The sequence below is a fragment of the Hemicordylus capensis genome, chromosome 2 (genome assembly GCF_027244095.1).
Source record: "Hemicordylus capensis ecotype Gifberg chromosome 2, rHemCap1.1.pri, whole genome shotgun sequence".
NCBI lineage: Eukaryota > Metazoa > Chordata > Lepidosauria > Squamata > Cordylidae > Hemicordylus > Hemicordylus capensis.
Window position 1 is genome coordinate 261,557,450 of NC_069658.1, and position 285,056 is coordinate 261,842,505.

The following is a 285,056-nucleotide window of genomic DNA, read 5'->3' on the forward strand; positions in this document are numbered from 1 at the left end:
ATTTTGCATACATTCATTGTGCTTCTTCTAGGAAGCAGGGGGCAAGGAAAGGTCACTGAAGCCCCGTGTCTGAGCAATGGAAAACCTATTCAGGAACTCTTCTGAATTCTGGGATTTTAACAGACATTGGCCACACTCTCAAGCACAAATATGCATCCAAAAAGGCTTAGACATGAAAGCTGAGAATCACAGGGAACTCAAGTTGTACCGGATGCCACAGGCTGGTTTTGCTATGCCTGAACAGGATCACAGCATAAACACATCACTATACATATATTTTATTTATTAGGTAACAGCATCAATGAATGGCATGAGCCCCAAGAGAAGAGTTCCTAGCAATGATGAAATAAGAAAGGCAATAATGAAAAATCTAGGGTGAGCAGAGAGGGGCGTAAGTAAGGGAGAGTGATCAGGAAGGCTTCCCAGTAACAGAAATAGGACTCGCAGGTTGGGGCCACACACCTTCTTGTCTGAGCGCTCCAGTATGTTGCGTGTCTTCTCCTTGTCTTTGCGTTTAATACGTTCTGCAAAAGCGTCACGCTCCTCCAAGTCCTGCAGCCGCTCTCGCTCGCTCCGGTCCCACTCATCTTCCGATTCTTCCTCCTTCTTGGGGGATGCTGATGGCTTCCTACACCGAGGAGAACAAATCAGGCAACGTTGCTATCCTTACTCCCAGCCCTGCATCACTGCACGACCCAAATCATCAATACTTACTGCCCCCTGTCATCCCCGCTGCCTTTCTCATCCGAGTCTTTGTCCTCCTCCTCTTCCTTGCGCCGCCTCAGGTGTTTGTGCCGCTTCCGCTGCTTGCTCTCAGGGCCCTGTGGGGGACGCTGACGCTTGGAGCCCTGGGCTGGTGTCGCATCCCCAGTCTGTTCATCATCGCTGTCATCCAGCAGAGTGTAGGAGCGGTTCTTCTGCTGAAAGGCCAAAGCCTCCTGCTCAGCTGCCCTGGCTGGACGCTCTCGTGGGGCCTGGTGTGGAACCTACCAGGGCATTGGCAAAAGAAACAAAAATCAGGTACAGAAAAGAGGGCTCCTACATCTTCTACCTCCCCCCCCCCACTGGCTCCCTTGAGTGTCTATCTATTCCCTGATCCACAGCAAAAAACCATCCACTCAGGGGCTCATTTCATGTCTGCTTGCCTTCCCCCAACTTCTCCATCCCTCATCTGCTCTACCATTAACTCACTAGGTGGTCTTTGGCATGCCACAATCCCTCAGCCTCAATTCCCCTCTCTGCAATATGGGGATGCTACTACTGACCTGCCTTACATGGTTGTTGCGAGAATTACAAAGCAATGCACGTGAAGCACTTTGAACACTCACAAGTGTCATGCAAATACTGAGCATCATCATCAACACTTATCAACTAGGGATGTGCATGGAACCGGTTCAGGGGCCTTTTATGGGCCTCCGAACTGGTTCAAAAGTCTGGCGGTTCGGCCAGTTCAAAGGTGAGGGGATCTCTTTAAGGACAGGGGAGGGTGATCTTACCTCGCTATCAACGTGTGTGAGAGCGAACGCGACATGCACAGCGCCAGCGGGGGAAATGCGGCAGGAGGGGTAAGAGCATCCTCCCCTGTCCTTAAAGAGATTCCCCCCACCTTTGAACCAGCAGGCGCCAGTTCTGTATACACCACTATTGCCAACCCTGCCTAGCTCCTCTAACCCTCATCATCCCAACAATCTGTCCAGCGCTCCAAGGCCAACAGGATCTGGCTCCCAGTGGCTCTTCCAAACGTTAATTAAAATGTGATAAAAAGTTACCCAAACTTTCACTTTTAAGAAGAGGAAAACTGCTTTTAAGTTGCAAGAAATAAAGATGTCCCACACCTTTTTATTTATTTATATATATATAAAAAAATTGTATCCTGTTCTTCCTCCAAGGAGCCCAGAGCAGGGTATGTGGTTATGTTTGTCTTCACAACCGCCTTGTGTGGTAGGTTAGGCTGAGAGATAAGTGAATGGCTCAGGGTCACCTGGGGAGTTTTACAGTTGAACGAGGGTTTGAATTTGGGTCTTGCCAGTCCTAGTCCAACACTCAAACCACAATGTCACACTGGCTCTCCATACATCCCTTTTAAAAATTCTGTATGGAATAAGTTTATAACATGTATACCTATAAGGCCTTTATTGCTAAATGGAATCAACTTTACCGTGGAGCCCGGTCACTTGTGAGGTGCCTTGTTTGTAGGGATGGGCCCGGACCGGTCCGGAGGCCATTAAAAAAGCCTCCGGACCGGTCCGGACCTGGGCGGTCCGGTTCGGGTGGGGGGGTACCTTTAAGAGCGGCGGGAGGGTTTACTTACCCTTCCCGCCGCTTTCCCACTTGGCGCCGTAATCCTAAGAGTAATTGGGGCGGCAGGGAAAGCGGCAGGAGGGATAAGTAAACCCTCCCACCGCTCTTAAAGGTACCCCCCCCACCCCAGTGCCGGACTGCAGTTGGCGGTTCTGTGCACACCCCTACTTGTTTGTGCAGCAAAATAGACCCTCGGCCCAACCACTACATGGAAAACACAGCGTCCTCAAGAACGAAGCAGCAGATATTCCTGTCTAAGGAAAACACTCTCTCTCTTTGTCACCTGCCTTGGGATTGTTTTTAATGAAAGGCGGTATATACATTTAACAATAAATAAAACAATAAATAAAAACTTCTCTATCTTTTCTTTCCCCCTAAAGTGCATATACAAAGAAGCCATCCAAAATATTGAGACAGCTGTTTAGTGTACCTGTTTAATGTGCAGTGTTTACGTTTAATATTATTTAAACAAACTTCATTTGTCAGCTAGTGAGGATATGCTATGCGAGGATGAAATGCAGAAGAGTGGGATATATATCTATAGACTAAACAATGATTTTAAAATGATTAGCAAACCTGGGTTTAAATCCCACTTCTGCCCAAGAACTCACAGGCAGGATAGAAATCTTCTTGCAGATGGGAGTATTTATATTAGACCGAACTTTGCACTTTCATCCACACTCACACACAAAACATGGGTTCACTAGGACGACCGCCCCCCTTAACACTGCAAAGTGTGGCACCCCCCAGAAGCCACGCCCCCTGACTCCGATTCCCCCCTCCCGCCCCCGCCGGTCGCGCGCTTAGCTATCAATTTGGCTCACCCGCTCCCAGAGCTGTTGCGCAAAGGCACGCGCGGAAGGGTCCGTCACGCGCAGCGTCTCGGTGTCTTCGAGGCGGGCGAGCAGGTCTTCCGGGCTGCGGCTGCGCTGGGCGAGGCCTACCATGAAGGCGACCACGTGACGCTCGCTTAGTCCCAGCAGCGCATGCAGCTGCCCGGAGACCCAGCGCTCCAACTCGCCCGCCATCGTAACGGCAGGCAAAACTCCAAAGGGCTCGCTTCCACCCGTACACCCGAGCCCCAGGACCAGCACTTCTGGATCTCATTGGGGAGAACAACTTCCGGATCATGTGACGAGGCGCATCATAGAGACCGGAAATGGCATGACATTCCCTTTGAGCTGGTTCTCGTTTCTCAACTCTATGGCTTTACTCTTCGCAAAGAGCGAGGGATTTGGACAGATCTTTTGAAAAAAGATCTTTTTGGGGTGGACTCGTCTCTGTCACTATTTCCGGGTTACGTATTTTTTAGCTCATCCCACCTCTTCCCCTACCCTCTCCCTTTCTGATTCGAACATCGTAGACTTGAATGGATAGAGGCGGGGAGGGTGGGTAGAGTAGTCCCTCTCTCTGTTGTTATAAGGAATGCCTGGGTTTGGGTTTATGGCAGAAGCCTTAAAAACACACACACACACATTTTAGTATAGCTGAGATGGGACAATAGCATGTCCCCGACTTCTCCCTCAACAAAAAGTAGAAGCAAAGTGCATGGTCTTTCTTTCTGGGGTTTTATTTTGTAGCAAAGTTTTTAAAAAACATCAAAAAATTACAGTCTATTATCGCTATAATGTGGGTTTGGGAAAGTGGGCGATGGTTGAGAAAGTGGCTAACTACACCCCTGTAGTGTAGTCCACTGTTATTATTTGTTTGTTTTATTTATTACATTTGTATCCCCGCTTTCTTCTATGATGGAACTCAAGGTGACTCACATAGGTGACTCACCTGGCCAGGCACTGACTAGACCCAAGCCTGCTTAGCTTTAGCAAGGTGGACTTTCAAAAAGCATTCTACAAAGTTCCTCACCAAAGGCCCTTGTGTAAATTTAGCAGTCATGGGATAAGGGGACAGGTTCATGAACAAGAAACAGGCTGAAGGACAAGAAACAGGGTAGAAATAAATGGACAGTTTTCACAATGGAAAGACATAGGAAGTGGAGTCCCCCAGGGATCAGTACTGGGACCAGTGCTCTTTAACTTGTTCATAAATGATCTAGAAGTTGGGGTAAGCGAGGTGGCCAAATTTACAGATGACACCAAACTATTTAGGGTAGTGAAATCCAAAAGAGATTGCAAGGAGCTCCAAAAGGATCTCTCCAAACTGGTGGAGTGGGCAACAAGATGTCAAATGCAACTCGATGTTAACAAGTACCAAGTGATGCATATTGGGGCAAAAAAATTCAACGTCACATATACACTGATGGGGTATGAGCTGTCGGTGACTGACCAGGGGAGAGATCTTGGGGTCGTGGTGGACCCCAAGAGAGATCTTGGGGACAGTTCATTGAAAGTGTCGACTCAGTGTGCAGCATCTGTGAAAAAGGCCAATTCCATGCTTTGAATCATTAGGAAGAGGTTTGAAAATAAAGCTGTCAATATTATAATGCCCTTATACAAAACTATAGTGCCACATTTGGAGTACTGTGTGCAGTTCAGGCCACCATATCTTAAGAAGGACATTGTAGAACTGGAAAAGGTACAGAAGTGGGGCAACAAAGATGATTTTTAATTTTTTTTTTTTACATTTTATATCCCACTCTTCCTCCAAGGAGCCCAGAGCGGTGTACTACATACTTAGGTTCCTCCTCACAACAACCCTGTGAAGTAGGTTAGGCTGAGAAAAGTGACTGGCCCAGAGTCACCCAGGAAGTATCATGGCTGAATGGGGATTTGAACTCGGGTCTCCCCGGTCCTAGTCCAGCACTCTAACCACTACACCACACTGATCAGGGGCTTAGGGCACCTTCCTTACAAGGCAAGGCTACAACACCTGTGGCTTTTTAGTTTAGAAAGACGACTGAGGGGAGACATGATAGAGATCTATAAAATCATGCATGGTATGGAGAAAGTTTATAGAAATTTTTCTCCCTCTCACCTAACACTAGAACCAGGGGTCATCCCATGAAACTGATTGCCAAGAAACTTAGGACCAACAAAAGGAAACACTTTTTCACACAACATATATCCTATGGAATTCTCTGCCACAAGATGTGGTAACAGCCTGGATGGCTTTAAGAAGGGTTTAGATAAATTCATGGAGGACAGGTCTGTCAATATCTACTAGTCTAAGGACTATAGGCCACTTCCAGCCTCAGAGGCAGGATGCCTCTCAATGTTGCAGGGGAGTAGCAGTAGGAGAGAGCATGCCCTCAGCTCTTGCCTGTGGGCTTCCCAGAGGTAACTTGTGGGCCACTGTGTGAAGCAGCATGCTGGGCAAGATGGGCTTCCTTGGGCCTGATCCAGCAGGGCTTTTCTTTTGTTCTTAAGGGGGGCACCTTAATGTTTAGTTTCAGGAAAGAATTTCCACTCCAGTTGGATTTAGCTAGGAATGGAGGATGTATTTGCCCTCCCTTGGCTCATCTGTGGTAGTAAGCTAGCCCCGTTTGCTCCAATGGCACCTTTCTACTGAACATCTGCCTTTTTCTTGTACCACACCAGTCTGGGATTGTATGGAGGACTGGTAAATGAACAGCATTGCTTTGGGGTGGGGTGGAGTTTGTCAGTTCTTCTGTGATTCCATGACTCAAGGGTTCTCATCCCAAGTCCCCAGATGTTGGACCACAACTCCCACGGTCCCCAGCCACAACAGCCTTATAGTCCAACCTCTGGGGACCCAGATTTGAGAACCCCTGCATAACCCAAGACAGATTCTCTTTAGCAGAGTGCAGTGAAGATAATCCATCAAAAGGCATAAGAGTGAGAACAGCCCTGCTGGAGCACACCAAGTCCAGCATTCTGTTTCCAGCAGTGGGTGGCCTGTCAAATGCCTTTGGGAAGCAGGTCATGATGGTGATGGCTTTCTGCTGCTATTTGTTCCCAGCAACCAGAGCAATAGTAGCCCTGTCCACATACAGTATTACATTGTTCAGTGCATGGACAGCAATTGCTGATCTGTATGGGTATAGTTATTCACATTGTGTTCAAGGTGTATGCTGCAGTATGCACAACCTGTATCCTACATTTCCAAGAGGCTCAGTCCCCGTGACTTTTTAAAAAATGCATGTACATTCATTCACAGGAAATGTGAATTGTGCCCTGAAACCAGTGTGTGCATACAATGTAGTGTGTGAATGGTGCATCTCCCTAGTGTCTCTGCACAGGGAGATTCCATTTAGCTGTTATGGCAGACAGGAAACAGAAGATGACTAGGTCAACGTGCAACATCATTCTGGTTTATTGTTAACAATAATAATATTATATATATTTAAAAAAACAAACACTGATGGAAATGGCTGGATACAGCTGCTTTAACCCTCACCCCACATACACTGATCTGGGCAGACCCTATTCCCCGCCATATCAGAGGCCTGCCATATTCAATCACTCACTCGCTCACTCACTTGTTCATGGGCTCCCAGTACAGCTGTTCCCACAGTGCAAAAAAAAGGGGGGAGGGGAATGATGATGACAAAAAAACTGTGCACAAGTAAGAACATAAATTAGCAAGGAAGGGACAGGGGAAAAACAGTGTAAATGTCCTTGTTTCTTCCCATCTGCACCTCCTCCTCCCACTCATTCATACTTCGGTTCCCTCAGACCACACTCTTTCTCCCATTGGTGCTCCTACAGCCATGATGTTCTGCTTTCGTACATTTGCCAGTCTTCTGCTATCTCAATTGATATTCTCTCCTCCAGATGAGTTGTGGCATTCTTCAAGCTGTTTAACGGAGCAGTTCACTAGTCATTCCCTTAGAAGCAAGAGAGAACATGTGTGCTCCTTCTTCTGTGTGACAGCCTCTAGGTTGAGAGAACCAGACACTTGTACATAAGCTTCCAAAATGACATTGTGGCTTGCTTGCTTCAGTCATCTGGAGAAAAGACTCTGGAGCACTCCCCCAGTTTGTGTGATCCACTCTGTCTGCCCCCCACTGATTAATGGGGCCCACTGATGCTCTCATCGGAAGGTACCCAAAAGTATCTTGACCTGCAATTACTTTGCACTCAGACATGTCATAAAGTCATTCCTAATTCAGTCGGTCCACTTTTCCCGCTCCAAAGTGCCATGCAGTGACGAATGGCAAACACGCATCAAGATGGTCGGTATAACAGTAAATATAGAATTTTAAAAACATGGACTATTTGTCAGAATATCACCTCCTTCCCTAACAACCAACTTGCCTCTGTTCATTTCAGTTCATGCCTGCTTGTCCAGTCCTGAAAGAGTTCTAGTCCTGGACAGGAAAATGGGCATGGCTCAGACAAGGAGCCTCATTTTTGCTTCCGGCTCCCCTGTTTGTTTTTAACATATTCCGTATGCTACTGCCTCCCCTCTTTTGCTTACAAATACAAATTCTGCTGAATCTGACATGATTGCTCCTGCCTGAGATTAAAAAATAAAATGTACCAAACACCAACTAGCTCTGTCCACATGCAGAGACCTCCCCATTTGCCACGTCCCACGTCTTAACACTGACTGCTTGAGTAACAAGCAGAGCCCCTCCCCATCTGCCCAATTACATGCCTTATTGCCCATGACTCTGCTTTAACAATCACTAGAGCCAGACTAGTTTGAACTGCCCTTCTTCAGAATGGCTTAAAAAATGTGGAAACCTTTCCCTCCCAGGTACAAAGTCCCCCCCCCCAATACTGATAGGCTGTGTGCCACAATAATTGCCCCCTGCCAAAGCAAATTAACCCCCTCCCCTAGCCAAAACAAAAAACAAAAAACCCTCCCCTCATCCACATGGCAGCAATTAGAATGTTTTTTAAATTTTTTTTCCAAAGTCCTAAAGGATAATACGGAGATACTTTAAAAAAACAAAACAAAAATGATTCGGGAATTACAAAAAAGTCCCTTAGCCAAAGAAGGCTACAGTCGTTTGAGTGATAGCAGGAAGAAAGATACTGCTGTTTATATTAGCCCTTGTTTGCAACACGGCAAGGCTGGAGAAGTGTGGACACAAGGTTCAGTGCTCCCCCTGCTGGTTATTTTAAGAAATATCCGCAAATCTGTTGCACCAGACTTGTCCTCAGTTGGCAATACAGATACTGTAGGGAAAACGATTCTCTTTGAATCAACCCCGTGTAGTTGAGCTCCATCAATCATGCAATTTGGAGCACCCTGCTGTTTGGATTTGGAGGGGTTTTCGGCGGGGGGGTAGGAGGGCGGGTCTAATGCCTTTTTTTCAGTGCCAGACGAAAATAATATCAGAGAAGGGGAGGGTATTTTCACAACTGTTTCTTCTTTCCTGAAAAAAGAAATCTAAACAGGGCCCTAGGAAAAGGACAAAACTGTCTGTCTTGGTCCCAGCTTCTTTCCTTGGCATGGTGGTCACTGGAAGACGGAAAGAAATCTTTAAAAGTTTCAGCTGAAGGACTTGGAGCATGGCAAGAGTCCATATATATCCTCCACCCTTCCCTGGGATGGAGAAGGATGAATGGGTTACCGCCGACAAGATTCATCTGGAAATGGGGAGAGAGGAGAATAAGAGTGTCAGCGAAAGGGGGAAGCACAAAGAAAGGAGCCCAGGAGCCCAGAGTGCCACTAAACCCACATTTCCCACAAATTGGACCAAGGTTCCTGGCAATTTTCAAACAAGACCACTAGATGGAGCCTCAATAACAGTCTCTACTAAGGGCCAATGAAAATAATCCCTCCAGCAGCACAATCTTACATGTGTTTACTTGGAAGTAAGTGCCAAAGAGTTCAGTAGGGCTCCCTGTGTTTAGGGCTGCAGCCATAATGTCTAACTAGGGATGTGCACAAACCTGTTTGGTGGCCCTTTTATGGGCCTCTGAACAGGTTCAAACACTGGCCGGTTTGGAGGCTTGAAGGCGGGGTGGGGGGGGACAATTTTAAGGGCAGTGGAGGGTGTACTTAGCCCTCTCTCCCAGCCCCTCCTTCAAACCGGCCCCTGCCAGCTCCATGCACATCCCTATTTCTAACACTTCCAGAGATAGCATTGTTCCTGTTTTACATGACTCATATCATATCTCAGATGACCTAACAATGAGAGTTTCCGCTGGTACAGAGAGAAGAGCAGTTTAATCACAAAGAAATCTCCATTTTTATTGTGCCAACTGATCATACGAACTCACCTGGGCCTTAGAACTAAGACGGACAAGCAGCAGCTCTACATTGGTTGTTGGGCTGCACCATTTCATACCACTGATGCGGGTTCAGACATCTGAAGGACTCCCCATTGCATAACAGAGCAAGACTCACCCAGAACCTTTTCTCTGACATGTGTAGGGAGTATTTTATATAGGGGAGCATTCAAATACTGGAGCCCCCACCTTCTGTCTTGAGAAACTATAGTCCAGCAACTGAGACATCACACAGAGCTTCTAACCCTCTGTTTTAGCTCTCTGTGAGGCCAGATAGTTTGCCTAAAGGGCTTTCCTCTCCAACTGGCACAGCCTCTTGCCAGTCTGTCTTGGCCCAACTTGAGAGCCCAAACTTATGAAATGAACCTTATTTGAAAGCACGTCGGGGGAGTGCTCCCCAATCAACCAGGATCCACACAACAGCATGTCCAGAGGCTCCCAAATACTCACCCACAATGAGGGGCTTGGTCCTCAGGAGGCCGGGCAGGCCACGGTGAAGCAGCAGCAGCTCCTCCTCTTCTTCTTCGTCATCCCCATGGGGGTTGGTGCAGCTCAGAGCTTCCGACTCTTCTGGGGGCCCAAACTCCTCCAGCAGGGAACTCTCTGATGGGTACAGGAAGGTCTTCTCCAGCTGGTTCTCACTAAATGAAATTTTAAGCTACAGCGGAGGAAAGAGGTGGTTAGATACCAAGTTCCACAGCAACAGTACCATAATGACCCCTTGCAGAACAGATTGTTTACCTACTTACATTTCTACATCACCCTTCATCCTAGGACCTCGGGGCAGTGAACAACAAATTGAAATCAGACAAAACAAACACTAGAAAATAAGACTGGGCTCTCACCCGAGAGCAGGTTCCAGCCACAATAGCCAAAGGGGATGATGGGAGTTTTTAGTCCAACAACATCTGGGGACCCAAGTCTGAGAACCACGGCTCTATAATGCCCTCCTTTTTCTAAACTAAAACGTCTCAGTGCTCCAGTCTCTTGATCCAGATACTGGTGGGGATACTCATCCAGATGTGCATCTGGATCCGTATTGATAGCGCATATGGGAAGTTTCTTTCCTGCATGGATTTCCCTTGCTGGATCTGGGGAGAGTGCATTTTACATTGCCATTGACCTTACATCATTTTATTTTATTTAAAAGGTTTATACGCCACCATTCTTCACATGTGAATTCATGGCAACTCAACAAAAATGTAAAAACACAATATAATGCAATAAAAAGTAGCAGTTTAGAAAACCAATCATAAAAGCACAGAGATAAGAGACAATCATTAAACAGGGCTGGTTGATTCAGCAAGGCTGATACTGTGCTGAAACTAAGGAGGTCTGGATAGGGGATCCCCTAGGATTCAGAACCCCCTGTAACCCACCATGAATAACAGAATTTTAGAGCTGGAAGGGAACTTGGAGGTTTCCTAATCCAACTCCCCATCAGGAAACTGCTACAGCAGTAGCCGCAAACTGCAATCCTCCAGCTGTTGGACTACAGCTCCCATCATCCCCAGTCACAATGGTCAGTGCCAAGGATGATAGGAAGTGCCTGCCAACATCTGCAGGAGGGCCACAGTTTGACCCCGTGGCCTGCAGATGACAGCATTCCTGGCCTACAGCATTCCTAACAGATGGCCCATAAAATGCCCAATGGCCCTTACAGCTGAGTTCCACCATGGAAGCAAAGTGGAAGATAAATACAAGAAACAAGGAAATGTCACTCACCTATAATGGTCATGAGGCATTAGTGTCCTGTTTTACAGTTTTGTACTTTACAAATTAAAATGATTAAACTTACTAAGTAGATGCCCTTCCTAATGTGGTGCTTGCAAGAAGCCCCTTGGTGCCCTCCCTGGCATAAAAAATGACAGGGCTGTCCATAATTTGACAGGTGATAAGATGGGCATCTTATTAACAAACCCCAAGGGGCTGGAGGAATTTCTCATAACTACGGTTGCTGCATCGGCACTGGTGCCTGGAAGCCTAAAGATAAAGCCGTGGCCTTGGCCAGGTAAACCACTCCACTGTTGCCTGCCAAGATGCATCTCTCCACTGCTGCCCCCACCGCCCCCGCTCAATCCCCACTGGCAAAATACAGAGCGGAAGCTGTAGCAGGAGATAAACCTTGGAGGAAATGAGATTAAACTGCCCCACACCCACCCCTCCTGTGGAGAGAGGGAATGAGACTGTCCGTTCCCAAGGGCAGACATTCTCCTCGCCATGTCACGGTTTAGTCTAAGCTTTGTTTCCTCCTGCACAAGTGGCGGTTACAGCCCCTGCCATCCACAAGCACCCTCTTTCTCCAGAATTTTTTGAAAGAAAGAAAGAAAGAAAGAAAGAAAGAGAAAATTTTAAAAACCGCAGAAGAGATAGATAGGGAGAGAGGGAAAAGAACAAGGGAAGGAAGAAAGGAGAAAAGACAAAAGACAGAAAGGAAACAAAAATAAAATTGAGGTGTGAAGAACGAAAGAGAGCAAGGGAAGGCTCTATCGTACTTTTTTGTATTGGGTTTGAAGACTGAAAGGAACCAATCTTTATTTTCTGTTTCTCTTTCTCCACTATTTCATTTTAAGAAACTACCTACTTCCTCATTAAACTCCATAGGCCCAATTGCACACATATTTATTTCCCACTCTAAGTATTAAGTATTAAGTATGGACTGCACAAAATGCATCTACCAGTTGTGCTTTAGAATAAACCATGAGCCCTGGCATTGTGAAAAGCAAAGCAGTCAGAAAAGAGCACAGAAGGCACTGCCTGGGAGAAGTCCCGAGATAACTGCAGGCTCTTTTGCTCATGAAGAGGCACAGTCACCTCTGGGGTGGAGCAGCTAATTACAAAGTACTGTTGTTGCCAAAGGTATAGGGCCAGAAGCGTGCAAGATGAGGCATGGAAGCGATGCAATCACCTTTTTTAAAAATAGCAACCACGGGAAGGTCAGATCCAGGGTGGGGTGGGGTGGGGGAGGGGTGGAGTTGCCATGTCCCCTGAAATTCCAGGTTTCACCCAGATTTTAAGTATCTCACCCAGCTTGCTTAGCCCACCCAGATTCTCCCAGATTTCAGTAAAAAAGAAAAAGTTAAAAAAGCTAATCTTTAGCCCTTGTAGAAGCGGAGTTATGGAGCAAAACGTGTGGTCACTATTCTGCTCAGAAATTATTTTCCAGGCAATTTACATAATATGCAAATTAGGCACCCAGATTTGGAAAGCCACAATATGGCAACCCTAGGTAGGGGTAACCTTCCCCTCATGCTGTTTTCCTGATGCAAATCACGCACCCCCAAGCTGCGGTTCGTTCCAGGAGGGTGGGAAATATGGACACAAATAGCACCTTCTCTTCCAGGTCAAATGGTTTCAGGGGAGCAACTTCCATTAGGAAAATGGGGTGGAAGAAAGGGGTTCACCCCCCATTCCCCATATACCATGGTCCTCATCCCGACTGCCCCCCCCATGGCTATTTTTTTAAAGGTTAAAGGAGACTGAATTTTTAAAAATTTATATACCGCCTTTCATGAAAGCAAATCCCAACGCAGTTCGCCGCATATTAAAAACAATAACATCTATAAAAATTACAAATTACCAATAAAACAGCAAAAATACAGCACACAGAAACAGCACCAATAGCAAAAAGGAAAACAGCATCCCTTAAAATGCAAAAAGAAATAAAAATCAGTTAAAAGAACAGGCCTCCTAAAGACAGTGAGGGAGACTGAGGAATGGATGTCCATTGGGAGAGCATTCCAAAGCCTGGGGCAATGATCGAAAAGGCCCTGTCCCATGTGCCGGACAATCAAGCCTCCCTCAGTGTCAGCACATGGAGCAGAGCCCCTTCTGTCGATCCTGTCAGCTTGGCAGAAACCTTTGGATTTCTTGTTGTATCCAATTTGGCTCTTAGGATGCGTGCATAGGCAAGTTGTCTATTTTGGCGGCAGGAGGAGCCACACGCAAGCTAAAGAGCAGAAGGTTTGCTGAGCAAGTTGAGATCAACTTGGTCTCCAAGAGAACTTGATGGATAGAAATCGGTGAGGGTCAGCCCTGGAGGCACCTCCCCAGAACATAATATCTTCAGTGTCAAGGCTCAGCCCAGCATTAGGTGAAGGCTGAGCTGGCCTTAAGGTTTTTGCCCTAGGCAAAGATTCTGGCACTCACCCACCCCAGCCCTGACTTTTAACTTGAGCTGTGTAGGTTGCTCATTTGTAGGGATGGGAGACGGCCGGGCACGGGGACAGACAGCAAGGCAAGGAGAAGAGAGGAGAGGCGAGGTGAGGCGAGGCTGGCTTGCTCTTTCTCCTCCAGAGCAAATAGGTTCTCTCAGCAAGTCAGACCCGTCAGTGATTGCTTGGAGAAGGAAAGAGAGGCAAATGGCACCCCGGCACCCCCCGAAAAAAAGTTTGGTGCTCTGTGTGAAGTGATAAAGAGGTTGCTTCTGAACACATGTAGAGTATATTTCTTTTATCCCCTGAGTAATCTTCGCTTATACCAGCACACCTAGGGTAAGAGGAATAGCTTAAACATCAAGAAAATGTGGGTTTCAGGCAGGCTTAAACCTTAATACCTTTAACAGCTGTGTTGCAGGCAGAAATTCAACAGGCAACATGTTTCCTTATCAATCCATTTCCATGCTAATAAAGCCCGAAAGCATAAGAACCCCTGCTAACTTGGCAAATAAGTACCTTTTAATGCGGTGATTCTCTTTTATTTAGCAGGGGGAGAGTAACTGGCCCTATCCACCCCCAGCACAGTACCTCCAGTGACTGTTGCTGGTGTCTATCTTAAGTTTATTTTTAGATTGTGAGCCCTTTGGGGACAGGGTTCCATCTTATTTATTTATTATTTCTCTGTGTAAATCACCCTGAGCCATTTTTGGAAGGGCAGAATAGAAATAGAATGAACGACTGAATGAATGAATGAATGAATGAATAAGGGCCCTGCTGGATCAGCTCAGATCAGCATCTTGTTTCTCATGGTTGCCAAAAGGTACTTCTGGAGAGCCCCCTACCAGGGCCTGAAGGCATCAGCCCTCCACTGCTGGCCATCAGCAACTCATATTCAGTGGCATATTGCCTCCACCTGTTGAATTTCTGCCTTCCATATAAGGCAAATGTATTGTTAGGAAAAAGTCACCCTCAGGAACTCCCTTAACTCCAGTCCTCCTTTCCCCAATGATACTAGAGCTCACTTTGTGCAGTCTCCCCAGTACTATCTGAAGCAAGGAAGGGCAATCCAGAACATGAAGGGCCCCACACATATTGTTGGACTACAACTCCCATCATCCTAGCCACAATGGCTAAAGGGAGGATGGGAGCTGTACTCCAACAGCCCCTGGCCTATGTAACAGAATGTCAGCTGTAAACATAGTAAGCCTAGGTTCTGACCTCAAGCCCTACAGTCACATGGTGGCCATCGACAAGCTGCTTTTTCTCTGCCAGATTGCAGATTCCTTCTGTAAAACCAGGGAAATTACAGTAACCTACCTCATAGGGTTGGTGTGGGAAAACTTAATAAGGACTGCAAAGCATTTAATTCAGAACACTGTAGAAGTCCTCAGTCAATGATAAATTACAACTTTGCAAACCTGAGCTTCTCTACACACCATGGTTCACAGAGGCCCACTCTGATTTTAGTTCAGTTTAGTTTTATTTAAATTACTTTTTCTCCAGTCTTGTCAGCCAAAACTGGGGTACTGGGATCCAGTTTTAAAGTTCCATGTTGCCAGTTCAGGCCCTCCATTTATTCCTAGTCCCTCTGCCCAGAGTACTGTACAGCAACATAGGGGGTCCTTGATCTTATCTGCTTCCAAAGCGGTTCCCATGGGAATTAATCCAAACTAATCTCAATTAACTGGTCTATTAATGACCCAGGGAATAGGTGGGGGGAGGGTGCTCACCTCCAGAGAGGAGTTTGTAGCAGAGCAGGGAAGAGAAAAAGCTAGCCAGAGGGAATGTGTGTACATCCACACAGATCAGGAGAGCTGATCTTGTGGTAGCAAGCATGACTTGTCCCCTTAGCTAAAATGGGTCCACCCTGGTTGCAGATGAATGGGAGACTTGATTAGGAGCCCTGTAAGATATTCCCCTCAGGGGATGGAGCCGCTCTGGAAAGAGCAGAAGGTTCCAAGTTCTCTCCCTGGCTTCTCCAAGATAGGGCTGAGAGAGATTCCTGCCTGCAACTTTGGAGAAGCTGCTGCCAGTCTGTGTAGACAATAGTGAGCTAGATGGACTCAGTATATGGCAGCTTCCTGTGGTCCTATACACATCTAGTGGCCGGGCATATTCCTGTACCTTTAACAAGTCTGACCTATAGAAGTTGGAAGCTGGAACTGTTCACAATGTGTGCGTGCGTGTGTGTGTGTGTGTTTAAAAAAATATATATATATTCCACTCTTCCTCCAAGGAGCTCAGAGCGGTGTACATAGTTAAGTTTCTCCTCACAACAACCCTGTGAAGAAGGTTAGGCTGAGAGAGAAGTGACTGGCCCAGAGTCACCCAACAAATATCATGGCTGAATAGGGATTTGAACTCAGGTCTCCCCAGGCCTAGTCCAGCACTCTAACCACATAATAAGAAATATGATTTGCTTCAGGGTCTGTAGATCAAGCTGCTATTAAAAAGATAGAAGCAGGGGCCAGTAAAGGAAGTTGGCAACCCTAGAAATGAGGCTGGCTGAGGGAAAAATAATAGGACCAAACCTGAGAACATATGCCGCAGAACGGGCTGCACCAGCACAGACTGCAGGTGGGGGCTTGTGTGTGTGTGTTTTTAAATGCCTTACAAGTATAAAACCAGCCCTGTGGCAGAACAACCTTTCTTCCAGATGGGTTGTTTTAACATGGGGGAAACATTCAAAAACCCTCACCTGCAGCCTGAAGGGTACAAGCCACTTTACAGCGGCAGAATAGGAACATAGGATGCTGCCACATGTTAGACCCTTGGTCCATCTAGCTCAATATTGCATGCATAGACTGGCAGCGGCTTCTCCAAGGTTACAAGCAGGAGTCTCTCTCAGCCCTGTCTTGGAGGTGCCAGGGAAGGAACCTCAGATGCTCTTCTCAGAGCAGCCCCATCCCATAAGAGGATTATCTTCCAGTGCTCACACATAGTCTCCCATTCAAATGTAAACTAGCATGGACCCTGCATCACAAAGAAGACAATTCATGCTTGCTGGCGCAGCAGGGAAATGCTTGACTAACAAGCAGAAGGTTGCCTCCCAGCTGGTACTATATCGGGCAGCAGCGATATAGGAAGATGCTGGAAGGCATCATCTCATACTGCGCAGGAGGAGGCAATGGTAAACCTCTCCTGTATTCTACCAAAGAAAACCACAGGGCTCTGTGGGCGCCAGGAGTCGAAATCGACTTGACAGCACACTTTATCACAAGACTAGATCTCCTCCCAGAATGAAGTAGCAAGTAGTAAAATGGACTGTATGACCTCAACACTGCAGGTCAAAAACCGTATAAAAATCTATGTCAAAAACTCCTTGAAAAGAAAGAACTAGCACAACATCAGGCAAATATCCAGGATACGATATTTCTCTCTACTGCATTCGTCTTCAATTGCAAATATGTGTATTACACACAGGGAGCATTCAATACTGGAGTTCCCCCTTCTGCTGTCTGAAGTGGTACAGCCCATTCTAGCTCCTCATTCTCCCACACATAAAGACCAGGCAGGCCCCAGTCTGTCTGACTTGGCTTCTGTATTGTGCTTTTAAACTGCAGCCTGTTATGCAGACACAACCAGATGATTATGGTTTTCTTTAGGCTGCAAGAATCTTCACCTACTGATGGTTCCATTACATACCAGGCTGTTATTTAAAGGCACGTGATTATTCCCCACCCCCAACCCGCTGCCCCAGCCAACTGGAAACCCTAGTTGAAAGGTGTAATAATGTACACAGAATCATTTGAATTGAGGTTCAAAACCCAGCCCAGAACCTATTTTTCAGTGCCAGGGCCCCATGCCTGAAGCATGTAATAAATAAAATAGAGGGCCACTGAGCATGTACAGAGTGCTTCTTTCCCACTGATGCAAAGGAACTGTGTTACTGGAATTGTACCGTGATCCAAAATTAATGGTATATTGCCCAGTGCTGATGGAAAGGCAATCTGTATATACTCAAAAGCATTTAATTGTGTTGTTTTGTTTTTCTCTTGAAAGGAATAAAGAAATACAGTACAGGCTTAAGACCCAACACTTCTCATTTAACGGTGTGTTCACATTAGCAAAAGCAGGCTAGGACTGTAGCCATAGGGCATATTTCACCCTGAAGGTAAGGGAAGCGGGGGAGGAAGTTTCTAGCACTTGCAAAGCTATAAGAAAAAGCATACAGAGTACAGACAATAGTCCATCCAATTGCTCACTAAGAAGTATTGTAAACTTATTCTCACCTTCTACTGTTTTAGCCAGTGAGGGCAGATGCACTGAGATCACGGACAAGCACTGGGTCCTTGTTTTTAAATATTAAAACTACATTTTATTTTAGCAATATTTAATACAATTAAGTAGCTTTAGCATATTAGACTACCAGTATTTATGGTCTGCTGTGATTCTCTGCTCACTCTGCGCTCCTTCATCACAACATTTCTCTTGGCCCATACACAGCAGACATTGGGTACCATTACAGGAGTTATTCAGGGAGGGAAAACGTTCTGTGATACTGCTGACTTCATCTCTTTATTTCTTGTGCTTCCTCCAAGGAGCTCACAGCAATATTTTTGGCCCCTCAAGGTTAGGCCGAAGGACTGTGACTTTCCTGAGGCCCTGAGGGTTGCTAACTTTCTTACTGGCTTACTGGCTTCTAACTGGCTTGCTCCTATGTCTTTAACAGCTGCTTGGTCTGCAGTACTCAGGGGATGAAGCTTTTCAAAGATCAAGCTGCTGTTAAAGACACAGGAACAGGGGCTGGTAAAAATTTGGCTACCCACTGAACTTCATGACTGAGCAGGAATTAATTACTGCATCGTACATAACACTATGACTACTACATCTCTATCCTCTTCTTCTTCCAAGGAGTTCAGGCAAGCATCCATTGTTCCCTCCCCCTTTATCCTCACAGTGATCTTGTAGGGCAGGGAGTTGACCTTAAGACACATCTGTTTTTCCAGGCTTTTAATTCAAATTAATTTTAAACTATTAAATTGTTTTACTCTGTGAATTGTCTTTAATCTGTGAAATTGTTTTAATTGTTTGTTTTTATTTTGTATTGCAATTTGGACTATGTACGCCACCTTAAGAGGCACAGTGGGGAAATGCTTGACTAATAAGCAGAAGGTTGCCAGTTCAAATCCCCACTGGTAGTATATCGGGCAGCAGTGATATAGGAAGATGCTGAAAGGCATCATCTCATACTGCGCAGGAGGAGGCAATGGTAAACCCCTCCTGTATTCTACCAAAGAAAACCACAGGGCTCTGTGGGTGCCAGGAGTCAAAATCAACTTGACGGCACACTTTACCTTTACACCGCCTAGGGGGCCACCAATCGGCGCTGCGGGGAAATGAGTTGATTAGCAAGCCAGAGGTTGCTGGTTTAAATCCTCACTGGTATGTTTCCCAGACTATGAGAAACACTTATATTGGGCAGAAGCGATATAGGAAGATGCTGAAAGGCATCATCTCACACTACATGGGAGGAAGCAATGGTAAACCCCTCCTGTATTCTACCAAAGAAAACCACATGGCTCTGTGGTCGCCAGAAGTCAACACTGACTTGATGGCACACTTTACATTTACACCACCTAGAGGTGTATACATCAGGAGGTATAGAAGTATGATAGATTGATTGATAGATAGATAGATAGATAGATAGAACAGAAACCTAGGTTTCTCATTCTAAGTCCAGTGCTCTAACTACCACACCACATTAGCCTTGTACAGTAATACTAATGTGGTCAGTGGAATCTGGCCCACAAATGCCACAATACATGTGGAACATAGGAACATAGGAAGCTGCCATATATTGAGTCAGACCATAGCTCCATCTAGCTCCGTACTGTTTACCCAGAATGGCAGCAGCTTCTCCAAAGTTGTAGGCAGTTTCTCTCACCCCTATCTTGGAGATGCCATGGAGGGAGCCAGCGTGGTATAGTGGTTAGAGTGCTGGACTAGGACCGGGGAGACCCGAGTTCAAATCCCCATTCAGCCGGCCGTGAAACTAGCTGGGTGACTCTGGGCCAGTCACTTCTCTCTCAGCCTAACCTACTTCACAGGGTGGTTGTGAAAGAGAGACTCAAGTATGTAGTACACCGCTCTGGGCTCTTTGGAGGAAAAGCAGGATATCAATGTAAAAATAAAAATAATAATAGATGCTCTTCCCAGAGTGGCTCCATCCCCTAAGGGGAATATCTTATAGTGCTCACACATCAAGTCTCCCATTCATATGCAACCAGGGTGGACCCTGCTTAGCTAACGCGATAAGTCATGCTTGCTTCCACAAGACCAGCTCTCCTCCCTGTGTTAGTGTTATGTGTTAGTCTCTAAGATGCCACAAGACTCTTGTTTTAGCTGCAACGAATTAACCCAGCTCTGAAATGTGTACACACTCTCACAACATTTTCTCTCATTAACTCTCCACTCTGTCGCTGGGCATTCGGGCATGTGTGGGAAAGGGAGGTCTCTGGGGGTTCTTCCGACTTGGCGGTGCATCGCTGTCAGGCAGCAGCTGCTGTGGGCCCCAGGCTTCCCCCCTCCCGCTTCACGCCTGGGCAGTCCAGGCCTTATTTAGGAGCCTGAGTGGGTGACTCAGGCCTGGTGCATTCCTTAGGGAGGCAGGCCTCGGGTGGGGCACAGCAGCTGTGGTGGAGAGGGAAGGGGGAGGAAGTGCCAAGATACAGAAGACAGAGAGATGTGGTGTGGGAAGGAACGGGCTGTCCACGGGCAGAAGAACTACAAGCGACAGATGTGAACCGATGAAGAGCAAAACAGCACAGGGAATGACAGAGCAATTAGCTTTTTAGTCCTTTCGGACAACATTCCTTCTTTGTCAATGTGTCCACTTTTGAATTAACCTCTTACTCCTCAGCTGTAACCAAGTTTAAATACAGGGGTGCAGATGCCCCTCCCTAAGCATTTGAGGATTCCCCCTTCCTTTTACTGAACTCCCCCTGCCAAACCTATTAACCTATCTCCCCTCTCCCCCAGGATCTTTCTTTCCCCTGACAAACCTAAACACTGATTCCCCCACAAAATGTTTCTTTCCCCACTCAGACCTAATAACCCGTATCTCTCCAAAATGTTTCTTCCTCACACCAAACCCAATGACTCATTTCACCTCCCTACCAAACCTATTAACCCCTCCAAGCCTAATAACCCATATATCCCGCATGGAAACTTTAATGCCCCCAAACGTGTGTGTTTCTCCCCGTTCAAAACTAGTAATCTGTATTTCTCCTCCAAAAGTATCTTTCTCTCCCCACTCACCGCCAAACCCAAATCTCTCCCCCCACAAAGTCCATCCCTCTCTCTCTCTCTCTCTCTCTCTCTCTCTCTTCTCTCTCTCTCTCTCTCTCTAGATATATATAGGTGAGGAGTTGCGCCTCAAGCTTTCCCCTCTGTCTACACGCCTGGTTAAATATGTATTGTACATGCATTTGCTCACATTTGTTCCTTGTTACACCAGTCTCCCACCCCTTCCTCAGTTACCTTTCCCATGTCAGTTTTATACTGCAAGATCCTTGAAGGTAGGGACCGGCCTTTTTAAAATATGAAGTTGCCTTCTACCAAGTCAGCCACCTAATGGCGCAGCAGAGAAGCAACCTGCCTAGAGAGCAGGAGGCTGTTGGTTCGAATCTCCGCTGGTGTGTTTCCCTCAGAATATGGGAAACTCCTGTATTGGGCAGCAGCGATATAGGAAGGTGCTGCAAGGCATCGTCTCATGCTGTGCGGGAGATGGCAATGGTAAACCCCTCCTGTATCCCTACCCAGAAAACCACATGGCTCTGTGGTCACCAGGAGTCGACACTGACTCCATGACACAACCTTCCTTTTCCTTTCCTGCCAAGTCAGACCACTGGTCCATCTAGGCCAGCATTGTCCACAACTCTCCAAGTTTTCAGGCAGGGATCTTTCCCTGCCCTATCTTGAGATGTCAGGGACTAAACCTTCTGCCAGCAAAGCATATGCTCTACCACTGAGCCATGGCTCCCTCTCCTTTTGCTGAGGAAATGCTGCCAAGTACCTTGTATGTTGATGAATGGCCCTGTATAATAATAGGTGTTTTTACTGATGATGGGGCTGTCATTCAAGCATTCTTGAATGAGTGCCTAGGAGGCATGGATGGGGGATAATAAACTGAAGTTTATTCTAACCAAGATGGAAGCACTGATGGAAGACCAACTCTAGAGATGAAAGAATGGTGGTTTTCCTTGCCCTAGAGGGCTCACACTCCCCCAAAAGAGCAGGCTCGCAGTTTGGGGGTGCTTTTAACCCTGGGCATTTCCAGACAGGGTGAGTATTCTGGAACTGTCACACTTCATTCACTCACTCTTTATGAGAGTGTATGTTTCACAACAGTGTCATCTACCCACTGCCCACCTGTATTCCCCCTGAGCTTAAATTGTCACATTTGTTAAGGGAGAAAATCATGTTCCCAAAACACACAATGAGGCTCTTCACACAATTAGTGTGAAGAGCTGTAAGGGGGCTTGCTGGGAGAGCGGGCTTAGCCCACTCTCCCTGCAGACGATCCAAAGGTAGCCCTGGGTGGCTGGATCGGCCACCCATATGACTGCCAGCTCTGAACAGAGCCGGCGGGGGCTGCAGGGATTGGGGGCCGTGGGGCCCCCAGAAGTTCCAGGATGTCCCACATGAGAGCAAGGGGCTTCCTAGAGAGACCCCCAAGCCCGGGAGGCTGCTTGGGGGTCTACTCGTGTGTCGCTGCGTGCCGCGGCAACACACAAGGAAACAGATGAAGTTAATGGAGCACTTGCTCCGTTAACCTTGTCTAAGGAGAGGAGTATTTATGGAGGCTAGCTGCTGGGACCTGCGGGGCTCCCGTGGCAGCACACGATCGCCCCAAAGAGGGCTAGGCTCCCTTAGCCTGCTTTTGGGTGATCGTGAGAAGAGCCTCAATATCTACGGCAGTGTGGAAGAAGCATTGCAGTTCCACATGTTGAGTAACAACTGACTGCCATGACAAGGATTCCATCTGGAGATGCCCTGTTTGGTGTTCACGGGGTGGTGGCAGTGAGGAGTGCTTTTCACCAAGTGGTGGTCCATTCCTTCTTCTCTAATAAAGGACCTGAATACCATCATCCACGCCTTGGAAAAGTCTTCCTTAGATGAATGCAACATATAGGGCAACTCTTGGAAATGGTCTGGAAACTATAGCTAGTGCATAAGTCTGCACTGAGTCTGACCCAGTGGGTCATCTCTGGAATGGAGTAAGGCTCAGGGGGCATATCATACCAAACTGATGGTTTGGTGCCCGGCTAATTCAAGGTGAAATTGAAAGCCCTAAATGGACTGCATCTGAAATATCTTAGGGAGTGCCTTCTCCTGTGTATTCCTCCCTGCCCCTAAGATCTGTCGGGAAAAGCTGTGTTTCATATTTTGCTCAAATAGAAAGAAGAACAGAAAAGAAAAGCACAAGAGCAAGACCTTCTCAGTTGTGGCACCCATGCAGTGGAACCCGGCCAAATGAACTCCTGCCGGCTACCATTCTGGCAGCATCCTGCTGGCAAACTACATCATTTCTGTTTCAAAAAGTTCCCACGGCTTACAAGATGATTCAAGACTGTAAAGGTCATCGGGACTCATTTTGCTGCTCTCAGGCTGTGTTGTCATGAGTTTTATTGTGACTGCTTTTACTGATTGTTTTATTTTGTTTATTTTAAGTGACTGAGATATTGCTGAATACTGGTTAAACAGACTGCGGCTTTTATTGTCTGCATCCTTTTATTTATTCTTTTTCCTGTGGTGTGTTTTTTTATGCTGTGGGTTTGATGAGAATGTTAGGCACGACTGGCTATTAGTGATTTTATTTATCTTTATGATGGGTTTCAGTTTTTTAAAATGCAATACATTGGAGCTCTTCTCACAATCAGCGGGAAGAGCTTGCGGGCTGTCTGTGGGGAAGGAGGGTTGAGCTTACCTTCCCCGCAGATGATTGGCTGGCAGTTCCTGGATGGGCAGCTCGCCTGCGGCTCGCCCAACAGCAACAGGGGTCGAGGTGCTGGGACGCGCCACTGTGTGTGGCCCTGCCCCCCACCCGGAGCCCCAATAATGCACCTTGCGATTGCGTGGTGCATTAATGGGATCCCCCCTCCACCCCCGGAGTGTGCCAGTTGCAGCCGCGGCAGACTCACAGTCAACAAAATGAAGTTAAGGGAGTGCTTGCTCCCTTAACCTCATTTTAGAAGGGGGCTACATAGCCAGGTTTGCTGCCATGTAGCCACCGGGATCGGGTGCGAACCTGGTGATTCGCAAGAGTGTGCAAAACCGGGCTGGGCTCCCTTAGCTCGGTTTTGCACACTCGTGTGAATAGCTTCACTGTCTCGGGTGCCTATGGGGAGAGAGGCATTTTTAAAATATTAAACCAATGGATAGCAGGTTGGCTTGGGGACTGCATTTGGCTTGGTATAACACACGGGCAGGCCTGTTTAAAAAACAAGAGATATTTTGAAGAAGTGCAGACTGAAGACGGCACATCCATTTTACCCTAAGAAAGGCCCTGCTTAAATAAAAAGTGGGTCCAGCATCCTGTTTCCAACCATAGAAAGCCAGATGCTCCTGCGTGGCCCCTTTCATGAAGCAAGGTGAGGCAGTCGCCACAGGCAGCAGGTAATTGTGGCACCAGCAGGGCAGCAAGATGCCCCCCGGCCTCTGGACCCATCTGGCCCTTGAATGACCAGGGGTGCACAGCTCAAATTTATTTATTATTTATTATTTGTTTATTAGACTTATAGACCGCCCTTCCAGTGGGCCAGAAACAACCATGATGATGTAAGGTGGTGGGGAGATTCCATTTCCAGCACATTGATTATGGCCGTAAAATTAATTATAAAGATAAATACTGAAGCAATTGCTAGTTAGTGGTGGGTCCTTCCCTACCCCCAGGGCCCACAATTTTAACCAAGGATAGTTGGCAGAAAACAAGTCCTGTCCTTGCTCAGTCAGTGGGCACCTGACCATTCCAGTCCACACAAATGCCAAATTTGGGGGGCTCCTGCTGATGCTGGCTACCTAAAAATGTCCCTGTGGGCTGGATCTGGCCCCCGGGCCTTATGTTGTGCAGGGCTGTTCTAGACTCTCCTCACAAAGCACCAGAAGAGAAGAGGAGGCTGCCGACAACCTTCCCTCCTCCCTGCCCCCCTGCCACTTTCCCAGCTGTTAAGGGTTGGTTTTGGCAGTGGGATGGTCCCCGCCAGGGGCATGAGGCAAGTCAGCATTTGGCGCTTTGCCTCAGGGGCCACAATGCCTTGGTCTGCCCCTGCAGATGCTCCCCAAAAAGCTTGCACAAAGGTAACAGTCCTCTCTGTTGTCCACCTGCAGCATCTTTTATTCAGAAGTCCACTGCCTTTGGACCTGGAGGCTGTATGTAGCTATCCAGGCTAGCAACCGCTGACAGACCTGTTCTCCATCAGTTCTGTTCATTTAATTAATTCCTTGGTCATTAATGCCCTGGCAGCCCCCTTGCCCCAAGATAAAGAGGCTTCCAAGAAAAATCCAGTCAGATCGGATTTGTAATCCTATAGGACATCATGCTGGTACCTTTTATATACACCGTTTATGCTTCTTATTTAAGGTACCGCAGCATGATGTCCTGTAGGATTACAAATGCAACCTGAGTACATTTTTCTGGGAAGCCTCTTTATCTTGAGGGGTGAAGGAGCTGCCAGGAAATAAGATACAAAGCTTCTCCCTTTTAGGAGGCGATATGTCCAGTCTGAGAAACAGCCAGACCTTGCTGGAGTTCTACCTTTGCAGTCAGCGTATTTTTAACAAAGGACAGTCTAGGAGGAGGCGAGCCCTTTGATCTATAGACTCGTGTTAATGCCACCTTTGTCATCCACCTTGATTTAGCTTCACACTGCCTGAGAAACTTGTATAAAGCTCTTATTCCAAATGCCATTAACCAAACACAAATCTAGGCAGGGGCTCCTTTTAAGCAGCCACTCACGTCACCAGGAAACGGCATGCAGAAAAGGCCGGATACCCGCTCTGCACTCCTCTGTTTATAGCCTTAATTATAATCCCATTTCTGCCCTGGTCTATTTGCCTCAAAGGACAGCAGAATGCTTTTTGAGGGGTGGCGGCTGTAGGAGAGGGAACAAGGGCATGAACGAAGCCTGGCAGAAGAGCTGAAACTGGAATTAAAGAAGAAGAAAGGAAACAGAACCCAGGATGTGTGGTCTCCATACTGCCAAGCACCAATGCGTTTGCTCTGTCTCTTAGCCCCTTTCACTGCAAATACTGAAGAAGTTGAACATACAAAGTCTGCTCCTGGGGCTGAGCGCGTAGGGCGTAGGCAGCTGATCTGTGGTGTGTGCAGTGTGGGTCTGAGTACTGATAGACACCCTGCTACTTTACAGGAGTGGCTGCAACTCAATAGCAGAGCATAAGCTTTGCATACAGAAGATCCATGGCTTAATCCCTGGCTTCTCCAGGTAGGTCTGGCAAAGACCCATCTGGGCAGCCATCTGCTGGGGATGCTCTAGCTCTAGATTTCCTGCACCAAGCTAGATGCCCGACAAGACCCCTACAAATCTATTATCCCTGTCTAAAATCCTGGAGAGCCATTGCCAGTCAGTGTAGACAATACCAAGGGTCAATAGTGTAGACAACAGCAGTTGCAGGGGAACCACAGCATGTGAGAGGGCATGCATATACCTCTTGCCTGTGGGCTCCCCAGAGACATCTGGTGGGCCACTGTGTGAAGCAGGATGCTGGACTAGATGGGCCTTGGGCCTGATCCAGCAGGGCTGTTCTTATGTTCTTATGACCACTGATCTGACTCTATAGCCCTATGCAGACATTACATTGCATGTGCAAACAGGTGTCTGCACACAAGTACATGTTTTTATGTGAACGGTACATGTGATCGTTTTGAAAGTGAAACTGTGTGTAGGCCCCCTCAAATGGAGGGTACAGATAGGAAGCCTACTAGAGCTGATTCTAGGAAGCCTACCAGAGCTGGTACTCTGTCCCCCTCCACTTCGAAATGACCCACATGATTAACTCCAGTGACGGTTGCTGGTGTCTATTTTATGTTTCTTTTTAGATTTTGAGCCCTTTGGGGACAGGGATCCATCTTATTCATTCATTCATTCATTCTCTATGTAAACCGCCCTGAGCCATTTTTGGAAGGGCGGTATAGAAATCGAATAAATAAATAAATAAATAAATAAACAAATAAATAAATAAAGGGGGGGCATGTGTCAAGAGCACTCCCTGACGTTTACCCTAGATATCCTGATGTGTCTGTGAGCCATTCAGAGAACAATTTGTTATGAGGAGGCCATATAAATAAAGTTGTTGTTATTATTATTCCTTTATTGAATAGGGGGAAGCAGGTCCACAACCCAAATACTAAATCAAAGTAGTAAAGGAATATAGGGAACAAGAAAGGAACACTCTGAGAGGACAGCAGGACAGGTGCACTATTGGCTCGTCCCTCTTCTTCAGCAGGTGGGCCCTTCCGGGGCAGGGGAAGTGTTGTCTGAACCAGCCTCCACTGTACATAATATGTGAAGAACTGTGTGTGCATACAGATCCCTCCATGCATAAACTGTACACAGATTGTACGTGCGTTGAATATAACGTGTGAATAGGGCTTATATAAGGCAGCTTCCTGTGCTCCTTCTAAGTGTTCAGAGTGTGACACTTGCATTATCTCATTAATCTTTGCAACAGCCCTGGAAGCTAGGTCAGAGAGGAGGTTGAGAGACAGTGGCTTGCCTAAGGCCAGCTAATGAGTTTATGGCTGAGGGGAGATCCGAACCAAAGGGCTTCACTATACTCGCTTTCCAAAAGGCAGAGGAGACACTGCACCATTGACATGCCTGTCAGCAGGGTGATTATTTTCAGATCAAATGCTCTCATTCATTCCCTACAGCACATCCCCCTGTGCCTGCACAGCTGATGACAGAAGCTGTGGAATCAGTTCAGACTGTCAGATTTCCTGCTGCTGGTCCTGGGCTGTCCCAGTGGAAAATGTACCTGCCTTTTTCCACCTCTTGCCCTTTCAGCTGTGAACAACAGAGGGGGCAGTTCTGTGTATATCTCCTTAGGGGATCTCAGATAACCTAACCCCACAGATCTGTCCAGTTGTTTTCCTCTGGGGGACTGAGGTGGCACATGTGGTATCCCCATTTATTTTCACAACAACTCTGTGAGGTAGGTTAGGCTGAGGGAAGGTAATTGCCTCAAGTGACCCAATAAGCTTTGTGGCTGAGCAGGGATTTGAACTCAAGTCTCTCCAGCCTTAAGCCAAAGCTCTAAGCTCTATGCCTGTGGTTCTCTAAGGGCTAAACTACATATTGTGTTCAGGGGTATAGCAAGGTTGGAGTGGACCCTGGGACAAGAAGCAAAGATAGGCCCCCGAGCTCCCCCCACCTTCCCACTACTTTGCTGCAGAACAATTGTAAAGACATGGTGAAAACCAAACCATTTTTGGTGCACCCCATTCTCTCACTCCTATGCAAATAATATCACACTCTTCCCACATGCACACTCATGCGTGTGCGTGCTCGCTCTCTCTCTCTCTCTCACGCACACACACACACACACACACTGGCATGCACACATTCACCAGATCAGAAACAATTTTTAAGCACATATACCAAATAAAACCACCTCATATGTTCATACAACATCAGCAGTGAAGAGCGAGCTGTCATTCAGAAATCGGGGGGGGGGCTCTCCCTCAGGAACCCAGGGACATTTGTCCCTCACTTGTTCAATTATACCTATCATTGGGAATGATCCATTGGGGAGAAGGGGGCCTTTATCCCTTGTCCCCCACATCTGAAAAGTTAACTCAAAAATTAAGACTCAGACCAGGGAGACTTTGGTTTAACCCTTCTTCAGTAATTGAGCTCTAACATACACAAGATTACAAACCTGCAATCCACATGAATTCATCCTGGAAGAAATGAATACTTCCAAGGTAATTTATTTACCACAGTGTCGACTCCTGGTGACCATTGAGCCCTGTGGTTGTCTTTGGTAGAATACAGGAGGGGTTTACCACTATCATCTCCCGCGCAGTCTGAGATGATGCCTTTCAGCATCTTCCTATATCACTGTTGCTCAATATAGGTGTAGTCTGAGAAACATACCAGCGGGGATTAGTACCAATAACCTCTGGGCATTATGGGTAGACCACCAAGGCCGGGAGGCTTCTTGTAGCTTCCCGGCCAGGGGGCGGGGTCTACTTGCAAGTTGCCACAGCATCTCACAATCGGGAACAGGAGGTTAGCGGAGCACTTGCTCCACTAACCTCGTTTAAGGGGAGGGGAACTTTGGGAGCTCTGCTGCTGGGAGCTGCACAGCTCCCGCTGCGGCTCACAACCTCCGAAAACCGGGCTGGGCTCCCCTAGCCTGGCTGAGGCTATTCTCACGGCCATGTGCTGCAACGGCAGCTGCGCTGCTCCCCGCAGCAAAACCCCCAAAGTTGTGGGAGCATTTGAGGGAATGTTGCATGAGTGTACAGATGGTCTGTACATTCATACACGTTTCTGTGTGAATGGGTGTACCTGCTTTCATTTTAAAAGTGAACCTACTGACCCCCCTCAAACGCAAGGTACAGATAGAAAGTGGGCATCCAGGCTGCTGGCAACACCTCCTGGGCTGGCATCATAGATGCCAGGGGAAGTAGCAGCCCAGCCCCAGGAATTCCCATAATGCACCACACTACTTATGTGATGCATTGTGGGATTCCTGGAGGCCAGCTTCAATCCTCCAGGCTCCAGATTGCCATTCCACTCGCCGCAGCCCAGTACAGCTGGCTCGGCAGCAAGGGGCTGTCATGTGGGAGGAAAGCAGGTAGGCTCCTGCCTTCCCTCCAGCCCTCCCCAGCGCCTTTGGAACTGGCTGGGAGGGGGACTTTCACAATGGGAAACAGAGCCAGGAAGAACTCTGGGATAATCAGACATCCAGTGTGGTGGTGTATCTGGAGGGTCCGACTAGAAGTAGGGAGAAGCCTGGATTTAAATACTTGAAGGGTGGCCTGGTTTAGACTGGTTTAGCCTAACCTACCTCACAGGGTTGTTGTGAGTATAAACAGGGGTGAGGTAAAGAACCATGTACACTGCCCTGATCTCCCTGGAGAGAGGCTGGGGAGGGGGAACACAATGAGGCGAATCTCAGGAGCGAGCAAAACCTCAGGGAGCCCAGCCCGGTTTTGCTCGCTCGTGAGAACCACCAGGCTCACGGGCAAGCCCAGTGCCTCCATGGCGGCAAGCCCGCCTAAATACCTGCCCCCTTAAATGAGGTTAACGGAGAGAGTGCTCTGTTAACCTCATTTCAGCAATCGTGTGTCAGCCGCAATAGCTCGCAACCACGGCGGGCACACTTGGGAGTGGGGAGAGAGGGCACTGCATTACTGGGGCTGTGTGTGTGTGGGGTGGGTGGGTGGGTGGAGTGCCATATGGCGGCATTTCCCTTCACCCAACCCCTGGAGCTGCCAGGCGAGCCACGGTCGGGTGCAGGAGCGCCAGCCGGAGCCAAGCTGCTGCTCGTCTGGGCGGGCAATCTGCCTGCCCAAGGAGGGGTGAGTGATGGTCTGCAGGGAGAGAAGCGGGTCAAGCCCGCTCTCCCTGCAGAACCCCTTTCAGCTCTGCACACTGATCATGTGTAGAGCCTTATTGTAATATTCTTCACATGCCTTCACTGAGGACCAGACTAGATAGGATGGGGGAGATTTATTGTTAGGATGTGGTTTGGCTTAATAAAGCAAAAAGCCAGAGTAAGGCAACACCTGTATTAGAATCAACAATTAGTTGATTCCAGCCTAAAGAGTTTTAGAGAATTTGAAAGTCATTGACTACTTTCTGATAGTTTAGTTGGTCCTAATAAAGGAATTACCCTTCCTTGCTTTTTATCTCAAAATAGACCAACAATATTTGTATGTGTGCGTGCGCGAGAGAGAACTAATTAGCACCCCTACCCAGCTGTTCTGGAGAGCCTAAATGCAGTGCTCTGGGAAAGGCTCCCCTCTCCACTCTTGCCTTTTCCCTGCTCTACACTCCTGTTTTTTTTTTTTTTTTTTGTAAAGCTACTATTAGCCACAGAGAGGAATAAATGGAGGTACAACATCTGCAAGTGATTGTCTGGGGTGGGGGAGCACATGGAACCAGTTTTGTGCATTCCTATTTCTTAGCATATGGGAACAACTTACCCTCAAGCTTTTATTCTTATGTTCATGTGAACAGAGATCTTGACTATTAAGAATAGAGAGAGAGAGAGAGAGCCAGCGTGGTGTAGTGGTTAGAGTGCTGGACTAGGACTGGGGAGACCCGAGTTCAAATTCCCATTCAGCCATGATACCTGCTGGGTGACTCTGGGCCAGTCACTTCTCTCTCAGCCTAACCTACTTCCCAGGGTTGTTGTGAGGAGGAACTTAAGTATGTACTACACCGCTCTGGTCTCCTTGGAGGAAGAGCGGGATATAAATGTAATAATAATATCACTTTTTAACCAAAAAGAAAGACCACAAAGCCGTTTATACAACGAAGTAAATCAGAACATGAGAAAAAGGAATGATGGAATATGCAAAGTTAGGGCTGGAAATAGTCTCAAACCATCAAAATCTACATTTTTTAAATATTCAACAGCACTTATTTGTTCTGGATTAAAATGGGAGGCACATTCTTGCACCTCAGATGTTAACTTTTAGAATGGTATTAGGTAGAATTACCCTCCCTTAAAGAAGTCACATCCTTCATCCATGTTTTCTGCCTGATTAGGAGGAGGAAATATACCCAGAGTAGTAACTCATACAGAGGGACAATGAACAGCCCGTTTTGTGTGGGTAGGTAATTCTACTGCCTCTCATACTAGGAGTGACATTCAATCCTGATTCAGAGATAGGGCAAAATGGCAGCAGAGGCGAATAGGAAGGAGGCAAGGCCACAGCAGCAAGTCACAGGAGCCTTTAATTATGTAATTAATGTATTGCTCACAACATACTAGCAGTTCTTTTGCGATACGCCCCATTTGGAACTTCCTGATCTAATCCAGCCTTCAATCTCAAGGCAGGATCTTCTTATCTCTAACCCACATTAATTCCTCACTGATTATCCAGCCCAAAGCAGAGAGCTAGAAGCACACAAGGTGCTCCACCGCAGAAATCTCTGCACGTCTGAAGAAAGTCTAAAAACAAAGACCACACATTAGCCTGCAACTTAAACACTGTTCACACAGAGTAGCATTACAAGTTACACACCTATGTGGGTAACAACCGCCCATAGGGTCATAAGAAGCTGTCTTATTAGACCAAGTCAGACCATTGGTTCATCTAGCTCAGTATTGTCCATACCAGGGGTCCCCGACCTGGGGAATGCTGGGAGTTGTAGTTCAGCAGCAGCTGGAGGAACCCAGGTTGGGAATGACTGGTCTACACAGACTGGCAGCGGCTTCTCCAAGGTTGCAGGCAGGAGTCTCTCTCAGCCCTATCTTGGAGATGCCAGGGAGGGAACTTGGAACCTTCTGCTCTTCCCAGAGCGGCACCATCCTCTGAGGGGAATATCTTCCAGTGCTCACATGTAGCCTCCCATTCAAAAGCAGATCAGGGCAGACCCTGCTTAGCAAAGGGGGCAATCCATGTTTGCTACCACAGGACCAGCTCCCAGTGGCTGCTTTCTTTCACATGGGCCTCAGGGCAGCACATACATGAAGTTATGGGTGGTCACCCATCCAGGCACTGGCCAGTCCGAGACCTGCTTAGGGTCAGCAAAGTGACCACACCTGGCACCCTCACACCTTGCTCAAGTAGAAGCAGCAGAGCTGCTTAAGCCTTCCCCTGCCTGTCCCTGTTTCTCCACTCCCAACAAGCCTCCCCACAGGGTTCTCAGTAGGGATGTGCACAGTTTGGTGGGGGGTTACCTTTAAGGTTCAGGGAGGGTGCTCTTACCCCCACCCCCGTGTTTCCCCCACTGGCGCTGTGCTTAAAATTGGTCCCATGGGGTGGTAGCATCTCACCGCCCTGGTGTGCATCAGACTGGAAGTGGCCGGTGCACCATTGGTCCCATGGGGTGCAAGAACACCCTCCCTGTACCTTAAACGCGCCCCCCCGCCCCCTGGGTTCGGCCAAACTGCCAGTTCATGCACATCCCTAGTTCTCAGAGCACGTTTGGAGACAAACACCTGTAGTTCCACCCAAAGGAACCATAACCGGAGGCCGTGGAAAGAGGGACAAGTTCATAGCCAATAGTCACACAAGGCACAAGCTGTGTCTCTTTCACTGAAACTTCCAGCAGACATATCGCCTGAATATTTTCAACATTATGAGGGCTAGAAACTTGACTAAAAGCGGGAAGTCTCAGAAATCGGAGTTCTCCACCAGTTCCACACTCTGTCTGGCATTCCTTGTTCAGGACGGCGAACCCCAGCTTGCAGTCTCTACCCCACCCCCTGCTGTAGAGTTGTATGCATCATTCCTACTTCAGTCAGGGCAGTAACCACTTCCTGAGCTAGAGCGCGCCTGGGTGCACTGAGCGGCATGCAGAGGCCTCTCGCTGCCTCTTGTTTCCTCCTCACACGTTCTCTGCTTCCTGTTTTCGGAAGAACTGCGATGTCGGTAGCGGATGGTGAGAACTGCCAGGAATGGAAATGAGTCTGCACAGCTCCAAATTAGGTTATGAGGAGACAAAGGTGACAGGGCTCGAGTTCCACAGTGGAACAAGTGCTGGGCCACCCTTTAGCTCTAAAGCCTTAGACCATGGTTTAAAAAGCAAAAATGAGAAACAGAAATGTTGTTGCCAATTCTGTATCATAAGAGCCGGCGTGATGTAGCACTGGGGAGGCCCAGGTTCAAATCCTCACTTGTCCATGTGAGTGACTTGGGCCAGTCATGCAGTCTCAGCCTAACCTACCTCACAGGGTTGTTTTGAGGATAAAATGGGAAGGAAGAACTAGGTTTGCCACCCCAAATCCCTTAGCAGGCAAGATGGATAAAAATGAGATCTCAGAAATTTCCAAGCCCCCCGGCCCTCTGGCACTGCCATATTAATAACTGGCTTGCTAAGGTAGGTCACAGCCCACTGCTGCCAGCTGAAGTACAGCATGTGGGGACATGATATATCTTCTTATTGGTGGTAGCACCCACTTCGTGGCGTTCTTTGCCCTGGAATATCTGGTTGGCTCTATCTTTAGAAACCAGGTGAAGATGCTGTTCTTTTGGTCCATGCAGTTACTGACCACCTGTTTGGTCCTCTTATGAGGGTTTTCTGGTTTTGTTGCTTCTTTTTAAATTTTTTGCTGATTTTACCTCGTAAAAATGATATTTTTTTTTAAAAAAATATTTTATTTGTTTGTTTGTTTATTTAATAAATTTCTATACCACCCCAAACTTGCATCTCTGGGCAGTTTACAATTCAAATCATTTAAATACAAAATAATGAACATTAAAATCATTTAAAACCCAACATTAGAAGTATTAAAACTATACATCTAATTAAAAGCCTGGGTGAACAAATATGTCTTGAGTGCCTTTTTAAAAGTTGCCAAAGATGGGGAGGCTCTTATCTCAATAGGGAGCACATTCCAAAGCCCAGGGGCAGCAACGGATAAGGCCCGTTCCTGAGTAGCCACCAGATCAGCTGAAGGCAACCATAGATGAACCTCTCCAGAAGATCTCAGCGGGCAGCGGGGCTCATGGCAAAGAAGGCATTCTCTTAAAACCCTTTTCTGTTTCTGTGTTTTAATGTCTGATCTGGCTTGAGAGTCTATCTGGATGAAAAAGATGGTGTTAAAAATATGCTAATTAATAAATGAACAGTTCATTTGGAACAATATTTTGTTTGTAACAACAGCCCACCATTTGTTCCTGGCGGCTCAGAAGCAGGGTGTGGCCTTCATATGTCTCCAGCATCTATCATTTGGAGGCATACTACCTCTGTATGAGGAGGTTCTACTTAGTTATCATGGCTAATAGCTGTTGAGACCTATTTGCCATGAATTTAACTTTTCTTTTTTCAAGTACAGAATCTTTTTGGACTGGGGTTAAGAGGGAGGAAATTTCCCCTTTCAATGCTGCAACTGTAAAAAAAAATAAAAAATGTGGACAGTAATTCTGCAGTCCTAAATTGTCCTTGTCCGCTCACTCTGGTTCAAAAACAGGGTTGGGGATGGCGTAGTCTGCCTTTGCACAATTGTACAAATCTAGTTTTGACAATCTTGATGATGAGAAATAAAACACGAAAGAAGCAGGGTGCAATCCTGACCTGGAATGTGCAATTGTGCAGTTCTCTTTTCTCTTCCCCCACCCCTAAGTAGTTGTTTTCATTTTCTTCATGCTACTTTGTGCAATTGTGCATGTTCAGCTGTAATAGACTCTGTGATGAGAGAAAGCAAAATACCAAAGCAGCAGCAGGAATTATGGCTACCCGGAAGGCGAACTTGTGCAATCTTTATCAGATATTTCTTTTTTAAAAGGATGAGGAATCAAGGAAGAGGAGGCAAGCCGGAAACCACAACTAAGTCATCCCTAGAGGCAGCACCTTCTTGCTCCATTGCAACCCAGCTAGATGCACGTCATAGATCCGAATGCTGGACACTCAGAATGGAACATGGCCAGATGCAGATGTAAGGACTGGAGCCCCCCGCCCCCACTTTGGCAAGTTCAACAACTTGCAATAGGAATGGTAGATTATAACTCAGAGTTTACATCTGCTTCAAATAAGACATAATCTTAGCTTCTCCTATGATCCCACCTTCTTTCACCTATGGAGTTATGGCGTAAACAAGAGTCCTGCAGTAAGTGGAAGAGGAGGTTGTCAGGGGCTAGAGGAGAGGGGCCCCGTGTTCGCTCCTCTGCCTGGTGGCCCCTCAGAGTGAAGGAGATAATGAAGAAAATAGGGAGGGGTGGAGCTGGGGGAGGGGCGTCCGCTCAGAGGTGCATCTAGGTAATTTTGGAGCATGGACCTAAAGGCCTTTGGAGGCCCTCCCCCTCCAAAGCATCCCCCATTAAGCATCATCATGCTCTGCCAGGCAACCACACCACCCAGGACAGACTAAAGATGATTTGGGGGGCCCAGGGGCTGTGGAGGCCCTGGACTTCAGTCCCGAAGTCAGGGGTGAGAGCGCCTCTGCATCCGCTCAATTATAGCTACACCCCTGGGTTGGACAAAGGGACTAGGGAAGAAGTGAGGGAGGAAACGCTTCTCACTGTATCCTCTTTCACTGTTTCAGGGCTGTTAACAGAGACACACATGATCATCAGGTTGTGACTTGGTTGCTCCAATTCCCCAACCTTTGACAGAGTGGCCGACTGGCCAAAAGAAAACCTGGCCGGCTCTTATGCCTTTAATAATGGTTTGATGTGCAGGAATAGTCAGGTGAAGCTTTTTTACAGCAGGCATTAGCAGGCACTGTTATTGCCTGCGAATGTCTGCCTGTGTATCAGGCTCCTGTTTAAAGGTGCCGTTGCAGCAGCCAGCTAAAAAGCTGGCAAACCCTAGGGGCTCTGTTGATTATTAGTGAATTCTCTCCTTGTGCAGAAACTGAGGAAATGGCTGGCATCTTAAAGAGGCCTGTCAGCTGACCTGGAAGCCCACCTTGACAGGGGGTAGGGTTGATATACAGGAGGGGAAGTTTACGGCCAGGAATGCTGGGCAGAATGCTGGCTGTTCGCATTAGAGCATCTAGCCCAGACTGCTTTCCACCTCTGAGCATGCACCTGAGGATAGATGGGAAAGCATCCCCATGAGGCCAAGCTACACTTGATATTCTTGCAGAGAGTGAGAGATAAAGAGCTTCAGAAGGTGTAAGTCTTCAATGACTCCTATAGAACAGGGATTCCCAACGAAGAGTCCCCAGATACAACTCCCATTGTCCCTATGGACCTGTGACTGGGAACCCCCATTTTTTTAGGATGTTGAAAGGAGCACAGTAGATCAGAGGGAAGCACTGAACCTGAAGAGAAAAGCCAGAGACATCAAAATGAGGGGACAACAGGTTCTGAGAGACAGTGTTGTTGAGCAGACTCAGAATTAGACTTGGCTATTGAAGATTTGGTTTCAGGCCTTTGCCATAGGCTCTCTGAATGGGCACTGGCCATATCTCTCAGCTTCAGTGCTCCTTCACATTAATTAATGCATCTCTAAAGACATTCTGAGGGCAAGCACAATAAAGACTGTAAAGCACTTTGAGAATTAAACTATGCTGTGTAAAAACAGAACTGGAATAGGTGCAGAACACGACAACCAAAATAATCAAGGGATTGGAGCACCTTCTTTAAAAGGAAAGGCTAAAGCATTTGGTTTAATGGCTTCTTGTTTTTGAAAGAGATGACTAAGCAGGGATGTGACAAGGTTTATAGAATTAATGCATGGCGTGAAGAAAGCAGACAGAGAGGACCCTCCCTCCCACATAATACTAGAATTCAGATTGTCTGGTGCCATTGATTGGCAGGAGATTCAGAACAGACAAAAAGAAGTGCTCACATTGTATAACCAATGCGTGGAATTTCATTGCCATAGGTTGTGGTGCTGGCCACAGGCTTAGATGACTTTACAAGGGGATTAGACAACTTCCTGAGTGGAAGGGCTATCAGCAGCTGTTAGCAACCGGGCCAGTACAAATCCTGGCAGCTCCAGGAGCCTTCAAGACCTCTGCCAGCTATATCAGTTACTACTGCTCTGACCCAAATGTGGGCCAGCCAGTACCAGGGACCAAGCCCGTACCAGTCAGAAGCAAGGGTGCCCTGCAGTTCAGACCTGGACCTGGATCATAGGAACATAGGAAACTGCCATATACTGAGTCAGACCATTGGTCTATCTAGCTCAGTATTGTCTTCACAGACTGGCAGTGGCTTCTCCAAGGTTGCAGGCAGGAATCTCTCTCAGCCCTATCTTGGAGAAGCTGCCAGGGAGGGAACTTGGAACCTTCTGCTCTTCCCAGAGCAGCTTCATCCCCTGAGGGGAATATCTTGCAGTGCTCACACATCAAGTCTCCCATTCATATGCAACCAGGGCAGACCCTGCTTAGCTATGGGGACAAGTCATGCTTGCTACCACAAGACCAGCTCTCCTCCTTTAAGAACAATGGCTGTTTCTGCCCGGTTTCGAACTGGGGACCTTTCGCATGTTAGGCGAACGTGATAACCACTACACTACAGAAACTGAATGGCTGTATCCCAGCATTTGCTGCTTTCCAGCAATACATAACCCAGAACAGCCCTCTTGACACAGCGCCATTTCAAGTTTACTAGGCCTCAAGCCTCTTCGGAGCTAACGGTCCTTAGAAAGTGGAATGGATCCTCTGGGATCCTCTGGAGCAGAGGCTGGTCTGAAACCAGTGAAGCCAAGTTCTTCAGCTCAGTGCCAGGAATGCTTCTCAGATCTGGCTGGAGGCAGCCACCGCTAGAAAGGGGATGAGTTGGGTGAGGGCCAAATGGTGTCGGCCTGAGGTAGGAGGTTTCTTAAGGGCATCTGTGCTGGAGAGGTGAAGAGTTAAAGAGGCCTTGCATGGTAACTGTGGCAACTTCATAAACACTGACCTCAGTACTTTTTAATGACTTCCTTTGGAAAAACACAGCAGGCAGCTTCTGTGGAAGCCCTATACCGCTGCTTCTACATCTACCACCCTCTGTATTCAAGCTTCCTTGTTTTCTTCTCGGAGCCTCCATTTTCTACCAGTCACATGAAACTGACCTCCTCAGACAGTGCCTTCTGCTTGCCACCTACCAAAGACTCCTCTAGAGTTGTTGGGTCCAAACACAGACGGCTGTGTCACAATCGCATGACGACATGCTGTAGCTGCACACTTAGAAGCGTGGATGCCACCCAAATTTCTTTGCAAGCACATGCACATACCATAGGCCAGGATTGGCTGCAGCTCAGTCAGAGACATACCTGGTAGCAAACCAGGTTTGTTGCCACATAATGAGTTGTATCGGGTGATTCGTCTCTCCTGATCCAGCCCACTGCATGGAGATGTGTAAACAATGTGATTAGGTGGCATTTGGAGGTTTTGTCCCTGCTTATACACATGGAGATGGATTGCGCTGGGAACAGTGCGCTGGGTGGGCAGGAAGGGCTGCACACATTCATTCTTCTTCCTATCTGGCCCCATGTGTGAAACTGTCCCAAAGGTGCCTGCATCTTCCAGAGCTGCAGATAATAGGAAGGGCCATAGTGCACTAGAAGAGTACCGTATTTACCCAAATAGAAGATGACTCTGCATTTAAGACGACCCCTTTAAAAAGTTAAATACAGATTAAAATACAAATGTATAAATACAAATGTATTTAGAAGTTAAATACAGTTTATGCCTGCATTTACTCGAAAGGAACAGGACTCTGAATTTAAGATGACCTCCTGATTTCCAACAGTATATATATAAAAAAAACAACTTGGGGGAAATCTAGTCTTGGATTCATGTAAATACAGGATCTGCCTTGCATGCAAAAGGTAAAGGTAAAGAGTGCCGTTGACACCTGGCGACCACAGAGCCTTGTGTTTGTCTTTGGTATAATACAGGAGGGGTTTACCATTGCCTCCTCCTGCGCAGTATGAGATGATGCCTTTCAGCATCTTCCTATATCGCTGCTGCCCGATATAGGTGTTTCCCATAGTCTGGGAAACATACCAGTGGGGATCCGGACCAGCAACCTCTGGCTTGCTAGTCAAGTCATTTCCCCGCTGCACCATTCAAATTCAATCCCTGGCATCTCTAGGTAGGGCAGAGAAAGTCCTGCCCCCACCAGTCCTGAAGAGTTGTTATCAGTCTGTGTAGACCAGGGTTGCCCAACTTCAGCCCTCCTGAAAATGTTGGTCTACAACTCCCATAATCCCTGCCTATGGGCCACTATGGTTGGGGATTATGGGAGTTGTAGTCCAAAAACAGATGGGGGGGCTGAAGTTGAGCAGTCCAGGCCTGTTTAGCTTAAGGCCCCCCGGCTGTTTTTGGACTACAACTCCCATAATCCCGAGCCACAGTGGCCAATAGCCAGGGATTATGGGAGCTGTAGGCCAACATCTGCAGTAGGGCTGAAATTGAGCAGCCCTGGTATAGACAATCTTGCCCTAGAATTGGATCAATGGTCTGGCTCAGTATAAGGCAGCTTCCCATGTAACCAGTATAAGGCAGCGTCCCATATAACCTATAAACACATGTAGGTTCCGTAGCTCAGGGGTTAGAACATTGGCCTTTTAAACCAGGGGTCATGAGTTCAAATTTTGCTGGGGCCTCATCTTTTGAGAGGAGAGTTGGTCTTGTGGTAGCAAGCATGAACTGTCCCCTTAGCTAAGCGGGTTCTGCCCTGGTTGCATATAAATGGAAGACTACAAGTGTGAGCACTGTAAGATTATGGGGATGGTGCCACTCTGGGAGGAGCAGAAGGTTCCAAGTTCCCTCCCTGGCAGCTTCTCCAAGATAGGGCTGAGAGAGATTCCTGCCTGCAACCTTGGAGGAGCCGCTGCCAGTCTGTGAAGACGATACTGAGCTAGATAGTCCAATGGTCTGACTCAGTATATGGCAGCATCCTATGTTCCTATGTAAGGGAAATTCTGCCAGGTGTGGCTTCTCATCTCACTCGAACATTTTGGCCTGCAAAGCTGCATCTGGTGAAATCCTGCCATCTATGCAACTCTTAAAGATACAGAAGCTCTCACTGGTCCAGGACTTGGCAACCAATGAATTCCTCAAGTCTTCAAATCTGCTTGCCCTCACATGCCAGCTGTCTATTCCTTCTGTCTAACAAACAGCTTTTCTTTCTTCTTTCAGACAGAGGAATGAATTTAAGCTGGTGAAGTTAGCAGTGTTCTAGCTCATCTGGGGGCCATGCAAGAGAGAGCCTTCTCGTCCATGGTGGCCCCTGCCCTGTGGAGCTCTCTGCCCTGGGAGATCAGGTTGGCGTCCACTCCCCCTCTTTTAACTTTCTGGAAGGTTGTAAAGAGCTGCCTGCTCCAGCAAGCCTTGTGCCCCATCTCTCACCTATGATCGGTTTTAAACAGCTCTTCATTATTTTTATCTCAGTCTGCCATTTTGTGCATGCTTTTACATTGTATTTCTGTTATAGTTATGTTTTTATTGCTATTTGCAGATTAAGCTGCTTTAGCTCTGCAAAAAGAAATGTGGAATATGATATTTATACAATATATATATGGTAACCAAAATTTTAAAAGAGCTGAGCCAAATCCTGTGTATGCCAGTGGAGCATATATTACTGCCTTGCCAGAGGCTGACTCATTTGGAAGTCAGCACAGGGATAAAGGTAAAGTGTGCCGTCGAGTCAGTGTCAGCTCCTGGCGTCCAGAGAGCCCTGTGTTTGTCTTTGGTAGAATACAGGAGGGGTTTACCATTGCCTCCTCCCACGCAGTATGAGAGAATGCCTTTCAGCATCTTCCTATATCGCTGCTGCCCGATATAGCCTGGCTCACTTGGTTTCACTTGCTTCACTGACAGAACAAGCTGCTGCTAGCAGCACAGGAGCTGTCCAAGCCCCCTGCCCTGCTGAGTATCCAGTAGTGTAGTGGTAAGGAGTTTGATCGCCTCCTTCCAGCAAGGACAGTGACAACCAAACTTCCCAGCGCTGTGCAAGCTATATACTAAATGAGAGGCATGAGCGTGTACGCTCTGATGCCTAATCAGGGCGCATACGGGCCTCTCATTTAGTATCCAGCTCATAAGGTGCTGGGAAGTTCACCTCTTTCCTGTGAGGAGAGAGGAGAACTTCCCAGCACAGCGCTAATGATGCACACGGACTGGTTCGGAAGCCTTTTTACGGCCCCCCGAACCGCTTCGAACCCTGGCCAGTTTGAAGTTTCGATGGCGGGAGGGGAGATTTCTTTAAGGGCGGGGGAGGATGCACTCCCTGCCCCACGCTTCCCCCGCCAGTGTGCGACATCTGAAAAGCCCGTCGGGGCGGCAGCATACCTCCCTGCTGCCCCATTGCAACGTTTACCAGATATACCCGGAAGTACGAGGCGCGCCTGTGCATGTCGCGTACATGTGTACCTCATACTTCTGGGTATATCCAGTAAACGTTGCAACAGGGCGGCGGGGAGGTATGGAGCCGCCCCAATGGGCTTTTCGGATGTTGCGTTCCAGCAGGGGGGAAACGGCAGCAGGTGGGGGAGTGCATCCTCCCCCACCCTTAAAGCCCCCCCCCCGCTGTCGAACCAGTTCCTGCCAGTTCTGTGCACATCCCTACACAGTACAAGTTGGATACTAAATGCGGCCTGATGCTTAATCAGAGTGCATGCGGGCCTCTCATTTAGTATCCAAGCAGGGCTGGGAAGTTTGATTGCCTCTCTTTGCTCGAACAATGAGGGAGGTGATGGAACTCTTTAGCGCTACGTGTGTTGAACACTGAGCGGGGGTGGGGGGTGGGGTGAGAAGCAGAGGCTGACAAGGAGTGAAGGGGTGGTTGGGACCAGCCACGGGACCCGGGAGAGCACTGGGCTAGGGGTGATCTCCCCGCTCGCCCCACCCAAAGGACGGGCCTGATGAGGCCTCTGACCTAGTCACAGAACTGTGTTATGATACAAAGGGCATGCAGATGAGAATGCAATTCCTGTATGAGGACATCCCCTCTGTGGATAGAGGTCCCTGATGTTGCAAAAGGCCCTGGGGGAAATCCATGTCCCTATGAGCAATAGTGAGGAATTCTAACACTCCTGAGTGTTGCCATCACTTGCCCTGACATCCTTTCTGCGCTCATCCAGCAGCAGGCCCTTGGCCAGTTGGAGCTGTTAGGAGGCAAGCCAGGAAGGGACAAAGGGAGTTTGAGAGGCAGCCAAAACTGTAGCACCCAGGAGGAAAAAAAGAAAGAACAAAAAACCCAGAGAAAAACCTGCCCCAGAATTCTATGTTGGCAAGAGCTGCTGCATAGACAGGGTGTGGAAAATTGTGCCTTGCCTGAGTTCTTGCTTGTGATACAGTTTGCATCTGTCAAAGAGACAGCTGGAACAAGGTCTGAATTATCCTAGGAGGAGCACTGCCCCAGAGAGGAAAGATAGGTCTAGTCAAGAATGATGAGGAGGAGAGACAGAGAAAGAGGAGAAATACAAATACAAATACATAGTTTGAGTCTTGAAAGAAAAGAGCCTTGCCTGATAGAGATTCAACAACAAGAATTCTGTTTAATCTGAAAAAGAAAAATATTTGTTTTAAAAATAAGCTCATTTGTGAAGAAGGATGGATGATGGAGGTTGGGTATAAATAATACTCTCTATCTACCTACCATCTATCAACCCACCTATCACCAAACATACTAGGAAGTAAGTCCCGTTGAACTCAGTGGGACATAAGCCATGTGCCCACATTATGTTCAATGGTCATACAATCTGTGTACAGTGTATGCAGTTACAGAGTTATATGCATGTACAGTTATTCACATATTTATCTCAAACATGGGTACAGTCGTATACCCTGCATTTAAGGGGACCTGTATTCAGGTTCTCTTTTAAAATGAGTGCACATTCAGACAAAAACATGTACATGTGTATAGACCCATGTGTGTGTGTGCTATGTCTAAACAGCACTTTAGTTATGAGTAAAATTGTTTAAGATCAGGCTTCAAATAGGATGGAAGTGATAATTTGGTATGTTAGGATTAAAACTGTTATAATGTAAGGAAAGCTGTGGTCCTCCTATGCACACTTAGCAGTTCATTGAACACAGGGACTTCTAAATGATCAAGCTGCACCTTACTTGTCTGTCCTTTATGTCTATGAAGAAAAATGATCAATGGCCCTATGATACACTAGCCTTAAGGGTCAGCCTTTTTAAGGGATGTTTGAGAACTCTAGTAGAAACCTCTCCAAAGGGATCATGGGGATCCTGAAAGGTGAGTTGTCAGTCACGAGTGTCAGGAACTATGCAATGTAAAGAATCTGAGGTAGAGGGGTGTGTCTGTGCATAATATATTTGTACAGTATATTTAGGTGTATTGTATCTCCAGGCAGCAGTGCCACAACCATTTTAGATGAAGAAAGAGGGATGGAACGAAAATGGGCAAAAAGGAGAAAACAAAGAATAAATAGCCAGGCAGGATGGATTGGCAAAGGGATAAGTTGGTAGACAAAGGTAAAAGAACCATATGATACAAAATTAAATGTGGGTCCCATGTGACAGATAGTGATTAAAAAGGGATTCTCAGATGTTGTTGACCACAACTCCAGTGCAGTCAACTGCAATGGCTTTTGCTTGGGGCAACAACATCTCAGAACCCCTGTTAGAAGGATCACTGGTCCTGAGTCTGGAAAGGCTGTAGGCCACCACCATGTACCTTTTATATCAATGAAGTTTGGAAAGTGTAGCTTTCCCCACAGCTTCAATGCTATTGAGTTTGCTGACATTTGACACTTCCTGTGGACTAGAATTATTAAAGATGCCAGCACCATCCCCGAAAAGTGCAGTGTTCTCTTGAACAGTTCGCTCTCCTCTTTGCCATCAGTTATCTATCAGTCCAGTAAAAACACCTGGGGCACAATGCAGCCCCACTGCAGGGGGATTCCCAGGGGTTCATTCCCAGGGGTTCAGATTCCCGCTCCTCCCAGCCCTTGGTAATACTTTTCAATGCCTTCCAAATTCTAATCAGGCAGTTTAAACATATGTTAGAAACTGAACAAACTGTAACCCTTCCCAGAGCCTCAGCCTAAGACCGGTGAGCGGTTGTCTATGAAAGTTCATGCCACCAAAAATAGTTGCCTTCTGAGATGCCAGGGTTCTTCCTCTTTTGGGGGTTCTATTTTGATCAGTGTTGAGTCTGGATATCTCTGTTAAGCAATAGTCCATCCCCCCCCCCAAATAGATTAGCCCCCAATGCTATGCCCAGCTCCCTCAGCTTTCTCCTCCCCTACTAAAGCTTCTGCGCAGGCAACAAAACGGGAAACAGAGCCAGAGTCGTCCTTACAGATTTGCTCACTCAGAAGAGGAAGAAGGCAGAGCGGACGGCCGCGTTCAGCTGATGTCAGCTCAGCTTGCTTGCTTCCTCTCAGAGGCTGTTGTGTCAGTTCTGGGCCTAAGCCAGAGAACTCTACCTCAGGCCAAAGAAATGAAGCGAGGAGGGGGGACTCTAGCCAGGCCTAGCTGCTTCAAGCAGGCCACAGGATGAAAGGGCTATTTGTGACTAAAGAAAGAAAAAACGAAGAGTCTACCAAGGGATGAAAAGCCAGGGCTGGAATTCTCCCTGAGGGGTGTTACAACCAGACTGCGTGGAACGGAGACAAGTCAGATGGATGAGGGGTGATGGTGGGAGAGAAATCAAAACATACAGGTCAGAAACAGAGATTAAAATCAGGCCAACGTGTACCCACTTAATGGTGGAAAAATAGGATCTGTGCCTACATGCGCCAGCCGCTGATGCGTACTGATATTGTAGCTGTTAAACAGGATTTAATGGTCAGCTCTACATATTTGCTTTCAGAAATAGTGCCTGGCTTCTTTGCTTCCCAGCATGTGTGACAATAAAACCAGAGATAGGGCTATCAACACATTAGCACTGCCCCCCTCCCCATAATGAGCTCAAGCAATCCAGACCATAAGCATCGAGGAGGAACAAACCTAATACATTGGACTATACATGGGACTAATACATGGGACTATAAAACACAAAACCCCAGAACTCTACAGACACCATTATATTCAACACTGGTGCAACAAATGTACAATATACAAAGGTCCAGATCTGTGCACAGGTACAGTTATCCACATGTTATGTTGAACACAGGTAACAACAGCAGTACACCATACATTTCAGGGGCCTGTAGGTTTTGGTATATATGGAGAATAACAAATTGGTGGTCCATCTATTGACTGCTAGGTCAATGATCAAGGTTGTATCTTTGTGAGATCTTGTTTTTTGAGATCCTAAAGGAGACATGCTGCACAGTGTCATGGACCAATGTTCTATCCAGGCTATTGATTCCACACATTATGCAAAGCCAAACCCAGATGTATACTCTAGAAAGCTGCAGCTAATCTTGGTTGCCTGACAAGTGGGACTGCATGATGCAGGGGTTTGCAAATCTGACTTTGTTGTGTTCACACATAGTAGGTGGAACACAAATTAGTAGGTTGAACACATAGTAGGTTGAACACTGAACACGTAATGTGTGAACTGGCCCTTGGTGGCCAAGTTTGGATGTTTCAGAAGAAAGAGTGCAAGACACACAGTGGCCACATTTGCACATAACACGAAGACAGAGTTAAAGGGGCCTACGGTTGAAATTTGTGTATGCCTGAATGTGTGGAGCTGCAGTCTGGACAGAAAATGGACTCGTGACTTACCTCTCCAGCCTGCAATTTGTACCTTCGGTTTGTAGTGAGTTTTGCTGCCTTTAACTCTGGTTCTGCGATGCCAACGTTATGTCCGAACACGGCACCGCAGTCTCATTCGTCGGCAACCGGAGTTGAGGGAGGAAGCTCCTCCCTTACTCCAGCTGCAATTGGCTGCTGGGCTGTCCTTCAGTCAAGAAGGAAGCCCATGCAGCCACTTCCCTCTCCTCTCTGCAGGCTCTATGACTGCAGTTCGCCTCCTGTCCGTTACATGCGAATGCTGCCTGGAGAGTGGGGGGAGAGGGGAGCAGAACCGTGGGGCCATTGTACCCACAGTTCCATGTTACATGTGAATGCGGCCAGTGTAACTGTAAGACTATCTTTTCTCTTCTCATTCCCATATTGAAACCAATTAGGGATATTATGAATAGGGTTGTTTCTTTCTTCCTGAAGAGCTCTTGTGCCTTTTAAACAACTAAATAGTCACCAGAAATTCAGTAGTCAAAGCACTACCCATGAAGGAGATGCAGTAATGGAGAAAGCATCATCCGCTGAATTTCTACCTCTTATGCAGCTTTTCAAGATACAGGAGGCCTGTTCATAAAAGAACGGGGGGGGGGGGGTCAACCTTAACTATACAAGAGAGATTGCATTCAGTAATAGTTCCTGGTATAAAAGCTGTGATTAATAATCTCCCAGGAGTGAGAATTGCCAACTGGAAGCCCTGATTCCAACATAAGAATCTGTTTCTAGGGATTACCAGCTCCAAAATCTGAGTTGCACAGAAGACAGGCTTTAACCAGCTTTTTTCGATTACAGTGCTCTGAAATAGAGCAGAGAAGCTGTAAAGGTAAAGTGTGCTGTCGAGTCAGTGCTGGCTCCTGGCGACCACAGAGCCCTGTGGTTTTCTTTGGTACTAGCAGAATATCCTCGTCGACACAGTTCTTAAAGGCACAGTAGCCCTTTAGAGGTCTGCACTTAGCAACTATATCACTCTTGGAATGTGGAACTGTAGGCCCATTCACATGTTATGGTCAACACTCATACAATGAGTGTACAGTGTACACAGGTACAGTCATTCACATGTTATGCTAAGCGCAGGTACAGAAGTACATTTTCCAATAGTGGCGGATGCGGGGGCTAGTGGCACCTTTAAGGGTAAATTAATAGGTGCTTATCTCCACTCTCGCCACACCTGAACACTGCTTGGAACAGCAGTGTGCCACCCAGCACCTCTTGTGGTGGGGGGTTGCCTCTACCACTCACCTGGTCTCTGCGGAGCCGATCCCCTGCCAGCAGTCAGGTGAGTGGCGGAGGTGATCCCTGCCACAGGGGGTGCTGGGCGGTGTGCTGCTGCTCTGAGCTGCATTCAGGTGCATCCAGAGTGGGGGTAAGCACCTATCAATTTACCCTTAAAGGTGCCTCTCCCCCCCCCCACCAACAGCACCTGCACTGGCTGCTAGTGACACTTCCTATCTGTAACACGCATTTGAAAGGCCTGTTTCCAGGTTCACTCTTAACATGAATGCAAGTACAGTCATTCACACAAACACATGTATGAGTGTACAGACATCTGTACACTCATACAGAATAACATCTGAGTTCCTTCAAACAAAAACTTTCTAGAATTCAGATGCCCATGCATGAGTATCTCTTTCATGCGCATGCGCGCACGCACACACACGGCCAGGTAAGTGGGTGCTGATTTTCCCTTTTTGTGGCAGTGCATGGCATCTTGGATCCCAGCCAATAGCTTTGTTTAGTTTTGGATGGCAGGTCCTGAAATTTGGGGCCCCAAATCAGCAGGATTGCCAGCTTGCCAACCAACCACTTGCATTTATGCTATCGACAGCAACTTGATCTACAGATGTTAGCAGATGACAGTGTTGATCACCATGCTATAAAAAGCTTCACCGGACGATTTCTGTACTGAGCTGATATAAAAGGCACAAAAGCAGTCCATGTTTTTTCTTGATCAGTTGGCAATCCTGCTAGAGCTGCATCTTTGCCACAAGTATAAGCTAGTTGTATCTATCATGTCTTACTCGCAAAGAAACTCAGAGCTGGAAGGGGGCTGGTAGAGAATTCTGAGTCCCTGCAGAAAAATAACATATAATCTCCAAAGTTCCTTTTTGAGTGGCCAAGAATTTTAAATCAAATTAAACCTAGTTTAATGTAACGTAGTGTAATGCACTACAGATGTGGTGCATGTTCCTTAAAGACACCAGACCTAATGGGTTGAGACTAACAGAAGAGCTAAGGAATGTCCCTAATGAGCGATAATTAGAGGCTGACAAAGGAGTCCAATGGGGGCATTTAGCTTAAGTTTCCAGCTACTTGAGAGGCGCCTCATTGGTGCCAATGGCAGCTTGGCCTTCTCCCCCTCTGGAAAGGCCCTCAGGGCTGCTAGTTACATTTTTTTAAAAAGCCATAAACCAAACATGGCAGAGCCAAACACAGAAGTTGGCTTTATACTAATACCTATTGGTCCATCTAGCTTAGTATGCTCTAGACCAGGGATTCTCAATGTTGGGTCCCCAGATGTTATTGGATTTCAACTCCCATAATCCCCAGCCACAGTGGCCTTTGGTTGGGGATTATGGGATGTCCAATAACATCTGGGGACCCAATGTTGAGAATCCCTGCTCTAGACCAAGGCTGCACAACTTTGGCCTTCCTGCAGATGTTGGGAGTACAACTCCCATCATCCTCAACAATTGACCACTGCATAGTCCAACATCTGCAGAAGGGCCAAAGTTGTGTCCTTCTGGTCTTCGCTGACTGGCAGCAGCTCTCCAAGGTTTCAGGCTGGAGTCTTTCCCAGTCCTGTCTGGAGATGCTGCCAGGAATTGAAGCCGGAACCTTCTGCAGGCAAAGGAGATACTCTTCCACTCAGCTATGGTTCCATTCTCATGTGATCAAACCATCATTTCTAGTTTGGCTCTCAGCTACTACTTTATTGCTGAGTCTCCTCTTAAAGGAGTCTTGTGGAAGGTTAGTAGAAGCTGGCATGGAGACGGAAGGGGAAAGGACAGAATTAATAAAAGCAAGAGGAGATGTGTGCGTCTGTGTGTGTAGTAGCTGGAAACTGGGCAGCATTTCTGACAATGGTGGGAGAAAATGCTGCTGGCTCTCAGAAACAAAGAAGTAGCCGGTATGCCTCTCACGTAGCTAGCGACTTCGCTAAATAACCCCCTTATGAAGCGCAGAAGAGACAGGCTACTATATTTGCTAAGGGGGCACATCCGGTGACCCCAGACCATGGCACAACGTGGCTGGTATGAAAAGGCTTTTGTGGGGGGATTTAAGGCTTCTGTGTAAGTCTTCTGGCATGGGGCTGAATGCTCTCGAGGCCAGCCTGATCACCAAGGCCCTGTCTCAGGCAGTTAATTTGGAGTGCAATTCATGGGCAGCAAATCTTGGACATAATTTCCTTTGCAATGCTGCAGCCTCTTCAGTCAGTAGTGCAAAGCAGGGAAAGCCCATTCAAGGTAGTAGATCACATACAGGTTGCCTAGAGTGGTTACCCTATGGTAGTGCCATCTTGTCCAAGATGCTGTTACCAAAGAGGAAGCCTACGCACAGTGCCAATGCGTTACCTGTAGAGAGACTTCTTCCTCTGCACTGTTCTTGGCGGTGGGAGCAGCTGAGGAGAAAACCAGCAGGGGATGGGGGCCACAGCAAAGAAGGCTGGCCCTGTTTGACCCTTCCCTCCACCAAGTGATTATTGTTACTAATATACTGCTTCCTTAAAGACATACCTCACATGCATGGGATATATTAGAGTTCTTGCTGTTCTGCTAGAGTCTACCCCTTGAATATATTTTGCCAGTGCCAATGCCCCCCTCCCACTGTTACGGAGGCAATGGGGGGAGCCTCTGATGTTCCATGAGGGTGGGAGCAGTGAGGGGGGCTTCTGATGGTCATGTGTGCATTTGTGTATATGTGTGAGGAGGTTTCAAAATCTTGTTGTTGAGCTTGTTCTTCTTGAAGGGTACTGACTGCCTCAGAGAACTGAGGAAATCATGGAAGTGGGACCTTTTCACTTTAGGGGGCTGGAGCCCATTCCAACCCACTTCTTTCCCTTTTCCACAGCATAGTCCTACAGACACCAAGGCAACAGGGCCAGGACGCCTCAGAACAGATAAGGCACTATAAGGTATGCTGTATGCTCCCTCTCAAAGATCCAAACCACAGCTTAAGCTATAGGGAGCAGTTTTCAGCCTTGAATTCTACTCACACAGATTTGCAGTGGATTTTACTCTAGTTTTGACATGTCATCTTGCTCCATTTGCAGCAAGCAAGCAAGCAAGCATGCTGCTAAGGTAGGGTTGCCACATACGTCAGAGAGAATTCTTGAACACAGCTGTCAAAAGGGTAGGGGGCAGCTGAAATGTTAATACCTTACCTTTACAACAAACACACACCAGTGTTTGTGTTCAAGTGTTCAGAGTGTCCAAGAGTGGAGCTTGGGGGCTATTTCACATGTTTCCCTATAGTGCTCTTTGCACAGGAGAGGATTAGGAGTGTTTCGCCTCAATGAACCCTTGCTAACTCCAGTGATGATCCAAAAATGAGGAGAAGGGAGTCAGAGAGAGAGCGAAAGTGAGAGTGAGAGAGAGAGAGCGCGCTAGCTAACCTAGCCACTCTACACTACAGCACTGGTGCAAAAGAAAGGGTAAGAACATGGGGCTTCTCAACACTTACACCATGTAGCTTTTATGTCTGGAAAGAAGCACCAGAAAAATTGGTAAAATTTATTAAAGCAATTTTCCCGCTCAAATTCTTGGATATTTCATAGCCAGGATGACACTTTTTCAACAGCCTGGGCAGGGTAGCCAATACCTGGATTGCCCAGGCCAATACTGGTCATGTGGCAACCTGATGCAATGGTAACTTCCTTGACTCTGGCTCTGATCACATTCTTCCACCCTTTGCACCTCTTCCCCAGAGGCTCCTTTCTCCACAGAATTGCTTTTGGGCTCCCTTCCAACCCTGCTCTCCATACACCTCTGCCAAGGTGTTTACTAACTTACTACGATTATTTGTATACCACTTTTCAATTAACAGTTGTCAAAGCAGCCTACACAGAAAAAGAATAAGAAGATGGTTCCCTGTCCCCCAAAGGGCTCACCAGCCTAGAAAGAAACTCATCGGCAACAGCCAGCAGAGGGGTGCAGTGCTGGGGCCGAAAAGGGCCTGTCGTGTTGTTTCCCCCCTGCTAAATATGAGAGAATAATTTGCCTTGGTCAACACCCTCTTGCTAAAATGTCTGGCAGCCACCACCCCTAAGGCCATGTTCTCAGTACTGGGGGAAGACAACCTGATAGGCCCAAAGAACCAGGTCTGCACACTTGTGGTAAGAGGGCCAAACCAGATGTTGGGAAGGGACCCCAGTTTGAGAATCTGGCCTTCTGACAAATCTAAAAAGTGGTAGAGGTTGATGCAATTTGAAGGGAAGAAGTCCAGGTGGGTGGGTGGGTACTGAACCCTTCCCCCAACTGCCACTACTCGCTTGAGCCCCTTCATGTATCTGAGAGTCAGAAGGGAACAGTGTGAGGGTGGGGAGTGAAGGCTGGGAAAAGAGGGTTAGGTGACCCCTCCCTAGCTTGCCACTTTCCCTCTCCAAATCACATCAACCATGTTACTGTTTAGATGTTCAGTGGAGAACCAGGTTCCTAATCCTGAATCTTTCTCCAAGTGCCTAGTTTGGCCATAAGATGCATGAAAATGGGTGCTCAGTTTCTAAGTTAAGATCACAGGTGAGGAGAAAAAATAATCTTCTTAGTTCAAACAAACCACAGCTCTGAGGTACTAGTATAAACACTATAACAGGGGTTCTAACCTGTGGTCCTCCAGATGTTGCTGAACTACAAAGATGTTGCTGTAGTCCAGATATTGCTGAACTATAGAAAAACAGGATGACCTTTTGGCTAGTGTGCTGAACTTGCCCATGAGAATCATGAGTTCAAAACCCTCTTCAGATATAATTTGCTGAATGCCCTTGGGAAAGTCACATTTTCTTGACCTCATTTACCCATCTGTAAAATGGGAATAAAAGTGACCGATCTTACAAAGATTGTATAGCATTCTGCACAATTTGTTGTGGCTGGGGATTATGGGAATTGTAGTTCAGCAACATCTGGAGGACTACAGGTTGGGAACCCCTGTACTACAACGTACCTTTTATTTTCTTGAATTGTGTCTGTTGCATCCATTTGTCACATTATGCCACTAAGATAAAACTTAGTGAATGTTGGCAACTACCAGTCACTCTTGAGATTTCAGGAAATATGGGAAATATTATTTGTATTATGAGGCTTGCTTTTGACATTGATACTTGTAGCATCGGAACATCGGAAACTGCCATATACTGAGTCAGATAATTGGTCTATCTTGCTCAGTATTGTCTTCACGGACTGGCAGCGGCTTCTCCAAGGTTGCAGGCAGGAATCTCTCTCATCCCTAGAAGCCAGGGAGGGAACTTGAAACCTTCTGCTCTTCCCAGAGCGGCTTCATCCTCCCCTGAGGGGAATATCTTGCAGTGCTCACACATCGAGTCTCCCATTCAGATGGAACCAGGGCAGACCCTGCTTAGCTATGGGGACAAGCCATGCTTGCTACCACAACACCAGCTCTCTTCTCCTTTGCATGACAGATAGCCTTTATTGCTAAATAATGGAAATGAAGATGGCATTTGGACATTTACTGAGGATGCTCAGTGGGGCTTGAAATTTAATGGCAAAAACCAGACATTTCTTGGACTCCCTCTGGACCCTCTTCAGTGTTACAAATTACTGGTAAATGTCAACATTCACCACATAAAAGGGCAGATTCAGAACACAGAACTCGAAGGGAGCAAAATGCCATTTACTGCAATCTTTTGCTGTGAGGCAAGAATATCTACTGATTCTTTCTCACAGACACACACACACAAAACAGAGAGAGGGTGCATCAGAGAAAGGCGTTTACAGAGCAAAGGCTGACCGATTGATGTCCTATTTATGTGATGATTCCTTAACCCGGGGAGCCTTTCTCCCTTGGTTAGCAGCTGCTTTCAAGTGATCACAGCCACGTCCTGCTGAAATTTCAGATGAACAAGGAACTGCATGTTAACTACAACCGTGATATCGATTCCCCTTTGAACAAGGCTAAGATTTGCATCTTGGAAATGTGCTTGTTAAATTCGGCCAGCATAACAAGGAGCCCGGCCTGGAACAGAGCCTCCTGGGGGCATCATCAATAAAGATAAATGCCACTTATATCATGGCTGAGAGCCATTTTCACATGAGAAGTTTAAATCTGTGAAATCAAAACCCAGCTGCAAGTGAATGTAAACCCCTACATTGCTGACACCACACATTCAGCTTCTGTTTTGCGTTCTACCCTGCATTAACAGTGTTCAGATACAGCGCCAATAGCATGAGGGAAATACTCCCACATCTTGTGTGAAAATGCCCCAAGCTCTTATCTAGAGCTAGGGTCAAAGGTCAAAAGGCAACCACAGCTAGCTTAAAATCCTGGACTGGAAAGCTGAAAGTCCTTCATGCAGGGGTGTAGTTAGGGGAGAGGGGGCCGTGTTCACCCCTCTCCCTGGCAGCTGCTCAGAGTGAGGGAGATAATGAAGAAAACAGGGAGGGAGCTGGGAGGCCCTCAGGAGCTGGGGGGCCTGGGTTCCTTGAACCCATCCGCTCAATTATAGCTACACCCCTGCCTTCACGGAATGTTGCAGAATTTTTCTAAGGAAAAATACTGCTAAGAGTTAAAGGTAAAGAGGAAAGAGAAAAAGAGTGAAAGGAGACACAAAGCAAAGGGAAATAGGACTAAGTGTACGCTCACTAATTCAGCACTTATGCTGAACGTGCTCTCTCTTTGGACAGCTGTTTGTGCATACTAGATGAAAACTATTCACTTCTTTGCCATACATGGCAAACAGTAAAACGACTGTGTATAAAGCGTGCCTTTTACTAGAATCATGAGTTCAAAATCCTCGTCGGATATAATTTGATGAATGCCCTTGAGAAAATCACGTTTTCTTGATCTCATTTACACCATCTGTAAAATGGGAATAACAGTGACCTATCTTACAAAGATTGTATAGCATTCTGCACATTGTTGAAAAGATACAGAAACACTCGGTAACAGAATGGACAACTGCCCACCAGGTTAGTTACTAGCTGTCACCCCGCCCGCAGCTCTCAACACAGTATAGCCTACAAGTCAAATCATTTCAGCACAATTCCTTCTGTGAATAGTTCCGCTTGTGTCACGTATAAAAAAGGACAAATGAATTAAAGATGGTTAAGCTTGCAAGCAAGCAAAGTACAGATAAAAACAGTCAAAATAAGAGTGTGCAGGATAACTTGAGGGAATAAGGAGAGATAAACTTAAAAGTGGAAATGACTAGAGAGGTGCAGGATCTATCAAAGTGAGCCTCACAGGAAGGCCAGCAAAACAGGTGCACATACCTTTTTCCGATGTGGGTCATTCTTTGCAAGGCAGGATCTCTGCAGCGAGAGGTAGCCTCCAATCACCTGGATCTCCTCAGCCGTGGGATAGCGTTTCTTCACAGGAACTGTGGCCGTGGGAGTGTCACTCTCAATGCCATTCTCCACAGCAGTGACAGGTGCCACAGGGGCCTTGCGTGGGTTGATAGTGATGGTGTTGCCACTGCGACGCTGCACAGCTGGGTGGGGGGATGAGGCCCGGGCCAAACTCCCCACCCTGACATCCTCCTTGGTGTTGCTGCTCCCACCACGTCTCATAGCCTCAGCCTCAGGCGGCTCCTCGGCATCCGGGAGAAGCTGCTCACGGGCGGGTGAGGAGCAGGAAGTGGGGGCTGGTGGCTTGACAGAAGGAGGAGAAGGACAGACTTCCTGCTTGGGTTCTGGGGGAGGGGGAGGAGAAGCTGAGGCCCGTCGCGGGGTGACCACAAAGGAGTTCCGGGAATGCAGGCGCAGATTGGCCAAGGCCTTGCCCTGGACATCGTCCTCGGCCACTGATGCCGGTGGGGGTGCTGGATGGATCTCAAACATAGCCTCACAATCACTACTATCCCGTCTGGGCCCTCTCTCTGGTGAGGCAGCCTCCCTCCCCCATATTTTTCCGGTTGGAGAGCGTCTTGGAGGGCTATCTGGCCAGGCCTCGCCACTGCCTGATTTTGCTTCAAACTGGCTGCGATAAGAGGCCACAGTAAATGGCCCTGGTGAGGTTAGTCCTGGCAGGTCACGGGGAGGGCTAGGGGTGCCATCACGGTGCTTCCGGGTCGGGCTGGGATCCGCTGGCATGCGTCCAGGCTTCCTGGCCACATAGGTGCTTTCTGTTAGGTTCTCAGTGCTGTAGGACCTGACCGGGCATGGAGAGACCATCCCACCACCATCCTCTTGGCTGAACCTGCTCATCAGTTTGCTTACCCGCCCGCGGCGCTGTTCTGGCAGTGATGCCTGGTACTCAGACCTGCCGACAGAATTGAGGTCCTCCACACTACGGCTCAGTGCTGACTTGACAATGAAGACCTCCCCGGCACGGATCTCCGTCACGCTGCCCCCACGCCGTGCCAGCAACTCATTGAGGGATTCAACACTGCCTGATTTGGCCTCTGCTGAGTGCCGGTCGCTGGCAAGCTGTGCAGGTGGAGCCCCTGGGACCGTCTCGATAATGATGACATTGTCGGCACGCAGGGTGCGGACACCAGGAATCTGCCCATAAAGATCCACTATCTGCTTGGCTTTCGCATTGGCGAGGTCGCTCTCCGAGGGGGCCGTCTCCTTGTTGCGCCGCTTCTCCAGCTGAATGAAAGGGTTCTGATGGACCGGGCCAATCTTCTCCTGCAGCACAGAACTCTCTGGCTCCCTCTCTTGGCAGGGCGGTGGAGGAACAGGAGCAGGGGCCGCCCCGCTCTCAGTTCCTCCCGGCCCACACGGTTCCGAGAAAGAGGTGCTAGAGCCCTGCTTGGCTCGGCGTCTTTCAATGATCTCGCGTTTCCAGGCCGGCATCTTAGCCATGCGGTCCTGCTGCTCCCGCTCCCGCCGGCGGGCCTCCTCCTCATCCTTACGCCGACGCTCCAATAGCTGGAGCTTCCACTCTGGCAGTGCAGGAGCTGAAGACATCTTTGCCCGAGAAGGGGGAGAGTGGGGCACAGGAGGAAAACCTAGGGAAGAAAGAAGGTCTATTTTTAAAAAGGAGGCTTGGGAAGGAGGATCAAAGGCAAGTGAGCCAAGTAGGGAGGGAGTGCAAGCATGGGAAAAGTGGAAGAGGGTCAGCGTAGAAAATTGAGAGAAAAGTGGGGAGAGGAGTAAAGTGCTGGGGAGGGGGAGGCCTAGAGAGTGGGGTGAGGCATACTTTGGAAGAGGTGAGGAAGAGTCAGGAAGGGAATGTTAGTGCAAAATAGAAGAAGAAGAGCAACCTGAATTGGAGAAAAGGCATGGAGGAAAGAGAGACGGAAGAGCGAGTGGAAGAGTGGAAGAAGCGAGTAGATGGAATACAGATGCGGGGAAGGAGAGCAAAGGATGGAATGGGAAGGATAAAGCCAGGAGGAAGGAGAGAGGGAAGGAAGGGACCAGGGAGGGGAGGGGAGTGCAGAAGGAGTGGCTGAGAAGCTGAAGTGAGAGCTCTGGCTGTTCAGGAAGAGAAAGAAAGAGGAAAGCAGATGAAAAGCCCTCCTCTGGGCTCCGCCTGTGACTTGCTTTCTCCCCCACACCCAATCCACTCACCCTTTCCAGTGTACGTCATACACACTCCCTCCCATGCCCAGGGGAAGTGACAGGTCCACACGTGGATTTCCACACCAGGAACCCAGGCATTCAAGCAGTGGGGGAGGGAGAAAGTGCAGCCGGAGGGTAGTAAAAATCTAAGGTTGAGTTCTCTTAATGTGCACAATGAGTGCCTAGAGCAGGAAGTTTGCTGAGTTCTCTTAATGTGCAAATTTTTGTCCATACAATGAGTGGTTTCAGCAGGACATTTAACACTGCTCTGAAAACCCGCTCTTCTCAAAGCATTTCTCTACTGCAGTTGTGTCTCTAACCCTTATTAGTGAGTATGAATACAAAACCAAGCAGGCGGCAGTTATTCTGGATCAATTAATCTAGGCTAAAATAGTGACATGCAGTAATCTGTGTTGGTAAGTGAGATCACAGCTCAAGGGGATGCCAGTTTATCCAGATAGTTTAATCTAGCTTAAAGCATGGAGAGCTTGTGTTTGCACCTGGAGAGACAGAACCCTGGATTCCAAACAGCAATGATATGGTCTCAATAAAGCAAATTTTGTTCCATTGGTTGTTGAGAAACAAGGTTATCATATCTGATAGCTGGTTCCCACCCCAGATATTTGGCCCCAGGTGTGAGGAAACTTCCTTTCATCTGAACTTGAGAAGGGAAGTGGTTTGGATTAAGAAAACCATATACAACCCATGGGCCTGGACATGGCAAAGTGTGGCTAATAAGCCATTTTAGGGAAGTAATGCCACCTCAGTGCTAAACTTTATGAAGAAGGGTGGGGTATACATCTTTTAAATAAATACATTCCCAAACATCCAGATTTCTATCTGATTACATGACAGAACTCCATTAGGACATTCCAGTGGGGAGCTGCAAAAAAACCCACAAAACAAAACAAAAACCAACCAACCAAACAAACAAAACCCTGAGGATATGCAGGAGTGTCTGAGGAGTGTGCATAAGATAAGTGGAAATCAAATTTACCACAGTCTAAATTTCAAGCAATGCCAGGAGTTTGAGGGCCACCAGAATCCAGCGATGGAAAGGACAGTGGTAGATAGGTGAGCTGAGTTAACCCCACCTTTCGAAGTTCTGTACCACGGCAGAGGCCAAGATTCCAGACGAGAAAAGTTGGCATAAGCCCAACCAGTGGGGCAACTGCTCAAATCTCAGCAGCTCACTTGGAACTCAGGAATCCGATGGAATAATGCAGGTGGGTGGAGGTTTGTAGAACAAGAATTCCTTATATTCAGGGAATTCCAAGAATTCAGGTATCCAGGGTCTAGGAGAAAAGGGTTCCCCACCACTGTTAATTCTTTTTATCAATAGTCGGAGTGTTCCAGTAATCCGATAGAACGCAGGCGTCCGGAGCGAGACAGGAGATCAAAAGAAGCTTTTCGTCAATGGTGAAGATAATATATTTGAGAACAACAAAGCACCCCAAGACAGGAAGCGGTGTCACTCGCTTTGGTGAGGAAAGGGTAGTGGCTATTAACCCAGGCGTCCGAGATCAAAAGGTTCTCCTTCTCTTCCCCTCCCTTTTGCCTCTGGTGAGGAATGCTCCGCTGATCCTTCAGAACCCCAGCCTCCGAATATCTGAGCCGATGCCCTCGGGATAAACGGAGCCCACGATGAATTAGAAGAATCCAGATCTGGAGCGGTAGCTTGTCTCTGTATTCTTGGCGGCGGCGGCAGTCACAGAAAGCAGGGAATCCCCCAGTGCTCGGAACCGGGAAGGAAATCAGAAGTCCCTGCCCACTTTCAAGCCAGCCTGGTCTTGGAGATGCGAGATCGGCGGCGGACTGGATCCCCGGCTTGGCCCATGACTGCTGGGAGCGTGGCTGGCTGCATCTAGTCCTTGTCGACCGCGTTTTCCTGAGGGGATTTCGCCTCTGAGATTTCTCTCTCTTCCTCTCTCTCTCCCCAATTCAAGAAGGGAGGGGAGGGGAGGGGATCCGGGCGGGTCTAATCTAGATCTGTTGCCGGGAAAGGAGGATGGTTAGTTCCCTTTCGCTCCGTATTCCTGCCTTCCTCCTTCCGTTTTATTTCCTGCTGCTTTCCAAGAAGAAGTTTTCGGATCGGAGACGGAGCAACAGAGCGAGCCAGAGAGACGCGGAGGGAGGGAGGGAGCGGAGAGAATGAGAATGAGAAAAATCTCTATCAGTCTCTTAACACATCCGCTTCTTTTAATCCTCAGCCGAGCTCCACCTCCACCACCCCATAGCTCAAATCCTTTAACCCGGGGCGGGGGGGGGGAGGAAATAGGGAGATGGGAGGGAAAGAAAAAGAGAAAGAAAAGAAGAAAGGGGTGGGAAGGGAAGGTTTAAAAAAAGAGAGAGAAAAGAAAGAGCAAGGGAAAAGGAGAGAGAGAGAGAGGAAGGGAAGCGAAGCGGAGGGTCTTTGTGTATAAACAGAAAGGGGAGGACAATGAAAAGGGGCGGGGCTTGATTGGCAGCAGACAACTGGGCGGGGGGCACTGGTGGGGCGGGATGGATCACGGAGGGAGGAGCTGCCTTGTCAGAAATCTTGGGTTTTAGAGATTTCCTATTTGAGTACTCCATCACGGCTTCCTAGAGCAGAGGGCCACGGCCATTGGCAGACGCATAGCAGGGAATCCTCCTCCCCATAGATCAGGGTCTGCACCCAAAAGTCATACTGCTGCAGCTCCCTCCTGCACCCTCCCCCCCCCCGACACGTTTCCTGGTCTCTACAGAAGAGAGGCCCAATGGAACCCTATAGAACACGCACCATTTGCTGTGTGAGCCTCTAGTGTATATTTAGACACGTTAGGTGATTAGTCTTAACATCATGGTCCAGACACCTCGCGCTCCCCGACCCTCGGGCAGAACGGACATCATCCAATGGGAGGGCTTTGCATGCCTATTTCAGTGGTCTGTTCCTCTGAACCACCGTTTTAAAAACAAAAACGGACATCGGGGGGTCCTTTGTGCTGCCTTCCACCGGCACAGGTGTGAGCTGCGAGTACACAGTCAGTCACAAGGCGCCATTCCTCACACCTCCGTTGTTGTTGCAGGCTACTAGGTGGTGCTAATCAGGGCACAGTATGAGGGTATAAGAGATAGCCACCTCGCTGAAACGGAGGAGGTTTAGACTTGGTCAGTGACTGGACTGGTGGCTGTCTGGGAATCTTGTATCAACTGATTTGAGTTCCATGATGAAAGAAAGACAGGATATAAATGACATAAATACATAAGATGTTGGATTTTTTTACAGTGCACATGGATGTGAGATGTGTGTAGATGATGAATTTAGGTTGTCGGCCTGTGAAATCATGAGGATCTTTGCTCTGTGGCACAGCGGCACTATAATGTGCTAGATCTGTCTGTGCCTTCTGTAGTGTAGTCTGTGGATCTGAGGTGTAATTTGAGGCGGCTGCCTGCAAAACTGTGATTCAGGCTGTGAGACAGTGGTGCCTTGAGGAGCAAGGGACATGACTTTTATGGTGGAATTTCTGTGCATGGGTGTGTGCTGTGTTCAGGCCGTGGATATGAGCCTCTTTAAGAATTCAAAAAGATCCCTCCCTGGAGACCTCAGGTAAAGTTAGATGGTGTTCTAATTTATTTGTACTATTTCCTAGAGAAGACATTGTCCTCTCTATGGTAGACATTTCCTGGGAAGCACTTCTGATTCACTACTTGCATGAAGGAGAAGGGGGAAGTATTCCTCTTAAAGGATGAGTACAAAAGCAGAGGCGTAACTATAGGGGGGGCGGGGGGGCACGTGCCCCGGGCGCCATCTTTTCTGGTCACATGGGGGGCGCCGCCATGACAATTTTTTAAAAAAAAATTTTAAAATTTTTTTCTTAATACAAATGTTTCCTGCTCAGTGCAGCAGCGCTGCAGCAGTCAAGGGAGCACGTCAGTGCCCCCTCCCCCACAAGCAGTCCCTTCCGCCCCCCCCGCGCCCCCCCATTGCTTTGCTGGCGCCTGGCGGCCAGTCAGTGGCCTGGCATGGCCGCGGCGGCGGGCGCTTGTGAGGAAAAACCTAAGTATAATGTAGTATGTTGGGGGCGCGGGGGGGGGGGCGCCATTTCAGTGCTTGCCCCGGGCGCCGTTTTCCCTAGTTACGCCTCTGTACAAAAGAGAAATGAATGCACTTTTAAAAAAATCACCCCACTTTGTTTTGCAATCAGTAACCCAAACCAGATTACAACTGAACAAAACAATAAAAAAAATTTAAAAAAAAATGAGCAAAAAACATAACGGCAACAATAAACAAGTTCTTGTAAGAATGAATCTGCCAACTTTCCTTTCACTATCCCTACAACAGGACTAAATTTGGTCAAAATAATCTAGGCATTCCACAAGTTAGCCTACTTGCACCTCAAACGTTCACACGTCTCCCATCTTGAATCACGGTGGATGATATCATCGCAAACTATGCCATTGAGTCATCCCTATGTATCCCTACAGCTGTACCCAATTTGGTCCAAATCAGTTCCCACTTGCACCTCAAACCTTCATGTGTCCGCCATCTTGTATCAGGGTGGATGACATCATTACAAACTACGCCTTTGAACTGCCCCTTTGTGTCCCTACAGCTGTAGCAAATTTGTTTCAAATCAGGTGGTTCACAAGTTAGCCCAATTGAGCCTCATATTTTCAAGTGTCCACCATTTTGAAGTGGGGTGGATGACATCATCATAGACCATGCAATTAAGGTGTCCTTGTGTGTCACTCACTACAACTGTACCAAATTTGGCTCAGATCAGTTAGGCGGTCCACAAATTAGCCCTCTTGTGCCTGAAACGTTCATGCATCTGCCATTTTGAATTGGGGTAGATGACATCATCATAAACTACACCATTGAGGTGTCCCTATGGGTCCCTGCAACTGTACCTGGTTTGGTTCATATTGGTCCAGACATTGTGAAGTTGATAGGGTGGGACACACACACACATGGATTCATGGATGGACACACACATAGAATGCTGGGTGATCTCATAAGCCTACTGGACAGTAGGCTAAAAACAGTGCTCTCTCTCTCTCTCTCTCTCTCTCTCTCTCTCTCTCTCTCTCTCAAAAGGGGGGGGGCAGAGAATAGAGCAAACAGAGCCAACAAAACCAGAACACTGGAATACATTAGACCCTAGGACTCAGGAGCGACCGAACCCAGGAGCAGCAAGTCCTAACGATCAAACACAGCTGCCTCCAGTTTCAGCAGCTCCGTTGCTCCTCTCTCTTTCATTCCGCACAGCCCCAGAGTTAACAAGAACTGTGCTGCTTGCAGGCTGACCATCCATCAGCTAGAGCTGTGTGGGCTAATTAATAATTGACCAGCCTGCACAGCACTATCTGATGAATTGCCAGCCTGCAAGCAGTGCTGCTCTCATTAACTCTGGGGCGTGGCAGAATGAGAGAGAGAGAGGAGCAATGGAGCTGCCAGAAACCAGAGGCAGCCATGACGGTCAGCTTCCCCCAGCTCGATAGGGCCATCTGCTCTTGTTGACCTCCTCCACTCGAAAGTGCTGGAAAAGAGCCAAGTCTCGATTTGATACCTACAAGATACCTAACATTCCAAAATGAAAACTACCACTGAGAAGGCCCTGCTCCTAATGAATGCCCGTCTCACTCAAAGGCACCCAGAACAGGGCATGCAGAAAGGCAAATATGGGTGAAGACGGTCCTTTGGGTATCTGGGTCCCAAGACATTGAGAGTATCTAGGTCCCAAGATCCAGCACCTTGAACTGGACTTAGAAACAAATAGTTAACCAAACATTTAGGGTCTGTTAAATGAAAACATGGCTTGAAAAACTAGGTACACTCATCTCCAATTGTACCCACAGAGAATGTCTCTCAGGTCTGGTGTGTACAAAGACATTTATACATGCCAGAGAGAGCTGTGGTGGTGGTATAGGCTTTTACAGTTTTGTTTTATCCATTTCAGGATTTGTTTCTGATATGCTTTTTAAAAAAAAAAAGGTTTGGCAGCAAGAGCAAAACCATTTTAGGAAATACTGATTTAGGGCCAGGAATCCTTCAGTGGGTTGTGGAGACAGTTAATGTTCTTGCGAAACACAACATCAGTAGAAGATGATGTCAGGAGAAGATTCCCGGCATTTAAAAAAAAAGGCTCATTTTATGGATGACCATTATAATCGGAGAAAAGTAAATGTTTGTATGTGGATTTTCTCCCCATCTTTGATACTCAGAGAAAAGCAGTATGGGAGATATGATGGAGGTGCTCTGGGTCAGTAAAGCTGGTGATCTTAGTGAGTTCAATCTGGTCTTGGATGGAATCACGGAGCTAACACTGTCTCTGGAGACCCAGGTGGCAGAAGTGTCCAGGAGTGCCCTTTACCAGCTTTGATTGGTACACCACCTGCAACCCTACTTGGAGAAACCAGAACTGACCTCTATTCCCCATAGATTGGTTACATCTAGATGGGATTACTGCAATGTGCTCGATATGGGGTTATTTTTTTAATTTACATTTATATCCCACTCTTCTTCGAAGGAGCCCAGAGCGGTGTACTACATACTTGAGTTTCTCTTTCACAACAACCCTGTGAAGTAGGTTAGGCTGAGAGAGAAGTGACTGGCCCAGAGTCACTCAGCTAGTTTAATGGCTGAATGGGGATTTGAACTCGGGTCTCCTCGGTCCTAGTCCAGCACTCTAACCACTACACCACACTGCCATTGAAGACTGTCTGGAAGTTTCAATTAGTTTGGAATGCAGCCACAAAGATGCTGGTGAAGCCAAGTTACTACACAAGTATTACACCTATCCTGCGGCAGCTTCACTTCCTACCAGTTTCTGAAGTTTGTGTGTCTTTTCCCCATAGGGAATAATAGGGATTTCAGCAGCCCCATAACTCCACTTGGGGGGCAACAGGCTGGCCCAGAGTGAGTGGTGATGTAGTGCACATAGGGTGCCAACCACTCCCAAACCCACAAGCCCATGGGGCACTGTGTTTTGTTGTTTCTGAGGTGTTCGAGAGTAGATTCTCTGGTAAGAAATTAGGGTGGATTCAATGTTTGTCATTGAAGCTTATTCCCTATGGGGAAAAAGCTTAAAGTCACACAAAATTCAGAAATTATTTAAAAATCACCCCTTTCACCAATTTATTTGAAATCTAGGTGGTAGCAGGCAACCATTAGGGCACTACCACCTGACCCACTCTTCTGCCCCCTAAACCCCCTTTCTGCCCCCTTTCTGCCCCAAAGACATGCCATCTTCAAAAATTCTTTTAAAATCACCTCTTTGCCCAATTCTTTTGAAATCTGGGTGGTAGCTTCCTTGCACCCATTGGGCACTACCACCCATAACAACCTGCTCTGGGCTAGACCTGGTGCACCCCCAGGGAGTTATAACTAAGGCTGCAGAAATCCCCATTATTCCCTATGGGAAAAAGCTTAAAGACTCGCCAACTTCAATAGTAACTTCAACCCATTGGGCACTACCACCCAACCCACTTTGGCCACAAAATGGAGGTCTAAACCTCCAAATTTTTCAGGTCAGAATCTAGGGTGATTTGTTTTGTATCCGAATCTGGGCAAATGTGGACAAGGGTGAATTGTTTTGTCTACAAATCACCTGAATCTGCCAAATTTGGGTACAAATCATTTTGTACCCAAATTATTTCACAAATTCCTAGATAGCTTCTGCCTTTTAGGATCAACCATCAACTGTAAAGGATCCTGCAGTCAAGAAATACTCCACAAACTAGCTCTTGATAGGGTTGCAATGAAGGCCTTGGAAAGGATATTTAGATGCCATGATGTGTCTATACCTACAAAGATTAGAATCATTCAGACAATGGTTTTCCCTGTGACACTCTATGGATGTGAAAGCTGGATCTGAAGAAGCAAGACAGAAAAAGTATTGACGCTTTTGAACTTTGGTGCTGGAGAAGACTTTTGAGGATACAATGGACAGCCAGAAAAACAAACAAATCAATCATAGAACAAATCAATCCAGAATGTTCACTCCAGGCACAAATGACCAGGCTCAAACTATCATACTTGGGGCACCTTATGTGAAAACGCAGCTCCCTTGAGAAGTTCATAATGCTGGGGAAAGTTGAAGGAAAGAGAAGAAGAGGACGACCAGAAGCAAGGTGGATGGACTCGATTACAACAGCAATGAATGCGCCACTGAGAGACCTTAAAGAAGGCCAAGTTGAAGACAGATCATCCTGGAGAGAATCTATCTATGTGGTTGCTAAGAGTCAACATCAACTTGACGGCACTTAATCAATCATTCAAAAGGGGTGTGGAGGCCCTGGACTTTGGCCCCAAAGTCCAGGGATAAGAGCACTTCTGCATATTGTTGCTTTACTATGCTTTCACTGTAAGCTGTCCCAAGCAGCTGCGTTCTGGAGAGATGGGAGAGAAATATTGGCTGACATGATGAGGACAATTACTCAAAGCAGGCCCATCAAAATTAAACAGACAAACTAGGCATTACCTAACTTGCCCTTTTAATTTCAGTGGGACTGTTTTGAATAATTTGCCTCATACCAGCCTCTTAAAACAAGTAAGTAAATAAATATATTGGAGAACATGGCAATGGTTAAAAAATCATTGAGTGCTTTCAGCTCTGTAGTAGATATAGGGCTGGGATAGGGCTTCAGTTCACTGTGACATAGGACAGATCCCTGGGACCTGAAGATAGGAGGGCTTGCCTGGAGCTCATGGAAATGCCCTGGCTTATTCTCCAAAGCAAGAGGACGAGAGCTGGTCTCGTGGTAGAAAACATGAATTGCCCTCTTTGTTAAGCAGGGTCCACCCTGGTTTGCATTTGAATGGGAGGCTGTATGTGAGCACTGTAAGATATTCCCCTTAGGGGAATGGGGTCAGTCTGGGAAGGGAAAGTTCCAAGTTCCCTCCCTGGTAGGGCTGAGAGAGGTTCTTGCCTGCAACCTTGGAGAAGCCGCTGCCAGTCTGTGTAGACTATACTGAACTAGATGGAGCGATGGTTTGACTCAGTATATGTCAGCTTCTTATGTTCCTAAGCATTAATGCTAGCCCTGAGAACACTTAAATGGTTCCAAGGAAACGTGATTGTAGCTGTTACTATTCCAGTATATAACACACCACAGGTGTTAAATTAGCACAGCTAGAAAGATAGTGTTATCACTGGTTGCTGCTGTTGCACATTGGTTACTGTTCTTATCTTGTGTGCATTTGGGCTCTGCAGAGCAACTGCTTCTTCTTATGTTTGGTGGCCCTTTGACCCTATTGTTTACAGTCTTCTCCCTCTATATCCATGTGTGTATATATTTGCCAGCTGAGATGGTAAGCTCCAGTCAACAAAAGTGGATGCCAGATAGACTAAATCTGTTATTCTTTCTGGTGTCCAGCCCACTTCACTATGGACACAACAGCCCCAGTTGAACTCTAGACTCTTGGAGCCATACCCTTTTGTACTTTTTATACATATATTTTATATGTTCATTCTTTGTATAGGCGTGATTTTTCACTTTGGAGAGTACATGTTATTGTTTTCAATTTCAGTTTACATGGATTCTGTTCAGACCACAGTAGATGATATCTACTTTTTATGAAACAGGAACATAGTTCTGTGATTTTAGACTATTTTAATACTTAATATAAATCTACTATTATGGATAAAAGCATTATATTTGTATACACATTTTTGTATTTAGGAGTGCTCTTTGTGTAGTAACACATTTTTCTTGAGATCCTATAAGGTTTTGTATTTTCATGGCCCAGCAGGAGGACACAAGGAGCTGATTTTCTTCATATCTTGTGGGCTCTAGAATTAAAGCCCTATTCACATTATCGTCAATGCATGTACAATCTGTGTGCAGTATACACATGTACAGATCTGTATGCATGTACATTACGAAACCAGTTTGGACAATATTTTTCTTTCCCTGAACCTGTCCATACTTGGTCTTTTGGTAGCAAGCATGACTTGTCCCCTTAAGCTAAGCAGGCTCCGCCCTGGTTGCATACGAAAAGGAGACTAGAAGTGTGAGCACTGTAAGATATTCCCCTCAGGGGATGGAGCCGCTCTGGGAAGAGCATCTAGGCTCCAAGTTTCCTCCCTGGCAACATCTCCAAGACAGGGCTGAGAGAGATTCCTGTCTGCACCCTTGGAGAAGCCGCTGCCAGTCTGTGTAGACAATACTGAGCGAGATGGACCAATGGTCTGACTCAGTATATGGCAGCTTCCTCCTGTGTTCCTATGTTCTACACAATTACATCAGGGATATGCTGAGAATGCAGGTGTCCTTATGCCTTCCCAGCATGTCCTGACACTGTCCTCCTGGTATGTTCCTTTACCACGTGGGGAGCGGTTCTGTCCATGTTCTCAGCACGTCCCCCTTTTATTGCATGAGCTGGAAAAGCGTAATCCGAATTGGCCCATACTGGATTTTCTATGGATTATTTTTGTATATTTTCTATGGATACACTGGATATGAAGCAGTAAGATGATCCTGTATTTAGATATGCAGAATATAAGATTTCCAAGAAATATCAGACATTAGTTGGAAGTTTAAAAAATAATAATAATTTCACCCGTCTTACTGGTCAAAGAGGCACCTTTTAAAGTGATAATTCTTCTGAGCAGATGGAGAGCAACCATCCCTATTCTTCACCGCATAACATCTTTTCCAGTGGTTGTTACTGGTATTTCCCTTGTGTTTCTTTTTAGACTGTGAGCCCCTTTTGCTATGTAAACCACTCTGATAATATTTTTTGTTGAAAAGCACTACAGTATATAAATATTTAAATGATTTTTAATATGATGGATTGCAATATTTATTATTGTGATTAATATTTAGCCAGCGTGGTGTAGTGGTTAGAGTGCTGGACTAGGACCGGAGAGACCCAAGTTCAAATCCCCATTCAGCCATGATACTTGCTGGGTGACTCTGGGCCAGTCACTTCTCTCTCAGCCTAACCTACTTCACAGGGTTGTTGTGAGGAGAAACAGAAGTATGTAGTACCCTGCTCTGGGCTCCTTGGAGGAAGGGCAGGATATAAAATGTAAAAATAAATAAAATAAAATAATATTTGCATTTATCCTTATTATTATTTTATTCAGTTACAGGAGAGAGAGGAGGGAGAGGAGGGTGGGGGGGGGGAGAGAGTCATCCTTCTCCAACCATGGTTTTACCAACCAGGGTTTTAAGTATCCACAAATGGGAAATTGTGACCAGTCTTGCCAACCATGACCCGACTATCCATGGTTGTTGAGGCATTATAGTGATTTTGGGAGCATTTTAGTGATTTTGAAGGGGTTCAGAGGTTCAATCTGCTAATTCATTTTGCTGACCCTTGCTGATTTCTGGTGACTCTTGGTGATTTAAAGTGCATTGGAATTATGGGGCAGGGAGGGTGGGAATTTCCAGAGGTTCAATCTGTTCATTCCTTTTGTTGACTCTTGGTGATATTAAGTTATTTATTTATTTATTTTATTTATAGACCGCCATTCCAAAATGGCTCGGGCAGTTTACAAAAGAATAAAAACAATTAAAACCAGTTAACAATTAAAATCAAAACTATAAAACCAGAATAAAATCAATTAAACATCCAAACAGCTAAAACCCCTGGAAAATCAGGGCAAACATTTAAAACAATTTAAAATAGTTTACAGCAGTTTAAAAACCCTGGAAGGCCAGGCCAAACAGATGGGTTTTAAGGGCTCTCCTTAAAGACAGTAATGAACTCAAATTACGGATTTCTGCCGGGAGTGCATTTCATAGCCCAGGAGCAGCGACAGAGAAGGCCCACCTCTGAGTCGTCACCAGACGAACTGGTGGTAACTGGAGATGGACCTCCTCAGATGACCTTAATGTGTGGTGGGGATCATGCAGAAGAAGGTGCTCTCTAAGATTTTTTTGTGATTTCTAGCTATTTTTGAGCACTTTTCCCTTTATTTTGAGGAATTTTTGCAATCATATTTCCCCTAACTCTGTTTCCCATTCATCCCTATGTCTTGCCAACCACGGACTTGCCAACCATGGGGTTTTGTGGGAGAGTAATCCTAGTAGTTGGCGAGGGATGACCCCACACATACAACCCCCCCCCGCAACACTTCACAGCCTCATTTCTTATACAGTATATTCAACACAGGCTGTCTCTCTTCATTGTTTGTTTGCCTGGCATTATGGCACCACCTAGTGTTGTTCTAATATTATTAACTCCTCTGGATTTCCTCAAGTACAGCATATGGCTGAAGACAAGTCTTAAAAACTATTGAGTTAAATGTGATATGATAGGGGCGTAACTAAATATTTTGCACATTCATTCATTGCACATTCATCTCCTTTGTCCCACTGTTGTCTCTAGTGAAACAGATGTTGCAGTTTTTTGAACACAAAAAAACTTGTAAAACTTGTGCACAGATACAATGGTGGGAGGAGTGTGCACTGCTCAGGCAATGAGGCTGCTGTTGTACCACCTCCATCAATTTGCAGGAGGGGATAGATTATCAGTCTTTAGTCTTTGTTACCAAGAGCATATTTATATTGGTGGCATTTGATGTAATGCCTTGCCCTTCCTGGTGCAATAAGCCTGTGTTGTTTGAACTGCACAGTATTTCTTGTGTCAGACCACAGATTAGATTATGCATATGAGCCCAGGAGAAAGCTACAGACTTGCATGCTTCCCTCCCCTTCACCCCCCGCATCTCTCTTCTCCTCCACACACCAGAAGAGGGTGTTGTAGGGAATTCTCTCTGGTAGGAGAAACCCTTATTCATTATAGGAGAGTGCACAGAGGCACAACACAGTGGAATTTGGTTAGGCATGAGTGTATGCTGAGAGTAAAGTAAATTGGAGCCAGTTCAAAGTTTCAAATCAATATAAGGAGTATTTATTAGAGAACTCCATTCTAGATAGGAAGGTGAAGAGATAGGATCTCTTATCTTTCTATCTAGCTAGATGCAGATGGATTCTGCATCTCTCCACACATGGTGCAGGGAGAGAGGAGCTTGCATGTTGCAAGGGAGAAGGAAGGGAAGAGGAAGTGGCAGGAAGGAAGGAAGTCCCTGAGATTAGCAATCTACATATCAAAGGGATAGTGTCAGAGTAGTAGAGAAGGAATGGCTTGTCATGTACAGATCATCATCTGGTGGGGTTTAGTTTGACTGCTCTGTCTGCCCTCTGCAGGGGTGGTGGGCCGATTAGGATGGTCCGCCCCCGGAGGCTTATGGATCCGCTTGGATTCAAGACGGCCCTTGGGGAGTTTCCAGTGTCCAGAGCTGGTGACCCTGTTGAGGCCCTGGTTGATCTCTGGATTGGAGAGACGGCCCGGGCTGTTGACACAGTTGCTCCTAAATGTCCTCTCCGGCTTGGTGGAGCCCGATCTGCTCCTTGGTTTTCCTCAGAACTTAGGGCGATGAAACAACTCGGACGATGTCTGGAATGACGCTGGAGGAAGAGTCATCACGAATCCGACCGAACACGGGCTAGAGCCCATTTTAGGGATTACTCCGTGGCGGTGGGGGTGGTGAAGAAATGTTTTTTCTCCGCCTCCATTGCATCTGCTCAGTGCAGACAATCAGAGCTGTTTCATGTGGTAAAAACATTGCTCTACACATCCCCCCAGGTAATGGGGGAGGAATCATCTACAGCTCATTGTGATCAGTTTGCTTGTCACTTTGCAGATAAAGTCACTCACATCCGTGCTGACCTGGACTCCAGATTGTTGGCAGTTCTGACAGACATGCCTCTGGTACCATCTGGTCTCATTGTGTTGGATTCTTTTCAGTTAGTGCGGCCTGAGGATGTGGACAAGATCCTGGGCAGTGTGCAGGCAATATCATGTGCTCTTGACCCTTGCCCTTCATGGCTAATAAAAGCTGTCAGGGAGGGTACAGGTAGATGGTTGGAGGTGACTATTAATGCTTCATTAAGGGAGGGCAGGATGCCACTGTGCCTCAAGGAGGTGGTGGTAAGACCATTATTAAAAAAGCTCTCCCTTGATCCCTCCAACCTGGACAATTATAGACTGGTCTCTAACCTGCCCTTTTTGGGCAAGGTGATAGAGCGTGTGGTGGCATCCCAGGTGCAGAGGGTCTTGGATGATACAGATTATCTGGACCCTTTTCAGTCTGGCTTCCGCCCTGGGTATGGAACTGAGACTGCCTTGGTCGGTCTAGTGGATGACCTACGACGGGAACTAGACAGGGGGAGTGCGTCCCTGTTGGTTCTACTGGACCTCCTGGCGGCGTTCGATACCACCGACCATGGTATCCTTCTGAGCCGTGTCTCGAGTATGGGAGTCGGAGGTACTGCGTTGCAGTGGTTCCGGTCCTTTCTTGAGGGGAGGGTCCAGAAGGTGGTGCTGGGGGACTACTGCTCGGCTCCATGGACTGAGTTGTCAGCAATATGCGGATGACACTCAGCTGTATCTCTCCTTGTCATCTGATGCTAGGGAGGTGGTGGATGTCCTGAATCGGGGGCTGGAGGCTGTGATGGGTTGGATGTGGGCTAATAAACTAAAATTGAATCTGGACAAGACAGAGGTACTGTTGGTCAGTAGGAGAGCCAACTGGGATGAGGAGATTTTACCGGTTCTGGATGGGGTTGCACTCCCCTTGAAGGAGCAAGTATGCAGCTTGGGGGTACTACTGGACCCGGCTCTGCTTTTGGAAGCTCAGGTGGAGGCGGTGGCCAGGGGTGCCTTTGCACAGCTTCGGCTAGTGCGCCAGCTGCGTCCCTTTCTCGAGATGGCAGATCTGGCCATGATTACCCATGCCTTTGTCACGTCACGGCTGGATTACTGTAACGCGCTCTACGTGGGGCTGCCCTTGAAGAATATCCAGAAACTGCAGCTAGTGCAAAAAGCAGCAGCTAGGGTTTTATCCAGAGGTGCCTGGTGGGAGCACATCGCACCCATTCTGAAAGAATTGCACTGGCTGCCATTTTGTTTCCGGGTCCAATTCAAGGTTCTGGTTTTGACCTTTAAAGCCCTTTATGGTTTGGGCCCGGGATACCTGAGGGACTGCCTGCTCCCAAGGGTTGCTGCCCGCTCGATGAGGTCATCTGAGGGGGCTCTGCTCCGGGTGCTGACAATGAGGGAGGCTTGGCTGTTGTGCACTCGGGACACGGCCTTCTCTGTTGCTGCCCCCAGACTTTGGAATGCTCTCCCAGTGGCCATTCACTCCTCGGACTCCATCACAGTTTTTAGAAAGCTTGTTAAATCTTGGCTTTTTATCCAGGCTTTTACATGATTGTTTTTATTGCTGCTTCTATGTGTTTTTACCTGTGTATAGTTTTTATGTTTGTATTTTATAGATTTTAAATTTGGTTTGTTTTTATATTTTTAGCTTAAATATTCTTATTGTCATTTTATTGTATGTTTTTTAATTTTTGTAAACCGCCTTGAGATTGTTTTTAATGAAAGGTGGTATATAAATTCAACAAACAAACAAACAAATAATGTCTTGACCCTCTAGCCCTCTGACTCGTTAGTCTGACCTCCTATGTCATTGAGACAAGAGACAGCGTATAGTCCTTCACTTCCAACAGTTGACACCTTGGATTTTAAGCTAACCACAGCTCTGTATGTTATCCAGTCGTGGAGAACTGTGGTTTGTTCACAAAAAGAAACCTGCACAGAGTCCCATGTGGAGCTCCTTCAAGCCACAACCACTTTCAGACACCTGCTACAGTCTTGCTCTATCAGCTGAGCGACTGAAGGGCACGTTGGATTTGTTGTTATCTGGTCCAAGCAGCATGATGGCACAACAGTGACCTAGACCTCTGGACTGTCATGACTGGGTATGGCCATGAGTTCTCAAGTTTCTGTTTCTGTGTACTTATTTATTGACATTTATATTCCGCTCTTCCTTCAAGAAGCCCAGAGCAGTGTGCATGGTTATGTTTATCTTCATAGGAACATAGGAAGCTGCCATATACTGAGTCAGGCCACTGGTCTATCTAGCTCAGTATTGTCTTCACAGACTGGCAGCGGCTTCTCCAAGGGTGCAGGCAGGAATCTCTCTCAGCCCTAGCTTGGAGAAGCTGCCAGGGAGGGAGCTTGGAACCTTCTCCTCTTCCCAGAGTAGCTCCATCCCCTGAGGGGAATATCTTGCAGTGCTCACACATCAAGTCTCCCATTCATATGCAACCAGGGCAGACCCTGCTTAGCTATGGGGACAAGTCATGCTTGCTACCAAAAGACCAAGTGTGGATGGGTTCAGGGGAAGAAAAATATTGTCCAAACTGGTTTCGTAATGTACATGCATACAGATCTGTACATGTGTATACTGCACACAGATTGTACGTGCATTGACGATAATGTGAATAGGGCTTTAATTCTAGAGCCCACAAGATATGAAGAAAATCAGCTCCTTGTGTCCTCCTGCTGGGCCATGAAAATACAAAACCTCCCAGTCTCCCTTTCATATGCAACCAGGGCGGACCCTGCTTAGTTAAGGGGACAAGTCATGCTTGCTACCACAAGACCAGCTCTCCTCTCCTCTCCAAAATATCTCTGGAGCAAAACTAGCCCACAGCACTGCCATGTCCTGCCTGCCTACAGAAATTGGAAGCTGGTGGGTGGGTCTGCCTTACAATCTTTCTGGACTATTTGTGAGCTGCTAATATTTAAACACAAAGGTTTGACACAGAAAGCTGCCCTAAGCTGCTGTTCACATTAACTGGAAGCAGCTCTCCAGGCTTTCAAAAAGGACTCTCAGAGCTATGGCCTGCCCAAGTCTTAAAATTAAGACGTGAATCTATTTTTTAAAAAACTCAATGGTTGTGCACTCCACTGTTGTGCAAACTCACCATCCAGCAGTAGCTGAATTTCAGTGTGAAAACATGTCTTCTTGTTTCTCATATCCCACAGCAGATCTACATAATGTAAAGGGTATCTTCTTCTGGAGAAATCTGCTGGCCTAGCAAGGGCTCCATACCCCAAGTCCCTGGTTCTTCTTCTTATTGCTATATTGCTCTGGTAGCCATAATTACAGGGACCTATGTTTCAGTGTTAGGCCACCAGCTGTGGCAAGGAAATTCACAACAGCAGGACAACAGAGCAACGAGAAGAAAACCTCAAGAAAACCCTGCTGGTTACACAAAAGAGGGATAAGAGTGGAAACATCTTACTTAGGATTATGGCTGTGTTTGGATTTTATTTTTAATAGTTTCTCATACATTTTAATAGCTGTAGCTGGCATAGCTGAGATGGAGCAGGAGATGAACGCATGGATTAAGGCCCACCCAGGTATCTGGGTCACAATGGTTGCTCAGCAGTGGTGTGTGCGGTAAGGGCTGCCCTAGGCTTTTGAGCACCTGAGGAGAAGTGGCAGTTGCAGGGAGAGGTGGAAGGAAGGAAGGTGGAGTAGTACTTGCTGCCCTACTGCACCCACCGCCTGAGGTAATGGTCTCACCTTGCGTGTTGGAAGAGCTGGCCCTGGGTGACTGATAAATGGATGCCTCACCTTTGGGCAAGGAATTAGAGAAGATGATGGCCATTTGGTTCTTTCCTCTTCTGTGAAGCTTCTCCAAGATCCAAGACAAGGCAGAGGAAGAAACGATAGCAGAGCAGACACCAAGTGCAATGCAGACATAGCTGCTAAGACTGTAAAATTATATAATTCATTGCTACTCCTCCCTCCAATGAGGTAGTATATATGGTTATAGGACAAGGAGATCAGCTGAAAAGTAGATTACAGTAACAAAGGGGCAATTACAGGAAGCTGAGAACTTCTTTCAGTCAAATATGAAAAGTGGTTTTCAGGCAGATCTTTATCAGTCTTTTGCAGGTCCTGTCTGGGAAATGACTCTTCACAATTCTGTGCTGAGGATTCACCTGCTGCTTCTCTTTCTGTGATGGAGCAGGAGTAAGACTGTAACATTATATATTTCATTGCTACCCTTCCCTTCAAGGAGGTAGTGTACATGGTTATAAGTAAGTATACAAAAAGATAGGTAGATTACAGTAACACAGGGGCAATTTCAGGAAGCTGAGAACATCTTTCAGTCCAGCACTATTTATTTATTTATTTTACATATTTTATACTGCCCAAAACTTATGTCTCTGGACGGTTTACATAGGTTTTCCACTATCCATGGATTCCATACTCTTGGTTTTAAGCTGGAAGGGTTAAGGGCCAATGAAGAAATAATTGTGGTTTTCAGGCAGCTCTTTATTGGTCTGCCGAAGATACTGTCTGGGAAATGACTCTTTACAATTCTGTGCTGAGGATTCTCCTCCTGCTTCTCCTTCCAGCTTCCCAAAAGATGTTTGGGAATGTCTCTACTGGTGTCTGAAGAACACAAAGCATTTGGTGTTAGCGTAGCTCATACACAAGTGGGACACAGCCTAGTTTTGCTGAAACTGAGCATTATCGAAACCTTTCCCAGAATCCACCCACTTGTAGTGCCCTCATCTTCTGAGCAGAGGTGGGCAGCAGTAAGAGGTCTTTTCCACACATGGTGCTTTGCCCTGGACTTCCCTCCTCTGCCCATTTGCCAGATCCCCTCCTTGATGATTTTAAGTAATAAACTGAACACACTGCTTTCCATTTAGGTTTCAGTGCTGCCGCTCAAACTAATCTGTTAACCATTTAATCTGTTCGAATTTTTGCGGCGTTTGATACTTAAGTTTTTATATGGAATAGTATGCAACTTTAGAAGTGTTGCAGACCAGTATTCTAATTAGCAGCTAAACTTAGACAAGACTTTGGATAATAATATGGCAGATTGCAAGGACAATAAGCCGAATATCTACCTTCTAGGAATCCCCCTTCCCTTCTTTGTGTGGTATGGAACCGTTGTGGTTAGTTATTGCTTTTATTATTACTTTCCTCAAGTTAAATTATGATTGTATGCAGTGTATCCATTTTAAAATGAATAAACGAACATATAAATTATTAAGTATAATTCATATTATATATGTTTTATGTGAAGTCATGAAGGCTTATTTCTTACAAGAAATATTCAGGAACATAAAGGTGAATGTTTTCCACTTGTATTGCTTTCCTGTACACACACACACACACACACACACACACACACACACACTCATTCACCCACCCTCAACCCTACCTGCTGTTTGTTCTCAAGTAGTCACTTCGAGGGCAAACAGTAGCTTTGGGGGAGGGAATTTTTGGTGGGAAAAACAATGTGAGAGGAAAGAGTTAACTTCCTCTTCCCTATGCACTGTAGTCCTGATCTAGGGAACTCCCCACCCCATGGCTGCTTTCTGTGGTAAAAGAAGTGCGGGTGGTATTAAGTTAAGCTGTTAATAATGCATTTTCGTAATGTATGGTTTAGTCTATTTTAATAAAAATAAAATACCAATAAGTAATAAAAGGTCTTTTCATAGGAATTAAAAACAAATCAGGGGAGAGTTTTTCCCCTTTGAGTATACTCCTGCTATCTCAGATTATGCACTGCCCCACCTTACATAAAGGGACCTGAGAGAGGTATTCATTTTTCTATAAGTTAGATAGTTAAAGTGAAAGTTCCTTGTGTTTGCCTCCTTTGTCTAGAATAAAAAAGAAATAAAGGTAGGTGTATGCGTCTGCACTGAAGATGGGCAGTGAGTGCCCTGCCCAGCCTTCAAAGAAAGAAAATAAAAGGCAAAATGTAAACAAAATGAAGGTTTCTAATGATTATTTTTCTGATAATGGAAGGTTGAGATGTTAGGTTATTTGGGTTACATGAGTGCAAATAAGTTCATTTCTGAGAAAATGGAATGTGGGGGAGGGCACTGAACTGGAAATTTGATGTCATGTTTTAAAATCTGACAATGGATGGAAACTACTGTGGGCTTCCCAAAAACTACAGGATAATAAGGAGGTCTAAATTAAAAGGGAGGGAGGGAAAACACATGAAAGCAAAAAAGATTCAACCACAGTTAAGTATTTTAATGCCTCATTGATGTCCATGAGAAGGTTAAGCAAAGCTTAATTCCTCCCTTCTGAAGAAATGGAACGTAATTATTTTTTATTTTGGTCGGATTGTGCCCATAACTTTATATGGCTCTTCATGGCCCAATCAGGCTGTTTGCTCCCAATTCCCATAATCCCTTTCTCCATCCATACTTACCTCTGAATAACACCTCTCACTTGATTCACAGTTCTTGCTTCCTTCTACCTTCCATGCTGGAACGGGCAGAGCCGACCTGGGTTTTCTCTGTTGCAAAAGAGAGGCAATGAAAACAAACTTGCTACTGAGTAGAGCAAAACAGCCAGAAACAAGATGTGGTAACCAAAATCAAGGACTAGTTGCTAGACAGCATTACCAACTGAACAGCATTACCAACTGAAGTTAGCCATGGTTAAATATTACAAACCCTGGAGGGAGGGAGGAAAACAAAAACACAACACAAAACAAAACACCCCATGAGTCCCTCATTTTCGAGAGATGTCTTTTGTGCCACATCCTCACAGAAACTGATCTCCTTCAGATCCTATACTGAAGACTATCTTCAAGGCACTGATCTTCATCCTTTACTGTCAGGTGGTTAAGATTCGAATCTAACCATAGCATGCCTATGTGGAACTCCCTCCCAGGAGAGATTCGATCAGCTCCCTTACTAGTAGCATTTCATTAGTGTCCGAAAAGTTCTCTACAACTAACATTTTAATTTGTTGTGCTGTTCAGTGTTGTGACTGATTGTTTTCTTGTTGCTGCTTTCATGGGTGACCCTTTCATGAGGCAGAGTGAGGCAGTTGCTGCAGGTGGTGTCAGATTATTGGGGCACCAGAAGGGAGGCCAGATGCCCCCTGCCATCATCGCCATCGGAGCAGTGCTCTGGACTGAACTGGCCCTTGTGAACTTTGCAAGGAGCGCCTCTCCTCACACTCCTTGCAGTTTGAAAGAAAGAGGGGGAGGAGGAGAGGAGAGGAGGCTGCAGGCAACATTCCCTCCTCCCCTTTCACCATGCCATGCCACTTTCAAATGTTACAAAAGTTGGTGATGAAAGGGGATTGGCCCCCACCAGGGGTGAGGGGCAGGGCAGTATTTGGTGCCTTGCCTCAGGTGCTGTGAAACCCTGCCCCCCCCTCACCCCCCCAGCTGTTTTTAATTTTTTACTGCTTGGGATATATTGTGTTTTAATTGTGCTTCATTGATCATGAGCTGCCTTGGACACCTCCACTGGAGAGGAAAATTGGAGTAGAAATGTTTTTTAAAAATAAGTACAATATGGGAAATGTCTACCTGAGGGAATGGCTTTAGGCTTTGTCCTCCCCACTTTCAGACCTTTAACTCACTTGGCTTTGAGTCCTCTGACAAAAGTGTCTTCCAGAGACTGCACATTCGAGCAGGTGACGGTTTCTTCACTTGGGGCGGCTCTGTGCTGATACGGAAGTAGTTCTGTTCTGTGGTATTGTACAGGGGCCATTTTGTTTTGCTGTCAAAGGAAGCAGTGGGATCGCTGTGCAGGAAGCAAAGAAACAATCATGATCCAGGGTGTCAGACATTGTGTGAGGCACACAATACTATCACCCGTTTTGTTTTAATCTGAGGTAGATAGGAACAGAAACCCAAGGCTGTTGTACATGGAAAAGGCAGCCATACACAGTTACCTTTTCACACAAACAACATTATAACCGTGAGTAGCAAGTTCCAGCGGGTGAGTGACAGTGCTGGGGCAGGACGTCCTATTTGCTTTTGGCTCTGTAGCTGTGAGCTCACTTCAGGAACTAACGTCAAAGGTGGCCTACTGTCAAAAATATATTCCAGATGGGCATAACTATAATAGGGCAAGGGGAGACAGTTGTCTGGGGACTCACTGCATTGGAGGCCCCACAGAGGCCAGTCACATGACTGACTCCCCCAGCTTTGCACCCGCCTGGGCTTCCTTCAGTTGTATTCATCCTCTGAAATTGATGTGAGTGTTAAGACCTGGAGCTACCAGAACAGCATGTCTTTCTTTAGTACCATTAAATGACTTGCATCGTCCACAATTGACATCTAAAGAGCATTACTTACTGTCAACAATATATTCCAGAACTTGTGCCATGCCAGTGGTGCCGTTAACTAACATGGCTTCCATTTCTCTGACATACATAGGTGTAGATGAGGAAGTGAGGCTACTTAAAATTAAAAGAGCGGCCATGGATGGATACCATGGACTAACTTGCATCCATCTGTTTCCTGCAAGTAAAAACATTAATGGGAAGGGCCTGACTCTTGTGCATTTTAGGACCAGAGCTGGTGAATGTCAAAAACAGGGTGATAGAAGGGGGGAGGAAGCAGTTGCCTTACCCACTTCTGGCAAATTCTGCCCAGTACCGCATCACTCGGGGAATCAGTTCCAACTCCGCCTCTGTGTGATTTTCCTTGGTTCCCTTTATTAAGGTCAAAGTTCCAAAAATGTATGGGATTTCACATCCATGGCCTGACCCCATCCATTCAGGCCAAAGTGAACCAGCACTATGATGGGTGAAAGTATAAACGTACACAGGGCTCCTGGCCTCTGTCATTACCGTGGCAACTTCAGTCAAGGGGCACACGAAAAAGTAATCCCCACAGGCTTGGGACATGGCCGAACGGTACCGTGCTGGGCCCTCAGGTTCCACTTGGCTGTACCTCAGGGCTATGGTTTTGATGAAGTCATCCGTTGCATTGCTCACAGTCAACTTTAGCCCTTCCAACAGCTGCTCCCAGGTCAAAAGGTGGTGATTGGATGTGTGCAAGAAAAGACCTCCATATAAGACCAAGACTGACCCCTCATCGGACGTGGCACCAATCATGATAGGTTTCCTTTGAAAATGTCCAGATTCCAGAAGCTTCTGTGGTTCATCCAAGAGAAAGTCTCCATCTGTGGTTGGTATGAAGGGCAGATTCAGAATTATCCTGGGATCCACAACAGAGAACTGATGATTTGCAAACTCTTCCATTTCCTTTCCCTGCAGGCAACTCACTATGGCTCTGTCCTCATGTTCAGCACAGCCCATCAGCCGAGCTAGAGTCCGGGCCCTCCTCTTGGCCTCCTCTGGGTTCACCCAAGCCCAGGGTGCATTGGCAGTTCCACTCTGCAGCACAGCACGGTCAAAGAGAGGCTGGCTCCCTGGTGAAAGGAGGTGGAAGCCGACGGATCCTCCTCCGGCACTCTCGCCAAAAATGGTCACCCGAGTAGGATCTCCTCCGAAGGCAGCTGCATTCTCCCTCACCCACCTCAAAGCCAACTGTTGGTCCAACAGGCCCATGTTTCCTGGGGCAGCTGGGGGCAATGAAAGGAAGCCTAGAGCTCCCAGGCGATAATTCATGGAGACTACAATGACATTTTCTGTGGCAGCAAAAAATGCACCATTATACATAACTAAAGAGGCTGTGCCAGTGAGGAACCCCCCTCCATATATCCAAACAAGGACAGCAGCTGGTGTGGTGGGATGGGGATGTGGCACCCAGACATTGAGGAAAAGACAGTCCTCTGAGCAGGGTGTGTTGGCGGTCCATTTCTCAGTTTCAGGATGGCCAGAAAGAACTATCTGGGGACAGGAATTGCCAAAATTGATGGCTTCTAAGGTATGGCTCCATGGCTGATGAGGAATCGGCTTCTGGAAGCGTAATTTCCCCACAGGTGGCTCTGCGTAGGGGATGCCCAGAAAGGCTGTGACGGTGCCAGAGCCTGCTGGGAGGTGTTTTCCACGGACAGGACCGCTGCTGGTAACCACTACTGTGTCATTTTCAGCACAAGAGCTGAATCCCAGTAGTGAAAGGAGGCACAAGAAAAAAGGCAGGAGACCAACCATGGCAGGAGCTGAAAGGGAAACATCCTAGAAGAAGTTGCAGGATATAAAGAACAGGACATTTCTCCTTGCTGAACTGACCCTTGCTTTTGGGGGATAGTTAGCCCAAGAGTTAGAAGAAAAGAAATGCATACAAAGCCGTTTGAGAATAGACGAGGTGGGCCTCAGAAGCACTTTGTATGTCTTAACTTTCAGACCCTTCAGTTTTGCAGACTCCCAGGGTTCCCTTACCTTCCTTTATTGTATCTGACCCAGTTCAATTTCCGAGCAGCAGCAGCAGATCCGCAGCTATGTCAGACCTCTCCGAAAAGGATATATCCATCTAGTCCAGCATTCAGTTCCAGCAGTGGCCAGCTAGATATCTCTGAGCCTCACAAGCACAGCAACAGCCCTCTCCTGCTATTTGATTCCAGCATCTGGTATTCAGAGCTATACTGCCTCTGAACATGGTGGCTCAACTTAGTCATCATGCCTGATACCCATTGATGGACCCATCCTCCATGCATTTATGCAATTCCTTTTAAGAAGGATCTAAACCAGTCATCATCACCACATCTTAGCCCTATTCAGGCATTACGGTGTGTACAAGTGTACAGATGCCTGTACACTCATAAATGTTTGTGTGAATGACTGTAACTGTGTACCTGGATAAAGGCACACTTTTAAAAGTGTACCTGGATAAAGTCCCCTGTGTGAATAAGGCTCTTGTGGCAGTGAATTCAATGCTAAAATGTTCTGAGCATTGTGGGAATTAACATGGCATATTGCCCAGTTTGTTGATTAGTTTGGATTTTGAGAGACTTAGAAGATCCAGAAGATCCTTCTCTATTTCCCAATATTTTAATGGGTTATTTTGCAGGATCAGAGTAGACCGTTCAGGCTGAAACTTAACTAGAGCTGAAGCAACAGTAACAAGCAAATATTATAACTGCATAGAAAATGAATATATTAATTAGAGATTAACATCTCCATTAAAATGCTAGAGAATTCTTAGAGTCTTCTAAAGTCCAGCGGCCAGCTTGGCATTGTCCTGAACACTGAAGAAATGGGTTTTTAGGTTTGGTAGTGAGGAGTACAGTAAATGGGAAGGGGCTCCTTAAATGTTTAGGGAGCAGGGATCTGCACCCATGAGTGAATGTTTGCAAAGTTTAATGCTTCAGAGGTTGGAAAAGCTAAAATTCCCTTCTGCGTGCAACCATATGGGAGCCTTGTTCTATATTGCTTCTGGTCATCCTGCAGATCTGGCCAATGTTTAAAAAAGTGCCCTCAGGGTTGTTGGATACAGTGCGAAGTAGAATTTCCTTTATAGAAGGATGGCTACAATTGCAACTCCCCCGCCCCTTCCAGCCCCACCCACAACGTATAGCCGTTTCACTTAGCACAGAGGGGAGGGCAAGAAAGTGGGGAATCATAGTTAATGGAGCTGAGATTTAGCCTCTCAGTGAAGCTACTTGCCTGCCAGGGTCCGAAATGAATAAGGGCCCGTTTAGAGTCAGGATTAACCTAGCAGAGGGAGTGGGCCTAGTGCAGGAGTTTTCAAAGTTGGGTCCCCAGCTTCTGTTGGATTGCAGCTCCAAAGGCTGTTGTGGCTGGGGATGATGTGAGTTGTAGTCCCACAACAGCTGGGGACCCAACTTTGAGAACTGCTGGCTAGCAAATGAGAGCACAGATGGCTGAGATTTGATGTTCCCAACATTCCTCCCAGCCCTGCATCTTCTGATCTTGCCCATCATCTGAGGCAAGCGACTCTTCAAGACAGCCCAGACTCACCAATCTCTTTTTCCACGGAGGTCTTGCTGCTCTCAGTCTCAGCTCACTTGCCTGCTGCTTAGGAAGGGAGCAAGAAACTGGTTCTTTATCTCAAGAGCAAATGACTCAACAGGTTCTGTATAGCCAAAGGGAGGAGACACAGGTAATGCACCATCACCCTGATGTTGGTAAAGAACGTACAGTTGAGACAGACCTTTCTTGGGAAATTTAGCTGGACTGGGAAGTTGAGCAACAAAGGAAGGCTTGGCCACAGACAGACCTACAGGGCAGCCGTACAGCCAGCATTGCCAGTTGTGCAAGAATTCTCAAACACGTGCAAGACTAAAAGGCCTTTGTACCAGATAAAAAAGCACTTGCACGCTTGTATACCAATGTGCGACAATCCAAGGAGGTTCAGTGCACAGCACACAACAGATCCTGGGGTATCCAGCAAATCTCAAGCAAGAGTTAGTGTGGGGAAATAGTTATGGCATTAGCACCCATGTCAGCAGCAGCTTGTAGGGTTCCTACATATCTTATCCTTCGCAGTTTGGTCTGGGTAGATTGGAGCTTGCTTCTCTCCTCCAGCATGCACTACTGATGAGAAAACGGACTGGAAAAGGCTGAGAGTTTTGGATCGTTGGGGAGTGATTGGGGTGTGGAAGGTGAAAGAGCACTGCACCCCTTCAAACTAAGTTGGGTGTGAGAGACAGTAGATATATTTGGAATCACAGCAGCCAGGAGCTTTTCCAGACAGCAGGCTTTACTGTGGATTTACTGCGGGGCTTTATGGCAAGTTCGCAGTTGCCCCCCAAAACAGATGCAAAAAGATTTTTTTTTTTACCCCAAAGATAAATCAGGCTACACTCTAATGCACAATGAAAAGAGAAGGCTGTTCTTTGGGGCAATCTAAGAAGGTGGAATTGTGAAAAGTCTTTTCTCTCTGTTCATGAAGCCATGGCATTCAGGAATGGCATAAGGGGATTGAAGAATAGGGAAAATACAAAATCAATGGGTTTTTCCCCTTGTTTCCCCAGGGATAGTGTTGCAAATTGACCAGAAAAGAACAGCAAACATACACATCTTATTTGGATTTAGAAATATGTCACAATACTAAAAATGAATCCAAATGATATGATAGTGATATTTAATATAAACAGCAACACTATATACCATACATTTAAAAACTATCCGGACTAAATTGGATATTCCTCAAAAGTCAGTACGTCCAAATAACAAAATTGGATTCATAAAATATAATAGATGAGGTCTCGTGAGAATTTTCACTGTGTATCCACAGTTGGGAAAATTAAATCAAAGAATATATCCAATGATTTGTTTCTTAAATATGCTGTCAACCTGTGGGAGGAATGTGGATGAATATCCCCATATGATTGCAGTGCCGTATTCACTTGGAGGATAGGGTATCTAATCAGTCTTATGGTTTTGCCAGTTGCATTTCAATTGCATGCCACTGAGGAAGACTGCAGTCTTGAAAAAACACAATATATCCATTCAAAATGTATTTGTATGTTCATTATATTACAATATGTCCTTAACAAAAAACCACTTTTTGTTAGCTTATGTATAACCAAAATATATATATAAGTAAAACTTTAAACAAGAATGCGGATTAAACAGAGGAACATATAACACTGAGGCTGATGTGTTTATGTCGAAGTATTTGTTTTAAGTTTTACTTATGCTTTCATTTTAAATTTCAGTTTTGCACAATAAAAGAGTTCTGGAGAGGAACATTGTTGCAGATCCATCATGCATATTGCATGCCTGTATACCAGATAATTAAAATATACATAAAATATACCATAATGAAGACTTGTATCCCAAATAATATCAAAGGAGCATACATTTCATTGAAGTCCACAGCTCTATAAATGTGTAAATTCTCCTAAAATGATCTGTAACGCTCAGGAGGATTCTCAGTTCCACTTGTGGACTCGGGAAATGAGGCAACATCCTAATCCTGCTGTATCTTACTCCCATAGATTAAAAACACAACAGAACATATATTAAAACCATGTATTGTTCCTTGAGTAAGTTAAAATGAAGCTAAATATCCAATAGGCTTCATAATCTCAATGATTCTATCACCATATATTGTTTATTTAGACAATCAATTTATTTTGAATAACAATGATTTTTCTCTCACATAAAGACCTACAAAAGATTCCTGGATGACATTTTCATTGTATGGACAGTATCAGAGAAATTAAACAATTTCCCTAGAGAAGTGTCTTCAATACCCTAATCATCGTGGTTGCCCCTTGTCCAGCTCTACACTATCCTATTGGAGACAGAGTGATAAAAACTGCATTCAGTATTCCAAATGCAGCCTCACTATATATATAACGGCATTGTAATCCTGGCTGTTGTGTTTCTGTCCATTTCCTAATAATCCCTAGCATGCAATTCACCTTTTTCATTGCTGTTGTTCACCAAATTGACATTTCGTTGAACTGTGCATCACAGCCCAAGAATCTTTCCTGGTTAGTGCATCTGGAATTCCAGTATATATTGGCAGGGATTTTGTAAAGGTAAAGTGTGCTGTCAAGCTGGTGTTGATTCCTGGCGACCACAGAGCCCTGTGGTTGTCTTTGGTAGAATACAGGAGGGGTTTACCACTGCCTTCTCCCATGCAGTATGAGATGATGCCTTTTAGCATCTTCCTATATCACTGCGGCCTGATATAGGTGTTTCTCATAAACTGGGGAACATACCAGCGGGGATTTGAACCAGCAACCTCTGGCTTGCTACGCAAGTCATTTCTCACTGTTCCATTAGGTGGCTTTAGGATTTTGTACCACTTTACATTTACAGTTGTGTTGGCCCCATGGCAATCCTGGCAAAGAAAAGCCAAGCATAGCCTGAAGAACACTGTGGTTGGTCTTTATGTGCAGAGAGCCAGTCCTACTATAGGTCTTGCTCAATCTCGAGTTCTTTGGTGCCCTCTGTAGGCTAAAAAAAATCCTTTTATTTGACAAAAAACAATGCAAGTCAATTACGGAAACATTATAAACCAAGAACATACTGTAAGATAAATACCAGTTCCACTACTTCCATTAGCTTATTCCAAAATGGGACAGAAGCATGTTATTGTTCCTGGAACTGAAGAACCCAACCATGGATTTCTTTCCCAGAAATGCCTGTATTCTGCCAGTTTATTCATAAGTTTGGCATATTCAGAAAGTCACACCTTCAAGTTTGGAACCTGGCTTGGTTTCCAATATTTCACAATTAAATTCTGTGCTGTCATCAACATCTATATTTCTTTGGAATGCAATATTTTAATACAATCCAAAAGCAGCATCACATTTATCTTCCACATTTATTCTACATGGAACTCTAAGTGGCATATATGGGTTTCACTGGTGGACATCCATCCTAGCCCAGACCTGCTTAGCTGAAGCAAGGTAATGTGCTTTGGGAAATTGAGAAAGGTATTTCTTGTCCAGTGATTTCTTGCATAATTCAATTAACAGCCCTCCTAAAATGCCTGAGCACATGAACAATTCTAAACCTATCTTTATATCAACCATCTTAGCATGATGCCAGCAAAGTACACTTTTTGAATTCCACACATATCCCCATTACAAACACAATGGCCCAGAAAAACCAACAAAGACACATTCAATTCTTAACTCCCAAGATTGGGCTATTTTATTTTTCAGCAGTGTTTACTTTCACTATACATTAGTAGGAGAGGAAACTGAATCAGACTACAGCATAATCAAAACTTCTTGAAACAAAATTTTATTTTAAGTTCTTTACATACAACTAACTTCCCGCCTGATGTTGGACCAGAGCTATGCCTTGCCATCCCTCACCTCGAATCCATCAAGAAAGACAGTTAATCAGAATCTCCTGGTTCAGCAATTTCCCCTAATCTGGGGTTTAGCGAGCCCCACACACATATTACAATTGGCAGTATTGCCAGGTTGGGCCAACTAGAAGAGAAGTATGCATGGGTGAGGAGGAGAGGAGGAAATGACTTCAAGCTGTGCAGATTGGGGGGGGGGCATTGCATTTGTTATAACTCGCCTCCCCTAGTTATAAAAAAGGGTCCTATAAAAAGTAGCCTTTGTTCCCAAACCCATTCAAGTCCTGCAACTGGTCAGAAGGGGTTTTGCTTGAAAAAATAAAATCCATCACCTTCTTGCAGCAAATAATTTGTTTGCTGCATTTAGTTCTCCTGTCCCATCTCAAATCCACCCATTAAACAGTCACAGCGGCCTGCCCCACTGGAAAGATTCTGTTCCCAAGGAAGGGGTCAGCTCCCACTCAGGTCCTTCTCTCCTTTAGACTTGGTGCCTGCTGTTCCCTCCTCAGAGGCAGGACGGCTGCGAGGCTCAGAGCTCGGGGTTGTCGCCTTTTTTGCCTGCGAGACCTTAGGAGGGCACTGCACTGAGCGGAGCGCCTGGCCTGGAGCTGGACACAAGAAAACAAACAGCAGAAGTTAATTCCATTGAGGCCTCCTAAAAAAGGTCCCCCAGGCTGATATTTTCCATCGTCTATTTCCATCCAGCCTTTTCCTCAAACAAGTGTTCACGGCTAACATCCTTGCCCTGTACAGCATAATGTCTGAATCGAGTTAAAGAAGGCCAATGAATGAGTAGAAGACTTGGGGTAGTTCTGGGGAAGGAGGAGGAGTCTGGATATAAATGCAAGGGATGGGAGAGGGGAAAAGAAAGTGAAACCAAAAGTGAACAGAATGCATTCCTTTTCCTTCTGCCTCGAAGAGTCGTCTTCCTCCAACCAGGAAGTCAGCAGAGATTGTATTGCAGTGATTGCAGAGATTGTATAAGTCTGGTCCTGGTTTTAAATTAAGCCAAGAAGCTGTGGTGGGTTAGTCTGGGGAGATGTGTCTGGGAGAGCGAAAAAGTGGGTCTGGAGTGGGGGCAGCAATATCACGGGTAGCGGGCAGAGGGAGGTATGGCGGTGGGAGTTGGGCTGGCCGTTACAGGGGAAATCGGTCCAGGCAATTGAGGCCTGTTCCTTTTTCCGGCCCCTCTCCCAACCCTCTGACCCCAGGGAGCTCTGAGAACACTCCTTTGAGGATTAGGGTGCTGCTGCTGAATGCCAGGTCAGTTAACACAAAAACATCTCTCATCCACAATTTGATTGTGGATGAGCGTGCCGACCTGGTATGCGTGATGGAGACCTGGTTGGATGCGCTGGGCGGGGTTGGTCTCTCTCAGCTTTGTCCTCCAGGTTTCCAGATTGTGCAGCAGCCCCGCCTCGAGGGTCGGGGAGGAGGCGTTGCAGTCATCTTTCGAGGGACCTTCCCCGTTTCCAGGTGCCCGGTCAGGCCATCTCAGAATTTCGAGTGTTTGTCCTTGAGGGTGGGCCTCCGAGATAGGCTGGGGATTCTGCTGGTGTACCGACCACCCCGCTGCACCTCAGTCTCCCTACCTGAGCTGGTGGGGGTGGTCTCGGAGGTGGCTTTGGGTTCCCCCAGGCTTATTGTTTTGGGGGATTTCAATGTCCACGCTGAGGCCCCCCTAGTGGGTGCGGCTCAGGATTTCATGGCCTGCATGGCAACCATGGGCCTGTCTCAATTGGTATCGGGCCCTACCCATGTGGCGGGACACACTCTGGATCTGGTTTTTGCCGACCGGGAAATAAATGATCTGGAGGTGGGGGAATTTGAGATCACTCCCTTGTCATGGACAGATCATCACCTGGTGGGGTTTAGTTTGACTGCTCCGTCTGCCCTCTGCAGGGGTGGTGGGCCGATTAAGATGGTCCGCCCCCGGAGGCTTATGGATCCACTTGGATTTCAGACAGCCCTCGGGGAGTTTCCAGTGTCCAGAGCTGGTGACCCTGTCGAGGCCTTGGTTGATCTCTGGAATGGAGAGATGGCCCGGGCTGTTGACACGGTTGCCCCCAACCGCCCTCTCCGGCTTGGTGGAGCCCGTTCTGCTCCTTGGTTTTCCTCGGAGATTAGGGCGATGAAGCAACACGGACGGCGGCTAGAACGACGCTGGAGGAAGAGTCGTCACGAATCTGATCGAACACGGGCTAGAGCCCATTTTAGGGACTACGCCGTGGCGGTGGGGGCGGCGAAGAAATGCTTTTTCTCCGCCTCCATTGCGTCTGCTCAGTGCAGACAAACAGAGCTGTTTCGTGTGGTGAAAACTTTGCTCCACACATCCCCCCGGACAATGGGGGAGGAGTCATCTACGGCTCTTTGCCTGTCGCTTTGCAGATAAAGTCGTTTGCATCCATGCTGACCTGGACTCCAGAGTTTTGGCAGTTCCGGCAGACGTGCCTTTGGTACCATCTGGTCCCGTTGTGTTGGATTCTTTTTGGTTGGTGCGGCCTGAGGATGTGGACAAGATCCTGGGCAGTGCGCGGGCGACTTCGTGCACTCTTGACCCTTGCCCTTCATGGCTAATAAAAGCTGCCAGGGAGGGGACAGGTAGATGGCTGGAGGTGATCGTTAATGCTTCGTTGAGGGAGGGCAGGATGCCGTCGTGCCTCAAGGAGGCGGTGGTAAGACCTCTATTAAAAAAGCCCTCCCTTGATCCCTCCAACCTAGACAACTATAGACCTGTGTCTAACCTTCCTTTCTTGGGCAAGGTGATGGAGCGTGTGGTGGCGTCCCAGCTGCAGAGGGTCTTGGATGATACAGATTATCTGGACCCTTTTCAATCTGGCTTCCGCCCCGGGTATGGGACTGAGACTGCCTTGGTCGCTCTAGTGGATGACCTACGCCGGGAACTAGACAGGGTGAGTGCGTCCCTGTTGGTTCTGCTGGACCTCTCGGCGGCCTTCGATACCATCGACCATGGTATCCTTCTGGGCCGCCTCTCGAGTATGGGGATCGGAGGCACTGCGTTGCAGTGGTTCCGGTCCTTTCTTGAGGGGAGGGTCCAGAAGGTGGTGCTGGGGGACTACTGCTCGGCCCCGTGGCCGTTGGCCTGTGGGGTCCTGCAGGGCTCGGTCTTGTCCCCCATGCTGTTTAACATCTACATGAAGCCGCTGGGAGAGGTCATCCGGGGTTTTGGACTGAGTTGTCAGCAATATGCGGATGACACTCAGCTGTATCTCTCCTTGTCATCTGATCCTAGGGAGGCGGTGGATGTCCTGAATCGGGGGCTGGAGGCCGTGATGGGTTGGATGTGGGCTAATAAACTGAAATTGAATCCGGATAAGACGGAGGTACTGAGAGCCAATCGGGATGAGGAGATTTTACCGGTTCTGGATGGGTTGCACTCCCCTTGAAGGAGCAAGTACGCAGCTTGGGGGTACTACTGGACCTGGCTCTGCTTTTGGAAGCTCAGGTGGAGGCGGTGGCCAGGGGTGCCTTTGCACAGCTTCGGCTAGTGCGCCAGCTGCGTCCCTTTTTCGAGATGGCAGATCTGGCCATGATTACCCATGCCTTAGTCACGTCACGGCTGGATTACTGTAACGCGCTCTACGTGGGGCTGCCCTTGAAGAATATCCAGAAACTGCAGCTAGTGTAAAAAGCAGCAGCTAGGGTTTTATCCAGAGGTGCCCGATGGGAGCACATCACACCCATTCTGAAAGAATTGCACTGGCTGCCATTTTGTTTCCGGGTCCAATTCAAGGTGCTGTTTTTGACCTTTAAAGCCCTTTACGGTTTGGGCCCGGGATACCTGAGGGACTGCCTGCTCCCAAGGGTTGCTGCCCGCTCGATGAGGTCATCTGAGGGGACTCTGCTCCGGGTGCTGACAATGAGGGAGGCCCGGCTGCCGTGCACTTGGGACAGGGCCTTCTCTGTTGCTGCTCCTAGACTCTGGAATGCTCTCCCAGTGGCCATTCATTCCTCAGACTCCATCAAAGCTTTTAGAAAGCTTTTAAAGACTTGGCTTTTTACCCAGGCTTTTACATAATCGTTTTTTACTGCTTTTCTTGTGTGTTTTTTATCTGCTGTCTTGTTTTTATGTATATTTTAGCTTGATGTTTTTACTGCTTTTATTGTATGTTTTAGTTTTTGTAAACCGCCTTGGCGTTTTCTTTTAACGAAAGGCGGTATAAAAATGTAAAAATAAATAAATAAAAATAAATAAAATTCCAACTGTATTCTCCATTGTAAAAGGGAAACGTCTGTCATGGCAGCAGGCAGTTAAAGAGATCGCACTTGGGAATAGTTTAATGAAGTCCCTGTACCTGTGGATAAGACAGGCACATGTGTAAAATGCAAGCAGTGCAACAAAGAAATGCAAGGCCTGGTTGCCTGAATGAAACAGCATTATGACAAGTGTGCACCTACCTTCTAAAAATGAAACCTACATCTGTAAATATGTATTAAGGTTATATTAGATAACAAGAATGTACTTTTACTAGAAAATGATGATTAAATAGAATCTTCTTAGTGATTTAAATCATTAAAATTGAGTCCTTCTGTGAAGCAATTTAAATCATGATTTAAATCAAATCAACCTTATTTGTTTATTATTTATCTGTGTAAACTGCCCTGAGCCATTTTTGGAAGGGCAGTATAGAAATTGAATAAAACAAAACAAAACAAACAAACCCTGCCCTGAATTAGTGAATGGCAGCTGGATTGGCCCCAACAGACTGGGGCTATGACTGTATCCCACAACTGCAGTCTGTGTGTGTGTGAGTGTGTAAAAAAATGAGTTTTCTTCCTGGCAGCCAGATCAGCCCTGCAGTGATGGGGGTGGTGTCAGGTGAAAGCTCCCCTATTGGCTCCACAGTGGCCCTGATCCGTGTAGGATTCCCAATCTAGCTGCTATTCATTAAGGAAAAACTAAGCCTGCCAGGGTTAAATTTTTAAAAGGCCACACATAGTTTGGCCCAGTTTCCAATTCCTCTCTGTACAAACTAAAGGCAACAGTAGCAATGTACCTCACAGGGCTGCTTTGAGGGTGAAGACGGTTAGGGATTTGCAAGGCACTTTTGCAGACTAGAAAAGCTACAGAAGTGTTTTAATAAGAGACAACCCGCTTCCACCTCTTCCGCTTTCATGTGGTCTATTCTCTCTCATCTGGAAGCACAGAGTCCATCTTTCTCTCCCAATGCCTGCGAGTTCACAGTTTCCTTGAACAATTTCTTTTCTGCTACTTTCAACCTAATTTCTATCCCCGGTACCAATCCCAGTTACTCTTTACTCAACTCAGTTTCATTCCTCTCACTTCAGGTCACAGCTGCTGGCCTCCAGCCACTCCTGGGACTACATCCAGTGCCCCTGAACCCAGTTTAGGTCTCCCAATTCTTTGACTGTCAACCAATCCTAGTATCTTCCGATTCCATCTCTCTCAAAATCCAAATCCTCCTCAGCTGGCTTACAACAATGTCAAGCTTCTTCATCCTTGATCTCTAAAACAGTGGCAGCTCTCGGACCCCAAGCCTCTCAATTTCCAGTTCTCTCATTCTTAAACATTTTATATTCTTCTTTTCACTTAAAAAACTTCTATGTGGCTGACATAAATGGCTCAATTAAAAAAACCCCAATAAAACAAGTTACAGAATAAAAACTCAACAAGTCAACATAAAAGTTAGAGAGATTAATCCGAAATTAAAAATGACTGAGGAAAGATCTTCTGAAATAAAAGCATCTTTCAAAGTTGACTGAAAGTCAAAAGGGAGGTCACACATGGACTCAAACAGCAGCAGCACATGAAGGAGGCCCTCGCTGTGGGTTCTTATGGACCAGGCTAATTGATGGGGGAGCAGGTGGTCCTTCACCCCACAACTAATATCAACCTCTTTGCTGTTGGCTTCCTAGAAATCCCAGCTTTACACATTTAGGAGAGCCATCTGTCACAGATTGTTCTCCGAGTCTCTCATAACGAACATACAAAGCACAGCCACCATCTTGTCTTGGGTCCCAATACCTGCTCACTGTCCATGGACTCACAGCATCCTCCTCTATATTTGCTTACCTTTTGCTCCTTCACTGGCTGGTATCTGGTTCTCCAGTAATGCCTCAGGTTGCTCTGACCACAACTTGTAGTTAGGGTTGCTGAAGAAACGCTTGGTTAGGCCACAGTTCAGACACCGCATGACAGTCCACCGCTGATTACGGCGCTCTGGTTGGAGAGGCGAGGGACCGAGTGAGACAGGGAATGGTGATCAGAACCTCTTTCCCCCTCAACCACCTTTCTTCCACTTCTTCCAATGACCCAGAAGCCATGAACATCATGTTCAATGCACATATAATCTGTGTACTATGTAGAGATCTGCACACACGTAGACAGTAGTACACTTCCTTTCTTTATGATGCATTTGAGGAATGTGTATCCAAATTCACGTTGACAATAAATGAATGATAGTCAGTCACACGAAACACAAGTACATGTACACAGATACCTGAATCCATGTACAGTGCACTATCTAGTTACACTGTATCCATACAGCACCACACAAAAAAGGCCACTCACTTCTCTGGCGCACGGTTGAGCTGACTCCAGGGACAAGCAGGGAGAAGCAAGCTTTGCAGATGGTTCTTTTGACAGAGGGGTCCCTGCAAGATGAGCAGAAATGAAAGATTAAGGGGAAATGCTTGTGTAGCCTGCACCATATTTCCCAGTCTTCTGAATCAAATAAAAACATTTAGTATTCATGTCGCTCTTTTCTCAATTGGCTCAAATGGTTTCACTGACATGATCCAGTAAGTCCAGTATTACCAACACCAAATTTCAAATCATGGCCAATGGGGCTGAGAGATGCATTGGGCAGCATCCAGACCAACGCTGCCCTCAGGTCAGTTTTTCTTGACTCCCCTCACCTCCCCCTGAAAACATGGTCCTGAGGGCAGGGAACACTCAGGGTCATATGGGGGGGTGGGAGGGGGACTGCAGTGGGAAGTGGATCAGCAGAAATCACCCTTCTACTGTGGTACAAGCAAAATGTTCTTATGCAAAGGCAGCAGTAGTCTGGAGGCTGCCAATTTCCCCCATCATGGAACTCAAGCCTCTCATGGTTCGAGAGCCTCCCATCAAGGCGCAGACCAGAGCCAGACCTGCTTAAGTACATAGGAAGCTGCCTTATGCAGAGTCAGACCACTGGTCCATCTAGCTCAGTACTGCCTACTCAGACTGGCCTTCTGCCTGCAAAGCAGATACTCTACCCCTGAGCCTTCAGCCACTGTGGCAGGGGATGATGGGGGGTAGCAATGCAACAACATCTGGGGGCTCCAGGTTGACCTAGAAGGTGGAGGCCCAATTTCCCATTCCCTGCATCCAGCACTCACTGCCTTAAGACCAGCCGTCGGCTGATACTGTTCTGTGTGTAGCAATAGAAACGCGCCAACTCCTGGTTGTCTGGATTCTGTGCAAGGACACAATGTGCTGCCTGTTGGGGGAGAGAAAGAAAGAAGAACACTTTCATCACCACTTCATGGATAATCCTCGTGTCACAAGCATCCAATGCCCCTGTAATTGTACCACACAACAAAATCTTCCAATGGGTATGCTAAAACTAGATGTTACTTTACATGTTTTGTTTCACCGTGTGTGTATTTGATAAATAGCAGTACACACAGTAGAGCAGGAACTGGCCTGGAATTATAGTGGGGAAACTCCATTGGTGCCAATGAAAGTTTCCCCTTCACACTAAGGGAAATACTATGCGTGCTTTAATTTTTAAAAAACATATATATCCCACTCTTCCTCCAAGGAGTCCCGAGTGATATACATGGTTATATTTATCCTCACAACAACCCTATGAGGTTGTTATAATTATATTTAATAATAAGTATTATTATTGTTATTATAATGATGTCTATTATTAGAAACATCACCATATACATGTATACAGCTCTAAGACTATACTAAGATAATCAAGAATATTACATAAAATTCTTTTTCCTCCAAAAGAGCTTAATTACAGGATAAGTGCTTCTGAGGTGTGGAAGGTGAATTGCTTTTGCGATAAGGAGACCATAAGAAAATCCCTCAAGGATTGCAAGTCCCTATCAGTGTTCCCTATAAGAGGGATCCCCAGATGTTTGTATTTTATATATTTTAAATCAGATTTGTTTCATATTTTTAGTTTAATACGTTTGACTGTCATTTTTATTGTATGTTTTTAATCTTTTGTAAACCACCTTGGGATTGTTTTTAATGAAAGGCGGTATATAAATTTAATAATAAATAAATAAACAGACAGACTACAACTCTCAGCAGTTCCAGCTGCAATGGCCTTTGGCTGGGGGGATTATGGGATTTGTAGTCAACATCATCTGGGAATCCCTCTTACAGGGAACACAGGTCCCTATAACCCCCACTCCAAGCTGGTATACAGGGAACCATATTTTCACCTGGTACAGAAAGCTGAGTCTCTGGAACGCTTCCTTATCTTTTATCATGGCTGGTGGAAGAAACCTATGCAAGACCAGTAGCCGAGGTGGTGAGACAAGCAGCCATAAACCAACCAACCATAAACCTACAGAAGAGAGACACTTTTGTCAACTGGCATAGACCCACAAGTGTCAATCAAACCAATCCACTATCCCACACACATGCAGGAGTGCTCCAATATCTTCAGATTCTTGCTGCATCTTAGCTGAAGAATCAGTTTCATCATAGCCAAAAAAGAAGTCCTAGCAGCCCTGTTCAGCTGTTAGAAAAACCATGGACCGGGCACTCAGGACATGGTACTCACAGCAAGCCCCACCTCTTCACAATCTTCAAACCCATTCCAATGCTCTCTACACACACACACACAGAGCATGCTGAACTCAGGTAAGAGGCTCTCCCCATAATGCTTTCACTGTTGTGTTTTTAGATTGTGAACTCCCCAAAGACTTACATATGGGGCCTATAAAAGTGTGATAAATAAAATTTAAAAAGATATCTGACTCATGGACTCATCAAAAGGCTGAGAAAACATTTAACGAATCTACAACCCCCAAAGGTATCATTTGAAAAGCCCTGACCTGGATGCTATACCCAAAAGGCTTGATTTTTTAAAGGTGGTGGTAAAGGAAATGCACTTTGCACTTGCTCAAGGGCACTCTTGAGTACCACCAATAAAGACAAGCTGCAGAACTGAGCACAGCTTCAAATACACTGCTATGAATGAGATGCCCCTTTGCTCTTGCCCGCATCTATTTTCACTCCAACTATCTGCGGGGCACGGCGAGAGGGGATGGGACTGATGTATGTACAAACCTTAATGAGCCAAGGCACCCCTCCCAATACTCTAATTCAGGGTTTCTTAACCTCCCCCCCAGATGTTTTTGGACTACAACTCCCATCATCCTCAGCCACAAAGACCATGTCTGGGGATGATGGGAGTTGTAGTCCAACAACATCAGGGGGCGCAAGGTTAAGAAAGCCTTATTTTTTCATTCGTCACCTTTTGTGAGGATTCCACTGTTTTCTAGCTCTCCTTGATTAACTCATATTAACTTTCCCGCCGGAGACGTTCTTCTCAATGCACGGTTAACCCATCAGTAGTTGAAGTCCGCCCGGGGGGTATGCAGGAGCTGCTCGCCTACTCCAGCACAATTAGCGTCTTGTCGAGAGCTGACTTTCAGTAGACCGCAGCGCTGGAGCTACTGCTTTACGGCTAGGCTACTACGAAACCGGACCCAGAATCTCTCTGCACCTTCTTCCGGCTTTGCAGCAGCAAACACTCATGGGAAATGTAGTCCCGTCCCTTCAGCTCTGTTTAGTGAAACGTCTGCCTTCATTCCATCTCCCCCCCCCCCTTTTTAAAATAACTCTATGGTTGCTTATACTAACTATGGTGCAAAAGACGAGACACAAACTAGAGACTGTGACCTCTGCCACAGACACAAACTAGAGACACCAAAGTTTGAAACTTTTATACAACCAAACAACAAACGCAAAACATGTATCATGTCTTTCAATCGATAAAGTTCAAGCACTCCAAGGTTCCCTTTTCCTAGAGTGCCCTCTAGCGACCAGTCTAGGAAAACAGATGAAAATGTGAAGTCTAGAATCCTGTCTAGGAACAAGGCACGGATATGACAACCATGCAGGAATACTCAAGACGCAGAGAATGAAATAATCTTGGGAACAGTGCAAATATGCAACAATAAAGGAAAACTCCCACAATTATACCCCATCATCATTGCTGTGCTGCTTCTCCACATATATTGAGCAGCATCACAATTGGGTAACTCTGGGAGTTGTTCTGTATTGTTGCTGCACTTCTTGCTATTATTTATTTATTTATTTATTTACACAGTCAGACAGGTGTTATTGACTGGTTTGTTTTATCCAGACATCGAGTCCTTCCCGAGGACATGGGATGGTTGAATTTTATCATCAATACTGTTGGTTATTATAGATATCATCGCAGAATATACGCTGTTCCCAGTAAAGTTGCTTTTTGTAATTGGCTGATGGTGATTTCTGTGGCCCCTATTAGGGATGTGCGGTTCGGTCCGGATCCGGCGGTTCGATCCCGGACCGAATCGGGCCCTTCTGGGACCGAGCCGGACCGAATCCGGGCCGGTTCGGTACCGAACCGGCTCGGGTTTCCCGAACCAGTCCGGGAGTGCCATTGAGTCTCTGGAGTGTCTCTTTAAAGTTGCAAGTGTGTCCTCCATTTTGTGTCTCCTTCCCGAAACTTTTGCTCCTCCTTGCATCCATTTTGTGATGCTATTTCCAGGCATTGTATTGGCTGCGCTATTGATCCTTGATTGGCCAGAATGAGTCCTTTGGTCTGGTAGGCTGCTTGGCTGTTGCACTGTTGAGAGCTGGCACCCTGTTGGCCGTGGGGGGAGTGCAAAGGTGGGGGCTCCCAAAGGAGGGAATTTCAAACCTATATAAACCCAAGCCTCTTCTCTGGAAACTTCTCTTGGCTGCAGTTGTGGGATCATCTCTGAGACCTTGCTTGCTCTTTTGCTGCTGGTGTCTGCTGTGAGTCCCTGACTGTGTGTCACATTAGTGTGTGTCTGTCTCTCTGCTCTCTCTGTGTGTTGTTGTGTGCCACCTTGTCCATCTGCCCTCTGTCTGTCTCTGTCCAAACCTCTTTAATACTTTCCCCTCAACTTTTTCCAACTTTTCCTGTTGTGTTTTCTGTTCTCTTCACCCTTTCTCTCTCAACCCTTCTCCCAAAGTTTTGGCTTGCCCTCCACCCACCCACCCACCCACCCCCATCTTCTGCATTGCTTTCCTGTTTTTGTGCCTTGCCTGACTTTTGTTCCACTTTTTGAGTTTCATTCAATTATTGCTTCTGTGTAAATTTATATATTTGCTGATTTTGGTTTTTAATTAATAACTTCTGCTATTGTTATTGCTGGCTGCCTGTCTGAGTTGTGTTCCTGAGGATTTAGTTTATATTATTGCTGCAATTGGATTCCTTGTGTTCTGATTTTGATTGTTAATTTGTTCCCCTCTGGCCCTGCTCCTAGCTCCCTCCCTCCCTCCCTCCCACCCAGAGAAGATTGTTTCCCTCCTGTGCTGCTGCCTGTTGAGTCTTGCATTCTTTGGATTTCTTCGTGGAATTAGGTTCTGGTTTTGGTTTTGCTCCCTGTGTGTGTCCCACCCACTCCCCCAGTCCCTCCCCCTGGTAGTTGTTACCCCCCCCCCCCCGCCCTGAGACTTTCTGGCTGGCCTTTGGTTTCCTTTTTTTTTACTTTGTGTATAGATTCTTTTGATTCAAATTTGATTGTTCCCCTGTGTGGCCCTCTGCTCCCAGCTTCCCCCTCCCTCCCCTCCAGAAACCCACTCCCCCCACTGCCACCTCCTCCTCCTCCACTCCTGCCCTGCCTGCCCCCTCCCACCCAGACTGAGTGTTGTTCCCCATCCTCCCTGGTGCTGCTGCTGCCTGTTGAGTCCTGTCTTAGTTACTTTGGTTTTTTGTGTGAAATCAATTAGCTTCTCTTGGTTCTGGTTTTGCTGTGTGTGTGTGTGTGTGTCCCATTCCTCCCTGCTGGTTGTTGTTGGTTCCTCCCCCCCCCCCCGACTTTCTGCCCATTGGTCCCAGGTTTTTTTTTTTTGGACTTTTTTTCATATTGTTTGGTTTGCTTTGATTTAGGGGTGTGCACGGAACTGGTCCGGCACTGGGGTGGGGGGTTCCAATTTAAAAAGGGGGAGCTTTACTCACCCCTTCCAGTTAAAAAGCGTACTTCTTGTAGTAATTGGGCGGCAGGGTGCCGCCCGCTTCAATCTCCGAGTCTGGCCGCGGGCTCCTCCTTGGTAGGCATAATCGGGCGGCAGGATCGCTCCAAGTCCCTGCCGCCCGCCCTCTTCATGCTAAGCAAGCCCCCCCCCCCGTCGGCTGGCGGCCGCCCCCTGTGCATATTAGGGGGTTCCCCCCTCCCCTCCGCCCCCTTCTTGCCAAATATCCCCCCCCTCCATTACAGGAGGACGGCAGGAGAACTCCCTGCCGTCCCCCTTCTCCTTTTCCGGCTGGGCTGCAAATGGTTCCTAGGAAGCCTTTCGCGCGCGTGCGCGAAAGGCTTCCTAGGAGCCATTTGCAGCCCAGCCGGCAAGGCAAGCGGACGGCAGGGAGTTCTCCCGCCGCCCGCTCGCTAAAGTTAACGTTAACTTTAGCGAGCGGGCGGCGGGAGAACTCCCTGCCGTCCGCTTGCCTTGCCGGCTGGGCTGCAAATGGCTCCTAGGAAGCCTTTCGCGCACGTGCGCGAAAGGCTTCCTAGGAACCATTTGCAGCCCAGCCGGAAAAGGAGAAGGGGGATGGCAGGGAGTTCTCCTGCCGTCCTCCTGTAATGGAGGGGGGGGATATTTGGCAAGAAGGGGGCGGAGGGGAGGGGGGAACCCCCTAATATGCACAGGGGGCGGCCGCCAGCCGACGGGGGGGGGGCTTGCTTAGCATGAAGAGGGCGGGCGGCAGGGACTTGGAGCGATCCTGCCGCCCGATTATGCCTACCAAGGAGGAGCCCGCGGCCAGACTCGGAGATTGAAGCGGGCGGCACCCTGCCGCCCAATTACTACAAGAAATACAGTTTTTTACTGGAAGGGGTGAGTAAAGCCCCCCCTGTTTTGAGTGTAACCCCCCACCCGAACCAAAACCACCCCGTGACCGGACCGGTCTGGAGGCCTTTAGAATGGCCTCCGAACCGATCCGTGCACATGACTACTTTGATTGATTCATTGATTGTTCCCCTCTCTGTGTGGCCCTCTGCTCTGCTCCCAGCTTCCCCCCTCCCTCCCCTCCAGAAACCCACTCCCCCCACTGCCACCTCCTCCTCCTCCACTCCTGCCCTGCCTGCCCCCTCCCACCCAGATTCATCCCCCTTTACGCACACTAATCCCCCCAAAACACACCCTGCCCTCTGGTCTCTCCCCCTCTTGCCCCCCAACTCCCTGCTACATACCCCAGACCCCCTGAAACACACTCCACCTCCCAAACACCCTCTGGTCTCTCCACCTCCCAAACACCCTCTGGTCTCTCCCCCTCTTGCCCCCCTGACTCCCCGCTACATACCCCAGACCCCCTGAAACACACTCCACCCCCCAAACACCCTCTGTTGGACTCTCCCCCTCTTGGGACCGTCACTGCTGCTGCTGCTGTCCTCCTCCCACACCCGAATCCCCCTCCCTGCTGCTACATTACAGCTCCTCCTCTCTTCTTCCTCTCTCTCTCTCTTTCTCTCTCCTCATCCCTTCACTTCTTCTTCCTCCCACAGCTGCAGCCACACAGTATCCTACCTCCGACCTCACCTGGAGGTCCCCGCCATCGGTTTTTTTTTCTTTTGAAAGTTGTTTTATTTCTGCTTGGGGGTGAGTTGAGCAACAACACATAAATAGTGTTGTCTCCTCACTTCTGCCCCTCCATCGTTGAACTACCCCGGTTGCCTGTGCCTTGTGCGGCTGCCCTGTTGTGTCCCAGCCCAGGGGGTTGGCTGGCGGCGGCGCATCCGTGACCAGCAGTGAGCGGCAGGAGAAGGACCGGAAGAAGAGGGGTTAGTGCGTGTGCAATTGTGCACCTTTTGTTGCCCCCTTTCTCTCCCTAGCTGGCGGTTTTAAATAGGGACACCCCTATCTTGAAATGCATTTGGGTGTGGGGAGGAGGGAGAGGAGATGTACCGTTGCAACTTGTGTCTTCATGCCCAATAAAGAAATTGCTGCTGTGTATTGCGTTGCATTGCATGCGTCTTGCAGGTGGTTTTTGAACAGGTGCATTCTTCCAGAGTATTTCCTTGCCTCTGGGGCAGTCTGAGTGGGGTCCTGGGCTCTGATGCTGCCACTACATGCTGGGCCCATGCCATGCCAGAGTGCTTCCTTGCCTCTGGGGCAGTCTGAGTGGGGTCAGGGGATCGGATGCTGCCACTACATGCTGGGCCAATGCCACGCCAGAGTGCTTCCTTGCCTCTGGGGCAGTCTGAGTGGGGTCCTGGGTTCTGATGCTGCCACTACATGCTGGGCCCATGCCACGCCAGAGTGCTTCCTTGCCTCTGGGGCAGTCTGAGTGGGGTCAGGGGATCGGATGCTGCCACTACATGCTGGGCCAATGCCACGCCAGAGTGCTTCCTTGCCTCTGGGGCAGTCTGAGTGGGGTCCTGGGCTCTGATGCTGCCACTACATGCTGGGCCAATACACACATATGATGATGATCATGATGTTCAATCCATGAGGCTGCCATCAAGTGTTTGCTGCTGCTTGCTGGCCATGGCATTGGGCAGGCAGAGTCACAGAGTGGGTGGGTTCAACCTCTGTGTAGGTGTGACTGGGTTCTGGCTTGGGTTGTGTGCAATTTAGAGTCACTAAATAGGCTGCATTGAGTTTGATGCTCCCCCCACAGGAGCATTACTTGAGAACCACCCCCCAGAACCCACACTTTGTGTTCCAGTTCACTAAATAAGGGTTTCCTCCTTTGATCTGCAGGTTCCCAAGCATTGACTGCGTCCCTCCCCCACCCCCGGTAGGTGCTGTGCCCTCCCCCCATCCACTCCCCCCCCCAAAAGTTAAAAACTTGCCACTCACACCACAACTACTCCACCCAACTGCCCGTGCCACCCTCCCACACCAGGGGTCCACCCTTTAACCCCCTATTTTTTAAAAAAACCCTCCCAGACCCATATCCCCAATTGGCTTGGTGGTAGACTCCCAAATTCTAAAAGGACACCCTCCCCCTCACTTCAATTGGCTTCCTCCCCATATCAAAAAGTCTTCCTTTCCCCCCAATTGGCTTCCTTTTTTGAAAACAAACTTCCCCCCCGCTGCCTCCAAATCGGCTGCCTTTTTTTTGGCCCCTAAGCCCCTCCAAATTATTTTTTTGACCCTGTCTGGCCTTCCTCCTAAAGTCTCCCTCCTTCTGACCTAGCAGCATGTCTGAGCGCCGTGTGGTAGGCAGGGCTCGCTCAAGGCTGGCAGGCAGAGGTGGGAGAGGCCAGGTGCGGGGTGCGCCTGCGGCACGGGGAGGGAGAGGATGCGGGGAGCCTGAGGACACCCCAGTTCTCCCCATTGGAGAATTCTTTGCTCCGGCCCCATCTTTGGTGCACAGGATTCAGTTCCCCACGCCTGCTGCCGCCAATCGCGGCAGAGGCAGAGGCACCGTTAGGGCTGTGGTGGGTCCCTCCTCGCCGGCGGCACCAGGTGCTGCTGAGCTACCGCCAGTTGTTGAGGTGGAGGAGACTGTGGAGTTGGAAGAGCAGGTAGAGGGCGGTGAGGACCGTGCGGCTGGCAGCGATGCAGCCAGGTTCTCCCTCCCTCTGGGGCCCCTTCCCCCTATCCTTTCGCAGCTCAGTGGGGCCCCCCCTCGTGAAGCCCGACACTCTGGTGGGGAGCGGTCTGGCAAGGTGGTGGAGGAGAGGCCTGCCTCTCCGATGCCAGTTCAGCCGGGCCCTTCCTCCGCTGTGGAGGGCAGAAGGGGCGGGTTGGGTGGCAGCAGTGGGCAGGCAGCGGCGGCCTCCCCCCCAGGACTGCAGCCACCCTGCGAGAAACGGCCTAGGACGGCACCCAGGGTGCAGGAGGCCAAGGGCAGTGGTGCATGGGTGCATTTTGAGGTCCCTCAAGATGCCCCATTCCATGCCCGCTGTGTCCACTGCAGGATGCTTGTCAGCCGTGGAAGGGACCCTGCGCACCTGGGTACGACGCCTATGTGGAGACACCTAGAGCGTCACCACCCAGGTCTCAGGGGACAGGCTGGCAGCGCTAGTGCGCCTTGTGCATCTGCCACTAGGGCGGGCAGCGGCAGTGTGCCAGCCAGCAGGCAGGCTACACTGCCCGTCCAGCGGTGGACGCAGTCCTCGGGCAGCCAGCGTATTGTTCGCGTGGACCATCATCACCTCACCCGCCTCATAGGGGAGATTATTTCCACCGATGACCAGCCGTTTCAGGTGGTCGAGAACAACGGCTTCCGCCGGATTCTCCAATACCTGGCTCCCGAATACGTCATCCCCTCAAGGACGACGTTCAGCCGGAACGTGGTCCCCTCCCTGTACCGCCGGTGCAGGGAGCTCGTGTCGGCCGAGCTGCGTGCAGCTCCGGCCGGGACAAGCGTGCATTTCACGACTGACCTCTGGACCAGTGTCAGTGGGATGCATGCTTCTTTCCTGGCCCTCACTGCCCACTGGTGGGGACCGGAGAGTGAGGGGACCTCCGCGGGCGATGCTTCCGGGTCCGGCGCGGCTCCCGCTGCACTACGGCACAGGTGGGCCGTCCTGCACGTGGAGACGATGGACACGAGGCACACCGCGGAGGAGGTGGCGGCCGTACTCGACCGCCAGATAGAGGAGTGGATTGGCGGGTGTCCACACCTCTCCCGCGGCTTCATTGTCACCGACAATGGAGCCAACGTTACCGCCGCTGTCGAGACAGTCATGGACTGTGTGAACATACTGTGTATGGCACACACGCTCCATCTGACCGTCAGGGACGCCCTTGGCCTTAAGGAGCTGAAGGCATCCCAGGAGAAGGGGGCCCGCCCCATCCCAGCTGCTGTTGCTGCCACGGCCACGCTTGTGGATAAGTCTCGCAAGCTGGCCGCCCACTTCCACCGCAGCGAGAAGTCCAGGAGACTGCTTCGCCAGAAGCAGGATGACCTTGGCCTTCCTCGCCATCTCATCCCTACGGATGTGGAGACGCGGTGGAACTCCACCTTCCTCCTGTTCCAGCGCCTGTTGGAGCAGGAGAGAGCCCTTGTCGCCCTGGCGAGGGATGAGTCCTTGGATGTCTGCGACTTCTCGAACGCAGAGTGGAAGCAGATGTCCGAGGCGGTGTCGGCACTCGAGCCCTTCCAGCTTGCCACGAAGGGCTTGTGTGGCGACACCACTCCCTTGAGCCAGGCGCTGCCCACAGCTGTTGGTCTCGAGAAGCTGATGGGTGGACTCCATATCTCTCTGACCACGCCAGAGGGTCGTGCTCTGGCTGGGAGGCTGAGGTCTGGGGTTGACAAGCGGCTCGTTGATGTGCTGGGAGACAGGGAGGAGTATGTCCTCGCTTGTCTCTGTCACCCAGCCCTCAAGGGCAATGCCGTGAGTGCCGACGAATTGCCCAGGTGGAAGGGCATCCTGGTCGAGAAGGTTAGGGAGGAGGAGGCCGCTAGGGCCCGCAGAGACCAGGGTGTTGGTAGTGGTGCGGGGGCAGCCCTCGCGGCCCAACCCGCACCCAGCAGCAGCATGGGCGGCCAGCCGGCGTCAGCTTCCCCTTCCCCTCCCTCTTCCCAGTCCAGCAGCGCGGCATCCCAGGCGGCGCCATCGCAGCAGCCACTTGCTACCGACTCGAGATCCGCCCAGTGGTTTCAGCGGTTCTGCTATGGCACCATGCCTGGTATGCGGGAGGCTCGACCTGCCAGGCCCCCCTCCAGTGCTGAACAATGCGTTGCGCAGTACTTGGAGGAGCCTGTGGAGGGAGATGGCGTGGACTGCGCACAGTTCTGGGCGAGCCGCCGCCAAGTCTGGCCGGACCTGGCGGTGGTGGCTGTGTGCCTCCTCTCCTGCCCCCCAACCAGTGTCCAGAGCGAGCGGGTGTTTTCACGTGCCGGGGACGTGGTGACACCCTCTCGCTCCCGCTTGGACCCTGGTCTGGTGGAGCAGCTGGTCTTCCTTAAGGTGAACCTCCCCCTGTTGGGCTACCCCAAGCTGGAGTTTGAGCTGGGCGAGTGATTACTGTGGGTTGCCCCATGGTTGGTCACCTGCCTGGCTCGACCTCTGTGCTTATCCCTACCCTCCCCCCTTCCACCTCTAGCTGAGCTGACGTGACAGATGCTGAGCCGTGCCAGCCAGTCGCAGCGTGTAGTGTGCCCACACAGAGATGCAGTTGTAGTAGTAGTTGTAGTGCTGCGACTGGCCAGATGTTTACAATGCCCACGCCCACCTAAAAAGAAACCCAATGCTGACCAGCACAGGCCCTTTATCTATCCACCTGTCAGCATTTGGGGACCTGGCGTAGGCACGGCACCCCCCCCCCCAAAGTAGCACAGCCCACGGAGTACTAGACTTAGCGGCAGCGGCGGGTATACGTTCTAAAATGCAGTGTAGATATGTAAATACTGTATGTAAATAAACATGTAAATAATTTTTTCTTTAAAAACCCCATGTTAAAATCAAGCCTCAAAATTATGCAAAAGAAAGAAAAAAAGGTGACAAAGGGAGAACAAAATGATGAATGCCAAATGAATTGATTTTATTGAAAATGTTGCCAGAAATCATGTGTGGGGTCTTGGTTTACATGGAGAAAATGATTGGATGATTTTTTCTAATGAAACGAATGAATTATTATCATCTTATGTTCATCTTGATTGTGGTCACTGTTGATGTTGGCTGATGGCAAAAAACCCAAAACCATCAGAATAGCAATGAACTGGCTGCCAACACAACATATTGATTGATAACTGTGCAGGGGGGGAATTGGGTATGTGTGTGTGTGTGTGTGGTGCAGGCTCAGTCTGTCTCTTCCTGTTGTGTGTCTGTCTGTCTGTCTGTGTGAATGGATGCCTAGCACTGTCTCTGTGTGTGGATGCTTCCTGTGTGTGGTGTGGTGTGTGTCTGTCTACATGTTTTTTCCTCCCCCCTCCAACTCCCTCCCCCCCATGCCTCCCTCCATCCCAGCCCTCTCATCCTCCCCCCTTCCTCTTCACCACCCTCCATCCTCCCTCCCTTCCAGCCCACCACCGCCTCACCTGCCCCCAACCCCGGTCTGGCAGATGATGAGAGTCTGGTCTCTCCCACCGAAGCACACACGTGAGCACGTGTGTGCACAAATATGTGGCTGAGCAACTCTGAGCCGGACCCTCCCCCCCTTCAATCCCCTCTACATCCCTCTCCCCCTCCCCTTTCCTCCCCCCTGCCTCCCTCCCTGCCTCCCTCCCTCCCCCCTCCTAGCTAGCAGTGCACACATACACAGTACACACACACAAAACACCTGTGGTGGCAAACACCACCAGCACACATGCACTCACACTGGTGCCACCACCTCTGCCTTGGGCCTCTGTGTCCTTGAGCAGATATGTGGTGGTGGACCAGAGAAGCATTTCTTTCCAGCAAGGCAAAAGGCATGCACTCACTGCACACGCACACACACACACGACACGAAGAGGTGAAAAGACGAGAAGAGGCAACTTCTAGAACCAGCAGCAGCAGGTGAGTGTCGTGTAATTGTGTTGCTTCCCAAGGCCACTGCCCATGCTCAATGCTCAGTCTGCTGAAACTAAAGAACTAGCCACAATCATCCTTCCTCACACGCAGCGCAGCGCAGCTCAGCTCAGCTCAGCTGCACAGCACACTGACTAACTATACACTACAGCTGGTGGTAGAAAAAACAGAAGTCTAGATTCTAGAAGATGTCCTGGTGGATTTTAAACTTTCAAATCTGTGCTAGGGTTGCCTCGCCGCCTCCTCCTCCTCCTGCTGCCTGTAATTGTGCCCTCTCCCCTTGCAGTTGCGCCGTCGTGATGGGTTGGTGATGTGCGTGCGCCGTCTACTTAGCTCTCTCCTCCTCATGTTGGCTGGGCTTGCCAGGCACTGGCTGGCAGCAGCTGTTGGCTGTGTGCTAGTCTCAGGCTGTGGCGCGCGTGACTGGACTGGGAATGTGATTGTAGCGGAAACACTGGTTGTGGTGGTAGCAGTAGTAGCTGTTGTTGTTGCTGGGCTGGTGGCTGCTGGCCTGTGCTGACTCTGCGCACTTGGTCTGGTCTGGTAATTTGGATGCAGATGTAGGGTGTGTGTGCATCATCCATGGGGAGCATCAGAGCAGAGCAGAGCAGGTTGGCTGGCTTCTGTCTGTCGGGCCTAGTCAGTGGCAGGCACTGAGTGAGGCGGTGGTTTCTTTGGGCATCACATCACCCATCATGCAGAGCAGCAGGTCTGCTGCTCTGCTGCTCCGCCTCCTGCTTCTTCTCTGTGTGTGCTGCTCTTGTGCTTAGTGTGCTTCTCCGCTGCTGCTGCTGTGCTGGCAGGCAGCACAGCAGTGGCCTTTTTGTTAGATCAGAGAGTGGGTGTTGTCTCTCTGAGTGTCCTCCTCTTACTTGCTTGGATAGGAGTGGTGGTAGTAGGTAGGCATTAAGATGGACTGACTAGGTGTTACGTGTTAGGGCGCCCAGAGAGAGGCGCCAAAAAGATGGGGTGGCAATTGTTGGGTTGCTCCTAGTATTATTGGTGAATTTTTGAAGAAATTTTTTTTTCCATTGGCTAGAATGTGGGTTTAGGGCTGCCCCAGACCCACCTCTGTGGGGTGGCAGCACTGCCAAAGTGGGTCCGGGGCCATGGCAAAAATGCCCTCAGTCCCTCCCAGCAATCCCCGTAGAGATAGGAGTGATGGTTCTGTTGTTTTTCTGAGGTGTTCTGAGTGTAGATTCTATGATAGCTAATGAGATTTCCAATGAGACACCATGAATCCACTCTCATTTGCTATCACAGAATCCACACTCACTCAGAACACCTCAGAAAAACAACAGAACCATCACTCCTATCTCTATGGGGATTGCTGGGAGGGACTGAGGGCATTTTTGCCATGGCCCCGGACCCACTTTGGGGGTGCTGCCACCCCACAGAGGTGGGTCGGGGGCAGCCCTAAACCCCCATTCTAGCCAATGGAAAAAAATTTTCTTCAAAAATTCACCAATAATACTAGGAGCCACCAATTGCCTTGGGATTTTTGGGGTGGAGGACATCCATGGGTGGCTACCACCCACCCCAGCTTTTTTGCCCCTAAGGGCTCCACATTGTGAGTTATGGGCAAAAATTAATTTTTTTTAAAAAAATTGTAAAAAATCAGAGGAAGGTCCAATCGACTTGAAATTTGGGTGGCAGGTAGAACACAATGTCCCCTTCAAAACCAGCCACTTTTTGTGATCCAAACCGGTTCGGTTCGGATCCTAACCGGTTCGAAACCGAACCGGACCGGGGGGTGGTCCGGCAAAACCAAAACCGAACCACCCCGGTCCGGTCCGGACCCGGTTCGGACCCGAACCAAACCGGGAGAACCGGTTTTATGCACATCCCTAGCCCCTATGGTGTTGAGATGCTCTTCAAGTTATTTTGGAATTGCACCTAGGGCACCAATTACCACCGGGATTATTTTGGTCTTTTTCTGCCACAGCCTTTCAATTTCAATTTGTAGATCTTTGTATTTTGTGATTTTTTCTATTTCTTTTTCTTCTATTCTGCTATCCCCTGGTATTGCTATGTCGATTATTTTAACTTGTTTTTCTTTCTTCTCGACTACAGTTATATCTGGTGTATTGTGTGGTAGATGTTTATCTGTTTGTAGACACATTTCTGCATTTTCATTTTCTACAACTTTTTCAGTTTTATGGTCCCACCAATTTTTGGCTACAGGTAGTTTGTATTTTTTGCAGATGTTCCAGTGTATCATCCCTGCTACCTTGTCATGCCTTTGTTTGTAGTCAGTTTGTGCGATCTTTTTACAACAGCTGATTAGGTGGTCCACTGTTTCTTCTGCTTCTTTACAAAAGCGGCACTTGCTGTTTGTTGTTGACTTTTCTACTTTTGCTCTTATTGCATTTGTTCTTAGTGCCTGTTCTTGTGCAGCCAGTATTAAACCCTCTGTTTCTTTCTTCAAGTTACCATTCTTAAGCCATTGCCAGGTCTTGGTGATGTCTGATTTTCCACTTATATTGTGCAAATATTGACCATGCAGTGGCTTATTTCTCCATTTTTCTGCTCAGTTCTTGACTTGTTCTTTCTTGTAGGCCTGCTTTGTTTGATTGGTGTTGAATAGTTTCTCATTATTGACCATTTTAAGTGCATCTTCTTTACTGTCCTTTATATATTCTTCAAGGCCTCTTTTCTCCTCCTCTACTGTTTGATGGACTTGCAGCATTCCTCATCCACCTGAGCTGCGAGGGAGGTAGAGCCTATCTACATCACTGTGGGCAGGGGCGTAACTATCATAGGGCAAGGGGAGACAGTTGTCTGGGGGCCCACTGCCTTGGGGGGCCCTCCAGTGGCAAGTCACATGACTGACTCCCCTAGCCGCTCACCTGCCCGGGCTTCCTTCAGTTGTATTCATCCTCCAAAATTGATGTGGGTGTTAAGACCTGAATCTACCAGAACCGCATCTCTTTCTCTAGTACCATTAGATGACTTGCATCATCCACAATTTACAAAACCTTTTAAAACATAATTTAGGATGAAGTTCTATTGTGGCACATAGCTGTGTTATATTACTTTGCTTTTTGTTACCACTATTCAGCCTCATTTAAGATTTCTTTACTTCAGGAGCTGAGCTTCAGGGGGGTGGGGGGGCATTTTAAAATCTTGTCTCTGGGCCCAGTTCAACCTTGCTACGCCCCTGACTGTGGGGGTGCAGAGCATGATTGATGGTCATTATTTTCCTGGTCTTACGATCTAGTGTCTCTAGCTCTGCCTGGGTCCAGTCTATTATTCCTGCAGTGTATCTGATAACAGGTATAGCCCAGGTGCTTATGGCGTGTATGGTGTTCCCGCCATTGAGTTTGGACTTTAAGATTTTTCTAACTCCTCCTCCTCCTCCTCCTCCTCCTCCTCCTATTATTATTATTATTATTATTATTATTATTATTATTATTATTTTACTTGGGAACATAATAAGGTGAAGGAAACATTATTCCCCCAGTTGCATGATATTGAACGGCAGGAACTGATGTCTTTGGCCAATAGGACTTGCTCCCCTTTACATTTACGTTTTGGGATTCTGCCACCTTGGGGAGATAAAGGTGTTAACTATTTAACAATGCTGCATTTTTCTAAATTTCGGATTTCATTTGCTTGGGCCCGGTTAAATGTGTTGCCCTCTTCTCTTTTGGAACAGAGGTTTGCTAAAGATCATCCTGTAACGTTTTTTTGCCCTTGTGGCGCTGGCCTCTTGGATACTGTCACCCATGTTTTGTTATATTGTTCTTTGTTTCGGGACGCCAGAGAAGAATTTATTTTCCCGCTGTTACTTAAATTTCCTGGAAGGTGTGAGCCTTTTAACACATATTATTGCCTCGCAGATTTAAGCTCTGAGATTACAAAAACTGTAGCTAATTTTTTTTATATAGCCATTAAGTTAAGGTCTCAATTAAGCGCTTAATTGTGGGAGCTGCTTATTGTTTTTAAGTAACTTATTATGAATGATTGTATTTTGTTTTATTGTGTTTTAGCATTGATTCTTGATTCTTGTATTGGACGTATTTGCTACCTCTATTCTTGCTGGCCAATGGCTGTAATAAAATTGATAATGATGATGATGATGATGACTAGGAAGTGGAGATTCCATATGCAGATAGGGAAGAGGAGCCGGTAGTGCAAGTGAGTGAGCAAGCAGCAGGGAGGGGGCAAGTGAGTGAGCAAGTGGTGGGGAGGAGGTGAGTGAGTGAGTGAGCAGGGTCCAGGAGTGAACAAGTGAGTAGTAGGGAGGGGGTGAGTGGGCAAGTGAGCAGCAAGCGGGGCGGAGCGAGTGTCAGGGAGGGGTGAGTGAGCAAGCAAGTGGCGGGGAGGGGGTGAGTGAACAGTGGGGAGAGGGTGGCTGATTGTTGGTGGCTGACACTGAACAATCAAGTGGGGCTGGGGTGGGGGTGGGGCAAGGAAAGCAACAAATTCCTAGAGCACAGATGCTCTGTGCGGGTCCAGCCAATAGCATAGAATAGAATATATTTACTGTTTACATATTTCAACATGTGCAGATATCAACCTGAATCCAAGCAAGATGGAGGTGCTCATTGTTGGGGTTTTTAGGATAGGTTAGAGTTTCCTGTACTGGACAGGTATACACTCTCCCAGAAAGAACAGGTGAGTAGCTTGGGATAGGGATGTGCACGGAACCGTGGCGGGGAGTCTCGAAGGTGGCAGGGGTATCTATCTATCTATCTATCTATCTATCTATCTATCTATCTATCTATCTATCTATCTATCATTCATTCCATTTCATTTCTATACCGCCCTTCCAAAGATGGCTCAGGGTGGTTTACACAGAGAAATAAATAATAATGCTTTGGTAGTAGTGCTTTAAGAGCGGGGGAGGGTACACTTACTCCTCCTGCCACTTCCCCCCCGCCGGCATCCGTTGTTTGAATAGCCCATCAGGGCGGCACATTGCCCCCGTTTTCCGGATATGACTGGAAGTCACTGACACACCTGCATGTGTCGGCATGGGCGCATGCGTGTGCAGGCCATTGGCAACTTCCGGTCCTATCCTGAAAATGGGGGCAATGGGGCGGCAGGAAGGTACGCTGCCTTCCCAATGGGCTATTCAAACAATGGACGCCGGTGGGGGGGAAGTGGCGGGAGGGGTAAGTGCACCCTCCCCCACTCTAAAAGCAAGACACTCTCTGCCCTTGAACCGGCGGAACCGCCTGTTCTTTGAACCGGTTTGGAGGCCCGAACTGGTTTCGAGTACATCCCTAGCTTGGAAGTGTTCTTGGACCCGGGTCTCACCCTGGTGTCTCAGGCTGAGGCTGTGGCCAGGAGCACCTTTTACCAGCTGCAACTGATTCAACAACCTTGCTCGTTTCTTAAGGAGAATGACCTGGAAATGGTTGTGTGTCCAGTGGGACTCTTACTCCCAAACTCCAGGGCCAGAGTCCAGGGCCTCCACATCCCCTGGGGTCCCCAAAACATTCTTCGTCTGTCCTGGGTGGTGTGGTCACCACTGGCCCGCACTGTACCGGGCAGCCTAGTGTGATTATGAACTGTTCCGAATGCTTTAGAAACAGAGGGAGGAGTAGGGAAAGAAATAAGTGGGATGGAAATATGTTAAGTTGCATGTTGAAATGTTTCTGCTTATGTATATTTGCATAAATATACCTGTTTATATTCTTACATTCTTGTGAGTTCAGTTGCTGTTTGTGTTGGAGATCCAGCTCCAGATGGCATCAACCTTTTGCACCAGTACCTCTAATAACCACTAGGGGCACTGGGAGTAGAGATAGATAGGGTCTCTTTCTTTTTTCTGTTTATCTCTGTCTCTATGACCCCTGTATTGATACAATGTACTCAGAAACTTCCTGAAAGTGACTTCCACCACCACCACCTCCTCCTTCTCAGAATGTTTTTAGCTCTCTCTCTGAGCACCATGCTTCTATAGGTCTCTCTCTGACCAACATGAAGCCAGTGGTTAGATATAGGTCTTTCCTATCATCATGGACTTCTGAATAAAGTAGATTAGTTTAATCTTTTATGAATTGGGTGCCAAAATTACCTAGGTGCGCCTCTGCTCCCCACCAGTTAATGACTTGTGGTGGCAAAATGGCTTGGGCCCTGGGTGTTTAAGAGAACGTCTTCTTCGTCATGAACTCCACCACTTATTGAGATCATCAGGAGAGGTCTGTCTGCAGTTGCCATCGGCTTGTCTGGTGGCTACTCGGGGTCGGGCCTTCTCCGTTGCTGCCCCGATGCTTTGGAACATGCTCCCTGCTGAAATAAGAGCCTCCCCATCTCTGACAATTTTAAAAAAATCTTTAAGGACACCTTTGTTCACTCAGGCTTTTAATTAAATACTGTTTTAATAGTTTTAATATTGTTTTAAAATATTGTGTTAAGGTTTTAAATGGTTGTAATGTTTTAACTTTTTGCTGTCATTTATTTTAACCAAGGTTTTAATTTCTTTGTTGTCATTTATCTGTTTTAACTAATGTTTTAACTTCTCTGTTTTTGTTGTAAACTACCCAGACACGTACGTTTTGGGTGGTATAAAAATATGTTGAATAACAATAAATAAATATGTTAAATAATAATAAAATGCACAATGGAGTGACACCAGAGCAACTAGAAAACCTCAAGAAAATCCTCCTGTAATTAAAAAAAATCTGTTTTATCCTTCACAAATGAAGGATAAAAGTGGAAACAACTTACTAAGGATTATGGCTGTGTTTAGATTTTATTTGTAATAGTTTCTCATACATTTTAATAGCTGTAAGTGGCATAGCTGAGATGGAGCAGGAGATGAATGCATGGATTAAGGCCCACCCAGGTGTCTGGGTCCTAGTGGTTGATCAGTGGCGGTGTGTGCGGTAAGGGCTGCCCAAGTATCTTGAGCATCTGAGGAGAAGTGGCAGTTGCAGGGAGAGGTGGAATGAAGGAAGGTGGGTTAGTTCTTGCTGCCCTTCTACACCCACCATCTGAGGTAACAGTCTCACCTTGCCTGTTGGAAGCGCCGTCCCTGGGTGACTGATGAATGGATGCCTCCCCTTTGGGCAGGGAATTAGAGAAAATGGCCATTTGCTTCTTTCCTATTCTGTGAAGCTTCTCCAAGATCCAAGGCAAGGCAGAGGAAGAAACGATAGCAGAGCAGACACCAAGTGTAATGCAGACCAAGCTGCTAAGACTTTAAAATTCTGTATTTCATTGCTACCCCTCCCTCCAAAGAGGTAGTCTATATGGTTATAGGTCAGACCTGCTCAACCTCGGCCCTCCTTCAGATGTTGGCCTACAATTCCCATAATCCCTAGCCATTGGCCACTGAGACTGGGGGTTATGGGAGCTGTAGTCCAAAAACAACTGCAGAGCATTTGAGCAGGCCTGTTATAGGTGTACAAGGAGATCATAACACAGTAACACAGGGGCAATTACAGGAAGCTGAGAACATCTTTCAGTCCAGCACTATCCATGGATGCCATATTCTTGGTTTTAAGCTAGAGAGGTTAAGGGCCAATGCAGAAATAACTGTGGTCTTCAGGCAGATCTATTGGTCTGCGGAAGATTCTGTCTGAGAAATGACTCTTCGCAATTCTGTGCTGAGGATTCTCCTTCTGCTTCTCTTTCCAGATTTCCAAGATGTTTGGGAATGTCTCCACTGGTGTCTGAAGAACACAAAACATTGGGTGTTAGCAGTAGCTCATACAGAAGTGGGACATTGCTCAGTTTTGCTGAAACTGAGCATTATGGAAGCCTTTCCCAGAATCCACTGACTTGTAGTGCCCCCATCTTCGGAGCAGAGGTGGGTGGCAGTAAGAGATGTGGTCTTTTCCGCACAGGGTGTTTTGCCCTGGACTTCCCTCCCTCTACACATTTTCCCAGACAGCAGGCTTTCCCACAGGTTTACTGCAAGGCTTTACTGCGTGTTTGAAGTTGTAAAAAAAAAAACACAACAGATGCAAAAAGTGGATTTTTTACTCCGTTTATAAATCGGGCTACACTCTAACACACAATGAAAACCCAAATCTTGTGTGAAGTGCTCCTTGATATCTTGAAGGGACTTTGGGGTAAATTTGGCTGATATGTAAACACACACTCTCCATTCTGGAGGAGCTGTGAACGAAAAGCTAGGTGTGAAAAAGGTCCAGATTCCATCCTTGATGGTTTTAAAGGAATACACTGCTATCCCAATATGTTTCATTGGGACTAGGGGCTTGCTGCTGCCACTTGAACCAATCTGTTAACCATTTAATCTGTGTTTAATTTTTGCTGTGTTTTATACTTATGTTTTAATATGGATACATAAGTAACTTTAGAAGTGTTCCAGTCTGCTAATTAATTAATTAATTAATTAATTAATTAATTAAAATGTGTCTAATTTAAATTTAGACAAGACTTGGTGGATAAGAACATGGCAGACTACAAGGGTGATAATAAGAACCAGCTGATCTGGCACAGAGCATCTGCGCCCCTAGTTCTCCCTGACTCTCTTCCCCATCTTCATTCCCCCCCCCTTCAGCCCCAGTCCGTTCTCTTCCCCCCCTTTCAGCTCCAGTCTATTCTCTCCCTCCCAGTCGGCTTTCCCTCACCGGCTGGCCTGGCCGGTGCTTTCCCTCCCTGCCTACTGGCAGTGCTTTCCCTCGCCGGCTGGTTTGGCTGGCACTTTCCCACCCCGTCTGCTGGCGCCATTTTCTCCCCTGGCACCATCGCTATCCAGGCAGCTGCTTGCGAACTCTTGCGAGAGCTTCCACACATGGGATTAGCCATGGGTACTCCTTGGAGAAATATATATAAAGATATGTTCTAGGATCCCCCCTTCCCTTTTTGTGGTTCGGAGCCAACCTGTTAGGAACATAGGGACATAGGAAGCTGCCATATACTGAGTCAGACCATTGGTCTATCTAGCTCAGCATTGTCTTTACAGACTGGCAGCGGCTTCTCCAAGGTTGCAGGCAGGAATCTCTCTCAGCCCTATCTTGGAGAAGCCAGGGAGGGAACTTGAAACCTTCTGCTCTTCCCAGAGCGGCTTCATCCCCTGAGGGGAATATCTTGCAGTGCTCACACATCAAGTCTCCCATTCAGATGCAAGAAGGGCAGACCCTGCTTAGCTATGGGGACAAGTCATGCTTGCTACCACAAGACCAGCTCTCCTCTCCTAGCACATGTTGTGCTTAGTTATTGCTTTTATTATTTTTATTTCCAAGTTAAATTATGGTTGTACATCACTTTGGAAGCTTTGATTAAAAGCAGCATATCCAGCATAGCAGCATAGGATTAGCCCTGGGGCCGTCTGCATACACATCAGGAGCACTGCCACTGAACCGTGGATGCTCCTGATGAACACCATGAAGCAGCATTATACTGAGTCCGATCCTTGGTCCATCCAGCTCAGGGCTGTCTACACTGACTGGCAGCTGAACCAGACTTAGGACGTTTCCAGCCTTATCTGGAGATGCTGCCAGGGATACCTCAGCAATTCCCACATTGTTACACTCAGGAAGAAAGATCAGGAACAATGGGATCCTTGCCGGTCCCTCCCAACAAACTTGTTAAATAGCAATGGTCAACTGGAATTTGCCTCCAGGATATGATTTTGGGTATAAGGAGTCCCAGTTTCGTGATCCAGCGTGCTCCCTTGTAGGCTTCACTTGGGACTCCATTGGGTGCTTCCCATGATCTATGTGCTTTCTTGGAGTTACCAGCAGCTTTTTGGATGGTTTACTGGTCTATCAGCCACCACGCAAGGTGGTGTTCAGTATTTTGTGCCATTTTTTCAGATTGGCCTTTTTGCCCAGCCTGATCCGCCCAGTCTTCTTCGCTACCACAGGAAGCTGGGGCAAGGAGGAAGCACCTCTACCGACTAACCTCTCCAAACTTTCTGCACCTGCTTTGGAATGAGGTTCATCGGTGGTCCCCAGATCCCTTCGCCCAGACGAGGTGATATGAACCTTTGCCCCTCCTTGGACCCAGAATCTATCTCTACCCCCTTTTCTAAAATCCATCCACCTCCTTCTCTAAAAACCTCTTTCTCTTGCCTGCCTGGAGGTTTTTCACACATGGCTTTATGCCTCACGGTAACTGAAGAGGGAATCTGCTTCACAGCAGATTTGCAAGATGTTTATTTCGGGGGCTTATTTTGACAGTTCACAGAGCTGTTGGCTCCTCCACGCACTCCCTGGCAGATCTTTTCCCTGTGTGTTTACACCTACCTGGTCCAGGTTTTACCTCCAACACAGAGGAAGCAGCAAGAGAGCTTTAAAAAAAAATAGTTTGACAGCTAAGAGCAAGAATGAGTTGCCAAGCAGCTGGATCAAACAGCACGATGCTTAGCCCTTGCCTCTGTGAGTGACTGCCTTCATCACATAATATTTACCCCCCCCCCCCCACCACACACCTCTAATGGGATCAGCCTAGACAACAAAGGGCTCAGGTCAGATCCATTCTGCATATCTCAAGCCTATGTAAAACATAGCAAGACACACAGTTTGTAGTCTGTGCTTGTGTTTAACTCAGGCATTTCTCCCTCCCCCTCCCTCAACAGAGTATCACCAATCTGCAACAACAACACCCCCCCACCCACCCCAACAGCACCCACCCACTTGCGTGGCCCCTTCAGGAGTTAAAAGGAACGCAGCCAGGAGAAGTTCTTCCCTGCCTTAGCAGGGAAGAGCCGCCCCTGGCTGGCACTGTGAACGCAGTGCCAGCCTTCGTTTAGTTCCTGAAGGGGCTATGCAGCCCCTGCTCGGGAGCTAAACTAGCACCCCCTGCAGAGAAGAGCCGCTCCTGGCTGCGCTGTTTGACTCCCTTAGTTTAGCCTTAGTTTAACTCCCGAAGGGGCTGCACGGCTAAACTCCACTCCTCAAGGCTCCATTCGGGAGCCAGACCATGCCCCCTGCGCCTGATGTCAGATGCGGGGGCATGGCTAGCTCTGTGTCTGATGTCAGGCGCGAGGGGCGGGATCAGCGGGGTGGCTGCGGCGGCTGCACACAGGCTGCCCGTGGTCCTGCTCCGCCGCTGCTGGACATAACTCGGGCTAAAACAGAATTTGCAGCCTCTATTCGGGGAAAATCAAAGTCCTGTCTATCCTGGTCCCTGATAGCCCTCAGGGAGGTTGGATTAAATCCAGCAAATATGTGGACTGCTACACTCCAATCAGTATTGGATTTGCAATAAAAACCCTGTGTGAAAAACCTCCTGGGAACTTACACAATTAGGACTCTGAGCTAAAATGCCTCATTGCAGTTAAACATATTTTTGATAGTAATAGTGCTTTAAGCACATATTTCTCTCCTTTGTACCCCTTCCTACAATAAATATCTTTTTATTTTGAAACTTAAAATCTTGTCTCAGTCTAATCATTCCTGAGTCCACACTTTGTGCAAATTTAAATGTAACACAAAAAATGTTCCTTTCTGAGCTAATTTCCCCCATGCAAGCCCAAAGGTAGATTTTGGGGTGTTTGCCAATCACCCCGGAGCAGTTTCATTAACGGTTTGGTCTATCTTAAAAAAACAAAATGACAATAAATAATAAAAGACCTTTTTATAGGATTTGGAAACAAAACAAAAGAGAAATTTTCCACTTTGAGTATATGCCTGCCACTTCAGCTTATGCAGTATCCCATCTTACATAAGGGAAATTGAGGGGCATAGTATTTCCCTGAGGTAGATAGTTAAGTGGAAGCTCCATGTGTCTGCCTCTTTTGTCTTTAAAAAGAAATAAAGGTGGATGAATGCGTCTACACTGAAGATGGGGAGTGCCTAGCCTTCAAAGAAAGAAAATAAATTGCAAAAGGTAAACAAAATGAAGAGGCATTGCAGCTGCAGGAGAAGGAAGGCAGGGGCGAGGGTGGGGGAAGTGTTTCTAATTATTATCCTTAGTTTTCTGATGGAGAGTTGGGAGGTCAGGTTTTTCGGGTTGCATGAGTGCAAATAAATCCATTTCTGAGAAAGCAGAATGGGCACTGAACTGGAAATTTGATGTCATGTTTTAAAATCTGACAGTGGTTGGAAACTACTATGGGCTGCCCAGAAATGACAGGGCAGAGAAAAGAAATTTAGGGCACAGTTCAGCCAAAATTAGTGTCCCACTGATGCCCACAAGAGCGTTAAGCACAAGCTTAATTTCTCCTCACTGAGAAAATAGAACTCAAAAATTTGTAAGTAGTAGTTAGCAGTAGTAATTTTGGTTTGATTGTGCCTGTAGTATTCTACCTATAGCTTTCCATGGCTCCCAATTCCCATAATACCTCTTGATATGAACCCCCAATTCCGCACAATCGTAATCCTGCCCCCCCTCTTTCCTCAATCCCCATTCTGAAAGACTGATAAAGACTGTGCAACCAAAGGATCAGAAAGGAAAAATGATGACTGTTTAGCAATTAGCATGTAACCACCAAGACCCAAGACCTGAGTTAAGGAAAAATGAAAACAACTTACCTGAACGTCTGGAAGTGCGGAAGACAAGAGGTTGAGTATGCTGATAGAATGAGAGGAGAATATCTAAAGAATGTCTGACGACCCAAGCCCAGACAGGTGGCATTGGAGTTGTCATAACTATATGTTTTGAGGGATGTGAGGACTAACCCCAAGAGCAGTCAAGGACTAAGAGGTGTATAAAACCAGAAGACTCCAGACCTAACTTTCAGAGGGCAGGTCCCGAAGATGCGTCTTCTCCTCTTCCAACACTGCAGGGTCTCCACACTCCAGAACTGTGCACCCCATCATCTCATCAAACCCTGGCATACCATTCAAGGTTTCCCTGCACCTTTGGAAATGAGCCTTACTTGCCTCCCTTCCTCTTGTCCCTTCCATGTTTCCCTTCCCCTGCTGGGTAACCTGCTTGTATTAGAGTTAGGCAAATTATCTTCGCTTGCCAGGACCTTAATAATGTACCTCCCCTTAAGTAAAATTCATAAAATATATTTCTATTCAACTATTTTGGTTCTTGTCTCTCTTCACACATCCATTGGTTAAGGTGTCCCACTGGTTTAATTAATTGCTCCCTTCTTAATTGCTAAGTCCTGTGGGTGCCCACGACAGGTTGGTGGCAGTCCAACCATGAGAGAGGGGTGGCAGAGCTTGGTGGCAGTCCAATCAGGACATGACCAATCAACCCAAATCCAACTGTGACAGAGAGGTGGCAATCCAATCATGACAGGTCGGTAACGGTCCAACTGGACACTCCTGCAGGAAGCAGCTATTTGGAAATTAAAAGAGCATAGAGGCAAAACCCCTTTTGGTGAGTAACAATCTCTCCATCTATACTCACCTCAGATTAACACCTCTCACAATTCTTCCTTCTCTGTTTTCTCTGTTGCAGAAGAGAGAGGCAAAGAAAATAAATTTACTACTGATTAGAACAAGATAACTAGAAACTAGACTTTTGTATCATGTGGTAACCAAAATCAAGAACTAGTTGCTAGACAGCATTACCTACCCATGTTAGCCACACCTAAGTATCCCAAACCCAGAAGGGAGGGAAACAAAACACAAAACAAAACAAAACACCCCATGAGTCCCTTCCACCAAAGTTGTGCATCTCCCCAAGCATTTCCGAGAGATGTCTTTCATGTCACATCCTCACAGAAACTGATTTCATTCAGATCCTATATTGAAGACTATCCTCAAGGCACTGCTCTTCATCCTTTATCTTCAGGTGCTTAAGATTCTAATCTAACCATAGCATGTCCATGTGGAACTCCCTCCCAGGAGAGATTAAATTAGCTCCCTTACTAGCAGCATTTCATTAGTGCCCCCAGACTTCTCTACGATTAACATTTTAATTTTTTGTGCTGTTCAGTGTTGTGACTGATTGTTTTCTTGTTGCTGCTTTCATGGGTGGCCCTTTCATGAGGCAGAGTGAGTCAGTTGCTGCAGGTGGTGTCAGATTATTGGGGCACCAGAAGGGAGGCCAGATGCCCCCTGCCATCATCGCCATCGGAGCAGTGCTCTGGACTGAACTGGCCCTTGTGAACTTTGCAAGGAGCGCCTCTCCTCACACTCCTTGCACAGTTTGCAAGAAAGAGGGGGAGGAGGAGAGGAGAGGAGGCTGCTGGCAACATTCCCTCCTCCCCACCTCCCATGCCATGTCACTTCCAAATATTACAAAGGTTAGAAATGAAAGGGGATTGGCCCCCACCAGGGGTGAGGGGCAGGGCAGTATTTGGTGCCTTGCCTCAGGTGCTGTGATACCCTGCTCCCCCACCAGATGTTTTTTAATATTTTACTGCTTAGGATGTATTGTGTTTTAATTGTGCTTCATTGATCATGAGCTGCTTTGGACTCCTCCACTGGAGAGACAAAGTGGAGTAGAAAAGTTTTTTAAAAATAAGTACAATGTGGGAAATGTCTAATGGGAAATGGCTTTAGGCTCGGCCGTCTCCACTTTCAGACCCTCAACTCACTTGGCTTTGATTCCTCTGACAAAAGCGTCTTCCAGAGACTGCACATTCGAGCAGGTGATGGCTTCTTCACTTGGGGTGGCTCTGTGCTGATACGAAAGAAGTTCAGTTCTGTGGTATTGTAGAGGGGCCATTTTGTTTTGCTCTCAGCAGAAGCAGTGGGATCTCTGTGCAGGAAGCAAAGAAACAATCAGGATCCAGGGTGTCAGACATTGTGTGAGGCACACAATACCATCGCCTGTATTGTCTTAATCTGAGGTAGATAGGAACAGAAACCCAAGGAAACTTTTTCGAGTTATCAGCAAAATTATTTCACCCATATTTATAATTAAGCTTAGAGGATATCAGGCAAGTTTTGGAAAAGTGGCAAGCTGCTTTTAACACTAAGCCTCTTCAGACGTTAGTGCCTGAAGCACCTGAAGTTCCTGATCAATGAAGTGGCAGCCATCACGCTTCCAGCATGTGCTTTTTTACACAAATGCCGCTGTAGCCATGAGCAGCAAGGTCCAGGGGGTGCTAAGGTAGGACTCTACGTGCTTTTAGTGCTGTAACTGTGAGCCCACTTCAGGAACTAACATCTAAAGAGCATTACTTACTGTCAACAATATATTCCAGAACTTGTGCCATGCCAGTGGTGCCGTTAACTAACATGGCTCCCATTTCTCTGACATACATAGGTGTAGATGAGGAAGTGAGGCTACTTAAAATTAAAAGAGCGGCCAAGGATGGATGCCATGGACTAACTTGCATCCATCTGTTTCCTGCAAGTAAAAACATTAATGGGAAGGGCCTGACTCTTGTGCGTTTTAGGACCAGAGCTGGTGAATGTCAAAAACAGGGTGATAGAAGGGGGGAGGAAGCAGTTGCCTTACCCACTTCTGGAAAATTCTGCCCAATACCGCATCACCCGGGGGATCAGTGCCAACTCCGCCTCTGTGTGATTTTCCTTGGTTCCCTTTATTAAGGTCAAAGTCCCAAAAACGTATGGGATCTCACTTCCATGTGTTGCCCCCATCCATTCAGGCCAAACTGCACCAGCACTGCGATGGGTGAAAGTATAAACGTACACAGGGCTCCTGGCCTCTGTCATTACTGTGGCAACCTCAGTCAAGGGGCACATGAAAAAGTAATCCCCACAGACTTGGGACATGGCCGAACGGTTCCGTGCTGGGCCCTCAGGTTCCACTTGGCTGTACCTCAGGGCTATGGTTTTGATGAAGTCATCTGTTGCATTGCGCACAGTCAGCTTTATCCCTTCCAACAGCTGCTCCCAGGTCAAAAGGCTATCATTGGATGTATTCAAGTAAGGACCTGCATATATGACAAAGAGTGATCCCTCATCAGAGGTGGCACCAATCATGATAGGTTTCCTTTGAAAATGTCCAGATTCCAGAAGCTTCTGTGGTTCATCCAAGAGAAAGTCTCCATCTGTGGTTGGTACAAAGGGCAGACTCAGAATTGTCTTGGGATCCACAACAGAGAACTGATGATTTACAAACTCTTCTGTTTCCTTTCCCTGCAGGCAACTCACTATGGCACTGTCCTCATGTTCAGCACAGCCCATCAGCTGAGCTAGAGTCCGGGCCCTCCTCTTGGCCTCCTCTGGGTTCACCCAAGCCCAGGGTGCATTGGCAGTTCCACTCTGCAGCACAGCACGGTCAAAAAGAGGCTGGCTCCCTGGTGAAAGGAGGTGGAAGCTGACGGATCCTCCTCCGGCACTCTCGCCAAAAATGGTCACTCGTGTGTGATCTCCTCCGAAGGCAGCTGCATTCTCCCTCACCCACCTCAAAGCCAACTGTTGGTCCAACAGGCCCATGTTTCCTGGGGCAGCTGGGGGCAATGAAAGGAAGCCTAGAGCTCCCAGGCGATAATTCATAGAGACCACAATGACCTTCTCAGTGGCAGCTAAAAATGCACCATCATACACAACTAGGGAGGCTGTGCCCATGAGGAACCCCCCTCCATATATCCAAACAAGGACAGCAGCTGGTGTGGTGGGACGGGGATGTGGCACCCAGACATTGAGGAAAAGACAGTCCTCTGAGCGGGGTGTGTTGGCGTTCCATATGTCAGAATCAGGAGAGACAGGAAGAACTATCTGGGGGCAGGAATTGCCAAAATTGGTGGCTTCCAAGGTATGGTTCCATGGCTTATGAGGAATCGGCTTCTGGAAGCGTAATTTCCCCAAAGGTGGCTCTGCATAGGGGATGCCTACAAAGGCTGTGACAGTGCCAGAGCCTGCTGGGAGGTGTTTTCCACGAACAGGACCGCTGCTGGTGACCACCACTGTGTCATTTTCAGTACAAGAGCTGAATCCCAGTAGTGAAAGGAGGCACAAGAACAAAGGCAGGAGATTTGTCATGGCGGCAGCTGAAAGGGAAATATCCTAGAATAAGTTGCAGGATATAAATAACAGGACATTTCCCCTTGCTGAACTGACCCTTGTTTTTGTGGGATAGCTAGTCCAAGAGTTAGAAGAAAAGAAACACATTTAAAGACCAGTTTGGAAATAGTTGTGGTAGGCCTCATGAGTGAGGTTATAGGAATAGATCTTATATCTCCTCCGAAGGCAGCTGCATTCTCCCTCACCTACCTCAAAGCCAACTGTTGGTCCAACAGGCCAACTTTTAGATTGTGAGGCCTTTGGGGACAGGGATCAATTTTGTTTATCTTAATTATTTGTTATTTCTCTGTGTGAACCACCCTGACCCATTTTTGGAAGGGTGGTATAGAAATCAATCAATCAATCAATCAATCAATCAGACAGACAGACAGACAGACAGACAGACAGACAAATAAATAAATAATATGTCTTTACTTTCAGATCCTTCAATTTTTCAGACTCCCAATTTCACCAGGCTTCCCTTACATTCTCTCTTGTATCTGATACAGACAGAAATCCTACTCACAGTACATCCACAGCTATTCCAGATCTCTCTAAAAGGAATATAAGATCCCTGCTGGTTCAGAAAAGAGGTCCACCTAGTTCAGCATCCTGTCTTACCAGTGGCCAGTTAGAGATCTCTGAGCCCTCACAAGCAAGGCAACAGTCCACTCCTACTATTTGTTCCCAGCATTTGGTATTCAGAAATATACTGTGTCTGAACATGGAGGCTCAGTTTAGTTATCATGCCTAATATCCATCAATAGACTCATCTTCCATGCATTTATGCCATTCATTTAAAAAACCATCTGAGCCAGTCATTGTTACCACATCTTAGCCCTATTCAGACACCATTTATTTATTTATTTAGCCTATTTCTATACCACCCCGGACTTGAATCTCTGAGCCGCTTGTGTGTTTGTTTTGCACTTATAGTCTGCCCTATATAAAATCTCTGGGCAGTTTACAACCAGGGGCGGAGCCACCATTGCGTGGGGTGTTTGTCTTTCAAAGAACCTGGGGCGCCATGCCTAGGGCTCACAACCGCCACCCCAGCCAGGCCCCCTGCATCTGACGTCAGACGCAAGGAGCGTAGCCATGTCTATGTGGCTCCGTTTTTGAGAAGCTTCAGCCAACACTGGTCCCCAGCCTGGCCAGGAATGCATCTCTCTGCCTTTGCAAATGCAGCCCCAGCTGGAATTTACTTGCAAAAAGGGCGTGTGGCCCTGTTTGTGAACATGTCTATGCCCCCTGTGTCTGAGGTCAGGTGCAGGATGTGTGGCTTGGCTGGTGGGGGCCAGTGGTGATGGGCTGGCAGGCTGGACAGGGGCTACTGGTGTTCTCGCTACTCCATTGTTTACAAGACAGACCACACAATAAAGCAATTAAACATTAAGACAAATAAAATCAAAAGCTTGGATGAATAAATGTGTTGAAAGCAACTTCTTAAACACTGCCAGGGATGGGGAAGGTCTTACTTCAATAGGGAGCACATTCCAAAGCCTCAGGGCGGCAACAGAGAAGGCCTCTCCCTGCGTAGCCATCAGATGAGCTGGTGGCAACTGCAGCTGGACCTCCCTGGATTATCTCTCAATAGACAGCAGGGCTCATAACAAGGAAAGCATTCTCTTAGAACCTCTTGGAGGTTCTCTGAGAGCCAGCATGGTGTAGTGGTTAGAATGCTGGTCTAGGACCGGGGAGAACCCGAGTTCAAATCCCCATTCAGCCGTGAAACTAGCTGGGTGACTCTGGGCCAGTCACTTCTCTCTCAGCCTAGCCTACTTCACAGGGTTGTTGTGAGGAGAAACCTAAGTACCCTGTTTCCCCGAAAGTAAGACCTAGCAGTAATTTCTGATGTACCGCTAATTGCCCTAGTGCATTTTTTGGGGCTAAAATTAATATAAGACACTGTCTTATTTTCGGGGAAACACGGTATGTAGTACACTGCTCTGGGCTCCTTGGAGGAAGAGAGGGCTAAAAAATGCAAAATAATAATAATACATTTTGGTGTATGCATGTACAGACATCACTGGTGAATCAGAGCAGACCAATGTGGCTGAATCTTAATTATCTTAATAATCTGACCTGTCCGGTCAGATCTTCTCAGATGACCCTTCTGTTGGTCCCTGATTATCAAGAGGTTCGGGGCGCTAGGACCCATGAAAGGGCCTTTTCGGTTGCTGCCCCACTTCTCTGAAACTCCCTTCTCCTTCAGATTTGTTTCGCTCCTTCCTTATTGATTTTTAAATCTCTGTTGAAGACTTTTCTTTTTCGCCAGGCTTTCGCCCTGTATTTTACCTATTTTTTTTCTTTTTTGTTGGTTACTTTAGTTTTTAATTTATAATGTAATTTTAATGCTGTCTTGCTTTGCATGTTTTTGTACACTGCCCAGAGTCTTCAGAGTGGGCGGTATATTAAATGTTTTAAACAAACAAACAAACAAACAAATAAATAGAGCTGAAGCAACAATAAGATTATGATTGCACAGAAAATCAATATAGCAATAGCACTTACATTTATATACCGCTCTATAGCTGGAAGCTCTCTAAGCAGTTTACAATGATTTTAGCATACTGTATTGCCCCCCAACATTCTGGGTACTCATTTTACCGACCTCGGAAGGATGGAAGGCTGAGTCAACCTTGAGCCCCTGGTCAGGATCAAACTTGTAACCTTCTGGTTATAGGGCGGCAGTTTTACCACTGCACCACCAGGGGCTCTATGTTAATGTGGCTCTATATGTTAATGATGTCCTAATATCCCCATTCAAATGCTAGATAATCCCCACTATCTTCTAATCTCAGTGGCTAGGCAGGCATTGTCCACCAGCTGGATCAAAACTTACTCACCAAGTTCCTGTGAGAAGAGAACCAGCCCAAGACCAACCCTGATTGTCTTTTGAAAGGGACTTTTATACCCTTGTTTTTTTGGTGTTTTTTTTAACCCCAAACTCATAGGGTGTGGTTGGTAACTGTCCCCTGGCACCTCTAAGTTCCCTTTTCCTAAGAAGCTGAGGTTTCTGTTGTTCCCAGTAATTCCTCTTTTCTAGATGCTGGTGGTATCTGCTGCTTTGGCTTTCATTCCATCTTCTGTTCAAGATACTGAGGCGGGTCTCACGATCAGTGAGACTAGCTTTGACTGGGTTTGCGGGGAGAGCGGGCTAAGCCTGCTTTCCCCACAGACGAACAGGGCGGGGGCCCTGGGCGGTCGGATCAGCTGCCCACATGACTGCCGGCTCCGTGATGGAGCCGGTGGGGGCTGGCAGGATTGGGGGCTGCGCGGCCCCCAGAAGCTCCAGTATGCCCTACGCAAGCACGCAAGGCATACTGGAGAGAACCCCAGGGGGTCTACTCATGAGTAGCTGCAGCGCGGAGTCACGCAGCGGCTACTCACGATCCCCAAAACTGGGTTTGTGGAGCGCTCGCTCTGCAAACCCGGTTTAAGGGGCAGGCTACTTGAGCGGGTTACCCGCTCAGGAACCACCAGGCTTACAGCTGCGCCCGGTGGTTCCCATGGTGGGATGAAATTGGGCTAGCGAAGGCTAGCCCGATTTCGTCCCATCGTGTGAATAGCCTCACTTTCCCCCCTTCCCTAGCGACTGCTTATCGGCTACTGACCAGTACCCACTCGTCCTGGGGAATACTCCAACTTCCTGTCTCTTCCAATATGTTGTCACATTGTCTTGTTATCTGCACCTGTTCTTTTGTGGATTCTCCTAGCCAGTGGTCCCTCTAATTTTTTTCATCTCTGTGTGGAATTAGTTTTGTTCTGGGTGGCAGTATCAAAGCACTGTGTGCACATGTGCATGCAGAGTGGGGCCTTCCTAATTCAGCCTGAGCGGCAGGGGTGTAACTATAATAGGGCAAGGGGAGACAGTTGTCTGGGGGCTCACTGCCTTGGGGGGCCCCCGCCGGAGGCAAGTCACATGACTGACTTCCCCAGCCACACACCCACCCGGGCTTCCTTCAGTTGTATTTATCCTCCGAAATTGATGTGGGTGTTAAGACCTGGAGCTACCAGAGCAGCATGTCTTTCTCTAGTACCATTAAATGACTTGCATTGTCCACAATTTAAAAAACCTTTAAAAAATAATTTAGGATGATGTTCTATTGTGGCACATAGGTTATCTATCTATCTATCTATCTATCTATCTATCTATCTATCTATCTATCTATCTAAACCTATATAGATTAATCACATTTATATACTGCCCAAACTTTATATATAACACTATGCTTTTTGTTACCACTATTCAGCCTCATTTAAGATTTCTTTACTTCATGAGCTGAGCTTCAATGAGCGGGGGTGAGGGGGTGGCATTTTAAAATCTTGTCTCTGGGCCCACTCCAACCTTGCTACGCCCCTGCTGAGTGGGATCTAAAATTAACTGAGTAGACTTCAAAAAACTTGTGAGTGTGCGCATGTGCGCACTCCTTAGAGGGAAGAGTGCTCCTAGCTATCCTTGGCTTACTTCTTAATTCTTGCAGTCATCTTTCATTGACGACACATTTTCCTCTCTAGCTTGTCATTTTGGAACCCTTTTTCAAAGTCCTGCCACAAAACTGGTCTCTTTACTCAGTGTAATTTACTTATGGCCTCTAAAACATAACCGACCCATACCTCAAGTTCTTAAATTAAGTGATTAGCCCCTATACTAGATATTGTCTTATACTGGATAGCACACCACATGTCATACCAGTGTGTGTTTGTGTGAGTGAGAGACACTGAGGTGGGTCTCACGATCAATGAGACCCACCTGGGGAGGGTGAGCGGGGAGAGCGGGCTTAGCCAGCACACGAGCAGACAGTTTACTCTGGGTGGCTGAAGCGGCCGCCCACACAACCGCCGGCTCCGTTCAGTCCCTGGAAGCTCCAGCATGCCCTGCGCAAGCATGCAAGGCATGCTTGTGAGACCCCCGGAGCCTGGAGGTGGCTTTTCGCCTCCCCTCCGGGAGGGTATCCTCATGAGTAGCTGCACCGCGGAGCCGCACCGTGGCTACTCACGATTTTTTAAACCAGGTTTGCAGAGTGCACGCTCCGCAAACCTGGTTTAAGGGCAGGGGTAGTTAGGTGGGTTACCCGCCTAGGAACCACCGGGCTTGCAGCTGAGCCCGGTGGTTCACACGATGGGACAAGATTGGGCTAGCCTCCGCTAGCCCGATTTCGTCCCATCGTGTGAACAGCCTAACTAACTTACTTTCCCCGACAGCAGGAAGACACCGAACATTTCAGCCCACCCAATACTTGACAAGCTAGCTACCCGTATTTCATGCCAAGTGAACAAGGGAACAATAAAATGAGCATTGCCTTTTCCTGCTTCTGGTTAGGGATAGTTCGGTTGGAGGCTTTTGGAAACTTCTTTTGTTCCTCCATTCCTCAGTTCCATGTGCCTGCATCCTGGGCTTTTAGCAAGTCCCAGCTCCCTACTTCTGAACAGTCCTTTTGTGCAGGGCACAGGGGCGGATTTAAGGAGAGGCAAAGTCGGTATTTGCCTATGGTGGCAAAACTCTGGGGGTAAGGGGAAAGTTCCCTTTTTCTTTTAAAAACTGCTGCTGTGTGGTGGGATAGGGGCAGCGAGGGCTGCACAGCGGTGGCTGCAGGGGGGGGGGGCAAGGGGAAAGTTCCCCCTTTCCCTTTAAAATGCCACTGCATGGCAGGATGGAGCTGCAGTGGCTTCAGCGGGGAGGGTGGTGGTGGGGTATGGGGAAAGTCCCCCCTTTTACCTTTAAAGCAATGCCATGGCATGGTGAGGTGGCAAGGGAGAGCTCCTTCCTGCTGTCCACCTCCCTCCCAAATGACTGCACGCCTCCATCTCCAGTCCATTATGGGCCTTTCTTTGCACGTGTGGAGAAAGGTCCAAAACGTGCTGCAGCCGGGGGAGTGTAGTCATTTGGGAGGGAGGAGGCGATCTGGCTCTCCCTCGCTGCCACGCTGTGCAGTGGTGTTGCTTTAAAGATTAAAGGGGGAACTTTCCCCTTACCCCACAGCCACCCTCCCCACTGTAGCTGCTGCGCAGCGGCATTTTAAAGTAAGCGGTGAAGCAGTGCCGCCTTCACTGCCCCCATCCTGCCATGCAGTGGCGGTTTTTAGAAAAAAAGGGAGGGGGGACTTTCCCTCACCACCCCTACCCTCACTGTGGGGGTAGGGGTGGCAAATGAGGCAAAAGGCTTAATCTGCCCTGGAGAAGACTCTGATCTGGCTGCAACAATTCTCTCTGCTCCACAGTCCTGCAGAGTCAAAGCAGAAAAATTATTTTGCCCCAGCACTGGGCCAAGACACTCTTGGTTTCTGTGTCTTAGGCACCTGCTTTATGCCTGTGTGCTCTTCTGGTAAGGGAATTGGGTGGCTACTTTAACCTCCTCATGTCTGCTTACTGCTGAGGAGCCTGTACATGTGGCCGTTCCCTAGGCTAGGGTCTAGGGATGTACACAAAACTGGGTTTCCCCACTCAGTTTGAATCTGGACTGGATTCGAATTGGACCAGGAAGGCTCAGTTTTGGTCCCTACAGACTGACCACTGGTTTGGTTCAAGCTCGAACCAGGGTGCTTTCGAGATTGCTCACTACGGAAGCCGGTTTCGACATTGTGTTTTGACACTGTAGTCCCTGTGCTGTCAGCAAGGTGCCATTCACATTTCCGGTGCCTTCTTTCAGGTTTTATCTTTGCGTTACAGTACTACCATTTTGTAAAAAAAGAAAAGAAAAAGCTGTATTTACCCGTTGTTGGAGGTTCGTGCAAGCTAGAAAAGACAACTCCCCCTGCTGGTGGCTCTGTGCAACACCCGTTATTTATGGTTTCAAGACAAGCCTGCCAAGCTGAAGTAAACTACTGCTGAACAGCATGTAATCTGGAAAGCACCCAGTTTTGAACTGGCTCGAAGCCCTACCAGCAAAGGGGAATCTGGTGAGTGGTGAGATTGTGCAGGGGGCAAGTGAGTGCCAGTGGGCAAAAGGAACAAAAAGGTTTGTGAATGTGGGGAGGGGGCCCTTCCCTGCTAGAGGAAAACAAGGAGGCAGGCAAGAGTTGGTGGTGCAGTGGCTATGCTGCGTCTTTCTCCTTTTCTCAAGACTCAACCCCAGTCTCTGCAGCGCTTTCATGGCAGGGCACCTTCCCTTGGCCTGGCAGGCGTCAGCAGAGGGAGATGGAGAGGGAGAAGGAGAGGGAGAGAGAGAAGCCACCACCGCAGACTCTCTGGAAAGCGGGGTGCTGATGTCGGCCAGATTGATCCCTGCAGCACGGCCCATTGTCACACATGGCTTCCCTACCCGCTGAATGCTGGTTGTAGCAGTGCAGGGAGACAAGGGGCAGCAGCGCAGATCACGTGCTTGCTTGCAGTGACTGCACAGGCATGTTGTGTGGGGAAGCCAGAAGTTATTCAGCCAGCCACCGTGGAGGCTGGCAGGTGGGCCACTATGACCTGCACTTGGCACTCAGTGCCCCCTGCTGAACCTGCCACCAATGCATGACAGAGATTGAGCTGGTGGGCTGCTAGTGGGCTGTACACTTGGCCTTCCAAAGGAGGAGCAGCACAGGCCAGCATCGGCGTTGAGGCTGCCACTACCCAGTTCCCCGGGGGCTCTGGTGGGAACATTTTGGAGGTCCCCGCCCCATGGCAGATGGCCAGACCTCCACCCAGAAGTCCGGTCCAAAGAGCACCTCTGCATATACACTTGTGTTACAAACTGACTAACCAGGAAAGATCTTTGGGCTGTGATGAACAGCTCAACAAAGATGCCAACTTGGTGTTCAGCTGCAATAACAAAGACAAATTGCACGCTAGGGATTATTAGGAAAGGGACTGAAAATACTACAGCCAGGATTACAATGCCTTTATATGTAGAGTGTGGCTGCATTTGGAATACTGAATGCAGTTTTGATCACTCTGTCTCTAATAGGATAGTGTAGAGCTGGCAAAGGTGCAAAAAAGAGGCAACCACAATTATTAGGGTATTGAAGATTCTTCTCTCGGGAAACAAAGCAAAGTGGATGGAGAAGTTTCCCTCTCTCTTTCATAAGGCTAGAACTACTAATCTTCTACAGGAGAGGAAGGAGTGTCCATCATGCTGCATGCAGCTCATGAGTTCAGATTCTCACCCTGCTTTTGATATTGCTGGTTCCCCCCCACAAACCAAGAGGGTGCTCTTGAATCCTCTGCAGTGCTGCAAAGGCTAGTGGGTCACATGGAATGGGGTGGCCTGCCTACTTTTAACCAGCCACTGTAGCTGTTCTTTTTTGGCCAGTTTGCAAAACACTATCCCTGGGAAACAAAAATAAAAAAACCCCCATTTGATTATGTTTGTTCTCCATCCTTCCATCCCCTTATGATGTTCCTGAATGCCATGGCCGCATGGACAGAAAAAGAAAGGACTTTTCTCTTCACAGTGCAACCTTCTTCTTGGCTTGCCCCAAAGATATAACCCTCTCACAAATGGCTGCTGGCTCACTGTAGAGTAGCTTCAAGCATGATATGTTTGGAATCCTTGGAGCTTCCATTCTTGCTGAGAATTCTCATATAGGGAGAGGTGTCTCATATAGGGAGAAAGTGTGCCGTCAAGTCGGTGTCGACTCCCGGCAACCACAGAGCGCTGTGGTTGTCTTTGGTAGAGATTTGTGTTTTGGGTGGTATGCAAATGGGTCAAATAATAAATAAATAAATAATAATAATAAAAAAATAGAGCAGGGGTTTACCATTGCCATCTACTGCACAGTAAGAGATGAGGCCTTTCAGCATCTTCCTATATCGCTGCTACCCGATATAGAAGTTTCCCATAGTCTGGGAAGCATATCAGTGGGGATTCAAGTAGAGAAAACAGATTTAGCTACCACTTCCTCTTTCACAGCAGGACCAGAAAGCTCTTTACCTGGCAGCCGTGATTCCAGGTATATCTACTGTCTGTAACGCTCAACCTAGTTGGAAGGGGTGCAGTTCTCTTTCATCTTCTGCACCTCAATTACTCCCCAGCTACCCCAAAACTCTCAGCTTCTTCCAGTCCATTGTCTCAGCAGTAGTGCCAGAGGCATAACTAGGGAAAACGGTGCCCGGGGCAAGCACTGAAATGGCGCCCCCCCGCCCCCCAACATACTACATTATACTTAGGTTTTTCCTCACAAGCGCCCGCTGCCGCCGCCAAGCCAGGCCACTGACTGGCCGCCAGGTGCCAGCAAAGCAATGGGGGGGTGCGGGCTGCGCGGAAGGGACCGCTCATGGGGGAGGGGGCGCCGACGCGCTCCCTTGACTGCTGCAGCGCTGCTGCACTGAGCAGGAAACATTTGTATTAACAAAATTTAAAAAAAAAAATTAAAAAAAATTGTCATGCCGGCGCCCCCCATGTGACCAGAAAAGATGGCGCCCGGGGCACGTGCCCCCCCTGCCCCCCCTATAGTTACGCCTCTGAGTAGTGCAGAGGAGGAGGAGCGATGCAGGCTGCAATCTGCCCAGACAAACTGCGAAGAATAAGATATGAAGGAACCCAACAAGTTGCTGCTGCTGCTGACATAGGTCCTAGTGCCATAACTGTTTTCCCATACTCATTCTTGCTTGAGATTTGCTGGATACCCCAGGAACTGCTGTGTACGGACCCTCCCTGGATTCTCGCACATCGGTATACAAGTGTGCAAGTGCTTTTTTACCTGGTACAAAGGCCTTTTAGTCTTGCACGCGTTTGAGAATTCTTGCACAACTGGCAACATTGAACCAGGGCTGCCCTGTAGATCTGTGGCCATGCCTTCCTTTGTTGCTCAACTTCCCACTTGAGCCATATCTCCCAAGAAAGGTCTGTCTCAACTGTCACTCTGTACCAACAACAGAGTGATGGGGCATTATGTAATACTTCTCCATTAAGTATATAGAACCTGCTGAGTCATTTGCTCTTGGGATAAAGAAATGGTTTCTTGCTCCTTCCCCAGGGTGCTTTTCAGTTTACACGCTACAGCTGTGTCACTACTGTCCATTAAGTGTGCTTCTGTACTGCCTGTGTGTTCTGACATCACAGTCCCTGCGCTGTCAGCAAGCTGCTGTCCACATTTCCGATGCCTTCTTTCAGCTATTTAGATTTTCAAAATGATCCTGCCAAGCTGAAGCATTTTACTGCTGAACAGTGTGTAATCTGGAAAGCACCCAGGTAACAGGCAAGTGAGCTGACACTCTGAGAGCTGCGACACCTCCAAGGAAAAAGAGATTGGTGAGTCTGTGCTGTCTTGAAGGGTCTCTTGCCTCAGATGATGGGAAAGGTCAGAAGATGCAGGGCTGGGAGGTTCTCAAAGTGGAGTCCCCCACTGTTAGTGGACTACAGCTCCCATCATCCCCAGCCACAACGGCCTTTGGCGCTGTAGTAGTCCAACCACAATGGGGGACCCAACTTTGAGAACTCTTGCGCTAAGCCCACTCCCTCTGATAGGTTAATCCTGACACTAAAGAGGCCTTTATTCATTTAGGACCCTGGCAGGCAAGTAGCTTCTTCACAAGAAGGCTACTGTAGCTCCCAGCTCCACTAACCACTACTCACCATTTTCTTCCCCTCCCTTCTACAGTACATGACACCTGCTGTCTGTTGTGGGTGGGGCTGCGGGGGAGGGAAGAGTAGCAGTTTTTGCAAAAACAGTTGGATTATTCCTAGCTGGAATGTAAAGGTGCTTGGTGTATACTTGCTTGGTGTCACAAAGGCGCTCTCTCTCTCTCTCTCACACACACACACACACACACACACACACACACACACACCCTTCTGTCCAGCCAAACAGACATTAACTCAACTAAGGCCCCCCCACTTTTAATAAAGTTTCTTACATTCATGAATTATGATTCCGAGTGGTTTATTCAGAACCCAACTCTGCTAAGTTGTGATGCCCAGACACTCAGACACTGCTGTGTTCTGATCAGTGAATTCTGAAGAAACCAAAGGAAGCGAATTACCTGAATATACAGTTGGCAGCCTGCATGGATTTTAAGACCAGCAAGGCCAAGTTGAATAACTATCAGCTGCTGTGGATGTTTAAGATTGATGTTGCTCCTTTCCAAAGATGACTTACGGGGCGTGGTCAGCACAGACAGGCCAGCGCAGAATCCAGAGGCATGGGACAAAATAGACAGTCAGAGATGTAATTAGTCTACTTGTGGAAGATGATCAACAGATCCACATCAGGAAACAAGGCACAGCCAAAAGTATGTGGAACACGCTCCAGAGATTTCATGAACCCACAAATTTAAACTGTAGCCAGTGACGTAGTCGCAAATTCAGAAGTGCATGTGCTCTCCATGAAAGTCCCACACACATCCTGACAGTCACAGCCCATGACCATGCCCTTCCCAGTGGCCACACCCCTACTTAGAAAGATGCAGTAATTTGAGGCAGGGATACTGTTACAAGAAGTCAAGGATCATACAGACTCTGGGGAATGCATTAGAATAAATGACAAGAAATGCCCACTGAAATGCACTGGTTCCTTCTAAATAGACACAAGAATACATGGAATTCAGTACATTCCATGGCCATTTGGAAGGAACCAGTGCATTTCAGCAAGCATTCCTTGCCATTCGTTTTAGGATGCCCTGTCAGTAGTCCACCATAGGATTGGCATGCTGATGGGTCCCAGGTTCAATCCCTGGCAGCATCTCCAGGAAGGGCTGGGAAAGACTCCTGTCAGAAATGATGAAGAGCTGCTGCCAGTCAGTGTACTGTAGACAATACTGAGTTAGATGGACCAATGGTCTGACTCAGTATACGGCAGCTTCCTAAGACAGGAAGTCTTACCGAGATAGTCTGTTTGGGGGCTCCTAGGAGCACCCCTATACCTGGTTTGGAGTGTCAGGCTTGTAGTTTCCACCTTTGCCTTTCAGAATTCACGGGATCATGGGCTCACCATTCGGTTTGCATGAGCTAACTCACGGGGTATGTCACTTGGCATGTAGCCTGTGAAAAGTTGGCTCTGTGTCAAGTTTAACCTGAGACTGCTGGAGGGCTATCCCTGTGCTCGCCTCGGTTGGCTTCCTGACCTGAAGGGCAGAGTAGACAAGTAAACCACACTGTAGAGGAAAGCTGCCTAGCTGCGTTTGGGCATCCTCTCCTATACGAAGGTCCTAAAGGTCCCAAAGGTCCTGTGTTTGATCTGCACCGTCATGCCACAATCAAAATAAATCCCAAAGGACTTACGAAAAAGAGCGGTTGATGCTCATCTGTCTGGACAGGGTTACAAGACAGGCCATTTTTAAGTATTTGAGGTTTCATCCATCCACTGTCAGACAGACAGTGTACAAATGGAAAGAGCTGAAGACTACAATGACTCTACCCAGGAGCAGACATCCTGCCAAGATCACTCCCAAGAACAACCCGGAAAATCAACCAAAGTCACAAGGAACCCCCAGACTAAGATCTAAAGGTCTGCAGGCTTCTCTCACTGTTGCTGAGATGAGGGTTCATGCATCATCTATCAGGAAAGAAAAACCTGAATGGGAATGGTAGCTAGGGAGAAACCACTGCTTTCTAAAAAGAACATTGCTGTTGGGCTCAGGTTTGCCAAGGAGCATCTGGATAACCCACAAGGCTTCTGGAATGATGTTCTCTGGACAGATGAATCAAAAATTGAAATTTCCAGACATAATCACAAATGTTTTGTTTGGCGAAAACTGAACACTGCCTTCCAATGTAAGAACCCCATCCTGATTGTCAAGCATGGTGGTGGAAGCATGATGGTTTGGGGCAGCTTTGCTATATCAGGACCTGGGCAACTTAACAACGCCATCATTGATGGAACCATACATTCAACTGCTTATCAGAAAATCCTAGAGGACAATCTCAGGCCATCTGTCCAGAGAGCTGAAACTGAGCCAAAAGTGGGTCATGCAGCAAGACCATCACTCTGTGCATTTAAATCTACCACAAAATGGCCGAAGAAGACGAGACTTCGTGTTTTGGAGTGGCCAAATCAAAGTCCTGACCTAACCCCAATCGAAATGTTGTGGCAAGATCTGAAGTGAGCTGTTCATGCAGGGAAGCCCTCAAATGTCACAGAGGTGAAACAGTTTTGTATGGAAGAATGAACCAAGATTCCTCCAAGCCAGTGGTTCTTAATGTGGGGTGTGGCAGATGTTGCTGAACTACAACTCCCAGCAGCCCCAGCCACAATGGAAATGAAATGCGCCAACCTTTGGTTGTCTGGGTTTTGTGCAAGGACACAATCATGGGCGTAGCTTCTATTGGACAAGGGGGGACAATTGCACCCTGGCCTACATGGTTTGAGAGGCCCCCAAGGGTGCCCAGGCAGTCCCCCCTTGGCCACGGGTTGTCTCTGCTGCTCCCTGTGCTCACCACTACTCCCCACCTTCACTGCCGGGGGCGCTGGGGGCAGGCAGTCTCTCCCCCCACTCAACTACTGGCCAGTGCATGGGGCCTCTCTTCCTCCAAACAGTATGCTTGCGCTGTTTGAGTATGGTGGCCTTGGCGTGCCATGATGTCATGCTGTTTGGAAGAAGAGAAGCCCGCGCGCTGGCCAGTAGTGGAGTTGGGGGAAGCCAGATAGAAGCCTTGCCACTGCCGCTGCTCTCCTGGAGGTGAAGATGTGAAGAAGTGGCGGGATGGTGGGCCAGTGGTGGTGAGGCCCCCTACGTCAGAGGTAATTAATGGGTGGGGGCCCTCGCAGATGAAGGGTGTGTGGTTTTATTATCATATAAACATCACCATATACATGGGATGTATCCCATGTATTAGACTATACTAAGAAAATCAAGAATATTACATACATTCTTTTTCCTCCAAAAGAGCTTAATTATGGGACAAGTCAACCAATGTAGAGAAAAGTCAGCTTTTGGCTGCATACATTGCCAACATGTGTCTTCAGCACTGCCAGTAGTTCTTGCCCAGCCTCTATGGAGCCAGAGATCACAAATATTTTATAGAAGAATTCTGCTTTCCTTAGCACATTCCAGTCTCAATGGTAAGGAAAGCAAGTGGTGTGGTTACATGTGTGCATATGAAGTTGGGATGGGGAATGCTGTGCTTTTGTGATAAGGAGGCCACAATAAAATCCTTCAAGAATTCCATGTCCTTATAACTCCCACCTTAAGCTGGTATACAAGGAACTCTATTTTCACCTGGGAGTTATTCATACATGCCTTCATGCTGTGGGGTATCTGAAGAGCGAATCTGCTTCACAGCAGATTTGCAAAATGCTTAATTTGGAGGATTAAATGGACAATTCACATAGGGCCGGCTCCTCTCTGCAATCCCTGGCAGATCTTTTTCCTGTGCATTCCCACCAGTTTGGTCTGAGCTTTTCCTCCACCCAATCACAAATCTCAGAGGAGGAGGAGGTGAGAGAGCTTTTGTTTTGTTTTGTTAGTTTGACAGCATTATGGAAATACAGCATGATGTGTTGCCAAGGAGGCAGACCAAACAACAGAACGCTTTATTTGTTTGTTTGTTTATTTGTTTGTTGATTGATTGATTGATTGAATCTATATACCACCCAATATTGTAGTTGTCACATAATGAGTTTATTGCAGCGGCAGAACTTTCTCTGAGATTTTCTGGGTCCAGGTCCAGGGGCTTAACAAGGCTGGAGTGGGCCCAGAGAAAATTTTTTTAAATGGGACACACACACACACACACACACACACACACACACACACTTCATAATACATAGTCATGTGACTTGCCTCTGAGGGGCCCCTCGAGGTGTGGGGGCCCCCAGGCAGCTGCCTCCCCTTGCCTAAAAGTAGTTACGCCCCTGTCCAGGTCCAAGTCTGCCTTTCGGGTCTGTGAGGGAGGGGGCTTGCAAATTTATAGATCATCTGCTCTGCTTGAATAAGGTTCCAGGTTCAAGCTTAGATATTTTCACTTGAGGATTCTCAGGTAGCAGAGCTAAGAAAGAACGAAAGAGCCTGGAGAACTGATGTCAGTCAGAACAGACATATACTGAGCTAGAGGGCAGGGCACAGCAAGGCTGGAGTGGGCCCTGGGACAAAGCATGGATGCGGCCCTGCCTCCTTCCTTCTTCTTCAGAGAGGTGTGAGGGGGAGAGCAAGGAGCAAGCTGGCACCCAACTGGCACGCCCTGTGGTCCCCCAGGGACCAGGGACATTCATCCACCCTTGTTCAGTCATAGTTCTACCCTGCCTCCACTGAGCTTAGATGGTTTGCTTGTGATACATATTCATATCCTTGAACCACATAGTGGTGCGTGATTTTAGGACCTTAGTCACGTCATGACTGGATTACTGTAATGTGCTCTATGTGGGGCCACCCTTGAAGAATATTCAGAAATTGCAGCTAGTGCAAAATGTGGCAGCTAGTATTTTATGGGTCATGCACCCATTTTGAAAGAGCTACATTGGCTGCCAATTTGTTTCCAGGTCTAATTCAAGGTGCTGGTCTTGACCTTTAAAGCCCTTCATGATTTGGGCCCTGGATACCTGAGGGACCACCTGCTCTCAAGGGTTTCTGCCTGCTTGACGAGATAATCGGATGGGGCTCTGCTTTGTGAGCCGACAATGAGGGAGGCTTGGCTGTCATGCACATGGGACAGGCCCTTCTCAGTTATTGCCCCCAGGCTTTGGGATTCCCTCCTGGTGGGTATACGCTCCTCAGTCTCCATCACAGTTTTTAGAAAGCTAGTGAAACCTTGGCTTTTTACCTAGGCTTTTATATGAGTGCTGGGTTTTTTTGTTGCTGCACTGTATTTTATTGTTATTTATTATTTATTTATTAATTCAATTTCTATACCACCCTTCCAAAAGTAGCTCAGGGTGGTTTACACAGAGAAACAACAAATAAATAAGATGGATCCCTGTCCCCAAAGGGCTCACAATCTAAAAAGAAACACAAGACAGACACCAGCAACAGTCACTGGAGGTATTGTGCTGCAGGTGGATAGGGCCAGTTACTCTCCCCCTGCTAAATAAAGAGAATCACCACGGTAAAAAGGTGCCTCTTTGCCCAGTTAGCATTTTATGGTCCTGTTGTGTATGTTTTTTAAACTTTTAAGTAGATTTGTATTTTTATATTCCAATTTACTATTTTTATTGTGTAATTGGTTTGAACGTTTTGTAAACCGCCTTGAGATTGTTTTAATAAAAGGTGGTATAAAAATTTAATGATAAATAAATTCTTTTTTTTAAAAAAAATCATACTACCACACAAATAAGACATGCTCATCTTTTATGGACAGAACTTCAGTCAACTCAGTTTTCATGACACAGTTCTCACCTGGGTGGGGGAGGGGTAGGCAGTGGCAGCTATCACTTCTATAGAGCTGTAAAGCTTTATGTGCAGGCTGTGTATACTCTGTGTGCCATCAAAGGAGACAAGATTCCAAGTGAAGATAAGCCCAGTTTATTAAACCCTTCTCACCCTCCACCTGCCTCAGGCCCACAGCTACTTTCATCAACATCCCTCACACATACTTTCAAGCATATCCTTGAGATTTTATGAGAATCATGAACCACGAAACTTGTTGAGAATGGAAGGATGCTCAGTTCTGTGGTCAACATCAAATTTGGTACTGGTGTGTGGGAGTCACAGAAAGGGGTGCGCCCGAACTGCGGTTCGAGCACCGTTTCGAGCACCGTTTGAGAGTGGCAAACAGGGCCTTTAAGAAAGAGGAGAACAGGTCTTTTACCTGCTCTCTGCCACCCCATGCATCTTCCTGCTGGGGTGGCGCATGACCCAAGTACCCCTGCATGGCACCAGCATGCACATGGCATCCACACATGCATGAGCAACATTTGCGGGGTAAGCAACACCATACTGACCACACAAATGGTGCCCCGTGCATACATGAATACTATTTGCATACTGGGGCTGCACAGGGGTACTTGGGCTGTGCGCTGCCCCTGCAGGAAGCTGCATGGGGCGGTGGAGAGCAAGTAAGGACCTGCTCTACTCTTCCTTAAAGCTCCTGCACACTACTACCAAATGGTGCTCGAACCGGTGCTCGAACCGTGGTTTGGGCACACCCCTAGTCACAGACCCCGTAAATGAGCAAAGAGGCAACTTTTAAACTGGTGATTCTCATCAGTTTAGCAGAGGGAGAGAACAACTGGTCCTATCCAGCCCCAGCACAACTTCCCCGATCCCTCCAGTGGTTCTTGCTGATGTCTACCTTATATTTCATTTTAGATTGTGTGTCCTTTTGGGACAGGGAAACCACATCTTATGTATTATTTATGTTATTATGTAAACTGTTTGGAGAACTTTGTTGAAAAGCCATATATAACTCTTCGTAGTAGAATATCTACAGTCCTGGCTGTGTGTTGCAGACAGAGAAGACAGCAGCAGGTACTGTTCTCAGCATAATCACATTTGTAACCTGATCACTGACAAGAGTGTTTTGAAACCACTGTTGCCGATAAGCAGATGGTAGCAGCTCTGAACATGACCTTGTGGACTGCCAGCTCTGTGTTGGCCCTGGGAGTGTAAAAAACGAATTCACACCATCATAAAATCTAGTAGCCTCCATTGACAGAACATTGAGTTCAAGAGCCCCTGGTGGCACAGTGGTAAAACTGCTGCCCTGTAACCAGAAGATTACAAGTTCAATCCTGACCAGGGGCTCAAGGTTGACTCAGCCTTCCATGCTTCTGAGGTCAGTAAAATGAGTACCCAGAATGTTGGGGGCAATATGCTAAATCATTGTAAACCGCTTAGAGAGCTTCGGCTATAGAGCGGTATATAAATGTAAGTGCTATTGCTATTGCTATTGTGAAGACTATTGGGTAACTGGGAGTGTGAAGTAGAAAAGGACAAAGCAGAGCCCACGTTTCTATTGACTGCTTCTGAGAAGACTGGGGAAGGGGGTGAGGAGGAGCACATCAAATATGATGGAGTCCCTCACACTCTTGCTGCAACTAGGCTTACCAGCTTTGTTACTGGTCCCTGCTTCCTGGGCTCTAATTGCAGCTTGGTGTGCAGATATTAGTAGGTGATGGTATTAGCAGGGGGAAACCCCACCTGCACATAAAGCTGTGGTTAAAGGCACAAAGCAGGCCTTGCCAAGCTTTTTCTGCAGGGGCACAGCAATGCTGGGTGGGGGCCTGGGGACAATATCAAAGACAGCTACCCTGCCTTCACACACACAAACACACACACACACACACCCCTCCCATGTTTGCTGGATAGTGGCAGTGGTGAGTAGTGTCAACCTGTTGGGATGCAAGTGCTTCTGGCCACCTCGGTGGCTGCGCTCAGCCCCAATGCAGTACCAGCCAGAAAGTTGAGCCAACGCAGTCTGATGACATCACCAAATTGCCATGGCCATGCCAGCTTGGTGAGGCAGAGCTGCCTTGATCCCAGCAGAACAGGTGGCCCCTTTAAGGCAGATCCGTTCTTGCGGACACTGGGGCACCTCGGCCTCAATAAGCTGGCGAGAGACTGGAGAGTGCAACCTGAAAGCAGCCAGCACAAGTTGGAGCTACGCTCCCAGAGCAGGGGTGCAAGAGCTCCCACCGCCACCCGGAGTGGTGAGGGAGGTGGCAGGTGACTCTCAGACACTTGTGGCCTTGAATGTTTCTCCTTTGTCTCAGTGGCAGCTATGCCCTTGTTTTTCTGGTCATTTGGCAATGTCTACCTCACACATTATTATGAATGTAGAGAAAAATGGACTTTGACACTAAGAAAAAGAGGTGTTTTGCAATAGATGACATGTATGTGAAAAAATAACTTATGCATGAAAGGTCCCTTTGGGTGTTTTTATTTGCCCCCCCCCCCGTTTGTCTCAATGCGTAGGCAGTCATGGTGCAAAGTATTTTAAACATAGCTTAACAAATGCTTGCGCTGTCACCAATATGGCAACTTGCATACAGGCTGCATACAATTCCCTACGGTACTATTGACTTCCACATAGGCCGTTTTGTCTTGTATTCATTTTGGAGAAGGTTCACACTGGAGTGCAAAAGCATCTTCACTTTGAAATGCAACTCTGTGTAAAATCAGGTTCTGGATCCAAGCCCTGGTGCAAGCTTCAGATGAGTGACTTACATCATGCTTGGAAAATCCTCTCCATACTCAGTAGCACTCAGAAACAACATGACATTAAGGTGCTTGACCTTAGGTTGAAACAGAGAGAAGCCTTGCAAAGGAGAAGTTCTGTTATCTAAGGAATTGCCTTGAATGTAATCGAACAAGTTATTTGTTTTTTGGAGCCTTTGGCCTTTGTTCTTGGAACCCACCTGGTCACAAGTGACATGAAACCTCTGCAGGTATCAATGCTGGCTCAAGAGCAAACAAGGCAGGCTATAACTACAGACTCAGTGTTTGCTCCTGTGTTACCAACTGCAGAAACTGAGGGTAACTTTGGCAGCCCAACACTCTTCCAGACGGACCAGTGAATTTGGCTCAGAACCCAAATCAAAACAAAATCCACTACTGCTTCAGTAACACTGGAGGTGAGTCTTTCTGTATCCCTTTCCCTCCATCACAGGAATTCAAATGGCTGATATGAGAGCCAGGCACTGCCCTTCCAGGAAAGAAGATGAGGCAGTGTGGTGTTTCTGGATGATCCATTCCGTGATCCAGGCCAGCTTTTGAATGGGGCTTTTGTTACTTGTATTCCAGTCCTGGAGTAGAGGCAGGGCTAACAAGCAGCCAGCAGCAAGAGCACTAGAGGCAGGCTGTACTGGCCTCTCCGTAAATAACATCTCTCTCATTAAACTGTTAATATTCCGGATTCAACTCCACTGTCTTATCCTTGCATACTACTACTCTTTCCTCTGGATTCTACGGGCAGTCATCCAGGGCTGGATTATGACCTGGATTAAAGTCGATTAAAGATTATGACCAGGATTAAAGCTGGATTAAAGTCTGACATAGCCCTAAGGTATGTCAAACTTTAAAGGCCCCATGACATTATAAAACGGCTCAAAAGTCTTGCCCCAGCATGTCACATGACACTCCCCAACCCCACTTTGCTGCACTTACAGCAGCATTCATCCAAAGTGGTGAATGCTGCCTGTAACTGTAATGGCAGGTGTTGGTCTAAACTGGGGCCCTGGTCTAATATTTTTTCATATAATCTAGTTATTTCTCCACAGATTTAAGAACTCAGTTTGAGAAATAATTGTGCAGCCATATATTTTTGTCTTACCAGAACACTTTATTTTATTGTATTTATAGTTCAATTTCTATACGTCCTTTCATAAAACTCACCCCAAGGCGGTTTGCAAAAGTTAAAATACAATAAAACTCCATCAAAACCACATTAAACATGAAAATCAGCTAAAAAAATTTAAAACCATGAAAGCACCACAAAGCATTAAAAAGCCGGATAGAATAGCCGGGCAGCTGAGAACGTCTGTTTTTGCCTTTCTCTGTTTTTCAACCAGTTATGTAAAGCTTGAAATGTAGTCATTTTTAGATATTCAGAGGCCCCTCATAAGGGGAGGCCCTAAGCCATAGCTTACTTAGCTTGTGCCTAAATCCGGCACTGCAGTCACGTCAAGCAGCAGATTATTGGGGCACTAACAGTATTAGAGCGGCAGCAAGATGCCCACCATGGCTGCTACTGAAGCAGCTCTTTGGGATCAATCTGACCCTTGCAAAATTTGCACGCTTTGTAGAAAGTGCCTCTCCTCATATTCTTTGTGCAGCTTGCAAGAAGTGTGAGGGAAGAAGAGGAGGCTGCTGGCAAGCTTCCTTCCTCCCTGCCCTCCCTGCCATTTCAAAGCTTGCAAGTGTTGCTTTAGAAAAGGGGCTAGTTCCCATCAGGGGCATGGGGCAAGGCATCTGGTGCTTCTCCTCACACACTGTAATAATCTGCACACACACACACACACACACACACACCAAATTTATGAGAGCCAAACAAGCTGGGAGGGTAAGAGGTCTGTCAACATCTCCTACTGTGTTTTGAAAGACTTAAATCCAGGAAGGGGATTGACACTTTTCATCCGGCTCTGTTTTCCCAGTCCAAACTGTTGTTTTCTCAGTCTGTAGTTGCTATTTGGTACTTTCATGTTTTGCCCTATGACTATGAGGCAAATAGGAGCTGGTCTCTCTCTCTCTCTCTCTCTCTGTGGCTTATTTTGGGAAAACAAGGCAGGATCCACCCCCCAGCCCCAGTGCTGTAGCCCTGATCTGAATCAAGGCCCCAGCAACTAGTTCTCAGATAGAAATAGATCAGTTTCAGAGGGAGGCATAGTCAGTTTCAGAGGGAGGCATAGCCATTCCTTGCATGCTGTTCATGCATGTGCTGTGCAGGTAAATAACCTTATGCAAAAGAGGATTGCCAGGTAAAAATATTTGCATCATTCCATATGTGGTGGACTTGTAGTAAGGCTCAATTGTTTTGAAGCATATTCACGAGAAAATGGAACAAATTTTAGAGGTTATATTTCCCTTTCTGCTAGAAATCTTTCTTTTAAGTATGACGAAACCTTAAATTCCTTCTAAATGTAATGAACTGTCTTTATATATGATTACTGCAGCCAGGATTTTATATGCTTACAGTTGGCATGTTTTCGAAATCCCCTCTTTAAATGATTGGTTCCTGAAATTATGGGATTATGCCTCAATTTCCAAAGTTTCGCCTTACATGAATGAAGTCTCAACTGAGTCATTTATGTTAATTTGGGATCCCTTTATAAACTTTAATATCTGACAAGGACATCATTTGTTCCCAGTGTCCGGATTTGATTTGTGAAGCTTTATGTATCTAGTGTAATCAGGGCAACCAAGTGTTGATCAGGTGTAATCAAATGTCGATCATTGCTGCTGAACTTTCTTAGAACTGTTAACGTATTTAGAATGTTTCCTCTTTAGTATTTGCTTAAAGAAATATTATGATACTGTACTTTTCTTCTTATTATTTTTTATGTTTCATTAAAATGGAAAAAATTACACCCCCCCCCCTTTGCTTCAGACCCTCTCAAGGCTGTTTCTCATTTAAAAACAACAACAAATCTTCATGGCTTCGTTGCATTTTCATGTAACATGCAATTTGCCTCTGAGTAGTCACTGAAACATTTGCTGCTGCAAACTTTAAATATTAAAAGTATACGCAGTGGGGGATTTATTTATTTATTTAAAAAGATTTCTCTGCTTCTTTCTACGGTTCAAGGTAGCTTACAAAAATAAGCATTTAGAACAAGTTAAAACACAACGTAAGACCAAAAGTACAACATTAGTGCCACACCGTTCCTCTCAAAAGACTAGCAGGCAAGAACAAAAGGTTAGAATCGGGAAAAGGAACATTATCGTAACTCTGTGCAGGGGTCCTGTGTATTCTGTGAAAGTGCATTAAAAAGCACAGATACGTCTGGCTCTGAAAATAGGCTTTCACAGTGAGAGGCCAGTGATGGTTTGCTGAAGTGGAGGAGGGCAATGGTGGGTTTAGCTGGATGTCCTGTGGTCAGAAGTTGAGATGTCAGTGCTCAGCAAGGTGTATTGTGCCTTTCCATGACTAACTGAAGCAAATACATGATGCAGGCCAGGGTCTTATAGCTTTCATAAAATCATCTCAAGGCAGTTTAGCAAATTTAATACAATAAAATCCCATATAATTGCATTAAAATCAGTTAAAACCAGAAAACCATGAAAACAACAAAAACAACAAAAACTGGCAACCCCTGAGGGGTAAAAGCTTGAAAAAATAAAAGTGTTTTCAGTGGTTTTTTAAAGGAACCAGAGACACCAGAGAATGGATACCCACCAGGAGAGCATTCCAGAGCCTGGGGGTAACAAAGGAGAAGGCACTTCCTGTGTGCATGACAGTCGAGCCTCCCTCCATGTTGACACACAGAGCACAGCCCCCTGCCATGACCTCAGAGGCGTAACTAGGGAAAATGGCGCCTAGGGCAAGCACTGAAATTGCGCCCCCCCTGCGCCCCCTCCCATCCAAACATCTGACACGCATCTTTTCCAGATCATCATAGAATTCCGGTTTAGAGTACAAATTACTGCCATAAACAAAGGGAGAAATCAACACTAGGTACAAAGATGTGTGATATTCTCAGTGCCATCTGCTGCCAATATGCAGCAATCCACAAATAAACTGTCCCTCTACCCCCCAGGATAGAATAAAAGGAGTTTGAAAAGAAACAGTTTATCCACAGAAATTATGATCTCTTGTGGGCATGGGTGAGGGCCAAGCACCTTCCAGACAATTCACTCCCATGTTCCTTATGTTAACTATGAAGAAAAGGCACTTTTAATATACTCGAGTATTTTATTTATTATAACCAATTCATCTATAACACATCATCATTAAACAGAACATTTCCCTATGGGCTCAGTTCTATTGATATTTAGGATGGGAGCATGATGAATGAGAACTATACTGTTGTTTTTCTTTCTGATAACACATGGGACAAAGTTCGTATTCCTCAAAATGCACTTTATCTTTCCTGTGTGCCACCTAATATATTTTTTTCTGGTCCTTTCTCTACTTGTAGATAATAAAATTATGCCCAAAGAATCAGAGAAGCTACTCTTTTTTAATAACCTCATAACCTCCATAAAAACACAAGTCCTGTTTGCAGCAGACTAAGAGGAAGAAAAACACTTCTGGGACCAAAGGCAGACTTTGTTGCATACTTGATCAAAAATTCAGTTTTGATTGAATTAAAAAGACTGCTATTTTGAAGAAAATGTCACATTTTTGTTGGATTGGCAGAAACCCTTGGGAGAAGGTGGGCCCTCATATCCCGGGTGGTCCCGCATATCCAGGGTCCAAACCATTAAGGTATAATTTTTATAATGGTAGAATGTTGAAACAATCCCTCCTCTTAACTACGCTAGCACTCCCATAATCCTAAATAGCAAGGATAGCACATAGGAACCCCCAAACAATGACCTATCCTTCATTATCTGTAACTCATCTGAGCTGATGCCTTTCTAGTTGCCATGATGTCCATGTGGTTCCGAGGACTTTCATGCCTGCTCCTTCTCTTCCTGCTGAATTTCAGTTCTGCTGCTGAAGAAGACACTGTGGTGGTCACTAGCAGTGGTCCCATCCGGGGCAAGCGTATCATGACAGCTTCAGGCATGGTAACAGCGTTCCTGGGCATCCCCTATGCTGAACCTCCTGTGGGGAAGCTGCGTTTTCAGAAGCCCCATCCCCACCAGTCTTGGACCCATATCTTGGAGGCCACCAACTTTGGCAATACGTGCTACCAGGAAACTTCAGAATCATCCAGCTATCATGAAGAACTATACTCAGAAACCACCTTGCCACTCTCTGAGGACTGCCTTTTCCTCAATGTCTGGGTGCCTCATCCCCGGCCTTCTGCACCGGCCTCAGTTCTGGTCTGGATCCATGGAGGCGGTTTTTTCAGCGGGACTGGTTCTCTTGACCGAAGCTTCTTAGCCGCCACTGAAAATATTATTGTGGCTTCTATGAACTACCGCCTAGGTGCACTGGGCTTTCTCTCATTACCACCAAACGCTCCAGGGAACGCTGGCTTGTGGGACCAAAATATGGCACTGAGTTGGTTGAAGGAGAACATAGCTGCCTTTGGAGGGGATCCAGCCCGGCTAACTCTGGGTGGTCAAAGTGCTGGGGCTGCATCAGTCAACTTCCACCTTCTCTCACCAGCAAGCCAGTATGTTTTTGCTCAGGCCACTATACAAAGTGGAGCTGCTCTTTGTCCCTGGGCTTGGGTGAGCCCCGAAGAGGCCAAAGTCAGAGGAAGGACTCTGGGTCGGATTTTGGACTGTGCTGAGAAGGATGACAGGACCCTTGTGAGCTGCCTGCAGATGAAGGACCCAGGAGAGATTATGCAGAAGTTGCCTATCATAAAACACAAGTCTTTGTTGGATATTTCTTTTGTGCCAACAACAGACGGGGATTTCCTTCTAGATGACCCTCAAAATCTTCTGGAGGCTGGGAACTTCCAAGTCAAGCCCATCCTGGTTGGCTTCACCTCTGAGGAAGGCTCCTTGTTCCTCGCCAATAATGCTCCTGGTTTCAGCCTTTACAATGACAGCCTGATCAATCAAGAGCAGCTACTGGAAGGCCTCCATCTGCTGGCACCAGAGGCGTCTGAGAGTGCCATTGAGGCTGCAGCACTTATCTACAGCCAGGGGGAAGAAGGGGAGGCACAGTACCGAAATGCCTTGGTCAAAGCCTCTGGGGACTATGCTTTCTTGTGCCCAGTGGCCAAGGTGGCCAGCCAGATGGCAAAAGCCGGAAGCTCCATTTTCGCCTACTTCTTCACTCACCGTCCTTCTTTCTTTGCTGCACCTGCCTGGATTGGGGTGCCCCATTGTGCTGAGCTGCCCTACCTATTTGGTGACCCCCTGTCTATGGCAGGAGACAATATCACATACCCAGAATTCGAGCAAGTACTGAGCCAAAGGGTTATGTGGTACTGGGGAGAGTTTATAAGGACTGGGTATGTCATTCATTCCACTTTCACTATCCCCTGCTCCACACAACCAGGGCTGGCCCTACTTTAGAACAGCCCTGTCTTTGTTTGAGTAGCAGGACCCCGATTTTAACCCTGGTCTCCCTTCCACATTTTGAGAGTTATGTTCTTGACTTTGCTTTAGACACCCCTTTTTTTTAAACCTTCAGTGATGTTTTCCAAAATGTTATAAAAACAAAATGCTTTGCAACACAATTCAAGTCCTTTGAAAGCAACTTATTACTTAGCAACAGACTTTGGATACACACCTTGGGTCCTTACCAGCTATATTGATTGACGGATTGATTGATTGATTGATTGATTGATTGTTAAATTTATACAGCACCTTTCATTAAAAACAATCCCAAGGTGGTTTACAAAAGTTAAAAAACATATAATAAAAATGACAGTTAAAAGTATTAAGCTGAACATATGAAAACAAATCTGATTTAAAATATATAATATACAAACACAAAAACTGTACATGGATAAAAACACACAGAAGCTGCAATAAAACAATCATGTAAAGGCCTGGATAAAAAGCCAAGATTTAACAAGCTTTCTATTAGCCTTAGAAGACTTCCAATGCTTGGCAAATCAAGTGAGGGATAAATCTGAAATGATACTATATTTTCTCGAATTTAAGATGAGGGATTCCCCCCATATGGGGGCATCATCTCAGATTCAGATTCCTCTTTCTTTTGAGTAAATACAGGTATAATTTGTAGTTGGCCTCTATCTTTTAAGGCATCTTCTTACATTCAGAGTCACTTTCTATTGGGGTAAATATGGTAGCTTTGTGGGCTGTGACTCGCTGTACAGTGAGCTGCCTGTCTAACCAACAGGCGTGCTTGCTGCTTCTGCAGTGCTTTACATAGGAACATAGGAAGCTGCCATTTACTGAGTCAGACCATTGGTCCATCTAGCTCAGTATTGTCTACACAGACTGGCAGCGGCTTCTCCAAGGTTGCAGGCAGGAATCTCTCTCAGCCTTATCTTGGAGATGCCAGGGAGGGAACTTGGAACCTTCTGCATGCAAGCATGCAGATGCTTTTCCCAGAGCAACCCCACCCTTAAGGGGACTATATTTTACAGTACTCACACATGTAGCCTCCCATTCAAACACAAACTAGAGGACCCTGCTTAGCAAAGGGGACAATTCATGACCAGATCTCCTCTCATAAAACCCCATCTCACTGCTACACCTTTTGAGAAAAATTGAGTAGCCGCTGGAATGTGAAGACGCACTCCTTGGTAGCAACGGAGCCTCCCTGCTTTTGCAAGCCACACTGCTGGCAGAATTTAAAGTGCTGTGGAAGCAGTGAGCATGCCTGATGTTTAGGCAGGCAGCCTGCTGTGTGGTATGTGAGTCAGAAAACTACTGTGCTTTGGATTTTTATGAAGTTACTACCCTAAAAATCATGACTTCAAACTGTTTAATTTTCTCTCTCCCATTTAAAAAAAATGTTTGTGATTCAAATTTTTGTGGATGTCAGATGACTGTGCTGGTTGGTGCTTTAGCTAACAGCTCAGCTCTAGGGTTGTGCGTTTTGATTCCCCCCCGCTTTGTTTTTGGCCCAAATCCAAAACACCCCCATTTTGTTCTTTGTTCGAAATCAGCCAATCCAAAAACACCTCAATTTTGTTCTGTGTTCGAAATTGCAAAATCCGAATCTGAAATGTTTTGGATTTTAAAAAATGGCCCCAGGGAAAAACTAGTGGGTGGGGGTGGTAGTTCCCAATGGGTGGAAACTACCACTCAAATTTCAGAGGAATTGGGCAAAGGGCTGGTTTTTGGTGAATTTTTGAAGTATAGGATTTTTCCCATAGGGAAGAATGGAGGTTTCAGCAAAAGTATAGCTTCATGTTGGGGGGAAAGGGGTGGCCCAGAGCAGAGTAGGGTGGGTGGTAGTGCTCAGTGGGGGCAAGGAAGCTGCCAGAATTATTTCAAAGGAATTGGGCAGAGGGCTGATTTTTAAAGATGTAATGGAGTTTGAGTGTCTGTAAAGTTCTTCCCCATAGGGAATGATGGACCTCCATAATTCCTGCCCCATAACTGCACTTGGGTGGCACCAGGGTGGCCCAGAGTGAGTGGTGGTGTGGAGCACATAGGGTGCCAACCACCCCCATGAGTTGCTAACCCATGGGGTACTGGGTTCTGTTGTTTCTGAGATGTTTTGAGTGTAGATTCAGATTCTCTGGTCGCATATGAGAGTGGATTCATGGTTTGTCACTGAAAATCTCATATGCGACCAGAGAATCTACACTCAGAACACCTCAGAAACAACAGAACCCAGCACCCCATGGGTTAGCAACCCATGGGGGTGGTTGGCACCCTATGTGCACTATACCACCACTCACTCTTGACCACCCCAGTGCCCCCCAGGTGGAGTTATGGGTCTGCTGAAACCTCCATTATTCCCTAGGTGGGGGGGGAACCTTAAAGAAGTGTAAACTTCCAACAATTCCTAAGAAATCAGCCCTTTGCCCTATTCCTTTGGAATCTGGGTTGTGGCAGGCACCCCTTGGGGCACTACCACCTGAACCACTCTTCTGCCCCCAAAGCCCCCTTTCTGCCCTGAACCCACCCTAAATAACATCAATATCACACATCAACAACAGCAGAGCTTTGGGAAAAATCAGGCAGATTTCCAAAGGTCATGCACATCCACATCTGAAATGCAAATGATCTACACACAACAGTGTGAAACAACAACAATGAAATTCACAACTGCCCCACGCAGTGTGCACACTGCCCCACTGGCCAATGAAGGTAAAATTTACCCTTACATTTGCTTAAAAGGAATAAGGAGGCAATTGCCAGCAGATCAGCCCGTGCTTTTGCTGGCCAATCTGAGGGCTGGAAGGGCGGAAACTCAAACAGATGTCAAAACTCAAAATGGAGACTGAAGGAGAAAGACTTTTTGTGATTGCAAAATGGAGTTCCAAAACAGCCGAAACAACAAAACATTTTGTATCCGAAACAGGGACTTTTGTTTTGGCTACAAAATTTTCTGTTTTGAGCATTGGGTTGTTTTGGCTACAAAACAGCCGAAATGGCCTGTTTTGTGCACAAAATGTTTTGTATCCGAAACGAAACGCACATCCCTACTCAGCTCCCTCCCTTCCCCTCCCTCTCATCTGGATCTAACTGAATTGCACCTTTCTTGCCCTCACAGGTCTCCTGATGGGGAAAATGGTACACTGTGGCCAATCTTCATGGGACAGAACTTTTTCCGTATCAACACAGATCTAACACCGTCTAAGGGGATGTCACCCACCCGCTATTGTGACTTCTGGGAGTTGCTGGCCACGGAAGAACCTAAGGGTAAATAATATGGCTCTGAGGCAAAAAAAGATCTCATCACCGGGTTCGATTACCGTCTTGTTCAATGTGATTGGATGGTTGCCTACATGCTTCCATTCTTCTACTTGCTAGAGTCATGGAGCAACTCCTGGTTTTTGACGCCTCTGCATTTCCCCTCACAGACCTTCAAGAAGGTCCTGTTCCACAAAACCATTAAGACCACATAGCAGTTTAAATCTCAGTGGTGTGGATTTTAGGGATATGTAAAGATACAGATGACTACCTTCAAGATGGCATAATCGGTTCATCTTTTCTTCCTAATGAAATTTGTGGTTTTCATTGAAGCTGACCATTCATTTGGGATGAAAGTATATCAAGCTAGCATCGTCCATTTTGCAAATATGTCTTTTTGCCTTTTCCATTTTGCAAAGATGCCTTCTCAGAGGCATCTGGTGGGCCACTGTGGGAAACAGGACTAGATAGGCCTTGGACCTGATCCAGCAGGGCTGTTCTTATGTTCTTAAATACCACCTGACATTGACAAATGGTCCTAGGTTTATTTTCAGCATAGTTGAGCAGGCATTGAATGTTGCATTCTAAAAAGGTTACCATAGAGATGCACCAAGATTTCTTCGTGCCTGACACAGGTATACATACATACATATGGTGTCCCACAGGTAGTAAAAATACATTAATAAACTAAATCATTGACCTTTGCTGTCCTTTAATAAACCAGACTGATGAAACCCCGGTGCTACATGCAGGGGCGTATCTAGGGTAGGGCAGGCAGGGCACGTGCCCTGGGCGCCACTTGAAGGGGGCGCCATTTTGTGAAATTAATTTTTTTTAAAAATGGCTGCCAAAAACAAAATGGCCACTATGCATGCTCAAATGGCCTCTGTGAGGCCCTAGGTCATGCCAGGCTTTGCAGAGGCCATTTGAACATGTGCGGTGGCCATTTTGTTTTCAGTGGCCTTTAAAAAAAAAGATTATTTTTAAAAACGGCCACTGCACATGCTCAAATGGTCCCTGCGAGGCCCTAGAGGCCAGCAGGGTGAGGGGAAACCTTTGCAACCCCCCCAGCCTTTAGGAAGCCCCCCAAAGGGGCTACAGGTAATAATAATAATAATAATAATAATAATAATAATAATAATAATAAAAAATATAATATAAGACACTGTACACATATTCAGATTGGCACTATGTACAGAGAATCAGGGCTTGTGAATACTGAGCTGATGCTTATGAGCTAGGATTGTATTCATTTGCTCTTACTTTGCTTCTTGTGATAAGTGAGTTAAATGTGATTGTCTTGCTAATATGGCTATTAATGGTGAGTTTGTCTTTGAATCAGCGTGAAATCCTTAATATTAAGGCCCACTGGGAGTTTCTTGCTCTCTTTCTCTCATTTTAATTGTCTTTCTGAAAGATTAGAATATATTCCAAGCAGTGACACAGTTTACTCTGCATATCCTTTAATTATTTACGGAGTATCTGGGAAAAGTCAAATTCTCCATTGATTTTTAAAACTTATGTAATGGTGATGCTACAATGCAGAGTACAGCATTAGACAGGCACTTCTGTTTAGTTTTCCAAGTACACCTCCACACAGTATTTGGGTATTTCATGAGCCCCCGCATACTGAAATTTGTAGTTTTCCAGCATTTTTTGGTCTGGCTAAGTCCACTGCTAAATAGTTTTTGAAAGATTAAAAGATTAACGAGCTTGACTTGTATTTTTCAGCTGATATTATGGTAAAGTTATCTGAAAGATGGGTGTCAGATGCTTGGACAGGGGGCACAATTTCAGTGTTTGCCCTAGGCGCTATTTTCCCTAGATACGCCTCTGAGATGCACCAGTGCTGCTGAGGAGTTCCTGATTAAGCACTACATCACTGCTCACGAGGGAGGCAAATTGGAATTGTAAAAACAAACACAAACAACCAAAACCAAAACCAAAACCAGCAAAAACCTTCTAGGAATAGCTTTAATCAGTGTGGGCAACCCTTGTCCCCAAGTGTCCTCGAACCATCAGGGACATATTTTTGGGAGATACAAGTTGTTGTAGGGGGAAAGGAGTATTGTGGGAAATCACCCCTCTCCTCTTGCATGACAGAAAACGCTCTTCCAACAGCATATTGTTAGTTTAGTTGTCATCAACTGTTCATACTTATTTTGAAGGATGAAGGTGAGGGATCCATGCCTTAACTTAAGAATCTTTCCTATTGACCTGCAAGTTCTAAGGGTTGCTACCTTATTTTCTGACAGAGCACGTGTATTGAACTTGCTGATGGGATGATATATACACGGCTCTTTAGTCAGTGTATCATCAAGGCTATAAACACAACCATGCAGGTGGGAATTAGATCTGCAGTCACAAAACCCCTTGGTGCCTTCAGTTTCCTTTAACTAAATATACTTCACTCTTTTCTAGGCTTTGGCCTTGTGGCTTAAACAGAGAAGATTCAACAAAGTCCTCTCCCATTGGTGAACTATTTGAAAATTAATGAGGCATCAGATACATTTCTCAGTGGCATCAATATCATATCTCCGTCCTTCTTGGCTGTAACAGAGCTGCAAGATATGGCTTCTTGAAGTCTATTTTTTTTTACTCTGTGGAGAGGGAAAATCTTGAGGATCTCAATTTTCATGTTAAACAAAAGTAGTTTTCAATTTTTCTTAATTATTAATAAAAGTTTTAAATGGTGGTTTCAACCTTTTTACTTAAGCTTCTAAATCCAATGAGCAAATAAAAGAAGCCAGCAACTTGGAGAGTGTTTGAAGTCTTCTGTTTCTTGAACCAATCTTGATGTTGCCATTCTGTGTGCTTGACCTGTGAACTGGACCATTTGACATTGGCTGTAGCAAAGCTTCCCTCCTCTAATTATCTCTCCCTGGAAGTTATTCAGTCATGGCTTCATGCCGTGAGGTATCTAAAGAGCAAATCTGCTTCACAGCAGATTCGCAGATGTTTAATTTGTGGGATTAAATGGACCATTCACATAGGCTCGGCTCCTCTCCGCAATCCCTGCAGATTTTTTTCCTGTGTGCATTCCCACAACTTGCTCCAGGTTTTTTCTCCAACCAATTACATCCCAGAGGAGGAGGTGAGAGACCTTTTTGTTGTTGTTGTTGTTGTTGTTAGTTTGAGAGAGAGTTATGGAAGACTGGCGAGACAAGTTGCCAAGCAGCCGGAACAAACAACAGAATGCTTAACCCGAACCTGTTGAATCTGACCCAAATCTTTGATGATTTTATAATGAACTTGCCTTTGTGACTGCCTTCATCACCTCATTTTCCCATCTCCACCCCAGACCATTTAAGAGGCCATGGAAGTTTAAAGTAGAAATCATTCCTTTCTCTCTGTGATGAAGAAAAATGCAGCCTCACGGAATCAGCTCAGACACAAAGGGCTCAGGTTACATCAGCTTTCAGGCATCCTCCAACAACATTTGCATGTATAAAGCCTATGTTCCTATGGTGACCAGTGAGAGTTTTGAAAAAAGTTAAATTACTGGCAATGGCCCCTCCATAGATTGTGGGATAAGCGGTGGGGCATATCAGAAAGCTTGGTGTTTTTGTTTTTTTAAAAAAGCTGCTGCAAATAGAGGATTTTTTTTTACCCCAGACATAATTCGCGCCAAGCTAGAATGCGCAGCTGTAATTCCAGTGCAACTTCCATTATATTCCAAATCAACTAGAATGACTATAACCTGATCACTTCTTTGTAGAATGGGATGAAAACAGCAGGAATGTGGTGAAGACCCTTCTAAGAGCATCAGGCCTACAATATTTCAAGCAAATAAGTCCAGGGGCTTCCAAATATTTGAAAGGGGGGAAAAGTCTTCTGCTTGTGTTAATGCAAATTGGAATGAAAGAAGCAGGGATGGTTGCCCTTTCTGAGTTCTTTAGCCTATAATGGGTTAGGCATAGAATATATAGGCCGGTTTCCTAAGGAGATGAGAAATGGCAGTCAGGGCTAATTGGAAAGTTACAAATCATAGCAGGGGGGGAGCTACCAGCATTCAAAGGTGTCCCTTGAACACGGGCCAATCCACCCACTACTGCTTCCCCCCACCCCCTCCAGCCTGTCCCTCCTCTTTCCCTCTCCTCCTCCTCTGCCTGCATGACACTTGGAAGTGCTTCAAAGCTCAATGTGGGCAGAGAGGCATAGAAGGAAAGAGGAGAGGTGGAGAAGGTGAGGAGAGGTGGAAGCGGGAGGTTGTCACTGGAGTTCAGAGGACAGCAGCCATTAGGGTAAATATGTCTTTATTGTGCTACAGGAATAGACAAGATCAGCGAGAGGAGCAGACAGGATAATGAAAAGGACTCTGTCTCTAGTTAGTATCACTTCCAGCAAACGCTAGTGCCACCTACTGTCTGGTACATATTACAACATTTCCACGCAGAGGTGGAGACAAGTGGGCAGCGGAGGTGGCAGTAGGTGAGTGGGCCCTGCTGTTGCCGGTGAGTGTGGGGGGTGCATGCTTTGGGGGTGCCACCAGTGGGGCCCTGTGTCAAGGGGCAAACGTGCTAGCTATGCCAGTGGATCATAAAGTACAGAAGAAATTTGTAGAGTGGGCTTCCTACAGGTAGGAGACTTGTAGAGGTGTGAACGGCAGGGAAATAAGGAGGATTACATAAGAACAGCCCTGCTGGATCAGGCACATGGCACCTTGCCAAATGGAGGCCAGGTACTTGTGAAGAGCAGATCCTGATAGACAATTGAAGTGACACATTTGTGGCCAAGACAGACAGAGCAGAGGGGGAAATGTCCCAAAACAAATGGGGGAGAAAAAGAGCAGTGATAGGGGACAATGTTTGAGAGACAACATGATGACTGAATAAGCAATTGATAGAGTAGAAGCAGCAGTTAGGGATGTGCACAGAACCGGCTGGTCCGGTTCAGTTCAAGTCCGGACCGGACTGGGCCAGTTCAGTCCAGCACCCTGGTTCGGTCCGGTCTGGGTGGTGGTGGTTCGTGGACCAATTCCTAAAATAAACACAGATAAATAAATAACCTCATTCCCTCTCAGGGGAGTTTCTGGAAGAGGCGATGTGTGTGTGTCCGCGGAGGTTCCCCCTCTTCCACTGGCCTCTGTTATGCCCCTCTTTGCCCCGTTTGCGGCCTTCACCCGGCGGCCTGGCAGCCATTCTGGAGGCAATGCGCCTGCGTGGCTTTGAGAATGGCCGCCGGGCCGCCAGGTAAAGGCCAAAGACTGGCTGAAGAGCATCTGAACAGGGTTAAGAGGGGCATAATGGAGGCCGGTGGGGGAAGGCAGAATCTCCGTGGACACCCCCCTCACCGCCTCCAGGAACTCCCCCTAGGGGGAATGAGGTAAAAAAAAAATCTTTTTCTTTTTTAGAAATTGGTCCACAAACCCCCTGAACATTCAGTGGTGTTCGGTTCGAACCCGAACGGTTGAACCTGTTTGACATCAAACCTGTTCGCACATCCCAAGCAGCAGTGGGTTAGACAAATATACCACTCTGTGGCACCTTGGGACCTTGCCGAATTGGGCACTTACACCTGTTCTATTCAAGCATTCCCAAACACAATTTTAAACTGTTTAATTGTTTTTATCCCATGAAATTGTTTTGACTTTTTTATTCTGTGAAATTGTTCTAATTGTTTTTACTATGTTTTATATTTGTTGTTTTAAACTGTGTACACTGCCTAGAGACATACATATTAGGTGGTGTGCCCTTCAGTAGAGAAAGTAAAACCTAAGTGTGGGAATTCTGTCCCAATGGTCAAAAGGGGGGAGTTCAGGAATGGTGATATTAATGAGACTCTGACAGAGCCAACTTTCCTTTCAGATATCCGACTTCCTTTTGGCTTTCACAGCTCAGTTAGAGAAGCAGGGATATGTTTATGAAAATGTTGCCTCTTTCTGACAAAGGGGACCAATAAGCCATGTACATCCAATGACACAAACATGACACCTGAGCTAGCTAGAGAAATCCAGTTTTAAAAGGAGTTGCACCAATACTGGTTACAGAATGGATTTCAAAAAGGAAAACACATGCTCACTTCCCAGAGAGATACTAACAAATAGGGATTTTCTGGAATGGATAAGTTGCAACAGACACAGAGGGAAGGCTTTAAAATACAGAATACTATAAAGAAATTACACTTGTCTCTCTCCAAAGCAAGCCAACATCTTCTAAACGCTATGACTCAAAGAGAAAGACAACTTGCAGAAAGCACTTTGAACACCAAACTCAGCTTGATATATGATTTCCTTGTCTTTTCACTAAAGTACTGTGATTCAAAGGCAATTAGGAGACAGATTTCCATATATGGAAAACTACCTCCCTCCTGTTACTTGCATACATGGACCTGAACAGGTCCAAAGCACTTTGGACATATTTGATTTAATTTAGGCCTATTACAAGTTCTGTCACATCAATTCACATCTGAAGCTGCGATGGCCAGAGGCGCTCTAATCACCGAACCTTGGGCCCCCGGTCCGTGACCTCCAAGGTCCCGGGGGGGGGCTCCAAATGGCCAGGGGGGCCTCTTGCAGCTGCCCTGCACCCGCTCCACTGCACCTCCATGATGTCATGGGCCTGCGACAATCTCTCTCAACTGCACATTTGTGCCTTGCAGTTAGCAAGAGACGCTGGGCCGAACGGACAGGCCCAATATCACTCCAGCCACTGCCGGGGGTTCACTCCCCACCAGCCACCCCTCGGCCATGCAGTGGCTGAAATTAAAACAACAATGGAGGTTCAGTGCGGCAGGAGGCCCCACAAAGTAGGTTTGGGGGGGCCTCGTATGGGGGGGCCCTCACACTGGGGGTGGTCCAGGTGCCAAAATGACCTAAGTGTGCCCCTGGTGATCGCATATTGGACCAAATCTCCTCCAAACCGAGTATCCTACCAAAATATCACACAGTCCTTTTCCAGACTAAACAGCTAGTGTAGAAGCAACGAAAGAGCAGGGCACTTTCCAGATTACACGCTACAACAAGGATAAAGTGTTTTGGCTTGGCAGGAATCGTATTGAAAATGATCAAAAATAAAATCCAAAGTAAGGCATCAGAAATGTGAACAGCACCTTGCTGTCAGCGCAGGGACTGCGGTGTCACAACACAGGAAGTACGGAAGCACACTTAGCAGATCCGTAGTGACATTGTTGGGTTTAATCTGGAAAGCGCCCAGGAGAGACTTAATGGTATTTCAAACACAAATCTTGTGTTTGAAGATGCCCATTAAAAAGATTGTGGGGATAGGCTCATATGTATTTGTGTTCCGGAGAGATGGCCAGTTTCTTTACTCTTGGGGGCCACTCTCCAGATGCTGGCTGGGGAACAAAACAATCCAGGTCTCTCATGGAGAGACCCTCAACTCCTGCCTGTGGTTTCCAGCGGCATTTGGTGAGCCACTGTGTGAAACAGGATGCAGGACTAGATGGGCCTTGGGGCTGATCCAGCAGGGCTGTTCTTATGTAGGTATTTCACATTGATGATAATATGAGGTAACTGATTGGCTGGGAGAGGGGAACTTACTGAAATGGGGATGGAGCCATAGCTCAGTGGAAGAGCATCTGCTTTGCATGCAGAAGGTCCTAGGCTCGATCCCTGGCATTTCCAAGTAGGTCTGGCAAAGGCTCCTGGCTGGAACTTTGGAGATCCACTCTTCACTCCTGCCAGTCAATGTAGACATCACTGAACTAGATGGATCGAGGGTCTGACTTAGTATAAGCCAGCTCCCTATGTACCTATGAAATCCCATAAAGAGGCTGGTTGGCATTGGAGCAGTCCTTTGACAATCCAGAACGCATAAAGCATAGTAATTCATTAACATTCTATTCAACATACCCAACTTCATTGCTTCTTTTTACTAAAAGTGTGAGCGTGAGCAAAACCCTTGTTACTCTACCTTAGTAGGGTCATTGGGTGTGGGGTAGGTAGGTAACATTTCCTTAGAGGCTGGATCTAGCTTATGCACCACCACAGCTTTTACCAGACGGTGGGTTTGACCGCAGGATTAAGCGAAGCAAAGTAGAGCAAATTATGAGAATATATTAGCTGCATGTAAGCGCAATAAAGAGAATTTGAAGAAATCTGGGGGCTGTTCACATAAGGCTGCTTACTAGGGTTCTTGCTGGTTCTTTCCAATTTTTTTTTCTGTGCACCATTCATACCGTGCACCATTCATTGTGTACACCCCATTGTGTAGGGTGTACCGTTCCCAGAGTGGTGCACAGGGAGGGTCCCACTCTCAGTGGCACTTTATGGTGAACATAAGAACATAAGCAGGCTTTTCTTAAAGCCTCCCTTCTTTGCTTTAAAAACAACATTTGCTTGGTCATCTTGTGGAACATCATTCTATGCACCCGCACTTGTATGGTGTGCGTGCATAGAACAAGGTTCTGCATGATCACCAAGCAAATGTTAAATTAAAAAAAGCAAAAAAGCAAAAAAGCTTGGCTTTAAGAAAAGCCTTCTTATGTTCACCATAAAGTACCACTGGAAGTCAGAGTCAGGAGGCTTTCCAAAAGGGTGAAATAAGAGATACATTTTATTAAAATAGGAAAACAAAATGCACTGTGTGGATGCATAGAATGATGTTCCGCAAGATCAGTAAGCAAACATTCTAAAAGGCTTAACCAAAAGGTGCTCTATCAGCATGGCCCCCTCCATACATCTCAGAAGAAACATAAGTGTATATCAGATATATCTAAGTATCCCCAAAAGCTGCTGTAAAAAGTGGAACTTTTTAGTGTGGAGATAATGTGAGCTAAGCTCCAATGCACTGAGAAAACCCCAAATCATGTATGGAGTGCTCCCCAGTATCTCGCACAGACTTCAATGTAGATCTGTCCGATGTGTGAAAGCACCCCTGCCCTTTCCCATGGTGAAGCAAAGTAAAATCACCGTCTGGTAATGTTTCAGTTCGCTGTCCCTACTCTGTAAAGCTGTGGATATTCACTAAGGGACTCTCCTCTAATTGAATATTGGTCACTGCTGAGACTCACTGCATGAGACTCACTGCTTAGTCTCATGTCATAGGCCCCAGGTTCAATCCCTGGCATCTCCAGTTAAAAATATCTCCGGTTGGAAGACTGGGAAAGTCCTTTGCTGAGAATTTGGAGAGTTGCAGGCATTCAGAGAAAGCATTTCTGGGCTGGATGAACCAATAGTCTGTCTCCATAAAAGGCAGCTCTATATATTCACCACTTCTCCTGCTAACTTTGCTTTCAGCTGCCTTGAAATCAAGGCTGGTGTTGTTGATGGGACACTTGCCTTGTCAAGGCTGCGAGGCTGCATTTCATTTATAGCTCCTCTTTGCCTGCAGCCCACCCACGACTTGTGAAAGCAAAGTCTGTTTTTCCATCTCTTTGGCCTCTGAAATGGACTTCCACCTTGTCAACACGCAACCTCCTCCCACTGAGTGGACAAGGTCCAGTGGCCATTGCTCTTACCAGGACAGCATACTAGCAGTTGCTCTTGCCTTGGCTATTATTTGCATATGTTGCAAGGAGCATATCCATCACTGCCACATTTACCTTCCTCCTTTGGACTGAGCTGTGAGATATACCGAGGAGTGGCAAAAGCCCACCAGAGAGAAGGAAGGTGAGTCCAAACAATCCAGAAAATTGATGTGAGAATGGGATAGTGGTCTTTGGGAAAGAGAAGGACAGGGGTTCAGGCGAGGGAAGGATGAAATCAGAATTCCTAACTGATTAAAATTAGAAACCTGATGTCTAGCTCTTTGTCTTTCTGGCGAATAAGCCCTACTGTGCTCCTAAGATTTACTGTGCTCCTAAGATTTTCAAACAGTTGAAAAGCTCAACTGTTTCCCTACAACCCTGTAGTGAGTAAACTGAGCCTGAAAATTTCCCCCACATCCTCTCTCCGTCATCATTACTCTCTTCTGGGCTGGATTCAGCATCTGTTGACTTGTTTGCTTATTTATACACCACCTCTCCTGAGCTGCTCAGCCACTTTGGCAAGCCCACAAGAGGCTGGGTGGGTGTCAGGCAACAGAGGCAGGATGAAGAGGAGGTGGAAGCAGAAGGCAGTGGGGTGGGGTGGGGTGGGGTGGGGTGGGGCAGCGGCAGCAAGGAAGAAACAGGATATGCCAGAGCAGCATACATAAATTGTTTTTAAAAGAGCAACATTTTAGCATGAAGATACGGTGTGCTAAGCCCAACTCCACAAGGAAAAAGCTGAACAATGTATGAACAGCACCTTGCTGTCTCTGCACTGACATCAATGTAACCCCCCCCACCCAACATATGAATGCACATTGACACTTAGCATGGTGAAGCGAGGTAAAACTGCTGCCTGAGAAAGCCCCATGATAAATAGAAGAGATTCACCACATTAAAAGCTGCCTTTTTACTCAGTTATCAGGGGTAGCTACTAGCTGAGTAGACTTAGTTGGCTAACTGATAACTTCTCACTGCTGCTGCCGCCACCACATGGAGAGAGCAAGCGGCACCTGTTGGGCCCACCTATCCGTGCTCCTGCATCATGTGGCTCTGCAACCTGCCACTGAAGCAGAACCTCCTCTCTGGCTTCCCCAATGGGTAGATGGTTAGTAGGAAGGGGAAGGAGACTAGAGGAAGAGAAGCTGCTCATGAGAGCAAAGTGTTCTGAGCAAACACAATGTTCCAGCTGCTTCCCAGCACTCCGGATACCACAACGCATGCAGAAAAAGTTGTTTGGTCCCCAATATAGTCGCATCTCCTCTATAAAGGTCCCTAGTTGGTAACCCTAATCTTAGCAATGCTCAGTAATGATGTTCCAATCAAAGGAACATCCATAATCAGGGACAGGGCTGTGTATTTCACCTGCTTTGAAGACATCTCTCCTCAAAGAGACACCAATGCATTGAGAAATACCAGACATCAGAATGCTGCTGAGTGAGTGACTGTGGCATGTTTGCTGAAGGGGTCAGTGATTTGAATTGACCTCGGGGCATTCTAGAAACACTCCCCAGACCAAGGCTTGTCAGCAGGATGTCAGCTAAGTGAAGTTGGTCTCCAGAGCAAGAAAACTCAGCCATTTCCCTGTCACAGTCTGCCATGGATTAGATCGGAGCCGAGAAATGTCCCATCTGGTGTTTCTTGTAAACTTCCTGAGGTCTTTTTCCCCCTGGGAAAAAAGATGGGAAATGTCCCATCTGGTGTTTTTTGTAAACTTCCTGAGGTCTTTTTTCCCTTCCAGCTTCTGCCATGCTTGGCCTCCTCACTTCGCTCTTCTACTTCTGCCTCCTCTTTTCACTGGCCACCAGCTCTGCTGCTGAAAATGATGCTGTGGTGGTCACTAGCAGTGGCCCTGTCAAGGGTAAGCGTCTTCTGGTTGACTCCGGTACTGTGACTGCTTATCTGGGCATCCCCTATGCAGAACCCCCCTTGGGGAAACTGCGTTTCCAGAAACCCCATCCTCACCAGCCGTGGAGCCAAGTCTTGGAGGCTAACAACTATGGCAACTCCTGCCCCCAGTTCATTTTTTTGGGATTCCCTGATGCTGCCATATGGGCTGCCAATACACCACTATCAGAAGATTGTCTCTTTCTCAACATCTGGGTGCCCCATCCACAGCCCTCCACACCAGCTCCTGTCATGGTTTGGATACATGGAGGGGGATTCATCACTGGCACAGCTTCCCTTGACGTGTACAATGGAGCATCCTTAGCTGCTACTGAGAAGGTCATTGTGGTCTCTCTGAATTACCGCCTGGGAGTTCTAGGCTTCCTTTCATTGCCCCCAGATGCCCCAGGAAACATGGGCCTGTTGGATCAACAGTTGGCCCTGAGGTGGGTGAAGGAGAACGCAGCTGCCTTCGGAGGAGATCCTTCTCGGGTGACCATGTTTGGCCACAGTGCTGGAGCAGCTTCAGTGGGCCTTCACCTCCTCTCACCAGGCAGCCAGCCTCTTTTTGCCCAAGCTGTGCTGCAGAGTGGAACTCCCGGTGCTGTCTGGGCTTGGATGAGTCCTGAGGTAGCCAAGCAAAGAGCCCTTGCTTTGAGCCAGTTGCTGGGTTGTCCTCAAGGCAATGACAGTGTTGTGGTGAGCTGCCTGCAGCAAGTGGAAGCAGCAAAATTCGCTCCATATGAGTTGTCCAAGATGGCAAGTGAGCTGCTTCTGGATCTTCCCTTCTCACCAACCACAGATGGGGAGTTCCTGCCTGACGAGCCACAAAAGCTTCTGGGGTCTGGGCACATTCAGGCCAAATCAATCCTCATTGGTGCCACCGCCAATGAAGGGACTACTTTTGTGCGGTATAGTTTTCCCGAAGCGGTGGATGGGCTACTCACTTGGGAGCAGCTCCTGAAAGCAGTGAAGATGACAGTGCGAAGGGCAACTGAGCCAGTTATTCAGGCTGTGGCACTGAAATACAGTGAAGAGGACAGAGGCATAGCACGATATCGATGGGCGATGTCACAGTTGTGCAGTGATTACTTCTTTGTATGCCCAGTTGCTGAGATTGCTGCAAAGGTGGCTGAAGCGGGGAATCCTGTGTACGCTTACTTGTTTACTCACCACACCCCTGGCTCCTTTTGGCCCGAATGGATTGGGGCGCCCCACGGTGCTGAGCTGCCTTACTTATTTGGAACCCTTGCATCAGTGCTGAGACCCAATCAGACATATACGGAGGCTGAGGCTGCACTGAGCCGAAAGATGATGCGCTACTGGGCAGGGTTTGCCAGAAATGGGTAAGGCGTTGCTTTTATATAAGAACACCTTCTTCTATAAAAGTAAGATTTCTGCATACCTTATCTGCAGGCTAACAAATTTCTGCAATATCATTGGGTAAAATCTGGAAAGGAAAGCCTAAGGGTTTTGGAAAGGGAAGTCTAAAGTCTTGCTCCTGCTCACAATAAGAGGTTCTAAATTTAACTCCATAATGGTCAGATGACTACAGCAACAACCTTTTTCTTTCATACCCCTCATTCATTCATTCATTCAAAACATTTGCATCCCATCTTTTCCCTGAAGGACTCAAAGCAGCTGAAAACAATATTAAAAATCAGAACTGCAGCAAACTAAAAAAATAAAAATTAAAAAAATGGCAGCAATAAACCACCAGTTAAAGGAGCAAGGAACTATACAGATAGAAGCAACAAAAACCATAGCTGAGAGCACCACAAATCTAGGGATATTCTGAAAGGCCTGCAGGGAGTTATTCACACATGGCTTCATGCTGTGGGGTATCTGAGGATTGAATCTGCTTTGCAGCAGATTCTCAAGATGTTTAATTTGGGGGATTAAATTGACACATAGCTGTTGGTTCCTCCCCTCACTCTTGCTCTGGGTTTTTCCTCCAACCAATTGCAAATCACACCACAGAGGAAGAGGCAAGAGAGCTTTTTTTTTTTTTTTTTTAGTTTGACAGTTAAGAACGGAAGACCCGTGTGACGAGTAAAAAGCCAGACATACTTTGGGCTAAGCCAGAATGTGCAGCCTCCATTCGGGGAAAAACAGTGTTCTTTGTTCTGGTCCCTGATAGCCCGCAGGGACTTCGGGGTAAATCCAGGTAATATGTGGACTGGCACACTCCATTCCAGAGGAGATTTGAAATAAAAGCCCTGTGTTTAAAGCCTCCTGGAAAAGATAGCATCTTATGTTCAAAAACAAAGAGAGTTCTACACACTTTTAAGTGGCAAAGAGTTCCAAAGACCAGGGGCAAACACATAGAAGGCCCGTTTGCATGTCATTGCCAACTAAGCCTCAGAGTACGGTGGGATTTGTAAAAGGAGCTCTCTAAGAGATTGTACAGGACGGGTAGATTCATGTGGGATGAGGCAGTCCTTTAGGTATCTTGACCTCAAACTGCTTAGGCTTTATAGAGAATTATGCCCATGCTTTCAAAAGACGTGACAAAGTGCCCATGATTTCCTTCACAGAGATTAATCTCTGTATTAAGCAATAAATGAGGCAATCCTCAAGACTCTTTGCAAAAGGCATCAATGGTGAAGCATTAGCCATGTTGTTTAAGGGCAATCTGTGGCCTCCATGCCATTCCCCAAGTTCTGCAGTACATTACTGATATAGAATTATCAGGTGAAGATTCCCACAACATGGAGATAAGCATTATCATCTGCTCATGTCTGCCCATAAAGCTGCACTAAAAGACATAGGTGCACACATGATGTGCGGGTTGGCAGGTTTGTTTTTTTTACAACCAAACTTTGGGTTACGGCCCATTTGACCCACGAGTATACCCCTTAGGTTCTGGCAACCCCGCGGCTACTTCTGGTCCGAAGAGCGGACGAGGTGGCAGGGAGGTATGCTGCTGCCCTGCTGCACTAGTTTTCAAGGGAGCATCGGCGAGGGGAAAATGGAGGGAGGGGTAAGTGCACCCTCCCCTGCACCCTCCCCAGTGGCTGCCTGTCGAGTCGGTGGAAGAGAGCTGGAATGCTCCTCACAAGCAGCCCAGTCCTTGCGCTCCCTCCTGCCGAGCCCCCAACTCGAGTCAGTTTGAGATTGAGAGCAGTGACAGTAGCCGGCCCCCACACTCCCCCTCCCTCCCAGCCCCAAGTCAGTTTGAGTGACAGGAGATCTGTGAGTGACAGGAGCCCGGCCCCTCTCTCCTCTAGTGGCCAGGCTGAGGCAGCTACGGCATGTCTGCCTGGGGGGTCAGCTCAATCCAAATTCACAGGAGGTGCAACTGCACCCTTGCGCACACACACACACACACACACACACACACGATCTGCCCCTGGCTAGATACAAGTGTGCTTGTGGGGTTCCCCTTCAGGGTTCCTGTGCTGTACCTGCAGAGTTTGTAATTCAGGCACAAAGCAGGAATGTCTGTCTATCTATCTATCTATCTATCTATCTATCTATCTATCTATCTATCTATCTATCTATCTATCTATCTAATGATGATGTTTTCATTTGGAATAATCCTTGATTGCTCATGCGGGAAACACATTTTAAAACAAATGAAGGATGACATCAGCTCCCTGCACTGCTCACACATAACCACAGTCCCTGCTGGCTTATTATTTTTCTACTCTCTCTACAGGAATCCCACGGGGTCAGCAGCCAGTGAGGTGCAGTGGCCACTCTACAACGCCACAGAGCAGAACTTCTTCCACCTTGGCACTGAGCCGCCCCAGGTTGTACAGACATCCCCTGCTCGATATTGTGGTTTCTTGGAAGCACAAAAGGCTGCCCAGCCAAGTGAGTTCGGCTCTTAGGGCTGCAGTATGCGCGTATGTGTGCTTGGGTGGGTGACTGTTATCTCCACAAGACCAACACTTCTTTGGTTTGGAAAAGCAACTGCACCTCCTAAACCTGAAAGACTTTAGCCATTCTTGTATGAAGTAATAAGTGCATGTGTGTGTGTATGTGGTGGGCAGAGTGGATCACATACCGTCTTCCCGCTCCTGACATTATTATTATTATTTTATTATTATTTTTACATTTATATCCCGCTCTTCCTCCAAGGAGCCCAGAGTGGTGTACTACATACTTGAGTTTCTCTTTCACAACAACCCTGTGAAGTAGGTTAGGCTGAGAGAGACATGACTGGCCCAGAGTCACCCAGCTAGTTTCATGGCTGAATGGGGATTTGAACTCAGGTCTGCCCAGTCCTAGTCCAGCACTCTAACCACTACACCACGCTGGCTCTCATTTAGAAGTCTGAAGAAAACATACATAACCTGTGTACAACTATGTGTGCAGGACTCCCACCACACGATTGGGAACCCCACAGATGGAAAGTTCCCAGTCATGCAGAGAGAGCCTTATGTGCCTAGAATTATATGTATGCAGTGGCAGCCCAAGACTTCAGTGCTCCTAAGGCAGTGCGCCAAAGGCTACTTCCTCTCGGGCCCATCCCTATCTACCAGCAATGCTGCCCCCTGCTCCCAAATGCACATACAGTGACCTCTGCTGCCATGCAGGGTGCATACCTACCTCCTCCCTCGCACACCACAGGACTGCTTATAGATTTTCTCTTCCATTTCCTCCTTTTCATAAATAGTCTAGCAGTACACGAGGGAGGAGGCAGAGGAAGTGGAGGACAAGGCATCCACTGTGCCGAGGCAAGTGGTGGCAGGTGCCACTGCAAAGAAAATGGAGGAGAGAGGAAGAGAGGGCTCTGTGCTGTGTGGTGGCTCTGCCTTGTACTATCAGAGGAGAGCTGGTCTTGTGGTAGCAAGCATGACTTGTCCCCTTAGCTAAGCAGGGTCTGTCCTGGTTGCATATGAATGGGAGACTAGAAGTGTGAGCACTGTCAGATATTCCTCTCAGGAGATGGGGCTGCTCTGGGAAGAGCATCAGAAGGTTCCAAGTTCCCTCCCTGGCTTCTCCAAGATAGGGCTGAGAGAGATTCCTGCCTGCAACTTTGGAGAACCTGCTGCCAGTCTGTGAAGACACTACTGATGAGCTAGATAGACCAATGTTCTGACTCAGAATATGGCAGCTTCCTATGTTCCACCTGGTAGTGAAGAGCTCCTCCGGTGGAGGTGGTGGTGGAGGTGGGGACAGCTGAGAGAAGCAGGTGAGGCAGTGGAGGGAAATGGGAGGGCATCTTGATGCCCACTTGGAGCCCCAATAATCCACCACTCGAGGTGACCCTTTCACATTATCTCATGGAAGTACCACCCTTGTAAATATCTAAACTTTCTTCAAAGGTATTTTCTTCAAGGAGTGTGTCTTGAATGTACATGGGGGTGGGGGAGATGCAGAGCAGGATCATAGCATCAGACCCCCACTGCTGACCTACACACATTCAGTTGAGGGTCTGAAAAGTGTGTGTGTGATTCATTCCATGCCTTGGGAAGCTATGTTTTTAAGGGTCCTTGATCCAATACTGAGTAGACAATACTGAGTTAGATGGACCAATGGTCTGGCTCGGTATATGGCAGCTTCTCCTATGAGCGCGGGGAGAGAGCTGAAAGATGCAGCTTGCAGGGAAGTTCCTGAAAGTACAAGGAAGCAGATTCAAGCTAGATATTAAGATCAATATCCTAACTGTGAGCTGACAGTGACACAATCTGCTTTGCACAGTGGTGGGTTTTCTTTTGCTGGATGCTTTCAAATGCAGGCTGGGCAGCCACCTCTCAGGAATGCTATAGCTGAGTCAGGGGCGTAATGAGCTTGACTGTGGTCAGAGGACGAAGTCCTCCGGTGGCTTCCCTGACCCCTAGGCTTTACAATTGCGCATGTAGAGTTTGCCTGTGCCCCAAGCCAAGTCCCTACATCTGACATCAGACACAAGGGGGCATGGCCAATGCTGAGGACGGGGCTCGTCAACCCCGGCAGAGCTTCACTTCCCCAGTCAGCAGTTTGTGGAATCACTGACTGAAAGCTCCTTTCCCCGCCTTCTTGAGGAGGCAAGAAAAGGAGCTCCAAGTGAGCAATTCCACGAACTGCTGACTAGGGAAGGGAAACTCTGCTGGGGCTAATGGGCCCCATCCTCGGCATTGGCCATGCCCCCTTGTGTCTGATGTCAGATGTCAGGGCCACTTCCTGGGAGAGAGACCCTCTCTCATCCCTCCCCAGTCAGTATTTCATTGAAACACTGGCTGGCTGGCTGCCCCCCCCCCCCGCCCTGCACAGCCAGCATATCAGTGAAACACTGCCTTCAGAGGAGAGAGGTGTGCCTTGCACTTCCAGCTGGTGAGCGCTTCATTTGGTGACAAGGCCGAGTGCAAGGGGGTGCCTTGGCAGCTCCCCTCCCTCAGACCCTGGTAGCCGGGGGACCACTGTGTTTAAATTGTTGGGAAACAAGAGGAGGTAGGGCATTGTCTACATGAGGTGGACTTTATTTGAATCAAAATCTGAAATATATTTAATAAAGGAGACATCCTTAATCTTTTACATCCAACCAGCCACATTCCATGTTTTAAAAGATAAAGGCCTCACAGACATTAAATGTCACTTAGTTACTTCCAAATGTTGAGTAGCAGTTTCTTCTCTATTTGATGCTGGTTCTTTTCAACTTGTGATTGACGGAGCTAGTCCATTCATTCCGGCAGAATAACTCTGTGGCACCTCCATTGCCTCTAACCTTGATTGAGGCCACAAAGGCTGTCTTTCAAATTGTGTTGATGTTAAGGGTTCAATTAAGATAGATGAATCAGAAAGAAACAAATTTTGGCCACCAATTTCAACCCCAGGGTGACCTACTGATTTAGTCTGACTTCTTTACTCTGTAGAACCTTCACCTTCAATCAGTCTAAAACCAGGGGCCTCAAAATCCTTTTCAAGCAGTAGTAATGTTGCCTGTTTCATAAATTCCGAGTTAAGGATCGCTTTGAGATGCTCATGAATGAGATCCAGTTTATCCCAGTTTTGAAAATTCTGTCCACCTATGGCTGATGGGACTTTAGACCCATTCAAAGAAATTAACTTAGGGTCTTGCTTCATCCTTAATAGCGTCAATTCCTCCTTTAGCATCACTATTTAAGGATATAACACTCCTTGGTTCTTCATTGCCTCTTTTATTTTGCTTGGGTAAATTACACACTGCATCTTGTACAAAAGCAACAGTGTTCCCACTTCAGCAAGGCTTATCAGAAGATTCTCATCTGATGGCCTTGCAATTTATCAACAGAGTTATTCTTATCTACTAGTTTGGCTATTTGCCCAGAATTATTTTCTTTGAAGCGCTTCTTGTCTCCATCATCAAACACTTTGTATCTGGCCATTCTTCAGTGCTCTGATCTAACAGTTTTGTGTGAGTTTTCATTTAACCCATTGCTTCTGAGTTGGTTTGCCCTTCTCTTACTATCTGCAGCAAGGGAGGCTGATGGAACAGAACAATTTTGAGGTAACAAGGACCCAGGAGTTACATCCACAAAAACTCTTCTTACAAATATCTTTAATGATTCTAAATACCCCCCCCCGAATTAAAACTAGGGTGATTAATGACTGATGGAAGCCTCTTGACCTCTGGATGACTGGGCAATTCTTCATATGAAGATAAATCGACATCTCGAATGTGCCAACGTAATAACTGCCCTAAAGAAGTGTAATTATCTACTTGTTACACCAACGTCTCACGTCTAAGGAGTTTTCCAGAATCATAAGGGCTATTTGCCTAGATTTAGAACTCTGGTGGTATGTTGTTTTGAGCTATGGTTTTTATCGTTTTTCTGCTGTTCTATAGACTCTGGCAGTTTTAAGGCAGAAATATCTTCCCTCTACAGCAACTGTGTTCTGTTTGTAGATTAAATCAGTAGGATCATTTGTTGCTTTCCCCCTTGATCAAACCTTTTAAATTCTATTCAATTTATTAGAAACCTCTGTTATCTTCTGACAGATTGTTATCACTATTTGAGCTGTCAGGAGGCAGAAGGAGGCAGCTGAATCTGAAAAATCAGATCATAAACCTCATTTGTTCCAGTTCCAGTTTCAGAAGCATCTGGAGAGTCCCTCAAAATGGACAATGAATTTCCATTATTAAGCAAAGCCTCTAAAGAGCCTCCTACTTGTGCTTGAGTAGCAATCAAAGAATTATTTGCTGTGAGCATGGATATTCCAATCTCAGCAATCTCAATGTTATTATTTAGTGCTTCAATTTTCTCAGCAGCAGAGTCTAATTTAGGGTTAGAGTAGGAAACAGTTTCCCTGGGATGATGTCTGCCAGAGGAACAAATGTATTAGAGGTTTTAAAGGAATCTAAAATACTTTCTAATGCCTGGTGATCCAAATATTTATCAATGTTTGCTTGTTTGGATTTTTTCGCTCCCTTCTGCAGACCATATGGGCTGTTACTCAAGCACTTTTTGTTTCTCATTCTTGGATGTAGAAGCTAATAATAACACCAATAAAACGCTGAAACTTCCACTATTCAGCAGTATGAATGGAAGTAAAAATCACATTCCTTTAGAAGGTCATAGAAGAAGAAGGCAAATCTAAAACTCCCATCAAGTAATCTATATGAGGAAATGCCAACAACCTTAAAAATCTAGAGTATAAAAGCAAATAAAAACAATTTAAAATGGAGCTTGTTGTTCCAGCTATTGCCTTGACTGCACACCAGATTCTTGATTCTAATCAGACAGGTGAGTTTTGTGCTTCAAGGTGGAATTGGCAATTTCTCTGCTTTTACTGTAAAAAGATCAGCTTCCCAAGGTTAGTCTCTTTATTTCACCTCCCCTAGAATTCTATAAATACAGCCTAGTTTGGGGAGGGGAGGGATTAGGTGGCAGGAGGGGTGGGTTAGAGAAAGGCCACTAACCCCTGCCCTTCTTTGCTTTCCATTCCTGTAGACCTGCCCCCAATTTTGCTCAGTCCCCTTCAAAAACAGACCCCCCAATAAAGCCTGTTTCTTTATTTGTGGGGATTTAGCTTCTGTGTGTGCACCACAATACTATAGATAGCACTTCTTCTCCCTCGTCATCAGGATTAGGGCTTAAAACTTTAAAAGCCCCAAGATATCTTGGAGAGAGAGAGAGAGAGAGAGAGAGATTGGGCAACAGCGAGAGGGGCCTATTCCCCAAGTCATCCCCACTGCTGATGTGGTGTGCAGGCTTTCCTATCCAGAGGAGTCTGACTCTGCAGCATAAAGGGTGAAGTAGAAGTAGCGGGGTGTGTGTGTGTGTCCTCCCCTGTCAGGGAAGAAGCCCTTCCTGTGGCAGCGGAGGTGTCGTCAGCTGCTAGCCCAGCCAGATTGCTCTCTCCATCCTCCCCAATCCCCGTTGGTGGTGCAACCCTCCCCCTATCTGAGACTGAGGAGGAGCAGGAGGAAGTCATTCCAGTTGTTCCTGGACCTTCTCAGCCCTGGATGGAGTGCGGTGGTGGTGGCGGCCCCCAGAATGAACCAACAGCCATAGTACCACCACCACCACCACCACCACCACCACCACCACCACCACCACCACCACCAAAACAGTCCCAGGCTGAGAGCAGCATGGTGTGGGACCACTTTGAGCACTGACATGGTGGCCCACACCATGCTGTCTGCAACCACTACAGGACACAGGTCAGCAGGGGTAAGGGCCCCAAGCATCTTGGAATGATGGTGATGCTGCAGCACCTGTAACGGCATCACCTGGGGGGTGGGGTCTGTGCTCCTGCTGATAGCATTAGGCCTGGTGTGTCCTGGGATAGTGGTAAGGCACCTGCTCCCAAGCTGGGGAAGTTGCTGGCATGGTGGGTGTAGTCGGTGGGCAAGTGGTCTGGTTGCTCCAGGCCTCATCTCGCCACCTGGGCCATTGTGGAGATGATTGCTTTGGACGACCAGCCATTTTAGGTGGTGGTGAACTCCAGAATGACCTACTGACCCAGATAATGATTCAAAATTTTTTTTTAAATCGCTGGATTGCCCAATTGTTTTGTGGATTGGGTGGTAGGTAGGTAGGGTCATGCCCTTACATTCAAATCACTTTGGTGTCCCCAGGATGTACCCATGGGGAACAATGGGGTGATTCAAGTTCCCCATTGTTCCCTATGGGCAATTCATGATTTTTTCACGAATTTCTGATCTTTAATTTTTTTTGGGAGAGAATTCAATTCAAGGTCAAATCAAATCACAAAAAATGAGTCATGCACACCTCTAGTTCACATGACCATGAATCCCTGAGCATACTGTCTCCTACCCACTTTTTCATGCTCATGTGAATGGGATCACGGAGTATTTCAGATGCAGAAGATATGTGTACCAGTCCAGACCAACTTCCCAAGCAGTGGCAGTAGCAAAAAGAAAGGGCATCATGGAAATGCAACATGTTCTATGGGTTTGTAAACATCTTTTAAAAGGTTATGTTCTTTAAAGTACGTTGTATAGTGAAATAAAAGATTCAGCCTTAAAATACAGAGCATCTGAAAATCCTGTGTCTATTAGAAACTCATATTATACTCAGGCTATGGATACATTTGGCTTTCTGGTCCTGAATAGCTAAGGACGTATCTACACTAAGAGTTAAACAGGCTTAACGGACTTCCCTTTCCCCAGGGAATCATAATTTTGTATGTATGTGTGCATATGTTCAGGAGGGAAAGCCAGGGACCCTAACAGAGAAGCATCAGAACACCATCACCACAATCAAGCTAAAATTCCCAGAATTCTTTGTGGGGAGCCATGAAAGTTGCTGATATATCCATTTGTGTTGTTCAGATATCTAGACTCTCTAAGAGCCTGTGGAGTCCTCAACATCCCTCTTCCATCAGATTCCTATGTATCTCTATTTGTCTAATTGAAGTAAATAGGACAGCTACCTTTGCCTGATTTTTTCTTCTGCAGACAAAGCCAAAGGAGACCCTGTTTCACCAAGCAAGGAGGAAGATGGGAAGGAATCAATAACTGAATAGGAGGAATTTCCATGGAAGGTCAGCATGCCTTCTTCAGATGCATGTAGCCACAATCTGTGGATAGATGAACCTGAGGTTAATTTTTGTAACCATGAATCACATCACAGATGTTTGTCCAATTGTACCCCAGAAACCTCCGGTTTCAGGGCAGGGAATCCACTTCCTCTTTCTGGTCCTCCAAGGCCTCATCCCCGCAAATCCCATAGCACTCACATTGCCAGACTGTGGGCAAGGCATCAGAATGTCTGCAGCAGGGGAGTAGCAAGGTTGGAGTGGGCCCAGAGACAAGATTTTAAAATGCCCCCCACCTCACTGAAACTCAGTTCATGAAGTAAAGAAATCTTAAATGCGGCTGAATAATGATAACAAAAAGCATACACACACACACACACACACACACACACACACACACACACACACCCCCTATGTGCCACAATAGAACATCATTCTAAATTATAAGGTTTTATAAATTGTGGACGATGCAAGTCCCTTAATGGTACTAGAGAAAGACATGCTGTTCTGGTAGCTCCAGGTCTTAACACTCACATCAATTTTGGAGGATGAATACAACTGAAGGAAGCCCGGGTGGGTGTGCGGCTGGGGGAGTCAGTCATGTGACTTGCCTCTGGGGGAGCCCCCAAGGCAGTGGGCCCCCAGACAACTGTTTCCCCTTGCCCTATTATAGTTACGCCCCTGGTCTTCAGGGTGGCAGCCATTGGCCACAATCTTCAAGAGGGCATGTCAAGCACAATCATGCCTTTTCGGAATGGACCACCCACCCTTGGCAGGGAAAGGGCATTCCAATCCCTTTAAATCCCATTTAAGCCCTTCTCCTGACAGCAATTGCACCACCACACTTATAAGAGCCCTGGACCAAAACAATCTTGGAAAAGCACAATTTCTGGCAATGGGGGGATGCTGAGGGGCACTAATTTTCTATTTCGCTTGGAAGGGATCATGACGACTTCCTAGGAGGGGATATGTATATGAGGGAAGGCAAAGGATCCTGGGGTCTCTGGTCCACTGTGACAAAGGATGCTCTTGTCATGGCAGACCCCGACAAAGCAGTCCAGCAACACCCAAGCACACTCCTGCCCCATGTTGGCTTTCGGCCCAGGGATTAGCCCTCTCATGAGAGGGCCAGTCCACTGGGGAGGACCAGAGGCTCAGTGAGCTTCAGGCCTATGTCAGACTGTGCTCTCATGATATAGGCCATCCAAATCAAGGGGGCCCTGCTTGTGTGGTTCCCCCCCCCCATTCTCTCTGGTAAATAATAGAACTGATACACTGTGATTCCCCCTCCTCTCCAGGCAACTCTTTCATACTCACAAGGAGTAGTGGCCACTCCATGCGTCTGGGCAGTACTGGGTGGGCAGACTAGAGAAACACCGGGACTGAGGATAGATCTTTACTCTCATCCAAATTTCCTGAGTTGTACTGGCATTGCAATGTATGCAGATCAGCTGCTGGAGGGAATCATGGATGAGGGGAACCTTGATGATCAGCAACCCCAGGAAAGTAGGGTGGCCATACCATGAAAAAACAAACATGGATATGTGTCAATGGACAACTGGACTGGCAGAGGGACTGCTTGGACTGCTTCTTCATGGCAGTTGCCAAACAGGAAAAGGGGTTGCTGGGGTACCCATCCCTGTAGCTTGCTTGTGTCGAGCAACCAGGCTGGGCGAAAGCTGCTGACCTGCCCGCCTGCGTGTCTCCATGGCATTTCACTCTCATGAGAAGGCAGTCCTTGGGAGAAGGATCACACATTATTAACAGTTCAGCCCCATCCCTGTGTACCCCAGTATGGTTCTTCTCATGAGTAGTGCATGGGTCTCTCAATGGCCCATGACTCTCATGAGGGAGCGGTCCGCTCCAAAGCAGTATCCATCCATCCTCATCACATAGGAGGAATAACTCCTGTAACTGAGGCAATGTGGCTCCTGCTGAACGACTCCTCTCATGACTAACACCAGAGACGGCATACTTTTACCCAAGGGAAAAGGGCTGGGCCACCCTTCAAATACAGCAGAGCCATTCAAGAATTCCTGGTTGGGGCTGCCCTTTAAACACAACCCCGGGTTTTGCTGCCCTGCCAAATCTCATCTTTGCAGCGATCTAATCGGGTTGCCTGGTTTATGGTGTCACGGTGACTGCATAGGCTTGTAAACATACTTCTTTATTGATTCATTTTTGGAGACCAAAACACATAGTGCCCATCTTGCAATCTTGTCCTCTTTCTCTTTTGATTGCCAGAGTGGAAAGCGGGCATCCCCCAATGTGACTTTTCCCTTTGACAGGCTTAGAAACTTGGGATGGGACAAGGCACTGTCCCTGTTCTGGGCAACGGCTTGAAGAGCGTGGAGAAAGGCGGCAGGGCAAGTGTTGGGAGAGGTGGCCGTCAAGAAGCATGGCAGGCATGGAGCGGGTGCATTCCTGGGTGGGTCTGGGCCGCCCTCTCTATGATTTTGGCTCCAGAAACAGCATGAAACTGTCATTATGGTGATGTCTGTGTTCAGATGTAATGGTGCCACCTTCAAACCTCAGGTTGGAGCAGCGAAACACACTACAAACCGAATGTTCAAATTGGAGCTTGGAGAACTAAACCACAGGTCACTTTTTCACACATTAGGAAGTACACAAATTCTAACCTCTGCCCCCTTCAACTCTGATTTGACATTAGTATGAATGCAGCTGGAATGTTAGAGTCAGAATATCTTCCTTCAAATATCTGCAAGCTGTAGTCAATCAGAACTTAAAAGTTCTGCTAACTTTGCTGATTACCCCCTTACTCATTCTGATGGCAAGTCTAGTTTCCGGACAGGACTCTCATCTACTTAACGCTGCAGACTAATCTATCTGTGTTCCTTTCCTAACTATAGGTGCTGCTGAGCTTGAACAAAAAACATTTTCAACAGGCCTGGAAAAGTGACAAGATAAGCAGAAGAAAACTTTCTGTACTGATCAATAAGGCTCCATTGCCTATACAGGACTTGCTAGGAATGATCTCATTAACAAAGATATAATTAAAGCACAAGCCTAATTATGTTGTATGAGTGTACATATTTCCATGTGTATGACTGTACCTATGTCATTTTAAAAGTGAACTTGGGTACAGGCCCCTCAAATGCATGATATAACTAGGAAGTGTGTTCACTGTAATGTGTGAATAACTGTACCTGTGTACAGATCTGTGCCTGCGTACACTGTACACTCATATGAGTGTTGAACATAATGTGTGAATAGGGCTGTGCAGTTGTGTATCCATGACACTCATGATCCTTGTGGCTGAGCACCCAGCAAAGGAACTGTTTTATAGTTTTGAGAACAGCCTGTGTTTTTTCTAGCTGCTTGGCATCCATAGTACACAGAGAAAGCCAATAAGCATATCTTGGAAGTTCCTTGTGTAAATATATTGGTATGAAACATGACATCTAAAATTGAAATTTGAATTAAGTATTGGGAAATATCAATTAATTCTGTTTTGGTCTTTTAACATGGTTTTCTAAAGGATACGTTACTGGCTCACACGATCAGAAAGAAGACACACCGAATGCATTCTCATCATGACATCTACCATGGACATCCAAGTCCCTCCTGACATGTCTCTTTATTCTGTGGGGAGGGGGAGGAATGACATCCTTCCACATGCACTGAATCCTTGTTTAAACAAGTATTTGAAGGATGTGGAGGAAGTCACGATGGGCATGCTCTCAGAGGCGGAGCCAGACTGCAAGCGGCCTGTGCCCGGCTCCGGCAGTGGCCTTGTTCACCCCACCCCTGCATCTGAGGTCAGATGAGGGGGGCGTGGTCTGGCTCCCGAGCTGGGCTGCGCGGCCCCATTTTGGAGTTAGAACCAGGCCGGCACTGCATTTGCAGCATGGCCAGGAGCGGCTCTTCCCTGTCTTAAAAGAGGTCAGATACGGGGTGTGTATGTGTTAGGGCCGTGAGGCATGGCCCCTGAGGGGTGGCGTCCCGGGTTCTTTGAATCCGTTTACCCAATGGTGGCTCCGCCCCTGCATGCTCTTGGTGGATCCCCTTCCTCATGCTGTGAGCTGGTAAGGCAGGGCTGCACAGCTTTGGCCCTCCAGCTGTTATTGGACTACCATTCCTGCCATCCTGTCGTAAATCTGTTGGCATGGTTGACCTGACAGGATTTACGATCCCTTCAGCTTTATTTCTGTGAGTCAACTAGAAATTCTGGAGATAAGAATAGCAGCTTAGCTGCACGAACAAAAGCAAAGAATGACTCACAAAGATAAAGTACTATTAACAAAATAAAGTCCCTTGAAACTAAACTAGGTACCCCCCCCCCGACTCTACGATAACTGAGTAATAACTGAAATGATGGAGCAAGGAATGAACAGAACAAGGACAGGCTGAAACAAGAAAGGTTGAATGATTCTAAGTACAAGGAACACTGTCTGTGGAAGGCAACGTTGCTGACAGTATTGTCCCAGGAACAGCGTCTGCTTAATATAGGGCTCAAGAAAACCAGCAGCCAATCAGGCTATCCTGACTCAGCATTTCTGTTTCCTCTCCTGTGAGATCTTGCACCTGCGTGTCTCCCACTGAGCCTTTCTCTTGAGACATCTTCTTAACACAGATGAAATTCTTGCTTCCTACTGATCAGTCTCCTCAGCCCTCATCTCTGCCAGCTGTTTTGTCTGCTGCCGTTTCAGCCCAGCTTCAGAGTCTGTTCTCACAGCCAAGTCCTCCTGCTCCTCTTCTGACTCTTCTGACTCAGAGGTCTGGGCCATGACACATCCCCAGCCACAGTGACCGATAGTCAGAGAGGATGGGAGTTGTAGTCTGACAGCAGCTGGTCAAAGTTGTGCATCCCTCTGGTAACGTATTATGTGAACCACCCTTAGTTGAATTCACTTCTGAGTTATCACAGCATAGCCAAGGGGGAAACTACATTGGGAAACAGTAGGCATGGAGAGGGAGAGGCCAAGGGGGAGTGTTCAGCATTCCCTGCCCACACACCCCTTATGTGCTTTAAATCATACCCACTCCTTTACATTGGATGCAGAAGACGCCCATTTAAAGACATGTGTTTGCTACTCTTACCTGTAGTTTGGTCCTAAGTTGATCACAAACCACAGTGAAAGCTCAGGAAACTTCAGAGGCTGGACACTGACATCTCTGGGAAAGGACCATAATGGAAGAGCATCTGGTTTGCATGCCGAAGTTCCCAAGTTCAATTCCTGGCATCTCCAGGTAGGGTTGAGAAAGACTTTCCCCAGCAGCTCCATCCTCTCATTGCATGGGGTGGAGCCGTGGGCCATCATTCTGTGACATCCCGGGCCCCATGCCATCAGCCCTTCCCCAAACTTTGTGCATGAATAAAGCGATACCTCAACGTAGAGAACTGACCGCTGGTCATGAGAGACTGACAGAGGGGCGCACAAAGGAGAGCACTGGCATCATTGAGAAGGAGGTGGACTGTCCACTACCCAGTGCCTGTACTCTTTTTCACACGTCCCTTCATCAGCCTCTCCTGGCCTGGCTTGCAGCTGCTTTGCTACATGCAGGGTTGCTTGCTTTTGCAAGAGGTAGGGGGAACAGTGAAGGCCCAGGACCCAGGTTGGCCCTGCATCTAGCGATCAGCCCAGGAGAGACTGATGAAGGCACGTACAAAGGATGCTGGTGTCAACTCCAGACAATATTCAAGGAAATTGATTATCTAGACCCATTTCAAACTGGCTTTTGGGCAGGCTATGGGGTGGAGACTGCCTTGGTCAGCCTGATGGATGGGAATTGATAGAGGAAGTGTGACTCTGCTGGTCCTTTTGGATCGCTTGGTGGCTCTTGATACTATCAACGTAGTATCCAGGAGCATCTGAAGGGGTTGGGGTTTGGAGACACTTCTTTGCAGTGGTTCCACTCCTGTCTTGGGAAGATTCCAGATGGAAACTGTTGCTCTTCAAAATCTGAACTGAGCCCTCAGGGCTCCATATTGTTTCCAATGCTTTTTAACATCTACATGAAAGCACTGGGAAAGATCATCAGGAGATCTGGTGCAGGGTGTTATCAGTATGCTGACAACACCCAAATCTATTTATCTATGTCAACGTCATCAGGAGAAGGTATAACCTCCCTAAATGCCTGCCTAGAGGCAGTGATGGGCTAGATGTGGGATAAAAAATAGACTGAATCCAGACAAGATGCAGGTACTTATTGTGTGGGGTTGGAACTCGGGAGACAATTTCAACCTGTCAGTTCTGGATGGGGTCACGCTTCCCCAGAAGGAATAGGTATGCAGTCTGGGGGGTGCTTCTGGATCCAAACCTCTCCCTGGTGTCCCCGGCTGGGGTGGTGGCCCAATGTTCTTTCTATCAGCTTTGTTTGATACGCCAGCTGTATCTGTTTCATGAGATAAATTACCTAAGAACAGCGATACGTATGCTGGTAACCTCCAGACTTGATTACTGCAATGCACTCTACGTGGTGCTGCCTTTTATGTAGTCTGGAAACTGCAGTTGGTACAGAATGCGGCAGCCAGGTTAATCTCTGGTTCATCTCAGAGAAATCATATTATCCCCATACTAAACAGGGACTTAAGAGATGGTGTTATTAATAGGTATTTAAGAGAGTGCCTTCTTTGTCTGCGGAACCCTACTGTCTCTTACAATCTTCTGGAGAGGTCTGGTTACGGTTGCCACCAGCTTGTATGGTGGCGACCTGGGGCCGGGCTTTCTCTGTGGCTGCCCTAGGGCTTTGGAATATACTTCCCGCTGAAATAAGAGTGTCTCCTTCTCTGTTTGTTTTCAGGAAGACCCTCAAGACTCACCTGTTCTTACAGGCTTTTAATTAGAATTAATTTTAATAATTTCTTTTAATAACTTTATGCAGTTGTTTTTATTGTGTCTCATGGATTTTATTCTGTGTTGACTTTTTAAATATTGTTTTAAATTTTGTACACCACCTAGAGATGTACATATCAGGCGGTATAAAAATATGAAGAACAGAAAAACAAAAAAAGAACTCACTGGCTACCAATAAGTTTCCAGGCAAAATACAAGCTGCTGGTTATAACCTATAAAGCCCTAAACAGCTTAGGTACTGGGTATTTAAGAAAACGTCTTATTCGCCATGAGCCCCATCACTCATTAAGATTGTTTGGAGAGGTTTGTCTGTAGTTGCCATCGGCCCGTCTGGTGGCTAATTAGGGACGGGCCTTCTCCATTGCTGCTGCGAGGCTCTGGACTGCGCTCCCTGCTGAAATAAGAGCCTCCCCATCTCTGATAAATTTTAAGAAGGCAGTTAAGACACATTTGTTCACCTAGGCTTTTAATTAGATTTACAGTTTTTAACCTTGTGTTACATTTTAAATTATTTTAATGTATTAACATTTTAATTTTGTTTGGATTTGTACTGTTTTATTGTAAACTGCCCAGAAACATAAAGTTTCCGCGGTATAGAAATATGTTAAACAAACAAACAAATGTGGGTGTGTGGCTGGCACCAGGAGGTATGGTCGGGCTCCCATGTGCACTCATTCGCCCTAGGCCCTGCACTCACCACAGAACAGCCCTGCATTCCAAAACCCCCAGAGGCCTCTGGAGGTCAGAGCAGACAACACTGAGCTAGATGAACCAGGGATGACTTGGGATAAGGCAGCTTCCTACGTATGTAGCTCTGCTCACTTTGTCCTTGCTGCTGTTTGCTGTTGAGGGCCCTCTGGATATGTTTTCAAAGTCGTGGCCATTTTGTGCTGGCAACTCTTCCTGCTCTTGCCAAAGCAAGGTCTCTGACCCCCGGTTCATCTTCCTGCCCTTCTGCGATGTCTCTCCCTCCCACTAAGCGGGCACAGCCCAGGTGGTCACTACCCTTCACACACACACACACACACACACACACACACACACACACACACACACACGCCAGCTCTCTGGGTATTATTTGTAAGCCTCGCTAGCAATACTAAAGTTTCAGTATATCCACCTTTCCCCTGCTGACTGAGCAGTGAGGGACAGAGGAGGGCAGAACTGTATCAGGAAGGTGAGTCTGTGTAGTGCACTAAAGATCTGCTTGTGAGAATGGGGTGTGTGTGTGTGCTTGGGGAAGCATAGAAAATGAAAATTAGGAATCTTGATATCTAGCATCATATTTTCTTAAACAGTCTTTTAGTTGTTTGGAAAGAGAGGCTGACATAATGAGGAATATTACTCAAAGTAGCCCCATTAAAATAAAAAATCTTTTAATTTCAATGGGACTCCTTTGAGTATATTTCTCACCATGCTCGGAAGATTAAGCCTCATTGCTCAGCTCACATGGGGGAGTTCATGAAAACACTCCCAGGTTATGCCATCAATTCATGCAGTGGTGGCAGGGTTGTTTCTAGCTCAAGTCAGAGGGGTATGTGAAAAGAGGTGGGCTGGGGTGAGGAGGGAAAATGAACTGTGTGCCCTAGTGGGACAAAGAAGGGCAGCATCTGTGATTTGCCACCCCCCCGGCCTCCTTCCCTACACTTGCGCCTGAGGTGACCATTTCACCCTGCCTCATGGAAGGGTTGTCCCTGCTCTGAATGCTGTGCAGAGAAGCAATGACCCGGAGAGTGTTATTTGCCTACATGTTCTGCTTCAAGGCTTCCCAGAGGCAGGATGAGGTGTTCTAATTCAGGATGCTGAATTAGACCTCTGGTCTGATCCAGCAAGGCTCTACTTATGTTCTTATGGCCGCATTTGCACGCAATGTGAAATGACAGTTAAATGGGGCAGAGGTTGGGATTTGTGTGTATCTAAATGTGTAAAACCGTTGTTTTGCAACAAAAATGACATGCAATCTCCCTCGCCAAACGGTCCCCCCCCATGCCTGTGGTACAAGCACTTGCCCTGCCCCACTGTTTCCGATCCAATAAAGCAGTTGCTGGGTAACACTGCAACGTCCCATCCCAAGCTTGTCAGCCTGTCAAATGGGAAAATCACATGGGGGCATGCCCTCTTCACACTCTGTACCTTGTCCCCCCTCAGGCAATCAGGAGAGAAAGGGGACGGTAGGGACGGTGCAAATAGGGCACTATGTGCTTTGCTCTCAAAAAATGAAGTGATAAAGATGTATATTCACAAGGACATGCAGTTGTGGAGCCAACATAAGAGGGCAACCCCATTAAATAGCTGAGTTGGTAACATATGGCAGGGTGGCTTAACTGGGGGGTGGATTTAAAAGGCAGCCCTACCTGGGAATTCTTGACTGGCTTAGGTCTATTTTTTGTACAATGATGTTGTGGAAGGGGGCCCCAGCCAGTATTCCCTCACAGAGTGAAGTGAGGAATTCCCTCACTCTCACACAGAGTGGCCAAATTTGCAGATGATATCAAACTCTTTTGGGTAGTGAAATCCAAAACGGATTGTGAGGAGCTCCAAAAGGATCTCTCCAAACTGGGGGAGTGGGCAACAAAGTGGCAAATGCGGTTCAATGTTGGCAAATGTAAAGTGATACACATTGAGATGAAAAACCCCAACTTCAAGTACATGCTGGTGGGATCTGAGCTGTCGGTGACTGACCGGGGTCGTGGTGGACAGCTCGTTGAAACTGTCGACTCAATGTGTGGCATCTGTGAAAAAGGCCAGATCCATGCCAGAGATCATTCGGAAGGGGACTAAAAATAAAACTGCTAATATTATAATGCTCTTCTACAAAAAAATGGTGCGGCCACACCTGGAGCACTGCGTACAATTCTGGTCACCGCATCTAAAGGACATTGTAGAACTGGAAAAAGTGCAGAAGAGGGCAACCAAGATGATCAGGGGCCTAGAGCACCTTTCTTATGAGGCAAAGCTACAACACCTGGGACTTTTTAGTTTAGAAAAAAGACGACTGTAGGGAGACATATAAAATCATGCATGGTGTGGAGAAAGTGGATATAGAGAAATTCTCCCTCTCACATAACACTAGAACCAAGGATCATCCCATGAAATTGATTGCCAGGAAATTTAGGACCATCAAATGGAAGTATTTTTTCACACAACGCATGATCAACTTGTGGAGTTCTTTGCCACAAGATGTGGTGACAGCCAACAACCTGGATGGCTTTAAGAGGGGTTTGGATAACTTCATGGAGGAGAGGTCTATCAACAGCTACATCGGATGGCAAAAGGCCGCCTCCTCCAGCCTCAAAGGCAGGATTCCTCTGAATACAGTTGCAGGAGAGTAACAGCAGGAGAGAGGGCATGCCCTCAACTTCTGCCTGTAGGCTCCCAGTGGCATCTAGTGGGCCATTGTGTGTAACAGTCCGTCTCCAGTTACCGCCAACCCTCTAGTGGCTACACAGAGACCGGCCTTCTCAGTTATTGCCCTGAGATTGTGGAATGCGCTCCCTGTACGATCTTCCCCATCTCTGGCAATTTTTAAAAAAACTTCTGAAAACCCATCTTTTCACCCAAGCTTTCCCAGCTTTTTAAAATTGTCTGTTTTAATTTAATGGTTGATTTTAAATTGTTGAATTGTTTTAACTTTTTATATATGTTTTAAATTATTTTATGTTAACAGCACAGAGATGAAAGTTTGGGCGGTATAGAAGTTTGATAAATAAACAAACAAACAAACAGGATGCTGGACTAGGTGGGCCTTGTGCCTGATCCAGCAGGGCTGTTATGTTTTTATGTTAACTCCCAGCATTCCCATATCCAATGGTCTTTGACTGGGGACTCTGGGAGTTGTAGTCAACAACATCTGGGAATCCTTGTTAGAGGGAACAGTGGACCCAGCCCCTTCCCTTTGGGTTAACATGTGCTGTCCCTAGGCTTACTCATGGGAATGGTTGTGCAGCAGGATCAGCATTGCCTCCAGTTAAAGGAGCTATTCTACATGTGTGATGATGACGGATGCTGCTCCTGAGCCAACTGCTCTCTCATGAGAATTGAAAGCCATGGGGACACTCAACTCATGAGAAGAACTGTCTGGGGGGGGATAGTGGGATTGGGCAGAATCACTAATAATAATAATAATAATAATAATAATAATAATAATAATAATAATAATAATAATTTGAATTCTATATGTGATGAATGCCCTTCTCCCACGGACTGCTCTATCATGAGGGTGTTAGGCCATGTAGACACCTATGTGGGGCATACAGCAGATACCACCCAGCCTGGTTGCTCCACACAAGCCAGCTGTGGGGACAGGTACCCCAGCAACACCTCTGCCTGTCTTGGTGATTGCCTTGAAGAAGCAGGCGAAGTGAACCCTCTGCCAGCCTGTTTGCCCATCTGAACATATCTATCTATATTTTTGTCCAGAACAGTGACCCCACTCTCCTGGGGTTGCAGACAACCAAGGCTTCCCTCTCTTGCGATTCCCCGTGGTGGCAGATCTTCATGTGCTGCAATGCCAGACCGAACGTGCAAAATTTGAATTAGAGTAAAGGTCTGTCCCCAGTCCCAGTGTATCCCCAGTCTGCCCACCCAGCAACGTCTGGACACATGGAGCGTCAAATTCTCCTTTGGGTGCATCAAAGTCTTCCCTGGAGAGGAGGGGATCGCTGTGCAAAAGTTAGGAAACATAGGAAACTGCCATATACTGAGTCAGACCATTGGTCTATCTAGCTCAGTATTGTCTTCACAGACTGGCAGCAGTTTCTCCAAGGTTGCAGGCAGGAACCTCTCTCAGCCCTATCTTGGAGAAGCCAGGGAGGGAACTTGAAACCTTCTGCTCTTCCCAGAGTGGCTTCATCCCCTGAGGAGAATATCTTATAGTGCTCACACATCAAGTCTCCCATTCAGATGCAACCAGGGTGGACCCTGCTTAGCTATGGGGACAAGTCATGCTTGCTACCACAAGACCAGCTCTTCTCTCCTTTCATTAACCAGAGAGAACGGGGCCCCTCACAAGCAGGGCCCCCTTTCTTTGGATGGCTCAGCTCTTGAGTGTGCAGTATGATGGAAGACTGAAGGTTTTTGAGCCTAAGTTCCTCCCCAGTAGACTGGCCCTCTTATGACAGCACTGATTCCCTGGTGGCAAGATGTCATGGGGACAGGAGTGTGGTTTGCTCTCCATGGACAGCTTTGCCAGGGTAACCCATTGCAAGAGCATCCTTGGTCATAGAAGGCTAGACCCCAGGATCCTTTACAGTCCCTCATTTACATATTCCCTCCTAGGAAGTCGTGTTCCCTTCCCTTTCCTGATTAAAAGAAAAATAGTGCCCCTCAGCATCTCCCCACTGCCAGTAATTGTGCTTCTGCATAACTGTTTTGTCTCAGGATACTTATGAAGGCAGTGGCACAATCACTGTCAGATGAAGGACTTGCATGGCATTTAAAGGGATTTAAATGCTGTTTCCCTGCTGAGGGTGGGTGGTCCATTCCAAAAAGGCACAATCATGCTCAGCACGCCCCCTTGAAAATTGTGGCCAATGGCTGTTGCCCTGCAGACATTGTGATGCCTTGCCCACAGTCTTGTGTTGTGAGTGCTCTGGAGCTTGCTGGGATGTGGCCACCAAGGTCCAGGAAGAGGGAGTGACTCCCCTACCCTGAAACCAGAGGTTGTTTTGCTGTGGTTGGAAGAACGTCTGCAATGAGATTCCCATCAGAAGAATTAACCACGGTTTCAGCAACCTCCAGTTTCATGTTACATGTAAATGCAGCCTATGATTCTAGATTTCAGTGTGGTGAGTGACCACAGTATGTTTGCTGAAGGAATCCAGGTTAGCAAACAGAATTGTTCTCCTTGAACTTTCGATCAGAAAAGAGTTGTATTTAGGCAGAAAAAAAGAGCTGTCCCATTCTCCAGTTTTAGGTGTTCCTTCAGAAAAAGCAATTAGCTGAACTATGGTGCATTTTAAAAAAAACACATTTATGACAGCATAAAGTTTAGTCAGCAAGACCCTAGCTCATCAATTGCAAAAAGAGGATGATAACATTGATGGAAGCTAACTGGGTTTTGTTTTTTTAAAATTCATTTCCTGTTAGTTCCTCCTGTCTCTTTAACTCTACATGGTATTTCTATTTTTTCTGCTTCAGATGCCAAGAATCTTAATGTGATGTTGATTATTCCTCTCTTTTTTCAGTACAAATTCAACCTGCTCCCATATCATGCTATTGGCAACGCAGATGTACAACAATACATGTGTTTCTCGTAGAGATACTGCTAAAATGGCAATGGCCCATTTTCTTGGCCACTGAGCCAGCACTGGCAGCATATAGCACGGTTGGTAGGTTGGGGAGGGATAGCTTCCTCTGGCCAAGAGCCTGGATTTCCCACAAGATGGAAGAGAGGACCAGGGCACTGCCAAGTCTCTTGGTGGAGGCTGAAGTGTCAGGCCAATTCCTTTTGAAGGAGGAGTCCTTCTGTGGCTCCCTGAGGGCCGAGACACAAGCAGGTGACTTGGAAGAGAGTGCTGCCATTCCCTACCCTCTGTATTTGAGGGGCTGTCCAGGAGCCAGGGTTAAGGAGAGGCTTGGGGTGCAGCCAGCCAGTGGCACACCTACCACTTGGTTATAAAAACAATTCTTACACACAAACACACACACACACACGATTACAAAAGCCAAGATAAGCACAGTTGGATTTCTATGTCTTAAGCTGAGCTTCACCTATATCTGGAGACTCAAAAAGGATGGTGGTGGTGGAAACACAGCAGAATTGTGTTTATTATAACTGCTAATAATTATTAACTAAGCCAGTGGTCTCTTTGTGCAAGAGCAGAATTCCTGAAGCCCTTTCTGCAGCTTGGATTTCTTCAGTGCTCAAATCTTGCTATGGATGTGTGTTTTGGATAGTAATTGGAGCCAAAGGGGGAAAGTAGAGTTTCTATTTTAATATGGAAGTAAAATAAGGGAAAGTGGCAGAAATGCAAGTGAATCATTTCCAATCCCTCATAAAAGCCTGGCTTGCAATTATATACAAAGTCAAATAAATAAATAAATAAATAAATAAATAGGCACAGGCCAGGTCTTTAAAAAGGACAGGAGAAAACACTGGAATGCAGCCATTTGGGAATGATGTCATTTGGATTCTCCATGATGGCTGAGTGAATAGAGGATAACAATACTAGAGAAAACTCTATTTTGTCATGATCTATGTTTTAAGCAAAATATGATTCAGAATTAATTGAGTTATCTTGATTAGTTAGGTTCTTATTTTCCCTGGCTCTGCTTGCTTGCTTATTTATTTATTTAAAATATTTATACCCTCCATCACTCCAGTGCACTACTGATCAGGGTGGCTGTTGTCTTTTGATCAATTATTTTATTCAACAACAACTTTTTTTTATCAGCGTAGTATTAGGAGATACTTAAATGGTATATATGCACACATTTGGGAGGTGGAGAGGAAACAAAGAGACATAGTTTGTATTCACATGTAACATGAAACCAGTGGTGAAGGGGCCTCCAGTTTCAAAACATTTTAAAGAAATACAAAACCAATTATCTTAAAAAACAAACAGAACCATTTTCATGACAGTTATAAAACATTTCATGTACCACATACAAAACAATATTGAAACATTCCAAATATACATACTTATATAATACTTAAATTTGCAAGAGGTCTTTGTATACTTGGAGTTTTAAAAATGTTGTTTTGCATGTGGTGCGTGAATTTTTTAATAACTGTCATGGTTCTGTTTGTTTGTTTTTAAAGATAATTAGTTTTGTATTCTTCATGGAACTGCCCCCAAAGAAGGCCCTTTTGGCTGAAACATGTTGGGCTTCAATAAAATACATCCTCAAGGATCTTGAGTCATGGTCTCTCCTTGTTGGCAATTTATAAGTAATCTATTTACTTGAATCCAAGGCTATGTTTTCCCCCAGGTTCTTTGATTTTAGAAATGGGGGTCATATTCAATTTAGAATCTTCTTCTATTACCACATACAAAAAGAACATTGAAAAAAACCTCCAAGTATGCAGAGCACTTTTGCAAATTTAGGTATTATGTAAATCTGTATATTTGGAATGTTTTAATACTGTATTGTTTTGTATGTAGTGCGTGAATTATTTTTATAATTGTCATGAAGGTGCTTCTGTTTTGGGGGGGGTTATAGATAGATAGGTAGACAGACAGACAAACAGACAGATATATAAAGAATTGGTTTTGTATTCTCATAGAATTGCCCCTGAAGAAGTCTATTTGCCTGAAACACTTCAATAAAATACATCCTAAGGCATCTTGAGACATGGCTTCTCCTTTCTGGCGTTTTGGTGGATGCTTCCTGCTTTTTGTGCTTTTAGGACTTAAAAGCGCCACAGGGCTCTTGCTGTTTTTTTCTGTAACAAAATTAGCCCGCATTAGGCATCCCCCAGAGTAGCAATATCCTATATCCTGTATATTTTCTAACTAGTTTGATTTTTTCTCCCAGCTGCAGCAACTATGCCTGTTCTCCTCTCTTCATTCTCATGCCTCTTCCTCCTCTCCCTCTCGGTTTCCACTTCTGCCTCTGAAGATGATGCTGTGGTGGTCACAAGCAGTGGCCCTATTAAAGGCAAGCACCTCACAGTCGGTTCTGGGTCTGTGACTGCCTTTCTGGGTATCCCGTATGCAGAGCCTCCACTGGGGAAACTGCGTTTCCAGAAGCCCCTTCCACATCAGCCATGGAGCCATGTCTTGGAAGCCACTAGCTTTGGCAACTCCTGTTCTCAGAAAAAGCTTATAGGCCTCCCGGAGATAGAGATATGGACTCCTAATAACCCACTTGCAGAGGACTGTCTCTTTCTGAACCTCTGGGTGCCCTATCCAAGACCCTCCACTCCAGCTCCTATCCTTGTATGGATCCATGGTGGGGGGTTTATCACGGGCGCAGCTTCACTAGACATCTACAATGGAGCATTCTTAGCTGCTAATGAGAATGTCATTGTGGCCTCCATGAATTACCGCTTGGGGGCTCTGGGGTTTCTTTACTTGCCACCGGATGCCCCAGGAAATGTGGGCTTGTGGGACCAATGGCTGGCTCTAAAATGGGTGAAGGAGAATGCAGCTGCCTTTGGTGGGGACCCAGATCAGTTGACTCTCCTTGGCCACAGTGCTGGAGCAGCCTCGGTGGGTTTCCACCTCCTCTCATCAGCCAGCCAACCTCTTTTTGCCCGGGCTGTGCTTCAGAGTGGAGCTCCCAATGCCCCCTGGGCTTGGAAGAAACCTGAAGAGGCCAAGGAAGATGCTCTGAGGTTGAGCAACAGCATGGGCTGTGCTAACAGTAATCACAGTGCTATTGTGAGCTGCCTACAGGGGAAGCAACTTGAGGAGAACACATTTTATGTACAGAGTCACATCAACTCCTTGACTACAGATGGGGCGTTCCTCCCTGATGAGCCATGGAAGCTTCTGGAGCACATTCATGCAAAACCACTTCTGACTGGTATCACTGCTGATGAAGGGTCTGTCTTCTTTATGTTCATTAATGCCACAGAAGATTATGGGACAGAGTCCTGGAAGGCCATCCTGATAGGGATGATGGAAGATGCCGTGAAGTCCAATGGCAAAGCTGTGGTTGAAGCTATGGCACTGAAGTACAACAACGACAGCAATGAGGTTGCACGGTACCGTAGAGCTGCAGCCCAGTTTTTTGGAGATTATTGGTTTGTATGCCCAATGGCCGAATTTGCTGCCAAGATGGCAGGGACAAGGAGTCCTGTCTATGCTTATACCTTCACTCACCGCTCCAATAGCTCCACTTGGCCTGAATGGATGGGCATCCCCCATGGAGCTGAAGTGCCATATCTGTTTGGAACCCTGGCACGAATAAACCAATCATACACGGAAGCCGAGGCTGCACTGAGCCGCAGAGTGATGGGGTACTGGGCCGAGTTTGCAAGAACTGGGTAAGAGTTCTCTCTCATATACACAGCAACATACTGTAGGAAGCTGCCTTATTATTTATTTATTTATTTATTTATTTATTTATTTGATTTATATACCGCCCTTCTGAAATGGCTCACGGCGGTTTACAAGTGGCTCAGGGCGGCCTTATACTGTCAGAGCATTGGTCCATTTAGCACTGTACTGTCTACACAGACTGGCAGCAGTTCTCCACGGTTTCAGGCAGGAGCAGGGGCATCATTTGGGGATGGCCCTTGGGGCTCAGACCCCCAGTGAATGGCTCAGAGTTCTGACTCTCATCAGCCCCCTCCTGAGATTCAAGCCCAAGTCTCCCCAGCCTTAGTCCAATACTCCCCAGTCTGAGTCCAATACTTAGTCCAATACTCTAAGCACTACATCACACACTTTCAATGACAACTCTGTAGTCGCTTCCCCAGTATCCAGCAAAACCATCAGCAGCATGCACCAATCACAGGATAGCATGCTAATGACCCACCCATGTGACCTGGACAAGAAGGAGCCACTCCATTCACACGAATGTGGCCATGTCCCCCTGACATCACTCCATCATACATGACACACCAGACACCATGATGCCACAGTGCCCTTCACTGCATGAGCTGCTGTGGCACAGGCAGCGAGAGGCATGACATGGGCCTGGTCACATGTCAGGGGTTGACTTTGCAGCAGCTATCCTGGCTAGCCACTTTTTCTGCTTGTCAGTTTGGTCACTTGGGCATCTCAGTAGATCGTCAGAGATGTGTCTGGGCTCTGAGTGAGATGCAGGATGTGGTGCAAGTCCACTGCTCCCCATCACACCCACATCATGCACATATATCAGAACCTTTTGAGTGCTAGAGTGGCCGGCACATAGAGCAAGGAAATGCTGACTAACTGCACCAGTGCACCAAGGAAGGCAGCTTTTTACTACCTTCCCTTCCCCAGGAAGGCCTTTGTGCCCTTTCTACCTATCTATCTATCTATGGCTGTGAGGGTTTCTTGGGGAAGGGGAGGTTGTCATGTACTGTTACAGTTAATCTGCAGATGCTGTTGGTCTGCTCATCTTGCTGCACCAGTACATCATTGCTTGCTTACATTGGGGGCTGGGGGGTGTCGTGTTTTGCCAGCAGAGCTGTGTGATTGTGCCAGCATGGCCAAAATAGTGGGGATGCATCTGAGGATGTGTCAGCATAAAAGGACATATGTCAAAACCTATGCTGCTCAGACTGGCAGAGGACATAGATGGCATAGACTGCTGAACAACAACAACAACAAATAATAATAATAAATTATAATTTATAATTTGTTGCCATTAGCAAAGGCATCCATTTTCTAGATATCCAGGATGCTCAGTTCATACATACAAGCAGAACTATTATACAAGCTCTACCCGCAGCAGATAATCGTAAGGACAGTCTGCCGTCTTCTTTTGCTCTTCCATTTTAACAGGTAGCATTGGGGATGAGTAGTTGTGCACAGGAAAAGCCATTATCACATGTCCAAGGAAATGAGTGTCATTAATTTACAATATCATGTCATAATAAATGACTCTACTCAATGTACTGCAAACCTCACCCAGAATTGTTTGTTTCCTCCACAGGAATCCCACTGGGTCCGCAGCCAGTGAGTTACAGTGGCCCCTCTACAATGCCACAGAGCAGAACTTCTTCCACATCAACATGGATGCACCCCAGGTCACACAGTTATCACCTGCCCCACTCTGTGATTTTCTGGCCACACACCTGAATGCAACACATGAATAGCTGAGATCTTTCAGGGAATAACTCATGTATGTGAAGGAAGAGAATCACTCTCACGTTCCTGGAGTTAGTTATTTACAGTTAACTGGATCTGGATTGGAACCTGCAGCTCCTAGAGATAAAATATCTATATTGTTGCTTGATCAAAATTGGAATGAAAATAGATATAGAAATGTGGCACCTGTTCTGTGGATCCAGGAGATTACACCCTTAGTCTAATATATGCCAACATGGAAAAGGATCTATTGCTTTAAAATAATAATGATCAAACAACTCTGGTGGCATGGCCATTTCTTTTTCTCTTGGTAGTATAGCAAAGTTCCTGTAAGAGTGCTGTGGGAAGTGAAAGGTTAATCATGGGAGAGTGGTCTTATAAACCAGATGAGAGATGAGTCTGAGAAGAAGTACTCTGTGTCTTCTCTGTGTGTGTTCTGCAAGATGCCTGATTGTATCAAAAGCTCCTGATGTTGAATGTAGTGATTCCTGAATATGATAGATAAAATCTCTTTAACCTCTGAAGAAACAAAGAAACATTCTACTGTGAAGACTGCAGGAACTGGTAGTACACAACAAGTGGATGTGTTAATTTTTGGCTCCGTGGCTTTGCGGTTTCACACATTATGGAGTAGCAAACTTAGGTTAGGACATGTACATGCAACAAGAAGCCCCAGCCAAACCAGTTACATGTGAAACTGCCTTCTATGGAGTCAAAGCTTTGGCCCATTTAGTTCAGTATTCCCTACCCTGACTGGTGGTAGCTCTCCAGAGTTTCAGGCAAGAGGCTTTCCTAGCCTTGCTGATGTTTCCTGTCTGTTTTCCCTTGCAATGATTTGTTCATGTCTTTATGCATTTGTAGAAATCCTGTTTGGGATGTCACAAAAATAGCTGATTTATGTTTTCTGGTTGGTCTGTTTTCTTGTCCCATTGGTTTCATTGAGGAAACCACCTCCATTTCTCCATGCCCATAACTTTGCAGTCAATCAGCATGAAATTTTCAGGCATTTGAAAACCCCTGGAAATGGTTTCTGCCATATATCAGAAAGATACAACACAACAATACAACAAATATTTATATACCGCTTTTTGAAAACAGTTCCCAAAGCAGTGTACATAGATAGATAGAGAGATAGGCTCTCTGTCCCCAAAGGGCTCACAATCTAAAAAAGAAACATAAGATAGACACCAGCAACAGGCACTGGAGGGATGCTGTGCTGGGGATAAATAGGAAATGAATGAACCAACTCACAACACACCTGGAAACAATCAAACTAATATAGAATATGTAACAAAGATCGCCTTTATGAAATTACCAAAGCCACCTGGCCAAATGTGGACACTCGAGACAGGTGTGTTGCCAGACCGATGGTAAACCAACATCTTATCAAATTGTGGTCAAACCACATGAATTGCCATCCCACAATGAAAACATATTATAACACATACAAAAATAAATAACACAATTCAAAGTAGAAATACAACATACAGACAAATAAATGTACAAAACAATGAAAAATTGAGAACTGATAATTGTAGGTATCCAGGCAAAATCCCAGATGTCTTCAGGATAAGGAAATTTAATAAGTACAAACAGTTCAGGTCATGAGTCCTTGAATCAGAAAAAAGCAAGTGACATGCTCTGTGGTGACTGATGGTAAATGACAAATCCAACAAGGGAGAGCACACTACAGCCACATTGGCATAAGTAGCTGTTTCGCAAAGTGCTTCATCAGGGGCTGTTTCCCTTTAATACAAGATGAAGGTTGAGTAACATTACTATACATTCAAACTTTACCAAGCATATTGAAGCCTCAGGGTTCACCTCATATTGGTCCTGTATGTAACGAACACATTGTTCTCTGGCTTTACCTTTCCGAAGCCAAAAGCCCTGGCTTCCTTCCCCCTTAGTGGTGTGCCCGAACCGGTCCGGCGGCCATTCCAAAGAATGGCCGAACTGCCGGACCGGTCCGGCCCTGCCTGGTTCGGGTCCGGGTGGGGGGTATGCCTTTAAGGGCGGGAGGGCTTGCTTAGCCCTCCCGCCTCCTTGCCCCCGCCAGCGCCCGTATTTTCTAGTATAGGGGCGCTGGAAACCAGCCGCCCCCCGCCGCCGCGGCAAAAGAACTCCCAATGCCAGCCCTCCCTCCCTCCCAGCTAGCTGCCCGCCCGCCCGCCCGCTCGCTCACCGCTCACCGGATAGGAAACGAGAGGAGCTCCGGCACAGAGCTCCTCTCGTTTGGAAGGCCTCCGGCAGAATGGTGTTTTGCATGCGCGCGCATGCGCGCGCCGCAAAGCACGCCATTCACCAGAGGCCCGGTCTACCCGCCTCGGAGGCCCGGTCTACCCAGCGATCAGAGGCCCGGTCTACCCGGCCCTTTCCCGGCGGGTAGACCGGACCTCCGGCGAACTGTGTGCTTTGCGGCGCGCGCAAAACACCATTCTGCCGGAGGCCTTCCAAACGAGAGGAGCTCTGTGCTGGAGCTCCTCTCGTTTCCTATCCGGTGAGCGGGTGAGCGAGCGAGCGGGCGGGCAGCTAGCTGGGAGGGAGGGAGGGCTGGCATTGGGAGTTCTTTCGCCGCGGCAGCGGCGGCAGCGGGGGGGCGGCTGGTTTCCAGCGCCCCTATACTAGAAAATACGGGCGCTGGCGGGGGCAAGGAGGCGGGAGGGCTAAGCAAGCCCTCCCCACCCTAAAAACAAGGCCCCCCTTCGGTGCCGGTCCGGACTTCTCCGGACCGTGCACATCACTATTCCCCCTTTGAACTCACCCCAAACTTCCGGGGAGAATTCAAGCTTCCTGCAATCCTGTCTCTCAAGGATCTACAGATGTCTTTCCTTGAGAGAATTATCCAGGCTAGCTGTTAACCATGAGGCAGCAAGATTCCAGTTCTCCTCACTAAGCCTTCCACCCATCGTTTCTCATTTCCCACCCAGCTCCTTCTGAGAACAAAGACACACTTCTCTTCCTGCCGCATGGCCCTCAAGTGCCTGCCCACCATATGCTGAGTGGCTGTTCCCTAGCTTGTCAATCAGGACAGGGTTCACTTCCGGTTCACTCTTAAAGGTAAGGGAGGGCCGATTGCTGCAATTCACCAGAAGCACATTCACCGATTCAATCCCCTAGGATTGATCAGACCCTAGACAGACAAAAGTCCACCCTTTCAATCCACCTGGGTGATTATTCAAGCAGGAAAAGCCCATCCCCTGTCTGATGCCAAGACGGGCACATTAACATATCCCTTACCTCAACTGTATCTCTCAGCCCATCCTGAAGAGGGCCCGGGACCCCTGGAATTTTCCAACCACATGGTTCCAACCCTATTTAAGGAGGATGCACCAGGCATCTCTTCTCTCTATCTACGGCCCTGACCCCAGGTCCAGGACCCCAAACCAGCCCAGCTTTCCAGCAGGTATGTCAGGTGATGCATCCTTCCATCTTCCCCATGCCTCTGGGGATTTTTATTATTTTCCTCCCCCTAGACACCCTTCCCTATCCTGTGTATGAGTGACTATGTATGGATAGATAGGATTAGATTGCTAGAAATAGGTTAATATTATTTAGGATTTGCCTGTTTGGTTTTCGGTAACATTTTACCAGTTTTTTTGTAACAGTTGGTAGGGGAAGCGGGGGCCCAGCCCCTTCCCCTGAGGTGAAAGCATGCTCAGTCTCAGCCAAACCTCATGAATAGAGCTGTCCAACAGAATGAAAGGTTCAAGGTTCTGAAGTTCTGTGTGATGACAGAACATATAATAGATGCTTATGCCCTTCTGCCAAGGACCACTCCCTCAAGAGAGTGCCTGGCCATAGAGACATGCATGAGGGCTAGAGAACTTTTGCTTCCTGGCCCAGTTGAAAGGTTTTATCCAAACCCCGGGGAAGGGCCCCTCAGTAATGTCTCTCTCAGTCCTGGCAACTGCCGCAAACTGACAATGGAAGCGCCCCCCCCCAACCCCAAGGGTTTGGTCTCCCTGCAAAACATCCCTATGCTCAGTTTTGGTGTTCACAGTCACCTGGCTAGCCAGGAACCGCTCTAATCCATTGCTGCCCTACCCTAGAGTTCACCATTAATTTTGCTGTCCCCCCCCCCCCGCCTGCCCAAAGTAAGGTGAGAGGAGCTCACCAAGGTGGGAAGAACTACAGGAGGGTGGGTGCTCTTGAGGGCCTCTGAAACCCGAAGCTTATTTTGGGATTATCCAGGGTTTAGTGCAGGGCTGCACAACATGCCCCCACCACCCACCCCAGGTGTTTTGGGACTACCATCCCACCATCCCCCAGCCACAGTCAGGATTAGGATTTATGGGGGTTGTAGTCCAACATCTGCAGAAGGGCTGAAGTTGTGCAGCCCTGGTTTAGTAGATTTGAATCTTCTACCCCTACTCAGTTAAGACTTCTGTTCACTTGTCTAGAGTTCTCTTGCCTACATTTAGGAGCACATGTATTTTTCCATGGCCGGATAATTTCAACAACTGTAGTCCCTTTTTGTCTCCAGCCTTTCCCAGCTTATGCAAAAGCATGCCCTTGACCCCTGGCATATATTCTTATTCTGCCAAGATGAAGCCTCCTCCCATTGTGTGGGTAGAGCTCAGGTGGGTCATTGCCCTTCACAGCCATACACACAGGCAGCTGGCTCCATGCCGCCCTCAGGTGTTTTTTTGTAAGAGTTGCAAGCATCACATATGCCTCAGTACCCACCTTTCTCTTTGGACTGAGCTGTGAGGGATACACAAGAGTAGCAAAATTGGAACACTGAAGCAGGAGGTGAGTGCCTAATGCACAGAAGGCTTAATCTTACTGGGAACAACAACAACAACAACAACAAATATTTATACACCGCTTTTCAACAAATGTTTCCAAAGCAGTTTACATAGAGAAACAACAAATCAATCAATCAATCAATCAATCAATCAGAAGTGGGTGTTAATTCACCAGACTCCTGCTGCTACACCTAAACCACGTAAAAAGTCTGAGTGCCTCTGAGAGTGGATGAGAACAGGAGAATTCTCTTTCGGGAACAGTCAGAAGAGAAAGCACACAAAGGGAAGTCAGGAGCTCTAGCCCATCATCTTCCTTAGGTTTTCAGGAGTTTTGGAAGGTAACCCCTTTCCCCCAATTTTTAATGTTTGCTCTGAGCTGTTGTGGGAGTGAAATTGTTTATTTTTTTCATTATATTTATTGATAAAAGGTGGTCTCTCTCTCTCTCTTTTTTTTTGCAAAAGCAAATTCACATGATGACGACGACGACAACAACAACAACAGCAGCACTTTATTTGTTAGCCTCCACATAACAAATTGTTCTCTGGGTGGCTCACAACACATTAAAATATCCAATAAAACATAAAACACATAAAATCACCGAGCGTGTGCACACACTCATATACCCAATACAAAAATAATTTAAAAACTTGTTTCTTCAAATCAGTTTTAAAAAATCAATTGTAAAAAGTCTGAATGAACAGAAGTGCCTTCACCTGGTGTCTAAAAGAAGAAAGTGGTGGTGCCAGGCAAACCTCATTGGGGAGGCTGTTCCATAAATGGAATGCAACCACCAAAAAGGCCCTCTCCCTAGTAGCCACCCGCCTCACCTTGTTTGGCAGGGGCATTCTGATGAGCATATGTCTCATCATATGATGAGTATATATCTGGTGGTTTTATTTTTTTTTAACGGAGTTTCAGAAAGCACAAAGTCTATTGCATTCCAAAAGCATATAACCCACCTATTCAGCTTATGTTTCCTATATTAATAATAATAATAACAATAACTATAACTATAATTATAATTATAATTCAATTTCTATACCGCCCTTCCAAAAATGGCTCAGGGCGGTTTACACAGAGAAATAATAAATAATATATGCAGACAAGATTCCATTACAGTTCTGATCAGGGGTGTAGCGTCCATTATGCAAACAGGTTCAAAGAACTCAGGCCACCGCACTCCAGGGGCTGCACCTGGCGAATCAGCCACGGCCCATGTGTCTGTTGTCGGATGCAGAGGGTGTGGCAACGCAAGCAAACAGGGCTGTGTGCCCCATTTGGAAGTATAATCCAGCCAGAGTTGTGCTCCCAGCGTGACTGGGGTGACTTCTTCCTGCTTGCAAAAGCAGGGAGAGGCATTCCTGGCCAGGCTGGAAGAGCAGCGCTGGCTGAAACCTCTCAAATATGGAGCTGCATGCCTCCATTTATCCATGTAAACCACTTTGGGAACTTGTTGAAAAGCAGTATATAAACATTTGTTGTATTAATATTCCACTGGTTAAATGGGGAGCGAGCACTCCCTTAGCCTCATTTATTTGATCATGTGGTAGTATCAGCTGCTTTCAGCCGATGCTGCAAAACTGACGGGCACCTGCTCATTGCTGGGGGGTAACTCCACAGTGCACTGTGCACTTGTGCAGTGCATTGTGAGAGTTCTGGGGGCTGGGATGATGTGTCCCAACTCCTGCACCTCTGCACTGCTGGGGGAAGCAGCAGGCCATCTGGACATGTGGGATCGCACACCTGACCCTCCCATACCTGACAACCAGATCATCTGTGGGGAAGGCAAGCTTCTGCTGCCTTCCCCGATGGCAGCCCTGAAGCCCTTCTCATTGATTGTGCAAAAGGGCTCGATGAGTGATTGCTAATTGGGGCTTGAGCAGAGCTTGTCATTGGTCCGTGCGACTTAAGAAAGAGCTTCTTTCCTTGTCTGCAAGTTTTTATATGTAGCAGATTTTGCTTTCTGGATTAGCTCAGTGGTTAGGGACCAATTAGTACAGCTACAATTCTTGAAGATATTGATTTTAGATGTCATCACTTCACAGAGACTGTTTCTCATACCTGTGTGTTCTGCATACGCTCAGGCGGAAGCATATCCTTCTGCGGACTTTCCTAAGGAGCTTCTAACATCAGTTGTATTCTTCTTACGCATGCTAAAGATGCCTATAGAACGCATTACTGTGTGGAATGAATAGCAGATACTTTGCAAACTAATAGAGGGCTTGAAACTATGGCTCCAGTAACTGGATCTTGTACTTTGGATAGATGATGCCAGAACTGATCAATCACAACTTCCTCTGGAGCCAAGGCAGGTATCTCTGTGAAACACTGGTACTGCATGAACCCCCTACAGATAGCATTTTCTCTGTTCTGTGGCAATTCATTCAATTCCTCCAGAAGAGTTTCTATCAGTGAGGAGCTCAGATTTTCTCTCACTATAGAATCAAGTACAACTGCTGCCTTCATACTGGGACATTAAATGAGAATTTTGTCTTCATATACAGCAACGTGTTCTGATTATATATCTTAACCTCAGCATGGAATCTTGTGGTTCTGGGTGATCCATCAAGATCCTGCTTTTTGATCAGCTGCGATGCAGCAAAGCCTATAAACAAGTCTTGGTCTTTTGCAGTGATATCAAGAGATGATTCATCACAATACAAGGTTTTCCTTATTGGAGCTTAGCTTGATATGTCTGAGGTAAACAAAAAACAAATAACCACTTTTTGTGTCAGGGTTTTTTGGAAAATATGAGCAGAAAAGCCTTGCAGTAAACCCACGGTAAGGCCTGCTGGAAAAGTTCCTGGTTCTTGTTTGGCTAAGACACTAACTCATATGCTAGTGACAGATGTGGAGATGGCCACCAGCTTGGGTTGCTTTAAAAGGGATTAGAGAAATTCATGGAGGACAGGTCTAGCAATGGCTACTAGTCTGGTGGCTATAGGCCACCCCCAGCCTCAGAGGCAGGATGCCTCCAAATACCAATTTCAGGGGAGCAACAGCAGGAGACAGAGCAGTTTGAATCCACCCACTACTTTCTGGTGTGTGTGTGTGTGTGTGGTAAATGTCAATTCTCTCCCTTCCTTTCCTCCCTCCTTTTGAACATCCTCAGATGTGTGTGAGCAGCATTTTGACACACATCTGCAGCTGATGTCTCTTTTGAACAGTGCTCTCTTTGCTTGCAGCTTGTGCCAAATTCGGTCATCAGCATCTCAGGTCTTGGAAACACCGGCATCGGCATCTCAGGTCGTCATTGGCATCTCAGGTCTTGGAAACACCTCCACCTGAGAGACCAGAGAGCAGACCAATAGTCTACAATTGTGTATAATGTGGCTGCTTAGAAATGGTTTTATACAGTAATTAAAGACTTGCTACCAAAGGACATGAATGCTGGGAGAGGCTTGGAATCATACACAACGCATATGGCCAAATAGCTGGCGACAGTACAAAGGTGACCTTTCAAGGTGGGCAGAAATGTGCATGTAAAGAGTTTGATAAAGTCCACCCTTTGTGAGATCTGTGGCTCTGTGAGACTGCAAGTAGGGGTTCATAACTGGACAATGCATTTAAATAAAGAAAAGATCAACATTGTCCCCCACTGCCCACTTCTTGAACCTTGCTTTCGCTTGTCTTTTAGGCCAGGCCCATGTCCAGGGTCTCTCATATTGTCCTATGGCCAAAGCCCAGGAGAATGTCAATAACTGTAGTCCCTTTATTCCTGTGGTGCTTCTCACTCTATATGAAAGCAAAGACACTTTGACCCCTCACATGTACTCTTATCTAAGATGTGGCTCTCAATGAGTGAGTGGGCAGAACCCAGATGGTCATTGCCCTTCATATACATACACACAGACAGCTGCTTTCTCTCTGGGTTTTATTTGTAAGAGTTGCAAGCAACACATACGCTTCGGTATCCACTTCTTCCCTTTGGACTCAGCTGTAAAAGACACTCAGCAAAACCACATCAAGGAGAAGGGAGGTGAGTCCATGATGTATGAAAGACCTATGTGCCCCTTATAAATCAAGGAGAATTGGTGAGTGCCCTTTGGGAAAGTGACAGAAGAGGGGGCACAGGGATGGAAGTAAGAAACCCTGGCTTGTATAATCCTGGTGCATGGGTACACAAACCCAGTAACACAGTGTGCATGCAATTTGTGCAAGTTATGCAAATTGTGCAAATGTCATTTGTGCAATTTTGCATTTGCACAATCTGTGTAATGTAAGGCCTGCTCGGATCAATTTTATATTAAAGAGATGTATGGATAGATTAACCACATTGTATCAAATAGATGATTGACATGAGTTTTGGTTGACACAATTTAGGGCCTGGTCTTGACTCCTATGAGTGAAGGCCAGGTTCCTCTGTTGCAGCAAACTTTCCATGCTGTCATGGGCAGCCCCCACCTAGTGCTTTTGTCTAATATTAGTGAAAGTCGGCCTGTCGGCTCGGACACACTTCCTCATTTTTTGATATCTCAGATCGAAAGTGGCCGGGGCTCGATGTTCCATTGGGAGGAGGGGTTGTTTGGCACGCACCTTGTTCCCCTTTCGCATCTCCCCTAGCCGATGACATCTTCCCTGGCCAATGGTGTAAAATGTCAGCAGTTTTGGGTTAGCTGGGGGTGAGGAATGGTCAAGACCTCTCTCTCTGTCCAATCACGTTAGTGCGTGGGCAGATAGAGTAGGGGTACTTAGGACCCCGATTTGGAGAAAGAGGGGGTCGGTGGGACCAGTGGATGCAAGGCCGGCCCGCTCTCTCCCTCAGGGAGGGTGGCTCAGGCACGGCACACGAGAGGAGGAAAGGAGGAAGTTGATCCGAGGCTGTGAGTATTATGACTGAAAGGAGGCCGTTAGTTTTGTGTCTGCTTTGTGTGAGAGAAGTGATTTTGCTGCATGCTGTGATCCGTCTGAATATTGGTAAGAAAATAAATCTGTTTTGATTAAATGTAATCTCTTCACTCCTCCTCCTGTCTTCTTGGGTCTTGGGATTCTTGACAGCCAGCACCATAAAAAGAACCCATTGATCAGTGTGAGGATTTTTGGAGTCCTCATTTATTCCTGGTTGCAGGATTTTGGGGTGATAAAAAACTCTTACAGTAACTTGCACAAACTGCATGCATGCAATGTTACTGAGCTTTCATAGCCTTGTGTAGGATGTTTGCTCCTATGTTCTAGCTCTGTGTCTTGCAATGTTTTTTTTTTTTTTTTAATGGTTTGGAGTTGGGGATGTTAACTCATGTTGCTCAACTCACATGGACAGCATGCGTCTATTAGATTTCATTTTTAAAATGAGATGCAAAACAAAGACGTTCTCCTGGACGTCTTCTGTATCACCTGAAAATAGTTCCCTGGGGGCTGCATGACTTTCTGGATATTTTTTGGAATGATACAGAGGGCTTCTTAGGGAAGGGGAGGTCACTGGAATTTGCCTCTCTCAGTGCCAGTGCTGACTGCCGAGTTAGTCGATCACATCTGCAGCACTCACTGGTGCATCTCCTGGTGCACCAGCACTTTGTTGGCATATCAGCCAACAGTATTATGGTGAACATTTATATACTACTTTTCAACCCGCATGTGGGAGGGTGGCTGCTCAACCTCTTCATTGCTGGCTTCTGCAGATAATTTTGATACTGGAGTAACAGGAACCCAGTGGGAATGAGCTGGGAACAGTGGTGCATTTAGGCACGGACCACAGGGTGGGAGTCTGGGGGGCCTCCAAATGCTCTGGGAGCCCCGATGCCCTGCCCCTGCCGCTGTTTACCCTTTGCTGCCACTCGCCACTCGCCCTCCGGCAGCTGCGGCGGGTGCAGGTGGGCCTCCCCGGCCTGCAGACCAGCCTCCTCTGTCTGCGTGCATGCGCAGTAGGAGTTGTGGAGTGTAGGATTTCATGATGTCACAGGATATGGGGAAAATGTGGCGGGAGGGATATGTGCGACCTCCCCTGCCCTTAAAGATGCACTTCCGGTCACTTCCAGGAGACACAAAAGTGCCAGCGGGGGAAATGCAGCGGGAGGGGTAAGTGCACCCTCCCCCCCTTAAAGATGCACTCCCCGCTGTCAAACCAGCAAAACTGCTCGCTGATTGAACCGGTTCCGTGCACCAAACCAGACCGGTTTCGTGCACATCCTTACAAAGGACGGGACAGCTGATACAATAAGTGGGCATTGATTGATGCAGTGTGGACTTTTAAGGTGGATTTTGTGAGTGTCCCCAAATAGACCTATTCCCTCACTTATCAGACAATCAACAGTGAATGCTGACAATCTCATCTGGATGATTTTCCTCACATACAGCTGAATCTCTGAATTTTGGGGTGTTCTGAAAAATGTTGCCTCAGATTGCCAGCATTCATTGGCTCGGGCGGCTTGAGCACTGCCTGTGCCCCTCTGGACTTGTGAGTACTGTGAAGGGACTGCATTGTAGGACAGCCTTACTCCACCGTAAGGGCTCCGTGGGTGCAGTTGTGTGATGGGATGCCCATCATTTCTCTTCTTTCCAATGGATGTTGCCAGGGGTGTAGCAAGGTTGGAGTGGGCCCGGAGATGAGGTTTTAAAATGGGCCCCTCGCTGCCTTCCTCTCCTTCTCCTGGCCCCATGTCTCTGCTGCAGAAGAACATTTTGGATACATGTAATATAGTGTAGCAGGTTAACAGAGGACATTTTGAGGGGGAATTGCAGAAGTCAGGGGAGGCAGGTTATATAGCCATTTAAAAACAATTTGCAGCCGGGGGCACTTATATTGAAGTAGTGCAAAAGTAAACAGAAATTGCAATTTTCTGAATCAATGTCTAATAAATGCAATCAAATTTCACATTTCACAATAAAATTTCACTCCTCCCTCTGCCTATCATGGTTTTCCAACTCAGGCCCACAATTAGTGAGCACACATGGCCACCCAGAATCAGACAACAGCAGGAGCAAAACGGGGGGAAAGAAACAATGCAGAAACAATTTTCGCACACTCAGTCACCTATTCCCCACTGAATCTAGGTCTGAATTTACCAAAGGCAATATATGAAAAATGGAAATTCCGTTGTTTAATATGTCCACTCTTTCACTTTGGAAGAGCAAAGCTTGCTTTTCTTGCAGGTCCCATTTCATCCCTGCTCCTCCCACCCATACAATCATGTCAGAGGCGTAACTAGGGAAAACGGCGCCCGGGGCAAGCACTGAAATTGCGCCCCCCCACCCACCCACCGCCAGAGGCATATCTAGGGAAAATAGCACCTAGGGCAAGCACTGAAATTGCGCCCCCTGTCCAAACTTCTGACATCCATCTTTCAGATAACTTTACCATAGAATCAGCTCAAAAATACAAGTCAAGCTCATTAAAATAATTTGTTAATTTAATTAACAAATTATGGCACTACATGAAAATTATAACCACACCTTCCTTGCTGATCTAAGTCAGTTTTTTCAGTTGCCATGAGCCAAACTCCATTTAACTTGCATAAGAGGGATCCTTCTTAGGCCCCCAGAGCTGTATAACTATATTACTGTTCAAATTAAAACTCCAGGTGAGAGCGAATGTGCCAAGAATATTACAGATAGAGCTCTGACTGCAATTTTTCTAATTTCTCTACTTAGTCCAAATACAACAAATACTATCATGAACAATATTGGATGTGACAAAGTCCATGCTACATCTGTAGCACTCACTAGTTTGTTTGAGAAGTGCCTGAAAGCACAGCACTGCAGAATGGGAAGAGATCATTTCAGAAAGAGGAATTTTCTCAACACATTATGCTGAAATCAGAACAAGAAATATGCTGCTACTCTCTCTCTCCTCCTCTTCCACTATAACTCCAGCCTTCCAGAAACCAGGAGCGACTTCAGTTTCAAGACCTTCCTATCCCTACTCTCGTTTAACATCTCCAGCAGCTCAGCACAGCTCTCACTCACACATTGCTCAATCAACACCAGCAGCCTCTGCCTCCTCCTTCCCCACCCTCCATGACCATCCCTACTTATCTCAAAACCATGAAAAGCTTCCCCAGTTAATTTCTGCAGATCAAGCTGGTCTTAAAGGCAGAAGAACAGAGCAGGCCATTATTTCTTAGCTGGTTGGCAACCCCACATAGTAAATTAATTTATGCAGCAAGAGGCCAGAATACAAGGCATTTTCTTTCCCATTTCAGAAATAAGTGCAACGGAGAACAATACACACAACACAGTCTATAGGGTTGCCACCTTTTTTTACTAGTCCTGTTCCTGTGCCTTGAACAGCAGTCTGAGACACACAGAAAGTTAGCAACTGAAGCCATTCCTGGTATGAAAATGTGAGGGGTAGGGTGGGCAGGTGGAAGCATCACCTGCTTCATTACTGGGAGTTGGGCTGCTATTAAAGGTGCAGGAGCAGAGCTGATTTTAAAAGGTGACAACCATACAATATCAAAAAGCAGAGTGGGGGCATTTGCAAACCACTGGCAGCTATCAAAAGCAAATAGCGGCAAATTTTAGCTCCTAATCAAGTCACCACTTTGAGAATCCCTCCGCTTCATTAATGCAAACAGCTATCGTCCCCTCCCCACCCCACCCCCACCCCCATGCAAGGGTCTCCTCCAAAAGCACAATAGGCATCAGTAGCAGTTTAGCCCCTAATCAAGTCACCACTTTGAGAATCCCTTAGCTTCATTTATGCAAACAATTATTGCCACCGCCACCACCAGGTTCTCCTTCAGAAGCACAATAGGCAGCAGCAGCAGTTTAGCTCCTAGGCAAGTCACCACCACTTTGAAAATCCCACAGCTCATTGTCCATGCAAGCAGGCTCACAGCCTGCCTGCTTCTTCTCCTCTCACCACGGAAGAAACACAAAACCCACCCACGCACCCATGGTCTCGGTATTCCTGAGCTGCAGAAGGAAGGGAGCAGCAGCAGAAGGAAGGCAGAAGCAAAAGGGAGGAAGGAGAGGACATCAGGGATTTGCCTAAGTTCAAGAAGGCTTTTGTTCAGAGTGGGGAGTGTGTATGGGGAAGGCATTGAGAGGGGTGGGGGGGGGCACTGACTGCTCCAACTTGGCTGGCATGTGGTGGGGCTTCCCAGCAAAGGGTGGGTGGGGGGTGCAGAAGAGGGGAGGCACCAGGATGGGACTACTCGAGGCTGAGGGCTCCTCCTCCATGTCTCTCTCTCTCGTCCTGCATCCTCCTAGGCAGCCGCCCTCCAAAGCAAGACGGGGAACCACTTAGCTTAGCACAGCAGCAGCAGCAACTTAGCTTAGGCGGGGGAAACAGAAGCATTCAAGGACCTGCAGGCTGCAGCTGTGTCTTCTCTCTGGCTCACCCGCTGGCCACCGCGTGCTCCAGGAACTTCCCGTTCCAGCCTCTCCTTGCACGCAAGTAAACCCCTCCTCTGCACATTTTCTTTTTGTCCCAAAAGTTAATTTAAAACAGAGAGGGGATTAAACACACTGTCCTTTTCTGGATCACCCCCCCCCCCCGCCTTTCCTCCAAACTTCACTGGGCTCTGTGGATCACAAAACCCTTCTCTCGCCCCTGACTAGCTGACCTATACAAGTTTACTCAGAAGTAAGCACCATTGAATTCAGAGGGCTTACTCTCAAGAAAGCACCCCTAGTTTACTGTAGCTGTGGAACGCTTCGACTGATGATGAATGAGAGCTGTTGCAGCCTCAGGCAGCATTCTCTGGTTAAGCATTGTTTACAGGGTAGGGCGCGCCTGCGACCACACATACAAAAGAGATGGGTTTTTGAGCAAAAAGTTTACTTACTTTGGATTGGATTGGTCTGGAGAATGCGTGTGTGTGCAGCAGTCAGAATGCAGCCTGCTGGCAGTGGAGATTGGTCGGCTGTGGTGGCCTTTGGTGGGCAAAACAGACGGCAGCAGCGCACCAGGACAAACAGCATGTGAATGCTGTTGCTGCTACCTCTCAACCCACGTGGTCGGGCAAAGGTCCTGCAGGGCGCATGCTCACTGAAACTGAACTGGCTCATGCTCCTGCCTCAACCCACGTGGTTAGGTTGTGGGCATGCTCACTGGCCCTCCGCCCCACCCAGACTCGGAGTTCTCGGGTGTGCGCTTCTACTGCGCCTGTGCGAGTGGAGGGGGTGCCGCCGGAGCCGGAGAGGAGATGCCATGCCAGCTATGGGCGGCAGCGGTGAGCAGCGGGCTGCCCGGCGGTGCCCGAGGGCAATTAATTTTTTTTTTTTTTTAAAAATTTACATTTTTTTTAAAAATCGTGGGGGGCATGGAATTTTGCCCCCCTTCAAGTGGCGCCTGGGGCACGTGCCCCCCCTGCCCCCTGCCCCCCTATAGCTACGCCTTTGAATCATGTCGATCTCCCTCCCTCCCTTTCGTTCTCCACCCAACTCACCCTCACACTGGTCAGATTCTCCCAAGCATGTTGCTGCACAGTGCTGCTTGCCAGGTTTGGGGTGCACACATAAAGCCACATTTTGCTGCAGAGAGTGCAGAGATCAGATGAGTAACTTAACTTTGCAGAGTGCAGAGCCAGGGATGATGAGTAACTTCAATTTTGCTTCACACAGAACTATGGATGGGACACAATCAGGAAATAATTAACTGCCTGCTCCCTGCTGGAGCCTCGCAGAGTTGCTGATAAGAATGCTTATCAGGCAGTTAGCACACAATGGGTGCTGCTTCCTGAGTGGAAGGCTGTAAATGATCTGCAGGGGTCAGAAAGCATTTCTTGCTATCTATGAAAATTTTCAGCCTAGAAGCACTGAAAATGGTCAGCCAGGGCTGGGGAGTGGAGAGAAGGCAATGATTGGCTGTTGGGAGCCCCCCTCGGGGGCCCTTCAGAGGCTATGGGCCAAGAGACATTAATCTCCCTTTGTCTTACTAGCCATACACTCTCTAGATGTTGCATTGTGCAGCTCCGTGCATGGAATCCTTCTGACAGAGTAAGGTTGCCCTACAGATCCATTGGCAGTTCTTATGAATGTACAGGGGCACGAGAGGTGCTCAAGCCACCTGCATTCCCTTGCCCTGTATGTGAGACCCCAAATTTGGGACATTCATTGGAACATATGTACATGCTTGTGTGGTAGGGAAGGATACTGTTAACCAGGTCAAGAAAGGATAAAGAGATATGTCCTAAAAGCAGGTGATACCACAAATGAACCAAACAACAAATTCCCAGATGGAAGCTGCTTGCACATTTACTTAGGGCTAAGTCCACTTGAATTCTGTGAGATATATTTCCAACTCAACAGATGGAGGGCCATGCTGCAGAGCACTAGGCGTCATTGGACTATCAGGCTCACGAAGACCCAACTGTTTTAGGCTGGTAACTTTATGCCGCAATACATACTTCTGTATTTGTGCCACACTGTTCTTGGGGTTTGTTCTGCTGTGATGGACGAATGTGACAATTCTTCTGGAGACTTTACAATTAGTCTGGAGCAGGTATTCCTAAAGAAGAAGCTGCCCCAATGCAAGTAGCAGGTAAGGGTTCACACATGTGTCCGTTGCTGGCTGGGGTGCTGAACATTTGCATGTGTTCTGTGTATGGGGTTCCCTCTTTTCAAAATGGTAGGTTGGGCTGTTTGTGTGGTTCCCTTGTAAAATATGTATAAGTCACCAATTAATGGGAAGGGCAATCAAGGAAGAAGAAGGATTCTTCTTCCCTATTTCTGCTTTTCCTCCGTACAATGGATTGGTGAGATTTTAGTCCCCCCCACCAAGCTGTATTGGATCAGAGCCTTGATATAACTGCTCCTGGAACATGATTATTTATTGTATTTACTATCTTTGTATTCCACTCTACTTTCAAGGAGCCCAGAGTGATGTACATGGTTATATTTATCCTCACAACCACCCTGTCAGGTAGGCTAGGCTGAGAGATAAGTGACTGTCTCAGAGTCACCCAGTGAGTTTCATGGCTGAATAGGGTTTTGAACGCAGGCTTTCCCCTAGTCGGACACTCAAATCACGACACCACCCTGGTTCTCTTTCAGGTGCTGCAATGTCCAGTCTTGCATTCTTGTGCCTCCTCCTCCTCCCCACTGAAATGGATTCCAAATCTGCCTCTGAAAATGACACTGTGGTGGTCACAAGCAGTGGCCCTGTTAAAGGTAAACTTGTCCCAGCTGGATCTGGCACCGTGACAGCCTACCTGGGCATCCCCTATGCAGAACCTCCCCTGGGGAAACTGCGATTTCAGAAGCCCCTTCCACACCAGCCATGGGACCATGTCTTGGAGGCCACAGACTTTGGAAGTTCCTGTCACCAGAAGACTTATTTTTCCTCACCTTATTCAAACATGTGGGTTGCCAGAACACCCCATTCAGAGGACTGTCTCTTTCTCAACATCTGGGTGCCCCACACACAGCCATCCATGCCATCTCCGGTCCTTGTTTGGATCCATGGTGGAGGATTTCTTGTTGGCACAGGTTCCATGGACTTGTACAATGGAGCATTTTTAGCAGCTGCTGAAAATGTCATTGTGGCCTCCATTAATTACCGCTTGGGGGCTCTGGGATTTCTTTACTTGCCACCGGATGCCCCAGGAAATGTGGGCTTGTGGGACCAATGGCTGGCTCTAAAGTGGGTGAAGGAGAATGCAGCTGCCTTTGGTGGGGACCCTGATCAGTTGACTCTCCTTGGCCACAGTGCTGGAGCAGCCTCGGTGGGTTTCCACCTCCTCTCACCAGCCAGCCAACCCCTTTTTGCTCGGGCTGTGCTTCAGAGTGGAGCTCCCAATGCCCCCTGGGCTTGGAGGCATCCTGAGGATGCCAAGCGAACAGCCATATACTTTGGCCATCTGCTGGGCTGCACTGCACAAAATGGCAGTAATGTGGTGAGCTGCTTTCAGGGAAAGAATATTTCAGGACACTTGCTTTCTTTTTTGGAAATTGTCTTTTCACCCACCACAGACGGGGACTTCCTCTCTGATGAGCCACAGAAAATTCTACAGACTGGGCTCATTCAGTCTAAACCGCTTCTCATTGGTGTGACAGGTGACGATGGGTCTGTCTTTGTGGCACCTCATCTTCCTGGCGGCATAAAGAACGATGGGCTACTGACCTGGGAGCAGCTCCTGAATGGGGTGAAATGGTTACTGCGGAAAAAGTTTGAGGAAGAGGTTGCCAAAGGCATAGCACTGCAGTACAATGAGGGTCATGGGTCAGAACGCTACCGTTGGACCTTGGCTCAGTTTGCTAAAGACTACTATTTTGTGTGCCCAATGGCTGAAGTTGCTGCAGCAATGGTAGCAGTTGGCAGTCCTGTGTATGTTTACTCCTTCAACCATCACATCTCCGGCTCCATTTGGCATGAGTGGATGGGGGCAGCCCATGGAGCGGAGGTGCCTTACCTGTTTGGAACTCTGGCATCACTGCTGAGAACGAACCAAACATACACAGAGGCTGATGCTGCACTGAGCAGCCAGATGATGCAATACTGGGCAGAGTTTGCCAGAAGTGGGTAAGGCATTAACTCTTCCTCTCTTGTGCCCCTAAACATAACAGCTGGCCATTCATTCCCTAGACTGGACCTTTGATCTTGGTGCTAGACATGAAACAAGTCTGTAGTTTATGATGTGGGCACTGCACCTCTTACCCTGCTGCCATTTCACAAGGCATTTATTTCCGATATATCGTAGACATTTCAGATTTCAGTGGAGAGAGTGGGGGGAAAGTGGTTTCAGTGGAAGGGGTCAGGATTCAGAGCAAGACTCAAAGGCCTAACTCTTTTATATGTTAACCATTAAATTATAAAAGAGTTGTGTATTTTAGGAGCATTTGTTATGGTTAACCCCTGATAAATGGACAATAAGGCACCTTTCAAAGTGATGATGTTGTAATATTTAACAGAGGGAGAGTAATGGGCCCTATTCAACCCTTGCCCAGCGACCCTCCAATGGCTGTTGCTGAAATCTCCTTTATGTTTCTTTTTAGACTGTGAATCTCCTTTATGTTTTGTTTTAGATCGGTTTTTTTGAAAAGTGGTATATAAATAAGAGTAAAAATAATAGTAGTTAAAGATTTTATATTTCGTAATATCCTAAGGCTTGTTTACACCTGTTAATAATCACAAGTTGTCCCAGCACAGCACAGTACAGCATCCTTCCAGTGGCTGTTGCTGATGTCTGCCTTATGTTGCTTTTTAGACTGTGAGCTCTTTAGAGCAGGGGACCATCTTATTTATATATTACTTATTTTTGTATGTAAACTGCTCTGAGAACTTTGGTTGAAGACCAGTATATCAATATTCATAGTAGTGATGGATAGATTAAGTGCTGTCAAGTCGGTGTTGACTCTTAGTGATTACATAGATACAAATCTCTCTAGGATGATTTGTCTTCAACTTGGCCTTTAAGGTCTCTCAGTGGTGCATTCATTGCTGTTGTAATTGAGTCCATCCACCTTGCTGCTGGTCGCCCTCTTCTATTCTTTCCTTCAACTTTATGGACTTCTCAAGGGAGCTGGGTTTTCACATAATATGCCCAAAGTATGATAGTTGGAGCCTGGTCATTTGTGCCTTGAGTGAAAATTCTGGATTGATTTGTTATACGATCCATTTGTTTGTTTTCCTGGCTGTCCATGGTGCCCTCAAAAGTCTTCTCCAGCACCAAAGCTCAAAAGCGTCAATGCTTCTTCTATCTTGCTTCTTCAAAGTCCAAAGCTTCTTCAAAGCTTTCGCATCCATAGAGTGTCACGGGGAAAACCATCAAATCTTTGTAGATATAGACACATCATGGCATCTAAATATCCTTTCCAAGGCCTTCATTGCAACCCAGGTGCTAGACTGCGGCGTATTTCTTGACTGCTGGATCCTTTATTGTTGATGGTCGATCCTAAAAGGCAGAAGCTACCCACCACTTCAATGTCTTCATGATCAATTCTGAGGCTGGTTGCTGTACCCGTTGTCATTAGTTTAGTCTTCTTTACATTTAACAATAGTCCCATTTTTTCACCGTGCTCTTTGACTTTCGTTACTAGAGCTTGCAGATGATCTGCATTCTCAGCTATCAGAGTGATGTCATCAGTGTAGCACAGGTTATTGATATTTCTTCCTCCAACTTTAAAACCACGCTCATCTTCTGGGACACCCATTTTCCTAAGGACATTGCACAACATATTTATTTAACATATTTTAACATATCACATAACATATTTAACATATTTTATACCTCCCCAAACTTACGTCTTTGGGGATAATAAAATAAAAACAGAAAAAGTAAAAGAATTTTAAGAAGCTGTCAGAGATGGGGAGGCTCTTATTTCACTAGGGAGTGCATTCCAAAGCCTTGGGGCAGCAGCGGAGGAGGCCCGTCCCTGAGTAGCCACCAGACGAGCTGGTGGCAAATGCAGACGGACCTCTCCTGATGATCTCAGGATGCAGAGTTGAGTTCAAAGACAAGCATTGTTATATTACAAATGGAAATGATTTTATTATGGCTGCAACTCTAAAAGAAAGTGGATTGTTTGAATGGGACTTCATAAATGAATGAGCAAATCTAGCAACAGGGTGCAATCACAAGTCTTGTGACCTACTTTGGTACCGTCGCCTTGCTCATTGTAATATTATAGAGATTCATGAGCTTGAGAAAGAGGATTTATTTATTTATTTATTTAGCATATTTTTATACTGCCCAAAATGCAAGTTCTCTGGGCGGTTTACAAGCCAATGAAAACCTCCAATAAAAAGATTAACATATTTCAACAATTAAAATTTAAAAAGTTTAAACTATTATAGCACAATTAAAACAATATCTAATTAAAAGCCTGGGTGAACAAATGCGTCTTGACTGCCCTTTTAAAAGTTGTAAGAGATAGGGAGGCTCTTATTTCAGCAGGAAGTGTGTTCCAAAGCCTCGGGGCAGCAATGGAGAAGGCCCGCCCCTGAGTAACTACCAGATGAGCCAGTGGCAACTGCAGATGAACCTCTCCAGATAATCTCAATGGGGCCCAAGTTGTTTAGGGTCATATAGGTTATAATCAACACCCTGTATTTTGCCTGGAAAAATATCGGCAGCCAGTGTAGCTCCTTCAATATGGGTGTAATATGGTCTCTCCGAGATGACCCAGAGACCAACCTGGCTGCTGCATTCTGGACCAATTGTAGTTTCCGGACTAAATACAAGGGCAGCCCCACATAGAGCACATTGCAGTAATCCAGTCTGGAGGTTACCAGCAGATGTACCACTATTTTGAGGTCGTTCATCTCAAGAAATGGATGCTGCTGGCATATCAGCCAAAGCTGATAGCAGGCATTTCTGGCCACTGCCTCAACCTGGGAGACCAGGGAGAGGCTTGGATCCAGAAGCACCCCTAGACTGAGTACCTGTTCCTTCTGGGGAAATGTGACGCCATCCACAACAGGCAGATCAAAATTGTCTCTTGAGTTTCAATCAGCACAATGAGTACCTCCGTCTTATCTGGATTCAGTTTCAGTTTGTTATCCCTCATCCAGTCCATCACTGACTCCAGGTAGGCATTTAGGGAGGTTATGTCCTCTTCTCATGATGCTGACATGGAGAAATAGATTTGGGTGTCATTAGTCAGTTTTTATTACAGCCATTGGCCATCCAAAAGACAAAAAACCAGAACAACAAATATAACTAATATACACAAATAGTGGCTGATAATTACACACAATAAAACAGTATACAAACATCCAGGATAGATTACTTTAAAAACAGTAAAAAACTCCTATAATTGAGACCTTAATCTCATAGCACTATAAAAAAATTTAGCCACCACTTTTGTGATCTCACAGCTTGTGTCCGAAAGGCAATATTGTGTATAAAAAAGCTCACACCTCCCATGAAATCTAACTAACAGGGGGGAAATAAGTTCTTCCCTAACACCTTGATACAAAGAACAATATAACAAAACATGGGTAACCGTTTCCAGGAGGCCAGAGCCACAGGGGCAGAAAACCTTAACGGAAGAATCGTTAGCGAACCTCCTTTCCAAAAGAGAGGAGGGCAGCACATTTAAGCAAGCCCAAGCAAACGCAACCCAAAACTTGGAGAAGTGAAGCATTGTTAGATAATTTGCACCTTTATCTCCCATGCGGGGGGGGGATCCCAAAATATAGGGGAGAGCAGGTCCTGTTAGCCGAAGATGTAAGTTCCTGACGTTCAATGTCATGCAACTGTAGAAATACAGGTGAAACTCGGAAAATTAGAATATCGTGCAAAAGTCCATTAATTTCAGTAATGCAAATTAAAAGGTGAAACTGATATATGAGACAGATGCATTACATGCAAAGCGAGATAAGTCAAGCCTTAATTTGTTATAATTGTGATGATCATGGCGTACAGCTCATGAAAACCCCAAATCCACAATCCCAGAAAATTAGAATATTACATGGAACCAAGAAGACAAGGATTGAAGAATAGAACAATATCGGACCTCTGAAAAGTATAGAGTGTACTGTGCTTGATTGGCCAGCAAATTCGCCTGACCTGACCCAATAGAGAATCTATGGGGCATTGCCAAGAGAAGGATGAGAGACATGAGACCAAACAATGCAGAATTGCTGAAGGCCGCTAATGAAGCATCCTGGTCTTCCATAATACCTCATCAGTGCCACAGGCTGATAGCATCCATGCCACGCCGCATTGAGGCACTAATTGCTGCAAAAGGGGCCCAAACCAAGTACTGAATACATATGCATGCTTATACTTTTCAGAGGTCCAATATTGTTCTATTCTTCAATCATTGTCTTCTTGGTTCCATGTAATATTCTAATTTTCTGAGATTGGAGATTTGGGGTTTTCATGAGCTGTATGCCATGATCATCACAATTATAACAAATTAAGGCTTGACTTATCTCGCTTTGCATGTAATGCGTCTGTCTCATATATCAGTTTCACCTTTTAATTTGCATTACTGAAATTAATGGACTTTTGCACGATATTCTAATTTTCCGAGTTTCACCTGTAGTATTTCCTTCACCTAATTATTCTCCAGAGTAAGTAGTTCAGGAGACAGTCCCAACTGCATTATTTTGTTGTTTACATTAGATAGCTAGGGGTTTGGATAACAGTCCAATCAAAAGTAACAGAAAAAAAATTCTCAAATCTCTAAACAGAGTTTAAACCATCTAGCAAAAGTAGATTCTCAAGCTTTACAGACTATAGAAAAAGATCCAGATTTCAGGCAAAGAACATAATATGGCACACTCCTAGGCACTGCAAAGATTGCTCTTAGGAATATAGACTGTACTCTCTCCAATTCAATTGTTATTGTTACTGCTATTTTTACATTTATATCCCGCTCTTCCTCCAAGGAGCCCAGAGCGGTGTACTACATACTTAAGTTTCTCTTTCACAACAACCCTGTGAACTAGACTAGGCTGAGAGAGAAGTGACTGGCCCAGAGTCACCCAGCTAGTATCATGGCTGAATGGGGATTTGAACTCAGGTCTCCCTGGTCCTAGTCCAGCACTCTAACCACTACACCACACTGGCTACCCTATTGTTACCCCCTGTATCCATAATGAGACTCCTAAAAGTAATTGAGCCACAATCTTAGCCCGAAATACCTGGAGTGCCATAGGTATATGGAGAGCCAGCGTGGTGTAGTGGTTAGAGTGCTGGACTAGGACTGGGGAAACCCAAGTTCAAATCCCCATTCAGCCATAATACTAGCTGGGTGACTTTGGGCCAGTCACTTCTCTCTCAGCCTAGTCTAGTTCACAGGGTTGTTGTGAAAGAGAAACTTAAGTATGTAGTACTCCGCTCTGGGCTCCTTGGAGGAAGAGCGGAATATAAATGTAGTAGTAGTAGTAGTAATAGATCGTAAGACCAGGAAAATCATGACCATAAATCATGCTCTGCACCCCCGCTATACCTCCCTCGCAGCTCAGGTGGAAGAGGAATGCTGCAAGTCCATCAAACAGTAGAGGAGGAAAAAAGAGGTCTTGAAGAATATATCAAGGACAGTGAGGAAGATGCACCTCAAATGGTCAATAATGCAAAACTATCCAACACCAATGAAACAAAGCAGGCCTACAAGAAAGAACAAGTCAAGAACTGAGCAGAAAAATGGAGAAATAAGCCCCTGCATGGTCAATATTTGCACAATATAAGTGGAAAATCAGACATCACCAAGACCTGGCAATGGCTTAAGAACGGCAACTTGAAGAAAGAAACAGAGGGTTTAATACTGGCTGCACAAGAACAGGCACTAAGAACAAATGCAATAAGAGCAAAAGTAGAAAAATCCACCACAAACAGCAAGTGCCGCCTTTGTAAAGAAGCAGATGAAACTGTGGACCACCTAATCAGCTGTTGTAAAAAGATCGCACAGACTTACTACAAACAAAGGCATGACAAGGTAGCAGGGATGATACACTGGAACATCTGCAAAAATTACAAGCTACCTGTAGCCAAACACTGGTGGGACCATAAAATTGAAAAAGTTGAAGAAAATGAAGATGTAAAAATATTATGGGACTTCCGACTACAAACAGACAAACATTTGCCACACAATACACCAGATATAACTGTAGTCGAGAAGAAAGAAAAACAAGTCAAAATAATCGACATAGCAATACCAGGGGATAGCAGAATAGAAGAAAAAGAAATAGAAAAAATCACCAAATACAAAGATCTACAAATTGAAATTGAAAGGCTGTGGCAGAAAAAGACCAAAATAATCCCAGTGGTAACTGGCGCCCTGGATGCAGTTCCAAAAGACCTTGAAGAGCACCTCAACACCATAGGGGCCACAGAAATCACCATCAGCCAATTACAAAAAGCAGCTTTACTGGGAACAGCCTATATTCTGCGACGATATCTATAACAACAGCAACAACATTGACAATAAACTTCTGGCATCCCAGGTCCTTGGGAAGGACTCGATTTCTGGATATAACAAACCAGTCAATAACACCTGTCTGACTGTGTAAACAAGAAATAATAATAATAATAATAATAATATACTGGCCTCCTTTAGAACAGTAGAAGCGCAAAAAGGCACTAAGAGTTTTGCAGGCTATATGGATGGAGGACAGCCTATGGGTATTCCAGTTAAAATTATATTGGAAAGAAATGCCTAATTATTTATATTTGTAAAACTGCTCAATACAATTCTGGTTTACTACCTATTTGTATACTTTTCCTGGATTTAGTAAAAATCAGGACCTTTGATTTTTTATCATTGATAACTAAATTGTTATCGTTGCAGTAGCAGGCAAAAGCATACAGCAATCTTTTCAAACCCAGTCTAGTCTGAGATAATACAGCTGCATCATCCACGTATAACAACACTGGCACTCGTTTATCAGACAGCTTTGGTGCATGTGAATCCACCTTTTCCAGACATTGGGCCAAATAGTTAATAAAAAGATTAAACAATGTAGGGGCCAAGACAGAACCCTGTCTGACCCCACGAGTAGAAGGAATTAAATCAGTTAGAGCCCCATTAGTGGCATACCTAACCCGTAATGAAGATTTCAATAATGATTTCAATAAAGATTTCAAAAAAGATTTCATAACTCTTCGTAATGAAGAGTTCAAAATTTTTTACAAAAACAGTTGGTTTGGTTGATAAATTAGAGAGTAAGAAGATTTCTCATCTGCACATACGCTCCCCTTGTCAGCCAAAAAAGTTCATAGAAGAGTTCCTCTATGTTGATGGTGAGGGCTCTGAGCCAGAGAAGTTGAGAGGGAGTAAGAAGACACCTCTGTCTGGGTCCCCACTTCAATAGTAGTGGAGAAGCCCTTGTTAGGCTTATTAACCGAATTACCATCAGGACAATAACAGCTAAAGGCTCTCCTTATCTCAGATAGCAGGTGTTCCAAGAGCTTAGTAACAGCTGTGAGATGATGGAAGAGCAGCTTCAAGGATTCCTGAACCAGAAGAACCATACTGGACACAGATCCCTCCAAAAGCTCAAATGAAGGCTTTCGACTTGTGGTTTGGGTGTCATTAGCATACTGATAACACTCTGCACCAAATCTCCTGATGATCTCTCCCAGTGGTTTCATGTAGATGTTAAACAACATTGGAGACAATATGGAGCCCTGAAGCACACCATACAAAAGTTCAGATTTTGAAGGAAAGCAGTCTCCAAGGGACACCATCTGGAATCTCCCTGACAAATATGAGCAGAACCACTGCAAAGCAGTGCCTCCCACCCCCAACCCCCTCAGACGCTCAAGAAGGATACTGTGGTCGATAGTATTGAAAGCCGCAGAAAGGTCCAAAAGGACCAACAGAGTCACACTTCCTCTGTCAATTCCCAATTGGAGATCATCCATCAGGTTGACCAAGGCAGTCTCCACCCCATAGCCAGCCTGAAAGCCAGTTTGAAATGGGTCAAAATAATCAGTTTCCTCCAAGACTGTCTGGAGCTGGGAGGCCACCACCCTCTCAATTACCTTGCGCAGCCACAGAAGGTTGGAGACAGCCCTATAGTTGCTCAACTCTGAGGGATCCAAGGTAGGCTTCTTCAGAAGCGGTCTAATAATGGCCTCCTTAAGACAAGGAGGCATCCTACCTTCCCTCAGACACATTTATAATCTCTACCAGGCCTTCTACAACAACCCCCCTGCCAGATAGTATAAGCCATGTTGGGCAAGGGTCAAGAGAAAAGGTAGTAGGCCACAAAGTTCCAATCAGCTTGTCCACATCCTCAGGAGTCACAAACTGGAACTGATCCAACCTAATCACATAAGAGGATTTGCTGGACACTTCTACATCAGACACTGAAGTAATTGTGGAGATGGAGTCTAAGTCGGTCTGAATATGAGAGATTTTCCCCACAAAGAAACACACACAGCAGGTAATCGATGGTTCCAGATTCTGATTCAAGGGAGGAGGGGCAAATACTAGCCCTCTCACAACCCTGAGCAACTTACCTGGACATGAACTTGCAGATGCAATATGGGCAGAAAAGAATCGCTTCTATGTCACACGTATTGCCTCAGCATAGGTCTTCAAATGAGCTCTATGTTGCAATCTGTTGGATTCAAGCCGAGTCTTTCTCCATTTGTGCTCCAGTTGTCTACCTTGCTGCATCAGCCCCCGTAGTTCTTCCATATACTAAGGGGCTAGTTTTGAAGCGGGTAGGAGAGGACGCTTAACAGCAATCATGTCTACTGCCCCGGTGAATTTGCTGTTCCAATTTTTCACCAGGGCATCAACAAGATCATTGGTAGAGCCATCACTAAATCCCTCCAAGGCTTCTTGAAATCCTATTGGATCCAATAACCTTCTCGGGCGGACCATCCTAATAGGTCCTTCGCCCCTCTGAAGGTGGGAAGTGATTGTGAGTCCAACCTTAACCAGATGGTGGTCCTTCCATGACAATGGGGAAATCACAGGATTCTCCACCCACGGAACACCATCCTGATCAGAGTGAAAGACCAAATTAAACATGTGACCAGCAATGTGCATTGGTCCCGAGATCACTTGAGATATGTCCATAGTCGTCATGGCCGAACTCCTGAGCTGCCCCGGACAAATTGGTTCCAAAATGAACACTGAAGTCCCCCAGCACCACAAGCCTGGGCAACTCCAACGCTAAGCCCAGGACCAAGTCTGTCAGCTCAGTTAGGGACTCTGTTGAGCAGCGGGGCAATTGGTACACCAACAGAAGTCCCAGTCTATCTCTGGTCCCCAAACTTAAGTACACACACTTTAACAGGGATCCTGGTCAGGAAAAGGTTATTCTTATAGACCACAGCCACTCCACCTCCCTGCCCACGGTCCCTCACCCGCTCCTCAACAGAGTAACCTGGAGGGAGAAGCTGGGACCACACTGGGCCCCCAGCCTCCCCCAGCCAGGTCTCTGTAATACATACCAGGTCGGCGCCTTCATCCAGAATCAAATCATGGATGGTTTTTGATTTGTTCTGGACCGACATGGCATTACAACGAAGCAAGGTGAGCTTCCAAGGTTGATTGGCACTGCTCCCCATGGTCAAAGAGCTGGCAGGACAGCTGGAAGGAGAAACAGTTATTAAGTTTCCAAGTCCCCTTCCCCTGTAATGGCCCACTGACCTGCCAATGTTACTTCTGATCCCCACCACCACCGGAATTGCCACCCCATGATCAGTGGATATGCTCCCTGTCTCCCCAGCTCCAGATAAGCCCAGACACATTTATAAACAGAATTAAAACAATATGACATAATCTTCTCATATTTTGATTATCTGTTTTGTCCAGAGTATTGGGAACATCCCTTTCTCACTTTATAAGCCAGCCGTACTCGAAAATGTCCCCCACCTGAAATGTTCTCTGTTTCACACCCCATTTCTGATCCACATACAGATTATATTTTTGTTGCTTACCCAATCACAAATCTCTGCATCCTCAGGGTAAGATGGCACAAAAAGCCCTATCAGTTGTTGCCATTTGGTAAATTTGGTGGTAGCTGTGTGTCCTCTCAGCAGTTCAAAAGAAGATTTTTTTAAATAGTAGAATGAGTAGTTTGATAAGCAAATAGACTTTCATGGATTACCTCCTTCCAGGTTTGTTGTTGCATAGTAAACTTTCTTTCACTAATCTGTTTCTTCCCACTAAGCCATTCCCTTGAGGATGGTACAATGAAAGAATTTTGTGTTTTATCTCATGGTTCTGCAAATATTGCTCCATTTCAAATGAGGTAAGCTGTGCCCCATTGTCAGTCACTAGATCTTTAGGAAGTTTCCACTCTAGTAGCAGTTTTTCATGCAGTTTGGAGCAGTTTGTTTTCATTTTCAGGTTAACCTAAGGCAAGGAATGTTGTGATGTATTGATTGATTGACCAGGCAGTTGGAATTGAGAATAGAACTTGTAATGTTCAGCAATCACATTGAAAGTAGAGTTGAAATGATTGTCTAAGGCTTGAAGAGCAGCTTCATAAGGGTTGGCATCCCTTTCCAATTTGGTAGGAAATTATTATTATTATTATTATTTCTTGTTTACACAGTCAGACAGGTGTTATTGACTGGTTTGTTTTATCCAGACATCGAGTCCTTCCCAAGGACCTGGGATGGCTGGATTTTATTGTCAATTGTTATAGATATCGTCGCAGAATATAGGCTGTTCCCAGTAAAGCTGCTTTTTGTAATTGGCTGCTGGTGATTTCTGTGGCCCCTATGGTGTTGAGGTGCTCTTCAAGGTCTTTTGGAACTGCACCCAGGGCGCCAATTACCACTGGGATTATTTGGGTCTTTTTCTGCCACAGCCTTTCAATTTGAATTTGTAGATCTTTGTATTTGGTGATTTTTTTCTATTTCTTTTTCTTCTATTCTGCTATCCCCTGGTATTGCTATGTCGATTATTTTGACTTGTTTTTCTTTCTTCTCGACTACAGTTCTATCTGGTGTATTGTGTGGCAAATGTTTGTCTGTTTGTAGTCGGAAGTCCCATAATATTTTTACATCTTCATTTTCGATCACTTTTTCAATTTTATGGTCCCACCAGTGTTTGGCTACAGGTAGCTTGTATTTTTTGCAGATGTTCCAGTGTATCATCCCTGCTACCTTGTCATGCCTTTGTTTGTAGTCAGTCTGTGCGATCTTTTTACAACAGCTGATTAGGTGGTCCACAGTTTCATCTGCTTCTTTACAAAGGCGGCACTTGCTGTTTGTGGTGGATTTTTCTACTTTTGCTCTTATTGCATTTGTTCTTAGTGCCTGTTCTTGTGCAGCCAGTATTAAACCCTCTGTTTCTTCCTTCAAGTTGCCATTCTTAAGCCATTGCCAGGTCTTGGTGATGTCTGATTTTCCACTTATATTGTGCAAATATTGACCATGCAGGGGCTTATTTCTCCATTTTTCTGCTCGGTTCTTGACTTGTTCTTTCTTGTAGGCCTGCTTTGTTTCATTGATGTTGAATAGTTTCGCATTATTGACCATTTGAAGTGCATCTTCTTCACTGTCCTTGATATAGTCTTCAAGGCCTCTTTTCTCCTGCTCTACTGTTTGATGGACTTGAAGCATTCCTCTTCCACCTAAGCTGCGAGGGAGGTAGAGCCTATCTACATCACTGTGGGGGTGCAGAGCATGATTGATGGTCATGATTTTCCTGGTCTTACGATCTAGCATCTCTAGCTCTGCCTGGGTCCAGTCTATTATTCCTGCAGTGTATCTGATAACAGGTATAGCCCAGGTGTTTATGGCTTGTATGGTGTTCCCGCCATTGAGTTTGGACTTGAGGATTTTTCTAACTCTCCTGATGTATTCACTTCCTATTTTTCTTTTAACTTCAGTGTGTGCAATGTAATCTGCCTGGAGAATGCCCAAGTATTTGTAATGTTCTTTCTCTTCCAGGTTCTTGATGTTGCTTCCATTGAGCAGTTCTATTCCTTCTGTTTTTCTTATTTTCCCTCTGTTCATTATTAATGCAGCACACCTGTCTAGTCCAAACTCCATTGCTATATCGCTACTGAATATATGGACAGTGTTTAGCAGTGATTCGATTTCTGACTGGGACTTTCCATACAACTTCAGATCGTCCATATACAGCAGATGGTTGATTTTACTGGATGTTTAAGATGTTTGGTATCCGAGGCCTGTTTTGTTTAGTATTTGTGAAAGTGGGGTCATGGCGATTACAAACAACAGAGGGAATAGTGAGTCCCCTTAGAAAATGCCTCTTCTAATGCTAACCTGTCCAAGTGTCTCGCCATTGATTGTTAACTGTGTACTCCACATGCTCATTGCTTTTTAAATAAATAGCTGAATGTTTTTGCTGACACCAGTTGTTTCTAAATATTTTAGTATCCATGTGTGAGGCAATGAATCGAAGGCTTTCTTGTAGTCAATCCATGCAACACTTAGATTGGTTTTTCTTCTCTTGCAATTTTCTAAAATCATGTTGTCAATCAGCAGCTGGTCTTTTGTGCCTCTGGTGTTCGGGCAATTTCCTTTCTGTTCAACTGGAAGCTGTTTGTTAGTGAATAAGTGTTGCATGACTTCATCTGCTATTATTCCAGTTAATAATTTGAACATGGTTGGCAGGCAGGTGATCGGTCTATAATTACTTGGAACTGCACCTTTTGCAGGGTCTTTCATGCTGAGATGAGTTTTCCCAGTTGTTAGCCATTGTTCAATATCACCTCCTTGCAAAATGTGATTGAACTGTTTTGATAGTTGTTTATGAAGTCTTGCTAGGTGTTTAAGCCAAAAGCCATGCAGTTCATCGTCACCTGGCGCAGTCCAATTTTTAATTTTCTTTGCTCTTTCACTTATTAATCCTGGTGTTATTATTAGATCTTGCATTTGTTGGTTACATTTTTTGACCTCTTTCATCCAGCCTGCTTTTTTATTATAATCTATTGGGTTGTCCCATAATTTCCCCCAGAATTGCACTGTTTCTTCTTTATTTGGTGTTTCTACGTTTCTTGCAGTTTCTCCTTCTATGCTTTGGTAGAAACATCTCTGATTTGACTGGAATTGGAGATTCTGCCTGTGTTGTGTAATTCTGGCTTCATATCTGCTAATCTTCTTTGACACTGCTGTTATTTGCTGCTTTATTGTTTCTAGGACTTCTCTAATTTTCCTTGAATCTAGGTGGTATTTTTGGATCAGATACTGTTTGGTGTTTTCATTCTTCAGCTTCTTGTCTTTCATATCTTTCAATTTACTAGCATCTGATCTAAGCCTGGAGATTTTATTTTCTAATCGAATCTTCCATTTAGGTGATGTACTGCTTTCTTTTTTTACAGGTTCACTGATCTTATATCCAAGCTCTTGTGTTGTTATTGTTGCTGCACTGTACATTAGTTGGTTTATTTCTTGCAAATCATTGGTTGTTATATCTGCAAGTGCAGCACTGACATCTTTTAATGCCTGAGCAAGTGGTTTTTTGGCAACTGTTTTCAGAGCTGGAAGTCGAACCCTGGTGGTTGTTTGGTTCATGTGCTCAGTTATTTTTTGCTTTAGTTCTTGTTGCTTTTCTGTTAAACGGCATTTGGGTTTTTGAGATGAAGGCAAAGGGGAGGTTGCCTGGTTTTGATTCTGAAACAGTTCAGCAACAGTGGCATCCTCTATTTCCAACACCTCCTCCACCTGCGCCTGAGCAACTTCTTCAGTTAGTGGTAATTCTTCTTCCATATCTTGAGCCTGTGTTGCTCTTTGCAGTTCTTCCAGCTCAACTCCTGTGAATACTTTATTTCTTATTATGAATCTTCTCTGGTCTGCTAGCCTTTGTTCTGTTATTTCTGTATCTGGATGCTTCTCTTTCCAAATTTGGTACATTCTTTTTAAATAACCTCTTCTAGCTGGACTAGACTTGTAATAGCAGATCATTATTTCCTTGTTGGCATTTTTCGTATATTTTTTTCGGTTAAGCGGCGTTTCTTCCAGTAACCTTGTAATCTCTAGCCCTGGTTGCTCAACTGAAGATCCTGAGTCCTGTTGCCCTCTTGCCACCAGATGTCCAGGAACTATAGCATCTGGCATGGTCCTTGTTGACCAGGGCGACGACCGATCTGGTATAGATTTATTAAAGTTACGTCTCACCATATTGTTGATGGGAGAGGCACTCTTTGTCTGGCTCCTCTGGTGAGACCTGTCCAGTATGGTTGGACCTCTGGCATAGCTCTCACCTTCATCAGTGCACACAAGCCCCACAACCATGCCAAGGTAGTGCCTCACTGGGGGTTGTTGTTGTTGTTATTATTATTATTATTTCAATTTCTATACCGCCCTTCCAAAAATAGCTCAGGGTGGTTACATAGAGAAATAATAAATAAATAAGATGGATCTCTGTCCCCAAAGGGCTCACAATCTAAAAGAAACATAAGATAGACACCAGCAACAGTCACTGGAGGTACTGTGCTGGGGATAGATAGGGCCAGTTACTCTCCCCCTGCTAAATAAAGAGAATCACCACGTTAAAAGGTGCCTCTTTGCCAAGTTAGCAGGGGAAATGGCAAATCTTTGGCCTTCAGGGCCCATGCAGTGAAGCAATATAGCCTTAGGCTTTGCTGGAGTAAAATCAGGGGTCTGTATAGTGAGGAGGTAATTTCAGAAATAGGACCTCCACTGTTTCCAGGGACGTGCAGGTTCTCATAGGAACATAGAAAACTGCCATATACTGAGTTAGTCCATTGGTCCATCTAGCTCAGACAGACTGGCAGAGGCTTCTCCAAGGTTATAGGCAGGAGTCTCTCAGACCGATCTTGAAGATACCAGGGAAGGAACTTGGATGCTCTTCCCAGAGCGGCCCCATCCTTACAGTGTTCACACATGTAGTCTCCTATGCAATGCAAACCAGGGCAGACCCTGCTTAGCAAAGGGGACAATTCATGCTTGCTGCTACAAGACAACCTCTCCTCCCACAGACCAGTTCTCCCACAGACCACCTCTTCTCCTGGGGTGGACAAGAAAAAAGGTGGTGGTGAGATATAAGCCATGCTGCAGTGGGCATCCAGTGAACAACAGAGTCCAGGATTGATGAGGAAAAAGTACCTTCAGGGTTTGTGCAGTTCAGGAAGCTGGAGAAACAATCAGCAGCATCAATAGTAGAATATAGCAGTTCAGGAATGTAGGCCCAGTAATGCAATGAAATGAAGATGCAGGAATCTTCACAAGCTTTGCAGGCTCACACACATAGCTGGAACAAAATCTTGTTACCAGCTGTTTTATAGCTGTTTGCCTTGTAAACACAAAGCAATCATATGTTTGCTTAAGTATTCAGAAAGCACTCAATTTTTCTCCTCCTCCTCCCCTCCCCTCCCCTTTCTGACTCCATCCCCCCACACTCCCTACAGGATCCCCACTGGAACAAACCACATTAACAAAACATAAAAGATTGCTATCTATATATTTATTTCTCTAAGATGTACCCGTGGCTAATCCTATATGTGGCAGCTCTCGCAAACAGCTGCCAGATAGCCACGGGTGTGGAGAGATAAATGTTAGAGGTTGTTGATTTTTACCCACAATAGGTAAAACAGCAGAGCACTAAGGAATGAGCACACACTCCAGTTACAGAGTAGGTAGCAGAGGATGGTTTGGATATTGCAGCTGTTTAGAGAAAACACATGGAGATCCTTGTATGACTAAACACTAAATACTTATTGGTTAAATACACTTAGATAGGAAAGACCTATCTCTAATCTAAAGGACTACATAGTGGATAGGTAAGAGGAGAGAGAGATGTTTCCATCTGCTCTCTAGGAGGAAAGGAAGGATTGTGACTCAGCACAGGAAGTGCTGCAGAGTCAGTTCAGGGGTCATAGAGTAGGGACAGATAGGGAGACCCTGACTCACTGTCTCTACTCCCAATGCCCCTAGTGGTCATTAGGACAGTTGGTGCAAAAGGTCGATGCACTGGAAGTTCATCTCCAACAAGAAAATGGTGGCCGCTGCTAGGCTGGCCAGGGAGAATGCCCAGTGCTGGGCTGGCAGGCAGGGAGGGAAAACGCCCGCCCCTGGATCGACCAGCAGGGAGGGAAAGCGCCTGCCACCAGGCCAGCAGGCAGGGAAGGAGAGCGCCTGCCGCCAGGCTGACCAGCAGGGAGGGAAAGCGCCCACCACTGGGCCATCAGGTGGGGAAGGAGAGCGCCCACCGCTGGGCAGGCCAGCGGGGAAAGAGAGCGCCCGCCACTGGGTTGGCTGGCAGGGAAGGAGAGCACCTGGTGCCGGGCCAGCTGGCCAGCGGGGGGAAATGACAGGATGAACTAGGGGTGCAGATGGTCTGCACCAGGTCAGCTAGTATACATTATAACAATACTTTTAATACTGGTCATTGCATAAGACACCAATTCCTATTATGGTTACTGTTGGGAATTCTCTCTGTTAGGAGAAACCCTTTTTCATTATAGCAGAGTGCACAGAGGCACAACACAGTGGAATTTAGTTTGGCATGTGTGTATGCTGAGAGTAAAGTAACTTGGAGCCAGTTCATAGTTTCAAATCAATATAAATGATATTTATTAGAGAACTCCATTCTAGATAGGAAAGTAAGGAGTTAGGATCTCTAATCTATTTATCTAGCTGGTTGCAGATGGATTCTGCATCTCTGCACACATGGTGCAGGGAAGAGGAGCTTGCATGTAGCAAGGTAGAAGGAACAGGAAGAGGAGAGAGAGAGGAAGGAAGTGGCTGGAAGGAAGGAACTCCCTAAGATTAGCAATCTACATATCCAAAGGGATAGTGTCAGAGCAGTAGAGAAGGAATGACCAATGTCTTGACCCTCTAACCCTCTGACTCACTAGTCTGTCCTCCACTGTCTTTGAGACAAGAGACAGCACAAAGTCCTTCACTTCCAACAGTTACGGCATTCCTAGACACTAGGGAATCCAAAACAAAATGCAGCCATCTTCCTTTAGTCTTCTTTCACTTTGGCTAACTGCCTGGGTATTGGAAAAGCCACTATCTTATCTTCAAGAAAATGGCTGTCCGGTTAACTAGAATCAGTTTCTCACACCCCTCCAAAGGGTTTGATGATGAAGCGGCAGCCATTTTAGCTAAAGTGAGTTTGGCTTCCATGACAAAGCTGAAATTGCCATCTTTTCCATAAGGAAATGATAACAGGACACACTCATTAGCATACCAATGCATTTAAATTTAAATCTGCCCATTGGCTAATTTAAGAGTTGAACATGAATGGATTAACTAAAAGGCCAGAAAAACAACGGATTAACTAAAGAATGGATTAACTAAAAGGTCAGAAAAACAACTCAGCATGAAAAGCTCAGTTGGCAACTTTATGATGAGGACTCACTGATCTGCCACGATCACTGAGAACCACAATTTCTGCTGGGATTACAGTGTCCTCGTTTCCTCTTCAGGCATCCAACTGGATCCAAGCCCAATGAGGTACAGTGGCCACTCTACAATGCCACAGAGCAGCACTTCTTCCGCATCAGCACTGAAGCGCCCCAGGTCATGCAAGTATCACCTGCCCAGCACTGCGGTTTCCTGACAGAGCATTTCTTGAATGCAACATGCAAAAGTGAGTTCAGGAGGCAGGAGTAACTTCCTTCAAAGAAGGCTGCAATATTTAGAAAAAAGATGACCAAGGCATGATTGAGGCTTATACATCTGTGCGGCGCTTTGAGGCCGGCTGTTTCCCCCTCCCTCTTCCTCCTGCCCCGGTCTCTCCTCTCTTCCCTTCCCTCCAGCCAGCGCTCTCCAGCCCTCCTCCCCTCTCGTTCCTCCCCCCACACAGAGCCGCTGCCGCTATTTTTCCTTGCCCCTGTCCGCCTGCCGCCGCCGCCTTTCTCTCCCCCCGCCCGCCACAGCCTTTCTCTCGCTGCCCTCCGCAGCCTTTCTCTCCCCCTTCCTCCACCGGCCGGCCGGCCAGCCAGCCACCGCCGGCACTTTCTTCCCCTCTCTCCCCCTCAGTCCTCACTTCGGAACTCTCTGAGCGTGTCACGAGAGTTCCGCCGCCAAATCCTGGGCACGCATGTCCCAAGAGAATTATTATGCATGATATGGATAGAGAGAGCTTTTGTCTTTGTCTCTCACAGCAGTAGAACCAGGGGGTCATCCAATAAAACTGACTGGCAGGAGACTTAGGACAGACAAAAGGAAATACTTGTTTACACAGCGCACAGTTATTCTATGGAATTTGCTGCCTTCAGATGTGGCCACTACCTTAGAGGCTTTAAAAGGGATTAGAAAAATTCATGGAGGACAAATATATCAATGGCTTCTAGTCTTAGTGACTATATACTGGCCTCTGAATGCCAGTTGTAGGGGAGCAATAGTCAGAGGTGCTCCTAAGTAATTTTGGAACCCGGGCCTAAAGGCCTTTGGAGGCCACCCCTTGTCACTGCCACTGCAAGGTAAGCATCATCTACACACACACACACACACACACACACACACACACACACACACACACACACACACTGTAACCCCCCCCCCCATATTTTTAACACGTGGGTTCTTGAGGGCACAAACAGCAACTGAACTCACAAGAATGTAAAAATATAAAACAGGTGTATTTATGAAAATTTGTATTAGTAGAAACATTTCAACACACAACTTAATATATCCCCATCCCACATATTCCTTTCCCCACTGCCCCCTCTGTCTCTAAAGCAGAGGTCACGCTTTGCCACCTGATGCAGCTCAGACTGGCAGCGTGGTGACCACACCATGCGGGGAAAACGAAAGAGGATTTAGGGGGCTCCCAGGGGCTGTGGAGGCCCTAGACTCTCTACCAAAAGTCCAGGGATATGAGCGCCTTTGGCAACAGCAGGAGAGGGGGCATGTGTTCATCTCCTGATTGTGGGCTTCCCAGAGGCATCTGGTTGGCACTGTGGGAAACAGAACGCTGAACTAGATAGGCCATGGCCTTCTGTTCTTATGCACAACCTGTTAAAATAAGAGCGTGAATATCACATTGGTGTGCACTGGGGCGGGGTGGGGGTGGGGGGCATTTCCTGTCTCTGTTCATTATTTGGTGTGATTATCTCCTGTGGGAAGTTGTGCTTTTGGTGTCATGAGAAGTTCTGTTTTTGTTGCCTGATTGGTCAATTTCCTCATCTGTTGATTTCAGGGAGGGAACCACCTCATTTTACATGCCTCCTGCCCATTCATTCCTTTGTGGTTTCCAGCCAGTCTGCATAATATGGGTCTGCATATGTGCAAGCACATAATATATCCCTAACATTTTTTTTGCAAATCCCTGAAATCTATCCAGTTATCAGTGGTAAAGGCAAAGTTTGGATAAGAGAAAGGGTTTAGCATTCTCTCCCCTGCCACGTCTCTGCTGTAAAACTCTTGCTTTCGAGGACACGGTGCGGGGTGTGAGTGCGAGAGGTACTTTTAAAAAGTGATTTCCGATGGTACCACTGGCACCTGCAAGCCACCACGAGCAGTGGAGCCCTGCCCGGAATCCCACGTGGCAGCTGCATGCGCAGAGGCCAGGTGAGTGCCGGAGCAGTGGCAGCCACTGCGTGGGATGCTGAATGGGGTGCTTTTTAAAGATGCCTCTCATTGCTGCCCCCCGTCCTGCACCACCCTCACTGGCTGCCACTGCGAGGACATTTTGTAAAAAAGAAGGAGCAATTGGATTTATGTTACACACAGTTGTGCTCTTGTGTTTGACAATGCAGACATGTTGCTCAGGTGTTGCTTGTTGAGGGAAACACTCACTAGCAGAGGGAGGTCAGCAGCGGCCCGTGTCTGGCTGCCACAGCAGCCCCCCTTGGCCCCCCCCCACGCCTGGCATCAGACGTGGGTGGTTAGCCATGCTCCCCGCATCTGACATCAGATGCAGGAGCATGGTCTTGTTCCTAAACAGGGCCGCGCGGCCTCATTCGGGAGTTAGATCGAGGTCAGCACTATGTTTGCAGTGTGGCCAGGAGTAGCTCTCCTGAACGGGGACACATGGCCCCATTCTGGAGCTAGATCGGCCCTGTTCAGGAGTTAGATCAGCGGCCAGGAGCAGCTCTCCCTGTCTTTAGAGGAGGGGTCCCCTCCCCTGAGGGGTGGTGGCCTGGGTTCTCTGAAGCCGGTTGCCCAATAGAGGCTATGCCCCTGGAAACACTAATGTACACTGAGGTGGCAGCACTAGTTCTCTGTGGCAAACAGAATGACTGCATAAAGTATGAAGTATTCTTAAGATATTCAACTGGCTCTATCAGCTATTTCCCCCTGCTTTTGCTTTTTCTTTTGCAGGTCTATCCCACAGAGACGATGCTTCACTGTGCCAAGTTAACAGTGGGAAGAATGGGACCAGAACTTAATAGAGGGATTTCTCATGCAGGGTCAGTGGGGTTTGTGGAAGTGGTGGTGGTGGTGGGGCGAATGGGAAGGAGAGAAATTTAGAAAAGGTGAAACTGGGTATGGAGGGGAGGACTCCTCTAAAGAGCTTGAGGGGAACAAACACAGATTATTGTGGTGATAGTGTGGTAATGAGAGGCCATGGCATTAGCAGCAATATCTCCTATTCAACTGATATTTTGAAGGGTTTGGGTGAGGAAAGAGCTTGCAGCAAGAGTACTGATAAGAGATTCACACATTCTCTTTCTATGCTTGAACCTCCCCCTGAAAGATTATGGGCCAGATCTCCCACATGGGGGAGATGTGCAAGTGTTAATTTCATCCTTCCCCAGAAGCATGGGCAGAGGATGCATGAACCATTTGTCACTTCCAAGCAACGCTTGATGTTCCTTTACTGTTGGGCGAAGCAGCCAGGCTTGGCATATGCCAGCCAATAACTCAGCATGGCCCTGCCAAGCCACACACAGTTACCTGTGCTAAGGAGGTAGTCATCCATGTCACCACCCCACAAGCTGCAGGACTCTGAGTGGGTGAGATGGATGGCAACCCAAAAGTGGTCCATTCCCAGGCACCACCCGAGCTGCAAGACCATGGGGGGCTGCTCCATGAGATCACGAAGCACCTTAAAGGTGCCTCTGGCTGAACACCAGTTCAGATCTCAACCTCCAAACTCTCATTCACCTGCCACAAAAGGGGGACAAATCTAAATTTTGCCACCTTTCCCCCACAACCTACCAACCACCTCACGAATGCCCTGTTTCATATCTCATAGAAAGATGTCTTTGCCCTCATCCAAAAGGTTAACACAGTCCTCCCTATATAAGCATGCCTCACTATGTCTAATGTCACCATGAGGGATAACCAATCCACCAAGCACCCTCACCATGCATCCTACTTGCCTGTTGACTCTCCTACGTGCCCTTTCTCTGGCACAAGGGTCACCAGCTCCATGGCAGCACGAGGGGTGTGCACAAAACTGGTTTGCCTGGTTCAGTTTGAATTCAAACTGGTTTCGAACTGGGGTGGGGTGGTTCGGTTTTGGTTTTGCTTGAACCCCCATGATTTGGTTTGAATTTGGTCTGAGCCTCCAAAACTGGTTTGGGTGGTAGGCACCCATGGGTGCCAACTACCACCCAAACCCCAAAGCAATTGGACACTCCGACGATATTTTATAATTTTTTGAAATTCTTTATAATTTCCCATTATTCCCTATGTGGAGTACCCAGGGGTGCAAAGGGTGGGTGAGTGGTAGGCACCAAGGGGTGCCTACCACCCACCAAACTCCAAGGCAATTGGGTGCCCCTACTATTAATGGTGAATTTCTAAAAAAAATATTTCTCCTTAGGAATAATGGGTTTTGTGGGCTGCCCTGAATTCCCCCTTTGGGTGGCAGGGCACCCCTAAGTGGGTCTGGGGCACGGCAGGGATGGCCTCAAGCCATCCCAGGCACCCCCAAGTCCCTTGGATTTTTAGTTCTTAAGATACGGATTTTTAAAGGTATTTATATTTATATTTTCCTTCCATTTTGCATGTTACTGCTGCAGCCTGCAGATTTTGCAAAACCACTTTCACTGATCTAATTGCTGACCTCAGGTCAGTCATTAAACAATTAAGGTTATCAGTGCACAGTGTGCTCCCTGCAAAGGAACACACTGTGCACCTTTGATAGTAGAGGCACTCAATTGCCTTGGGGTTTGGTAGGTGGTAGGTACCCCTGGGTACCTCCCACCCATCCCCTTTGTGCCCCTGGGTACTTCACATAGGGAATAATGGGTAATAATTAAAAAACCCAGTTCAAATTGGTTTGAATCGAACCAGGCTCAGTTGGGTTCAAATTCGAACCAATAGGTCAAGCCTAATGCCTGGTTTGGTTTGAATTCGAACCGTTGAACTGAACTGGTTCGAATCTGAACTGGTTCAAATCTGAACCAGTTTGCACATCCCTAGCCAGCACCACCTAGGAATATCGCAGGACCATGTGATGATTAACAAGGGCCAATGGGCCAATAAGAGTCTAAAGTCAGCAGCTGCATGCAAAATAAGGGCCTTGCCTTTCAGAAATTCCAGGTCATTACTGTCCAGGTGAATGACCAACACTTGTGTGCACGGGTGAGATCTGAAGTGCTGGAAAAGCAAAAGGAACAACCGGCACCACACCATGCCACGACGTCCAAGCCATTCAACCTGAGCAGAGGCATTGCAATCCAGCTGGGTCCCCCAATCGCTGGAGCACACACGGCGGCTTGCCCAAAATACAAAACTGTGCCTGCAGATCAAAACATGGACCAACCCAGGCAGCCAGCCACATCTGAAAAAGAAACAAGAGTTAAATGGACAAACTATCTCTTAGACCCTTTGAAGGGCCATACATAGCTTCAGTAAGCCAAAGAGTGCCAATGACCAATGCTCTGAATGGAAGCTGGGGGCAAGCCTGCCACTGCTGCCATGGAAGCAGCCCCAATCCTGAAAGAATGGGTCCAGAATGAGCCCACAGGAATGCCAGCCATGTGCAATGCTGACTTCGTGATCATCCAAAATTGATATCGAGTCAGTGGGCCACCATGCTCGTGAATGAAAAGAGGGCCCAGGGAATCCCTGCAAATAGAAAGATATGCTGTGATGGCTGAAACGGGGCAGAGCAAGGGATCCGAACAGCACCCAAACTGAAAAGCAATAACCCTGCGCCTCTGATCTGTCTTGGAGAAGGCGGATCCGGAACACTAACCGAGAAACCTGAACATCAGCCCTATCTAATGTCCACTCCCTGCCTGAATCATCTTGTGAGGAGGAAATCACAAGCTTGCTGATCCTCAGCCCCCCCCCCCCCAGCTACCAACGCTACTGCTAGAAAAAGCAGGGTTTCATAACTGGAAGAACAGAGCGTCCGAAAGGCTGGCTTCCAACCTGAACCGACAAAACTCACTGTTGGCCATCTCATACCGAACTCTGGTGCTGGCTGAGGGTGACTGCTCTATGGCCCGGTCGGCCTCAGACCTCCACAGGTCTGAAGGTAGTGCCATAGGCACCGGACTGGATTCTGGGGCAAGCTGGTGAAATTGCTCAACCTGCATCTGAGACAGAGCATCAGCTTTGCTGTTATCCAGTCCTAGTACATGATGAGCAAGAAACATGATGTTAAAACACAAACACCGTAGTGTAAATATGTGCACAAGCTGCATGACCCTCCTGTTGCGGGAAGAAAGGGTGTTGATCACGTGAACAGCGGCCTGATTATCACACCAGAAATGAAATGTGTGATTTTCCAAATCGGTGGCCCAAAGGAACACCGCCACAACAATTGGAAAAAATTCCAAGAGTGTCAAGTCACATGTCAACCCTGCCTCAACCCATTCTGGTGGCCATACAGCCTCACACCAAAATATACAAACTAAACCTGTGGGCCGCTGATGCCTAAAAAATGCTGCAGGTGGAGCACCAAGGCAGAGACCTTCCCACCAGGCATCCAACAACAGCCTTGAATTGAATCAAGCTCTATGCTGAGGAAGGAAAGCACCAGGGAGGGCCCCTCCATCTTCTCCAACGTGAGAGGGTCACCCAGCTCATCTGCCAACCATTGGAAAGTGTGCATAAGGCGCTGACAAACTGGGGAACCAGTAGGCCCAATGAACAAAAAATCATCTAGAAAATGCACAATAGCCTCATGCCTAGTCCGTTGATGTACACACCACTCCAAAAAGGTGCTAAAACATTCAAATGCAGAGCAGGAGATGGAACACCCCATGGTCAAAGTCCAATCCACATAGATCTTGCCCTCAAAGGTGAATCCCAAGAGTTCAAAATCAGCAGGGTGGACAGGCAACAAACAAAACACGGATTTTATGTCACATTTGCCCATGATAGCACACCCTGCAAATGGCAGTGTCAAAGGAAGTATCTTTAACCAAACAGAGATGGTGAGGAATGGCATCGTTAACAGACTCCCCCCACGGATAAGAAAGGTGATGAATGAGGAACTCACCTGCTGCCTTCTTGGGCACTACACCCAAAGTGAAATCCTTAGAGACGGCACCAGGGGTGGGGTAGTGATTGGACTCAGGTCCCTTCTCTCAACCACTTCCCTCAGAATCTTAGCGCACACTACATGCTCCAGCCCCACAACCGACTGGAGGTTGCCCGAATGATAAGGCATATGAGGACCACGAAACGGAATGTGAAAACCCAACTGAAACCCATTTGCATCTTTCCCATACTTCTTACCCCGCTTTGTCCTAAAATGCTCTCCCCCATTCGACCCCAGCATCTTCTGTTTTTCCAGTGCTTGGATCCTAGACAGCATGGCAGCCAATGCCAACTGCCCCTCGGAAAATGAAGACAAAGACTGCTTGGGGGCCTTAGGCCACTGCCTCTTTGGTGCAGGAGCTTTCCCTTTCCCCTTTCCTCTTCTTATTTGGACTCTTCTTAGGAGATCCATAGCCCACTGCCAAGCCCACTGCCAGGCCAATCAATAATCTGCCCAGAGACAATGCCCAGCAAAACCCAACAGGAGGCAGACAGGGCTCCCTACAATCAGCCCAGAGACAAGAACACAAGGCCTCCCCTCCTGCCTAATGCAGTAACCCTAAGGAAACCGCAGGTGGCAGGCAGGGCCCCTAACAACCCAGAACATAGAAAAAATATGGGGGAGGGGGGTATCTCACTCACAACTGCTCTAATACACCCCAGCCTTTGAGCTAGCACAAACCACCAATAAATCTTCTCCCTATGAATGAACTAGGGCACCTTAATAAAAAGGGAAGATAAAATCAACGGTGGGGGTGGGTGCTGAAAAACAGGCACTTTACGGGCCTAAGGGCCCAGGAATCTAGCGAATCCACTCGCTGATATCCCCCCCTCTGCAAACGACACCTCCGCACCTGGCCCAACAGCCACCAAATCAAAGCCCTGCAGGACAAAAGCTCCCAGCCGTTCTGTTGACTCCATATATGGTTCTCTCGCCATCCCAGGTCAAGCAGAGCAGCTCTCCCAGTGACCAGCTCAGCCGCTACTCAGAGCGAGACTGAGCTGGTAGTCAGCGTGCTAGGGATGTGCAAACAGGTTCAACGTCAAATGTGTTTCGGGGTCGAACCGAACCACCCCTGTTCAGTCTGACCCTGGACCGAACCGCACTGGGGGCTCGCAATTTTTAAAAATTTAATTTTTCTTTTTTTATAATTATCCTTTCTGGGGGAGTTGTCTGAGGTGGCAGCGGTGTGTGTGTGTGTGTGTGTCCCCGCAGAGGTTCTCCCTCCCCCCGCCAGCCTCCCTTACTCCAGAAATTGGCCGTTTAGCTGCTCTTCAGCTGTTTTTTGGTCTTCCCTTCTCTGGAATAAGGGAGGCCGGCATGGGGAGGGGGAACCTCCACAGACCCGCCTGCCACCTCGGACTTAACCCGGAGGGGGTAAGTGTAAAAAAAAATTATATTTAAAAATTGCAAACCGCACCCACAGACTGGACCGAACCCAAGAGTGGGGGTTTTGAGGGGGTGCCAGACCGAACTGGCCCATTCCAGTTTGGAATTGAACTGAACCAGACCAATAGGTTCCATTCACACCCCTATGGCACGCTGCCCACTCAAAACAGCGCACCGGCTGATTGACAGGAAGCACCACATACCCCAGGGAGGCAAGCTACATGCAAGCCCTGTCTCCTGATGGGCCGGGTGCAAAGTCCGCCCCCTCCCCCAGCCCAATGGGCATTGGGATTGAACGGGGCTTTATTCCATTTCTACATACTTAGGCTGATTTATAGTTAGCAGCTTGCACACGATGTCCTGAATACCTGGTGTTCCTGGGTCCTGTAATGGTTCATGTTAAACTTCTGTGCTTTCTTACAGGACAATGGTTTGAAGTCACCTGATGCAGTTCTGTCTTGGAAGCTAAGATCATCTATGCCCTGATCATTGAAGCTCATTAGACAAAAGGTGGAATGAGCTTTTAAAAATATGCTTCTGGGTTTTATGAGAGGAAAAACTGACAAGATGAGTTTAGGTTACAACCATGCCAGTGTGTTGCTCAGGCGGCAACCACACTAACCCTTTTTTTCATAGAATGTCATACTACTTTGAATGCAAATATTACCTAATGTTGTTAGCCCTGCATCACTTGTCCTATCTTAGCTGCCCTCACAGGAAAAAAAGGATGACAGGAAACTCCCCCCCCCCACCGCCGCCCAGTGCACACCCCTACTATGGAGTGTTCCTGGGTTGCTCTCCTGAAGTTTTCTTCCCCCCAAAGATCCAGCCTCTGTGAGTCCCTGTGGGCTAAAACAAATGCAACACATTTTTCTTTCTTTCTCTTTCCTTTACACCTTATAGGACTGTCAGTCAGTCAGTCAAGTTTATTTACGGTCAAAGACCAGAAATCAAAACATATATAAAAATAAGAATCAATAGTGCTTACAGTAGCTTGGTATAATGTCTCAGTGTAACGAATAGTACTGTAATACTTATAGCAACCTTATAGCTAAACAGGTGTTCTGCGGACAGCAGAAACCAGAAACAAAGCCACACAGGATGCATTTTCTTCTGAAAAAATTTAATGGAGTATGCTCACTTCAAAATAAAAGGATAATTAAGTAAAATATGTCACAGACTTTGAGCAAAGATTGAAATAAGAGGTGAATTTCCCCTCCTCTCTCCATATACTTTTAATACTTCATGGACTTTACAAAGAGTAGGTTTCTTTACCTTGCAGAAAATTCTCTCTCTCTCTCTTTTTATGTCAAGTATTAAGAAGTTAGGAATGCCTGGTAAGCAGCCAGCATCCCTCTGTCCTTCTCCTGTGCGTCTGTGACGGCTCTGAAATTCCCAGGATCCCCCTTTCTCTTCCTGTTTGACTCCAACTATTTCCCTCTGGAAGATTCTAGCAGGTTCTTTGCTTTTTGAAAAATATCTAACAGTCCCAGGCTCAATCTCTGGCATCTTCAGGTAGGGCTGGAACCCAAGTTCTGTCTGAAACTTTGGAGAGCAACTGCCAGTCACTGTAGAGAACCCTGAGCTAAATGGACCAACAGTCTGACTCAGTATGAGGCAGCTTCCTATGTTTCTGTGTAACATGTCTCCAATCAGGTCCCACCTGGGAATGAAAATGGCCAAGATATTTACATAGGAAGAGTTTTTCTGTCTCTGTGCTCCTGCTGATATTGTGTCACCTAAATCTAAATCTGTATAATCTTGTTGTATAAACTAGCTAGAACCCAAGAACCTCAAGGTAAAAATCTTTTGTTTAATTAGAAATGTCACTTGAATCTAGGAGCTGAATTTTCATTTCACAGTGAAAGCCAAGAGACACATGGTTTTCAACCAAGAGACATAATGTATCAATATATTAAATATTGTGAATAGCTTGGTTTTTAGCAGTGATTTGCATTCACCTGGAACAGTGATTTCCATTCACCTGGTCCCTTGATAGGTAATCCTTGATGCAAAAAAATACCCTGCTTTGTCGAATGAATTTGTAGTGAACATTCAGAAGTTCACTACATTACATAAGAACATAAGAAGAGCCCTGCCTGATCAGGTCCAAGACCCATCTAGTCCAGCACCCACCAGCTTAGTAGCCATTGATAGATGCCACAGCCACCAGCTTAGCAGCCATTGATAGACCTGTCCTCCATGAATTTGTCTAAGCCCCTTTTAAAGCCATCCATTGGCTTTATGAAGATTCAGAAGTTCAGTGCAGGGCTGGACTAGAAGACCTCCAAGGTACCTTCCAATTCTGAAATGCAATGAATGTGAATTGGATAATGCTCTTGAATCTTCCTTTCTGCTCAGAATGCAGAATAGAATCTGAACTGCTGGACCTTTTAAAAATCATTGAGCAAATCAAAGAGCAAATCAAATTCAAGAAACATATCAGTTGAGTGACAATTATCAGTCAAATACCTGACATTTGATGGCAGTCACAGAAAGGCTATGGTTTGATTACAGGCAGAGCTATGTATACGATGAGCCAAGAGGTTTAAATTCTACACGAAGATAACGCAAATGCTGCACAATTTGCATCCAACACCAATTGAATACTTTTGTATAATAACTATTATTTGCATATTCATACTGTTTGCATAACATCGTATTTCCCATATTGGGGATGGGTCATTCATGAGTGGTGGAGCATCTGCTTTGTATGCTGAAGGTCCCACATTCAATCCCTGGCATTTTCAGGCAGGGCTTGGAAGAGAACCCTGGGGAGGAGCTGCCAGTCAGTGTATACCAGGGTTGCACAACTTTGGCTCGCCAACTATTGTTGGACTACAACTTCCTACATCCCTTAATATTGGCCACTATGGCTGTGAATGATGGGAGTTGTAGTTCAACAATAGATGGCAGTTGTGCAGGCCTGGTTTGACTCAATAGAGGGCAGCTTCATATCTTTATAATATATTCTGAATTTTTTGTTAGCATTTTCCACAATTCTGGTTTTTCTAGTCATGGGGAGAGTCAAAGAGGTATGCTACAGCCTTGATCTCTGGACATTATTTTCAGCAACCTTGCTGGTTTCTGAGATTTCTCCACAATCCTTGTCCACACACATCCAAGTGCAACACCTGTGCCCAATACCATATTCTGTGAATATCCGTGTTCTCATCAAAGCATCCCATCCATCCACAGAGCCCTGGCTACAGGGGTGTTGTATTCTATCCAGCATCTTTCATGTTTTGTTATTTAGAAGTTTGTCCCAGTGGGGGTCCTGTGGAGAGTGTGCAGGGTGGACTCAGAAAGGGAAAAGGAAGGAAAGAAGGAGAAAAAACGAGGAGTTTTTGAATAAACTCTTCGTTAAATCTTTATAAGATGACTTTGTACTTGTGAAGGAAGCAGCTATAAAACAAGTGGGCGGCTTGATGAATGGAAAGAAACAGTAAGGCAGTTCACATGATTGCTAAGGGAGCTGTGGCTCATGGCAGGGGAAGCTTCAGTTCACCTTTCCACTGCCTCCCCAGCATGCCATCGGTGCAGCACACGAGGAAAATAAAGGGAGGCAAAAGAGCAGAGCCATGCACCATAGCAGGGGAGGGGGGAGGAAGGAGTGGCTAACCGTGTTGAGGGCTGGAGGAAGGTGCTCCAAGGGCTGGATTTGACCCATGGGTTGGAGGTTTGACACACCCGCTCTAAGTGATTGTGTGAACTGCCTTGGTGTGTGTATTGTGGGGCATTTAAGAAATGCAAAAGGCCGAAGTAATGAAATTCTGTCTGACAAGTGAGTAGCAGAGCTGCCGTTTCTAATTATTGCAAAAATGGCTGTTATCACAACAGGAGATGGTGATAGTTTGATCTGATGCCTTGATCCTTTTCGTTGTGCCACAGGACTCCAGACCCTTGACGGTACAACCTTGTACCCTGTATATCAGTTTGTTTTCTGCAGGTGGAGAGGAAAAACAAATGAGAGTGAAGTCAGAAGGTCAATAATCATAATTCGCCACATCCAATGTATACCTACACTAGGCATGTGCATGAATTTTGGTTTATACCCCAGTTAGAATATGAACCAGTTTGTATTGGTGCCGAACTGGTTCGGTGGTACAGGTGCAGGCTGAGGGGAAGGCGGTGAGTGCCCTAACAGCCCACCCATCCCTAACGCTAACTGCCCGCTCAGTCCACACTCAAACCGCGTTGGTTTGAACCGTATTCGGATCAGGGCATGAACCAAGGTTCGTGCACATGTCTAACTCACACTCCATCACCTTGACCTAGTGATGGTGATCCAGATTCCAGTATGAAAAAACCTAAGTGTGACCTGGTAGCAGCTGAATAACAGAGCGAGAGAGGATGGGGCAAGCTGATAGCAGCTTTTTCCTGCGAAAATTGCCCTCCTACCAAAATCCAGTCCAAATGACAGAAACCTTAGGAGTTTACTCATGTGAAGGCCAGAACCACTGAGCAACTCAGAGGTGGCATTTATGGCAGGCAAGAGGATGGTAGCCATCCCCCGTTGACTTCAGATCATGTGGGATTATACCTCCAGAGCACTCTGGCCAACTCAGTATTTCTGTAAATTGTGTGACTGTGGCCTATGTATTGGGAACAAATCCCTTTACTTAAAATTTTACTGATGTGTGTTGAATGCTACTTGTTATTACTGTTATTACAAAAGAGAAAATAACTATATGAAATGCCTTTTTAAAGCAATACATTTTTGTAAATTAATCTTGAATTAAGCAAGCCTTTCACCTTGCTATGAATGTCCTTTCCCAAATATATTTGTTTCCCTACTCAAGTGAATAGGGTTGCCCAGGCGCAGAGCCAGCCAAGCGGTGGCCTGCGTCCATCCCCGCTCGGTGGCCCCCTCGCCATGCGTGTTACGTCACGCGCTTGGGGCGTGTCTCAGGCTCCGTAGGAGCCCAGAGCCAACTCCCCTCTCCCATGCTGCCCGGGCATACTCTTTGCCAGATATTTCAGGCAGCTCCGACTGCCCAATAAAACGTATTTCCCTTCCTCTCCCTCTCTGGAGGGAGAGAAAAGGGAAGACGTTCTGTTAGGCAGCTGGCCCTGCCTGAAATGAAGAGCTGAGAGCTCGTTCCAGCTCTCTGCAGCCCAGGCCACGCCCCCTCACACATGACAAGGCACATGACAAGGGGGCGTGGCCTGGGCTGCTGAGAGCCAGAACCAGCTCTCAGCTCTTCATTTCAGGCAGGGTCGGCTGCCTAATAGGACGTCTTCCCTTTTCTCTCCCTCCAGAGAAGGAGAGGAAGGGAAATACGTTCTATTGGGCAGTCGGAGCTGCCTGAAATAACCAGTAAAGAGTTCCCCCGGGCTCTTGGCGGCCCGGGCATGGGAGGGGGGAGTTCGCTCTGGGCTCCTATGGAGCCCGAGCCACGGCCTTTCCCCATTGGCGGCCTGGGTTCTTTGAACCCTTTTGCCCAATGGTGGCTCCGCCCCTGGGGTTGCCACCACTCCCGGATATGTCTGGTGTCTCCAGGAATCTCCAGGTGGTTACTGAAAGCAATCCTGGATATTTTAATAACTTGATAATCAGGAAGCCATAGAAGGGAAGAAGACTTGCTTCCAAAACTGGAAGGCCTGTCCAAATGAAGAGAACAGAAAATAACACATACTCTGACAAAAGAAATGCAAGGTGACAATAAGGGAAATGAAAAGAGAGTTTGAGGAACATTTTGCTAAAAACATCTAGGGGAATAACAAACACATCTTTAAATATATCAGATGCAGGAAACCTGTCAGGGAGGTGGTTGGACCATTAGACAATGAGGGAGTGAAAGGGATTATTAAGGAGGATATGGAGGTTGTAGAGAAGCTAAATGAGTTCTTTGCATCCATCTTCACGGCAGAGGATATTGAGCATATATCTTTTTTTGGATCTTTTGGTTCTCTCGGCGGCATTTGATACCATCAACCATGGTATCCTTCTGGATTGCCTGGGGGAGTTGGGGATAGGGTGCACTGCTTTGCAGTGTTTCCACTCCTATCTCTTGGGTAGATTCCAGATGGTGGAGCTTGATGACAGCTGCTCCTCAAAACGGGAGCTGTCATATGGAGTCCCTTAAGGCTCCATTCTGTCACCAAAGCTTGTTAATATCTACAGTACATGAAACCTCTGGGTGAAGTCATCAGGAGGTTTGGTGCAGGATGTTATCAGTATGCTGATGACACCCAAATCTACTTCTCCTTTTCATCTCCATCATCAGAAAATGGCATTCGTTCTCTAAATGCCTGCCTACAGGCAGTAATGGACTGGATGAGGGATAACAAATTGAAGCTAAATCCAAGCAAGATGGAGGTGCTCATTATAGGGGCTCAGAATCTGAGGGATGAGTTAGATCTTCCTGTGCTGAATGGGGTTACACTCCCCTGGAAGGAGCAGGTGTGCAGCTTGGAGGTACTCCTGGACCCAGGCCTCATCTGGGTATCTCAGGTGGAGTCTATGGCCAGGAGTGCTTTCTATCAGCTCCAGCTGATTCGATAGCTGTGCCCATTCCTTGAAGAGGATGTCCTCAAAACAGTGGTTGGCAAGTGTAAAGTGATGCACACTGGGGCAAACCCCCCCAACTTCAAGTATAAGCTGATGGGATCTGAGCTGTCAGTGACTGAGCAGAAGAGGGATCTTGGGGTCATGGTAGACAGCTCGTTGAAAGTGTCAACTCAATGTGTGGCAGCTGTGAAGAATGCCAATTCCATGCTTAGTATCATTAGGAAGGGGATTGAAAAGAAATTTGCTAATATTTTAATGCCCTTATACAAAACGATGGTGTGGCCACACCTGGAGTACTGCGTACAATTCTGGTCACCGCATCTAAAAAAGGACATTGTAGAACTGGGAAAGGTGCAGAAGAGGACAACCAAGATGATCAGGGGCCTAGAGCACCATTCTTATGAGGCAAGGCTACAACACCTGGGGCTTTTTAGTTTAGAAAAAAGACGACTGTGGGGGGGATATGATAGAGGTCTATAAAATCATGCATGGTGTGGAGAAAGTGGATAGAGAGAAATTCTTCTCCCTCTCACATAACACTAGAACCAGGGGTCATCCCATGAAATTGGTTGCCAAGAAATTTAGGTCCAACAAATGGAAGTACTTTTCCACACAATGCATAATCAACTTGTGGAATTCTCTGCAACAAGATGTGGTGTTGGCTACTAGTTTGGATGACTTTAAGAGGGGTTTGGATAACTTCATGGAGGAGAGGTCTATCAATGGTTACTATACTGAGGGCAATAGGCCACCTCCAGCCTCAAAGGCAGGATGCCTCTGAGTACCAGTTGCAGGGGAGTAAAAGCAGGAGAGAGGGCAAGCCCTCAACTCCTGCCTGGAGGCTTCCAGCAGCATCTGGTGGGCCATTGTGTGAAAAAGGATGCTGGACTAGATGGGCCTTGGGCCTTTTCCAGCAGGGCTGTTCTTAAGTTCAGGATGCCTAGGTTATTAGTTGCAGGAGAGTAATGGCAGGAGTGTGAGAGTGTCTTCATCTGCTACTTGTGGGATTCTCAGAATAATTTGATTAGCGAATGTGGGGAAAAAGATGCTGGACTGGATTGGCTTTGGCCTGACAAGCACGGCTGTTCTTAGGGCAGCCTCATCTAAACAAGGAATTCCCAACCTTTTAAAATAAGTGTATCCCTTCTGTTGCAAACCTTCAGAGAGAGAGAGAGAGAGAGAGAATACACGTGTACATAAAAACGTATAATATACAAGCATTATACAAATACATTTAAAAAATTAAACATTGTAATTATGAGGCAGGCTACTCCAGTCACTGACTCACATCCATGCTCAGTTACTCATAAGCACTCTTATTGAAGTTAATGGGACAAGTATACTTATCCTTTTAATTTCAATGGGAATATTCAGCGCTAATTTTCTGAAGGCTGTCAGTCAAGCTGAGAGGAGGGCTACACTGAGCTTTAGCATGTAGCCAGCCAATCAGGAGCAGAGGAGGAGAGTCTTCACCCTCTTCCCTTCCCTTCTGCAGTGGACACATCGCTGAGGATGCATCGGCTTCAAGCAGGTGACCCTCAGATGGGAAGCAAATTGTAACAGCTGCAGTGTGGGGAGGCAGAAGAGCTCCAGGTACCCCTTGGGAGCCCCTCCAGTACCCCTAGGGGTACTAGTACCCCCCTCTTGAGAACCCCTGATTGAAACAAATAAAGATAGATTGATCCCTGAAAGAAGCAGAGCACCACAACCTCCCACATACTCCATTCACAACTTACCTTCCATAATTTTGACAGTCATGCACAGTTGCCCATGTTTGGCAATACATTCGGTAGCTTTGGGGAAGCAGCCAACATTGGGGATGTCCAAGTAGCATTGTTTACACCGCTGATGATGCTGGCTGGCTGGCACGTGAGACAAAGGCAGACATAGGATATGAATAATAGCTACCCTCTAGCATATCACAGTTGAAAACAGGACGCTTCTTACATGTGTGTGCATGCAACATTCCTAGTAACTCAGCAAGGATACTGCTTTTGGCTACCACTACTCACTACCCCATGACATATTGCTATAGATTAGTGTTGCCAACTCTGACTGAAGTAATTCCTGGAGATTTTTAGAATCCAATAACCCCCCCCACGCGCACACTTTCCACAATATCAAGCCATTAATATCTCCAAAATTGCTTCCAATACTCATCTAGAGATTTATGCTGATTCTAGAGTCTCTGGCCCAATCCTGGAGGGTTGGCAATCCTATGCAGACTGTTTCTAGTCACTTTGCAATAGGGTGCTGAACACAAATGTGCACACAGAAAGAATGCTTGTTGCTTTTCTGAATATACAACCCTCCCACACACAATGTTTATTGCGTCATCTGCTACAAATGCTACAAATGAGCATTTGTAGCACTGGGGTGGCTATTCATGAAGGGGGTACTAAAATGTGACACTCTCACTTGAACAAAGCAGCCCCAACCGGAGATGGGCAATGCCCCATTGAACAGCTTGCCTTGAATTGGGGCTTGCCTCCGACTTTCCTGACAGCCAGTATCCTAGGAAGAGGAGTGAAATTGGGCTCTGCAGTCAGTGCTATAGCACAAACATGCTACTGGGCCAGATTGCTGAGGTTCAGCACGAGCCCCTGGTGGTGCAGTGGTAAAACTGCCGCCCTGTAACCAGAAGGTTACAAGTTCAATCCTGACCAGGGGCTCAAGGTTGACTCAGCCTTCCATCCTTCCGAGGTCGGTAAAATGAGTACCCAGAATGTTGGGGGGCAATATGCTAAATCATTGTAAACCGCTTAGAGAGCTTCAGCTATAGAGCGGTATATAAATGTAAGTGCTATTGCTATTGCTATTGCTAGTGCGCAGGAAGTGACTCATCTGGCCCCAAAGTTTCACACTGTACTGTGGTAGGAGGGGATTCCCCAAACATTGATTCCTCCCCCCCCACTTCCCACTGCACTTCCTGGGGGCGGAGGTAGGGCAGGCTTCAATTGCTATCCTCTCACATTTCAAATCCCGTGTTTCCTTGATGCTGGCACTTACCTGCAAGTATGAGGCACAGCAGAGCAGAGGCTGGGAGGAGTGCACCTGTGGTCATGTTGGCCTGGGCCGAGTCTCAGGTGCAATAGTTGTGACTGCAGATTCATCTGTGACAAAGTGTGTTATGGTTCCCACTCAATGCAAGCTTTCTGGGCTTGCTCCACCTCTGGAACTGACCTTCTTGCTGCTGACAAATGAGGAGTAACCTTTGTGCTTACTCAGCAGGAGGTTCTCCTATGCCTGAAAGGCTCTCTCCACACCCCGTCAGTATAGCTTCGTCCTCTCTCCTTATAAATCACGTCGCCTATGCTGGTTTCTAGCAGCGCCCCTCATTAAACCATCTCTTTTGGCGACATACCTTTTCTCTTTCTCTGTACAAACCAGTGAAGCAAGTCTTTTGGTGCACATGGACAGAGAAAGGCTTTGCAGTCACAGCAAGCAATGGCTCAGAACGCAGGCTGCTGCATTCTGCTCCCCTCACACCCGACCCCTTGGTCCTAATGATTTGGAGGGCAGGCAGATGCCAATCCTTGTGATTGTGCTCCTTCCTTCTACATCCAGTCTGGCACACCATTTCTGAGAACAAGACAGCCAACACACAATTTGCATATCGTGTTCCAGAACCGAATAAACGGTTACCAAATTCTTCCAAAGCTGAATTATATCATTTAATCAGACTTACCAACTGACCAGAACCAACTGCCAACAAACAAATTGCCAACTGATCATTTTTAACTGCCTCTTGCTATGTGGAATTCAGCCTTTGGTGCTTTTCACATGAAAATATTAACATTTGCTAACATCTGCAGGGCTTTTTTCACACAGCAGGCTTTGCTGTGTGTTTACTGCAAGGCTTTACAGTTAATTCGAAGTTGCCTCCCCTCACAAAAACCAATGCCAAAAAATGGATTTTTGTGTGTGTACCTTGGATATAAATCGGGCTACACTCTAACATGCAATGAAAAACCCAAACTGTGTGTCAAGTGCTCCCCAACAGCTTGCAGGGACTTTGGGGCAAATCTGGCTAATATATCAACACACACCCTCCATTCAGGAGGAGATGTGAGATAAAAGCCCTGTGTGAAAAATGCCCTGGTCGTGCTGCCGTCAAAGGTGCAGGAGTAAGGGGTTGATAATACCACCAGCAACCCTGGCAGAGTAAATCACAATCATTTAAATTTCAGTTACTTTATCCATGCATGTGGTTTCTCACTATGGACTAAATTAGTCTTTGGTTCCTAGTGCTGAGTTCCAATTTCTTCTTGTAAGAAATCTGGCAATTGCAGGGCTGGCCCACCCACTAGGAAAACTAGGTGGCCACCTAGGCCGCCAAGCTGGGAAGGGTGCTGACAGCCTGGGTCATGTGTGCCACTCACCAGTGCCTCTTTGCCCCCCCCTAGGCATGTGCACACATCATCAGAGTCAGCCAGCCAGCCAGCTGGGCATTGCCCCTGTCACCTGGGTGATGGGTGATGGCTGGCAGATGTGTGCACTGTTGGCGCACTGTGGCCAGCCAAAAAGAGAGGGCAACAGGGATCACCCACCTGCCTGCCCACCCGACAGCAATCGCCGTCCCTGATCCTTTGACCAGCCCTGGAGTTAGCAAAGCATTTATCCAAAAACTGAGCATTGTAGATCAAAGCAAAATACTGGTCATCTCCATGCAAGATAATAAACTTACAACCCTGGAGGCAAAAAAAGATGTTTTGTTCAGCTTTAAAATGTGACTATGTCTAACCTCTTAATTGCATTGCCCCCCCCCCAATACACAAATATGATTGTTGTGAATGCAAATAAAGGAATGCCTATTCTTGCTGTTACTTTAGGATGGAGTAACACCAACTTGGAGTCAGGGGTGGGTGTGAAAAGAGTTTAAAGAGCATGAGGAGGAGCCTAAGGATATTCTGCATAATAGTGACACCTAGTGTTAGAACACAGCATTAGCCATTCTAAGTCAAACAAGACATCTGAGTACAAAGGGGGAGGTTGTAATAACTGCTACACCTCTAAACATTCTGTACTCACCCATTCCAGATGAAAAAGTATTCTTAGCATCACTTGTGAAAAGATTCAGAAAGCTGTCACATTGTTCCCACTCTCTCCTGCCCTCCACCCCTACTCTAAGCAGAATTAATAATAAAAAATAAATTAATAAAAAATTGATTGATTGATTGATTGATTGATTAATTAATTAAACAAATTTATTTGTTAGCTGCTCTATAACAAATTGTTCTCTGGGCAGCTCAAAACACAGTATTAAAACATGAAATAAAAACACATACCACATTAAATCATAACAGACCAAAAAAAAAGGGGGGGGGGATAAAATACAATACAAAGCAATTTAAAAACTCTTAAAATCAGTTAAAAATCAAAGTTGAAAATCAAAATTTAAAAGGCCTGAGTGAACAAAAAGGTCTTTACCTGGCATCTAAAAGAATATAGTGATGAAGCCAGGTGAACCTCAATGGGGAGGTTATTCCAAAAATAGGGTGAAACCACCAAAAAGGCCCTAGCAGCTACCTTCCTCACCTTGTTTGGCAGGGGCACTTGGGGGAGGGCCTATGAAGAAGATCTCAAGGCCTGGATTGGGACATATTGGGCAAGGTGCTCCCTCAGGTAACACAGTCCCAAGCTGTTTAAGGCTTTAATTGTTTAAACCAGCACTTTGAATTGGGCTTGGAAATGGACTAGGAGCCAGTACAGCTGACAAAGCATTTCCGTGGTGTAATATGCTCAAAACATCCAGTCCTAGTTAATAACCTTGCAGCCCTATTTTGTACTAGCTGAAGTTTCTGGATCGTTTTCAAAGGCAGCCCCACGTACAATACCTTGCAGTAATCTAAGCAAGAGGTTTGCCAGAGCATGAGTAACTGTGCATAGATAACTTAGATAGCTTAGATAATTAAGCTATCTCTGTGCAGGTAAAGTTGCAATTGTCATATCAGCTGAAGCTGATAAAAGGCACTCTGAGCCACAGAGGCCACTTGTGACAGTGCTGGATTGATGAGCACCCCCCAAAACTGTGAACCTGGTCCTTCAGGGGGAGTGCAACCCCATCTAGAACAGACAGAACCCCAACCCCATCTAGAACCACCTTCCCGTAGTACGTCTGTCTTGTCTGGATTGAGTATGGATTGAAGATGTTGTTCTAATCGGGATAGAAGACTGTGGAAGGAATTTCAAAAGCTGTATGTTATCACACAACATTTCTGAACTTCGTGTTACTTGGAATACCGAGGCAAATGAAGAGGCAAAAAAGTCCCATGGTGCTGTAAACTTTTTATTTGAGCCCAACGCTTATTGGCTGAAGCCTTCTTCAGGGACAAAATATAATCCAATGTAATCCTGTTATAAAAACCCTTCTTCAAAAACAGGTAACAATATCTTGGACTAGTCAAAGTAGATGGAGCACATTTGCTGCGATCTTCCTTATGAGAGCTTGTCCATCTGTTACTTGGAAAACCACCTGCTGCTATGGCGATATGTGCAACTATGTGCACAGACAGCAAAACACACCATCATTGCCACCAACGCTGATCCTCCACTGATGGGCAAACCCTCAACAAAGATGGTGGCAATGCAAACACAGTGCTGGGACTAGGGATGTGCGAGCCGGCTCGATTCTGTGGTTCGAATTGAACCTGCCTGGTCCAGGTGGTCCTACTTTGTACCAGACCAGCCTCAGTTTGAACCAAACTGGTTTGGACACGTTCGGGGGTATATTGGTAAAGGGGATCCCTTGAAGATTCCCCTTTACCAGTAAAGGGGCAGGGGGGCTTCTCTAAGTTTAGAGGGGGCAGAAGCAGAGTCTGTAGTACTTACAAATAGGGTCTTCTCTGGCACAAAGGCCAAAACTGGGCTGGAGAAGGTCTGAACTGATCCGCCATGAGTCCTGGCTACTCTGGGGGAGGCCAGTGGGGATGGGGGGAGCTACCACTGCCCCTGGCCACTGCCCCCCTGGTTGCCACCCTTATGGCTGTTGCTTCTGCTATTTGTAAGTACTACAGACTCCCCTCCCCCCCTCTAGGCTTAGAGAAGCGCCCTGCCCCTTTTCAGGTAAAGGGGAATGCTCACCGGATTCCCCCTTACCAGTATACCCCCAAATTGGTCCATGAACCAGACCAGGTCTGGTTTTACCCTAACCAAACCAGCAAAACTGGTTTTGTGCACACACCTAGCTGGGATCATCTTTGAACAAGCTTTACACACATGAAGCATTGGCATCATTTTTTTATAGGCCTGTCCCATCTCTTTATAAAGATGTTAATAATGCTGTCTATTTTTATGTATGTATGTATGTATTTATTTATTTATTTAGCAAATTTATTGACTGCCTGACTTCCATAGACTCGAGGTGATTTACATACATTAAAACAATGAAAACAAGAGAAAAAAGGGGGAAAAGAAGGAGGGGAAAAAATAAAAATGGAAAGCCTGGCAAAATAAATAAGTTTTCAAAAGCTTCTTAAAGGACAGAAGGGAAGTGGCATTACGAATCTCAGGAGGCAGGGTGTTTCATAAGGAGGGGGCTGAAACAGAGAAGGCCCTCCCATGAGCCCGGGCCCCACATACCTCCCCTGGGCCCGGAACTTTGAGAAAGTGTGCATGAAACAACCTCACAGGGCGGGTCGAAGTTGGACAAGAGAAGTGGTCCTGAAGGTACACAGGTGCCAAACCCTGAAGGGTTTTATAGGTGACTAGTAACTTTAAGTCCGTTAAATTAACAGGCGCTAGTAGACCTTTGGGGCCAGCTAACTTTCTCTCTTCTCTGTCTCCCTATTTCCGGTGGGGCCGAGTGCGGCCGCCGCCGACAGCGGCCGGGTCCCCACATGTGAGCGCTTGTGGATGTTTTCCCTGGCCAGCTGTTCCGTGCTGTTCCTTCCCAGCACCCATTTAGGCGGTGTAGCTTCAGTTGAAACTCCTGGACTCTCCATCACCTGCAGGTCTCTGACCCTTGGCTCATTTAAATATCTATGGGAAACTATCATCTATCGTGTATGGAGGTCTCTGTGGGCAGGGAGGGGAATCCTCCCTCAGTGAGAGGGGTCCCCTGCAGCCCACGGCTGTAGCCCTGTGGGGTGCCCGGGAAAGTCCCCCATCTTTTTCAAGGAAGAGGGTCTTCTTCCCATCTGGAAGAAGCTTCCACCTCGGTCCCTGTGCTTCCCAGAGGCACCGGCTTGGCTGTAGTGGGAAGGAACCCAAGGATGGGCCCGGAGAGGTAGCGCCAGGTGGCCTGAATCTCTTTCTGGACCCCTCTCCCCGCTAGGTGAGTGAGAGCGAGTCACTGGGGGTTTGGGGCGCGTGGAGCCGCTCTGGCGCTCCTCCGTGCCATTCAGCAGCCACAGCCTCCTTTTCTCCGACCACTTCGGGAGGAGGAGGAGCGAGAGAGTCCCTATTCCAGCCAGCCGGTCCTTCTGGGAGAGCTTTCTGCACGTGCTCAGAGGCACTCTGGATGACTCTGGACACCCCACAGCGCCCCACATTGCAGCTTCTCTATGTGGGTTGTCCCTTCTAACTGGGGCGTTTGAAAGCCCCACTATATTTAGCCGGCGGTCTCAGTTGCGCTCTCCAGAACGGTGTGATTCATTCTCTGCAGACGCTTCCTGCGTCACCCGAGCTGGGAGCGGCGGGGGGCGGGGGGAGGAGGCTGCCAGGGGAGGGGGCGAATGTGCTGACCGTCCGGGGAGGGGGCTCCACCACCGCCTCGGCCGGCTTCCCCCGCTGCCTCCTCCTCCCGCCCGGCTTCGGCGGCGGCTGCTTCTCCTTGGCCCGCCGCCTCCATTGTTTTGCGGCCTCGCCCTCTGACTCCTCCGGCCGAGGTCGCGGCTCTGCCGCCGCATTGGCCGGCTTCCCCCACCACCTCCTCCTCCTGCCCGGCTTCCGCGGCGGCCGCTTTTCCTCGGGCTGCCGCTTCTCCTCCTCCCGGCCAACATGGCCGCCTGGTGCCTGCGGTCGTGTCTCCCTCGGCGTGTTCTGAGCATGCGCTCCGCGCATGCCCAGAACAGCCAAGGGAGACACAGACGCAGACACCAGAGACACGGGCGCACACTCTAGGGCTTTATTATATAGGATAATCAGCACTTTGAATTGGACCCAGAAGTGGATTGGCAGCCAATGTAACAACCGCAATAATGGTGAAACATAGCCCTATTTTGTGCTGTCCATAAGCTTCCGAGTCATCTTCTAAGGCAACTCCGGGTAAAGCGCATTGCAATAGTCCAACCGAGAGGTGGAAAGGGCCTGCTGGGTGCGGCAGGCCCACAATCAGTTGCCAGGGCCTGCCAGGCGAGGTAAGGCAGCAGTTGGTGCACCAAACCAAAATGGGTAAAGGCTCCCCTGGCCACAGCTTCTACCTGCTGTTCCAGCAGGAGCCATGAGTCCAGGATGACCCCCAAATCGGGCCTGCTCATTCAAGGGGAGTGTGACTCCATCAAGGAAGACACTCAAAACCGGAACTTTGCCAGATCAAGAACTGTACAAGAGCAATCCCTGTCTTGGAGGGATTAAGCCTGAGCTTGTTTTGATCCATCCAAACCTTTACAGACTCCAGACATTGGGTCAACACATTCATAGCATTCCCGGATCGGCCCAGGGTGATGATGTACAATTGACAGGTGGCCTCATACAGCGGCTTCATATAGATGTTAAAAAGAATGGGAGCGAGGACTGAGCCCTGAGGCATTCTACAAGAGAGACGCCATGGGCTAGAGCACTCAGTTAGGCGGTTCACAAGTTAGCCCGCTTGCACCTCAGATATTTAAGGGTATGCCATCTTGAATTCAGGTGGGTGACATCATCACAAATTACACTATTGAGGTGTCCCTGTGTGTCACTCATTAGAACTGTATCTAATTTGGTTCAAATCAGTTAGAGAGTCCACAAGTTAGCCCACTTGAGCTTCAAATGTTCACATGTCTGCCATCTTGAATCAGGATGAATGACATCATCACAAACTATGCCATTGGGGCATCCCTATGTGTCCCCACAGCTGTAGTAAATTTGGTTCAGATCAGTTAAGCGCTTCACAAGTTAGCCTACTTGTGCCTCAAAAGTGAATTGGGGTGGATAAGATCAGCACATGCTATGTGTCCCTACAACTGCATGTGATTTGGTTCATATTGGTCACGGCATTGCAAAGTTGATAGGGGACACACAGATACAGACCCACAGAATGCCAGGTGATCTCATAAGGGGGGTGGGGATTCAAAATGGCAGGTGCGTAAACTTTTGAGGCGCAAGTGGGCTAACTTGTGAACTGCCTAACCAATTTGAACCAAATTTGCTACAGCTGTATGGACACATAGGGTTGCCCTAATGGTGTAGTTTGTGATGGTTCAAAATGGTGGATGTGTAAGCTTTTGAGGCACAAGAGATCCAACTTGTGGACCTCAAATTGAACCAAATTTAGTCCAGTTGTAGAAATAGTGAAGGGAAAGTAGGCAGATTAGTTCTTACAAGAACAACTTGTTTAATTATATAGCAGCTTTGGAGTAGGTGTTCAGGCTCAGAATCATGACCAGGGTTTTTCACTTTCTAATCTGCACCACTGTTCTGATGAAAATGCCTCTGCAGAATCAATTTGTCTAGGAAGGGAAGCTGCAATTGGTGTGAAGGTGTCCACCCACCACGGCTTATAATTTTCAGTTTTCATTACTTCACATAGGACAAATATAGCAATCAAATATCATAGCCTGTGTGGAACACCATTAATAAACATGATCCATTCCATAAATATTGAAATTTAGTTTGAAACTGAAATGTCAGGTGTTTTATAAGTCTAATTGCAAAATAAAAACAAATGGTCCCCAAGTTCTTCTAAAAGAGGCCATGGAGCAATTATTAATTAATTAATTAATTAATTAATTAATTAATTACATTTAAAAACCACCCCATCTGAAGGTTCTGGCAAACAAGTTTAAAAAGAAACAAAAGCACACACCATTTAAAATATAGTGCTCAAAACAATATAAAACAATTCAAAACCATTTAAAAACAATTAAAATACTTTAAAAACAATTTAAAACCCTTGGAAGGCCAGGCTAAAGAAGTAAGCCTTTAGGGCTCTCTTAAAGGCCGACAGCGAGCCTAAACTGCAGATATCTACCATTGCATTCCATAGTCCAGGAGCAGCTAGAGAGAAGGCCCGGTTCTGAGTCGCCACTAGATGTACTGGTGGTAACTGGAGAGGGACTTCTCCAGATGACCTCAATGTGCGATGGGGAACATACAAAAGAAGGCACTCTGTAAGGTAGCCTGGACTCAAGCCTTTCAGGGCTTTATAGGTCATAACCAGGACTTTGTATTTTGCCCGGAAACATATTGGTAGCCAGTACAATTGTTTTAAAACAGGCATAATATGGTCTCTCCGGGTTACCCCAGAGACCAGTCTGGTGGCTGTATTGTGAACTAACTGAAGTTTCCGAACTACGTACAAAGGCAGCCCCACGTACAGCACATTGTAATAGTAGAGCCTGGAGGTTACCAGCTGATGCACCACTGCTTTGAGATTGTTCTCTTCAAGGAATGGACATAGCTGTTGAATCAGCCGAAGTTGATAGAAAGCACTCCTGGCCATAGCCTCCACTTGAGATACCAGGGTGAGGCCTGGATCCAAAAGCACTCCCAAGCTGTGTACCTGTTCCTTCTGGGGGAGTGCAGCCGCATCCAGCACAGGAAGATCTAACTCATCCCTCAAATTCTGACCTCCCACAATTAGCACCTCTGTCTTGCTTGTATTCAGCTTCAATTTGTTATCCCTCATCCAGTCCATTACTGCCCGTAGGCAGGCATTTAGGGAGTGAATGCCATTTCCTGATGATAATGACAAGGAGATATAGATTTGGGTGTCATCAGCATACTGATAACACCCAGCACCAAATCTCCTGATGACCTCACCCAGAGGTTTCATGTAGATGTTAAAAAACATTGGTGACAGAATGGAACCCTGAAGGACTCCATATAATAGCTCCTGTTTTGAAGAGCAACCATTACCAAGCTCCACCATCTGGAATCTGCCTGAGAGATAGGAGTGGAATTACTGCAAAGCAGTGTCTCTTATCCCCAATTCCCTCAGGCGATCCAGAAGGATACCATGGTAAATAATACTGCAAGAGGGATTGCTGGACACCACCTTAATAGACTCCGAAAAAATAGTGGAATCCAAGTCGGCCCGAATACGGGAGATTTCGTCCACAAAGAACCCATTAAAAACATCACAGCAGAACACAGTCTCCGGGGACTGATTTGAAATGGAAGGAGCCTGAATCAAACTCTTCACAACCCGGGACAGCTCTGTTCATTGCGAACCTGCAGAACCAATGCGTGCCAACTAGAATTGTTTTTTTGCTGCACACACCACTTCCGAATAAACCTTCAAATGGGCTCCATGTTGTGTCCTGTCAATTACAAGCCGAGTTCTCCTCCCCTTGCGCTCTAGTCGCCTTCCTTGCTGCTTCAGACCTCGCAACTCCTCTGTATACTAAGCGGCCACTCTTAAAGCAGGTCGGAAGAGACACTTGGGAGTGATCGTGTCTAGTGCCCTGGTGAGTTCCTTATTCCAGTTTCCCACCAGGGCTTTGACAGAATCACTGGCAGGACCAACATTAAAACCCTCCAAGGCTTTTTGGAATCCTACTAGGTCCAGCAGCCATCTTGGGCAGACCATCTTAAAAGGTCCTCCATCCCTGGAAGGCTGGGTTGTGGCTGTGAAACCAACGTTAACCAGGAAGTGGTCCGTCCATGAGAATGGGGAAACCACAGGATCCTCCACCCACGGAACACCCGCTTGATTTGAACAAAAGACAAAATCAAGTGTGTGATTGGCAACATGAGTTGGTCCTGAAACTAGTTGGAATAGGCCTATAGTTGTCATTGCCAGCAGACTAGGAAAAAACCAAAGGAGCCTGGCTGGTGCCAGCAGCTCACTGCAGAATCAGCAGGCGAAACTTTTCACAGCATGAAAATAAGTATGATTACCTGTTAATACCTGTAGGTCAAGTTGCTGTTTGGCATGGGCATAGGGTCTGATCAAACAGTTGGCAATCCTAGGTGCATCCATTCACAATCATTTTAATGCCATTAATTTATTTATCCATATATATCATTTCCTATGATTAACCAAACCAGTCTTTAGTTGTTAGCACTGATGTGAAGAACATTAAAAAACATGCTCTTCGACTGTCCGACTGTCCCTATTCAGTTGAGCATGGCATCCCTCCCAGTGGCTGTTGCTGGTGTTGTGTGTGGGTTTTAAAGATTGCGAGCCCTTTGGGGGCAAGGAACTATTTTCTCTTTTCTCTCTCATTCCTTTTCTTATCCTCTCTAATAAAAGCCTTGGTGTCCGTCCATGGACGGACACCAAGGCGTGCGTTCGTGCCTCCCTGGGCTGTTCTGGGCATGCGCAAAGCGCATGCCCAGAACAGATCAAGGGAGACACGACCGCCAGCACCCGGTGGCCATCTTGGGTGGCCAAAAGCGGCCGCCCCGAAGAAGCCGGGAAGAGGCAGCGAGGGAAATGGCGGGGCCAGAAACACACGCCGCGAACACAGGAAAGAGGCGGCGGGGAAAGAGGCGGTGGGGGAAGCCGGCCGAGGTGGTGGCGGAGCCGCCGCCGAGGCCTGGCGTCGCCACTAAAGCCGGGCGGGGGGAAACTTTGGGGCCCTTGCCCGGCTGGGGAGACCAGCCGCGGCATGGGGAGACCAGCCGCTGCATGGGGAGACCAGCCGTGGCTGAGGGCAGCGGGAGGGGGAATAGCGGCGGGGGCCCGGAGCACTTACTAGCGCCCGTTATTTAACAGGCCTGAAAACACTAGTGTAAAATAAGAATGTTATATACTGTCCTGAGTCATTTTTTATACCGCCCTGAGCCATTTTTGGAAGGTATATAAACCAACCAACCAACTAACCAACCAACCAACCAACCAACCAAACAAACAAACAAACCACTTTGTGAAATTTGGGGGCCGGGCGGGCTGAAAAACAGTATATAACTTTTCTAATAACAGTAAAAACTATTTCAAGAGGCCCAGAAATATACAGAAAGCACAAGCAAGTATTCATAACATTAGAGATCACTTTCTTGACTTCCTTGCACTTGGAATTGTCTGCACTTCACCCAGATATATCTCATACCTGATATGACCTTCATAGAGAGCCAGCATTTGTTGGCTATTGCGATGTCACACTTCCCCAGAAGGAACAGGTATGCAGTCTAGGGGTGCTTCTGGATCCAAGCCTCTCCCTGGTCTCCCAGGTTGAGGCAGTGGCCAGAAGTGCCTTCTATCAGCTTCGGCTGATACACCAGCTGCGTCCGTTCCCTGAGATGAACGACCTCAAAACAGTGGTATATCTGCTGGTAACCTCCAGACTGGATTACTGCAATACGCTCTATGTGGGGCTGCCCTTGTTTGTAGTCCGGAAACTACAGTTGGTCCAGAATGCGGCAGCCAGGTTGGTCTCTGGGTCATCTTGGAAAGACCATATTACTCCAGTATTAAAGGAGCTACACTTGCTGCCGATATGTTTCCGGACAAAATACAAGGTGTTGGTCATAACCTATAAAGCCCTAAACAGCTTGGGCCCTGGGTATTTAAGAGAATGTCTTCTTCGTCATGAACCCCACCACCCATTGAGATCATCAGGAGAGGTACGCCACTGGCTTGTCCGGTGGTTACTCAGGGACGGGCCTTCTCTGCTGCTGCCCTGAGGCTTTGGTGTGCACTCCCTCATGAAATAAGAGCCTCTCCATCTCTGACAGCTTTCAAAATGTTTTTAAAGATGCATCTGCTCACCCAGGCCTTTAATTAATATTGTTTTAATGGTTTTAATGCTGTTTTAAAATATTGTTTAATTTTTTTAAAATTGTTGTAATGTTTTAGACTTTTTTTTTTAAACTAATGTTTTATTTTTCTGTTTTTATTTTGTTGTAAACTGCCCAGAGACATACATTTTGGGCGCTATAAAAATATGTTTTTAAAAAGTTCCTAGACTGGGTAGATTCTGTTTCAAATCTCCATTCAGCCATGAAGGTCACTGGACAATCTCTAAGCCTCACCTACCTGATAGCCTTATCATGTGGACAAAATGAGGAGGTTGGAGAACCATGTACTCAGAATGTACAATAAGAATGACATAGACACACACTCTTAATTTTACATTACTCTCCTTCCTCAAGATGCTCATCAAAGTTTCCATTGTAGATTAGATTTGAAGAACATAATGTTATCGATCTCTCTGTCTATCTGGAGGCATCTGGCATTATACAAGCAAAACCTCACACTTGGTGATTGTTGTCCAAGTCAGGGCACATTCCCTTCAACCACATCCTACTCAAGAGAGGTGTGAGGGCTCAGCCATTTGACTTTGGAAATATCTCCCACAAACTTCAAGGCATATGGGTTGATTGTGGTTACTCAGTAATTTTATTTTGTTTTCACATTCTATTTGCTGAAAAACAGCCTTACAGAAGAAAAGGAAAAGTATAGTGGCTGACATCCAGACTAAGTTACTCAGTAGTACTAATCAGGTGTTAATCTAAAGGACTACTTAATTTCACTAAAATAGGAGTAATTTAGCCTGGATGTCAGCCCATCTATGCATGCAATTTGCCAAGGGCACTGATGGCAATGGGAGTGTTTTCCCCTTGGCAAATAGCACACTTGATGATAGTAGTTATTGTTTGCCAAGGGACATTTAAAGGGCCAACAATGCATTTACATTTAGTCAAAATTCACTCGGTAATTTAAAAATACACACCAGTTTTGCAAAGGGGGGAAAAAGAAACCATGACTTGTCTTCCTACCTTAATTCTTATACAATTGGTTAATTTAGCCATGACTGCTGCCTAATCATAAACTTTATTCTTCAGCTCTGTTATTGTGGGGATAGTTCTCAGTCCCCATGCTATTGCATAGGTAGAGCTATCACTGCTGTAATCATGTATTAAACCATCTTGCACAAATTCACATGGCTGGTCCCAGTGATGGCAGCCATGATCTGCAGCCGCTCCTTGTCAGAGATGCCCAGCCCAGACCTGGCCAGAGCAGCCTCCAGGGTCTCCATCTTCTCCTGCACCAGCATCTCTTCTTCCAATCAAACCTCTCTGGCTTCTCCAAAACCTGCTGGGCCATACTGAGCAGGCCTGCTGTGGAAGGGTCCACTTGCCCCATCTCAGCCCTGCACATGGAATGCAAGATCAGAAGGAAGGTCAGCCGCTGGAACTCACCCTGCCAGTCAGAGAGGTGTAGTGGTTGGACTAGGATGGAGGAGACCCGGACTCAAATCCCCATTCTACTCTGAAACTCACTGGGTGACTCTGGGCCAGTTATTTCTCTCTCAGCCTAACCTACCTCACAGGGTTGTTGTGAGCAGAAACTTGACTATGTATGCCACTCTGGGTTCCCTGGAAGAAGAGCCGTATATAAATGTAAAAATAAATAAATAAAATAAAGGAATTTCCATCTTCATTATCCCTTCACTTTTCCTTAGGGCTGGATTCTTGAACCAAACAAGAGGTTCAGTAGCAAACTTATGGTGAGTTGAAATTCAGATGAACAAGTCAAGAGACTACAGATTGCATTCAGATATATATTCTTGTCAGAAGGTCCAACACATTGGATCAGTGGCAGAGGGAGGGTCTGGCAGAGGGAGGGTCCTGCAGCTTCCCTCTGCCACAGGCAGTGGTGCTCCTACCCATGGACGAGGGCCTCCGTATTCCCCTAAAGGTAAATGTAAAGTGTGCTGTTGAGCCGATTTCACCTCCTGGCACCCGCAGAGCCCTGTGGTTTTCTTTTGATAGAAAACAGGAGGACTTTACCATTGCCTCCTCCTGCACAGTATGAGATGATGCCTTTCAGCATTTTCCTATATCGCTGCTGCCCAATATAGGTGTTTCCCATAGTCTGGGAAACATATCAGCGAGGATTTGGACTGGCAACCTTCTGCTTGTTAGTCAAGCATTTCCTCGCTGCACCACTTACTCTTACATCCCCAGGGGATCCCCAAATCCCATTTAGTCTGACCTGGGTGGTGTGGTCATCACTGGCCCGCACTGTGCCAGGTGGCTGCACTGTGCCAGTGTGATTGTGACTTGTGCTGGGTGCTTTAGAGACAAAGTGGGGACTGGGGAAAGAAATATGTGTGCTGGGAATATGTTAAGTGGCGTGTTGAAATGTTTCTGCTAATGCACATTTCCATAAATATACCTGTTTTATTGCTGTTTGTGCCCTCAGTTGCTGTTTGTGCCCTCAAGAACACACGTGTTAAAAATACTGTGTGTGTCACGGGGTGTGTATGTAGGGGGAGGATGCTTTACTTGCAGTGGCGAGAGTGGATGGGTGCTGGCTCCAAAGGCCTTTAGGTCCAGGCTCCAAAATTACCTAGGTGCACCTCTGGACACAGAGGTTGAATTAGGCTGATGAGCCACCCGGTATGTGATAAAAGAATGCACAGAGAAGGCATCAGGAGCTCCAGGAAAGGCATTCAAGACAGGTATGCTCTTGGTGTCCCCTCCTTTTAAATTGTGTTGGCCAATTCTGGGGGAGGGAACTATCATTTAAACTGGTCCACAGAGGAAAAGGCAAGTGGAGGGAAAGGGTAGAGATAAGAGCGACACTGTTAGAATGAATGACACTGTTAATTGGTGTGTTTTTATGGGTGTTTTAATTTGATCTTTTATATGTTTTAACTGTTAAAAAATTCTTGGGATTTTTATGCTGTAAACCGCTTAAAGACTTTGGTAGTGGGTGGAATAAAAATTTGTGAAATATCAACCAACCAACCAACCAACCAGTCAAGAAAATGAAGTAGCAAGTTGCAAACCAGGGCTGCACAATTATGTCCTGCCAGCTGGTTTTGGACCACAACTCCCATCATCCTCAGCCTCAGTGGCCAATAGTCAGGGATTATGGGGCCTGTAGTTCAACGTCTACAGGAGGGCCAACATTGTGTAGCACTGTTGTAAACAGACATTGATATCCATCTGGGGCAAAGATGGCTACCGACTGGCCCTTACCTTCTTTCGTATTTGGACAGAAGAGGTGCAGCCACTCAGTCTCCCTTCTTCCTATGGCCAGTGGCCAAGACCCAAGCATCCTTCTCCTTGTTTTGGCAGTTCCTAGGTGACTGGTATTTGGAGCAGAGCTCTGTGCTGGGGTCAGCTGGTCTCCTCTTTGCTATGGTTTTTTTTTTTTTTTTTGCTCTGAGGGAGGGTGTGGCATTTCCAAGTGGTCTCTGGCTGGTGGCAGAAGCCAGAGTGTCCCATTCCCTCAGTTCCCAGGCAACTAATCCAATAGGATTCCAAGAAGCCTTGGAGGAATTTAGTGTTGGCTCTGTTGGTGACCCTGTCGACACTGGTGGAAAATTGGAAAAATCAACTCACCAGGGCAGTGGACACGATCGCTCCTAAGCGTCCTCTCTGACCCGCTTTGAAACTGGCCCCTTGGTATAAAGAAGAAGTACGGGGGCTGAAGCGGCGAGGTTGATGACTAGAGCACAAGTGGAGAAAGATTTGACTTGAATCCAATAGATTCTGTATACCCCTTGGTATGCAGAAGAACTACATGGGCCAAACTGGTGAGGTAGACAACTAGAGCACAAGTGGAGGAAGACTCGACTCAAATCCAACAGATTACTATGTAGAGCACATTTGAATATCTATGCTCAGGCAATTCGTGTGGCAAAGAAGCTATTCTTTTCCTCCCATATTGCTTCTGCAAGTTTGTTTGTTTGTTTATTACATTTTATATCCTGGTCTTCCTCCAAGGAGCCCAGAGCAGTGTACTACATACTTAAGTTTCTCCTCACAATAACCCTGTGAAGTAGGTTAGGCTGAGAGAGAAGAGACTGGCCCAGAGTCACCCAGCAAGTATCATGGCTGAATGGGGATTTGAACTCGGGTCTCCCCGGTCCTAGTCCAGCACTCTAACTACTACACCATGCTGCCTCCCATGTCCGGCGGAGTTGTTCAGGGTCATGAAGGGGCTAGTGTACACCCCTTCCCCCTTGAATCAGTACTTGGGACCAACAATTACTCGCTGTGATGTTTTAAATGAGTTTTTTGTGGACAAAATCTCTTGTATTTGGGCTGACTTGGATTTAAATCCCACAATTGTTACAGAGTCTGATGCTGAGATGTCTAGCAGCTCCTCTTATGTGACAACCCTGGATCAATTTCAGTTTGCGATTCCTGAGGATGTGGACAAGTTGCTTGGAATGGTGCGGCCTACCAACTGCTCTCTTGATCCTTGCCTGACATGGCTTATACTATCTGGCAGGGAGGCTGTTGTAGAGGTCCTGGTAGAGATTATAAATGCTTCTCTGAGGGAGGGCAGGATGCCTCCTTGTCTTAAGGAGGCAATCATTAGACCGCTTCTGAGGAAGCCTAACTTGGATCCCTCAGAGTTAAGCAACTACAGGCCTATCTCCAGCCTTCCATAGCTGGGCAAGGTAATTGAGAGGGTGGTGGTCTCCCAGCTCCAGATGGTCTTGGAGGAAACTGATTATCTAGGCCCATTTCAAACTGGCTTTTAGGCAGGCTATGGGGAGGAGACTGCCTTGGTGGGCCTGATGGATGATCTCCAATTTGGAATTGACAGAGGAAGTGTGACTCTGTTGGACCTTTTAGATCTCTTGGCAGCTTTCAATACTGTTGACCATGGTATCCTTCTGGAACATCTGAGGGGATTGGGGGTGGGAGGCACTGCTTTGCAGTGGCTCTGCTCCTAACTCACAGGCAGATTCCAGATGGTGTCTCTTGGAGACTGTTCATCCAAATCTGAACTTTCGTATGATATCCCTCAGGGTTCCGATGTTGTTTAACATCTACATGAAACTGCTGGGAGAGATCATCAGGAGATTTGGTGCAGGGTGTTATCAATATGCTGATGACACTCAAACCTATTTCTCCATGTCAACAACATCAGGAAAAGGCATAACCTCCTTAAATGCCTGCCTGGAGGAAGTAATGGGCTAGATGAGGGTAACAAACAGGCTGAATCCGACCCTGGTACTTATTGTGCGGGGTTGGAACTCGGGAGACGATTTTGATCTGTTGGTTCTGGATGGGGTCACACTCCACTTGAAGGAACAGTTACGCGGTCTGTGGGTGCTTCTGGATCTGAACCTCTCCCTGGTGTCTGAGGTTGAGGCAGTGGCCAGAGGTGCTTTTTATCAGCTTCGGCTGATACGCCAGCTGCATCTGTTTCTTGAGATGAATGACCTCAAAACGATGGTATATATGTCAGTAACCTCTAGGCTGGATTACTGCAATGCGCTCTAAGTGGGGCTGTCTTTGTACGGAATTAAGAAACTGCAGTTGGTCCAGAATGTGATTGGTCAGGTTGGTCTCTGGGTCATCTATGAGAGACCTCTTTCAACAACGTAGTGTTGAAAGAACTACACTGGCTGCCAATACTGTTCTGGGCAAAATACAAGGTGCTGGTTATTACCTATAAAGCTTTAAACAGTTTCGGCCCTGGGTATTTAAGAGAATGTCTTAAATGAATGAAGAGCCTCTCCATCTCTGGTAACTTTTAAAAAGGCACTGAAGACACATTTATTCACCCAGGCTTTTAATTATATTTATAATTTTAATATTATTAATGTTGGGTTTTAAAAGATTTTAATGTTAATGATTTTAATGTTTAAACGATTTTAATTGTTTAATTGATATTCAAATGATTTTAATTGTAAGCCACCCAGAGACACAAATTTTGGGTGGTATAAAAATATGTAAAACAAAACAAACAATGGATTATGCAACTAATCAAGGGAAGATACTACCTCTGGGGGTCGGGGGGGTGGGGCAAGATGAATTCCTGGGGAGGTCTGCTGCAGGCCTTTTGCCCACAAAAATCATAAGCAGCCTACGCAGAAGGGACTTGGTTAATGCTTGAGTGTACAGCTGAATTACCGAAGTCTGGAGGATCTCTCCCCCCACCCCCCGATCTGCAGAAGAATGCAGGAGAAGACTGCATTTTGTACAGATCACTGTGGTTATGCTAGGCCAGCCAGGAGGAGTCACAGTTAGGCATAAATCCCTTCCTACACTGTTGCTAGCTGCTAAGCTGTAGTCAGCATCCACCGCCCATTGAGCACATACTCTAATATTACCTGTTGCACCAAATAATTAACACAGAAGACTAGAATGGCGGGAGTGTGCAACCTCACGATCGGTGCTGTCCTTTCCTTTGCTTTCATAGGTATGTCTCATAATTAGATAGACTGAATGTGCAAACAAAATTAATACTTGTTAAGACTCATATATATAACTTATCACAGAAATGTTGGGACTTAATTACTATGTTCTCTTGAATCTGGCTTTGCTCCTGGATTATCAGGTAGCAGCAGTGAATGGGGTGCCTTGGTTCAGCTTTAACTGGTGTGCCAATTGCTTCCCTTCATTGTGAAAGCTACTATAGCCAGACTTGCTTACAGAAAGACACTTGACATGGGGCTTGAAGACTTTTTGAAAGCTGCAGCTGATAGAAATTGCTGTTGTCAAGAGCAGGCATCAGAAGCTCAATTTGCAGAACATATGCTTCCCATTCTTTTTGATGTGAACTGCTCCTGAATTGTTTCTAGACCCTATTCAAGCTGTTGGTTTTGATATTTCAAGTTCTAAATTAGGGATGTGCAGAACCAGTTCTATTTGAACCTAGCATGAATAGATGCAGCCCGGTACAGACTCAAACTGAACCGGACCAATAAATTTTGGTGCTGGTCTAAGTTCAAGCTGAACCAGCCCCAGTTCTAACAGAACCAGTTCGGTGGTTCAAGGGGACATGGCTGTAAAGGGGACATGGCTGTTCGAGGGGACATGGCTGGAAATCCTCACTGGATTCCATTTATAAGCAAAAGGAGGAACCCAGCTTGACTCAAACTGACTCACGGTCTATTTCGACTTCAGCTCAAACTCAAAATGAACCTCCAGAATTGGTTCTGTGCAGACCCCCTACTCTAAATGGCTTGGGACCAAAGACCCTACAGGACAACCTTATGCTATATGAATCTGCTCACCAGCTGAAGTTGTCTTAAGAGGCTCTGTTATGGATTTCTTCCCTCGCCTAGGTGAGGCTGGTGGGGATGCATGACAAGGCCTTCATCATGACCAAACTGTGGAACCCCTTCCCCTGTAAGGCCCATCCCAGCTGCTATAAAAGAACTTGTACTGGGGGGTCAAGAAGAGCAGATTTGTTTTGGCTTAGAAGTAAACTAAGCTACTTCCTGTATGGAGGGTGAAATAGTTTCTAAGCTAAACTGATGGGAGCCAAGAGAGCTCATTTCCTGCCAGAGAATCAACTCTCGGAACACCTCAGACATTGAAAAGAACAACACCCAGTGCTCCATGAGTTTGTTGTTCTGGGGGGTGGTTGGCATGTTTTGTGCACTATACCACAACCTTCTCTGGGCCACCCTAGTGCCCCCCCCCAAGTGGAGTTATGGGACTGCTGAAATTCCCCATTATTCTCTATTGTGAAAAAGCTTAAAGACACACAAACTTCAGAAAAAAATTAAAACTCACCCCTTTCACCAATTTCTTTGAAATCTGGGTGGTAGCAGGCACCCATTGGGGCACTACCACCTGACCCACTCTTCTGTCCCTGAAACCCCTTTTCTGCCCTGAATCTGCCACAAAGACATGCCAACTTCATTTTTTTTATTTTTTAAAAACACCCCTTTGTCCAATTTCTTTGAAATGTGGGTGGTAGCTTCCTTGCACCCATTGGGCACTACCACCCACCACAACCCACTCTGGGCCATCCTGGTGCCCCCCACCCTGGGGAGTTATATCTAAGGCTGATGAAACCCCACTTATCCCCTGTGGGAAAAAGCTTAAAGATGCGCCAACTTCAAAAATTCTTTAAATATCAGCCCTTTGCCCAATTTCTTTGAAATTTGGGTGGTAGCTTCCACCCATTGGGCACTACCACCCAACCCACTTTGGCCACAAAATGGAGGTCCGAATCTCCAAATTTTTCAGGTCAGAATCTGGGGTGATTTGTTTTGTACCCGAGTCTGAGCAATTGAGCACAGGGGTGCTTTGTTTTGTCTACAAATCACCCAAATCACCCAGATTTGGGTACAAATAGTTTTGTACCCAAATTGATTCACACATCCCTATTACGTACACACACTTGTTTCTGTGTATGTTTGAGGATGGAGACTACTGCTGCATGCTGCAATACCCCCCACCCATTGATTATCCATAATGAGAACGTCGATAAAGGTTCACCATTGTTTCTTGTCATGTATTTTGAACACTATACAAAATGTGAAACCTGTTTTTTGGAAGCAAAAGTGGATGAAGATACACACTATGAGTGGAAATTCCTGTGTCAAACTGCCTTCAGCTTTCTGAAAAAACTACCCTCCATCTCCTGGGATACTACATTTCATTTTCAACTTCACTTCTGTTTTTCTCCCATTGCAGCCTATGGCCTGAAGTGCCAATATTGCAAAGAGGAGAAAGCCGAAGGTTGTAAATATCCTGTGAATGTTTGTTACCCCAAATATAATGGCGTGTGCTTGTCAGTCTCTGTCTATCACGGTAAGTAGAGGTTGTATGGGATCTCCACATAGAATTATTGTATAGCACCAATTAATTAATTAATTAACCAATCAAACATTCTGCTCTTTTTTACTGCATTTAAAAATTATCTCTCTCCTTTAGCTAAGCTTAGATCTTGCTTAGTTGTCTCTGTTGTGGCCCACCTGAGAAATGTCCATTTCTATTTCTTGTGAACCCCATGTACTGAGAGCCAAACTATGCATTTGTGGAAGAGCTGAGTCTTTGAACTCTAATTCCTGGCACACAGCTGCAAAACATCTGTGTGTCTGCGTGTGTAAAGATTATTTGCAGGGGAGATATGAGCTGCTCCTCTTCCAGCTTTTTCTTCTGCTTGCTGGTGGTCCCAGATGCATGTTTGACCTGTCAAGGAATACTGTAAATGGCAGACAAGAAGAGTGTTAAGCTTCCTTCCTGCAAACTTCTCTTCTGCATCTTGTGCCTTTCCTTTGATGGCCATGGGTACAGCCACCTCCTTCTGGGGTTGCAACCCACCGACTAGGAACAATCCTGCCCTCACAATCAGACCTGCCCCAGCCTCTCCGGCAACATCCCACTTTGTCTTGTTTCCATTAGCAATGAGGTCAGCAAATTAAAAAAACAAAGAAGCTGTATGCACCTTCAGACTTGAAGAGCCTATGCAACAAGAGGACAGTGGTAGGTCAAAATGCAAGTGTGCTTGCTGCTCATTTTAAGTACAATCTGCAGAGGAACTGTGATGGTCCTGTAAGAAGTTCTGCTTCGATTCTGCTTTTTCTGGTGAGGTGGGCCTGAATAATCCACAAAAGCATATATCTCAATATGTGTGAGTCTTTAAATTGTCACAAGACTCTAAGTTAGTTCACATGATCCTCAGTAGGACACTCAAGTTTGGGAGCTGCATGTGCTCCCAATTTTTGACCAGGGTGCTTTCCAGATTAACCCCTACCACAGCGTCACTACGGATCTCCTAAGTGTGCTTCCGTACTTCCGGTTTGTCCCTGTGCTGTCAGTCCCTGTCCTGACAGCAAGGTGCCATAATCGTTCACATTTCCGATACCTTACTTTGGATTTTATCTAGGTGTTTTAGTGTTGCAAGTCCGTTGTAGAAAAATGCCCCCTCCCCTGGCCTTGTGCTGAGGGAAGGGCAATTTGTCCCAGCCCCCTAGCATGCGGCCGCTGGAAGCCCATGATTGGGCCTCAGCGTCTGGTGGGGCGGGGCTAAGGCTGCCGTTCCTGTGGCTCCCCACCCCAAATGCTTAGTTTGGCGTTGGATTCCCCACCCTCCCTTCCCTAGGAGCAGAGCGGGTTTAGAGGCTGGTCACCCTTTTAGGGGCCGAATAGGAATTTTTGGCTCCCAGTGCATTGGCCATGTTGGGTTTTTTGTTTTTTGTTTTGCCTACTCTGTTCTGCTACCCTAGCATCAATGGTTAGTTAGTTAGGTCACGACTTGGCAGGGACAGTGAGGGATGGGTGGTAAGTAGATGGGATGGACATCAGTGAGCACCCTTGGACAGTTAAAATGGGTGATTGGTCAATCGCTCCCTTGTGGTATGTGCGGCCCAGGGAGGACAATTCACCATGAAACCTGCTTCAGGCACTTCACATACCCTTGGGCTGCATGGTCCGGGGTGTGCAATGACCTAGAAGGATCCAGGGCCACGTGGGGGTTGGCCATGAAGAGGAGGGAGCACCTTCCTGAGCCAGGGTGTGTCGCCCAAGCAAAGTATGCAGTAGTCCAAACCCAGTCATTGCTAGGCCCCGCACTGGCTTGGGGAGGGGGGCTTAACCCTTCCCAGCCTGCTAAACCGATTATAGCTTATCAATAAAGCTGTGGCCCTTTTACCCACTACATTGTTGTCTGTGTCTTCTTGGGGCCAGGGTCTGGGGACAATAGCTGTATTTTCCCGTTTGAGATTCTGGGGATCATTTTCAATACAATCCTGCCAAGCTGAAGCATTTTACCCCTGTTTAGCATGTAATCTGGAAAGCACCCAGCTGTGAGGGAAAAGCAAAGTAGGAGGGGGAGAAAGAGATCGTGTCGATATGAGGGCTCCATCCTACCCAGCAGCTGTACTCAGCTGTTGAATGAGGTAGGAAGGAAAGCCCTCATACCCAGCATGAGCCTCACCCACAATCACTTCCTCCCCCTGCTACCTTGCCTTTCCCTTTCTACCTTGTCAAGGAGAAAGAGTGTGCACAGCTCCTGAACTTGAGTAGGACACTTGTCCTATCCTATTGAGGATCGTGTGAACTGCCTTTTGCAGTGGGTTTTGGTGTTTCAGACTAACCTGACTCTCTCTCTAGAATTGCCTGGATTATGCAGCTCAGGTTCTGCGAAGTGAATTCTGATTTGCTCATCACTTGCTATGCTCCTGCCAGCTCTTAAACAATGCTGCAGACCTGCCACAACTCCTTCTTTGCTTGGGAGACTCCTGATTTTTGGGATGATCTTCCTCTTCCTACCTTTCATATGGAGTCCCTTTAATAGTCTAATAAAATCATCTCTTATTTTTATATATGTTTTTAAAGCAATATGTTTGGCAATGTATGTGTCTGGGAGCCAGGCTAGATAGAATAAAGTAAGACATAAATAATACTTTTATAACGGGCAAAATAGCTGAAGAAGAGATGGGTGTGAGGGGGTTAAAAGAACAGGAGGAGGAGCCTAAAGGACTTCAGTATGGTAGTGACACCTAAGCCCTATTCACACATTATGTTGAACACTTGTACAAATGTACAGTGTACACACATACAGAACTGTACACAGGTACAGTTATGCACATGTCATGTTGTCACAGGTACAGCAGTTCACTTCCAATCTGTACCATGCATTTCAGGGGGCATATAACCAGGTTCACTTTTAAAATGAATGCAGGTACATGATTCACACAAAAACTTGTACAAGTGTACAGATATCTGGACACAATGTCTGAATAGAGCTCTAGTATTAGCGTTAAGAAAAAAAGGGAAACACTTCTTAATTAAATACTTAATACTTTTTTCTAGTATTAAGACAAAAAGGGAAATCAGAGCACAAAGTAGGAGGCAGTAACAAATGTCATTCCTTTAGGCTTTTCATATGACGATGATGATTATATATTTATTATATTACATAATATGATCACATTGAAAATGTATCAGCATCACTTGTGAAAATGTCCAAAGAGTTGGCATGTCTATGTTCATCCCTTCTCTGCTCCCTCTCCTTTCTCTCTGCAGGAGGCACTCTGAAATTCAGGATGGAAGGCTGCACAAATATTCCAGCAAACTGCCGCAAAAACTATAAGAAACGTGATGGTACCACCTGGAAGTCAAGATGCTGCTCCACTGATTTGTGCAACCACAGGAAAAACGATATTTAGTCATGCTAAAGGGAAACTCAAAAAGAATAAATATGTCCATCACTTTTGAGACAGGCCTTCTCGATTGCTGCCCCAAGACTGTGGAATGCACTCCCTGCTGAGATGAGATCCTCCTCATCTCTATTTTTAAAAAACATCTGAAGACCCATCTCTTCACCCAAGCTTTTTCAGCTTTTTAAATTTGTAGGTTTTAATTTTAAGGTGATTTTAAATTGTTAAACTGTTTTAACCTTTTATATTTGTTTTAATTGTTTTTATGTCATTGTTAACCGCCCAGAGATGAAAGTTTGGACGGTATATAAGTTAGATAGATAGATAGATAGATAGATAGATAGATAGATAGATAGATAGATAAAAGTTTGGTTCAGGCTCCTAAACAGAATGTAAGGCCAGTAGGCCAGAATGAAATTGTTCAAGTCAAGGATGTGAGGCCCATCAGCCAAGAGGTAAAAATACCAGAGCCTGACAGGAGACAATGTATGAGACCAGGGTCATGAGACAAATCCTTCACTCAGCAGAAAGAAAAATAGCTGTCAACAGGAGATGCTGATAAGGAGTAGGGTCAGCAGACAGGTCAGACAGGAACTCATGTCTAAGGCTCTAATTGGCACAACAGGAAAGCATTTGTTTAACCACAAATGACATATATCGATAGATATACCCATTTGCTTGCTTATTTTTAAATTGAATAAACTGGCAACTGTATACCTTGGGTGCGCAGTGCTTGTCAGACTTCTGACTTGTACACTGCCTTCATGATCATGAATAAAAGCTAATTTGAGCACATAGCATTGTTGTGTTGACTTGTAAAAAAGGGTGTATCTCCATCAGGCAACGAGCTCTATTGCGGGAACCTTGTCTAATCCTCTTTAGTTTAGTTAGACACCCCATTCTCTGTCAATTTGATGGAAGGATGATCACAAGGGGCTGAATTAAACAGGAGGGCAAAGTTCCAGAGGATTTTCCCACAACACCATGGCACACATTTGAGGGTTCTTGAGGGTACAAAAAAGCAACTGAACTCACAAGAATGTAAGACTACAAAACAGGTATTATTTGTGCAAATATGCACTAGCAGAAACATTTCAGCATGCAACTTAACATATTCCCATCCCACACATTTCTTTCCCCACTCCCTCCACTATATCTAAAGCAGAGGTGATGCTTGGCCACCCGGTGCAGGTCACAGTCATGCTCGGCCTCCCAGTACAGTATGGGCTGGTGGCATGGCGACCACACCACCTGAGACAGACTAAAGATGATTTGGGGGCCCCCAGGGGGTGTGGAGGCCTTGGATTTAGGCCCAAAACTGGGGGAGGGATTTAAAAAACACTCCATCTTTTTGGACCAGGATTGGAAAGAGTGCTCAACAGTGGAGTTTAGTGGCTGTGGAGTTAGTCAGACCAGAGAGCAGGGGTTGCATAGGTCCTGATACATCCTCATTGGCTTCTGGGGTCAGCTGACCAAAACAGTAGCAGAAGGAGAGGAGTCAATCATTTGTTACTTCTGATGAGCCATACCCTGGAGCAATTGGCATATACAGAAGATCCTGAATCCTAAGATCTTACATCTGGATTCCAAGGACTCAGTAAATATTCATTCTAGTATGCAAACCATCCAAAAAGGTTAAATTGATTTTATTGTCTTCCAGCTTGCAAATAGTGACTTACATATTAGATGTTCAGGTTGTGGTGTCGGATTTATTGCTCTGTGCAGAGTTCATGGTAAAAATTGTGGGATATAAATATTTGTCATATTCGATTGATGATTAGTTTCTTCAGGATCAAATGATGATGGCAGTTAGACCATCTAGGTGAAAGAACTGTGAGTTCAGCCAGATCAGAGCTTCCTTATTAGAGACTTCTCCATGTTGGATCTCCTCAGCACCAGGGCAGAGGCAAAACTCAAGCAAAGGAGCAAAGAGACCTGTCTAAATCATTCTTCATGTATCGATCAGTTAGTAGGCAGAACTAGTTGATTCCTGCTTACACAATCAAATATTCTTCCTAAGATACTGCATAGACTAAAGAATTCCATAGAGGTTGCATGGACTACCAAGAAGGATGAGAAGAAGGGGGGGGGGGGAAATCCTGGCTTTTCTTACATGCATTCTAAACAGGTGGTGCTGTTGTGGCAGCACACAGAATAAGAGAGTTTAGCATCAAATCCCCACAAATGGCAAGTGATGGTGGACAGATACCTAGGGTGTTTCCTGATGGTGGCTTATTCCATCATGAACATCGATTGGTACAGAACATTTTACAGGTTATCTACATAATACTCTACATAATACATAGATGCATGTTTGGGTTGGTATAAATATGTTGAATAAATAAATAAATAAATAAATGTCACTTGCATCCTTTGCCTTAGTTGTGCCACCCGTTTAAAAAAAAATAAAATTTTTGTTGTTCAGATACTCTGACCTGAAAACACTAGATAAACAACTTATGTAATGAGCAAAGGTGTAGAAGGACCATAGCACAACTTGTCTGAGTATGAAGAGAAGTGTCTTTTTGCATAGCTGGTAACGTATGAGAGGGTTGGCTCCCAATGGCACCCCTCCCTTCTCCATACTCCTGCACCTGAGTATGCCTTTGCTGCTGATTCTTCTGCTTCTGCTTCCTTAACCAAAGCCGGTTTTATCACTATTATAATATTCTCCTCCCTTTTATTCTCAATTTTAAAACACATTGTTCACCTTTGGAAATTGGTGAAGGATAATCTGCAGTTTTAATATCGTTTTGGCAAGAAACAAAAAGAAGGAAGGAAGGAAACAAAAACTTTAAAAGTTACTTTCACAGAAACCCCTGATCCAATTTGTGCTAGATGATTGAGTGGCCCAGGTGGTTCTGTGACTTATCAAACTAATATCTATCTATCTATCTATCTATCTATCTATCTATCTATCTATCTATCTATCACTTTTCATTAAAATAATCTCAAAGTGGCTTACAATAAAATTAAAGCAATGCATAATTAAAATACAAAGGTGCAGATGATATGAGGGGCTTCTCTGAGAAGCCGAGGGGCCTCTCTGATCTCCACCATATAGACATGTTCCTTTTGCAATAGTGCTTTTCGGATATCTTTGCCATGGAGAATCAATGGAAGTAAACAGAGGTGTGGCATCCCACCCCTAACCCTATCTACCATTGTTTCCATATCTGAAAGGAGCTGGCTTGTGTATATGTGTAGGCATGTCATGTGGAGAGCTCTCTAGAGAGTCCCTAATTGCTGGAGAGGTGCCTGTATGCAAACAGTTGTTTGTGTGCAGGGCAGTTTAGGTGATTAAACAAATATGTGTACTATGCCACCCTGCTTCCTATGTGCATTGATCATGCACAGTAAGAACATCTATAAAGGCCAATTGTTGTTTCTGTTTAGAAAGGAAATGCAAGTTTTTGAAAAGCTACAGAAAGTTCCAGAAACCTACCAAATCTGTTCACCAGAGCAGGGGCATTGCTAAGCCTCCAAAGAACCAGGGGTCCAGGCGCAGAGTGTTGTGGTGCCATTAAGTGCTGTGATTTTTTTAACCTTGTTTTTTTTTGTTCCTCCCAAGGCTTGGGCTCCTAGAGGGGGGGCCACATTGCTCCTGCAGGAGGAACACCACATTGCTCCATTGCGGGAGGCCTTTATTGCTCCTGCCACGGTGCTCCTGCTGCCGCTGTTGGGGTTTTGCGCTTATTTAGCAAAGCACCAAGGAAGCTACTACTCCAGTTACAGAGTACAGAATTTAGTTGTTGCAGCTATTTAAGTAACACACATGAAGGCCACTGTAGAGTCTAAACTAGATTGATTTACTGGTGAAGTACATTTGAGAAAAACCGATCCTATCTATCAGCTACATAATGAATAGGTGGCGGGGGAGAGAGAGAGAGATGTTTCCATCTTCTCTCTAGGAGGAAGGGAAGAGGACTGATTGACTACAGGACGTACCTGAGTCAAGGCAGGTGTCACAGAGCAGAGGCAAGCAGGGACAGGTAAGGAGACCCTCCCTAGCTACCTCTTCTCCCAGTGCCCCTAGTGGTCATTAGGATAGTTGGTGCAAAAGGTCGATGCACTGGAACGCCATCTCCAACAGCTGCCACCATGTGCCACAACCATCGGGGGGCGGGGGGGAGCCAGCCATCAGCACGGCTGCTGCTGTCTCCACTTGCCATCGCTTGCCACCGCCACCTCAGGGGAGTGGCCTTCGGTGCTCCTGCTGCTGCTAGGATGGCGGCCGTGGAACTAAACAGAGCGCCGCTGCCCAGCACTTGCCTCCACTTGCTGCCACTGCCTTGTGGGGAGCTGCCTTCCGTGCTCCTGCTGTGACACCTGGATGGCAGCAGTGGAACTAAACAGCATGCCACTGACTAGTATGCGCAAAACCAGCCAGAAAGTGGCGTGTGTGTGTGTGTGTGTGTGTGTGTGCACCTGTGGTGGTGCGATTCTTAGCTCCTCTGCTATAGTCCTTGCGGCAGTAAAGGAAAAGGCAGTAGCAAGATGTGAGGCAGGGGAGATCTGGGGCACCCCCAAACATTGGGAGCATGTTCCTCTGACCCACCACCTTTCCCCCCTTCAAATTCAATTTTTATTGATTTTAACAGTAGTAATGACCCCCCCCCCTTAACAACACTGCTGTACCGGAGGCAAAGGTGAGATCAGCATGCACACCACAGGCAAAAATTCCTCTGAAATGAACTCTTGGGGGGTGGGGAACTGCCCTCTGTCCCCAGGGATAGCTCTGCATTTGCTACCGGCTCGTCTGGCAGCTACTCAGGGACGGGCCTTCTCCTTTGCTGCCCCGAGGCTTTGGAATGCGCTCCCTAGTGAAATAAGAGTCTCCCCATATATGACAATTTTAAAAAAGTCTTTAAAGACATATCTGTTCACCCAGGCTTTTAACTGATATTGTTTTGATTATTTTAAAGTTGTTTTTAGAATATTGTTTTAATTTTTTTTTAATTGTTGTGTTTTAAATTTCTTGTTTTTGTTTTTAACTAAATGTTTTACCTTTGTTTTTATCTTATTGTAAACTGCCCAGAGATGTAAGTTTTGGGTGGTATAAAATATGTTAAATAAATAAATAAATAGCTCACAGCCATACAAACTTCAATTCCCTCTTCCACTGCAGCCTATGGCTTGAAGTGCCACTACTGTATTCAAGAGGATCCCAAAGAAGGCTGTCATGGCCCTATAAATGTATGTTGCACCAAACCTAATGGCTTTGGCATAACAATCTGTCTTTCACAGAAAGTCAGGATCGTGTGGGCTGGCCCTAGCACACAATCAATCAATCAATCAATGATGATGATGATGATGATGATGATGATGATGAATGGCTGGCCTGATGCACAGCAGTACAATGCAGCTGCACACCATGTGTCAGGGCTGTTGTGGACTTGTAAGGCAGCCCCGATGCTGCTGACAGTATACGCGCGTCCAGCGGATCCTGGTAACACAGTTGCACAACCAGTGCTACCACAGTGACACCTGTTCATGACAATGGGAGTAAACTGTGGTAGCGCTGGTTGCGAACTGCTGCATCCCTGAAGCTCCAGGGCTGCCTTTTGAGTCTGAAACAGCCCTAACAGTGTGCAGGAACACCGTACCACTGCACATCATTTATTTATTTATACCGCCCTTCCAAAAACGGCTCAGGGCGGTTTACACAGAGAAATAACAAATAAATAAGATGGTTCCCTGCCCCCAAAGGGCTCACAATCTAAAAAGAAACACAAGATAGACACCAGCAACAGTCACTGGAGATACTGTGCTGGGGGTAGATAGGGCCAGTTACTAGTGGTGTGCATGGTCTGGAATTCCCACGGTCCGGTACGGGCGGGAGTTTCTCTTTAAGGGGGAGTGGTAGTACTTACCCCTCCCTCCGCTCTTCCCCCTCCGGCGCTGGCGGTTTTCAAAACGTTCTTGGGGCGGCAGAGTTCCTCCCTGCTGCCCCTGCCCCCGTTGTTGTCCTTGCTAGCTTAAAAGCAGGCAGAGCTGGTGTGCGCGCCAGCGGCAGAGACGAGCGCGTGCGCCGCAAAGAGCACATGCGCGCCACCAGCTCTGCCTGCTTTTAAGCTAGCAAGGACAACGACGGGGGCAGGGGCGGCAGGGAGGAACTCTGCCGCCCCAAGAACGTTTTGAAAACCGCCAGTGCTGGAGGGGGAAGAGCGGCGGGGGGGGGTTAAGTACTACCACCCCCCCTTAAAGAGAAACTCCCCCCGCCCTTCCGAACCGAACCGGGGGAATTCCGGACCGGTCTGGACGCTTTGTCAATGGCCTCCGGACCCAACCATGCACACCCCTACCAGTTACTCCCTCCCCTTTGCTAAATAAAGAGTATCACCACGTTAAAAAGTGCCTCTTTGCCAAGTTAGCAGGAGTATTGCCAGGTTAGCAGTTATTGCCAAGTTAGCATCATGTCAGGTAACAATATAAATAAATAAATAAATAAATAAATAACACCTTGTTCTTTCTTTCTGCAGTTTTAAATCCTCTCTTTCCTTTCATCAGCTTAGAGCTGACTCAGTTGGTTCTGTTGCAGTCCCACTGAGAAATGCCTCTCCTCTATTCTCTCCAGCCCATTTAATGAGGGCTGAACTGATGTCTGAGAGGTAGATTTGTGCGTATGAACCCCTGTTGCTGCCACTCCTCTGCAAAAAGTGGGTGGTGGCAGGGGGGAGAGAGAAGATTGCTTGCAGAAGAAAACTAGTGGTGGGCAATCTCCTCTTCCAGTGTCCCCCCCCCAGCTGACAGTCCCAGATTCATGATTGACATGTCAAGGGGATAAGTGGCAGGCAAGGAAAGGGATAAGATCCCTTGCTCTTTGCCTCTGTCTGGCCAATAACTTGTTGGCAATGAAGTTTCCCATCCCCTACCGTGCTTTGGGGAGCTGAACACTCAGGTGCAAAAACACCTGAGTGTCCCTGACGCTTCCCTAAATCCCCAATATCCCAAGCCAACATGTTCCCATTAGCAATGAGATCAGCAAATCACCCAATTTAATGAGGCAGTGGTTGTACTCACAGTGCAACAAAGTACACAAGAAGAAACAATACTGTGGGAGGTGTTTTCCAGTAGTTGCACCTGTCTGGCACAGGTTCACTCTTTAGTAAGATATAAGAGATAGTGGGGATTCTGGAGATACTGAAAAGCTGGAAAGACAAAAATGTTATCTAGGCTAATCCATTCTGTAAGGCAGGACCCATCTAAAGATCCATAAACCAACATTGCAATTGGTACCCCCATGTACCACATCAGAAGATGGTGGGCAACACAGAAAATAGGTTGTCCTGCAAGAAATGTTGCTTTTACTGAGCAGCTCAGGTTTTGCAAAGTGTATTCTAATTAACTAATTACTTGCTGTGTTTCAGCCAATTCTTAAACAATGATATAGACCTGCAAATTGCATGGTAGACTTCTGGTTTTAAAGGTGACCTGTTTTTATTTTTATTATTACATTTCTTTTGCGCTTTTTCTCTGAGGAGCTCAGAGCGGTGTACATAGTTATGTTTATCCTCACAACAACCCTGTGAGGTAGGTTAGGCTGAGAGATACATGATTGACACAGAGTCACCCAGTAAGTTACATGGTTGAATGGGGATTTGAACCCAGGTCTTCCCGGTCCTAGTCCAACTCTCTAACCACTATGCTATGCTGGCTCTCTAGTATCTAGCCTCTCAGATTTGCTTTAAGCTGAGTTCTCTCATTTTGACAGATATTTTTTAAGCAATGAAGCTGGCAATTCACTTATCCAGAAGCTGTTCTTGGTAGAGACAAACCAAAACACTTTCCAACCGTAATCAGATTAGAATTCAATTGGCAAGGTTTAAGTGTTCAATTCAGCTTTAAAGCATGAGAGTTTCAGTTTTAAATGCCATTGCTTTTTCAGTATATTAAAGAATATGATAGTAATGAATGGAAATAAATTCCTTCTCTTGGCATTATGTATAAAGTAGTGCATGGATATAAAGGAGGTTTCAGATCAGCAGTAAGTTATTCACACATGCCTTCATGCCCTGGGGTAAATGAAGAGTGAATCTGCTTCACAGCAGATTCGCAAGATGTTTAATTCGGGGATTTAAATGGACAGTTCACATAGGCTCGGCTCCCCTCCGCAATCCCTGGCAGATCTTTTCCCTGTGCGTTCCCACTGGCTTAGTCCAGGTTTTTCCTCCAACCAATAACAAATTGCATCAGGGAGGAGGAGAGTGAGGGAGCTTTTTCTGTTGCTGTTTGACAGCTACGGAGGAGGGGCGTTGGAGGCTTCCCTGCTGCTGCTGCTGGACCGTGGTCTGCAGAAGACCACACGTCCCAACAACACAACTAGTCCCTCCCTGCCTACGCAGGCACTGGGGGGGACTTAGGGGTTCTGGCCATTTTAGGTTTGCTTGCTTGCCTTTTTGTTCTGGCTGCCCTGGACGGGGGCGGGGGGGAGAAAACCCCTGAGGGAGCTGAGATGCAGTAGCACAGTGCGCGTGGTGAAGGAGGGGAGAAGACAGGGATCCAAACCTGTATGATGGGCTGCAGTGTGTATTTGCTTCCATTCCATGCTTGTGAGGACTGCTGCCACATGCTTGGTGGGTGGGGGTCTTTTTTGAGAGCTGCTGCTGTGTAGGGCTACACACACCCCAGAAGATTTAAGAGGCAGGGAAGATTAAAGCAGAATCGGTGCTTTCTCTCTGTCCTGAAGAAAATTGCAGGCTAATGGAATCAGCTAAGTCAAAAAGGCTCAAGTTACATCCATTCTGCATATCTAAAACCTATGTAAACAATGAAGGGGAGTTAACATTTGAAAAACACTGAATTACTGGCATGGCCAGTACACACATCAAAGGAGAAGCAGCGGGAGCACAAGAGAAGCCTCTGGTTGTTTTCCACCCCAAAGCTGATGAAAATAGAGGATTTTTTAAAGCCAGACAGACTTCGGGCTAAACCAGAATGTGCAGCCTTGATTCGGGCGGCGGGGGGTGCACAGAGTCATGTCTGTACTAGTCTCTGATAGCCTGCAGAGATGCCGAGGTAAATGCAGAGAATATGTGGACTGGCATACTCCAATCAGGATTAGATTCGAAATAAAAGCCTGTGTGTAAAGCCTCTAGGAAGAGCTTCCGAGATTTTCTACAGGATAGTGACATCTATTGTCAAAACAAAGTATTTGTTCTCTTAAGTATTAGCTCTCTTAAGACGAAAAAGTAATATGAGTGTGAAGGAGGAGATCGTAACAATTGCTGCTTAAGAGTTTTCCAGATGAATCACTTGTGAAAATATCCACAGTTTTCACATTTCTTTTCACTTTAGTTGTTTGTATCCTGCCCCCCCCCCACCGCTTTCCCTTTTCTCTACAGAAGACACAGTGAAATATAGGATGGTGAAATATAGGATGGATATAAGCTCAGGTTCTGTATCAATGATAAAAAGTGGAAACGGCTATCGTGTGAATGTCTTCTGCAGCCATTATGATCTGTGCAACCACTGGAAGAAGGATGTCTGATGAAGCATAAGAAAAATTCAGGGAATACTGAATCTAACCATTGGTTTGAATTTGGCATTTTCAGAAGTTTGCAACTATTTAGTCCGCATTTTGAGCTGAATGTTTCCCAATTCATTTAGGTCCTGTCGTTCAGATTGGGTTGATGAAACTAAGCTTTGACCCTCCCCGAGGCTTATACTGAGTCAGAGCATTGGTCCACCTAGCTCAGTATTGTCTATACAGACTGGCAGTGACTTCTCCAAGGTTACAGGCAGGAGTTTCTCTCAGCCCTATCTGGGAGATGCCAGGGAGGGAACTTGGAGCCTTCTGCATGCAAGCTTGCAGGTGCTCTTAAGAACATAAGAACAGCCCTGCTGGATCAGGCCCAAGGCCCATCTAGTCCAGCATCCTGTTTCTCAGAGTGGCCCACCAGATGCTGCTGGAAGCCACAGGCAGGAGTTGAGGGCATGCCCTCTCTCCTGCCATTACTCCCCTGCAACTGGTTCTCAGAGCCATCCTGCCTTTGAGACTGGAGGTGGCCCACAGCCCTCCAACTAGTAGCCATTGATGGACTTCTCCTCCATGAAGTTATCCAAACCAGAGTTTGGGTCTGGGAGTTTGAGTCTGGGAAGTTATCTTCCCAGAGTGGTCCCATGCCTCCAGCTCTTCACTGTGCAGTGGATGCAGTGTGTTGCTCACTCATTTCTCCTGACCCACGGCCTTTCCCCCTCTCCACTTCCCACTCTCAGTGAACTCCTCATCCTTGTAATTTCATCCCATTGGTTCTAGTCCTGCCCTCGGCAACAATAGAGGACAACTGTCTTCCTTTTTCTATGGGACAGCCCTTCAGATATTAACTGGGCAAAGAGGCACCTTTTACTGTGGTGATTCTCTTTATTGAGCAGGGGGAGAGTAACTGGCCCTATCCACCCGCAGCACAGTACTTCCAGTGACTGCTGCTGGTGTGTGTCTTATGTTTCTTTTTAGAATGTGAGCCCTTTGGGGACAGGGAGCCATCTTATTTGTTTGTTATCTCTCTTTGTATCCCTGAGCCATTTTTGGAAGGGCGGTATAGAAATTGAATTAATAATAATAATAATAATAATAATAATAATAATAATAATAACCCCCAGTGAGGCACTACCTTGACATGGTTGTGGGGCTTGTGTGCTCTGATTAAGGTGAGAGCTATGCCAGAGGTCCAACCATACTGGACAGGTCTCACCAGAGGAGCCAGACAAAGAGTGCCTCTCCCATCAACAATATGGTGAGATGTAACTTTAATAAATCTATACCGGATCGGTTGTCGCCCGGGTCAACAAGGACCGCGCCAGGTGCTGGCATCCCTGGACATCTGGTGGCAAGTGGGCTACAGGACTCAGGATCTACAGTTGAGCAACCAGGGCTGGAGACAGCAAAGCTACTGGAAGAAACGTCGCTTAACAAAAAACAAAAAAACAAAAAAAATACAAAAAATGCCAACAAGGAAATAATGATCTGCTATTACAAGTCTAGTCCAACTAGAAGAGGTTATTTAAAAAGAATGTAACAAATTTGGAAAGAGAAGCATCCAAATACAGAAATAACAGAACAAAGGCTAGCAGACCAGAGAAGATTCATAATAAGAAATAAAGTATTCACAGGAGTTGAGCTGGAAGAACTGCAAAGAGCAACACAGGCTCAAGATACGGAAGAAGAATTACCACCAACTGAAGCAGTTGCTCAGACGCAGGTGGAGGAGGTGTTGGAAATAGAGGATGCCACTGTTGCTGAACTGTTTCAAAATCAAAACCAGGCAACCTTCCCTTTGCCTTCACCTCAAAAACCCAAATGCCGTTTAACAGAAAAGCAACAAGAACTAAAGCAAAAAATAACTGAGCACATGAACCAAACAACCACTAGGGTTCGACTTCCAGCTCTAAAAACAGTTGCCAAAAAACAACTTGCTCAGGCATTAAAAGATGTCAATGCTGCACTTGTAGAAATAACCAATAATTTGCAAGAAACAAACCAACTAATGTACAGTGCAGCAACAATAACAACACAAGAGCTCAGATATAAGATCAGTGGACCTGTAAAAAAAGAAAGCAGTACATCACCTAAATGGAAGATTAGATTAGAAAATAAAATCTCCAGGCTTAGATCAGATGCTAGTAAATTGAAAGATATGAAAGACAAGAAGCGGAAGAATGAAAACACCAAACAGTATCTAATCCAAAAATACCACATAGATTCAAGGAAAATTAGAGAAGTCCTAGAAATAATAAAGCAGCAAATAACAGCAGTGTCAAAGATTAGCAGATACGAAGCCAGAATTAATGAGCCCCTGGTGGCGCAGTGGTAAAACTGCTGCCCTGTAACCAGAAGGTTACAAGTTTGATCCTGACCAGGGGCTCAAGGTTGACTCATCCTTCCGAGGTCGGTAAAATGAGTACCCAGAATGTTGGGGGCAATATGCTAAATCATTGTAAACCGCTTAGAGAGCTTCCAGCTATAGAGCGGTATATAAATGTAAGTGCTATTGCTATTGCAATTGCTACACAACACACACAGAATCTCCAATTCCAGTCGAATCAGAGACGTTTCTACCAAAGCATAGAAGGAGAAACTGCAAGAAACGTAGAAACACCAAATAAAGAAGAAACAGTGGAATTCTGGTGGAAATTATGGGACAATCCAATAGATTATAATAAAAAAGCAGGCTGGATGAAAGAGGTCAAAAAACGTAACCAACAAATGCAAGATCTAATAATAACACCAGAATTAATAAGTGAAAGAGCAAAGAAAATTAAAAATTGGACTGCGCCAGGCGACGATGAACTGCATGGCTTCTGGCTTAAACACCTAACAAGCCTTCATAAACAACTATCAAAACAGTTCAATCACATTATGAAAGGCGGTGATATTGAACAATGGCTAACAACTGGGAAAACTCATCTCATTATGAAAGACCCAGTAAAAGGTGCAGTTCCAAGTAATTATAGACCAATAACCTGCCTGCCAACCATGTTCAAATTATTAACTGGAATAATAGCAGATGAAGTCATGCAACAATTATTAACTAACAAACAGCTTCCAGTTGAACAGAAAGGAAATTGCCCAAACACCAGAGGCACAAAAGACCAGCTGCTGATTGACAAAATGATTTTAGAAAACTGCAAGAGAAGAAAAACAAATCTAAGTGTTGCATGGATCGACTACAAAAAAACCTTCGATTCACTGCCTCACACATGGATACTAAAATGTTTAGAAACAACTGGTGTCAGCAAAAACATTCAGATATTTATTTAAAAAAAGCAATGAGCATGTGGAGTACACAGTTAACAATCAATGGCGAGATACTTGGACAGGTTAGCATTAGAAGAGGCATTTTCCAAGGGGACTCACTATCCCCTCTATTGTTTGTAATCGCCATGACCCCACTTTCACAAATACTAAACAAAACAAGCCTCGGATACCAAACATCTAAAACATAAAGTAAAATCAACCATCTGCTGTACATGGACGATCTGAAGTTGTATGGAAAGTCCCAGTCAGAAATCGAATCACTGCTAAACACTGTCCATATATTCAGTAGCGATATAGCAATGGAGTTTGGACTAGACAAGTGTGCTGCATTAATAATGAACAGAGGGAAAATAAGAAAAACAGAAGGAATAGAACTGCCCAAAGAAGAACCTGGAAGAGAAAGAACCTTACAAATACTTGGGCATTCTCCAGGCTGATAACATCGCACACACTGAAGTTAAAAGAAAAATTGGAAGTGAATACATCAGGAGAGTCAGAAAAATCCTCAAGTCCAAACTCAATGGCGGGAACATCATACAAGCCATAAACACCTGGGCTATACATGTTATTATATACACTGCAGGAATAATAGACTGGACCCAGGCAGAGCTAGAGACGCTGGATCGTAAGACCAGGAAAATCATGACCATCAATCATGCTCTGCACCCCCGCTGTGATGTAGATAGGCTCTATCTCCCTTGCAGCTCAGGTGGAAGAGGAATGCTGCAAGTCCATCAATCAGTAGAGGAGGAGAAAAGAGGCCTTGAAGAATATATAAGGGACAGTGAAGAAGATGCACTTCAAATGGTCAATAATGCGAAACTATTCAACACCAATGAAACAAAACAGGCCTACAAGAAAGAACAAGAACCGAGCAGAAAAATGGAGAAATAAGCCCCTGCATGGTCAATATTTACACAATATAAGTGGAAAATCAGACATCACCAAGACCTGGCAATGGCTTAAGAATGGCAACTTGAAGGAAGAAACAGAGGGTTTAATACTGGCTGCACAAGAACAGGCACTAAGAACAAATGCAATAAGAGCCAAAGTCGAAAAATCAACCACAAACAGCAAGTGCCGCCTTTGTAAAGAAGCAGATGAAACAGTGGACCACCTGATCAGCTGTTGTAAGAAGATCGCACAGACTGACTACAAACAAAGGCATGACAAGGTAGCAGGGATGATACACTGGAACATCTGCAAAAAATACAAGCTACCTGTAGCGAAGAATTGGTGGGACCATAAAACTGAAAAAGTAGAAGAAAACGAAGATGTAAAAATATTATGGGACTTCCGACTACAAACAGACAAACATCTGCCACACAATACACCAGATATCACTGTAGTCGAGAAGAAAGAACAAGTCAAAATAATCGAGAAGAAAGAACAAGTCAAAATAATCGACATAGCAATACCAGGGGATAGCAGAATAGAAGAAAAAGAAATAGAAAAAATAACAAAATACAAAGATCTACAAATTGAAATTGAAAGTCTGTGGCAGAAGAAGACCAAAATAATCCCAGTGGTAACTGGCGCCCTGGGTGCAGTTCCAAAAGACCTTGAAGAGCACCTCAACACCATAGGGGCCACAGAAATCACCATCAGCCAATTACAAAAAGCAGCTTTACTGGGAACAGCCTATACTCTGCGATGATATCTATAACCATTGACAATAAAATTCTGGCATCCCAGGTCCTTGGGAAGGACTCGATGTCTGGATAAAACAAACCAGTCTGACTGTGTAAACAAGAAATAATAATAATATTTGAAGATGGCTTTCCTATCCCCTCTTAGACTTCTCTTCTCCAGGCTAAATGCTCATTCAAGTGTCCATCATAGGATTTGTTTGCCACACCACATATCTTTGGAAGAGCAGGGGCACTTGGACTGGCTAAATAATGGTGCAGAGAGGTGGCTGGTGGAGGTGGGTGCAGGGTACTCTCATCCGGGTGCATGGGCCATCCGCAGCTGCTACCACCTCTGCCATGCTGCCAGTATGTGAGGCTCCCTTCAGCTGGGTGATAGTTGGGATCAAGTTGGCTCTCTTTTGCCATAGTCTTTTAATCCTGCTAACTGGGCAAAGAGGCACCTTTTACCATGGTGATTCTCTTTATTTAGCAGGGGGAGAGTAACTGGCCCTATCCGCCCCCAGCACAGTACTTCCAGTGACTGTTGCTGGTGTGTGTCTGATGTTTTGTTTTAGAATGTGAGCCTTTTGGGGACAGGGAGCCATCTTATTTATTTGTTGTTTCTCTTTGTAAACTGCCCTGAGCTATTTTTGGAAGGGCAGTGTAGAAATAATAATAATAATAATAATAATAATAATAATAATAATAATAATAATAATGGTGCCTTGAATGAGAGTGAGGAGATGTAACCTCCCAATAGCCTTTGTTTCTCAGTCTGGTGTCAGAGGTCAAAGTGCTCTTCCTCTTCTTCTCCAATCCCAGGTCAATGAAGGATTGAGCATCTGGGTAAATGACTTGCTCCTTCCAGCTGCGGGGCCTGGTGAGGCCTCCTGCAGGTCTTTTGCTCATTAAAAGCATACTCGGGCTCCACAGAAGCTGCTTGGTTAATGTTTAGCGGTGGCCCTGAGCCATTGTGCTTTGGACAATCTCTTCTTGCAGATACCCACAGATATGTGGGAGAAGATTGAGTTCTACCTTGGTCCCAGTGGTCAAACTAGCCAGGAGGAGCTAAAGAGGAATAAATCACACCTCCACATCATTGCTAGGTATTAGGCTGGAATCAGCATCCCTTCCCTGTTGAGCACACACATTCCGCTGCTGCACAGGATACTCATCGCAGAAGGCCGGCATGGCGAGAGACCTCCACTTCACAACATGCGTTCTGCTTTGCATTTTGCTCACTGGTATGTCCTCAGTAGTGATGGGCGAGTTCTCCTTGGCTTGAATTAGATTGGCTCAGAAATAAGCTGAGCTGCTTCCCTCCAGACTGGAAGTAAGGTGGCTTATTTCACAGCCAATCCAAATTTTGACTGAAAGACCTTCCACCCTCACTCTCAACCTCTCTTTCTCCCATACCCAGCCCTGTCCTCTCCACCCTTTGATACTTCTAACCTCCTTACCCCCTTCCCCCCCCCAACCCATCTCCAGGCTGGAAAGATGGCAGGATGGTGATGATGACAAGCTGTTGCAATCAGAATGGAGGGAGGTCAGCCCCTTCCCCGTTCCTGCCATAGTGGTGGCAAGCAGTGGGAAACGGAGGAGGAGGAGGAGAGGTCTCTTCCTCTCTGCTCTCCAATACATGGTGTGTTGCTAAGCAGTGGATCAGGTTGCAAGGAGCCGGTGGGATATGTAGTATTTCCAAAGGCTGTTGACAGGGGTATCAGTAGTCTCTTGGAACTGGAGCATCAGTGGGTGGAAGGGAGCCATATCTGGGCTGATTGGGAGAGACAGGAATAGGAGGGGAACACGTGTGTGTGTGTGTGTGTGTGTGTGTGTGCGCGCGCGCGCTTGTGAGCGCGTGCATGTGATAATGCTCATCTTATACATGAGGAGAGCATTGTGAACTAGGGATGTGCATGAACTTGTTCGTGCACTTCTGGGAG

General features: G+C 46.6%; 10 protein-coding genes, 2 long non-coding RNA genes and 1 other non-coding gene across 23 annotated transcripts in view; 6 read left to right on the plus strand and 7 right to left on the minus strand.

The window, feature by feature from the left end:
- The window catches only part of DHX16 (DEAH-box helicase 16), a 25,976-nt gene extending 22,537 nt beyond the window's left edge, over positions 1–3,439 (minus strand). Inside the window, exons 1-3 of the mRNA XM_053296014.1 lie at positions 3,126–3,439; positions 715–986; positions 463–628 (exon numbers count right to left, since the gene is read on the minus strand). Coding sequence (XP_053151989.1) covers positions 463–628; positions 715–986; positions 3,126–3,329 — 642 coding nt within the window. The 5' untranslated portion in view covers positions 3,330–3,439. The remainder of the gene's footprint in view (positions 1–462; positions 629–714; positions 987–3,125) is intronic.
- Positions 3,440–6,507: 3,068 nt separating this feature from the next.
- Positions 6,508–58,908, minus strand: PPP1R18 (protein phosphatase 1 regulatory subunit 18). Of its 3 annotated transcripts, none has more exons than XM_053301083.1 (4): positions 57,585–58,908; positions 54,256–55,937; positions 9,855–10,062; positions 6,508–8,759 (listed from the first exon to the last, which is right to left on the minus strand). In XM_053301083.1, the coding sequence occupies exons 2-4, from the start codon at positions 55,894–55,896 to the stop codon at positions 8,740–8,742; spliced, it is 1,869 nt and encodes a 622-aa protein (XP_053157058.1). In that variant the 5' UTR covers positions 55,897–55,937; positions 57,585–58,908; the 3' UTR covers positions 6,508–8,739. The 3 variants fall into 3 exon arrangements, with proteins under 3 accessions (XP_053157058.1, XP_053157057.1, XP_053157059.1); XM_053301082.1 differs by having other exon boundaries at positions 57,488–58,908; XM_053301084.1 differs by lacking the exon at positions 57,585–58,908 and having other exon boundaries at positions 54,256–56,398.
- LOC128347050 (uncharacterized) lies at positions 33,059–40,680 on the plus strand. Its single transcript, XR_008317351.1, has 3 exons — positions 33,059–33,214; positions 34,997–35,146; positions 40,289–40,680. It is a non-coding gene; the product is annotated as an uncharacterized LOC128347050 (long non-coding RNA).
- On the minus strand, positions 37,611–37,683 carry TRNAV-AAC (transfer RNA valine (anticodon AAC)). Its single transcript has one exon. It is a non-coding gene; the product is annotated as a tRNA-Val (tRNA).
- Positions 58,909–74,431: 15,523 nt separating the features above from the next.
- On the minus strand, positions 74,432–80,814 carry LOC128341981 (cholinesterase-like). Of its 3 annotated transcripts, none has more exons than XR_008314703.1 (4): positions 78,676–80,814; positions 77,626–77,842; positions 76,510–76,596; positions 74,432–74,723 (listed from the first exon to the last, which is right to left on the minus strand). XR_008314703.1 is itself a non-coding variant. In XM_053288711.1 (4 exons), exons 1-3 carry the CDS (start codon positions 80,163–80,165, stop codon positions 76,535–76,537), a joined length of 1,716 nt encoding a protein of 571 aa, XP_053144686.1. In that variant the 5' UTR covers positions 80,166–80,814; the 3' UTR covers positions 74,432–74,723; positions 76,510–76,534. The 3 variants fall into 3 exon arrangements, 2 of the variants coding, with proteins under 2 accessions (XP_053144686.1, XP_053144688.1); XM_053288711.1 differs by having other exon boundaries at positions 77,679–77,842; XM_053288713.1 differs by lacking the exons at positions 74,432–74,723; positions 76,510–76,596; positions 77,626–77,842 and adding an exon at positions 78,448–78,564.
- A 4,744-nt stretch (positions 80,815–85,558) lies between these two features.
- On the minus strand, positions 85,559–95,494 carry RPP21 (ribonuclease P/MRP subunit p21). Its single transcript, XM_053302587.1, has 6 exons — positions 95,223–95,494; positions 94,183–94,307; positions 93,115–93,215; positions 92,303–92,385; positions 91,805–91,951; positions 85,559–86,357 (listed from the first exon to the last, which is right to left on the minus strand). The coding sequence occupies exons 2-6, from the start codon at positions 94,228–94,230 to the stop codon at positions 86,200–86,202; spliced, it is 537 nt and encodes a 178-aa protein (XP_053158562.1). The 5' UTR covers positions 94,231–94,307; positions 95,223–95,494; the 3' UTR covers positions 85,559–86,199.
- Positions 95,495–112,100: 16,606 nt separating this feature from the next.
- On the minus strand, positions 112,101–206,242 carry LOC128343529 (cholinesterase-like). 2 transcript variants are annotated; one of them, XM_053292736.1, is made up of 5 exons: positions 206,007–206,242; positions 120,634–122,131; positions 119,765–119,928; positions 118,630–118,671; positions 112,101–113,024 (listed from the first exon to the last, which is right to left on the minus strand). In XM_053292736.1, the coding sequence occupies exons 1-4, from the start codon at positions 206,227–206,229 to the stop codon at positions 118,646–118,648; spliced, it is 1,911 nt and encodes a 636-aa protein (XP_053148711.1). In that variant the 5' UTR covers positions 206,230–206,242; the 3' UTR covers positions 112,101–113,024; positions 118,630–118,645. The 2 variants fall into 2 exon arrangements, with proteins under 2 accessions (XP_053148711.1, XP_053148712.1); XM_053292737.1 differs by lacking the exon at positions 206,007–206,242 and adding an exon at positions 124,994–125,014.
- On the plus strand, positions 141,418–153,486 carry LOC128343532 (cholinesterase-like). Of its 3 annotated transcripts, none has more exons than XM_053292745.1 (4): positions 141,418–141,517; positions 145,520–147,460; positions 150,652–150,800; positions 153,213–153,486. In XM_053292745.1, the coding sequence occupies exons 2-4, from the start codon at positions 145,971–145,973 to the stop codon at positions 153,230–153,232; spliced, it is 1,659 nt and encodes a 552-aa protein (XP_053148720.1). In that variant the 5' UTR covers positions 141,418–141,517; positions 145,520–145,970; the 3' UTR covers positions 153,233–153,486. The 3 variants fall into 3 exon arrangements, with proteins under 3 accessions (XP_053148720.1, XP_053148719.1, XP_053148721.1); XM_053292744.1 differs by lacking the exon at positions 141,418–141,517 and adding an exon at positions 142,977–143,327; XM_053292746.1 differs by lacking the exon at positions 141,418–141,517 and having other exon boundaries at positions 145,501–147,460.
- On the plus strand, positions 160,165–176,482 carry LOC128343531 (cholinesterase-like). The gene is made up of 5 exons (XM_053292743.1): positions 160,165–160,362; positions 161,962–163,453; positions 165,769–165,926; positions 172,942–173,027; positions 175,892–176,482. The coding sequence occupies exons 2-4, from the start codon at positions 161,970–161,972 to the stop codon at positions 173,007–173,009; spliced, it is 1,710 nt and encodes a 569-aa protein (XP_053148718.1). The 5' UTR covers positions 160,165–160,362; positions 161,962–161,969; the 3' UTR covers positions 173,010–173,027; positions 175,892–176,482.
- Positions 180,883–192,430, plus strand: LOC128343533 (cholinesterase-like). Its single transcript, XM_053292748.1, has 3 exons — positions 180,883–181,016; positions 188,318–189,773; positions 191,372–192,430. Exons 2-3 carry the CDS (start codon positions 188,329–188,331, stop codon positions 191,532–191,534), a joined length of 1,608 nt encoding a protein of 535 aa, XP_053148723.1. The 5' UTR covers positions 180,883–181,016; positions 188,318–188,328; the 3' UTR covers positions 191,535–192,430.
- On the minus strand, positions 192,587–194,518 carry LOC128343535 (uncharacterized). The gene is made up of 2 exons (XR_008315580.1): positions 194,291–194,518; positions 192,587–193,272 (listed from the first exon to the last, which is right to left on the minus strand). It is a non-coding gene; the product is annotated as an uncharacterized LOC128343535 (long non-coding RNA).
- Positions 194,571–237,241, plus strand: LOC128343530 (cholinesterase-like). 4 transcript variants are annotated; one of them, XM_053292741.1, is made up of 6 exons: positions 194,571–194,932; positions 199,464–200,257; positions 208,216–209,683; positions 226,949–227,112; positions 229,791–229,879; positions 235,729–237,241. In XM_053292741.1, the coding sequence occupies exons 3-5, from the start codon at positions 208,224–208,226 to the stop codon at positions 229,856–229,858; spliced, it is 1,692 nt and encodes a 563-aa protein (XP_053148716.1). In that variant the 5' UTR covers positions 194,571–194,932; positions 199,464–200,257; positions 208,216–208,223; the 3' UTR covers positions 229,859–229,879; positions 235,729–237,241. The 4 variants fall into 4 exon arrangements, with proteins under 4 accessions (XP_053148716.1, XP_053148714.1, XP_053148717.1 ...); XM_053292739.1 differs by lacking the exons at positions 194,571–194,932; positions 199,464–200,257 and adding an exon at positions 201,096–201,195; XM_053292740.1 differs by lacking the exons at positions 194,571–194,932; positions 199,464–200,257 and adding an exon at positions 207,140–207,703.
- Positions 237,242–263,543: 26,302 nt separating this feature from the next.
- Positions 263,544–269,523, plus strand: LOC128343534 (prostate and testis expressed protein 3-like). Its single transcript, XM_053292749.1, has 3 exons — positions 263,544–263,892; positions 265,256–265,372; positions 268,592–269,523. The coding sequence occupies exons 1-3, from the start codon at positions 263,871–263,873 to the stop codon at positions 268,732–268,734; spliced, it is 282 nt and encodes a 93-aa protein (XP_053148724.1). The 5' UTR covers positions 263,544–263,870; the 3' UTR covers positions 268,735–269,523.
- Positions 269,524–285,056: the final 15,533 nt, after the last annotated feature.

Bases quoted from the DNA above. Each gene is read 5' to 3' on its own strand.
- PPP1R18 (XM_053301083.1), bottom strand. From the start codon at position 55,896: ATGTCTTCAGCTCCTGCACTGCCAGAGTGGAAGCTCCAGCTATTGGAG. The intron at 10,063-54,255 runs GTATGTGCACCT...CCTCCGCTGTAG, and splicing joins ATGACCCACATCGGAAAAAG to CTTAAAATTTCATTTAGTGA. The intron at 8,760-9,854 runs GTGAGTATTTGG...CCCCATTTCCAG, and splicing joins GACCAAGCCCCTCATTGTGG to ATGAATCTTGTCGGCGGTAA.
- LOC128341981 (XM_053288711.1), bottom strand. From the start codon at position 80,165: ATGGTTGGTCTCCTGCCTTTTTTCTTGTGCCTCCTTTCACTACTGGGA. The intron at 77,843-78,675 runs GTAAGGCAACTG...CTTCCTGCACAG, and splicing joins GCAGAATTTGCCAGAAGTGG to CGATCCCACTGCTTCCTTTG. The intron at 76,597-77,678 runs GTGAGTTAAAGG...CTTTTGCAACAG, and splicing joins GTCAGAGGACTCAAAGCCAA to AGAAAACCCAGGTCGGCTCT.
- RPP21 (XM_053302587.1), bottom strand. From the start codon at position 94,230: ATGATAAAAGATAAGGAAGCGTTCCAGAGACTCAGCTTTCTGTACCAG. The intron at 92,386-93,114 runs GTGAGTGCTGGA...CTCATCTTGCAG, and splicing joins CGACGGCTGGTCTTAAGGCA to GGACCCCTCTGTCAAAAGAA. The intron at 86,358-91,804 runs GTAAGCAAATAT...TCTTGTGTCCAG, and splicing joins AGCCAGTGAAGGAGCAAAAG to CTCCAGGCCAGGCGCTCCGC.
- LOC128343532 (XM_053292745.1), top strand. From the start codon at position 145,971: ATGATGTCCATGTGGTTCCGAGGACTTTCATGCCTGCTCCTTCTCTTC. The intron at 147,461-150,651 runs GTATGTCATTCA...TTGCCCTCACAG, and splicing joins GGAGAGTTTATAAGGACTGG to GTCTCCTGATGGGGAAAATG. The intron at 150,801-153,212 runs GTAAATAATATG...ACTCTTTTCTAG, and splicing joins GGCCACGGAAGAACCTAAGG to GCTTTGGCCTTGTGGCTTAA.
- LOC128343531 (XM_053292743.1), top strand. From the start codon at position 161,970: ATGCTTGGCCTCCTCACTTCGCTCTTCTACTTCTGCCTCCTCTTTTCA. The intron at 163,454-165,768 runs GTAAGGCGTTGC...CTCTCTCTACAG, and splicing joins GCAGGGTTTGCCAGAAATGG to GAATCCCACGGGGTCAGCAG. The intron at 165,927-172,941 runs GTGAGTTCGGCT...TTTCTTCTGCAG, and splicing joins ACAAAAGGCTGCCCAGCCAA to ACAAAGCCAAAGGAGACCCT.
- LOC128343533 (XM_053292748.1), top strand. From the start codon at position 188,329: ATGCCTGTTCTCCTCTCTTCATTCTCATGCCTCTTCCTCCTCTCCCTC. The intron at 189,774-191,371 runs GTAAGAGTTCTC...TTTCCTCCACAG, and splicing joins GCCGAGTTTGCAAGAACTGG to GAATCCCACTGGGTCCGCAG.
- LOC128343530 (XM_053292739.1), top strand. From the start codon at position 201,111: ATGACTGAAAGGAGGCCGTTAGTTTTGTGTCTGCTTTGTGTGAGAGAA. The intron at 201,196-208,215 runs GTAAGAAAATAA...GTTCTCTTTCAG, and splicing joins TGTGATCCGTCTGAATATTG to GTGCTGCAATGTCCAGTCTT. The intron at 227,113-229,790 runs GTGAGTTCAGGA...TTTCTTTTGCAG, and splicing joins CTTGAATGCAACATGCAAAA to GTCTATCCCACAGAGACGAT.
- LOC128343529 (XM_053292736.1), bottom strand. From the start codon at position 206,229: ATGAGCCAGTTCAGTTTCAGTGAGCATGCGCCCTGCAGGACCTTTGCC. The intron at 122,132-206,006 runs GTAAGTAAACTT...TTTCCCTTTCAG, and splicing joins CCAGACCAATCCAATCCAAA to CTGCCGCCATGACAAATCTC. The intron at 119,929-120,633 runs GTAAGGCAACTG...CTTCCTGCACAG, and splicing joins GCAGAATTTTCCAGAAGTGG to AGATCCCACTGCTTCTGCTG.
- LOC128343534 (XM_053292749.1), top strand. From the start codon at position 263,871: ATGGATTTCTTCCCTCGCCTAG. The intron at 263,893-265,255 runs GTGAGGCTGGTG...CTCCCATTGCAG, and splicing joins GGATTTCTTCCCTCGCCTAG to CCTATGGCCTGAAGTGCCAA. The intron at 265,373-268,591 runs GTAAGTAGAGGT...TTCTCTCTGCAG, and splicing joins GTCAGTCTCTGTCTATCACG to GAGGCACTCTGAAATTCAGG.